General features: G+C 36.7%; 11 protein-coding genes and 1 pseudogene across 17 annotated transcripts; 5 read left to right on the top strand and 7 right to left on the bottom strand.

The window, feature by feature from the left end:
• Positions 1-21339: 21339 nt before the first annotated feature.
• On the bottom strand, positions 21340-24063 carry LOC121412553. Its single transcript, XM_041605343.1, has one exon. It carries the CDS (start codon positions 23911-23913, stop codon positions 21673-21675), a length of 2241 nt encoding a protein of 746 aa, XP_041461277.1. The 5' UTR covers positions 23914-24063; the 3' UTR covers positions 21340-21672.
• Positions 24064-45944: 21881 nt separating this feature from the next.
• On the bottom strand, positions 45945-56271 carry LOC121413396 (sialin-like). The gene is made up of 10 exons (XM_041606200.1): positions 55733-56271; positions 54146-54369; positions 52772-53002; positions 52517-52604; positions 50963-51055; positions 50538-50671; positions 50102-50257; positions 49328-49457; positions 48806-49047; positions 45945-48300 (listed from the first exon to the last, which is right to left on the bottom strand). The coding sequence occupies exons 1-10, from the start codon at positions 55734-55736 to the stop codon at positions 48097-48099; spliced, it is 1506 nt and encodes a 501-aa protein (XP_041462134.1). The 5' UTR covers positions 55737-56271; the 3' UTR covers positions 45945-48096.
• A 2268-nt stretch (positions 56272-58539) lies between these two features.
• Positions 58540-67304, top strand: LOC121413395 (sialin-like). Of its 4 annotated transcripts, none has more exons than XM_041606198.1 (11): positions 58540-58807; positions 60756-60832; positions 61468-61691; positions 62003-62233; positions 62910-62997; positions 63917-64009; positions 64393-64526; positions 64926-65081; positions 65671-65800; positions 66103-66344; positions 66879-67304. In XM_041606198.1, exons 2-11 carry the CDS (start codon positions 60829-60831, stop codon positions 67155-67157), a joined length of 1581 nt encoding a protein of 526 aa, XP_041462132.1. In that variant the 5' UTR covers positions 58540-58807; positions 60756-60828; the 3' UTR covers positions 67158-67304. The 4 variants fall into 4 exon arrangements, with proteins under 4 accessions (XP_041462132.1, XP_041462130.1, XP_041462131.1 ...); XM_041606196.1 differs by having other exon boundaries at positions 60730-60832; XM_041606197.1 differs by having other exon boundaries at positions 58540-58850.
• A 3447-nt stretch (positions 67305-70751) lies between these two features.
• Positions 70752-81022, bottom strand: LOC121412552 (sialin-like). Its single transcript, XM_041605341.1, has 10 exons — positions 80737-81022; positions 80180-80412; positions 79301-79531; positions 76835-76922; positions 75090-75182; positions 74269-74405; positions 73296-73445; positions 72828-72957; positions 72150-72391; positions 70752-71304 (listed from the first exon to the last, which is right to left on the bottom strand). Exons 1-10 carry the CDS (start codon positions 80738-80740, stop codon positions 71104-71106), a joined length of 1509 nt encoding a protein of 502 aa, XP_041461275.1. The 5' UTR covers positions 80741-81022; the 3' UTR covers positions 70752-71103.
• Positions 81023-86008: 4986 nt separating this feature from the next.
• On the bottom strand, positions 86009-88455 carry LOC121413394 (tubulin alpha-1 chain-like). The gene is made up of 3 exons (XM_041606194.1): positions 88338-88455; positions 87687-87909; positions 86009-87333 (listed from the first exon to the last, which is right to left on the bottom strand). The coding sequence occupies exons 1-3, from the start codon at positions 88338-88340 to the stop codon at positions 86201-86203; spliced, it is 1359 nt and encodes a 452-aa protein (XP_041462128.1). The 5' UTR covers positions 88341-88455; the 3' UTR covers positions 86009-86200.
• Positions 88456-92564: 4109 nt separating this feature from the next.
• On the top strand, positions 92565-111454 carry LOC121413393 (acetyl-CoA acetyltransferase, mitochondrial-like). The gene is made up of 13 exons (XM_041606193.1): positions 92565-92674; positions 96987-97037; positions 97929-98046; positions 98882-98977; positions 99768-99868; positions 101228-101320; positions 102484-102636; positions 104795-104846; positions 107939-108031; positions 108684-108797; positions 109239-109303; positions 109827-109984; positions 110872-111454. Exons 1-13 carry the CDS (start codon positions 92636-92638, stop codon positions 110990-110992), a joined length of 1254 nt encoding a protein of 417 aa, XP_041462127.1. The 5' UTR covers positions 92565-92635; the 3' UTR covers positions 110993-111454.
• A 7694-nt stretch (positions 111455-119148) lies between these two features.
• On the bottom strand, positions 119149-151356 carry LOC121413392 (centrosomal protein of 85 kDa-like). Of its 4 annotated transcripts, none has more exons than XM_041606190.1 (14): positions 151267-151356; positions 146286-146383; positions 144947-145045; positions 128303-128407; positions 126594-127296; positions 126138-126255; positions 125522-125616; positions 124138-124195; positions 123215-123367; positions 122519-122673; positions 121864-122014; positions 121392-121562; positions 120299-120518; positions 119149-119615 (listed from the first exon to the last, which is right to left on the bottom strand). In XM_041606190.1, the coding sequence occupies exons 2-14, from the start codon at positions 146314-146316 to the stop codon at positions 119443-119445; spliced, it is 2232 nt and encodes a 743-aa protein (XP_041462124.1). In that variant the 5' UTR covers positions 146317-146383; positions 151267-151356; the 3' UTR covers positions 119149-119442. The 4 variants fall into 4 exon arrangements, with proteins under 4 accessions (XP_041462124.1, XP_041462122.1, XP_041462125.1 ...); XM_041606188.1 differs by lacking the exons at positions 144947-145045; positions 146286-146383; positions 151267-151356 and adding exons at positions 130723-131057; positions 131464-131550; positions 142351-142470; XM_041606191.1 differs by lacking the exons at positions 144947-145045; positions 146286-146383; positions 151267-151356 and adding an exon at positions 134054-134498.
• A 1897-nt stretch (positions 151357-153253) lies between these two features.
• On the top strand, positions 153254-182348 carry LOC121413391 (TPR repeat-containing protein DDB_G0287407-like). Its single transcript, XM_041606187.1, has 17 exons — positions 153254-153338; positions 165393-165983; positions 166522-166772; positions 168577-168761; positions 169815-170034; positions 170331-170414; positions 170955-171066; positions 172097-172270; positions 172755-172915; positions 173715-173817; positions 175714-175838; positions 177178-177384; positions 178107-178319; positions 178579-178779; positions 179969-180193; positions 180991-181168; positions 181674-182348. The coding sequence occupies exons 2-17, from the start codon at positions 165419-165421 to the stop codon at positions 181844-181846; spliced, it is 3177 nt and encodes a 1058-aa protein (XP_041462121.1). The 5' UTR covers positions 153254-153338; positions 165393-165418; the 3' UTR covers positions 181847-182348.
• Positions 182349-190588: 8240 nt separating this feature from the next.
• Positions 190589-196382, top strand: LOC121412483 (histamine N-methyltransferase B-like). The gene is made up of 3 exons (XM_041605295.1): positions 190589-190793; positions 192398-192724; positions 195967-196382. The coding sequence occupies exons 1-3, from the start codon at positions 190589-190591 to the stop codon at positions 196314-196316; spliced, it is 882 nt and encodes a 293-aa protein (XP_041461229.1). The 3' UTR covers positions 196317-196382.
• A 4436-nt stretch (positions 196383-200818) lies between these two features.
• Positions 200819-203090, bottom strand: LOC121412551 (annotated as a pseudogene).
• A 13042-nt stretch (positions 203091-216132) lies between these two features.
• Positions 216133-241756, bottom strand: LOC121413390 (histamine N-methyltransferase-like). Its single transcript, XM_041606186.1, has 3 exons — positions 241433-241756; positions 217691-218017; positions 216133-217375 (listed from the first exon to the last, which is right to left on the bottom strand). The coding sequence occupies exons 1-3, from the start codon at positions 241644-241646 to the stop codon at positions 217026-217028; spliced, it is 891 nt and encodes a 296-aa protein (XP_041462120.1). The 5' UTR covers positions 241647-241756; the 3' UTR covers positions 216133-217025.
• Positions 241757-251097: 9341 nt separating this feature from the next.
• Positions 251098-256722, top strand: LOC121412550 (histamine N-methyltransferase-like). Its single transcript, XM_041605340.1, has 3 exons — positions 251098-251441; positions 252937-253263; positions 256033-256722. Exons 1-3 carry the CDS (start codon positions 251231-251233, stop codon positions 256380-256382), a joined length of 888 nt encoding a protein of 295 aa, XP_041461274.1. The 5' UTR covers positions 251098-251230; the 3' UTR covers positions 256383-256722.
• Positions 256723-259742: the final 3020 nt, after the last annotated feature.

Below are 259742 nucleotides of genomic sequence, written 5' to 3'. Positions count from 1 at the left end.
TTACATCCAATTTTGATGAAATTTTCAGCATTGTGCTTGTCTGATTTTTCTCTATCGATTCAAATCAACATGTGGAGGTGCCGTGGCCGAGTGGTCTAAGGCGCCTGGCTATACATGGAAAATCCGGGGTTCGATCCCGTCCGCGGCACCTATGCACGTGAGCAAGGCATTTAATCTGCAGCAATGCTCTTTTATCCTGCTTTCAAATAAATGGAAATGCTGTATGCATTGTTGGTAACTAGGTTTGCACTTGTTTAAAAAAAAATTCTGAGGTGGACTTGACCTTTAACGTCATTTGATGTGTTACTATCACACGAGAAGTTTATTTCTATAACTATTTTGTGTATAAAGTGTTCATTCCTTGCTAATAATCTAGACTATCCATTTTCTTTATTAAAATAAATAACAAAAAAGGAGCTTCTTCTGAAAAATGAGTTGCAAATTATTACCAGTCACAGCTGGTATGGCGAAAAACTCAGATAGGTCGATGAGAAATACTTGGTGTAACTGATAAGAAACTAGGACATTCCACGACAAAAGAAGGAATTAATCAATTAGAAAGGGCTCTTCATATCATTCAGGAAGTTATACATCTAATCATTCAGTTACTCGACGCCAATTCGATTATTCAAATCTGCTCCCAGTTTAAGGCTGATGTATAGATACTTTGTTTGAAAACGGACAAGTAATGAAATAAAGAATGGAAATAGTGAGGAAAGGGGAGAGAGTGATCATCATGCATGGTCACGGGGGGGGGGGGGGGGTAGGGGTAGCTAAAATATATAAGACAGGGGCCTGTTTCATAAAGGACTTACAACTGTTGTAACTTTGCCCTTATGGCACTACAATGGAAACCTTGATTCTGATTGGATGCTGAGCTCTGTTACCATGGTAGTTGCCATAATGGCAAAGTTTTTACAACAGTTGTAACTCTTAATGAAACGGGGCCCGGACAAACAAAATAAGAAAAAGACAGGGAGAAGAAGGGGGTGAATAAGAAGAGAGAGGAGTTGGTACTAATTCACGGTATAGGTACGATTGGCTCTAGTCGTATTTAATCGAGAGAACACTTCGAGTGGATTAAAGCTTAAATTATCTCAGTTATCATAGAAAATTATCACATAAGGAGACCAAAAATGCTAAAGAAAAGTATTTAACCCCGTCATACAAACAATATTTAATTGTAGATGGAGATATCGGTCGACGCCCACTAGTCCCCAATCATGCCGATGTAACCTGCACTGATAAACCAACTTTTTAACATCAGCGCGGATGCTCTTTTAAACCAAAATTATAGGAATTAACCTCTTGCGAAATTTAGGTGACTCTATATATTTTGTTTCATCGGTTTGCTCCTTACTATAAGTATACTGATTCAATTGACTCCTTCCTCACCAGAAAGTATGACTGAATTCCTATCCATTTGCCCCCCCCTCTATCTCTATCTCTCTTCTTCCCTACTCCATAAGCATGATAAGGAAGGATACCATTGATGTGCCATGATAGCAACGTCAAGAAATCTCATATCTTGTTTGTCTATTTCATGTTCTCTGTCCCTTAAGTTCATGAATATCGATTATTTTTTTTTATTAATAATGGTCAGCATCGTTTGAAGAATCTCAGAGGTAATTTTTAAAATAGAAAAAGGACATTTTCTTTAATTTTTAGATAAAATTGTCAAAATTAGGAAGGCATTCTTTGCAAAGATATTCATGAACTTAAGGGACAGAGAACATGAAATAGACAAACAAGATATGAGATTTGTTCAGTTTTTATGTTTCCGTCAATATGATTTCTTTTTCTCTTTTTCTTTCCTGTAATACATGCATGTACGCATATAGTAAGTCGACTATAATTTCTTCTTTTCCAAGGGGGATCCACAATTTTACAAGCTTTGCTTTTTAGTGGATCCCCCTCATTTCCATATCCATTTATGCTCTATATTATACTGTGTTTTTTTTACGAAGTAAGAATGCCCTTCTGTAAAATTGTATTTGATTTATATTGTTTTATATTACTTTGTATTATGTTTTGAATGGAAATGAAATAAAAGAATTGAAATTGAAATTGAAAGACGAATCAAAGAAATTCAACGTGACCTTAAAATCCTGGCGGAAATCAGCGAGCCAATGTCACAGCTACGGATGGGGATACCCCCTTGGAAGACCTGTCTCTCATTATGAGTTGTTGGTTGTTGAGTTATAAATAATACCATCTTCAAGTATCTATCATAACTTTTCATAATAGGAAATAAAATGCATCCGTGAAGGAATGCATGCATCGCTGGAAGGAATCTCAGGCCCGCATGACTATCCTTCTATTTCTTCTCATTTTTCATAACAAAAAGGGGGTCGATTTATTACCGATAAGACGTAAACCGGAAGTAATGTAGCAGGGGTGACATTACCCAGTGACGACATCCAGTCAAATATCACAGACACGAAACGGAAATGAATTGTGAGAGTATCTTATGGTAAGGCTCAGGGGTAGGCGGTGGTTTCCCGGATGTTCAAACTATAAGGATTCCTCTCTTGGTTCGCGTGCAAAGCCCCCAAAGCCAAGGTTGCAACAACAACTCTGAATATCAAATACCATGACATCGGGGTAGCATTGGGGGCATTCAGCAGTTAATATCTGATCTAGACAAATTAGTACATTTATAGCTATTAATATTAACAAGATTGCTAAGCAGGTAGGAAGAAGAAAAGGGGAATAGAGGAGAGGAAAATGGAGGTAGCAATGAAGGAGGAGGGACATAGAAAGAAAGGGAGGGTGGCGAAGGGGGAAGAGGGGAGAGAGAAATGCAGACAGGCATGACAGGGAAAGACAGATATAGATAGACAGACGGAAAGAGGGTGGCATTGAGATGATACAAAATGGGATAGAGTTGCAGGTAACATATTTTTTCATTTTTTTAAATCTCTATCGCTTCTCTTACATGTTTTAATTGAAATGACATATTAAGAGAGAGGGGGCAATGGGCAAATACAGTAATAAGCAAAGATGTGCAGGCAACGTTTGTATCTCTCTTGCTTTTTTTTAATCAAAGATTCAGAGTTTTCATAACATTCTATCATTTTATGAAACAATAAGTGGGGATTCTATCATTTTATGAAACAATAGATGGGGCACGAAATATATACTGACCTACTGACGAATCAAAATTATAACCCCTCCCCCCACAAAAAAACCCCAAAACAAACAGAAGAAGTCTTTTACTCATAAAACAAAAAAAAAATGTTAACAACATTGCTGGCACATTTACAATATTTAAAGACTGTCAAGGCCTTGGGGAATATAGATACACATAAAAAGTAACAAGTGGGCGAACTGCATTCAAAGACGGACCTGGATATTAATGTTCTATCCGAGGGGGTAACATAAGACTCTAGAATCCAATTAAATAGGCTCGAATATCACTTAATTAGGGGTAATATCGTGTAATATCAACTAGAGGAGGCTGACTTAGACTGGGCGTTTACCGATATAAGTCATTTTTAACTTTCTCGGTGTTTAGTTTTTACTGAGTCATGGAGCGGGAAAAAATACTTTTCCCTCCTACGGCATTGAGATCACTTTTATTTTTTCACTTGATGGCGTTCACAAATCTTTAATTTTTATTGTCTTTACCCTGTCTTCCCTCCTTCTTCTCATCTCTATAATCTCATTTCTCTCTTTTCATCTTTTCTCCTTCTTCTCTCTCTCCTCTCATTCTCTATTTTTAGATTTAGATTTAGATTCATTTATTTCCGTCAAGAAAATGATATAATCGAAGTAACTGTAAATATATGTTCAAAATAATACATACATTTCAATGACATTTCATAACAAATATTGAAGATAAATTAACTGGACTTGCCAAGAAAAGCAGAGCTTGTAAAAAAGGCAAGTCCCTAAAGTTAGCTCCAATACTAATTAACATAACCTCTCTCTCCATCATCTAAATATGATTGTTTGACAATTCAGTGATTTTTTTTTCCCATTCGAATCTGTCACATACCTTTGAAATGTCTTAAACCTCTTTTTAGAGCTGAGGAGCGACTTTATAGCTCTCATTACATGCATTCAGTTCCATTAGAAAATGAATATGAATACAAATGCGTATGAACCCGAAACTTAGATTATTTCTACGTCATTTTTTGGTTTAACAATTACGAAGTCTGTAGTTTGTACCTTCGCTTTATAATATAGACCAAGTCGTTTACTGACCCCCAAATCTAACATTTATTCCTAATATCAATCATAATTAGCAACATTTTGCGCAATCTTCAACAACAAATCAGTCAAATTGACTAGACCAGTAGTCAGCTGGGAGCAACTGATATGGTAATCACTGATATTCACATTTCTGACATATATTCTCGTCAGAAATAACTCTGTTCTAGTAAAATATGACTAGAAAATAGTCACATATGACTAGAATAACAATTGCACCCAGCTGACCCTATTAACTAGTAATTTTTGACTGATTTGTTTGTTAGAGTGTGCATGGTCGATTGTGGCTGCTTGAATTTTATTTGAATCTATTCTCATAAACTGTCATCTTAACAACAACAAAAATATTTCCTCCTAAAATATCTTTTAACATCATACTTCTAAAAACTTTGCTCAATAAACTACCAATATGATTGATATAAATCTAATATGTATCAATAGTGGTATACTAAAGGAGACAGATCGCGCCGGGAGGTGAACCATCTTGATATGTCTAATTTCCTGATTTTATGAGCTCTTAGGAGAGGATAAGATGTAACGCCAGAGTGTAGGAGTAATCTTTGGATACCCTGTGATTACCCCCGCCTCGTGGTCTATCCAGGGAGATGGGACTTACGACCTGGTAAATCCAGGCAATAAAATTGAAATAAATTGAAACAAATGTTGTTTTTTTAATTTTCAAATTTTGTTGTCAGTCAGAGCAGCGCTCTTGTGTCCCGTTGATCACACGCTAGTGTCTGTATTATATGGACTTACGAATTAGGTACGGTCTCACTAACGGAAGGGACATCAAACTGGCCGATGATATGTTATTTAGACATATTGTAAAAATTTGTGAAAAACGTGAAAAATGACCATCTAATTGTGATTTTCTGCATAGTCAGCCCCATAATTGTTGGCTCATCCCCTTTCAAAACCGTTCCGCTGCCCCTAGAATCATTGGCGTGATTGGGGCGTTACCAGTCCTATAGGGCGTACTCTGGTTGTCAAGGATTAACTGTAGAAATCTATAAATTATTACAATGCATAACTGTGAAGGGCATTCCGTCTATTGTCCGTTTGGGAGGAAGAACAGAGCGAATAATTTTGACAGTGTTAATGCCGTAAAGCATGGGCGGTGATTTCTATTGTAAACTGGGAGGAGATTTTTATTGCAAAGGAAATAAAGGTCGAAAAGCTGTCAATAATCAAATTTAAGATGTTCAAACTCTCACGCTATAGTTTCCATAAAAGTCTATGCCTAATTACTGTGTAGATGAAGAAGATTTCAGGATTTATATTTAATGAATATTTTTGTCTGCAATATCATGAATATGAGATTGTTAGATAAATATCCATTGTAATATTCAAAGAAAGACCTTTCATTGACCTTCCATTATCTTCGTATCAGTATTATAATTTTTATTTTTGGATATGCATGTACATGTGCGTTTATGTATTTTTCAAGACATTGAAATCTTTGGTCACTAATAAACTGTCACTAATGTTTTTTGTGTATATATTTTGATCATTTTTTTTTAAATGGAAGATTTGGTTAAGTGAAATAATGATGAAAAAGACAAATAAAAGAGAATGGTCTATAAAAAAGGCAAATACATAAATACTTCTGACAGACGATCACCAATCTTAAAAATGAAAACGTGGGTATGCAGATAGCAAAAAGTGAAACCAGTAATGGAAAACATGACAGAAATAAAGTAAGTCTTAAGCGCTATTGCAACTGCAAGTATGATTATAATTATTATTGCCGTTATTATTATTATTATTAGTAGTAGTAGTAGTATCATTATTTGTATTATTATCATTCATAATACAAAGTTCAAGAACTACATGAATCGAATTATGTTAACAGTGTTAAAATAAATTGAACAAAAATCCCTCAAGAAGGAATGACAATGTTGAAATGGAGAGGGATTATGATTATTAGACGAACAAAAGTCCTATAACAACTTTACTGGGCTACACTTCTAATCGTGGAGAGAGAGAGAGCTACCCATGGAAGGATAGCCAATCTGTCGTCGAGCTACGAGCCACTTGCCCCGAAACTTCCGGCCAATAATAAGACGAGGATCCGGATGTTGATCATGATCGCTGCTGATATCTTGTTTGGGGTGTCACAACAGAAACCTGGTCGCGTGCATGCAGTAGAGATATTCTTAGGCATCCCAAACTTTCTAGGTCGGTAATTTTGGGATACGATAACCGATTTTAGGTACCGACGCTACTAGGATGGGTAGAGTTTAAAGAATGAAAGGAACACGAATGAATGGGGGATTGCGAAGGGAGAATGGGGTGCCAAAGTTTTTAGATCTGGTCGATATGAAATTTTCAAAGTATGTTTCTATTTCCTCATCATTTTGTCTTTGAGGTCCAACGTATAGACCCTTGTGTTGGGTTAACATGCTGACGATGAATATTGACATGCCTGTCCTTTATAATTGAGAAATAGTTGAGATTGAATTTGTCTATAAAGATCAAACAACAGTGATCAAAGAACTGAATAATATTTCTTTGTCATATCTTACCTGTCTTTAAAAACAAAATATATGATCCAACGACATATAGGGAAACACTAATATCTTGCTGATGATTCTGTTTAAGGTTATTAATCTGGAAGGGGGAAGACTGATGTTACAACTTCTTTACTGAGAAACTGCGAACAGAGGACTCTGATAGAAAATATTGAGAAGAAAAGAACGAAATGAATATGTAGGTGTATGAGAAAACATAACGTTTCTAATTTTAGAAAGATTCAAGAGTTGCATGAATACTTCATCACGATAACAAATTCTCTTACCCAGTATCAAATGATTTACCTAAAATTATCTTTCATCTATATCGGGTCTAGATAGCCCACATTCAAAGCGCATCCCTGTCAAGCTTCCTTTACAACATGATCCATGTTCTAGTGTAGAAAATGATATTTTGATATTGGAAATCCGAGACCGTGAATGACAAATAATGTCCAGTCAAAGATTATTTCTGTCGAATGATGGTTATGATTAGTAAGCGTGGTCAAACAGAGGCTATCTTACAAGCTAGACTGTCCATTGAAACAAAATATGAGTAATAAAGATTTAGGATGCGTTTGATATTAATCTAACTATTGTTCCTATTCCGGTGGGACATGTGAGACTTAAAGATTGTATCTTCATCATTATTCACTTACTTAAAAAATCTGTAATTCCATATTGTATGTGAATGGATGGACGCCGAACATAATTATCCAGCTATATGGGACAAATCAAGGGAGGTTGAGGTCAAATTATAGCAGGGCGGCAATTTCTTTTATCGACCGAGGTTAGGGCGAGACTCAATTTTTATGTTGGTCTGTTACGTCAACCCACAAAATATCAATGATTTTTTTTAACAAGTTCACACCTAGTTACCAATAATGCATATAGCATTTCCATTTATTTGAAAGCAGGATAAAAGAGCATTGTAGATTAAATACCTTGCTCACGGCATAGCTGCTGCGGCCGGGGATCGAACCCCGGACTTTTTCATGAATAGCCAGGCGCCTTAGACCACGCGGCCACGGCACTTCATCATTTTTAGTATGCGAGGGATATTTAATAGCGACCAATCGAGATAATTATCTATTTTCAGAGGTAATTTTATCATTTTGTACATATACATGACATAATCAACATACATACAACATACATGACATAATCAGCCAATAGTTTGAATATGATGACACGGCTATAATGTTGACAGGTTGGAGTCAGGGGCATGATAACGATTATTTTTTTACAAGGGGTGCTGATGTACATTTGACATGCAAAAACAAAGAAAGAAAAGATTTTCACAACAGAATGAAGATCATTTTGCTAACATTTGTCAATTTTTAACACATGCAAAAAAGAAAGAAAAGATTTTCACTACAAAATGAAGGTCATTTTGCTAACATTTCTCAATTTTTAACACCTACCAGAATTCCAGGGGGAGCCGTCAATGAAGAACAATACACCCCCTCTTCCTAGGGGTATGGTTGGAGGAGTGATAATCCTTTCTAAATTCTGTCTTTACCACTTTTAATGGTTCGACCCGACACTTGAAATGTTGGATTCTGCTTAAAGGGGAATCCAACCCAAATAAAAACTTGTTTTTATAAGGAAAAGAAAAATCAGACAAGATGATAGGTGAAAGTTTGAACAATATTGGACAAACAAAAAGAAAGATATGAATTTTTAAAAGTTGTCAATATTGGTAATCACTATACCCATGGAGACTTCAAATTGGCCGCATATGGGATGTCATAGTGATGTAAGGCAAGGACTACTCTTCCATGTACTCCAATACATATTATGGCTAAAATGTCATTTTTCCCAAAAGTTTTATTTCAAATTATATTTTTCTTTCATGAGGACATAAAACAATATACTACATGGGTTATATTTAGATTACTGCCCCAGGGGAATGGGTACTTAGGAGAAAACCACAAATCCCTGATAATAAAGTACATGGCCTATGGGAAAGTTGTCCTTGCCACTTGTCATAATTTACTTACCCAGTTGCCAATTTGAAATCTACATAGTATTAGTGATCTCAATTTTAAAGCAGCTATAACTTTCTTATTGCTTGTCCAATTTCTTTCAAACTTTCACCATTCTGTTTAATTTATTTTTCTCCTTCCCAACACAACATTTTATGGCCAAGGCTGGATTCCCCTTTAATGTAAGGTAGAATATAACATTCGGCATGTTCGGTGAAGGTTGTAACTCCTCAAACCTTTCATTGTTGAGTTAACATTTCCCTTTTTAGCGTATGTGTGGGTGTGCGCGTGTGTGTGTAGGGGGGGGGGCTGACAAACAAAAAGTCACAATCAGATGGTCATTTTTACGTAATTGTACATGGTTTAAGAATAATATATATATATATATATTGTAAAGAAATGGATGAAGAGAACAATGGTAGGCGTGGCTTAAATTAAGGTTCCCCAGAGCTATCTACCCTTTGGAAAAATTGGTGATGCCGAAAAAATGTCTCTGCCGGGAATCGAACCCGGGCCCCCAGCTTTGAAAGCCGGTGCCTTAACCACTAGACCACAGAGACGGGTTAGTGGTTAGGACGGGCCCGATCCGATTGACCGTCAGATAGACAGATTTTCGACACTATACCAATTATATTTTCCTTTGTCGGGTGAAGGTGAGTTTTGAACAATGACAAGCCGCCATGCCTAAGCTGGATCAAAGCTATTGCTTAATCTATTTCTTTATAATATTTAAATAAAAAAAGAGTTGCCAAAAAGCTGTTGTACATGTACAGCTTTACACACACATATATACACATATATATTTTTTTTTTGGGGGGGAAGGGGTCATCCTCCTAGCCACTCCCCCTGTTCCGTTATTCCGTTCCTATAGATAACATCATAAACAGAGTGATAATTCGGTTTGGTTTGTTTTAATTGTGAAAGCTCCGTCCAGAGGACATATATGTATTATATACACACAACAACATTTATCAAGTATTTGCTCAATGTTATCTTTCATCTATAACATTCGAAGCCCGACATCCATGTCCTCATTATATTCAGAAATGTGACACCTTGTTCGGCTGTAAATATCTGAGATTATGATCTTTTGAGGGACAACTTCTATCTGATCTAACGAAAAAAGAGAAATAGATGTTAATTTACAGTCGTGATTCAAGACCATGGTCAACAAACCCAGTTATAAGTTTACTTTCAGAACCATATCAATATCAGCATGGGAGATAACATGTCATACCATTGATGATAATCGACTGATGAGACAATAATCTTAAAATGTTTCGCTATTAGTTACTATTCTCTATTAATGAAGTAACTAAATATCATATTACACCAATGATCCACGCCTAAAATTAGACTTTCATTGAGAAAAGATCGGACTCAAAGTTTTAATGATATTAAAATTGAATTTTTAAGGGAGGTATGGATTTCGAAGAATAACGATAATATTTCTGCAAAAGCAAACAAAATATTGATGCAATTATGTAGATAGTCATAACATTTATATTTAAAACAAATGAAATATACCACGATGAATAATAACAATTTTATTACATCTATCGCATAATCAATAACATAATCAACCAATAACACATTACCCGCAGTTTTCGAATTAACATAATCATAATTCTATACTTTCATGCACCGTCGGTTATTTTGGGACAAAAGTGCTGTAATCTAATTTCAAAAGTTTTGTCTAAATCCTGGATATAGCCACTGACGATATGTCAACAAGTTTGAGATTTGACTGACATCAGTTATCTACACCTCATATCATGGAGGGCCCCATTGAATTTAAATCGGAAGTTTTCATATTTATCCTGATGACTATACCAAAACGATGGCTAGATCTAGAATAAATCACAGTAAATTGTGTCAATCCCCCATGCAAGGTATTGTACAACACGATTGAATGGTAGCATCATATCTCGTTTGGCTCCGTATACAAAGCTATTAGGTATTTTGGCAAGAAAAATATAATATGAAGAAAATGTCATCCTTATATTGTTATCTTCTTAGTACCTGGTTTATTTCCTTTATCGTGGATTAAGGCCTGGATACATTCGAAAAAAAGGAAAATCTATCTCCCCCATCCCCTGACCCTCCTCTCTCTTTTATTACACAGCAAAAAATGTGGTGTTAACCGGTGTACATAGAGGACCACACCAGTTATTTTACACCGGTGTTAAATTGGTGGTTTTAGTTTGACACCTATAGGTGTTATTACACCTTTGGTTGTTACATTTACACTCTTTGGTGTTATGTTCAATCTCCAGGGTGTAATTTTAACACCTCAGGGTGTGGTCCTCTATTAACACCAATTGGTGTCAGTTTTAACACCACAGTTTTTACAGTGTACTCATCTCTTCATTTCATATTTAACACTGTTTTTTCTCTCTCTCTTAATCTCTCAAGCTGCCTTGTCTACATAATTTTGTATTTCTTAAGTCAAAGAACCTTATCTCTCAGTCTTTTATTGTTTTATTGGAGAAACATATTTTGATTTTGGATGATGGTAGATCATGCACACTGTAAAAACTGTGGTGTTAAAAATTACACCCTGGAGATTGAACATAACACCAAAGAGTGTAAATGTAACAATCAAAGGTGTTGTAATAACACCTATAGTAGTAAAACTAAAACCACCAATTTAACACCGGTGTAAAATAACTGGTGTGGTGCTCTATTTACACCGGCTAACACCACAGTTTTTGCTGTGCAGTGTTGCGAATCTGATGCTTTGTGAACAAGCGTTAACATTAATATTCCATGATAACGATTCTTTATGTCAATAGCACTTTTCGAAGGTTACATTCCCAAGTGACCACATCAATTGTAAACAATCCAAAATGTTGCTGAAAAGAAACTAATTACACCCTTTCTGATTCCAGATATAAAATGTATATGGTATAGTGAGTGGTTGTATTACCGACCGGCCTTGTATTACCGAACGCGCGCATCATATGCGTCAGAAAATAATCAAATACGCTCAAACCTTTGCAGCTTCCTTCCAAAGGGAACTTAAATAGAAAAATGATGAAAAATTATCAAAAACACAATTTCGAAGTCTTTACATCCTCAAAACAATAAAATATGGTCAAAATAGCTCATTAGTGACTTTGTTGTTTTCCCAACTTTTCCCATAGAAAACACACGTTCGGTAATACGATACCTTTTCAAGTGACCGAAATATTTCACTTGCGAAGAGGGGTCCGATTGGAAGCTGATGTTGTGAAAATGAAAAACAATTTCGGCAAAATTTCTGCATATTTATATTTTGTAGGTATTTGTGTATTTATGGTGAAAGTTTGGTGAATTTTATTGGAATAATGTGTTTGATATGATCAAATTCATGAAAAGTGTTCGGTAATACGATCCACTACCATATTCCTTACCTTTCATGAAGAATATTTTGTGGAATTGCCTCCGGATTCGTGTTTTTATACTTTCAAATAAATTTTGCATCCACTACACCATTAATATTTCTAAAAGGATTTAAGCTCAGGAATCATCTTTTAAAAATAAAAAAAAGTTTTAAACAAGAATTGCTATTTGAAAGAAGGAAACAGTGCAGTGAGGATATAATCTTATTTTACGCAATGTATTCAGAAATGTAATAAACACACGAACTCGTCTCTTTCGTTTGATTTTTGCATTTTATTAATTTAATGAATTTCCATATTTACACGGGATCAACATATACAGGAATAGGAGTATTGTACAAAAATAGATACATCATTACAGGCATTTGATATTACGATGAACAAGTAGATGAAACTAAAATTCTCAATAAGGGTAAATAAAATATATAAGCCCTGAAATCATAAACAGGTAGTTGGTTGTTCTAATAAAATAAGTAAACTTAATAATAAGCTTTTGAGAGTAAAATGAAATAATAAATTTTTTTAGAATAATGCAAACATTCCCAACATAATTATAAAGAAAAAACATAATAAAAATCTACATTAGCATTGACAACATTTATTTTTATATTGATTCTTCTCATAAAAACTAGATTTCTTTGATAATAATATAAAAATCTTTCTAATGAAAAAAGGAATGGTAGGTAAAGACAAAGCATTTACAATTTAAATCAACAAATCTTAACAATAACCTATATTTTAGAGGGTAAAGAAAAAACACAAAATATAACTTATTTTCAGTTACTGAACAAAATCAAGAACAATACAATTTCATAAATTTTACTCGCACTATACATAATTATATATATTAATATGATTGAGAAATTAATTATTGTTGCACACATTTATAGAATTATTGCATAAATAATTTTGTAGCAAATTGAGCAACAAATACACATTTCAAAATAATATGAAATCAATATATAAATTTTATTGTATAAAATTCACCTGTTACTATTTTTTTGTATAAAAGTAGTAAGTAAAATAAAATGAGAAATCATCGATGTCTCTTTAAAGTAAATCAAAATGTTGACTACATTTTCTCTGAAAACGTTAGAAATTGCTAAGTTGTAATCATAATCATTCCCTTATAATGATGCAATGACACTTACTCCTACAATTTGACTTTTTAAATTTTCGGACACAATTAATGGACACTATAAATAGCAAAACTTAAATTAATTGATACTGCGTATTAAAGCGTTTTCTATTCTTGTGTCACGTGACCATGTTGCATGGAATGAGAGACACTATCACCACGGGAGCTGTAGTGTGAGTCAGGGGGTAAGCTCTGACAATCCTAATCCAAAATAAATCCCTTCTTAATCCGTTGAGAGAATGAACAGCGAGATGGCCCAGACACGGTAGGGGCTGTCAAAAGATGGAGTGATCTTTCGTTGTTAGACCCCTGAGTTTCGACTGATGGAGACGTTTGTATAGGTTCTTTCTGGTTTTGGTGATGTCTATGTATGTTCTAGTGCGCTCATGACAGAGCCACACCAATGAAACCGACTCCAGACCGATCAAAGTTATTACGTAATTTCGAAAGGCATACCATCGGTCGTTTTGAAGTCAGTTTCGTTGGTGCGACTATCGCATTTTAAGTGCTCTGAATTCGGTCATTACTTAAAGTTTGGCGCAAATGTCTAGTCCATGTTTAGTGGGGGATTCACTATTAGTCAATTGTGTTTGATGGGATAAAAGATGTGAACATTATGGCCCGTGTTCTGAAGTCGGGTTTAACTTAAACTCAGGTTTAAAGTTGTGGTTTAAGTATGGGAAGCCAAAAGTATCAAAATTTTTATTTAGTTGTATGTTTCTTAAAATGTTTACTGTGCTCTTGTCTGATTCGTAGATGGTGAAGATAATAATCTATTTATAGTTCCTACACAATTATACATGATTTGAGAGCCGAAAGAACTGAAAGTACGATATCTATACTGTTAGTGATTATGTAACAATTGACTTTCTATACTTACACCCCAACTTTAAACCTGAGTTTAAGCTAAACCTGACTTCAGAATACGGGCCAACATTTACAAAATTGAGTCTTTGAATTGCGTTTTGATCATGCATTCTGAGTGAGAGTTCAGTGTACAGTGCTGTCAACCGAATAAGTAAATTGTTAAAGGAGAAGGGAGCAGCAGAAGAAAGAGACTTTGATACCTATAGTTATTTTCAAAGAGATCTGCATTTGCAAGATGTAATCAAGCATGATTAACATATACACATACTTCGAAATTCTCAGATGATTTTATTCTTGTATTCTTCTGAAACATTTTTATAAAATTATCACTAATTTCCGTTTCCATCTCATATTCTGCATACATCGGCCCTGCAGCGGAGGCGTTAAGATCCCGCGTGAAAATGCAATTAAGCAACACTTCCTCAAAATTACCTAATTTTATGAACCTTCCAAGTTCAGAGATTATTAGCTATAGGTATTCGATGAGAAGTCATCGTTGGTCTTAAGAAAAAAAGAAGGATGAGGCCTCATAATGTTACACCAGTTTCTAAAATTAAACCCATGAGGTGCTTCCATGTCTCTTAAAAACGGCGCCAACTTTGGAAGGATCTAAGATCAACTTCCGCCATAGATTGGGGGTGAAGATTACCGTGCTATCCTTCACATTTTGTCATTCGTGAACCTTTTTTATCTTCACCCGCGTGACAAAGCAATATAAGATAAAGAGGATGAAAATACACCATGTACTTGAGGAGTACAACTTTCGAGATAAAGATTCTTAGATTGAAGACATCTTAAATACCTTAGCAAACTCTAAGGACTTTGTGATCTTAAGCGGAAGTCATCGCCAGATGATTTGACAATATTCATTTCCTCTGACATACAGTTATATGCATGAATAATTGTCTAGAAACCTTGAATAAACCAACAATTGATCCAAGTGTTATGAGAATATATCTGAAACGACTGATTGATCAAACTCTATATACCGGTATAGGTATCATTAAACTAAAGTAAACTGCTGTTAAAAGTGAGCGTTACTAAGAAAAAAATTATGAAAATGAATTAAAGTCAAGAGTTTGTACGTATCTTTATGAATTTGAAAAGGCTTATCACATTTCAAAAAAAGGTAAAATAATTTTCTTTGCATGATGTTATGATCGTCTGATGACCATTCTCGCCAAATTCATGAAGAGATAACCATGTAGGGCTACTCATCTCCCTCATTAGAGTTCACCATCACAATGATCACGTGAATTCTCGTCGACAATATAACCCTCATGCTTTATTATATCAATATCCGATCCCGGACTCGCAGAGGGGCAAATTTTGTTCCTGCGCCCCAAACCCCAACCGTCCAACCAGAAATTTGGCAATGCCTATACCTACGGGCTCGGAAAGGTATTCTGAAAGGGGAAACCGCAGAATAAATGATTATTTTGAAATCTCTTATGGAATAAAATTTAACTTCCGAATAGTTGGACGAGTTGCCCCTTGCAGCCCAACTGTATTATCGAAAAAGGAAATGAGGGCTAGAACTGTACCTTCAGGCATGGAGGGACGTGCACGGAGTGGAAACCCACATGAAAATAATTTGTTTCTTTTATTTTGTTTTGTAAATCATTGCCTAAAGTGAAAAGAAGTGTAGGGATGTCGACAATGAAGTAAAATCTCGATATATCCTGTCCATACGACTCTAATCAACAAAACAATTAGGAAACAGATTATTATTGGCAGGATTTGAAGTGCGTAGAATAATGGAAGCCAGAAAATATAATCCTTTTTGTGTAAAAAAAAATATTGCAAGCGGAAAGCAAGGACATCAATGGATTTGTTTGCCGTATGATAGCATAGCTAAATCATGTAAAAAGTGAAAGAAAGAAAGAAAGTTATTCTATTCAAAAATTGCAATCTCAAACACTAAATGATATCATAATACTGCATTAATTCGTTTTCAATACTTTGCTGGGTTTTTTTGGCCTCATAATAAATTTGAATGATGGTAAGGTACTCGCTGTTTAGAGGTAATTATACGGATCATAGGCTTTAAATAGAATAGCTACACGACAACAATGTTATATTCATCAAGAGTCAAAATAATGACATTAAGGATTGAAATATATTTGCGGCTCGAGTCATCAAGAACATGAAATGGAAAAAAAGCGAAATTGTTTCTCCTCTAAGATTAACCTAGTCATGATAAATATATTCCATGATTACATCGGTCAGTATCCTATTTAATAGAAACATTGACAGCCCCTCTGTCCTCTCAGTAGGGGAAAGATTCATTTCATGATTAACGAAAACTCATGCTATTCCTGATGATTGAGTCACGTGACTGCACATCTAGGAGTCGGGTAACATCATGTCATGTTGGATGTTAGTCGGGATTAAATGAGATTTAGACAATCGTCAAAATTGAATATATTTTAATATATGTCAAGTGAAAGAAATATTTTTCCTACACATGACACTCCTGACGTCTTAAAACTTACCCCTATCTTTGCCTGAGCCCTCCCGATAAGGTGGTCGTGCACCAAAGGAATCCAAACCTTAGTACATAAAATTTTTTTCCTGGTAACGGCGCCAAATCACATTGATATGCAATTTTATTTTCGTTAAGTGATCTTCTGTGTTTCAGACTTGAAACGTTTCAGAGTATTCTAATCATTGATAAAAATAGATCACAATGTAGAGAATTAAACAAAGTAAGAATTAATGTATTCGTATTTTTGTTTAGACATTCAAGATTGTCAATGAAAATACACAAATTGAACATTACGTTTGATATCCGAATTATCATAATATTAGAATTGCATTATCAGCCATCCCTTTGCACTTTTTATTGCTTTGTTTTCAGTACCATACGATATATAAAGTCCGAATCATGCGTTATTCAATGCAAAATCACACGAACATGACGAAAGATCGAAGTTATGTTTTTATCACCAATGATTTATTAGTTTTGACCTCTTCACTAATGAACGCTCGGTTCCTTAACCTACATGGGAAAACAAAGACTCCTTGGATGATCCACCTGTTCTACACCCCTCGATTCTTAATATTCGTCATTCAATATACAGTATTGTGTCGTCAGCTTAGTCACCCTGGGAGCAGCCAATATGACCTAGTCATGATAATGTAATGATTTAATGGATGACATTTTGTCGATTTGTTAAGGCTATTTACGGTTACAAGTTTCTCCATTCGGGGAGGGGTTTCCCATTTATCCTGTGGTCTAGACATTTTCATTTTTGTTTATCGGTGTGTCAGTTAATCATTTTTCTCATTATTTGGAGTTTCTTATCTAACCGACTATCGAGTGGCGAGCTCAAGAAGTCGGTTGGGAATAAATGAAACAAAAGTTGTCGAGTCAAACCAATGCAAATTTGCTTGAAGTCACAATAATGTGTGTATTTTGGATTACAAAAAGGCATAATCATGACAAAAGACGCTGTACTTTCACAATCAATGCAGACAGCACACTTGCCTGTCCTAAGACGACTCTTTCAATAAATTCAATATGTCATCATTTCAAAGAATAGCTTTACGAGATAATTAATTGCCAAAAGAGCCTCATATCTTGTTTTAACAAAACATTTCCCGAAGAGAGACTAAAAATAGCAAGCGAGTCAAACAAGACCCCCATTTTAGTACCCCGAATCTTCGTCGAATCTTGAACACGTAAAATCCTGATCGTAATAATACTCACTGTTCTACGCTATACTGGGCCCTCCGATTGAATTTCCTGAAATATTGACAAGCTGTATTTTTGCAGAAGTTTGTTGTAACGGGAGGGGGGGGGGGGGGGTTGCAGGATACGAACATAATGAACGAGCTAAATATAGACACTTAAACCTTAATTCCCCTTCCTTTTTTGTAAAAATGAATTAAATAATTTTTGCAGGAGAAAAAAGAAAAAACCCGACTCTACACTCAAATCTTACAAGGGTGTGGAGAGGTTCACTGTTTTACTTCAGACACTGACCTGGAAGAATTATTTAAGGTACCTTGGTTACAATTTGGAATCTATTTTGGAAATCACGACAATTTAAAACTGACCTTTTTAAATGAAAATATGGCACCTACATGCTGCACAAGCAGCAAATTAGCTCTAACATGAAGTGGTCAGAGTGTGTTAAATTGTCCTAATTGCAGTTTCAGTGGCGGTATATAGATAAGACATTGACTGACGTCATTAAGGGTAGTTCCACTAAGAGGGGTAATTAGTGACAAGTTGACCGTATGGTGTCGTTAAAAAGGGAAAGACTTTGAGATCGGCGTTGATGGAACTTAACTGAATATACTTGTTCAAAGTTAGCACACAAAAATATTCATAAGCATCAGACAGCTTTATCTGTAGTAGGATTGGGGCTGAGTATTTTCATGAATTAGATTGAATAATAACCTTTTTAAGAAGTCTGTAATTTGTTTAATTGATCGAGCAAGAAACGCTCAATATTGGGAGCATTTTAGTATTATTGTTGTTCTGCCACTAGCGTTATCTCCGGTAGAAGTGCGATGATGTCACAATGACCTTCATCAAGACACGGGTATTTTACACAAACGGCTGTAGATGGCTGTCGTGTGTGTATAGGATGTCATCTTCATATACCCTTCCGCTCCACAATGATTAGCGTGACCACAATGCCCAGCCCCCGATCGCCACTTACATAACAGTCACCAATCACCCCAAATCATCTGGAAAATGCAATGCGGGTTTCACCTTACGATGTCAACCCCATTGTTTAATTAACAGTAAATGCCAGCTAACTGATAAGACAGTATCTTTAACATGTTTAATGATGGAACATTTTATTAGATTCATAGCGTTAATGGGAAGTCCTGTTATCAAATGAGAATAGGGACCATGATGTCAGCAGTTACTTCACCTGTATGATTACTGAAATGTGTCTGTATTGTACTGGTTAGTGTTATATTGAAAATGAAAAACTTTGCCAATGGCGGCAGTAAAGGCAGTTATAATTATCATCACATGTATGATGATAATGAACGGAAACCCTACGGTAATTTGATTATGAACCAAACTATCAATACAATATTGTCAATCTGTGCCAACAGCGGAAGTGGAAAGGGAATAGGCAAGTAATGAGGTGCGAAACCTTCTGGGATTCTGGTACAAACTTAGAACATAGTTGCCCGAGGATCCGTAGAAGGGGTAATCTTTGGATACGTCTTACACCCCCAATACACCCTTGTCGTGCTTGTTGGGCTCTGAGAATGATGCTTCTCTTCGCCTGCAGGGGTTCATTATAACATCCATGGCTTCTAGATATATTTCTGGCAGCACCATCATTGCATAAGCTTTTGTTCTTAGAACCTTTCCAAATTTGCACTAAGTTCAGACACGTTTAAAGACTCGAGGGGACAGGTTAGACATGTTAGATAATCAGATTCCAGAAACTTCCTTGGCGATTTCGCAAGTATAGCATGCCCGAAACCAGATATCAAGATATATAAAGGCATCTTGTACCCCTTTTAAATATGTTAAAAGGGTTTACCCTTACACCCCTTCCGGGGTACATTCCTACACCCCTATATGAATTCATACACATCACAAGACTATGAGCATGCATGGTGATGGAATCCCCGTCACCCCTTTGGACTCCAGTCAGGGTCATTATACCTGAGCCGAGGGGATCAAAGGCATGAAAGGGGTAACACCTGTTCCCTCAAGACTTTGACATCTTCGGAAGATCACTGTGACTGGTAAGATCAAGAAATGGGTGTATAATTACAACTCCGGAGATAACTCATGTTACCAAAAACTGTTTGATTCACTAGGTATTTAGGGATTTATATCATGAGTAATGTAAGGAAAAGAAACAGTTCAAACTAATCCAATTAGGGAATGTTGTTTTACATGTATGTATACCATGAACACTAAGCAGTGGCACTGTCACTTGCAGGTTATGTAGTATTTAGTCTGGAGAAATTTGTTCTTGTCATTATGTATATATATATATTCTTTCCATTTAGTGATTTATATGTTATTATCGAATTACATTGTTGTTTATATCACTGAACACCTGCTCACCAAAATGCATGATATTTTTTCAACGTGAAGAATGAATTGACAGAATCAAACTACAAAGAGACGGATGTGACAGTGAGGTCCACTTTCGAACCATTGCATCAACGTGGTGTCGAAATCATGAATGGTCTTTTTTCTTTAACCTATAAGGATGCGATTAGTTTTGTCCCTGCATGTGTTCAGCTGTGAGTATCCTATCAATCTAGTTTTTTCTTTCAGGAGGGCATGTCGGGATAGGCACCGGAAATCGCGTATATCATATTATGCAAGTATAACTCAACTTTCGGACACGTGTCTAAATTTGGCCGCGTTTAAAGATCATAAGCCGTGGGTGTAGTGCCGTCATTGTGACGGAACATTGATACATAATTCCAAATAACAAACAGATCCATTTTCGGCATGTATTTGTCAAAAAGGGCTGGGTTTACAAAAGGTTTGCCAACTGCACTTATAGCGAAGTACAAACGTGCCAGCCTCCCTTGTTTCATGATATATACATGTACGTAATATGGAGATGATTTGTCGTGGTGATATTAAATATTGTCATGAATAATGATGAATTTAGAAAATGGCATATTTTTATAAACTAAGTTATATTTACTTGGTTGGTTGAACTTGAGCCAGTGCATAATACTGACAACTGATGTCTGAATATCGAACATATATAGGTCATGGAAAAAAACCGGTCTAAATGCACCACATGTTATAAACCTATCAATGTCTTGGAATGAAAGATAGGAACTAATTAATGTAATCTCTCACGTTCCCATGGTTGTTCATCACTGACGTATCACCTCTCCTAAGGACAATTAACATTGGCCCTAGTTTCACTTACGAGGTTTCGCATGAAATTTGTGACCGAGATAAAAAGCACCGATACATGGTTGTAAGAACATGACATTTTCATCTATATTTCATATTTAAAAAAATTGAAAGAAGTCAAAGAAATGCGCACATAAGAGTTTAAGGAATTAGATTCCAAGAGTTTCGTTTTAGTATTCTTTTGAATGATTATAGACCAATATGATGACTCTCATTAAGAAACGGATATTAGTAGCATGGAGGCGTACTAACGTAACATAACATGAAGAGTCACATCCTGAATGTTTTTAGCCTCATAATGAATTCTCAATCTCCGTCTCGAAAATACAACATAACAAAATTCAAACTCAAAGGAAAAGCATGAATCAAACATAAATGTGTCATTACACATTCACAACAGTTCTATGGCAATCACATTCTAATACATACCCTCAAGAATGCATTTCATCTTGTGTCATTCAAAACAATTTTCTCAAAATTGCATTCTGCGTATTTCTCAATTCTTTGGCACTATTATTCATAAAGCATCATTCCAATGACAGTGAAGCGAGAAGGCGCTCCTTCGAGTCACACATCGTACAAACAATTCTATAAGGAGACACAATGTGCTTACCATTGCATGTATCAGTTTACATATGTTTTCACATTTCATCCTCAAAGATTGTTCAATTCAATCAAAGATTTTCTCTTGAATTCATGCTTCTGACGAATCATCACTTCGTGGGTATCCAAATGTCTTGAATTCCACAGTGCTTGCATCACTTGCCTGTTCATCTTTGATAGAACCGGATACGGTAGAAACATCGCTCCTGTCGCTTCTCGAATCTTTCACCACATCTTTTGATTTCTCTTTCATTTCAAATGAGAGTGTGATATCGACGGTAGGAATCTCTTTGTTCAAGGGTTTCACAACATCACCAGGAGATGGAATCATTTTTGACGATTTCATTTTCTCATTCATAGGTTTTATTGTTTTCGACGATTCCATGCTCGACGGCGCAATTATGACCGGAAAAGGCGCTGCTGATTTCTCAATGTCCGTGTCTTTTGTGTGCTCCATGTCCTTGTTTCGTTTCGAAGCGAAGCAGACGGGTCCGGTGACGAGGAGGAGAACGACTAGGAGAATAGTGAGTAAAACTTCGGCGATCATGACAAAGATGAAGATGAAGTCTGATGAAGTGAGATCACTAGGTTGGATGGTTGTCCGATTGATATTTTGGCTAACTGCATCGGTTCCAGGGTCGTAGGTGTAGTCCAGGTTTGGATGTCCCAGGAAAGGATCACCGCCGTCTATGAAACCACCATCACCACCATCCATGTAGCCACCATCACCACCACCCATGTATCCACCATCACCTGTATCCGTCAAACCACCGTCACCCTTGTCTGATGAACCAGACGATGATGAAGATGATGATGATGAAGATGATGATGACGACGATGATGACGATGAAGTCATTTGTGCTAAAATATTTGCTGCGTCTGTTACGGATGATGGTGGTATCAGCTGAAATGCAATTGTCAGGTTTCCAACTGATAAAGCATTTTGAGTTGCCGTTGATCCATTCTTATTGGCATTGTTATGTTCTCTACCCGTCCCGTTGATTTTGTCAGAGTACCCTGCATTCAAATAGTTTGGGCTTGAACCGGAATCCATTGTTAGACTAGTGTTAAACTCTGCTACAGGCGTCACAGTGGAAGGGGCATCCGTTGTTGCGTTACCAGAACCAGATCCTGTCATAGGTGCACCCGTTGAGTTTACTGAATCACTAGAATTTGTCAGTGACTCTGGTCCAAATGGAACAACGATAGCTGGTTGACGAGGCTCCCAGAGTAGGGAAGAATCAACGGATCGTACCTTTAGGTAGAGCTCCCGTTTTGGAGTGGTCTGCGAAAGAGGAGGAATGAAGCAAGATATCTTGAGCCCATTATCTTCTGCAATGATGCGATGGATGATCAGTTCGTCACCATGGTGTGATAACCGAAATCGCGACGGTGAGATGGTGGGGACAATATTCCAAGTAAAAGCCTGAAGTATTGGTTCTTGGGTTTTAGGTCCTCGTGCAGATGGACAATGAAACCTTACCTCCTGTCCTTCGTCGACTGAAGCCATTGATCGTTTACGAAGAACGAGGTTGGAATAGGGTTTCACATAAAGCGGCTCAATAGTACAAGTATCTCGGAAAGTTCCCCAATCCGTACCATTATAATGATCATATTCTACCGAACATTCAAACACTGCCCCCATATCACGAACGGACACTTGAAACAGGTGCATCAGCTCCGGAAAATATCTCCCACTTCCAAATTGGATACCTTCAAATCTTGTCCTGGAAACCACCATATTCCCATTCTTCGTCCAATTCATGCTGATCTTGGTATCCAAATGCCCTGCGCCATCAAGCTTACATCCCAGTCGAAAGTGCACCCCGACGTGCAGGTGTCCAGGATTAGGGTCTCCAATACATCTCAGAGTCGGGCGTGGTTTCGGGGCGATGACATTTACAATGGCCACCTGAGATCGACGCCATCGTCGATAGTTCAACTCCCCGAATTCCACCACCGTGCAGATATACTCGCCCGCATCATCTTCTGTCACGTTGGTGATGAGCAGATCGTACTGGAGATTTCCTTCTATCTGTTCTCCGACAACCACCAGCTTGCCTTGCTCCGATGCGAAGGACTGTGTCCCACTCGTCAGGAAGGACGATGTCGGGTTCAGCTTCATCCACGCTACGGCTTGGTTACCGCCGAGGTGTGTCACCGAACAAGTCAGGAGAGCCGATTCCCCAAGAAAAGCAGTAACATTAGCGGGTTCCTTGGTGAAATGGGGTAGTTCCTGGTTATGACCAAAGTGCTGTGTCAAAACTCCACTCATTAAAGTTGAAAACACTACAATTATACTGCACGTAACAGACATCTTGACAGAATGCATTATGTTTTCTTTAGGAGTACATGTAGTTCAGAATGACACAAGATATCAAAGATGAAATACAAAGGCACTAGTCCAGGTTTATGATCAGTTCAAACAGTGATGCGTCATGTTCACTTGCCTATTGCTCGAACACGACTGTTCTGATCGGTGGCCTTGTGCTGGAATGATAAGCGCTACGGTGTGTGCGCCGAGTTTAAGTCGAGGTAGATAGCAAACAGCACGCGAGTCAACACTGATGACAAACGAGTGTGCGTGCTATCACGAAAGACTCATCCTTGGGTTCAGTGTGTCAGAGAATATTGAGCATTTAAAAACAGTTAGTTTTAACGTTCTGTGATGTCTGTCCATGAATTGTACGAGTGAGAATTAAATACACATAATATTCATATTCCCCTTTTCGACTCCACCTCTCTTTCTCTCTCCTCCCCTCTCTCCCGCCCCTCTTGCTATCTCTCTTCTTTAACAAAATCATTTCACAACTCATTCATCATGTATTTTCCTGCATATGTGTATCCATTTTACTAAGCATGCTTAAACATTCACAAATTAATGATATTTTGTCTGTATGATCTATTTTCATGTATATGAAAACAACTTTTGTGATCGAATTTAACTATTTACATGTATTCTTAAAAAATACATATTTAACTTTAAAGAGACCCATAATTCTTTAAGATTCAAAGTCATCGACGCTCAGGAAACTAATGGTGTTACAATAACCATCCAGAAAGACAAGGAAAACTTTTGCCCCCCCCAAAAAAAAAAAACACCACGACCTAGATTGTTTATAGTTTGTTTCGATATCATCCAGGGGCCCGTATCACAAAGCTCTGCAATCATCGTAGAACATTTTTGTTTACGATTGATTTATATTTACTACAATGTTCAATCCATCTTAAAAATCAAGCCTACGATTAATTGCTAACCTTTGTGTTACGCGACCCTGATTATGTTTTCTTGGTTTCTATATTTCGTCATCATGGTCATAGACCTGGGGAGCGTTTCATGAAAGGACTTGTCGGACGTTTTATCAGACAAGTCCCATTGTATCCGACAGTTACTATGGTAACAGTGCCTGTAAACCAATCAGATTCTTGTCGGACAAAAATATATATAAAACACTCCCCTAAATTTGCATTCATTTTAGTGCATGCATGAGCGACTTTGTATGGTGTGTGCGCTTAGCATATATACTATCATCATGAGTATTATATGATCATTACATTTTGAATCAAAACAATTTACAGTTATTATATTTTACATAATTTCGTGAATGTTATAATGTTCCAATTTCATCCTTTACTTACATGTCATGTGTAGATTAAATGCGCTCCATTTTGTTAAGAATTTTAGAATGTGTTCCCCCTATTAGATAGTTTATACTTCACGTAGAGATAGATGATCTCATCAGTTTTAAACTGGAAATTTCTTCAAAACACTTGTTGACTCTCTATTCTCACTTAACGAATTTACTCACAACATGATTATCACCCCTATAACATTGTTAACACGAAGGTACAGCGGGACATACGAGATGTCCGAGAATAAACATAGAACAAAACATGCAATGACCATCTTCTATAATTAGCACGAATGAAGCCGTTTCCTCTGAATCTGATCGGGGTCCAAGCGGTGTATACTATGGTCACAACTGTTTCTTGCGCCTCAGTAATTACAAACTTCCCTTTCATATCAGCCCTAATCAAGAAGTTCTCCTAATGGGAGTTTAATAACCCGTAATCGAATACTCTCTTTGAATCTTTATATTAGCTCCAGAAGCGAAAAGGGATAGGGTATTAAGCAAAGGGCTGGATATGTTCTTAAAACTTGCATTGAGTTTCTTGAAACGTAAGAATTTGTGGGACCTGCCCTTCTTGATTAACGACTTTGTCGAACATGATTTCATGAATGTACATGTGATGATTACTATAGGTATTGAATGTTGAAACAGGATTTATGAATCGAGTAGAATATGACAGAAGAGACAATCACTGTCAACATGAGAAAAAACGAAATCAGCTGTAAAATAAAAACAGATCTTCGACAATGGCTGAACCTTAGCAACCCCCATGATTCTGTTTTAAAAAAATACATATGTTGCATTTATTGGAGAAATGATAAATGAAACTGGTGCAATGAATCCATACAAGATTTTTTTTAAAGGGAATATTGTTTTTCATCGACAGTAATAGTCGACCAATGAGGTAGAAATTATATATTCCTCCTTGAGAATTAAAAAAGCAAGCAGTCCAAATGTTCGGTATTTTCATATATTTCTGGATTCGGAGGACTCCCTCGAATGGCCCCGCACTGTGTTGTACCTGCATCTTTGAAACATATCTGAAACTATATTCTTATGCTGTCAGTTGAATTTTTAATAGTTTGACAGTTTTTACAAAATACCCCTTTATCCGCGCCAGTGGCGTACCTAGGATTTACCGCAGGGGGGGGGGGCAAATTCGTCCGCCAAAAAATTTGACAAGCAAAAAAAAAGGTTTTCAACCATTAGTAGAGGATCTCACACAGAAAAAAAATTGACAAGAAAAAAAGGGGCAGGGATATGTCCCTTGCATGGGTTCTGGTCAGGGGGAGGGGGCAGTCTGCCCCCCCCCCTCTTGTAGGTACGCTAGTGATCCACGCTTTCTCAGCAATCAGGTAAAATATCACCACCATTGACCATCATATCATGCCTACATAGCCATGGTGTTCAAAGGGTTAACATCGATATAAAATTTCATAAATATGGTGTCTTATCTTCGTCAGACCGAAAAGAAAACGTCCGTATCTATCATGTTACTGTTATGATGGCATTACGGAGGGAAGGATGTTGATAAGATGATTATGAGAAGGCTTCTATTTAAAAAAGTCTAACTTTTGCAACCTCATATTCTGTTCCTTATCATTACGAAATCTAAAATAGGTTTTAGATATCATTCTACCTTTCTACAATTTACACTTTTCACCCCATTTACTTTTTTCATTTATTGTTACTGTTTTAAGGATTTCTTGGTTTTCCGGTATATTTGCAATTTCACCTCCCGAGGCCTTAGCACATCACCGATACATCTCTACATATTTTCTTGCCTTACATTCTCCACCCTTTAATTCTTCTCATCATGACTAAAATCATTTTTATCAGTATTGATTACTTTAATTCGTTGTCATTAATATTTGTTGATTCCAGTATCATTAATGTGACCTATTATCCTCAGTATCATTCCCATCCTTCATTTCCTCCTCTCCCCCATTTTCCCCTCTTCTTTTTCATGTTCTTCCTATCGTACTTCTTCTTTCTCTCATATACACATTTGTGAGAGTATGTTGTAGACAGTAAATACACTCACGCAGAGAGTGTAGGATTTCCCAATATTCTAGTTGGCGCCACTTTTTTGCCTGATTTTCATCCAAAAGCTTACAGAGGATGCAGCTGTCATTTTGTTCACCTGCTCGAGTTCATGTCACTATGGTGCATGGTAGACCTACAGTACATGCGTATGTACCCTCTCTCCCACGAACACAAACCCTCACTCACACGTCAAACATACACACACACCCACCCACACACATCCTGTCCTCCTTTTTTTCTTTCTTTCTTTCTTTCTTTCTTTCTTTATTTCTTTCTATCTTTCTTTCTTTTTATTTTCTTTCTCTCTCCCTCTTTGTGGATTGTTTTAATTCCAGCTTTTTTATTTTCTCTGTGTATAACTGCAAATTGTTGTACCTTTATCACCATAGTTTATCAAATTCAACACACAATTAACTCATGCTATTGCAATCAATGTTTAAATGTACATGACTTGCTCTTTTTATTTCTCAATTAGGCAACACATTCGGTGGTAGCATAGATGATGATAATGGTGGATCTTATGATATATATAAAGATCCATCATCTTTTCATTTTCTCTCGGCGTCAAGATTATTTGGTTCATTAATGTCTGTCGTGTTATATATAAATTGAGGTCAACATGGTTAACATGGCATTGGGCCATTACTTTGAAAACTATAAAAGCATACCTTGTTATAGACATGATAAAAATAAAAAGGTTTAGCATTAACTCCCCGTCATGGCACATTAACGTCATCTCTTGTGGCTCTGGTCTGGATTAATTAAGCACGTAAACTTCACACCTGCTTCTTTCTGACACATAAGACTAAAAATTTGACCTCTAAATTATAAAACGTTATCAGAATATCGTCATGATAGGTTCCCATCGGGTTCTTAAGAATTCTTAAAGCGTTTAACAAGCTCAATCATTTAAATAATTCCCGTATCATTTTCATTTTCTAATAATGAAAAAAAAAGCATTATACATAAAATGGCATGTTGAAGGGCACAAGTAGCATACTGGGAACAATACACTCACACCCCATACACCCCCTTCCTTACCCCCTCCTCATCCTCCTCCCCTTCCTCCCCCGCCCTCTCTCACCATTCCTCTATATATTTCAGTCAAAGTGAGTCTAATGCTTGGTCATGATGTTATTTCAACCCAGCGAATTGTTTTCTCTTAACACAAGACGTTTAATCATATTTTTTTTTCTTATAGAGCCTTGACAATGAGCCAAAGAGATCTACACTCAAATCCCCTATCTGACGTCATCAAAGTAGAAACTTTTATTACTTTCTCTTCATAGACTCCGGCCTAAGACCTATGGATGGCGTAATATAGTTTTAATAATTTGTCTTTGGATATTTGCATCACAATTTGATTTAGCCATTAAATCATTTCATCTTCTTCATATATTCTCACAATGAAGAATTATCTATTAAAAACAACAGGGTTTTCACCGTAATATGGGGGGAGGGGGGGGGGGGGTGTACCCTTAGAATGGTAATTATTGTGGATTTAAATTTCTTTCTACTTAAAACAATAATAACAATGATCACCAAATATTGTTAAGGTTGCAGCTCAATATCAATGCATCGAGTCATGCAGTCAGTGCCATTGAATAAATAATCAAGGTTCATGTTCAAAGGAAGGAATGTGTATTACCATTCCTGGTATCAACAGTTTGGCCGTTACAAAAAGTAAGAAAAAAATATTCATATTCCCTTCATTGTCATATATTATTTTTGTGATTTCAACAAATTAAAGTTAGATTATTTTGTAATCAAGACAGATTAAACTATTACAAGGATTAGTTTCTTTCGCTTTTTAATTGGTCCCACTCATTTACAATCGTGTCAGCGATGTATCACCAACATTTATTCATGGTGCGTCACCAATGTTTGTATTACAGGGTGGGGTTTACGTTGATCAAATCTTCGAGCTCCAGACAGGTATTTTCCCTTCAAATCCTGCTCAGACAAAGAAACAAGGCATCTGACTCTAATCTCAAAATGTATAAAAACTGCGTCATAATCATTTTATGATCTCAGATTAGGATTGAAGAAATAACGATGATTAAGGGATTTTCTCCGTCTTCTTGCAAATGCTCCGATTTTGCGATAGTGCTTTGGTTTTAGCTGGAGATCCTAAGGATGCCGGAATGTTAACAATTCGAATGCTGAATTACTTCTAATTGTATATGCAAGATCATTATTTGAAAAAAGGCTGGGAAATGATAAAATGTGCCTAAATTTGCCCGATGAACAAACAAATAAGCGGTCTGATCGAATAAACCAATGATTGCTATATCAATCTCAGTCATGTGATCTTGATGACGTGTGTAACGTGTAACGTAATTTATTGGTATTAGTATCTGGAATACGATTATTAATATAAGGAAACGATACAAAATTGTGGTTTGAAAATTTGTTTGTTCCTGTGCCCATTTAATCATCGCATCCTACCAAGCAATTTATAAATTTTGAGTCCCTTGTAATTTCTCCTTTGTTACCATGAGAACAAAGTCACCATCCCCCTGAAGAGGTAATTAAAAGTGTGATTCACATTGAAGGAGAAGTGGTGAGAGTTGTTAGTACGTCAATGCTATCATCTTCTTAACAATAATATAGTGGAAATGATGAATTAAGGATACTTGGATTTGATGTTTTATTCACTTATTAAAATAAGGGTAAACTATTGGCACTAATGTATCCTATAAAAAATATGCCTTTTTAAAGACTTGATATATTGTACTCTTAAATGTCTTTATTGTGATTTGAATAAAGTGATATCAAATCGAAATGACGTTGGTTAATATCATGTCCAACCTGACAATACTGTTGTGAGGGCGTCGTGTTCTATAGTGGTTAAAGGGGAAGTTCACCCTGAAGAAAACTTTGTTGTGAAAATAGCAGAAAAAATAGTGAAAAATATTGGTGAAGGTTTGAGGAAAATCCGTTAAAGAGTAAGAAAGTTATTAGAGTTCAAAATTTTGGATTTGTGACGTCATAAACGAGCAGCTGCCCCATGTGTTATGTAATAAAAAATGTATGAATTTCAAATTTTGTATGGTTCCTGATGACTTAATTTTGTTTTCTTTTCATGATCGGGTATGAAATGATTTGTCTATTGATATACAAAAGTTACAGTGAAAACCATTTTCAATTTTCTGAGAAAAAGACATTTCATTGATTTTTTACCATTCGCTATGTAGGAATGCTGCTCGCATATGACGTCACAAATCAAATAATTGAAATTCTAATAACTTTTTAATTATTTGATGAATTTTTCTCAAACCTTCGGCAATATTTTTTATTATTTTTTCTGCTATTTTTACAATAAACTTTTTGTCAGGGTGAACTTCCCCTTTAAGTCTGACATGTCTGAAGGACGTGGGTTCCATTCCATATAGTCGGTAGACTAGCTTAGCCGGGGTAATATAGAAGCACCTTAGGCACCTTGCAAGGTGGATACGTGCGCTATACAAATCCTATATTATTATTATTCATTAGAAATCAACCCATTTTTTAAGAAGAATCTACCAGAAATAAGATTGACATGTTTTGACTATTTTTATCGGTCGGACACATATTCACAGTTTGACCAATCATTTTTCAAGATGTGATAGGTCCAAAGATATTCGAATAATTATATTATTACCTCACCTATATAGGGCACCGTTACTACAGATGAGGGTTAAAATTGCATTATTATGGATAAATACTTACATGTATGTGTTTTACCTCGGCAGAGTTTATGCTTTTTAAGTTTTGCATTTCTTTTTCAATAATTTATTCACTCCCTTTAAGCGACGCTAAGGGAAAGTTAGAGGAAATTGTAAATCATACCATGAAAATAAATGAAATTAACCTGAATCAAATGTGCTATTATGCATTTCAGCAATTGGAATGTGTATGGGGCATGTGGACGATTGTTTTGATGGAAAACTTGGAACATTTTAATTCTTTTCACAGTTGCACACCAATAATCACATCCTTTCAATTATAATTCATTCCGCTTGCTCTCCGCCCCTGCCGCTATACCTCGATATCATATCGCCCCCTCTCTCCATCTTTCTCCCCCCCCCCCCCCCATCTCTCTCATATTCCAAACTCTCTCCCCCTATCATCTCTTTCTCTCTCTCCCTCTCTCCATAAGTTTCTTCCAATTTGTCCAATTTGTGTCTTTACTTATCTCTCTTCCTTTTCCCCTTGCATCTTCCCCATTGTTTTCACCCACCCACACTTGAAATGTTGGGCAATATATATATATATATATATATATATTGTCACGAAATGGGTTTTATTTCGTGTTAGGAAATTATCTTTGGTTGATTTATAATGATTTTGTCGTAGCTGGCGATATTACCTGCATGTTTCTACAGTAATAACGACGTAGATAAGACATTGAAAGTTATGCATGTTTTGAACCGTTTTTGTGGAATAACAATTTTCTGGAGATGCTTAACTGATTATTATGGTTATCACTAGCTTGATCTAAATGAAAGCTTTAATTTGATATGTCATTCATGCATATCCGGTTTTGGAGACCAAAGTTATAGCTGTTTTAAGATTGTAACAGAGGTTAACTATAACAGATATTGTATAATTAATGCATAAGTACAGTAAGTTGATGTACTCGTGAGGCTTTGCCGATGATCTGTTGAAATACGGCGCCCACGGGGTGCATTGCACGTAAAGTATGCAGATCGATTTGGATTCGCTATCCAATAAATAAAGTTGGTGGATGCGATCGAAATGATTTATATGATCGTTCGCATGTCTTTCCACGGAAAAACCTAGAATTCTAGGCGACGACTGTGGTTAGATTTCCTTGTATGTTGGGTCTTTTGCACGCCAGCAAGAGACTATACCAGGGCTTGCTCTTTTGGTAGTCTGGTTGGTCTGGAGGCGGACGGTTCGGAGTCTGGAGCAGACGGGTTGGTCTGAAGCGGATGGTTGCTGGTCTGGAAGCAGACGGTCGGAGGTCCGGAGCAGACAACGGGGAAAACTACAAGTAGAGCAGAGCCAAGGGGTCGTGAGAGCCTGACTGCAGAAGGACCCATACATATGGTCGAAGAACCCATACATATGGTCGAAGAACCAGACGTAGGTTCCGGTACTGAACAGAGGTTCCTGGTTGCAGTACGGTAACAGACGAGGTTGCGGTACTAAACAGACGTGGTCGCAGTACGGAATCAGACGTGCTTGGTTGCAGTACTGAACAGATGTCAGTGGTTGCAGTACGGACTCAGACGTGGTCGTGGTACTGAACAGACGTGGTTGCAGTACTGAACAGATGTCGGTGGTTGCAGTACGGACTCAGACGTGGTCGTGGTACTGAACAGACGTGGTTGCAGTACTGAACAGATGTCGGTGGTTGCAGTACGGACTCAGACGTGGTCGTGGTACTGAACAGACGTGGTTGCAGTACTGAACAGACGTTGTTGCAGTACGGTATCAGACGTGGTCGTGTACTGAACAGACGTGGTTGCAGTACGGAATTCAGACGTGGTTGCAGTACGGAGCAGACGTGGTTGCTGTACTGAACAGACGTAGTAGCTGGTCGTAAGCAGACGACGGATGAAATTAGTCCATGGGTATGGTCGTAGGAGTTTAACTACAGAGAAACCCATACCTATGGTCGAGAGAGCTTAATTACAGGAATCAGATGCATATGGTCGTAGGAGCTTAACTACAGGAATCAGATGCATATGGTCGGGTGAGCTTTTGGAGCTGATAACAAAGAGTGTAGCCGTCTGGAGGTTGCCTGGTGGTGGTACTGACAGGATCGAGGCGTGTGCAAGTGTCAACTGCGGCAGTATATCTCTGCCAAACGGATCCACGACTTAGAGTTTGGAAATCGACGTGGCGACGCACCCGCCGGCGGCAGGCATCCTGACAAGAGCGAGCTGCCGGCGGACCGAACCCACGCCCCCGCCCAGCGGTCCCGTCACAAGTGGTGTCAGGAGTGGGATCCAGTGACAATGGCACAACAAGGAAATATGCAGTATCGACCGACGCCAGGAGAGATGATGGCGCACTTAGAGAGGAGCATGACAGAGATTGACCAAATGATGGAGCAGTTAAGATTGTCCATAAGACAAGCACCCGGTGCAGAATCAAGTGGACAGGATATTCCCCCAACTGTGAGTGGACAAGCGGATAGAGGACCAAGGAATGACTCACAGATGGAAGGGGCACAGCAGGCTGGATTCAGCTCAACGCCCAGAGAGCAGATGAGACAATCATCTACTGCAAGACCCGGTGTTCAATTTACACCCCCACAGTTTTCCCCACATATTCAGGATGCGGGGATGGCAAATTTTGATGCTATGATTGGCAGACGACCACATCTGGTACCGGACAGATTTGATGGACGTACACCTGTCGAAGATTATTTGCATCACTTTGAGGCCTGTGCTGGAGTAAACGGATGGACAAAAAGGGAAGCAGTTCAGTTTCTTGCTGCAAGTCTAAGGGGCCCTGCTGTGAAGTTGTTGACCCAACAACCTGGAGTGGTGTTGACATACGACGAGTTGGTATACAGGCTCAGAAACAGGTTTGGCCTAGGAGGCAAAGCTGAGGTATACCTGGCGGAGTTGAGGCAACGTCGTCGCCAACCAAAGGAAAGTCTCCAGGAGTTAGGACAAAGAATACGGGAGCTGTGTGGATTGGCGTATCCCGAATTTGACGAAAAGGGGCAAGATCGGCTTGCCCGAGGGCATTTCCTAGATGCCATAGTAACACCAGAAATAAGAGAGGGATTGTTCCGTGCTCAACCTCGCACATTGGATGATGCTGTGGAAGCTGCTTTAAACACAGAGGCCTTTCTGAGAATGGAGGGTCAGAGGAATGAAGTAAAGCGGTCTACAAGGTACAGCCGTGCTCTGGAAGAGCAGGAGTGTGAGGTTGCAGCAGTGGAGGAAAAGCAACCAAGAAATCCAACTATCGACAAGATAGTAAAGGCTGTCATAGACGCCTTGGATGAAAGAGACAAGAAAAAGGAAACAAAAATCAGGACCAAATATCAGGAATCAAGAACAAATGGCGTAGAGCCAAAAGGAAAAAGAGAGGAACCAAATAAATCAAGGATTGATGAACAAGAGGAACAAAGATGTTTCAACTGCAATGGATTGGGGCATTGGAGGAACAACTGCCCATATCCAAAGAAAATAAAAGGAAGAACAGCAGCTTTACAAGTACCCGAAAGGGAAATGATGAACGAAATAAAAGGAAAAGAGGAACAAATCAGAGTCGGAACGACTCTAGATGGACAAGACAAGAAAGGAACAAGAGAACAAGAAACAGATGAACAAATCAGAGTCGAAGCGACTCTAAATGGACAAGAGAAAAGAGGAACAAAAGGACAAGAAAAAGAGGAGCAAACAAGAGTCGGAGTGACTCTAGATGAACAAAATAAAAGAGGACAAAAGAAAGAGGAACAAACCAGAGTCGGAGCGACTCTAGATACCAAGAGAAAAGGGCTTTACCTTCAAGGCAAAGTAAATGGACAAGAATTGAAATTACTGGTCGACACTGGAGCTACCAACACTCTCATTGGAGAGAAAGTGTTTGACCAGATAGAGGAAATCAGAAGACCAGAATTACTACCAGTGACAAGTGTTGTACTACAAGCAGATGGATCTCAATTGAGAATCAGAGGAAAGTCAATGTTGGAAGTGCAGATTGGAGATATAGTCGTCACTACAATGGCTACAGTGGCTAGTCTAAAGAATGAGGGCATTCTAGGGCTAGATTTCCTAGTCAAAATCAATGCTGTGTTAGACTGCCAAAAGATGGAATTGAGGACCAACTATGGCATAATTCCATGCCTAGATAGTAATGGAGAATCATTCTGCAGGAGGATAGTAGCGGGAGAAAATTATTCAATTCCTCCAGGACACGAGATGGTATTAGCAGGTAGAGTTACAGGCAGAGAAGTGTCACTAGGTGATGGATTAGTAGAACCACCTGTAAATCCAACAGAACTAATCAAGAAAGGACTCATCGTCGCCAGATCTGTTGTGAAGGCAGACGAAGATGTACTACCTGTTCGGGTTTTCAACCCAACCAAGGAACAAAGGATCATAAAGGCAGGCACTGCCATTGCTTCATTGTCAGGGCTGGAAGAAGTAAGCATGGAAATGTGTAACCTTGCCGAGCCAACTGAGACCAATACCAACAAAGACATACCAGAACATTTGAAGGACCTCTTTGTTCGCAGTACTGACGAAGTGCCAGCCCAATGCCATGATTTGATAAAAGAACTGCTGGTTGAGAATGCAGATGTTTTCTCTACAGGACCTTCGGATCTTGGACAGACCAGTTTTGTCCAACATGGCATAGATACTGGTACTGCGAAACCAATACGTCAAGCCCAGAGGAGACATCCCCTGACGCAGAGGAAAGGAATAGACGAGCAAGTAAAGAATCTACTAGCTCAGGGACTGATTGAGCCAGTGACCAGCCCATGGGCATCTAACATCGTACTGGTCAAAAAGAAAGATGGCAGTCAAAGATTGTGTAATGACTACCGTCAACTCAATGCAGAGACGATTAAAGATGCCTACCCGCTGCCTAGAATTTACGACATTCAGGAGCAGATACAACTGGTTGAAACCAACACTGACTGGGGCTCAGAGGAGATAGCTGACTGGCAAGAAGAAGACAAGGACATACGTCCTATCTACACGGCCAAGAAACTTGGCAACAGGCCTGATCAAGATGAAGTATGCACGTGTTCCATGGCTTCTAGACATCTACTGGAACATTGGGATGCTTTAGAACTGACGGAAGATTCTACATGCCGTCTTGTTCGAATAGAGCCTGTGCCGCCGGACCGGGAAGATAAGGAACCGCGACTGACTCGATCTCTTAATAGGTCACTATGTCGTATTGAGTCTAGTTCACCACGTTGGTCAGAACGTGGTAGTTTGACTCGACACTCCCGTTCCCGATCTCCAAGACGGAAGTCCAGGACACCAAGGAAGGACATGCCTAAATCATCCGTTCCAGATTGTCCAAAATCTCCTCAACCTGATCGACCAGAAGTATCTCCAGTGCATGGTCGGAATTCTACCCTTGAACCAGAGAAGGAGCTGGACTATGATGAAAGGTCACCGTCACTGCTTGATGTGAGATACGCTTCTTGGAAAGTGGAGTCGGAGATGCCGTCTACCAGTGACTGGATAGAATGCACCGGTAGGAATGCTGAGTCGCAGACTGACAACCCCTGCCAGAGAATTCAGGCATTCTTACAAGAGACGACAGCCTGCAGATCAGAAGAGAAGGTGACCCTGAACCAGTCAACCGACACATTCCAGATTCCACTAGATGTCACCTAGATTTGTTCGTACCACGGAGCATTACATCACTAAGGAAGGAGAACTGTTAGAATGATGGTGGAACTCTAGAAGGAGTCGTCTTGAACAGTATCTCTCGTGTTCTCTGGACACTATAAGAAGGCATGTCACAATGTACCTTGACATTATTCTTCATGCCGAGTTATTTAAGAGTTTACTTTGGACTTTAGCTGTTGTGTTTTGTTGAACCTCAACACTAGTTGTTTTAGGACTCCTTTATGCATTTTTGTTTGTGGAGAAAAGACACAATGCATAGTTTGATATACAGATACGATTTATTATAACATGCTACAGTGTCTGATGTTGTTAAATGACGCTCGGGGGCCGAGCTTTGAAAAATAAGGGAGTTGTGTCACGAAATGGGTTTTATTTCGTGTTAGGAAATTATCTTTGGTTGATTTATAATGATTTTGTCGTAGCTGGCGATATTACCTGCATGTTTCTACAGTAATAACGACGTAGATAAGACATTGAAAGTTATGCATGTTTTGAACCGTTTTTGTGGAATAACAATTTTCTGGAGATGCTTAACTGATTATTATGGTTATCACTAGCTTGATCTAAATGCAAGCTTTAATTTGATATGTCATTCATGCATATCCGGTTTTGGAGACCAAAGTTATAGCTGTTTTAAGATTGTAACAGAGGTTAACTATAACAGATATTGTATAATTAATGCATAAGTACAGTAAGTTGGTGTACTCGTGAGGCTTTGCCGATGATCTGTTGAAATACGGCGCCCACGGGGTGCATTGCACGTAAAGTATGCAGATCGATTTGGATTCGCTATCCAATAAATAAAGTTGGTGGATGCGATCGAAATGATTTATATGATCGTTCGCATGTCTTTCCACGGGGAAACCTAGAATTCTAGGCGACGACTGTGGTTAGATTTCCTTGTATGTTGGGTCTTTTGCACGCCAGCAAGAGACTATACCAGGGCTTGCTCTTTTGGTAGTCTGGTTGGTCTGGAGGCGGACGGTTCGGAGTCTGGAGCAGACGGCTGGTGGTCCGGAGCAGACGGGTTGGTCTGAAGCGGATGGTTGCTGGTCTGGAAGCAGACGGTCGGAGGTCCGGAGCAGACAACGGGGAAAACTACAAGTAGAGCAGAGCCAAGGGGTCGTGAGAGCCTGACTGCAGAAGGACCCATACATATGGTCGAAGAACCAGACGTAGGTTCCGGTACTGAACAGAGGTTCCTGGTTGCAGTACGGTAACAGACGAGGTTGCAGTACGGAATCAGACGTGCTTGGTTGCAGTACTGAACAGATGTCAGTGGTTGCAGTACGGACTCAGACGTGGTCGTGGTACTGAACAGACGTGGTTGCAGTACTGAACAGATGTCGGTGGTTGCAGTACGGACTCAGACGTGGTCGTGGTACTGAACAGACGTGGTTGCAGTACTGAACAGATGTCGGTGGTTGCAGTACGGACTCAGACGTGGTCGTGGTACTGAACAGACGTGGTTGCAGTACTGAACAGACGTTGTTGCAGTACGGTATCAGACGTGGTCGTGTACTGAACAGACGTGGTTGCAGTACGGAATTCAGACGTGGTTGCAGTACGGAGCAGACGTGGTTGCTGTACTGAACAGACGTAGTAGCTGGTCGTAAGCAGACGACGGATGAAATTAGTCCATGGGTATGGTCGTAGGAGTTTAACTACAGAGAAACCCATACCTATGGTCGAGAGAGCTTAATTACAGGAATCAGATGCATATGGTCGTAGGAGCTTAACTACAGGAATCAGATGCATATGGTCGGGTGAGCTTTTGGAGCTGATAACAAAGAGTGTAGCCGTCTGGAGGTTGCCTGGTGGTGGTACTGACAGGATCGAGGCGTGTGCAAGTGTCAACTGCGGCAGTATATCTCTGCCAAACGGATCCACGACTTAGAGTTTGGAAATCGACGTGGCGACGCACCCGCCGGCGGCAGGCATCCTGACAAGAGCGAGCTGCCGGCGGACCGAACCCACGCCCCGCCGAGCGGTTCCGTCACAATATATATATATGTATATATATATATATATATATACAATATATATATATGGGCAATTATTATGCAATTGATTAACCAATTTGGGCAGATTTTAACCATTAGTCATATGGACAGTATGTTAACCAGGGTTGGTTAAAAGTTTGGCATTGTCTTCACTTCACTTGGGATTTCTTTTCCCGCTTTATGTGACTCATTTTATACTATATCTTACACGTAATGACCTCATATAATATTGCGTCACATTTAAGTTTAACAATCAACTTATTTTTTAAATTAATAGTTCATATGGACTGACTCTCAGGTCAGCTCAGGTAGCAAGAAACTCTGAAATCGCAATCCTCGGTAAGCTCGAAAGGATTAACACATTAACGGCTGCTTTCATGGCTTTAGAGCAGGCGACACCCGCTTCCTTGGCGGAAACTTTCCCGTAACACCGTTTTTCAATACCTTGTCTTCATGTTAGAGGCAAGATGAAGAAGAGCGTTTCTGTTCCCAATTTAACTTCCTGTGCGCTCCGGTAGTACATTATCAGTATTCTCCATGACAATGCATTTTATATTATTCAATTACTGATTTCTAGCTATTAGAAGACTATTTTCAAACCATTTGAATGCACAATCACGAAGAAGCGCATATACATCGCGTATAGAATCGAGGCTGAGAGCCATTCTTTTCGATTCCAACTGAAGTTTACAATACACTGATATCAGATTCAGGTAATGGTCAATTGATACTGCATTAAAATATTGATATTTCATCAACAGAAACATTCAGTTGAAAACTTATTTAAAGGGGTGGTCCAGGGTGAAAATATTTATATCTTAATACACAGAGTAGACTTCACTGAGCAAAACGCCGAAAATTTCATCAAAATCGCATAACAAATAATAAAGTTATTGAAGTTTAAAGTTTAGCAATATTTTGTGAAAACAGTCGTCATGAATATTCAATAGGCGAACTGATGATGTCACATCTCCACTTTCCGTTTTCTTATGTTATTACATAAAATCATAATTTTTTCATTATTTCATACTTGTGTGAATAATATGTCTCCCTTATAATGAAATAAGTTGCAGCAATAAATATCTAATGCACTAAATCAGTTGTCAATCCAATTTTTCTAGTTCTTGGAGGAAAAAATTTGAATAAACCTAATTTCATATAATAAAATACAAAAGAACAAGTGGAGACGTGACATCATCAGCCCACCTCATGAAAATTCATGAGGACTGTTTTTACAAAATATTATTAAACTTTAAAATTCAATATCTTTGCTATTTGTTGTCCGATTTTGACGAAATTTTCGGCACTTTGCTCTGTGAGTTCTACTCTATTTATAAAGCTATAAATACTTTTAGCTTGGACCACACCTTTAATCTCCCATTAACAGTTTAATATTGTGTTTATTCAGGAGAATTCAAATTCTATTCTTGTTTGTTTTCTATTGCTGTTGTGTTTATTTTCCTTGAAGCTCCATGAACACCGAAAGGTGGACCCGTGCGCTATATAAGTAGCCACAATTATTATTATTATTATATAAAACAATATCGATTCATACAGTTTTGGAATTATGCAAAATGGTAAAGAAATTTGTCACGACCCGATAATGTCTTTTGTTGTCTTGGAACATGCAATATCGTGGCGACTTTAAATCGTTGAAAAAAAATTCATCACTTTCCTTTTTATGAAAATTAAAGTCCTAATATTTCAAAGTTATGAATCATCATGGACCTGGTCTTTAATGGGAGAGCAGTATTTATAGAATTTTTTATTTTTTTGTCAAGACATAGTGATCTGTTCGATAACTGTTATGCCCTTCTTATTTTGACATCGACTGATCTTATAGAATACTTTACGAATCTTTGTCCAACTTTGACACTTCAACAACGAATAATATAATTTATACTGAATATATAATGTGCGAGAAGGACATACGAACAAGTCACTTTCTCTTTAATTCAACAGGGCCATGTCTTACAAAGAGTTACGATTGATTCGATCAAGCGCAACTATGGACGGCCAGCAAAGTCAAAATATAAAATGCATGTTTATTTGAAAAAAATATATAGATATGAATGTATATCCCTAAATTTAATTATTTCTTGACAATTTGGGGTGATCTCCTTTGTTTACAAAAGTGGATTTCCATAGAGTTACAATTGATTGGATCAATCGTAACTATTTGTAAAACGGGGCCCAGAGCTCTTTCTTATAAAAATGCCATTAATTAAAAAGTATGGATTTCTTGCCTCAAGGTGTGAAACGATTCATCCCGTTTTCCATTTCAGGTATGGGAGTCACTGCGGTTTATTGTTCCTATGACAATACGCTGCATCACTGGCATTATTCATGGTCATCTTCTAGCCGATACAGTACAGGAATGAGGACAAAAGTTCACGGTTAAAGGAAAAATTTAGATCGAGGGCAACACTTCCAGGAAATATATTAGGTCATATCTGTAAGCTTTCGTAATTGTTATGCGTTGTAAAGTTTAATTCAGAGTGTGTAAATTTTTTACCACCAAGAGGGTATCTATGTGTCCAATTTGGCAGCATTTTACCCAAAGCGGGAAGCATATTCTCCAGTAAGGTAAAAAAAATAAGCAGCAATTACTTTAGAATGGGCAAAATTTTCATCACACTGAATAAATACAAATGCCCTCAAAGAAATGCCCAATGTTGGTTGGACACATTATTACCCTCATGGAGCATATTTACCACTAGCGTACCTAAGGGGGGGCAGACTGCCCCCCCCCCCCGACAAATCACAACCCATGCAAGGGGAGTATCCCTGCCCCCCCCCCCTGACGAGCCACAAGTGGCCCACTCTTTTGAACTTGAAGCCCTTTTTTTGCCTTTCATTATTTCTTCTGGTACGAAATCCTTTATTTGTGGTTGAAGATCTTTTTCTTTTTTGGGGGTAAGGGCTTGTCAAATTTTTGGCGGACGAATTTGCTCCCCCCTTTGGAAAATTCTAGGTACGCCACTGATAATTACCCAATATTTTTTAGAGTGAAGGCCAACTTTGATCTTTTTTCAGGTTGGAGTGGATCTATCGGCATTTTTTGTTCTCATTTTCACATCATGCGATATTTTGTTGATGATTTTATAATTCATAGAAATGGTGGGATATTTGTCTATATGACCCCCCCCCCCTTGCAATTACTTTGTTGAAGGTTAAGGAACGAAAGATATACACGGTGTGGTATAGGTCTATGAAGAAATCTGAATGAAATATGATAATTTGCGAAATGATTTCACCTGCCCTCGATCATCCGGGCATTTTATAAACCTTCAACACCCTTGCAACCAGGTGTCACCGTCCTCTTATCCGATTCAAATGGTCCCCTGGACCTTCATGAACTAGGACAACTGAGTAGACATTTATTTTTGAACTCTCGGGTGCATAACATTTTGAAACATCAGAGGGGCTTGGGCTTCATGTTTCCAGACATTGTGACGTCATGGTTTGTCGATTTCAAGGTAAACGATTGGTATTATTCAGCTATTTCGGGGGCGGTAGGGGCGTCCTCCTATATTGTTGAAGCCACCAGGGACCTCAACGGTAATCTTCCTTCAACCTAAGAACAGTCTCGTCGCTACAGTGACTTCTTACTTTTCAAGCGATAGTCATCAAGAAAAGGCACAGTGACTTTTATTTGAACTTAGTCTGGAAAAAAAGTGAATTTTAAAGTACGACGACAGATAATGGCCGCCAAACAATATCGTATTTTCTCTGTATGAATGGTACAATAGGACCTATATATAAATACAATTTTGCAACATTAATGATTTTTTAATAGAAATATCACCCGCAAACATTACATGATGCATACACCTAATATTAATTAAAGGAAGGCGTAAACAGGCTTCTTTCTTTTATTGTGATCCCTGGTTAAGAGGGTGAATTTGCATATGCAGTTATCAATTTATTAGCAAGTCGATTTTTATCACATCACAATGTTTCTGCCATTTATAATAGTTCCTATTCTAAGTAGCTAAAGTTGGCCGGTCCTGTCAAATGTCCAAAAAAAAAGAAAAAATCACCCTTCCTCCAAAAGGTTTTGGCTCGAACATCATCATGACAATGAACACTGATATCCAGTTACAACTATGCCTACAATAAAGACAATAATTGTACTTTTGTCAAGTCATCCAAATCACTCTAAAACTAACAACTGAACAAATTATGAATCATCTTTTTATGACCCTAATTTCATTTTGATTTCCGAACAATAATTTATACTTTTCGAAGCTTTTCTGCATATCCTACGAAATCCAATCCTCAGAGGTGTCTTGAAGAAATATGAAATGAGGTTTCTTGGTGAAATTACTTCATCACAGCGGAAATCCTTCTAATCTGGGTGATGCATCTCACTGCGGTGAAACAGAAGATGAGATGAGAATGATGTGTTTGACAGTGATGTTAGAATTACTCTTCATGGTTTGGTTAATGAATATGGAGAGGGGTGAATGAACAACCTTGAGAAGAGTGAATTGTTAATTAAGGCGGGAAGTTCGCTTAATTAGGCGGGAAGACCGAGTATGCAATTCTGACAGTGTGCACGGAAGCATATACAGCGAAGCGGTGCATTATTTTGTCACCCATTCCTCACAATTCTTAAAAAGAAAAAAAAAACATAAACCTTTGAATTTATTTTTTAATTCTTTATTTAAATTTGCATTAGTTAAAATCATATGAATTTCAGGTGATTTGCATAGTTAGGCTTAATAAGATATTATTTTAACAATTCAAACGTTTTTAATACATTAAATTTATATCAATGAGCCTTTTTCCTGATTACATTGACACCTCAAAGAAAAGAAATTGAAGAAAAACGCGTTTAATCCATTGGTGTTTTCAGAACGTTTAGAATAAACTTAAATTGCTGTATACCCGTTGCGAAAGTGAAGATACACCAAAATTACATTACTGTCTCCTTTTTTTAAATGAAATTGTAAAAAAACACATAAAAAACAATCAGATCTCGGTTTGGTAATTCGCTAAAATGTGCTCAATTTGAATTCAAACCACCTGTGTAGACAAATGTATTCTAACATGTTTTGTTTCCATGGTTACAAATCAATTCTTCAGGGTTCCATCAAGAAGTAAGACATCATGACGGATTAGACAAGATTCTCTCAAACTACGTCAAGTGATAGCGAGTCATAGGAACAAGGGGGTAGATGGATCGAACATGACTTAGGGTAATAAAGAACAGTGTGATGACAGGTGAAGCTATCTGACTAGTTAGAGATAATCGATGCAAAGAACTTATCAGCTCTTTTACATGTCTTATAATACTGACGTTTAAAGGTCAAGTCCACCCCGGAAATGAGATGTAATGTCTTATTATACAGGTGATGGTCCCTTTTGATCACCTGTTTGATCAAACGATGAATGTTCCTGATCTATTGAATGAAATACAGCTCATAGTTTCTTTCTTCGGATTATCCAGGCTAAAGACTGGAGGAATGAAGTTATTCTTCATCAATTCTTCACTTCGTTGTCGAAAGCTGCAAACTAAAAAAAAAGAATAGTAAAAAAAGTGTGCCCTTTAAAATTGCCACGTTTTCTCTAGTTGTTTTCATGAAATAGTGTTCATTGTCGTGTATTACCTGTACGAAAAACCCTATTTGTTGAAGATATTCTAAGATATATGCATTTGAAAAAAAAAATGTAAAGTAAACAACTAATGTTAATGATGAAACCCACGACAATTTGCGTGTAGTTATACCACGGTCACTCTACGGCGGCCGTACGGCGAGTCGAAAACAGCCGTTTTATTCATTTTTACTAGAACCACCTATGTAGCTGGTATGGTGAGACTACCACATATCGACCACCTCTTTTGAAACCGACCACCTTGCGCGCGTTAAAATTATTGCGTATTACAAACGATACGCGCGGGAGAGTAGGCGCAGTGTCCATAGAAACGGTAAGAATCGATTTTACGAGAAAAAAAGAAGCAACAAAAAGTAGAAATCTAGTAGAATTAATCAAAATTGTATTGACCAAACCCAATCCCCGCTGAAAAACCAAGAAATCCGATAGGAAACGGCTTTAGAACAAATATCCGTCGTCAATCGTCGAATCATGCGCCGGAGCTCGCAGTGGAAGTAGTGAGGCGATCATTTAGCATGTTGACGTCATGGAACTGATTTGAAAGAGAAAAAATATTTCGCCACCCCGACAAGAATCGACCGTAAACTTAGAGTATCGCTGGTGGTCGGTTTCAAAAGACGGCTGCAAATGAGCAAATGTAAAATCGTCGCATTCGTTGTTCGTCGATATATACGCGGATTGAATCGGAGTCGCCGAGCGAAACATGGGAATCTGATCTGCTCAATTTTCTGCACAAATGAGACGAAAACTGGGTAAAATTGGTGAATATTTTCGCAGATACGATGCTTAGAAGATTAGGTGGTCGATAAGGGGTAGTTCCAACCATACAAACAATAATGTTAAAACGGCTAATTTCGACTCGCCGTACGGCCGCCGTAGAACAAATGTGACCAAGGTAATCGTTTGTGATTCCATATTCAGAGTACTATGGAAGGGTACAACTTGTTTTACAAGAGCTCCATCTGAGAAAGTTTTGGGAAAATGTTTCACGAAGTATTTTATCGTTTTTGGTATTTTCGTTCGTACAAAATTAATGAGAAGCAACACGTAAGCTTTATGATGGCTTATTAAAATTCCCGATTGAATTCATGTTTATTTTCATTTCCAACAGAAAAGGGACATATAAATTATGATACATATAAATCACGAATTACCTTGCATGATGATGGATGAATTATTCAAGCTCTTAAGTAAGTTGTGGGCAATTGGATTAAGCTTTTCTTTCAATTGAACTTTGTTATAATTTTCGAATGATTATTCTTAAGAAAAACACAACGTATCACTTTCCCTGCCAATCAGGTGACACGCGATTCTTAAACTCAAACAAATTCTTAAACTTCTTAAAGTAGGGTAATAAACCCAAATCCCCGAACGTTTCTTGTTCCTAGCCACTCCCTCGGGATTTAGGATTGAAGTAAATTAGACAGGAAAGAAGGTTTATGCGCTATTAATCGAACATTTAATGAGTACTAATTACTGATTTAACAAGCAATGTATTCAATCAACATAAACAGGAAATATCACGTGAATATCCAGTTGAGGCCTAATTGGAAGATAATATTATTAACAGCGTAGCAATTAATACGATGTAATAAATCTGGAAATGAAGGATATAGCGTTATAATTTTTTTTCATTTGTTGTATATAGGGGAATTAATTGAGTTCTATTTGAATGAATTTGAAATGAGGACAAGAGACATTTTCTTCAATTATCGGGCTCTTTTCATTTTGCTTAAAAAATGATATTTTTCCAAACATTGTGAAGATTTCACAATGTTTTCCACCATGTGAACACATTGGCCTGCCTGTATTCAAAAGTCCGGTTTAAGTTAGGCCATTATCTTAATCTGGGCTAAAATTATGGGAAGCCAAAAATGTCAAATATCTTTTAACGTATGTTTTTTATACCCACTGTCCTCTTCCATGCTATAATTGCAAATAAAACTGCTTTATTCAATATTCCTAAACAGTTATAAATAATCTGAGTGACAGTGAAATGATAAATCAGGCTTATACTGTTAAAGTTTTGTGCCACAATTGGCTATCCATACAGTTAAATTACAACATTCAGACTAGAGATTACATTAAAATCCAGTTCAGAATATGGGTAAATTATTGTCGGATACTCTGTACTTCAATTGCTACAATACTTTCATTTAAAACACTTAATGCAAAAAAATAGTATTTCATTTTATTCACACCATGATCCTCTCGGTTATGATATAAATGTTCTGTTTGGGGGAAGGGGTTTTTTCTGAACTTGATTTAATTATGATGCTCGATAAGCATGATAAGTACAGTCATTTTACTGGATGTATATTGATAAGAAAGGAACAAGATATATTAGATAAGTCCTAGGTATCAGAAGTATGACAGACAAAACCGCCTAAAGAAGGCGGAACGGTGATACATTAGAATATTCCCCAACAGATTATCTAGTCGGGTTTTTATGATAGAAACCGTAATCCTTACCGCGAATAGATATCCGGACAAGATGTTTGGGGATTTGAATGAACCGAACTTTGTATTTTTTTGGTATGTAATCGATTCGCAACATCTACGTCAATCACTGTTACATTATCCGTATATTGACCTTCTTCTTGGCTGTGGTTGGTCGTTATTGTCGTTTAGTTTTTTGTTTATTCCCTTTGTCTAAAGTGATACCGTGACGTAATAACTCTCGAGTCGGTTATCTTCCTAAATATCAAAGAAATGTGCATTGCGTGTCAAAACCAAAAGGTAACATCTGTGTGAAATTTGACTAAATATCAGATTTTAGAAGACGGACTGATGACATTGTCAACTTGGCACATGGAATTTAATGACGAAAGACCACTAAAAATACCACTAAAAAATAGCAAAGGGGGGTGATGAAGTTAGATTCAGTCGTTTATTAATTAATTCAGTCAGTCATTAATTCTGATATTTCCAATACCAGTTACCCAAACATAAGCAGTAAAATTTTGTTGAGGATATAGCGTGACATGCGATGCATGAGAATATACAGAAAAAGGAAATTGAAAAAAGATTGTATATAAAAGAAGAAAAAAATACTCTGAAAAATACGAACATTTAAAGCTTAAAGTTTACTGTAAATATTGTGATTGGTATTCTTCATAATTAATCTTGCTGTTTCATCAAAGATTTGGCCATCACCTCAATGTCAAATAACAAAACGTTTCACAAAGCTGAAACTGATATTCATACTTTATCCATACGCATGCGCTATAGCTCATTAACTATACATCTCAATGACAGAATGACAAAATACAGGCATGTCAATAGGCCATACTAATCGAATCAAAACTATCATGGAGGTAAAGATCAGGGTGCATTGTGTGCACTTATTTGGTCCACTCATGTATATAAAACGAATCACAAGCGAAAAAAAAACACAAGCCACCGGGTCAAGACTCAACATACTGTTGTTGCGGGTGTTGTTGACAACGCTGCAGAGCGCTGGTATGAATTTGGCACGAATTATGTCGAAAATGCCTTGATATTCGAGGTATCGGCAAGAATTAGAGGATCTTTATCTCATCAAAGTAGATGTCGCAGAGGGAGACATCTGCAACATAAATGTTTCTTCTGTCTATACAAGGAGACGTCTCTGCGACACCTCGGAGGCTTTCCTCAGTTGCAGCGACGTCTTATGTTTTCGAGACTTCACCATGTTCACAGCGATCGACTACTACAACATCCCCGTGACTGTTGGACAAAGTGCTTGTCACCTTGCCTTGCAATGCAACCAGCCAAAATTAATGTGGACTCGCAAATTAATGGCGAACTACTGTAGTTGCAAGCCCAATAGCACATCCCCTGAAGATCATTCTTGTTGTACCAATAATATTGACTTCACAAACCGGTTTCAAACCAAGGGTTTGAATGGCATCCTTTCTGTAGATCTAGACTGACATTTATATATTTCATCCGTGTATTTTACATCTTCTTTCTCGTAGTCTTTGGCCCAGGCTTGTTCCTCTCCAGATCCGAATAATTGAAAGAAGATGGTGACAAAGACTGCGATCCCTGATGCGATATAGAAGACATCTCTCCATTCCTCCGGGTCAGACTGTATGTCAGGATTAATTCGAAAATATACCATCAAAACCCTAATATAGGAAAAGGGCTTCTCCGTCATAGTTTTTAACAATAATCATGTCTCATAATTGCTCTTTCAATTTAAGGCGTAATCAGAAGCAAATAACAGAAAGCTTTATTCACTCACTGCAATTTTTATTAGGTAATCCTTCCAAACCGAGGGCAGTTGAAAGAATGACTGAAAATAAATAGCTGGCGCTGTTTAGAAAGACATTACTAGCCGTGATCGCACTTTCTACAATTTCATTTTTTCTTCACTGTGTCGCAGAAATTAAATTTTTACTTTAAGTTATGTAAATTAGTTATTGAATAAGACAAATAGGAACAAAAAAATAAATTACTCTCAGTGATCAATATCAGGTTGTTTTCACTAATGCTCTTAAATAATCAAAATGTGATAGATTTTACATAGATAATTGGACATTCCCTACTAGTAATAGACGCCTTTCAGTTTCGTATTGAATCCGCATACATACCTGATCGTCCACCAGATAACCGGTTACTATTGGTGATATAAAGCTGGCAGATAGTGCGATGGTATTTGAAAGACCAATCAGCGTACCCGAAAACCGGGGCGCCAGGTCCACTGCGTTGGAGAAAACCGACGGATAGGTGATTCCGGTTCCTGTTGCGGCTACTATGATGAAACCTAAACCGAAGTACCGATTGCAACCGATGAAAGAAACCGGAAGGAGGGTTGCAACGATGACCACAACACCTGTAAGTTAGGTATATTTTATATTGTGATTTTCATGTACTTATTCCTGTAGAAAAAATAAAACGACATCTGAATAACTGAATCAATCTTATTTTAGAGTAGACTCTCTTCTCTAATATTAGCAAAATAACGTTCATTTACTTTTATCTTCTTAATGAAAAGTTGGACTGATATCATAGACTTATTCATTTTAATTCGGATTAACATCTCAACTTATTGTGCAGGCATAGAGACAGAACATGACATAATTAAAACGATTTCATAGAGAGACCATACGTACCAATGAACATCATTGTCTTGCGGACATTAGTTACGCTACTGTTTCGACCAATCAGAGAGTCAGCCACCTGTGACGTCACCATCGCTATCATCGTCTGACAAACATAAGGAATTGACGCTAATAATCCAACCTTCAATGGCAAAAAGAAAACGATCACGGTAGAAAATTAAATGGCTTTAGTCAAATAATAATGATCATTGTTCTTAAAGTTAAAAGAAATAGTAAACGTAATAGTAAATATAAGTAGATTTGAAATATGATGCATAATAAAGAAAATAATGTAATTGACTAAGTAATATCAAAGCGCCTGTATGAGTATATATTTTACTAATTTTTTTTTTTTTTTGTAGCAGAATAGTGAACTGTTTTTCAATGAGATGAGTTATCTGGTATACCAATGCGCAATCAGTGTACACATTATTTGTTTATATTAAAATAATATGTTCATCATTATGACTATAGTTGACAGAGAAAATCATTATTCAAACCTCGTAAGAAAATATTGTGTATTAAATTCAGATCAAATAACACCCTCACACACACTCCTCGCAAAGCCATGAATTGAAAGGTGTGGAAAAGTTAACACGAAGAGAAAAATCAAGGACACGAACAAGAATAGGAATAGAAACAGAAGAAGAAGAACAAAAGCAAAGAGGAAGGGGAATAGGAAGAGAAGAGATGAGAGGAAGAAGGGAAGAAAAAGATGATGGGGAAGAACAAGAAGGAAGACTAGGAGGAGAGGAGAAAGATGAAGAGGTGAAGGAGAATCCGTACCTCTCTGATGGAGAATCCAAGGACGTATTTCATATAGATAGGTAGGTTGGTAAGAAGAGTACCTACAACCCAACCTTGTATACCAAACCGGATCAGAATAAATGAATATACAGGAAGTGACGTCAGCAGGTCACGAACTGGTACGGTGGCGGGAGGCTTGATAAGTGAAGGAAAAAATGACTTAATGTAATACCAATGATTCTTAATATCTATCAATCGTATGACTTCTTTTGCTTCTGTAGATAGATTCATTTGTTATAATCACTGCATCTCCAATAAATATTTGCTTGTTCCGAAAAAAGTTTTATCCAAAGATAAAGCAAAATAAAAGCAATTAAATGACAAAAAATAGGTTATTATAATCACATTTTTATATTTGGTTAAGCTACATGAATACATAATCGAATAGTTCTGACAATGATAGGAGGAAAATTACCTTTTTAATCTGGCTTCTCTGTTCATATTCCTGTTTATCTGACAGGCCGTCATTCTGGTAATTTTCTTCTGTTTCTATCGGACTTTCTCGTACAATAACAACCCATAGGATTGCCCAAGTTAGATAGCTGGAACCTATATAAAACAAAGTTTGAAAAAAAATGCATGAACAGATAAAAATGCGAAATGTGGCAGATATAACATTTGTTTTACAAAGTGTAGATATATTTATAGTATGTACAGTCTAACATGAAAATGAAGTTTACAAGGTTTTCTGTAGATTGCATTGAAATGCTGTCTTCATAAGATAGTAACGATTGATTAATTCATCTATACACGTCATTGGCGTTTTGATGGCCATGCAGGTATTAGGAAAATATTAGAATCGAAGGATTACGATTTAACAAAAGTTGCTCATTACATTACCTAAGATGTAAAATGAGAAAGGCCATCCAAGCTGAGGGGTAGAGCAGATTAAACCAGATACAATTTGTCCTATCGCCAGTCCAAATGGACAACCTGAAATAGACCAAAAAAGGAGGGGTGGTTTAATCGACCCCATACACATGACACATATGGAGAAAATGATAGAAAATGCGGCATTGGTAAGCATGGCAGTGAGATATGATAGTCTGTCAATGTCACTCTTAACATTATGTGGTAATACGCTGCAGAATTAGTGTCTACATTCACACTGTTGAATAAAAATGATGGTAAATTGCCAATTCGTCTACTGCCAACTCGTCAACTTACCACACGGTCTTCTTTAATTTTTGTCTAATGCCATTCCGTCCATCAATATTTCGTTTAAGAACCATTTGGTCCAATCATCACTTCGTCCAATCACAACTTCGTCTATGACCATTTCGTCTCATAAACAGTTGGTCTAATATCCATTTCATTTTCATTCATTTCGCCCAATTAACACTTAGTCCAATTAGATAAAATGGTATGTGGACTAAATGGCTATTGGGTCACCTGGTTATTAGAAGAAGTGGTCAGTGGACGAATTGGCAATTAGACCATGTGGATATTGGACGAACTGATGGAAGACCAAATGATAGTAGACGACTTGGCTATTGGACGAATTAGCATTAGACGAAGTGAAAATAAACCACAATGATGAACGCACTGTGAACAAACAGAACATACTTTGGGATACTGTGGTGACACTATTAACACACTATGAGCACGTTTAACACACTGTAGGACACCGTGATTTCATAATAAACACAATTTTAACACCGTACCGTGAGATACTGAGACAATACACTGGGAATACATTGGACATAATATTGTGTGATATTTTGATGACACTATAAATCCATTTTCATTAACAGAACATACTGTGCTAAACCTTAAACACACTGTAAACATATTGTGAACGCACTGAATATGCTACTAAAAATGTGAACACACAACAAACACACTGTGAGCACATTGAACACATTGTGAATGCACAATAAACACACTGTGAACACATTGAACACACAATAAACACACTGTGAACACAGAATAAATACACTGTGAACACATTCAACACGTGTGTGAACACACAATAAACACACTGTTAACACATTGAACACACCGTGTGAACACACAAATACACTGTGAACACATTGAACACACCGTGTGAACACACAATAAACACACTGTGAACACACAATAAACACACTGTGAATACACAATTAACACACTGCGAACACACAATAAACACACTGTGAACACACATTAAACACACTGTGAACACACAATAAACACACTGTGAACACACAATAAACACACAGTGTGAACACACAATAAACACTCTGTGAACACATTGAACACACTGTAAATGACCTTAAAATACACTCTCTGCATAGCGTGTTCCTTTGCGATTACAGATTCAAAGAGAATTGAATGTAGAATTTGAGGGGGAAAGCCAAAATGCAAATCAGCTCAATTAACTCAACTCATCAAGTTTCCTATTCATACACCCACCTGCCATTGCAAACGATGTGACCCTAGTCTTGGTCTTGTTTGTAGTCCAGTTACTGATCAGTGTGAACATGGCCGGTACTACAGCACCCTTGAAACGAGAAAGAGACATCATAATGGCATAAGGATGTGGTAATCAGTTTTAATTGCTTATAACACAATATCAATATGATCGCCTGTATTATTATTACTATCATTATTATTATTATTCGCAAATCATTTCTTTCAGCTTATAAAAACATTTTCTTTCTCCTTTACCTCAAATAACCCAGCTAATAACCTCACGGTGAAGAAATATGATGCTCCTGTTCGGGCGGCTAGTGGTGCAAGCATGTTCATAATGGCAGTCATTGCAGCTCCGGTTGCTACGACCCACTTCCCGCCTACTCTATCGGCGATCCAGCCGCCTGGGAGTTGGGTTATGGGTAGCCCGATGAAGAATGCAGAGAGGAGAAGCTCTTGTGTTCGACTGCTCCAAGAAAATTCAGGCTGAACAAAGAAAAATTGATGATTACAGTTATAAGGTTGCTGGAGAGTTATCCTTAGAATTCAAATATGTTGGTATCGTATTCATTCACGTTTGCAGATCTACCAGATCTCAAGGTTTTCTTCGGGGATGTCCCACGGGGTGTTCCACTTTTTCATTAAATAATTTCACTCAAATAAAATCCCACAAACATCACAAACTGGTTTCCACACCTTTTTTTCTTGTCTTCTTATGTTACATCACATTTTCCTCGGTCACACCCTCCCCGAATCCGCCACTTACCACTGTAGATTAAATTCTTATTAAATTAAAAAGAACATAAAAGGGGATAATAGATGATGGACTATACTGTGGGACCACAAGATATTTTTCCTGTGGTAAACATGGTAAATGCCCGGCCTAATTACTGAGGATTTGTGATTGAGCTTTAGGTCATTAATAACATGATATGATAGGGTAGGTAAGTTTAGATTTGATGTCAGATGTTAAGTTTGGATTAATCATAATTATGAGCAACTGAGGTCCGAGAAAATGACATGGATTCTTTATTATTTTCTTTCAAATTTGACTTGGATTTTGAGTGAAAGGAGGCTCCATATCTGAGAAACAGACTAAACCAGTTCCATGCAGATTATCATCAATGACATTAACGCAACGGCATTAAATCACAATACATTATACAGGGCCTTAAGGAAACCATTAGGCAGACAGAAGGAAATACAAAGGTTGAGAGTAATCTTAAAGATTTCCTGTTTTCATACCTTCCTTTTTATTCAAGAATAAGGAAATCATTAAGTGATGAAAGCATCTCATAAAATAACACACAAAGTTTAATTGGCTCATTCAACTCGTGACAAGGAGCAATTATTGAAATAGTCATGAGTGTGCATTCAAAATCTAGATGATGGATGTTTATGTAACTGAAATTTCGATATCAGTTAACATTAAATGGAATATTAAAAATGCAGCCATCTAGAGAACTAACGGGCTCAAAACATCACCAGCATGTCAGACATGTCAGAGGGAGAGAATAGTCAAGATGAGAGGAGGGGAAGGGAGGGGTGAACGGCTATAGGAGGGGTGGTGAGGGAGCAGGGGTGGGGTATATCAAAATGTTGAATAAGAAGAGAGAATATATTACTAACCTTAACATCATCCGTGTAGTTTCCTTGGAACGTATTATTTCGTTTCCAACATCCATCATTGGTCACATCGTGGTCACGTGTCGAGTTTCTTGGGCCGTGATTGGATGCTGCCATGGCGGTAATGGCGACGCTCGGATTAATACGGAGTGTGTTAATACCAGCTAGTCCCACGAAACACATCAGAGCGAAAAGTATCCTCGAGTTTGGATAAAGGATGTTTACAGCTAAAACATAAGAAATTGGGGATAAAAACAGCATGATATAAAATAAAACATTTAATAAAAACATACGAACTAATAATTACATCATCGATGACATGTATACATGCATGTGGTATCTTTGGAACAGTTCTAAATTACCAGAGTTACAGCCGAGAGGGCGTGAGGAATGTTTGAGATGTAAAAAGTGTGTGTAATTTTTCTAATGCCCAAGCAGAATGATGTGGACAATACGTTTAATAATCTTGAGATTGATTTGGACCCTTTTTATTTGATACACTAACCTCGTCTCAAAACCATGACTGCTGTTTAGAACTAGTCATTAGTACCAGTCAATAGCAAATTTTTCGTTTATGAAATTGATTGGTCGTATTATATATTATGTCAGCCATTAATATCACCATTCTATAATGTATGCCTAATTTTTGTTTGAATTGAGAGAACGGATCATGCTTGATTGAGAAGTAAAGTATTTAACTTTGCATGTTAGAATTGTATATTTGAAGTGAATATAATGAAAGAAACCCCCTCTTCCTCCTTTAGTCCATAATGTTAGGCAAAAGGGATTGAATTCTTTCTACACATCCACCCATAAATTTGCAAGTCAGTGTACTGATTTGAATTTCAGCTCGAACTCCCCGCTCGCATGAATAGTGGGATACGTATCATATTAGCAAGGAGATATCACCTCTAATCTCCTTGGTTTTAGTGCTTACATTAAGAAATTGATGAAATATTTTCAAGTCAATACTCAAAAGGAGGCTTTGAACAGCTAGCTCGAGCTTCGCGCTCACAATATATAAGTTTGATGAGATATGCAAGCTATTCACTATTCAAGTATGTGCTTAAATAGTCCCGTTTTCAGGTCAGAACAAAAATAAATTGGCTCTGCGTTTGCACTTTTCTTATTGAGACACATATCATGTTCATAAATTCCTACAATATGTACAATAGGCCCTAATCCTTAAAGCGTAAAATTTTCAGGTCAGGATTTACAAATAATTTAGCGCGCACTTCGCGCTCCCATCATCGTTTTCATGAGATTCATAATTATATTTTTCATGCTCTATAAGGGTGGTTGAAATTCACCCTTTTTTAGGATCACGACATTAATTTACTGGATGAATTCATTTATTAGTATAATCTCGCACAACAGGGTGCGTATTTCACCAACAATTTCCATTCTTCAAATTGTCAGATCTAACGACTTTTTTACTTTGTCCATGTTTACTGGCTGAGAAGTGTCCAGTCAATACTACAATGGTAGGCCTGTTGGATAAAATAAACTTTTCGAATATAAACATTCGTCAAGTCCTATTACAAATCGACTCCCCTGATATGCTGTAGTTCCGGCTGTAAGTGGACTTACCCATGATTACTGAAATCGCATCTGCGTCTGTTTCTTGTTCCAGTCGAATTCAAACGTCCTCCTTCCTCTATGAAGGCTGCATCATTGACCGGCTCAGGTTGATAACAACAGAAAGGTTTTAATTGACTTTGACCTCTCAAACATATAAAACATCAATGACCGATCCCAGTGATCGCAAGATACGCGCGCAAATTTCGGTGTACATGTAAGCAGTCCGCCAAACTCCTTCGATGAACATTTTTATAATTGTTAGTTTCAATCACATCAGATTTGAAAGCGCTTGTAGAGTAATGACGGTTAAACCTCGAACTAGTCCTTGGTTGATTGATTTTGTGTGCAAGGTATAACAGAAACAGTCAGAAATAGCAAACAGGTACAAATAAAATTTTAAGTTATACCTTGATAGGATAGCTAATGAAACCGGTCAATGAACCATGCATCGTCATACTACTTCTAGTTCCTTGCTACACTACCATGACTACCACTCCAAGTAATGCTATATCAATACAACCATGGACCTCTACTCTGTCAGGTCCATGATACAACTAACAACTTATAACAGCGAGGGCCGTGATTATCACACCCCTGCGATTACATTTATCATTTCTTTACAATTTTTTCCAGTGGAACGAACGATAATCGGCCTTTGTTGCTGATGAATTGAACTGTTGTGACAATTTCAGTGTCCCTTCTCATTAAACCCAGGGAAGCTTATCATGAAAGGACTTGTCGCCTGTTGTCGGACGCTTTATCCGACAAGTTCTGTTTTATCCGACAGTTACCATAGTAACATTGCTTCTCAGCCAATCAAAATCACGAAAAGTTATCGAAAATGTTGACGACCCCCCCCCCCGGTCCCTCTCTCTCTCGTTTCAGTTCCTCAGCTGGTCGGAGATTGGCAGGCACTTCTGAAAAATAAGTCTGGTTGATGTCAAGTCTGACAGGGTTGAATACACGAATGGTTATAAATGTAGAGAAATATTAGGCTTGAGGCTCGGGTTATCAAAGCATTCATGTAATCAAACTTTTCAGTTCTATTCAGTGGCGGAATACTAATAAGAGGGAACAATATGGCATGTACATTTATGTAAACATATCTTCGCAAGCGAGTCAATATTTTGGCCTTCTTTTGAAATATAAAAAAGGTGTGATAAAATAAGACACAATATCATATTTAATAATTTTCCTCTCATTTTCTTTTCTATCCTCCCCGATTCCGTATGTCAGTGGGTCATCTGTCGAAATTGTTACATCATAAAAAATGTTTAACTTTGATTTGGTACCTATGACCTTCTTAAGAAAATTAAATATCACGGATTTGACAGAAAAAATAACATTGTTTGAAAATCTTTTATGTATTCATATTATTTTACAACAACGAAAACAATGCAAACCATATTAACAGCGATGTTGGTATTAATAATAAAGAAAATCCTCTTTTAATTACCTGCTTTGTGCACAGTCGAATTCAGATGGCTATATATAGCTCATGGAGTGATAATTAATTTGACTGTATAAATAATCTTTTCCTGGTATTACCGGCCTCTTTCGGGATCGATGCCATTGTTATAACCATGGACAGGTCCATGTTATAACTCACTATCCGGAACTATCCCGGGGAACTATATCTTCTTATTACTTCTAACCAAGAATTCTAAGAACTCCTTGCTTTAACCCTAAAAGGCCCGGTGCGGAATACGTCGTACCCTCTACATTTTTCGCGATAAATCCGCCGCGCGAAATTTTTCAACCGCGCCGCTCGCCGAATTTTAAATCTCGCACAACTTTTGACACCAAATTTGCAATGCCCGGGTACGGAGTTTACCATATCACGCAAAATTATGTAAGTGCATGTCAGACGCAAAACAGCTCAAAGACGTGAATTCAAATTCAAAGCCAATGTAAATTGTGTATTTAGGCAAAAGTATATCATCATTTTGTACTTTTACTGATAATTAATTTTGTATTGTTTATGATCAGAATTAAGTCTGCGACAATTTCCATCGAAAAAACAAAAAGTCGAAAAACAAGGAAATACATAAGATATAAAAAAAACAATAAAATACGGAAGTACATTTGATCAGGATCCTACAAAGACTCTGTGAATAAAAAAAATAGCAGTCTTGGGGCCGTATGATAGTTGATTAGAGCAAACGATTTATTTCATGCATAAATTAGCATAATTAAGTCATTAAATAAAAAATCTTATTATTTGAAAAAATAACCATACAGCCTTGTAGATTTTATTGCACACTACCACCGTGCAAATTTTCGCGGCGCTCGCGCGATCGAGGGCCGAGATCGGATTCCTTCCCCCCCCCACCTCGGATGTGAGATGGGTCCAAATAAGCCGGCTCTTATAGGGTTAAACGACTTTATGCATAAACCATATTATGCACTCTTATATTTTTTTGCAAAAATTGATGTTCATCCAGTAACTTTTTGATAAAAATAGGCCAATGGACTTTTTTCTAGCAATAGGATTATAATGTTATATGTTTGTAAACCTGAAGGTCATGCAGTTTAAAATAAAAGGAAACTGAAGGTAAAGAGCTATGTCGAAAGTTAATTAATAAAGGTCAGTTTAAGTTTTGTCGTGCGGATTTAATATGATTGTGTCTAGACACCGAGGAGTTGGTAAACTCCTTGGTCCAGGTAAGAGAGAGCGAAAGAGAAGGGGGTATTGTTGTGTCCAGTCCAGTCATATTGACCTTAAAAGGCTTTGGTCAAGACCAGCTGTGCGCTGTTTAGTGAATGAATGCTGATCAGGAGAGTCTGCGCACACAGTGTCCAGTCTGACCAGTCTGGCTTGGTTTTGATTGTTGACGTTCTGCTACAACGGGTAACCTACTAGAAAGGAATTCGGTCATTGTTTCATTCATTGATATCTTTACGCTTCATCAGATTTCAAAGATTAAATAGGCAGTCTTAAATGTTCCACATTGCTCGTGTCGTTACATGTGATCATCCTAGGCAATCAATAAACACATTATTGGTCATCTCATAGAGTCAGCGGTCAGCGATGACTTCGGACAATAGCCAATCAGTCAGTCCCAGCATGGACCTACTGTGGACGTGAGTAATTTTCGTTTGTACAAGCATTGTTTTGAATGGTGTGGTAGGTACATAACATACATAGATTAGAATTAAATTACGATGGAAATTATAAGCCTGCCACTGGAAAAGGAGATATGTTTATTTATCATGTCCTGTATTGCGTTTATTTTACAAATAATTTTTACTGTAAATCTTATATTTCAACAATAGACCATTAGACCTACATGTAGGGTTTAAAGCTTTTTACATTATCGTTGTACTTTTTTTGCAAATAATTTTCATTCTATATATTTTATTTCAATATTTGCCTTAGCCCTTATTTGTTTAAAAAACAAATCATCAGGGGAAGTTCACTCTGAAGAAGAGTTTGTTGTTGAATACCAGAAAAAAGTCATGAAAATATAGGTAAAGGTTCGAGGAAAAATCCATCAGAGAATTATTAAAATTAAAATTTGATTTATGACGTCATAGAGGAGCAGCTGCCCCATATTACGTATGTGATATAAAATAATAAATTTCAAATGGTTCATGATAATCATTTTTTTCTTAAATGACATTGGTGGCATCATACCTCGCATCAAAGTAACATTTCCGCGATATCTTCTTCTATACGATTTTACTAGAACTTACTAGTTTTAAAGGGGAGCGATCAGGCATACACCGGGGGCATACATTGTGTGTCTTCTGTTTGTTATCCTTTAGTTGTAAACGGCCTGATATATATGCCTTTTCAGTTAACGATTAGTAATATTGAGGTCAAATTAGCCAATAATTGCATTCGTGTATAGAAATCATCTTTTGAGTGGAAAGGCACATGTTTTGCTAATTGGTAACATAATCAGTGTACACAATAAAAAAATAGCACGTTGCTTAAGCCTGTCACTCTAACAACAGGTAGTTTAAACTTTTTTGTAATTGCTTAAACTTTTTAAACAACTTGTTTTAAAATTTTGAACAGCTGTTTAAATAGTTTAAACAGTTGTTTCAAAAGTTTAAACAGCAGTTGTTAGAGTAACAGGCTTAAACAACGTGAATATGAATTTGTGTGTTATTACAAGACTTTACAATGCTGAGAATGTTGCATTATGGTTAACGAACCAGGCCAAATATTAGTAGTTTAGGACTTTAGGTGGGGTCCAAGAACTCCCCCCCCCCACGCACACATCCTTTCCCCGAATCTGCCACTAAAATGGGGACTGAAACGTTGCAAAACGAATCGATATTATTCATGCAGAATGGCTTTTTATGAGTTATGAAAAAACTCTGAACAAAGTACATGTGAGTACGTTATAAAATTTGTGTCAATATTTACAGCATCGTCCGCTTATTTTCAGTCATACGTTTCCATCATGAAATGACTGTACGACACTGGCGGATCCACGGGAGGCACATCCGCTCGTGTCCCCTTAAGAGCCATAATCAAACATTTTAATGTAAAAATGCCATTTTTACCCAATTGTGCCTTCGATCCCCATCCCCTTTTTGAAAGCGAGGACCTTTCTTATTTTTGTTTTTGCTTGTCAAAATTTCATTGGGGAAAATGTGCATGCCCCTCCCCCCTTGGAAAATCCTGGATCCGCCCCTCCTACACGATAAGACATAAAGTTACTGAATCAGTTTATGATCTGTATTGCGATATTGCCTTGTGACCAAAGGAGATATCAAGTAGCTTTACGAACACAACCCATTCACATACATAGAAACAAATTGTACAGGTGCAGTTATCACCTAATTACATAGACCTGATGAGAGTTGGAAGTAGTCCATATTTCACAAGTAGGTGAGTACTCGAGGTGAATAAAAAGCCATGCTACTGTCTAACATTTTACTTTCAAGTTTAACCTATCAAAAATTGCATACAAGGAGTTTTTGGTAGTAAACTGCTGATGTATTTACGAGTAACTTATACGGGTTACTTGATTATTATACTTTTATAATAGGTTCTCGTCACCTATAAACCATCCAGATCTTAAGTCTGCATAGGGAGAACTAGAGATTGATTTGAACAAGAATCAGAGCCAGCATTCATTACAGACATCATGGGTAAGTTTATTGGTTCCAACACATCGAGTAGGGTAATGAGGGTGTTACAAGAAACTAGTGTTCGATTCTAAAATAAAACGTACGTCCCTTTTGTAGTTGATTTCAATTTGATAAATCGCAATTCGTCTTTGATTTACGTTGCCATTGCGGGTCAACTTTCTTGCAAAGCGCCATTATTCTTGAATCTGGGACTTATACGATTTACTTGCATGGTCAAGTTCCTTGACAATTTTATTAGTAAATTATTACTCTCATAGGTTGCATGTGTATACTTGATTATTAGGGATTAGTTGTTTTCTCAATAGTGCATTTTCCTCTTTGGGCAGTAATCAAGAGATAACACATAGGCCCTATAGTATATTGTCTAATGTCCTCATGAAGAGAAAATGTAATTTGAAGGGAAAATGTCGAATAATACATTTAACCATTTGTGTATTGGAGTTACTAACGTATAGATGGGGATGGTTGCTTGGGGGCCATGCCCCCTCCCCCCCAAAAAAAAGTTATACGACCAAGAATAAAAGGAGAAAAGATGAAATATGATATAATTTTTGAATAATTTGTCAAAAGAATTATTTTATACTTAATTAATATGTTTGATTTTACTTTATACCGTTTTTATTCATACATTCCAGCTGTAAAGATTCTTTATCCGAACTCAAGGATACTTTTCGCTCTGATGTGTTTCTGGGGAGTAGCTAATTTTAACACACTCCGTATCAACCCGAGTGTCGCCATCACCGCTATGGCAGCATCCAATCACGGTTCAAGCAACTCGACAAGTGACCACAATGAGACCAATCACGGATGTTTGAACCGAAATGAAGACGCAGAAGGAAATCACACAGATAACATTACGGTAAGTATGCTCTCCGAAGTCAGCATTTTGCTTTATCTGTGGAGAGTTCCATCCACATTTGTCATCCGATCGTTAGATCTGACAACTTTCTAGATTTTGATTGGCTGCGAAGCACTGCTTCTGTGGTAACTGCCGGATAAAACAAAACTTGTGAGATAAAACATCCGATAAGTCATGACACGTTCACAAGGCCTCCCCCTTATTCATTTTATTTCCCTACCCTGTTTGATAACCACCATCCACTATATTATAATAGCCAAATATTATGTAGCTATCAGCTCTTAAAGAATATGAAACATTCTTTTGTACAGCCTGAATTTTCTTGGAGCAGTCAAACACAAGAGCTTCTCCTCTCTGCATTCTTCATCGGGCTACCCATAACCCAACTCCCAGGCGGCTGGATCGCCGACAGAGTAGGCGGGAAATGGGTCGTAGCGACCGGAGCTGCGATGACTGCCATTATGAACATTCTTGTACCGGTAGCGGCCCGAACTGGAGCATCATATTTCTTCGTAGTCAGGTTATTAGCTGGGATATTCGAGGTAAAGATGGGACGAAAACTTGAAACAATAATTTTTGAATAATAACAAAAAAAAAAAATCACATTGATAAACATAAGGACTGATGATGTGGGATCTATTTATACACCCTTATATGGCTGGAAATTTTAGTGCTCATATTTTTTGGTCTTTTTTCGTCCCAAAATGTGAATAGAATTGTTTAAAGTGATTCTCAATGGGCCAACCGCCAATAAACATACTCTCATTGAAATATATTAATAAATGAATAAATGATAATGATAATAAAAGCATGACTTGTACAAAACCGGAAAATAGATTTAAAAAATGAAAATAATGAATTAACATTAAAAAAATACTGAATTATAAAAGGACAAATTTAAATCAGGAAAAGGACGCTCTTATTTCTATTATTTCTATTGAAAAATAGTATACTTATTTAAAACCTCCAATGTGTTGCCCAAATCGTGTAAGTTTTTTTCACAACATATGTATTATTATTTTTGTTTCTTTGCAATGGATACAAATACTTATTTTTATATATATGGTATACAATTTGTTTTTGTTTGATGGAAGTGAAATAAATACAATTGAAATTGAAATTTCCTCTCTCAATATTTTGACATTTTGCCTCTCTCTCTCTCTCTCACACACACAAACGTCACACACACACCCACTCTATCTCTTTTGTTGTTTCAAGGGTGCTGTAGTACCGGCCATGTTCAGACTGATCAGCAACTGGACTACAAACAAGACCAAGACTAGGGTCACATCGTTTGCAATGGCAGGTGGGTGTATGAACAGTCCTAAAGTGTGTTTGAGGTGCAATCAAGGCGTCTTTATAGTATCTTCACAATGTCACACCGTGCGTTTCTAGTGTGTTCATTGTGTGTCGTCTTCACAGTGTGTTCACATTGTCCCTTCTTGTGTCCCCAGTGTTTTTACATGTTCACTGTGTGTTCACAGTTACCTTCAATGTGCAAATTGTGTTGTGTTAACAGTGTACAACAGTCTGTATTTGTGCCGTCCTCGTGTCCCATAGTGTGTGCGAGTGTCCACAATAACGTTCACAGTGTATTCATAGTGTCTTCGCATTTTCCTTCAACAAGTTAAACGTGATCACAGCACGAGTTCAAAGAGTGTGGTGCGTTCCAAGTGTGTTCGCAGTCTATATATCATCAGTGTGTTCACAGTAACCCGTCATGTACACCCAGTGTGGTCCCGGGGTGTGGCCACAGCAATGTCCACACAGTGTGTTCATAGTAGCTTCAAAATTTTCCAACGGTATGTTGAGTGTGTCATTTGCATGTGTCCACAGTGTCCAATAGTGTGTTCACATTGATTGCATATTCCACTATTATTAGTCATTATCCCATCGAATTTAAGAGTGTTAAGATAATGCTCATATTGTAAGTTACCACAGTCTATATTTGACTTTTCACAGTATCGCTTTATACGCCCCACCACGTGAAACTGTAATTTTCTCCTCGTCTTTCTCGCTGTGACCACACTTTGTGATAAGGAGGCATATGAAGAGTTCAATAAAACAGACATATGCCTATCCAAACTGATAATCTAAACTTTCGATTTCAGTTACCAAGCACTGTAATGACTGTATTATATTGCTCAGGGTGGCGCACATTTCTATCAATATTATTTTCTCCATCATTTAAGTTGAAAACAATCGACTTATTTTTCATGTTTCAGGTAATCCATTTGGGCTGGCGATAGGACAGATTGTATCAGGTTTTATCTGCTCTACCCCTCAGCTTGGATGGCCTTTCTCATTCTACATCTTAGGTAGTAAATCATCACCTTTTTCCTTTTTATCGAATTCATTCGATTGAAATATTCCCTATATTAATTTTGCATGACAGTCATATCGCAACTTTCTTTCTGTTTAGATAAGGTATATTTATTTAATTGCCGAATGAAAGAATGACAATACCCTCAAACTGCTAGTAGCGTTTTTTTAATATAAATAATTCATATAATTGCCGAATAAGGGAACTTTGTATTGACGTTACTATCTTATGAAGATAGCCATCTAATGCACTAAATGAAATGATGAGGATTAACTTGATTTTGTATTTTATTTTCATTTCGACAACCATTTAAACGAAACGTATGCATTTACCACCATCACTAATTTCAATTACAATATGTTATCTTCTTTGTTTTAGGTTCCAGTTATCTTACTTGGGCCATCCTATGGGTTCTTATAATACGAGAGAGTCCGATTAAAACAAAGGAAAATTTAGAGGTTGGAGGCCAGTCAGAGAAGAAAGAGAGCGAAAAGGACAGTCAGATTACAAAGGTGATTTTTTGTTCTAATTTGGTAAAAATTTTACGTTATGCAAACCTTCGTCAACTTTTAGAATTTCATCATTATTACATAATTTTGTCATCTTAAAAAACGTTTATTTGACTTTGTGTTAGATAGACCTTGTTTCTTTACTAAAAAGCATACAGCGATGTGGTGGTTCAGTGGAAAAAATCAGAACTTTGAACCACAAGGTTTAGCTATACATTCGCCACTCACGTGAAGTATCATGGGTACCTGGTAGAAAGAATGCTCCGGCATCTGAGCAGGGTAGAATATCTGTAGGTGAATGCGTAATAAACGAACACACCATTTGCCCTGTCATTGGATGATTTTAGTGACTTAATTGATTTCACATCATTTTTTTCCTTCTTCTTTTCCTTTGTATTTAAGCCTCCCGCCACTGTGCCCGTCCGTGACCTGCTGACGTCACTTCCTGTATATTCATTTATTCTGATCCGGTTTGGTATACAAGGTTGGGTTGTAGGTACTCTTCTTACCAACCTACCTATCTATATGAAATACGTCCTTGGATTCTCCATTAGAGAGGTACGTTTATCTTTCTCTTTCTCAACTTTCTTCTTCTCCCATCCTCGTACTGTCCCTTCTTCTTTTTCATCATCGTCTCTTATATGTTTTCTTCTCTTAATATACTCCCTTCTTCTTCATCATCATCTTCTTCTTCTCCTCCTCCTTCTCTTTCTTCTTCTTCTTTCTCGTTTCTCTCATTGTTATTCCATTCTATTTCTTTTTTGTTATCCTTTTCCATTTCTAATCTGAAAATTAAAAATCTCACCATTTTTGCGACATTAAAACAATGATTTACTATATAAGCTGCAATTCTCGTATTTTAATGATTAGAATTACTTTCTTACATTTTATGATTGCTAGTTTTTTAATTGTCTACAAAAACAGAGTAGTCTGAGTAGCAGCCGTAAGAATAAAATGACTAGGTATACATACACGGATTTTTTTTTCAGGATAACAAACGTACTATCCTTGAAACAGAATATTCTTCAACAAGATCTTGAAGAAAGAAAAAAATGATTGGATTTAAGAATAACTGATACACAGAAAGAACTAAATATAAGATAATATTTAATCTTTAAACCTTAATCATATTATTTTTTTCTTCAAGATTGGATTACTAGCGTCAATACCATATGTTTGTCAGACGATAATATCGATGATGACGTCACAGGTGGCTGACTCTTTGATTGGTCGAAATATTAGCGTTACGCTTATTCGCAAGGCAATGATGTGTTTTGGTATGTATGTTGTCTCTAGAACCAAAAATAAAAAAGGTTGAATTTTGTGATGTTCTGATATAATATGCTTGCACATATGTATTATTTTGCCAATCTCAACGTGCAAGAGAAACAACTCTTTCCTATCCCTTCAACTTTTGTCACTTAGAAATCAAGAGAAAGTGAACCTCCTTTACTTACTATTTTAAGGAAGTCAGCCTTCTCTTAAAGAAATCTGATTCAGTTATTCAGATTGTCATATTATTTTTAAGGAATAAGCACATGAATCACGACAGGAATGTTGTTATTATACCTATTTACAGGTGTTGTGATCATCGTTGCAACACTCCTTCCGGTTTCTTTCATCGGTTGCAATCGGTTCCTCGGTTTGGGTTTGATCGTAGTAGCGGCCACGGGAACCGGAATCACCTATCCGTCAATATTCTCTAACGCAGTAGACTTGGCACCCCGGTTTTCGGGTACGCTGATGGGTCTTGCAAATACCGTCGCACTATCCGCCAGCTTTATATCACCAATAGTAACTGGATATTTAGTAACGGACCAGGTAGGTCTAATTCTTTATATCATCAATAGTAACTGGATATTTAGTGACGGACCAGGTAGGTCTAATTCGATACGAAAAATTGACGAAAGGAAGTTCCAGATTTCTTTGCAGAGCCTATGACACTTGCTATCTAAATCCCGGTTTAAACCATTGTTCTTGGAACATACCGTAGCATTATATTTAAAAGTAAAAGACAAAATCATATTTTCCACTCTTGTTTTTTTTTTACAAAGTTAAAATCAAAATTGCAGCAATCAAAAATTGTTTTCCTTCGTTTTATTTCCGGTTGTACCATGCATGTTTTCACTTTATTTCTTAAACCTCTTCCAAACTTTTTTTTACATTTTCGTCTTGTGAGAAATGATTAATGTTAACTATCTTCGCAGATAATTGTTTTTACAATATGATTCCCATGTTACATGTTGTTATACTAGGTTTATCTCTCCCTCTGGGTCAATCATTTGGACTGCTGTTATGATTAATTAATTAAGCATGTTTTGTTAATTGTTATTTCAAATTTATTTTAATATCCAGTCTGACCCGGAGCAATGGAGAGATGTCTTCTATATCGCATCAGGGATCGCAGTCTTTGTCACCATCTTCTTTCAAATATTCGGATCTGGAGAGGAACAAGCCTGGGCCAAAGACCACGAGAAAGAAGATGAAAAATATACGGATAAATGTATTCATGTCAGCCATATAAGCACCAATGCAGTTTCCTATGTGGTCCCTACCAAAAATGATTACCAGAAAGAAGGTTTAGAAGAAGGATGCCATTCGAACCCTTCGCTTGATGTAGGCCTAGATTTGTGAGGTTAACGTTAATTGGTCCAGCATAGTAACCCATCTTAGCAGAGAGCTTCGGAGGAAGAAACTCCCTGATCCTACACAGCAAAAACTGTGGTGTTAACCGGTGTACAATAGAGGACCACACCAGCTATTTTACACCGGTGTTAAATTGGTGGTGTTAGTTTTACACCTACAGGTGTTATTACAACACCTTTGGTTGTTACATTTACACTCTTTGGTGTTATGTTCAATCTCTAGGTTGTAATTTTAACACCTCAGGGTGCTCTATTAACACCAATTGATGTCAGTTTTAACACCACATATTTTTACAATGTACAGGCCAGCAGCCTGTTATGTCGAAATAGCAAATCCCTTGAGAATGTCGTCCAAAAAAATAATTTAAAGGCAAACTTTTAAGGTTTGAAAACGTAAGATATTGTTCGAGAAAGAGAGAACCATTCGCAAAAATTTTCTCACTTTTTTTCTTAAAACTTTGTCAAACTAAAACCGTGCATGATCTGCGAGCTCTATTTTGGGTCTCTAATGTTGGACGTCGCAAAACTTTCGAGGCGCATTTGGAGAGGGAAAATATTCCAGTTGTATTTGAAATGTATTTCAACTGCACTCCAAAAGTGTTTTTATCAGGTTTTGGCATTCGAACGACATTCAATTTGTTTCTTCTATAATGATAAGAATGGCGATACCATTGATATTGATAAGTGGCATCTCTCTCGAGTTTCATCTTTCCATCACGCAAGTCATATTTTGATATTTTCATTTCATTTATTTTTCCATTTCCAACAATCATTTACATTTACAATAATTTTGTTACATACATCTTGATATTATTATAATCAATAAGACAAAGAAACTTATTATGTGTAATAATCAAGATAACAGGTCGGAAACGGAGGAAGCTGCTAAAAAGCGAAGCTTGTAGGATGCAGCCTCCTATAATACATGTAATATATACGTATGAACAATGTCAACAAAACACAAATGCAATATGGTAGAAATTTGAACTTAAATGTATCTAAATGAAGTTTAAAAGAAAAAAAAGAAAGAAATATAAAATGAGGGAAAAAAGCAAGATCAGTGGTCTCCAGCTTCTTGCCCCAACACTCACAGCGAATATACGGATCAACAGGAAAACGAAAAAAAAGAAAACAGGAAAAAACGAAAAATATCATATTTCACAGTTCGTAGTGCTGGGTATATATGAAAATATAATGTATGAGTGATGAAGAGTTGAAGAAACTAACGAGTATCTTGGAGAAACTTTTTCAATTTCAACTTAAATTTAAAAGAATTTAGGCTTGGGAAATCTTTGATAGTATTATTAAGAGTGATATAATAAAAAGCCAAGGAGACTTACACACGGTGAATTCTTGCCATAGACCCATGGACGCTAGGATACCGTATACTCTTTTACTAAATAATCAAACAACTATTGTGAATTTCGGTTCAAATTAATGTGATGTTAATTCGATCTTATTTACAATTAAAAATATCTTTATTAAAAGTATACGTTCTATTTTAGTAAACATATGAATATATTATATAAATATATTTTTTCAGAATCTTGAGACTACAATATCAGAATATTGCATTAATTATGCGTAATGGTCTAGGAACTTTTTGAATAGTTTCGGTCTTAAGCTGGTTCTGTTTAAAGTGACTATGCCGTCGCCTGTCTTAACGTGCAGTGAGGTATAAAACTATATGAATATCCAAATGGATAAGGTATGAACATGATCAAGGGCGGATCCAGGATTTTCCAATGGGAGGGGGGGGGGGGCATATTTTCCCAAGGAAAAATTTGACAAGCAAAAAAAAGGGTTTTCACATAAAATCGAAGGTCATTTCATGACGTCCCCGAAAAAAAAATTACAAGCAAAAAAAAGGTCTTCACTTTCAAACAGGGAAGTGCACAATTCTGTTTTAACCGCATTTTCAGATTACAAATTTCAATTGTGCCTCCCAGGGGGGGGGGGGGGCACGGGCTGGCTGTGCTCCCCCCCCCTGGATCAGTCGGTGAACATGATGACTTGGCCCCCTATCAACTTCCTTTTTTGTTTGTTTAGTTATTTCATCCTGAGCTCGAGCCGTTGATAAATAAAATATTGTTTTATAGGGATATGTAGAACAGTGAAATCTACTTTATTACAGTACTCATCAGGGCTCCGTAACACAAAGGTTTGCAATCAATCGCTAAATATCAATGACCAATCAAGATCATCGTTGCATGCACACTCTGTTTAAAATATTGACTGGGAGCCAATGAGTGCGGTTCTTTCATATTTGCAATTCATCGCAAACCTTTGTCTTACGGAGCCCAGGACCTTGTATCATTGCTTACAAGTTACAGTGAACTTTACACTTTAAAATGTCGCGTTTTTTTTTCAAAATACTTTTTTTTTTCGTAATTCTAAATTTTTACCTGATAAGAAGTTTTTACATTATATTAATTTTGTTTTACTTTTATGTACTTGTATGTTTCAGTGTTTATTTCGTGCTATTATCCACAAAATTGTTTGTTGCCTCTGTATGCTTTTTATAATAGGTATTGAAAATACCTGAACAAAATTAATAAATGTTATTTTGTCCGTATGTTATTTGTTATTCGATTAAAGTCTAATGCCCAAAGAAGTTTAAACATGGTTCACACGAAATGCACATTTCATTTAGTATCCAAGATAAGCTTCATTTAAAAAAATCAATTTCATATCAGTTAAGTAACATTTATTTCCAAAGCCTAAGCATAATTCACATAACGGCACTCAAAGTACATCTTGTAGCTAATGGACCGCAGATATATTTAACCCTATCTAGGCCGGGGTATTTTGGGAGTTCCTATGGCCGGGGGGGGCCTCCCAGGCCCCCCCCCTAAGATCTCGGCCGTCGACCGCGCGATCGCGCCGAAAATTGGCACGCGGGTTGCCTGGGACATAATCTACAAGATTGTATAGTAATTTATTTCATGTGAATCGCTATTAAGTGATTATGCTAATTTATGCGTAATTAGTATGCGAAATCATACTTTTTCCTCTAACTCCCTAAATAAAGCTCCAAATGTACTAATTTTTGGTATAGAAACTCTTTGTGGTGTCCTTAGCAAGTGTACATGAAAAAAATTGTGACATCAAATCATTTTCTTATGTATTATATTGTTTTTTGCAATTTCTTATGTATTTCCTTGTTTTTTTGACCTTTTGTTTTTCATTGTTTTTTCAATGAAATTTGTTGGGGACTCTTCTGTGATCATAAAAAGCATAAAATGAATACATTTAGACTAGCAAAACTAAAAATAATCATACATTTATGAATTTTGGTTGAAAGCACAATTTGCATTGACTTTGTACACGAAATCACGTTTTTGAGCCATTTTCGGTCTGACATGCACTTACTCAATGTTACGTAATTTCGGAACCACGTACCCGGGTGACGCAAAATTGGTCTCAAAAGTTGCGCAAGACTTGAAAGTAAAAAGTCAGCGAGCGGCGCGGTCAAAAAATTTCGCACGGCGAAAATATCGCGCGATTCGTTGAGGGGGGGGGGCCTCCGAGGCCCCCCCCCCCCGGCCTAGATAGGGTTAAATTGGAATTATGAAAATTGTGATCGAAGTTTCAACCAGCATACTTCAGTCGTCATCAGAATTCAAATAATCATCCAACCTAAAAAAAAAATGGTCAATATGTGATGTTCACTGCCTAAAAACAGGTAAATATTAAACCTAGTATAGAGAATTTATTTACAGTTTTAATTATTGAATAATAATTATATACTTTAAGTTCATGCCGCATGGGATTATATTGTTTGTATTATATTCGAATTCTCCAGTCGAGATCGAGGTGGCGAGCTTTCCAAAATCAAGAACAATATAATAATGAACCTTTGTAAGTCATTGAAAGAGGGAACAATGCAGCGTGCCCCGACAAATCCGTTGACCATCGAAATTAAAAAAAAAAGTTCATTTGTCAAAATCTTGCCCATTGTCGTATCCATGGTTCGAATAAAGTTCAATTTCCTTGGCATTCTCGACATCCTCTGTCTCGTCGTCTTTGACCCATTTCTGATCTTCTCCCGATCCAAACGTATGGAAGAAAATAGCGGAAAAAGCTGTGATTGCTGAAGCGATGTAGAACACATACCTCCAACTTACAGGATCATACTGTAATTATGAAAAAAAATAATGGAAAAATATAGGAATGCATGAATTGAGACTTTCGTCGGAAGGACTTGAAAAATCAACAGGAGAATGGCCTCTGGATATGACGCGATGTAACTTGACAGAATGCTTAAAATAACGCCACCATTTATCGATTGAGGGAGGGGGTGCGGTTGCATTTGATTGCGTGGAAACATTTTGTGGAAATACCAGCAGAAAAAATCATCCAATAATCAGAAATCGATGTACGAATAATTCAATAAATAGATACTAGTTGTTATTCGTACATCATACCAAGGCTCCCTTTGTATTCAAGTAACATCATTTTGATCAGTATTATACTGATCAAAATGATGTTACTTGAATACAAAGGGAGCCTTGGTATGATGTACGAATAACAACTAGTATCTATTTATTGAATTATTCGTACATCGATTTCTGATTATTGGATGATTTTTTCTGCTGGTATTTCCACAAAATGTTTCCACGCAATCAAATGCAACCGCACCCCCTCCCTCAATCAATAAATGGTGGCGTTATTTTAAGTATTCTGTCAAGTTACATCGCGTCATAACATAATCTAATTAAGTAAAATGATTTGCGACATATCTCAAGGAGAATGCAGTGTCAGGGAAGAAAAGAAAAGATTCTGTAATTTTTATATCGATGGTGAAGCAGAAAGAGAAAGAAATTGAGAAATGAGCTAGGGGGAACAACAGGTATAATAAGGCCTAAATCCGAATTTCATGAAGAAGATAAACAAAATTTTCTGACAAGCATTTTTTTTATGCAATGGTAGTGATGAAGTCGTTGAGTCATATAATAAATTTAAAAAAAAAATCATGTACCTGGTCGACAATTAGTATTCCGGTTATCATCGGTGATATAAAACTCGCGGATATCCCAATGGTATTTGATATTCCATATAGAGTACCCGTTGACCGGGGCGCCAAATCAACTGTATTTGAGAAAACCGACGGATACGCCACACCGGTTCCTATGGTTGCGATGATCACCAGTGCCATGCCGAAATACCGGTTACATACGAGAAAAGCAACCGGTATAAGTGACCCAGCTATCATTATGGCACCTTAAAAAACATAAAGCAACATTAAAAGTGACAAAATTGAAATTAAATCCACATAAATCATCCTTAAATGTTTCCTTGAAAATAACTTCCTATATATATTTCAGGATTAAATGCGAATAATTTTTCCTTAAAGTCTGAAGTACTATTCTTTTCATGATTTTTTGTATCTATTACGGCGGTTCCAATTGTAGAGCTCGTGATTTTTGCATTATGTGAGAGGGGAGGGGGGGGGGTGATCTTTAGGCATTGAACATATTAATGCTTGCATCCTATTCTGATTATTGTTTCAATGGAAAGGATGCATAGTGATGAATGCCAACCTCCCGCCTCCACCCCCAGGAAAAAAATCAATTTGATATAATAGAGATTTCACAACATAATAATTCACGGGAAAATAATGATATATAGATCATGTTTAGCTGGTTATAATACGCACCAATGCTTGCTGATGTCTTTCGAACCTTCGTCACATTGGTGCCTCTACCAATGAGAAAGTCTGATATCTGTGACGTAATTATACACGTAATCATTTGGCAGATGTAGGGAACAGAGGCTAGAAGTCCAACCTTACATTGATATTAAGACAAAAAATGAATGAAAAATTATGATTCACTTCTATGCACTGGTCGTGTTGTTGGTTTGGTTGTTTTACTTTCGGTATTAAAACGAAATTTCTACCCCCCCCCAAAAAAAAAGCATAAACGAATTTCGCGTGACAGGGTTTCCAACCTTCACGTTATTAAACATGGTTAGGTTAATGGTAGCGGTGAAAAGTTTACTTTGGAATACAGAATAGCATTAAAATAATGAAGAAAAAGATAAACAAAGAGAAGAAAAAAGAAATTACAACTTTAATTTACCTCTTTCGGATTGTTTGTTATTTCGATTTTTTAGACCATCTTACCTCTCTCACTCTGAATCCTAGGATGTACTTCATGAAGATAGGAAGGTTGGTGAGAAGAGTTCCCACAACCCAACCATGGATTGAAAATCGTAGGATGATTAAGGCATACACAGGAAGTGACGTCAGAACTTTGAATATTGGGTAGGATTTCTGGGTGGGGAGGATGAAGATAGAGACTGTGAGAAAATTTCACCATGAGTTGATATTGTCATACAAAGAGGATACGAGTACTTTGATTTTGTTATAACTACATTTATGGAAGCCTTGATTAGTATGGGTGCCATGATATCGCACACTCTCAAAAAAGGTTAACCAATATCAGGTAAAATGGGAACATGCATGTTAGTTGGGTAAAATGATATTTGTAAATTTTACGCAATGTTGCGTTGAAATAGCAAAATTTGTTGTAAAAAAATACCCAGCAAACATACATGTTCCCTTTTTAACCAATATTGGGTAATTTTTTTTAGAATGTAGTTCTAACTCTTTATGATATACGGGCATCAAAAAGATATAAAGAGGTGGTGTGCGTGGTCACGTGTTTTACGGCGGTGTGTTCACAAAGCACACGCAAACAAACTGAAATCAGATATATAATTGTGTCTCTCATTTCGTAAGGGATCGTATGGCATTTGTGTGTTATTTTTAATAGATAGGCACAAATGGATTGATGGAGATAGACAATGGAAAGTTAAAGAGGTTTGAAAAGTCATGGCGCTGATCAAGGGAGGGCATTTGGTGCACACTCTCATCATTACCAGTCCCCCTACCTCCAAACTGATCCGTTGATATTTTTATTTTATGTGACCCTCCACTGCATCCACCTCCAGAAAGATGAGTTTGATAAAGTGAAATATAAAAAAATAGTATGGGCTGTGTTACGAACAAAATTATTCATTTTAGTGCAGTGATTTTGGAGCATTTCTACTTGACCTTTAAGAAAAAGCAGAAACCTGCTCTCAGAATAACTAACCTTCTTCGAATTATTTTCCTGTTTTTGTTGTATGTCATCATTGTGAGATACATCTTCACTCGAAGCCGGTGTATCTTCATCAGGTTTTTCTTTGATGAAGAGTCCCCAACACATTGCCCAAACAAGGGCGTTTGAACCTGTACACCACAAAACAAAACGTGTTTGGGATCATTTGGTGCAGTTGAGGGTTGTATTAGTTTGAACCTTTGTTTAACATTTTCATATTCAATGCCACTATTGCCATCATTATCATCAAATCATTATCATGGTATCATCATCATCTTTATATGATCACCATCATAATCATCCTCATTAGCATCACTACCACTACAACATCACCAAAAGCATCACCAACATAAATCATCAGCAGTAGCAGCATCACTATAGCACCATCATCACCACCATCAATATCATCATGACCATTATCACCGGCATCGTCACCACCACTTCATTGGTGTAAAATTCCATCACTTTTAACTCCAAACACGATGTTTTACTACAAGATTCATTCCCAGGCGCGGACCAGGGGAGCAATTAATTCTTGCATTCATCGCAGCCTCATTATGGCGCTGGCAAATTTAAACATATATCTATCGCATCCTACCGGGTACCCATTTAGCACCTGGATCGAGAGCACTTATTTCCGTGGTCGAGAGGTCGAGAGTGGCAAAGTGTGGATTAACGCCTTGTCAAAGGACGCTAGACCGCGGTGGTATTCGAGCACACGACCCTCTGTTTACAAGGCGACCACTACACCACGGCTCTTCCACCTTAATTGATATGTTCCTCTCATTTTTCTCAACTCAACATTTATATCCTACCTAAGATATAGAATGAGAAAGGCCATCCAAGCCAGGGAGTTGAGCATATCAGACCAGATAGAGTCTGACCTACAGCCATTCCGAATGGAGCACCTGAAAAATTACAAAATGATGAGTTCTTTTGTCAAAATCATCGATATTTTTCCTTTCAATTTGATTTCCAAGTTTTCGTTGACGATCCTACAAGCTTCACCAGACCTTCGTTGATCATCTGAGTTCCGTATGATCAAAACTCTTTGAGCTGCTACACCAATCATACGTCATCTATGATCAGTGCCCCGTGCCACAAACCTGAACGCTTGATCGTTTTTATACGATTTATTTTGCATTAATTATTGTGAGTAAACAACGATCGATCACTATGCTTTGTGTCACGGGGCACTGAACATAGACATAGGCGGCGGAAGCGGGGGGGGGGGGGACGGGGTTGACATGTCTCCCTCCTAAATTTGAAGTGGGGACGACCCCCCCCCCCTAAATTTTCTGTTGATAACCTTTCTTTTTATTTGGCTTGTCCAATTTTTACCTTTGTCCCATCCCGGCCTACAGCACTACTCAAAAACCTTCGATCATATACCAAGCCAGAGTTCGAGCTATAAGATAATCATGTTTTCGCAATTGGAACGGGGACGGACTCGAAAATATAGTAAATCTATTGAAAATGCACGTCAAATCGCAATGAACAGCTGAGAGGTCTTTGTCGAAAATTGGTGAAGCGGGACAGCAGATCGTCCTAAGATTCGGAGCAGACGAAAAATTGCAAATATATCGTTTGTCCAGAGTCACGGACGACACCGCTGTTTTGATTCACCGATTTTCGACAAAGACTGAGAACTTTTAGAAATAGATTGTTTACGTTCCAGAAAGCGTGTGCGTAGTAGTTGTGAAAACTACTTCATTTACCGTGTTTACACGTAATCGGCTTTTTCATAGCGTGTAAACGCGAGTAACTTGCATCGGACTTGCATATGACGTATATTGTTGGTGTGCGTATCATTTCAGGCTTTTGCATCGGCTCGCGGTTCTGAACCGCGAGCTGTAACAACGTGTAAACGCGAACCAAAAGCCGATTCTGCATCGGCTTTTGGTTCTGAACCAAATGCCGATTAAGTGTAAACACGGTAATAATCTCTAAATAGAAGGCTCGTGTCTCGTGTTATCATAACGCGATCAGTTCGATGATCACTGGATATTATACTTTAAACCAATTGAAAACGTAAAATTAATGGTTGCCATGGGAATTCGGTAGTCATTGCGTGAACGTCGGCAACGAGCACATACCACTTTAACATGTTCAACGGAGACTATTTCATTTGATTTGCAGAGTTCCAGAGCGGAACATAATTATCTGATGTGTCGACGAAAAGGAAACAATTTATTTTTCCTATCACTGCAAAAATAATCAATTAAGCATAAATTATGTCAGGACGGATTGTTTCACTTCTTGTATATTATACAAATTTGAGTAAATCTACACTTGCCATTAAACAATGATGAAGCAATTTACATAGTAAACATAATACAACATAACTGCAATTAATGGATGAAACTGAATCTTTAACATCAAAATAAGAAATATGCATAGTCAGTTTCGCAAAGTTACTTGCTCAAATTATAAAAACACTCGATAACATGGAATTTCACATGAAAAGGATATATTATGATCAAAACTATAAGAAACAAAGTTGTAAACGCACATCTAAACCACCGGACTGTATGAGATTGAATTGAAATAGAATATTTACCAGCTAGAGCGAACGATGATATTCTTGTGTTGGTATCAACTGTTGACCATTTCCCGAGTAACGTGAACATAGCAGGAACAACAGTGCCCTTTGAATCATATTATCACAAAAATATTGCGAATTATGTTATTATGATACTGGCCTTGAGATATCCTAAGGATCCTTACACACTGTCAAAAATGAAGTGTTAATTTAGCACTTAAAGTGCTTGTATAGTGACTGCACTACGAGTGCTCATTTTCTAGTTTAAATTTGAACTAAAAAAATCAGCACTCGTAGTGCAGCAGTCACTATGCAAGCACTTCATTTTTTATACAGTGCATATTCAATTATTTACAATAATCTTTTTTTTTCTGTTTTCTCCCCCCGTTTTTCCTATTTCCAGTAGATGTAAATATTTTGGTTATTCTCCATTGCTGCCACGCATTCAAGCTTTGCTTTTGTTGCAACCATCTTATTTATTGCGTAACAGAAAATACCACTTAAATTGTTTATTCATGTATAATGCATACATTTGATGGTTTCTATATAATTTTATTTTGTTCATTGTCTTGATGCCAATATTCTCTGTTCCCGATTTTTGTTGTGAAAAATGAAATTCAATGAAATGAAATAACACATCATTTTGTATGAAAAAAGAGGCCTCCCCCACCATCGCCTCGACATCACAGATGATTACGTCGACTTTGATCATCATTTCCATTTCCGCAGTTTATGCAAGCATTTCATAAAGAGGTTTGTCTGTGATTGTTACTGGGGTGTCTGCACCCAGCCAATCAGTAGCAAGGATTCACAGTAGCTTATAACATCTTTCGGTGAACACGACCATGACGACAGAGTAATTTGGCCTGAACTCGATAGGAAACAGTAATACCATGGACCCTAGTAATACAATCAGTCACGCACAATAATAGTCAATAATTATGGGTTATGGTTATGATTATAGTTATTTCAAAAGTACACTTTACAAACATTTCTCACGCAGTTGGGACGCATTTCCATTTTTTGTTTTATTCAAAATTGAATCCCTCATGTTTATCACTGTTTTTGAAACTGCTTGCACGACTAGTGAAGCATGATAACGCATTGTCACTCCGCTTCATACCAATGAAAATGTTTTGTCACGGCTTGGTGTTTTTCTTTCATTTTCAGTTGGACAATGTCGATCTCACGACTGAACAAGGATTGAATAGTTTGAACTTAAGGGGCGGTGACAAGGTGGGGGGGGGGGCAACCATCCACATGATTTTTCATGTCGGGAAGGGGTGAGAAAAGGGAAGAACAGAAAGATGAAGGGTACAAGTTATGGGCTATATTGATAAAGAAAAAACACCAGCCCCTCCCTATCAAAATTTCCTGCCGATGTCCCTATGTTACTTTGTTGGTGTGCAACTCTTGGAACGGAAATGCATATCAACTTTATGATAAAGACGCGAAACAAAAAGCATTTAATATCTGGGATCATGTGACAATTGTTTCTTCAAGTCTTATTGTGAGAGTATTTGAAAAGGGGAAGTTTACCATGACGAAAGGGTAATTGTAAAATTCGGAGAAAAAAATAATAAAAACATATTGGTGACGGTTTGAGGAACATCTATCAAAGATTTGAAAAGTCATTAGAATTTGTGGGTTTTTTCTTTTGTTACGTCACGTGCGAGCAGCTCAATCAATGAAATGACATTTTCCCAAAAAATAAATAAAATGCATTTTATTATATTCAATTCAATAATGGTTTATTAAAAACATGCCTCGCAGCCAGAGGCTGATTAAAAAACATATACTTATAGTATATCAACGAACACTGTATATCAACGAAAACTGTAAAAACTGTGCCACCAATTGGTGTAAATAGAGGACCACGTCCTGAGGTGTTAAAATAACATTCTAGAGATTAAACATAACACTAAAGAGTGTAAATGTAACAACCATAGGTGCTGTGATAACACCTATAGGTGTAAAACTAACACCATCAATTTAACACCGGTGTAAAATAACTGGTGTGGTCCTATATGTACACCGGTTAACACCACAGTTTTTGCTGTGAACAAAGCATTCAACACCCGCTGCTGAAAGCAGATTATATAGTCAGCATGAACCATAAAAAATTGGAATTTATGCATATATTACATAACAATATGGGGCAGCTGCATGCTCGTCTATGACATCACAAATAAAAAAATCAAATTCTAATAACTTTCTTTTTCCTTCACCAATATTTGTTTTCATTATTTTTCCTGCTATTTTTACAATGAAATTTTTATCAGAGTGAACTTCCCCTTAAGGATAATTATCACATTTTACAATTTGGGAGAGTGATATATTTACCTCTTTTCGCTCGTAATGTTTACCTTAAATTGTTTTGACAAACAAAATCGATCAAGTTTCTGAATATACTTGCTCTGCATCTGCCCCATATTTCAAAATCCTAATATGGTCAATGTTAATCAATCATTATGCCTGACTCACCTCAGCTAGTCCAGCCAATAGCCTCACCCCAAAGAAATACCCAGCTCCTGCCCTGGCTGCTACAGGAACGAGCATGTTCATTGCAGCCGTTACGACACCTCCAATCATGACTACCCATTTCCCGCCGACTCTGTCTGCGAGCCAGCCGCCTGGGAGTTGGGTTATGGGTAGCCCGATGAAGAATGCGGAGAGAAGAAGCTCTTGTGTTCGACTGCTCCAAGAAAATTCAGGCTGTAATCAGGAAAATAATTTAATTGATGTCTCCTCCATGCACTATGAGAAGAAAAGTACAACTGTATTATTTTCTAGTAATGCCACTCTGAACACAATTTTATATAGGCCTGCAAATTAAATTTCACACCTTTCTGCATATGACCTGAAAGAATCCAACGCTTTGCACTTTGATGTTCTAAGACAAGATAGAGAGTACCAATTTGCATCTATTATATTGTGATAAGGAAACATTATTTCTTCAGGATGTAAATCTACTCGCCGACTAGAGTAAAATTATTTGTTTGTTCGATTTTTTTTTTATTTGGCTTTGTACTGTGGTTGCTTCAAGAGCCTGGAGTTACATACATGACCTAAATCATCGCCGCATGCACTTTCCTTAGGTCATGGAAAAATCAGGAATATCATCTGAAAACAATCATTGAAAATTATGCGCAGCCCTGTGAATATAATGATGAGAGGAATTATTATACTCTTGAGGAAACATCATAGATTCATATTTCGTTTCTCTTTCTTATATTTTCTCAAAAAATTCCTCAGCTTCAGGACTAAAAATATATGATTTTTTTTGGTTATTTAATTCATCCTAGATCATTATTAGTGCTTTTTGTTTGAGGATCATATTTTTCTTTTGTTTCTTTTTTTTACCTTGATATCCGTATCATCAGCATCTTCTGTGATTCCATCATTGATACACGCATGCGTAGAGTTGTTTGGACCACGTGATGCATTTTCTTTTGTGTGATTGGATACAGCCATCGCCGTAATGGCGACGCTAGGGTTGATACGTAAAGAATCCATGGAAGTCACACACCAAAAGCACATGAAGGCAAAGAACATTCTTGAGTTTGGTTGCCATCTTTTTCTATCTTTCGGAGGCGCTAAATATTAACGAAAAATAAGAATAATTAACAATGACTTATACAGCGTCTAATAAAAATATCTAAACGCTTTACAATAAATTCACAACTTGACTATTTCAATACATTTAGCACTGGTCAAATAATCAGACTTAATTATTGTTATTAGAAATTGTGACTTCAGCGCTACTTTGAGTGAATTAAGAGAAGAAAGATTTCATAAGCAGTATACGGGGAGTGAGTTCCAGAGTAAAAGAACCACAACTGAGTAGGCTCTGTCGTCGTAGGCAAATTCTATATTTTACTTTTAAAAATAAGATTTGAAAATTAAGTGAATATACTCACCCATTTTTGTTACTAATAGCCTTCGATAGTTTTGTGCATTCCTTTGAAATAAACTCTGCTTGAAGAAGATTGAGATCAGCTGATGGTAAAATACTCGATTTAAAATAAAACAACACAAAATTAAGAAAACTATGGATGACTTAATTTTTTGTTATACAGTAAGGACAACATCTTTCATCATCATTGCAGTGTTACGTATCCCATCTGCGTTATTTGAAATAAGTTTTCGATTGATTTAAGACTTGATGTTGATATTTAGTTTGATGTGCATACAATAAAGAATAATTAAGAAATATATTGATATTGCACTGGTCACCTTCATTGTATTTTGTTAATTAACATTTATTATTGTTTTTCCTAATCGACATTCAATTCAATTTGCATTCTATGCTGTTGAAAACACGAATAATCGTCAAAATGTAAAACAAATTATCTGAATAAGTAGTTAACACTTAATGTATATAGAAGTAGAATTTATTAGTAATTATTTCTCGATTTTTCAGTGGATTTAACTAGTCTTTTGAATTATTTGGGTTCAATATACATTTACAAAAATCCACGTATTGCAAAATATTTTATTCTTCTGTCGAATCAAAGCATGAGCAAGATTGAATAGTCACTCATCGGAAAATTTCAGATCACTGTTATATAAATTTATTTGTTAGGATGAACCAGTCGCGTATAAATGTGAGTACGTAATGTACTAAAAACTCCTATGACGCAGGCTAACTAGATCATTGATCTGTAGGCGTCATAGGCCTAAAACATTTCCCATAGACTTGTGTGTTAAAAAATTAATGTGAAATAAGGATAAAATTCGGGGGTCGAATGTTTACTCAGTGGATGTGATATAGATCTGACCATGCTGACTATCCAAATCTGACCTGCTCATTTTTAAGATAAATCGGCATTCATATAGGAATCCCCTGAGGTATCAAGTTCATCACCTGAAACAGTAAAATAACCCTTATCCTTCCGAGTCAAATACTTTCAAAGTTCGTGATATTTCTTCCCAATTTGGGAATAGAAAGTTCAGTAATTACCAAAAATAGAATCAGTGCTATAAGATTTACAGTCATTATTCGTACACTTTGTCAATCAACCATATCAAAATTTAACAAAAAATAGAATAGGTTGGCTCAAATGAGTATCTGCTGCCTTTCCGATGTTAATAGGCCCGTGCGACCTGTATTTTAGTATTCAGATCAGTAGCTGTGCATAGCAGATACCTAATGACACTATGCACTCTAAAAAATGAAGTGCTAATTCAGCTCTTATAGAGCATGTGCAGTCACTATACACGCTCTTTAAGAGCTGAATTAGCACTTCATTTTTTTTGAGTGTAGCGTGTAGAATAGGTTCGAACTCTGGACTCCTGGTTAACCATCGCTATACAGTGCGTATCAAAAAAAGTTTACACTTTGAAAAAGCCCTGGGAATTAAAAAATATACAACATGTGGGTAATTTTTTCACATATAATCTTAGGTTTGGGTCTCATCTATCCAATGAAAGTAAAAGTTTTGACAGAATGTTACACTTGAGTGAGCACTGTCCATTTTTGTAAAGCTCGCAGAAATCTGTTTGCGCAGAAATGCTAGTTTTCACGCTGTGTCAAGGGGAAAGGGCGAAATCAAATTTACCCTGCGAATCATTTCTCATACATTTCCCTTGCAGTTTTAGTCAATTGAAATAAAACAGATACATTCAAGCATTTTGTAACAATTTTGCCACCAGAATTGAAATTTCAACTCTTAGTAAGCACAACCTTTACCCTTTTTGTGCTAGATGGATCTGAGGACTTAATTTAATGTGAATAAAAGTTTATATCAGACATCTCCAGCATTTTTTCAATAAAGTTTTCTCATTTAAAGTGGGTTTACATTTATTTTTTATTTAATACTTGTTTCTCCACACCTTTTCCAGGCTTGACAATGATTAACAAAATGAAAATCAAGCCTAAGGCATTTCATGTAAATCGCAGCTCAGTGTAAAGCAAATATCGTCACGATGGCCTCGGTGTGTGAGGGAGTGGGGTAGGGCGCAATGCACTCTTCGAAGTGTTTTGGGCAAGGAAACAAGTTAGAAAAAGGTAAAAGATATCTTCAAATCAATTTTACTAGCTAAATTCAACGTGTACTTCATGATTAAGGTCTACTTTTATTCGCTTAACTATTTCAAAGTTCTGCGCAAATAATTTTCACTAACTTTTCAAAAGTAAGTGGTGCTCACTCAAGCGGAAATATTTTTCGACAGTTATATGGTCATTTGCTTAAATGGATCTGTACCAATGTTAAAATGTGGAAAAATCTTCAGGATATTACAAATGTATAATTTTACAGGACTTTTTCTAAGTGTAAACTTTTTTTGATACGCACTGTATACCAAATTCTACGTTTTCCGGCATCCTAACAGAAATCAATATGGGAAACAGCCATCAGGTCATTATAAACTGGGTGAAAAAAAATAAATAAAAACAGACCCTATCAACCTTGGCCCACGAAGGGAAACACAGTTATTTCTAGGTGTGCCCCTTCATGAATACGATTTTAAATGTTAATAAGTGACAAAACGCCGTTCTTATGTAACGCATATTAGATTATCTGATTGTGATATAACGCTAAATCTTTGAAAAAAATATTTTTGTCACTAAACAAACAGTTGTTTTACTTAACTGAAATTAATACTGAATGTCATTTTTCATGACAATGTGTCTACCTGTCTCCACCTAAGGCATAAATGTGCTTTTCTAGTTCTAGAATTTCTAGTTAAATATAAAAGGTTATGTGTCTCTTTTGCTTCTATATAAGCCTTCGCCTTGTTTCATAACCAAAAAAAACTAAGAAAAAAAATGAAAAGGTGTGAATTATGATACTATTTTCAGAATATTATATCAAAATTTATCCAAGAATTAGATTTTTGTTTAAAATAGGTTTAAAAATCACTCCGTTTTCACTCGAATGATAATGACTTGAAGTTAGAGTAAATTTAAAGTTGACATCGAATACTTCACAAAAATTTGATTTAAAGACTGAATTTCACTCGTAATCTTATAAGTTGTATTCCCTTTGTCAGAGAAAATTACTATTCTCTCTATTTTTTTAAGAGAGTATCCCAATAATAGATGAAAAGTGTAAACAAACTATCATAAAGAGTAGTTCTTACCTTATATGCCGAGTTAAGTTACATGAAATTCAGAAAGGTAGTCGCTTTATTAGTAGAAAATCATATTCCGCAGCTTTAAACAAAAGTCGTACTTTCAAAAAAGTGGTACCAGTCGATCACCAAGAAAGGATGAAAATGTTTTACCTATCATTGCCTATAGGCCTACAAATCGACAAGCAGTTACGAAGCTAGCCTTGATCAGAATGATGGTGAAAATAATGCGTCCACTTTGATGTCTTTAAAATGTTTATAGCGTGACACTGTATACACAGCGGGGTCACAGGAGGTAACTGGTTCAACATGCAGGTGTTTTAGTTTTTTGTTTGTTTGGGTTTTTCTTGGTCAAAAACCCGTCTGAAACGGTCCATACACACGCCCTATTGATACACGTAGTATAATAGGTGGATACAGTCGATAAAATGATATTAATATTTCTCTGTTATATAGAGTTTATTCCATCGGAACGACGCGTCTCTAGATAAATCATTACCATAGTCATCGGACCCTGACATACCCGCACACAATTATGTATGCAATTTCTGCACTCACTGAGTATTCCAGACCAACATGCCTTTTTCGCTTCCTTCAAAGAACCCATTTAACTCATGGGTGGAGAGTGGCAAAGTGTGGATTAATGCCTTGCCAACGGACGCTGGGCTTTGGTGGGATTCGAACACAGGACCCTCCTATTACAGGGAAAGCATCAGATCGATACACACTGACGCGTCCAAGGATTATTCAAACAGGGGCACATAAATCAAATTTTATTAAAAATAAATGACATGCAGTCATTTTCAAGCCCCGTTTAACAGTAATATGTTCAAGTTTGCTTTTAGTGTGTTTTCGGTTTAATAATGATTGTTTTGGAATCATATCAATTTTTCCCACATACGACTACTTTTTTATTCGATAAAATGTAGAATGTTATAATTGACTAGAATATTGTTTTTCATTTCATGAAGTGCCACGTCCACCCCCTGATACACCATTGATCACCTAACTACGGACCTTCCGGAAATATGTTAAATCACTCTGTTTTATGTAATAATATAGGACAGGAAATTATTCAAATTCAGCAAAAAAAAAAGATTGGTTGAAGTTTGCCCAGCACTGACCTTGCTATGTACAAAAACCAACTATTATTTATCACTATATCTATACAGGTTAATCAATTATTACAGTCTATATTTTTTTTAAATGGAATGATTAAATATAAGAGACGCTCATATACCTAAATCTCCTGAAAAATATAATTTTTATAATGATAATGATAATAATTCAATATTTATATATCATCAACATCATCATCAACAACAACATGATCACTATCATCATCATCAACATCACCATCATCATTATCATCATCATCGTCATCATATTCATCCAGTTCACAAAGTCATCTTATGGTCTATTTCCAAAATGCCATATTTTGTCCTCTAAAAGCGGGGCATTGAAGGAACGCCCCTGGAGGCTAAAATATTCATATTTTGGAAAAAAAATAGAAAATGTCAATGGGAGTGTGATTTGGGTGATAACCTTTCGGGGGACTTTAGGTGTCAATCCGCTATCAGTCGCTGCTACCACCACCTCCATCACCATCATCCTCACCACCACATCATCATCACTACCACCACCATCACCACATCATCATCACCATCATCAACATGATCACCATCATCATCAACATCACCATCATCATTATCATCATCACCACCACCATCATCATTCCCATCATCATTATCATCATTATCACCATCATCATCATCAACGTCACCATTAGCATCATCATCATCATCACCATCATTATCATCACCATCAACAACATCACCATTATCATCACCACCACCACCACCATCATCATCATCACCATCATCATCATCACCATCATCATCATCACCATCATCACCATCATCATCACCATCATCATCATCACAATCATCATCAGCATCATCATAAACATCACTAAAACATCACTAACATAATCACAATGAAATCCAATCTCAGCCTGGTTCAATCACATCCATTACAATTCTCCTCTATATCACCCGCAGACCAAACATCATCTTAACCTGTGATGCTGCAAAAATAATGGAAAGAAAGCATGAGTAATTTCTTTAAAAATATTATGTTCAGAGACATGTTTATTTGAAATAATGTGGCATAGATCTTCTCTTTATCTGATACTGGGTAAAGTCCAAAATTATATAGAGTTCAGAACAAATATTTTTATCATTATTGCTAGAAAGTAACCGGTCATTTCAGTTCGTAATGTCGATAGACGTCAGGAGTGTCAGAACCTGTCTAATATTCTTCACCTTCCTCCTCCTCTCCCTCTGCATCGACGGAGTCGGTTCCGACTTCTTCGTAGTCCTTCTCGAGAGCGGCCAAATCCTCACGAGCCTCGGAGAATTCTCCTTCCTCCATACCCTCTCCGACGTACCAATGGACGAAAGCACGCTTGGCGTACATCAGATCGAACTTGTGGTCAAGACGAGCCCATGCCTCGGCGATGGCGGTGGTGTTGCTCAACATGCAGACGGCACGCTGGACCTTGGCAAGATCACCACCGGGAACGACGGTGGGTGGTTGGTAGTTGATACCGACCTTGAAACCAGTTGGACACCAGTCGACGAACTGGATGGTACGCTTGGTCTTGATTGTAGCGATGGCAGCGTTGACATCCTTGGGGACGACATCACCACGGTAAAGGAGACAGCAGGCCATGTACTTGCCATGACGGGGATCGCACTTCACCATCTGGTTGGCAGGCTCGAAGCAGGCGTTGGTGATCTCGGCAACAGTCAGCTGCTCATGGTAGGCCTTCTCGGCAGAGATGACTGGGGCATAGACTGCAAGAGGGAAATGGATACGTGGGTAGGGCACCAAGTTGGTCTGGAACTCGGTAAGATCGACGTTGAGGGCACCATCGAATCGGAGAGATGCGGTGATGGAGGAGACAATCTGTCCGATGAGACGGTTCAAGTTGGTGTAGGTGGGACGCTCGATGTCAAGGTTGCGACGGCAGATATCGTAAATGGCTTCGTTGTCGACCATGAAGGCACAGTCGGAATGCTCGAGGGTGGTATGGGTGGTCAGGATGGAGTTGTAGGGCTCGACGACAGCGGTGGAGATCTGAGGAGCGGGGTAGATGGCGAACTCGAGCTTGGACTTCTTTCCGTAATCAACAGACAGACGCTCCATGAGCAGGGAGGTGAAGCCAGAGCCGGTGCCACCACCGAAGCTGTGGAAGATGAGGAATCCCTGAAGACCTGTGCACTGGTCAGCCAACTTCCTGATCCTGTCGAGGACGATATCGATGAGTTCCTTTCCGACGGTGTAGTGACCACGGGCGTAGTTGTTGGCAGCATCCTCCTTGCCGGTGATCAGCTGCTCAGGGTGGAAGAGCTGACGGTAGGTTCCGGTACGGACCTCATCTGTAGAAGAGAAAATAACATAGAAAAAAATCATTACTTAAATGCAATAAAATACAGGAGAAAATGATATTTTGGATAGATAAACGATAAATTGAAAAATACAGTTTATACTACTTTACTGTTCCCATGATTACTGATTATGAATAAGTCAAGATGTGTTTTGTCATTAATATTTTGTTAATATCTTTATGTATACACAAAACCTTCAGATATTAATGATACGTATACATAACATGAAAATCTAAAAAACTTTTATGAATTGGTAAATCATCGATATATATATATATTTGTAATGAGCGTCTTCATTCTTTACGGTCCCTATCAAGTGGAAACGAATATAACTTAATGCTTACCGACTACGGTTGGCTCGAGATCGACGAAGACGGCACGGGGGACGTGCTTGCCAGCCCCAGTCTCACTGAAGAAGGTGTTGAAGGAGTCATCACCACCTCCAATGGTCTTGTCTGAGGGCATCTGACCATCAGGCTGGATGCCGTGCTCAAGGCAGTACAACTCCCAGCAGGCATTACCGATCTGGACTCCGGCTTGGCCGACGTGGATAGAGATACATTCACGCTAAAATAATGAGAGAAAATGACTTTAATTTAGACATAAGATATACAATTTTGATGAAGATATTTATATTTAAAATTTTATAAAGTATTCTATTATAGACATTATACAATGTCAAAGATATCAAAGGTGGTTGATAACTGTAAGGCAATAGTTTTTGCCAAAGATAGTAGGCCGCTTTTTGAATATACAATGTCACTATTTTTTTCAAATTCCGTACGGTTTGGGGAATTTCCTTACTAAAGTTGACAAGTTGTATATATTGATTATAAAGTTTACAAAAACTAGTATCTAGTAGTCACAACGATTTCAATTTTGTAGAATAGTAACCAGAACCAGTAAAAAAAAATATTCATCTAAAAAAGCAACAGGTTGGCACAATGATTACAATCATTAACCGACGTTAAAAAACATAAATGAAATACACATACCATGTTGAAGTTCTTGAGTTATGAAGTATTTAAACGAAAAAAAATATTGACTTAAAAGTCGCAAATTCACGAAATGCCTTCGACGTGCGATGTGTCTTGAGCAAAATCTGAATATGGCGACTTCGCTCCCCGACGTTCATTTATACACCTTAGCCGTTGCTATGCGGCTTGACCATAAACAAATAATTGACCAATGACGATGAGTCGATGAGCTCGAGCGAACACTTTATGTCCGTCGGTATTGCCTATAAAGTTCGCATCGTTAGGTTGCCATTAGTGGTTGCGAATCTAATATCGATGATTGTTTTGTTGTTACCTTGTCTTGTTTGAATAATGGTGCATGGGGGGGGGGGGTCGTCTGTGTTCATATAACCCCCTAGATACTGTTGCCGGGAGCAACATCTAGAGCATGAAACCGATCTAATATTGCAAAGCCATGCAGTGCTTAATTGATACATTCATAGTCGTGCATTTCTGCGTGATTATGCTAAATTGCTGACTTCAGTCTTTAAAAAGTATAAAACTATTTATGTTCTTTCTTTTGATAAGACATTTCTATTACAGTCCGCTATCTTGTTTGGATTAAGTTTATTTTGTGTTCTTACATGCGTATATGATATTTCATTATATGAGTACTATTACACTTTCAAAATGGATGATAGGAACAATGATGACGAATTTCATTTACAGGTGTAAAGCGACTTTTGATAAGATACAAAGTGCGTTAAATAAAGGGGAAACATTATATCGTGGTTCTATATCAAAATTATATGAAATATTATACACCGTTGCATGTCTGTGGTCTACACGTCTATTATGGTTGTTCCTCTTTATATGTTTGTCATTTTGCCTCCGACGAAGATTCTGCTATATAGGGTCGAAAGCTTTTGACTCTCTAATTTACTCCATTGGCTCTCTTTTATTAGATAAGCAGTTTTCAGCAGCTTCTTTCTGCCATATATTATATACATACTACAAACATAGATTGTTTTTTGAGACAGTCACATAATTAGATGAACATAAGGGAATTATTTTGATGTCGAAGGCACGGTGTTTATGTACGGCATGATTAGCAAATATACCACAAAATCATTCTGTCCTTTATTTTAAATATCTTTTAAGAACAATTCGTGATCAATTAATTTGATTGACATCCCACCCCCCATCCGCCTATCTGTCATGTCTGTGCCAACCAGAGAGTGACAAACTGCTCGTAGTTAAGAAGTGTAAACAGAATTTTCTTGTTGCTACCTGCGATGTTCATTGTTTGATACAATAGGCCTCTTCAATAATACTTTCCCTCATAATCTCAAATCGATACAGAATAATATACCTGTAATACCCACTGCCAACATGGCCAATGCAGGGTATAGCCTGATATGTTTCTTTTAAAAAAGTACTGATGATTATTACCTGAATCTTATAATGTATATCATTTTGAAATGTTTATGAGCAGTTCTTAAGTACATTGAACGGTGAAATTCAATGACGTTAAAGGGAAAGTTCACGCTGACAAAAAAAATATTGTAGAAATAGCAGAAAAATAATAAAAGATATTGCCGAAGGTTTGAGAAAAATCCATCAAAGAATAAAAAGTTATTAGAATTTCAATGAGTGGATTAGTGACGTCATAATTATGCGAGCAGCATTCCTACATAACGAATGGTAGAAAATCAATGAAATGTCATTTTCTCAGAAAATTGAAAGTTGTTTTTATTGTACCTTTTGTATATCAATAGACAAATCATTTCACACACGGTCATGAAAATAAAACAAAAATTAGTCATTAGGAACCATTAAACTAAATGAAATTCATGCATTTTATATTACATAACAATCGGGGGCAGCTGCTTTAAAATCTTCAGATTATCATTTATTGTATCTTTCTCACCAAAGGAATACTTTCCTTAAAGAACAAGCCCACCCCGATAAAAATGTGAATATAATAAAAAAGAGAAAAATCCAACAAGCATAACGCTCAAAATGGCATCTATATCGGATGTAAAATAAAAAGTTATGACATTTTTAAGTTTCACTTAATTTCTTAAAAAAGTTATGCACATATCGGCTGGTATGAGGGAACTGATGACATCACTCACTAACTGTAATTTTCTTTAATATTTTATTATATTAAATATTCTATTTTTCCCCCATCGTCCGTGAAATAAAGTTTTTATTTCTCCCTGATCATGTGGGATTACCATTGTTTAACATTTTATGTTTCAGTCAAGTTGGTTCTTGTTGTCAAATCTGTAAAAATTGAAATATTGTATAATTCAAACAATAAAAAACAAAAGAAATAGTGATTCAATGTTGATTCAAATCAGCATTTTTCTGAGGTGGACTTGATCTTTGATCACTTTCAATTTAAAGTGTAAATCCTGAATTTGACTTTATTTCGACTTGTTATGTAAATATGTATAACTTGATTTTTTTTAATATTAAATTGATGAGAAATTACAATGATGATGATTTTACACTTTTTTTATTGTTTGGAGCAGAAAATTCGAATAGTAATTTGCATTTTCTATACAAAACGACAATCTGTGATATTGTATTATCGGGTGACTAACAGAAATGACAAAATACAATCTATGCATAACTTAAGAAAATCAGTTATTATAGTGTATATGGGTCCGAGGGGGAAAGTGGTAATTTGCATGAATGTATAATTTTTGGGGGCCTGATTATACCTTTATTGCCTGATTATACCTATAAAAAACTATACATTAGACGCGGGTTAGCACGGGTCGTGTGGTCCAGTGGTCCAGGGCGGTAAGTTGCATGAATGTAATTTTGGGGGCCTGATTATACCTTTATTACTCCCCTATATACGCGAGTTATACCACAAACACAAACAGATCTCAGATATATCCCTTTATTTCCGTGAACCCCCCCCCCCCACACACACACACACCCCCACCCTACATCTTAAACTCCTTGGAGTGTATATTTAGGGACAGAGATCACAAATTTTAAATATTATAAAAAAAACAACGTCGTTGTTTTTTTAATTCATTTATGGTTGGTTCCTATAACAGATTCATTAGATTGCTTTTTAATTAAAGAGTGGTGGGAGCAGGGGATGAGAAATACATGGAAAAGGTGATATAGGGTAGAATTCTGAATAATAGTCTTCAAGTCTTCAAGCTACATGTATTATGAGTCGATGACGTCCATCAAATTGTTACTGTGAAAAGTCAAAGTTTATTATCTTTTCGACACTTTTCTCGATCATTCCTTTCAAGAATTTACAGGTTTTATGAACCTAATTAACAATCTAATGATTATTTCAAATATGCAATGCTTTTTGTAAAGAAATGTGATAAGGTTGCATCAGTTCCTTGATGGGTATAAACGTTAGTTTTAATGGGAGAGTAATAAAATCATTACAAAAGTTAAAATAATTTATCTTCTCACCTTTTTGCAGTGCTTTGTGTAGTAGTACACTGTTAAAAACCGTTATTTTACAGGAAAAAAAGTAGACTTTGCAAAAAGCAATAACAGAATCATTCTGTAAATTTATAAAACAGGAATTTTTCTGCAATTTAACAGAACAGGTCTGTTTAAAAAGGGGAAAGGGTGTATTATTTACGGAAATTTGTAAGATTCCATACACCAAATACCAATGTCCTGTAAGATTACGCAATCTGGTAAGATTACAGGTGTTCTCGAGACTCTCCTGCTGGAACTTCTTTTATTTTAAGGATACATTTTCTAACAGTGTAGCCCTATATCTTTTCCCTGTGCCAATATTTACGTTTTCAAAAACTGTGGTATCCATTTTCATCAGAGGTAATCAAATACTGAGATCCTTCCATGTACTGGCGAAAGTTGGACCTATCTGTCCGTTCTGTGCTTTTAAATGGCAAATACCAAAAACATTACAAAAATGAATGTTAGGAATATAAGAAACAAGGCAGAACATAATGTGAAACAGAATTTTATTCTTAGCCAAAAGAGTTTAAATAGATTACTTATTATTATTTCATTTTCACTTGGATGTACTTGGATGTAGAGACATAAAGCTACTCCAAAGGAAAAATATATTTCTGAGTCAAACCTTTTAAATGCCCATAGCTTGCTTTTATAGTGACTTAAGTTAACCCTAGGCCCTACATTTTTTCACAAAATCTCAAACTTTTTTTTCCAATTCAATTCATTTTACTGGACAAAAATAACTGGCGCATCATCATCTCGTACCGTAAGTGGCGCTACATACAACTTTCCAGACTTTGATCGTCACTCGCGATCTCAAGAATAATATTCCCGATCCGGCATCATATTTGGAATTAGAAATGGCTTCAAACATGATGAGGGCTTTGCCTCGGAAGCTGGTAAGCTTTTAGAATCTTCGTATCGAATAACATCCGATCATTTTTTGATAACAATTATTAGAGGGAGTGAGAGAGAGCTGAGATAAATGAGAGGATGGCTGTGGACTTTAATCGCGTGAGCGGTAAGTGCCCAAGAACAGTGCCTGCTGAATGGTGTACCGCTCTGATTCGCGGTCGGGGTTTGAACCAGGGCCGTTATGGTCAAGGGGGGGGGGGGGGAATCCGCGATCTATTGAAGTTGAGGACCCCATGATGATATGTTTTTATATTTTGACATAATACTTCTTCATCATGGAGCCTTAAACTGTCACCCATGTAACTTATTGTAAGAGACATGTGGTAGGTATGTGACTAAAAAAATGAAAATCATCAAATATGAATAAATTTGGTATTATTTGAAAGCTCTTAAGTTAAAAAGACCTTTCAAATGATACCAAGAACTCTAATTTTCATAAAGAAATTATAAAGTTATTCCAGTTTAAGTCGCGCATATTGTGGTCATTGTCTTATAATTTAAAGTCAATGGAGTACAGAACGAATTTTGTGACCATTCTGAACCCATGTCTTCAACAGGCTCTATGTCTTTTTAGCCTTATGAAGTAATTAAGGTATAGGCCTAATGGAAAGGTGAAAGAAGGCTCAGTTGATGTGTAATCATTTCATCTTGTAATTTTTCTTCTTATGTGTAAAATAAGTTCTTCTAATTGATTCTAATTAATTATGCAAATTACTCAAAATTCACAATTACTCGCCTTTTTTTTTCTGCCAAATGAAGGTAATCATCATATCATGAGGGATAATTCATATAATTTAGTGGGCATCAAAACGGCATCATGTAGTTAATTTCCGAAATGAATATGTTTAAAGTATTGTTTTTGTAATTTCTAATGTACTTGTTTTCTGATATAAATTACATTTACAAGCTCTTTTTTTACATATGAAAATTATTCCTTTTGTACTTTGTATGACCAAATAAAAATACAAGTGTGCTATTTTCTGATGTATTTGATTGTTTCACGAATTCCTTATGTATTCTATTGTTTCAACGATTTGTTATACATATATAATATGTAGCTTTTGATTTTAGAGACAATGGACATTTGATTGCATTTCTTTTAGGAGGGATGACAAGCTGAGTGTAAAATATGTATGTAGCATCATATGCAAATTATTCCAAGTATCAAGAGGGATAAAAATTAAGCTTTAATATATTCAATTCAGTTTTCAATGCATTTCTTACATTGTATTACAAAGGCCCTGTTTGAGCTCTCTGTTTTTAAAGAAAAATAAATAAATTCAAATTAATAGTTGAAGCCAAAAGAAAAGGAAAAGTGTGGTCTATTTCTTTCAAAACAAAACAAAAAACAACCAGGAAAAACAGATACCAAAGCTCCAAACAAAAAACAGACACCAAAGCTCAAAACAAGCACTAAAAACAAGAGAAACAAAAGTGACACTTGTACCAGTCCCATCCCATTTTCCAGTTTAAAATTAAAACACAACCCCCACAGTTATAATAGCTGCACCCATAATGAAAAAAAAGAAAAGGAAATTTAAAAAAAATAATAAAATTTACAAAATAGAAAAAAAATCATAAATACAGGAGTTAGACCCATCTGGAAATGAAATATTCTTTCCTCTGAGTTTTCATGTATTTTCTTACATCAGTGAAAAAAATATACAAAAAAAACAACAACATAGTTTGTTAATTTTAATTTAAAAAAAAAATCAACATTTAAGATATTCCCCTTTCAAAAGCAAATCCAGTCTCCAAATAATGAAGCATGACCAAAACCCCAAAACAATTAAAAAATAAATACAAAAATCTAAAAAAGAAATATTGAAAAAAATAAATAAACATAATTTTTACATTTTAATTGAAAAGTAAACATTTAAGATATTCCCATTTCAAAAGCAAATCCAGTCTCCAAATAATGAAACGTGACAACAACAAAAAAAAACAATTGAAAGAAAGAAAGAACAATACAAAAATTAAAAAAAGAAACAATAAAACGAAATATTAAAAAATATAAAACATAATTGTTGCATTTTAATTAAAAAGTGAACATTTAAGATATTCCCCTTTTAAAAGCAAATCTAGTCTCTAAATAATGAAACATGAAAAAAAACAATAAAAAGAAATACAAAAAAATAAACATAATTTTTGCATTTTAATTAAAAAGTGAACATTTATGATATTCAGCTTTAAAAGCAAATCCAGTCTCAAAATAATGAAACATGATTGAAAAGTTTATAAATATAAACAAAAAGACTAGATCTCAAAAGCAAATGATAATTCAATCATTGCGATGCACAAACTGCTAGCATAAGTTGCATAACCCCTCTGAGCCGGTGCGCCCATGCAAGGGCTCCAGGTGAGTCAGGTGACACTGCACTCATCATGATGGTTGCGTAGCACGCAACTCTCGCGGCAGTTTGCTATTTCTGACAATCAATTTTGAGGAAGTAAAAAACAAATGATGGGATGTTTAGATTCGATTTATATTCACAACACACCTAGAAAAATATATGAACAAGCTGTTAAAATAGGTTTAAAAACTGTCAAAACTTTCCTTCAGGGCCGGTCACGATGGTAAAGACAACATTAGACTTTCACATGATCCAAATCCAACTTCCATGCGTCCGATCTTCAAAATTTGACATCGGGATGAAGGATAATTTTCTCAGCTACGTCATCAGCGAAAATAAGCCAAATTGGCGAGAAACCGCCAAATCTACACCCATTTAAAGCCACCCCTTACAGAGCAACCCAAACTCGTTCTGAAACCGCTGCCGGGGCCACGGTATTGAGATCACATCGCGCGATAGTCACATACCTAGATGTGGCATTATCGTGGTATTGGGAACCACGGTGACCGTTCACTTCACACAGCCTGACAGCAGCGCTTTATTCAGTCACACGCATGGTTCCCTATTTCCACCTCCATTCACTTTGTACACAAGTGCGCGTACACAAATCTACGAGTGGTTCCCAAAACCACGATTTGGCCAGACGTGATTTCTATCTTTGAAGATAGAAATCACGTTAACAGGGTGACCAGATTTCACAAAATGAAATATGGGACAATTGACAAACAAAGATCAACAAAGAAGCCGACACAAAGTGTTAGACTTGTGAAAATATAAAGAATTGGAAGGGAAGGTGAACGAAAGAATGAAGGAAAGGAAGAAAAGATATGATTGAGATGGAAAGAAAATAAAGGAAATCAGAAAAAAATAACAGAAAGTTAGAATAAAAGAAGATGAAAGAAATAATAAAAGAGTTACAAAATTTTGACAAAAGGCTTTTCATTGCCTTTCTCCGGCCTCACGATCATTACGTCATGTTTGTTAGAATCGTGATTCCATCCACGCTTTACTCTGAAAAAAGGGGTTATTTTTTATGCTTTTCAGATTCTGAATTTGATTCTTTTTCAATTGCAGAAAAAAATGACAATGACAATTATTCAGTGCTCAAATAGATGGAAACCTACAACTCGTCTCTAGATTTGTTGCTACATGTATTTCTTTTCTTAGTTCTTATTGGGCCTAAATTGATATGTCAGGAAAACTTGTTACACATACTCTGAAAGTAGATATAATTCAAAAGCTGTGCCAAATAAGCAAGAAATAAAACATGGTGTAAACTAGTAATAAGCCTTAAATTTCATTAATTTAAGCTTGGAGAAAAGTATATTTATGATATCTACATGATAGAAGTGAAGAAAATAAAAGGCGTAATAAGAAGGGGGAAAATCACCCACTTTTTCTGTGTACAATTGTATGGAATTACACTGCTTTTAACAAAACATGATGCCACAGTCTTAAGGCCGGTGAAAACATTTACAAGAAAGTCTGTTTACAAAGCTCAATAATTGAGCTATTCTTAAGCAAAATACTTGGCTGTTTGCGGTAAAAATGCATAAAGCTTGCATTTCTGTATTAAGTATTTTATTAGCTTTCAATTGGTACATGATTTGTCAATTTGATTTTGGGGTTCTATCTGGGTCTTTAAACTGTGTGACTAATTTCTTCAAAAGTACATCATGAGGCATAGCATCGGATGCCTTGGCAAAGTCTAAAAAAAAAATCTGCTTTATTGGTAAATAAGTGTAATTTATAAAGTAAATCTGCATTAAACCATGGGTACAACCGATGGTTTTAAAAACCACCTTTGTGAATTCGGGCCTATAGGTTCAACTGGGAGTTCACCTGCAGCACTGTGTACAGATGCTAAGTGTGGACCAAACAAAAGTCACCAACCAAAAATGAAATATAATTTTGAATTTTTTTATTCGTATTATACATGCAGGTAAGACAGAGTTGCAGCTTTCGTCACTTTTCAACAGTGAAGGGCCTTAATGTAAGTACTTTATTACTAAAATTCAAATTTACAAAAATTTTCCACAAAACCTTGTAACTTAGAAAATGCTATGATACAACTTAGCTCAGGTGCCTGGGAACGATTTTTAAGAAGGGTTGCAGGGGGGGGGGGGGCTTCAGCACCCCATTCCCAGGGCCATGACTTAGCTCTAGATAGATTCTCTGTTTATAGTCTCGAGTTCAGTGTTCTGTAGTTGGAAGCACAATTCAGAATGCCTTATTGTGCAGCTCCGACACCAAATGTTGGTTTACAAAAAAAATTATTCAATTCTCGTTATTGATCATTCAAACCCCAGTAAAATTCATCTTAGAACCACCTCAATTTTAATTTTGGTTTTGTGGTTAAATCTGGCTCAGATTCAATATCGGAAGTCAACACCAAATCTAAGGAGCATTTCATCAAACAACAAGCAGTCAGTTATTTTCACAGGCCAGTTGTTATAAGCTAGTGAAATCATTGCATGTGATTGCTTCAGAGTAATTAATGAGTGAAAATAACTGACAGAATGCTTCTTGAAACATTTCCTTGAAGTCACCCACTGTTATTTCATTTTCAAGCCTGTGTAATCAGTGTTGAACAAATAAATTAATTCATTCAAAACCCTAAACCAGACCATACCAAATACCCAAATAATAGATATTCAATGTTGTCTTTAAGATTTTGTTGGGTCAAATTTTATTGGGAATCAGGGTAATATTTACTACTCCATTTAAGTACTTGGGAATGACGGAAAAGAGCCAAAAGGAAATTAACAAGAAGGTCCTATTGTACATTTTACATGCATACATCATTTGTGCGTTTGTTGTTGCAGCTGAGTTATCGTAAATCCTGTGACAAGATCTCTCAATATTTTCTTTTCTTTTATTACAGGATGTAGTTATTGTAAGCTCAGTGAGGACTCCTATTGGTTCATTCAGGAGTTCACTAGCCTCCCTTCCAGCCCATAGAATGGGTAGCATGGTCATTCAGGCAGCTGTCGAAAAAGCAGGTAAAAATTTGCACCGGTAGTGCCCAATTTTTCTTTTCTTCAAAACTTAGTTTTTATCCAGAACGCACATGTTGAGACAAGCCAACCTTTCCCTTTTTAGAATATTTGTTCCTCTGTTTTGCTTTGAATACACCAATACTTTTTTTGTATTATTTGTTACTTTTTTCTTCAATTTCTGATCATGGAGTATGTATTATACACAGCTTGTGTCACTAGCGTCGGTCTGATAGTCCCAAACAAGTAATAATCACTGTCGGGCCACGGGGCCAGTAACTTATTGCATGAAAAGAACAAGTTAATTCTTGCCTTCGAGCACATGTTCAAAAGGGTAAATTATCAAGTTTTCAAGAAGAGTAATTTCACATGTTTTTTGACTGATGTCACTACAACAGGCTGGCAATTGTAATGTTGAGGCAAATTTTAAAAAATACTTTTTTTCTTAAGAATACTTTTTTGTTGTAGAAGTTTGGCAGTTCTGCATGTTGTATTCAATTAAATATTTGTGGACTTAGGTTTAGGTCATTATTCAGTACATGTATGTGTGCTTAATCCTTTCTTTCTTTTAACATTTGTCTTGGGCTAGCTGGTCAATCTGTTGACTGAACAGATGCTTAGGGGGTTTTTACTGTCTTTTTGCACAATGATTTATATGAATTTTGATATAAATCATTTATGACCTCCTGATTTAATTAAAATAAACTTTGGCATGAACATGTATTCCTTCTCATTTCCAGTGTTTGTTTTTGCATTTTGGTACATCAATTCATTTTTTTGTTTATTGTTTGATTATAGTGCATCAGTAATTTTATGAATTATTTCCTCATGTTTTCATTAGGTATCACTCCTGAAGATGTGAATGAAGTCTACATGGGCAATGTCCTTCAGGCTGGTCAAGGTCAAGCACCAACAAGACAAGCAGCTCTAGGAGCAGGTATGTGAATGATAATGAATATTCATTTTAAATAGAACATTATTCCTCAGGAGATATCAGTTTAAAGAATTACTGTCATTACTGATTTTGGACATACGGTACCTTTGGGAAATGACATTCTTTATCTTGCTTAACTACTTTTTCCTACCAATGATAGTCTAGTGTGATATGAATATTATGAGGCAGAACTTGAGTAATTGAAGGGAGGTCAAATAGGATTGGAGGAAATAGCTATTAAGGCCATGTGATATACAGTCTATTTTCTGAAGTGTTTCCAAAGCCACAGTAGTTGAACGCACTGTGATAAGATGCCCGATGTGGTTAGTGAAATACACATTGACCTCAGCTTGCTAACATGCCTTGGGTCTAAGAAAATGAAGCATGAGAGAAGAAAGTATTGATTCTTGGTAAAGACAAAATGGGAGTTGAGTTAAAGCCTTTTTATCAAACCATGATCATTGTAAAGAAGATATCTAGTTACCATATTTGATTTTGATTAAATTCCTCCGGATGCAGGTGTACCTCTTGGCATACCCTGTACTACTATCAATAAGGTCTGTGCATCGGGCATGAAAAGTCTTATGTGTGATTATCAAATCCAATATTATTATCTGATCAAAGATTGAATTTCTTCTGTTTCAGGTCTTCCTCTTGGAACACCCTGTACTACAGTCAACAAGGTCTGTGCATCGGGAATGAAGAGTATGATAATGGCAGCACAAAGCCTTATGTGTAATCATTAATCCCATTATTATTATCTGATCAAACTTTTAAATTCCTCCTGCTTCAGGTCTACCTCTTGGAACACCCTGTACTACTGTCAACAAGGTCTGTGCATCGGGAATGAAGAGTATTATGATGGCAGCTCAAAGCCTTATGTGTGGACATCAGGTAAGCTTTCAGTGAAATATTTTTCTTTGCACACCCTTGATATACATTTGGGGAGTGATTAAAGGACAAGTCCACCCCATCAAAAACTTGATTTGAATAAATAGAGATAAATTCAAAAAGCATAACACTGAAAATTTCATCAAAATCTGATGTAAAATAAGAAAGTTATATCATTTTAAAGTTTCACTTATTTTCAACAAAATAGTTATATGAACGAGCCAGTTACATCCAAATGAGAGAGTTGATGACATCACTCACTCACTATTTCTTTTGTATTTTATTATATGAAATATGAAATATTTTTATTTTCTCGTCATTGTCATGTGAAATGAAGTTTCATTCCTCCCTGAACACGTGGAATTCCATTATTTTAACATTTTGTGCTTCAGGCAAGGAGGTCCTAATCGTCAAATTCGTAAAAATTGAAATATCGTATAATTCAAACAATAAAAAACAAAAGAAATAGTGAGTGAGTGACATCATCGACTCTCTCATTTGGATGTAACTGGCTCGTTCATATAACTATTTTGTTGAAAATAAGCGAAAGTTTGAAATGTCATAACTTTCTTATTTTACATCCGATTTTGATGAAATTTTCAGCATTGTGCTTGTCTGATTTTTTCTATTGATTCAAATCAACATTTTACTGAGGTGGACTTGACCTTTAAAAACTGAATAAGCAAATCAGCAAAACAATATGTAGTGAATGCACACACAATTATCAGATGTTGCCATTTGTTCTAGATAGTGCTTTCTGTAGCCAATGGCTTCAGATCACTCATAGTAGCAACCAAGCATGATTATTGATGGTGCTAGGATTATGCGAAATGCTTCAAAATGCACAATGGGCTGTTATTTCCATTATGATACATGTGTACCTGTCAGCATAGACAATGCACAGTTTATTGTGACTCAAAACGGTCTTCGTACAATGCTATTGATTAGAAGAGTAAAATGTGCTACCTCTTGCGATTGGCAACAATGTATGAATGACAGTTGACTGATCACCTATTCGCTTTCAACTAAAAGTGGTGAAAATGTTTGTTTGATATTTTATTGATGACTGCTAGTAATATTTCACACATTCTTGAGTTTGAGTAAAATTATTCTGTTCACAGAGATTAGCGCATCGAAATTTCAACCTGAAAAAGAAAATGTCCCTCATTTCTTCCAAAAATATGACTCTCACTTAATTACGATGTGATATTTTTTATAACACATGTCTTGCACTCTCCAGAATACTAAGAATAATATCAAATGCGAGTGTTACAAAGCATTTTGTTTAATTTAACAGACAAAGGGCACCCCTTTATTGGTATGCTTGAAGTAATTTTCACAGTTCATATATTTTTCTTGTAGGATGTAATGGTAGCTGGTGGAATGGAGAGTATGTCTAATGTTCCTCTTCTAATGGCTCGAGGTGATCCTGGATATGGAGGCGCCAAACTAGAGGTAAGAGACAAAACCTCTGGGGCCCATTTCATAAAACTTGTTATAATAACAAGTTTACAATTTTATGTGGAAGCGCCGTGGTGTAGCGGTTCTGACTCTCGCCTTGTTATCAGAGGGTCGTGTGTTCGAATCCCACCATGGCCTAGCGCCCTTTGGCAAGGCGTCAATTCACACTCTGCCACTCTCACCCAGGTGCTAATTGGGAACCGGTAGGAAACAACCGTCATTGTGGTTGGTTTAGCAAGTTTGCGCCTAACAGGCTGCTTGGAATGCTATGAATCCAGTAACCGGGTAATAATAATTGTGAAGCGCTTTGAACAGTCGTAGATTGATAAAGCGCTATATAAATGCCATTTATTATTATTACAATAACAGTTAAAAGCTACTGAAATCCTTCAATCTAATTGGTTGATGATAAACTTGCTAGAGAAATTGTGCATTCATTATTATAACAAATCTTTATGAAACAGTCCCTTATGATCATAGCATTGAGGATTTTCCTCCTCACCACATAAAACGCACTACTCCCACACAGAATTGGATGTATGGGACTACACACATATGTTTGACTCAAATCATTTCAGCTGAACTCTTAGGTATTATGCATGTGAATGCAAGTGAAGAGCACACCTTTGTAGTAGAAGATCTTTCATTTATTATTATAAATTTTACTTTCTTTGTAAATATCCAAGAATTTAAAAAGTTTGTTTTGTTTTTCATCTCCCTGTAATCTTTTGCCTGCCAATGACAGATCTAGAGGGGGGATGGTGTTCAGGGTTTAACAGGGCTTAGGGGTTTATCATAGTACAACACAGCTCATTGCCATTGGGTCAAACCACCTGGTCAACCCGCCTCACCTATAGCAAAAAGTTCTGTGATTCGCCATTGTCTGCTGTAGACTGGTGATTGCTGTATAAAGGTATGAGAATTAAAGAAGTCTGTAATCATTTGGTGGATGTAGGTGGGTGTTTCATAAAGCTGTTCATAAGATACGAATGACTTTACGCACGACTGGTGATCCTTTCTTGTGCTATGTCATATCCCTATATAATTGAGTTATGACCTAAGACCATGCTCCAGTCGTAACTTTACGAGCAGCTTTCTGAAACACCCACCAGGCTTGATTTCATTTGTTGTATATTCATTGTTTTTTATTCTCTAAGGATGCTATTGTAGGTGATGGACTCACAGATGCATATAACAAGTTTCACATGGGTAACTGTGGAGAGGATACCGCTAGAAAACTTGGAATATCAAGAGAAGAACAAGATGACTTTGCTATCAGCTCCTACCAAAAGAGCCAAGCAGCAGGAGCGGTATGTGTGCTTTGAAGTATGGTGTTGGTGTTAGGAGCACAATTCAGATTGTCTTTCACAGCTCCAACACCAAATCTAAGTTTACAATAATGATCAAAATGAATTAGGCCCGTTTTGAAAGTCCATTTTTGATGTACGTGTACACGGCATGTTTTTCGGTCGTGTACACGTTGTAAACACTGTTAGAGCGAGTTATGTTTTCATGTCGACACGGACCAGCATCAACATGTCATAAAAAGGGGTCTATATAGCCTAAGTCACGGTTTTAACCCTAAATAGATTGGGCTATTTCGACGCCTAAGAAGACTGGGGGGGGGCTGATTCAGCCCCCCCCTTATGATCTCGGCCGTCGATCGCGCGATCGCGACGAAAATTGGCACACGCGTTACCCATGGCATTATCTACAAAACTATAACATCAAATTCTGCAAAAATCTCATGTTTCATTAATTATGCTAATTTATGCGTAAAATCATAAGTTTGCTGTAATTAATAAAATAATGCCCCTGAAATGCTAATTTTTGTTTCACATACTCTAGATAGGCATCTGATCAAATTTATTTTAAAAAAATTCAACATCACATTTATTTTCTTATGTATTCTATTGTTTTCTAAATTTCTTATGTATTTCTTTGTTTTTCGACTTTTTGTTTTTTATTGTTTTTTCAATGGAAATTGTCGGGGACTTTATTTGGACCATAAAAAAGATTAAATTAATTGATTTTAAGCAGTAAAAGGAAAAATAATGATACATTTATGAATTTTGGTTAAAAACACTATTTGCATTGGATTTGTACACAAATTCACGTTTTTGAGTAATTTTGGGTGTGCATGCACTTACGAAATGTTGCGTAATTTCCGAACCACGTACCCGGGGGTCACAATTTTGGTCTCAAAAGTTGCGCGAGACTTGAAAGTAAAAAGTCAGTGAGCGACGTGGTCAAAAAAATTTGCGCGGCGGATTTATCGCGAAAAATGTCGAGGGGGGCTGAATCAGCCCCCCCCCCCAGTCTTGTTAGGGTTAAAGCTTACCTGAGAAATTTGAAGTATCGATCTAGAAAAAAAATTGGTGCAAATTAAAAGTTTACTCAGCTTAGCAGCGCATTAAATTAAAAAAGAATGCAAAAGAAAATCAGTGCAGGGCCCTAGCTAGCGCCGACGCTCGTTGGATGCGCATTTTGTATACTGTACCGTACATGCATGCACAGATTGCTGCAGAATTAAGGTAACTGAAGTTATCGATTGATTTTCTTTGTTGCCAATTTGAGGAGCGTTTGTTTGTAGGCTTGTAGCACATGTGTACGAGCGTATAACACGTAAGTTGTAGCAATGATCGCTGTTGCAATTGGTGATCCTCAAATTGGCTCTGAGTGTGATTGAGCAACGCTTTTGAGACCGGAGCAGACCCATTTCGTGGTACAAACACTTGAGTCTCCAGAATGAATGTGGATTAAAACGGCGATTTTGGAAGTGAACTTACTCTAGATTAATTGAAATATATTGACAAATCAGTAATTAAAACATGTGCAGTGTCTGAGAACAAGCTTTATGCAGATGCTACTGTGTACACGGTGATGGAATTTAGTACACGTGCACTGACTTGACCGTGCGTGTACACGTGAACACGTGTACCCGAAACGGGCCTAATCAAAATCAATTATAGCTCAACACCTGAGGCCCGTAACACAAAGTTTAGCAATGATCATAGAACATTTTTTTTTACAATTGATTACATTAACTACAGTGTACAATCAATCATGACAATCAAGCGTACGATCTGTCACTAACCTTTGTGTTACGGGACCCTGGTGAGGTTAATCCCAGGAGCATCTTCATTATATAGTTTGGGGCTTTGCTGGTGTAATAATTAGACCAAACACCAACAACAAAAGGTCAACACTAAACTTGAAATCACCGACAAAGATTAATATGATGATTGGTGTGATATTAATTAGTGCTGTATACATTTTCTGAGAGGAGATGTAGTATGTACCCAATATATCCATTAAAACCAAACTCAAATTGTGATGTAGATAGATAGATGTGTTTGGTTATGATATTACTGTTTAAAGTGACTGAATTTTATCTTTCCTGACTGATTTTGCATTTTGTAAGATGATTAACCAGATTTCTTTATTATTTCTTGTTTTTATCTTCAGAATAAAGTATTTGAAAAGGAGATAATTCCTGTTGGTGTCCCGCAGAAAAGAGGTGGGTTATTATATTTGTATTTTGTGAAGCGTTGTGGCCCAGTGGATTAGTCTTCTGACTTTGAAACAGATGGTTGCTGGTTCAAATCCCAGCTATGGTGTAATTTCCTTCAGCAAAAAAATTCATCCACATTGTGCTGAATTCAACACAGGAAAGATGAATGGGAATTTATTCCTTTGAAATGCCACCGTGCCGAAAAAGGCTGCGTGGCTAAAGCCAGGGTAATATTATCCAAGTCCTTTGGAAGCGCATAGGGACGTTATGACATAATGTGATATGCGCTTTACAAGAACTGCTGTTATTATTATATTTTTCAAATGTTCTGTTTTGAAAAGAGTGACCCAAGTGATGTTCACAGTTGGGTTTTTTATGTCGCTGAAATAGTGTACTTTCCCTTCTTTTTTTCAATAAATTCATGGGAAATAATATTTCATTCCTATTTTTACTGATGATAAATTAATAATGAAACAATAATCGCTAGAGGGTATTCATTTGTCTCGCAATCTACTATGGTCAACAAGGAAATTTGTGATCACTCTCGCAAAAAGTGTTCACTGGCTTTCTAGGAAATTCGTGATCACTCTCGCAAAAAGTGTTCACTAGCTTACAAGTTCACGAGCTTTCGAGTGCCGCTGCAACTCTTTATCAAGTGACAAGGATTGTCCGATATCGTACTGTATTTATACTAATCTCCAAGACCGTACGCACAAGCGCGAGAACAATAGGTGGGCACTGATCCGTTGTGTGATTGGTCAGGAGTTATGCAAAATATATGCAAATACGCCGTGGGTCGGCAATATGCAAATGAGACCAAAATTGGCGGGCTCGCTAGTTTCCCGTGGGCGGGGGTTGACTGGCTGAGCGGTCCCTCGATCGGGGCCGGGAACGATCGGGTCGGCGTGCACTGCCAGGTAAGGGGGTATTGTGCTGTCGGATGGTTCGCATCCAGAAATCGGGGATGTCGATCCCGCTGTCTCTGTTGAAGTTGTTAGGACAAAGACATATACTAATAGCCTCCTTAATCCTGCGTGTATACCAATGTCTTTCTTTGGCAATGCAATGTACACCCTCCCAATCTGGGTGGTGTTGCTTCTCCCAAGCATGTTCTGCCACCGCGGATGTGTCGGTTCGCTGTAACCGAACATCGCGCTTGTGTTCAGAAATGCGTTCAACTATCGGTCGGGCTGTCTCTCCGATGTAAGACCCGTCACATCCCTGGCAAGGAATGTTGTATACTACGCCATCACGTCTGTGATCAGGGATAGGGTCTTTGGGGCGTACAAGCTGTTTGCGTAAGGTGGTGTCCGAGCGGAAAACCGTTCGGATACCGTGACCTTCTAATCGGCGTTTAAGTTGTTGTGAAAGGCCATCTATGTATGGCAAGACTGTACAAGTCTTGAAAACCTTCTGATCCCTTGGTGTTTGTTTTTTCTTGAAAGTGTTCTTGATAAAACGGCGTAGGTAGCCGTTGCTGTATAAGGCGCCACGTATGTGTGCTCTTTCTTTCGGGAGTTCAGGCGGGTGAGTTATAATACGTGCTGCTCTGTCGAACAGACATTTAACAAGACCCTTCTTGACCGATTTGTCGTGATGAGAATCATATGGTATGTATTGGTCTGTATGAGTGGGCTTGCGGTAGACAGAGGTGGAAAGTTTCCCGCCCTCGTGTCTTTGGACTAGCGTATCAAGGAATGCTAATTTCCCTCCTTGTTCAGTCTCCAGAGTGAACTGGATGGACGGTTGCTGGCTGTTCATGTATGCGAGTAGGCTGTCTGCTTCGGAATTATTTACAATTATGAAAGTGTCATCGACGTATCTCTTCCACACCCGTGGGCGGCATGTGGAAGGACACTTGGGCAAAGCGTTCTGTTCAAATCCTTCCATATATAGGTTAGCCACAACCGCTGAGACTGGGCTACCCATTGCTGCTCCTTCTGTTTGCTCATAGAAAGAGCCTCTGTACAGAAAATATGTGGATCTGAGGACGAACTCGAGGAGTTCGGCTATTTGTTCAGGCATAAGTGTGGTACGTTCTGATAATGTGGGGTCGGATTGCATGCGTTGCAGGGCCGTACTGCATGCGCCCTCTATCGGTACGTTAGTGAAGAGGGAGACTACATCAAAAGAGATCATGGATTCTTGTTCGTTAATTGTCTGCTCCGATGTGAATTCAGCGAATTCACTGGAGTTGGTAACCGTGTGTTCTGAGCAGTTAGTGAGAGGGGACAGGATGTCCGCCAGGTACTTAGATAGGTTATAGGCAAAAGAACCTATGCATGAAACTATTGGTCTGAGAGGTATCCCGGGTTTGTGTATTTTGGGCAACCCGTATATTCTAGGTGGCTGTTTCTGTGTGGGCTTTATCTTTTTGTATGTAGCCTCATCTAGAACTTTGTCTTTCTTTAGTGCCAGTAACGTACTGGTCGATCGTTCCCGGCCCCGATCGAGGGACCGCTCAGCCAGTCAACCCCCGCCCACGGGAAACTAGCGAGCCCGCCAATTTTGGTCTCATTTGCATATTGCCGACCCACGGCGTATTTGCATATAATTTGCATAACTCCTGACCAATCACACAACGGATCAGTGCCCACCTATTGTTCTCGCGCTTGTGCGTACGGTCTTGGAGATTAGTATAAATACAGTACGATATCGGACAATCCTTGTCACTTGATAAAGAGTTGCAGCGGCACTCGAAAGCTCGTGAACTTGTAAGCTAGTGAACACTTTTTGCGAGAGTGATCACGAATTTCCTAGAAAGCCAGTGAACACTTTTTGCGAGAGTGATCACGAATTTTTTTGTTGAGCATAGTAGATTGCGAGACAAATGAATACCCTCTAGCGATTATTTCAATCCGCAATAATGAACCTATTTAGTAATAATGAAACAGTTTACAAAATCATTAGAAATCAAATTTAAAATACGATTAACTTCATAATTGAATTTTGGAAAATGGAAGAAACATTGGATTTTAAAAAAGTTCATAACTTGTCTTCTTTTTAAAGAAAATAATTTCGCTCTAGTATCAAATGCTTAATGATGTTAAATATATATGTGTCACTGAACATTGCATCACATGTTACCATTATAACAGGAAAACCTGATGTAGTTGTATCAGAAGATGAAGAATATAGCAAGGTCAACTTTGATAAAGTCCGTAGTCTGAAGGCAGTCTTTGAGAAAGATGGTAAGTTATCCTCTTCATATGGGGTACCATCCATACTAAACATGAATGAGAATTGTACATACATCTCTCCTCTTTTTGTTGGGGGGGTACCCCATTGTATCTAGGGGAAGGGATTGAGGGATTGGTTTTTTTTTTTTTTTTTGCCTGTCAGAATATTTTTGAAGAAAAAGTTTACCCCTTCCGGTCAAACTTTAATCTGTTGCTGTGTTCCTCTTAGGTAGCAATGAAATAAATCTATTTGAAATCAATCAAATTCAGATTCGATAGATTTTGTTTTAGATGAGATGTTGATTGCAATTTGTAGTTAGTTGAAAGACAGGTTTGGATTGAATTTAACTTGTGATTGATATGTAAGTTTCTTACAAGACCCCTAATACCAGCAGCAATGATGACGATCTAGATGAGCTATTCATTGCAATGTTTAATTGATTGCAAGACGTACAATTGATTCAGAAGCTGAAAGTGCGATGGATTGTGATTATTTTGCAAATTCTCCCAATTCTTCTGATAACTATGATGATATTATTTGATAAGTCACATGCTTGCCATGTAATGTAATCAAAGTTCTCAAATATAATAAACCTAGGCCATTCAAAAATCCGTCCAGTTTATAATTCATTCATGTACATATTTTTCCTCTCCTATTGTACAGGCACAGTAACAGCAGCGAATGCCAGTACATTAAATGACGGGGCAGCAGCTATGGTTCTAATGACAGCTCAGGCAGCAGAGAAATTAAAGGTCACACCACTGGCTAGGATAGTAGGTAAGGTCTGGGAAGCATTTCATCTACATTTGTTGTCTGATCTCGACATCTTTCCTTGATTTTGATTGGCTAACAAGCACTTCTACTGTGGTAACTGCTGGACAAATCATTTCACGAAACGGTCCCCGGACTGTCAAATTTAATTAATCTCCTCCAATATCACATTTGCAGGTTGTCTGTAAGAACTGAATCCCTGTAATTTCAGCAAAGGTTTCATGAGAAACTCTTTAGAATCAAGTTTCATTGACAAAACCTTAATACACACAAATGAAATGTGACAGGCCAAGGGTGTCTCAATAGAGTTTAATACTGAAGTAGAAATTGTTTATTAAATGTTGATTCTCAAAACACATACATGTATTTATGGTAGATGTTTATTTTACTTATTTTCCTCTAGTAATAATGATCAAAATGTGTTTTCTTCCTGTGTATTGTTTCTAGGGTTTGCTGATGCAGCGGTTGCTCCTATTGAGTTTCCAATTGCTCCAGCTCATGCCATGCCAAAGGTAATTCCCCCACGATTCCCCTCCCTTGAAATGAATGCATTCCAATTTTTCTAACAGATGGAGGAGCTAATCAGGGAGTGTTGTTTTGAAAAGAATTTGATGAAAGTAGATTCCCATTTCCCTCTTTTTGACAACATTTGACCAAATTCGCTATCAACCAATAAGATACCAAGATCTTAGTAGCTTGTAACTGCTGTTAATATGACATTTGATTGTTTAATTATTATCTTTTTGTTATAAAATATAATGAAAATAATTGAGATAAGCTCTAAAAACATAAAAAAGGGTGTGTACTGACTATAAGAGTATGGTTGAGATGCAGCTCTTAGTCCCATACACTTATAAATTTGATGTTTCTTATGCCATGCAAGACGTTATAATAATTGTTCGATTCCCCATGATCTATGAAATGAAACTAATACATATTGAACCTTCTTCATCAGAATAAGAAGCTTTTGAGCATCCTGCTTCACAAATATTGGTTTCAATTCAATAAATTAAAAAATCCTTTGGTATTTTTCAGGTCTTAGAACAAACGGGTGTTAAGAAAGAGGACATTGCAATGTTTGAAATCAACGAGGCCTTCAGTGTGGTCGTCCTTGCCAACGTCAAACTCCTTGACCTTGACCCTACAAAGGTCAACATCAATGGGGGCGCTGTCAGTATCGGTCATCCCATCGGGTGAGTTTTTATTGTAGTAAAGTGCAGGTTTATATCAAGTTTCAAATCCAGATTTCTCCCTGTGCATAACGATAGTTGGATTTATCTTACAGCATTCGCCCTTACTCCCATGTTATTAAATCTAATTTTAAGGGGTTCACTTCAATATCAATTTTATCCTTACCAACTTTTTTTGCACCAGAATAAATGTCATCAAAGGTTTGTTCAAGAATATTGTTGATTGGAGAAAAAAAAAGAAATTTAAACAGCTTGTTTCATTTTTCTAACAGTGTAAGATAGTGTGCAAAAGATGATAGAGTTTCATATCGTTTTGCCTTCTTTTGAGGAGACTACTTTCCACCTGTTGTCATGAGCATTCATGCATCATTTATCTTTGTAGGTTTGGTGATTATGGTAAAGATGTTTCCTAATAACAGTATGTTTAAAGGGGGAGTTAACTGTGTATGGTCTATCATTGACCGTGTGTTATAAAGTAATATACATTTTCAGATATCTACTCATACTACAGAGAATGAATTTACCTATGAGTATTTTTGTATAGAGAAACTAAAATGTTTTGAGAGGAAAAGTAATTTTTTTGCTACTTGGTATCATAATTATTGTGGTATAAATGTATGAGTAGTTAATAAGCATGTTATCATTCAAGTGGGTCTATATTACACGATTACACTAGCATTATGAGTCAGGAAACTGGTCAGGTATGAGTAGTTTAAGACTCGCGATGGCGCTATTGGTTCATATTTGCTTTAATAAGTGCTCATTAAATCTGAAATATGAGATTTTATAGATCTCTAGTCCATATCTTTTTTTAATGCCATATACATGAACAAGCCTCAACCAGCAATTTTATTAAAACATTTGAATATTTTCTGGTATTTTTTCCCCAGGATGTCTGGGACAAGGATCACAGGTCACATGGTCCATAACCTCAAACCAGGCGAAAAGGGATTGGCCGGCATTTGTAACGGAGGAGGCGGAGCTTCTGCAATCATCGTTGAAAGATTATAATGCATGTATGTTTATTTGCTTGGAGACGAATTCTGTATTCATGAGTCATGCCGACTTTGAGAGGATTTGGTGGCAGTGGAAATGGGGCCAGTGGAGAAAGTTGGACAATTACTGTGCGAAGAATGCATATTGCATTCATATATTGGACTATTTTTTTTTCAATTGTTATTAGCTGTTATCATGTTTGAGCTGACAATATCATTGGTGAGTGGGTGCATTCAAATTAAGATAAAAATATTTGTTTTGCATGTGTGGAAGTTGTGAATGTGCATTTAAGATGGGTACTGTGAACTTGTAAGGACCCCTTTGTGCTGATACTATGTATAAAAAGATGCTTTTTATTACTTGATACTCCTAAATTATCTTTTGCTCATACCACATTGTGAATGTGTGAATTGATCCCTAATTGTTCTCTATGAGGATACAGGAATATTATTTCCTTTAGAATTGATAATAGATATAGTTTATCCATTCTACAGTGTTCAGTGTGCAAAATGATATGTAGATTTTTTTTCAGATAGTGAAAAAAAAAATTCTCACAGAGAGTGAAAGAATCTGTTGCAATATGAATTCATTCACTTTTCATTTTTTACTTTGAAAATAGTCATTTATTTGATTAACTTTATTCATTAATTAATTTGTTCAGCATACTCATTTCATCTGAGGCTTCACTTGTATGAAAATATAGATGGATGGTTAAGAAAAATTATCTTGAACCTCTTTTATTAGGAATGTATAATTTTGAAATTAGTATTAAATACATTTATGGTTTATAGCTAAAAAGCATCATCATTTTTTGTCATCTAATGGTTTATCAGTTTGGGGCTGTAAACTCTTAGTTTTGTGTTTCTATTTTTTCATTAAAAAATTATAGCCTGCAGATTCCATGTTGCGGATATGAAATCTAATTTTAGAGTCTGCTCTATTGTGGTATTCCGATGTGTGGAGATTTTTTTTTACATTCTTTTGAGATATACTAGTAAGTCCAAGACGAGTCCTGTATGGTTGTGCTTTGTAAAATCACTTGTCCTCAGCATGTGTGCCGTTGTGTATTACAAATATGAGTAAACACAAACCCTGAAATATTTGATGTTGCTTTACTGTTTAAAGGTCAAGTCCACCTCAGAAAAATGTTGATTTGAATCAATAGAGAAAAATCAGACAAGCACAATGCTGAAAATTTAATCAAAATCGGATGTAAAATAAGAAAGTTATGACATTTCAAAGTTTCGCTTCTTTTCAACAAAATAGTTATATGAACGAGCCAGTTACATCCAAATGAGAGAGTCGATGATGTCACTCACTCACTATTTCTTTTGTTTTTTATTGTTTGAAGTATACAATATTTCAATTTTTATGAATTTGACGATTAGGACCTCCTCGCCTGAAGCACAAAATGTTAAAATAATGGAATTCCACGTGTTCAGGGAGGAATGAAACTTCATTTCACATGACAATGACGAGAAAATAACAATATTTCATATAATAAAATAAGAAATAGTGAGTGATGTCATCAACTCTCTCATTTGGATGTAACTGGCTCGTTCATATAACTATTTAGTTGAAAATAAGCAAAAATTTAAAATGCCATAACTTTTTTATTTTACATCCGATTTTGATGAAATTTTCAGTGTTATGCTTGTTGAATTTTTCTCTTTTTATTCAAATAAAGTTTTTGTTGGGGTGGACTTTTCCTTTAAAAAATAAAAACTTTGAATAACAATGTATATGTACAGCCAGAACAAGGGTAACTATGTGTAGAGCAAGGCCATAAAGCATTGGGGTCCAGTGAATCAGTCTCCAAACCGTGAAAGATGAGGTGATCCAATCATTGCTGAAATCAATTTTAAGAAGCCTTACACCAATCAAGTTTTCAGATAATGTATTTATTTTTATGACTTAAAATTGATTTTAACTATGAATCACCACAGATTTCACTCTGATTCTGGCCTGGGTCATTGTGATTGTCAGCCTACGGAATGTACCATAATTGGTTTTAGTGGGTGCATGAAAGCTTATGTACACTAAGATTATTCCTGAAATGCAGGATGTTTTACATTTGGCAGAGCTAAAGCGGGGAAGACAATGATTAAAAGTGCACATAATGTAGTAGCCTCCACCATAAAACTACCAATAAGTTGCAGATGGAGTTTGCACTTATTGATATCACTCCCCAGCAATGACCTCTACCAAATACAGCATTTTGTACATTTCAGGAATAATCTTACAAAGTATATAATCTGTCATGCACCCACTGTTAAAAGCCTAGTGTATGGGGTGTAAAAAATTTCCTACTTGGTGAAAGAGATTCTGAGCTTTACAATGGTAGGTCATTTGTCTATTGTGTTTGGGATTAAGTTATGATAAATCATCGATCTCGGTTTCGTTTTTTGTGGGATGCACTGTACTATTTACACTTATCAGGGTTTGGAATGATGTAATCAATCTCATTATGGTGTCACGGCATACTTCTGTGACAATTGCTCCGATCTTAATTTTATCCATGATGTAGGATTAGGGTTAGGCCTGCAATAGGTATTTGTATTTAAGATTTAGGGTAATGTACAGTATTAAATTCAGGGTTGAAGTTAGTCATTCGATTAGTGTTTGGAATTTAGAGTGGAGGAATTGTCATTGGAGCAAATGTTCTGGAATCCTCATAAACTCACAAAATGCTTGTATAAGCTTAGTAAGTTGACCAAGTGGTATGAAGTATACAGTATTGCAATAAGTGGTGGATTGAAATAAAGTTATATTTTGTGATCATATTGGTTTTCTTGATTGTACTATATTTGAGTTCTTGTAAAATGTTGCTTAAGCTCTTTCCTGGGTCTTACCGGTAGTTGTGAGCGATTTAAACTGTATGGAAAGCCAGCAACATTTCTTAATTGCCATTTGGTCTAAGTTAGTCATGATATTTGAGATGAATTGTTTATGAACCCAAATTTTATTCGACAAAGTACAAAATGATAAGAAAATGTGAAAATTGACCATGTGGGCAATAGACCTGACAGAGAGAGTAGAGAGAAATGAGATGAACAGAAAAAAAGAAGGGGGGACAATAAAATGCGATGTTCTTAAAGAAATTTAAGTAAATGGTGAAAATTGCATTAAAAGCTCATGCTAGGAGTCCACTGGGCCGGCGCCAGTTTGCGCCAATGCAACACGGCTGCGACACCTAGTGGCTCAAACCCGTCTTCCAACTGTCGTGTAACGGTGCAAAAAAATAAATCTGATGAGACAAACATTTCAAAATGGCACAAACTGGTACCAGCCCAGTGGACTCCTTGCATAAAGAACACCTTTCATCCAAGTGGAATCTACCATTTTGAAATACTAGGAACTTTGAATAAAAATGGTAGTCATCGGTCAAAAGAAAATTTCACATTTCTGGCATTTCAAATTCTTCGAGATTGATAATGAAAAAGTCTAGTTCTACTTAAATAACTCTGGCATGAAAACTGTAAAAAATGAAACAAACAATAATTTCACTATAAACTTATTTATTGCTGTAGTCAAAATTTGAATAAATATATAGACTCTTTGGCACTATCATACCACTTCTGTACAAAATTCTACATCAATGAACAAATATCAGTGTCCAGTTCTATCAGATACATTGCTTCTAAAGCAAATATATATATATATATATATAAACATCAGACAGTTTGATAGTAAAGAAGTACAATACAACCTCTAACCCTTTAATCTTCCAGACCAGCTTGCTCTCGAGCCAAATACAACATTTTGAAGGCCCTGTAACATACAGACATTCAATCAACGACAAAATGATCGTTTTTTGTGTACATAGCTATCCATAGACTGTAGCTATGCTTAATTCTACAATCGATTGTATCGCTTCTGTTTCAGGGCCCTGTATAAATACCTTTGAAGAACTGAAGTAGAAAAGGTAGCTGCAACTGATGTAAAATACAAGGAGGAAACCAAAATTGAACAAATACTGTAGAAAACTTACACAAGACCATAGACATACACAAGTAATGGAATGTGAATCCAACAAAAGATGACTATATAAGGATACAAAATCCAACAAATTCACTAAATAGGATACAAACTCTAACAAGGTTTCTTCGCCCGTCCTGTTTCTCCTTCACCAAATACTGATAAAACAAACAAACTGAATACAAATGAAGCACACACAAAGATACAGAGACTACTCATACATTGTACAGAATAATGATTTAACACAAGAAAACATTCATCCTTTCTTGGTAGTCAGGAAAACAAAAAAAAATTATTGATAATATCAAGAAGAGTTAAAAAAGAGTATCGAGTAAGCATTAGGAATGTGGTATACTAAAAGATTACATCACACATTATGGAAAAGATATCTGAATTTGAATAGTCCGAATTTCACTCTGAAGTTGCAATGGACAGAACATAAACTTGATTTTACAATCGATATGAATAAATGTGATATATAAGAATCTGATATATCAATTATTATGATAGATGAGGGTCATTGTGACCCAAAGTCAACAATCATTACTCCGAACACCCGTGGCATTAGCTGGAAGACTACATACTTTTTAAAATTTGAATATATGATAATATACATTTTTAGATATCTTTTACTTGACAATCATGTCCAATCAAATTAATAAGTGCCTATATTAATATCACAGCATAGTACTTTCATTCTTTTACAGTAAACCAAACATACAAATATATAAATGACAGATCTTCATTCATATCTGTAATATGATTAATATTAATGACTTATCTTCAAGATCTCAACAATACCCTAATTGAATGGATTACCATTTCAATAAAAGGTATAAGAATATTTTTTTTCTTGAATGATTTATAAATATCTTGGAACATCTTATTCAAATCATTCAAAATAATATCTAATTCAAATCATCCAGATTGAGTTCTGAATAATTTTCATACAAGAAATGCACTGATTAATTCAACTTCATACATCTAAATTGTTAGCAAGAATACCTCATATTCTTCAAATCTGTGACAAGGATTTTTGATAGAGATCAAGATTAAATTATTTGAATGTTTACTTTTCCATATTCTTTCTTTCCATTACAACGTAATTGGTAGTACTAATCAAATATCAATATTTACATACTATCACACAAAGCTTAATGACTCATCATGTGAATGATTTTCACAATTGACTGTAAATTGTCATCAATTCATTCAATCATGACAATCTGTTTTATAATCAATTGCTAAGCATCAAATTCACTTTTAGTGTACATGTACATATCCCAACACAACTAGCTCGATACAATCGGCCTCTGATAAGCACAACTATCCTGAGAAATATTGAAAAGTACAAAAGACAAAAACAATATAAATCCCAAATAATAAAACACATAAATATACAGTTACTCGTACAATAACAATAAACATATATTGAAGAAGTGCATATGTCCTCAAAACCATGTTTCTAGAAATGTAATACCAAATATAAATATTTAACTCAATCATTTGAATTTAGTGTAAGGAAATCATATTTAAGAAATATCACTGAAGGCGATTAATACCCCTGCCCTATTACAACATTCTTATCTGAGGAATGGCAATGCAATACCAAACACATTTCACTCCGATCTCTATGTGAGCCAAGTTTCAAAAGCATTGGGAATAAACTGAGGAAGTAGTTTGATACGCAAGATTTTTTCATGTTTTGTTGACTGCTGTTACCATGGTAATATAGTATCTGATGCATTAAACCACGGGTCTTGCACATATTCATTCCAAGAGCAATGTTTGTGACAAGCTAATGAGCATTCAGCAGAAACTGATAAAGTAGTTTGATCCACAAGATTCGCAACTGACTGACTGCACCCCCACAGTATGTCGATTCCTCTAGTCCCCCCTTCAAAGGATGGGGGGTGTTAATAAGGGAGAAAATGATTAATATTGAGAAATATGACATAATATTATTTCTAGTAATCTCTGCGATAAATACTGATAACTGTTCATGTACAAATCCATATATTTGCATATATTTCTTAATACTCTAAACTTCTCCAGAATATATTACTATTTCAGTATATATATATATTCAAAGTATGCACACGTGTGGCTTTATACTTAACAAATTAAATGCTTGAAAATGGCCAAGTATAAAAATGGAATTAGGTTAAGACCTAAAGGCATCTGTTTACTTCCCATCATAGAGAATAGGAATATTTACAGCGTCATTTTATATAGGCTGGAATAACTGTAACAATTTAAAGTTACAAGGTGAATAGAGTTTGTGCTTTGTAAAGCAAAGGAAATTACTCTGTACAGTAAACAAAACGGATCATAACGAACCATGTTTTCCAATGACCACCCCCAAGAACAAGAAATAAATAAAAAATGAGTTGGACGATGATTACTTCAGGAAAAACACTCACTGATTTGAAAAAATATGAGATACTTGATACATTTGAAATGCATCCACAAATACAATTCACTATTCAGTTGCATTTAGTACATATTTACAGTAGTACTGTACAGTTAACCAGAGCAATGGAATGATACTTGATAAAGCCTTGCTACAAGCAGACGATCCAGGGAAACTCTTCACAAAGAGTTTTGTCAATGATTTCACCAACAGATGTTGTAAGCTACTGGAATCCATACATCTGATTGGCTATGAGCAAGTTATCAGTGAAAATCACTTGAAAAGAGCTTTCATGAAATGCTCCACAGGAGTTATAACATCAAAGGAAAAGTACCCCTTTTGCATACACGAGTACATCAAAAATACATTTTGAGATGTGAAAATTTCAGAAAGACAATTCAACATTATATAATGTTTTTTATAGTATGTATTTCCAAACTAAAGTTATTCTGTAGTGATTTTATAAGAAAAATTTTTCTCAAATAAGAACACATCTTACCCTCATACCCTCTCTCTCTCTCTCTTATTCCCCTCCCCTTTTCTCTCTCTCTGTCATTCACTTAGTACTTTTTCTGGTTTCCAATTTTAACCTCTCAGAAATACTTTCCTGACATTTTCATTTTTAATGACACAAGAACATCCTTACATGTACATGCTAGCAAACACTTGTAGGAATGTACCAAATTAATTTCCCTTTGATACTAAACAATAGCATATAATTTCCACAAAGACACTTACGAATGCATAGACCCTTGTCCTACTTTCCTCATTTCCTCTACTTATTATTTGGAATGCAACAAGGAAATTCATCTTTCTTCTGATCAGGGTTCCCACAGAAATTTGAAAGCAGAATTCCATGACTTTTCCATGACTAAATTGTTGCTTTCCATGACTTCCCATGACATCCCGGGAGTTGGGATGTCACAAAACTGGGAAAAATGGAATGCATGAACATCAATTATCATAGAAGAGTATGATCACAGAGTATGGGAGTTGCGAGACACGACAAACTGGAAAGCTGCCATAGCCAAGAGGTAAATAGAGGCAGAGTCATTTCATGACTTTTCTATGACTTTTCACAAATTTTCCAAATTCCCTGACTTTCCATGACCACAAATTTTCCAGGATTTTCCATGACTGTGGGAACCCTGTCCAACATTTGGAGGAATAATTGCTGATGTGGTTTACGGTACACCATGTGGAGTGTTATAGAAACAGTGGATAGAAGAGAAGAAGTGGATAGGCGAGAAAGTGGAGATTTGAGAGTAGAGTATTCTTTCTCTACTACTCATCATCTCTACTCGCCGACTCAAGCCAGCATCTCCTCATCAGCTCTACTACTCAAGCTGTTCTCACTCAACATTCCTTCTGGTTTACAGTCCTTTTCAGGACTATTTTCAAGAAAGAATACTCTACTCTCAAATCTCCACTTTCTCTCCTATCCACTTCTCTTCTTCTATCCACTGTTTCTATAACACTCCACATGGTGTACCGTAAACCACATCAGCAATTGTACATGCCACCATGCAAACCTCCAAACAACATCTGATTTGGAGGAATGTACCATATTTGTTCCACATCAAAAAGAGAATATATCACACAATCTCTAACAGGAGACCAATTATAATGCATATACTTTTTGTCATGTTTTCCTCATTTGACTTTGCTTTTTACGTCGATTACAAAATACGACCCGCAAGGGATGAGTAGAACATCCCCTTGGTTCAGGGAAAGTCAAGGAAACAATGAGAATCATATCCTCTTATTGGCCGAAAGGACTGTTCCAACTTTCTTCCCAATCAAAAAACACCACACAATCTCCACAAAGAAGGGCAATTAGAACGGATAGACCCTTGTCTCCTGTTCTTCATTGTGTGAAGCACTGACATCTTCTGCTGATCTCTATCTGCTTTTTATTCAAAACGTAGTTCTCGGAATGTACCAACTTGTTCCCAATCACAAACACCACACAGTCTCCTCACAGAATACAAATTAGAATGCATAGACTCCAATTAAATCCCATTAAGGAATCATTTGAAAACAAAATCAGCCAAGTACTTTAGTCCTGTTTTCGTCATTGCGTGATGCAGCTTGCACCGACGTCCTCTGCGTATCTATCTGAGATGAGGCTTCGTAAGAGATCAATGTCACCCCTTAGCTTATGGACCTGTGTCAGCATGGCTCGGATCATGTCCTCACTGCCAGCCTTTTCATCGTTGTCGACATCGAAGGACATCGCTGAAGATGCTGAGTTTCAAGTGAGAATGGGAAAAAGAAAAGATGGGACATGTTAGACATCTTGTCAAAAGTCTCAGCCACATCTTTTAGCAGAAATCCTGCGATAAAGCTTTCCATAACGGCTCTCACGCATTCCCCATTGTTTTGCCTATGATGTAAGTGAGAACTGCCAAATGAAAAGCTGCTTTAATACTGCTCCTCTACGGGAAAGACAGAGCTCTAAACTTTTAATGACTATAAAGGTTCACATCATGCACCGACTCTACAGAGTGTGTGTACATACTTGATTGCTGGCAGGTGTCCTAAAGCACAAGAGACCAAGATCGGGCCTGTTTCACAAAGACATACGATTATAGGAAGTTTGCCATTATGGTAACTACAATGAAAACCTACATTGTGATTGGCTGCTGAGTCATGTTACTGCAGCAGTTAACATAATAGAAAGTCCTTTGTGAAACGGAGGCCCCTGGGGGCCGTTTTATAAAGGTGTTCGTAAGTTAAGAGTGACTATAAGAATGACTGGTGATCCTTTCTTATGGTAAATGATATTGACCATAAAATGTTTATTTGTGATTATTGAGCGCGTAAGAAAGTTTACCAGTCGTTCATCAAGTCGATCTTAACTTACGATCAGCTTTATGAATGCCCCTCCCCCTCCTGGAATATGCAACTACAGACAAGGTTCAACTTACGTCTAAATCCCAGAAGTAGTGAGACATTTGGTTCCTGGCCCTCTGCCCGTTGGTTTATCAGTTCTACCAATCTCTGTAGCTCTTGTACACATTGACTAAGCTCCTTGACCAACTGACTGGTACACCGAGCCTTGTCTGAAGAGACTTGCTTCTCAAGGCTCTGGACGCTCTCCTGAAGGGAAAGGTTGTGGCCGTAGAGCTCCTGGCTTTGTGATGCAAGCTGCAAGAACAGATAACACATGAAACTTTAATGATCTTTGAAGGCATGTAGGGTGGTATCTACATTATAACATAGAAGAGGTTCTGAGAGAATTTTTCATCAACATTTGTTGTCCAACTAATTGTCATATCTGAAAACTATCCTTGATTTTGATTGGCTGAGTAGCACAGTTCCTATAGAAACTGTCAGATAACTCATACTTTGTCAGATGAAACATAAGACAAATTCTTTCATGAAATGTTCCGCTGATAATGATGGGCTCATCTTCTCAGCTACAATGTACTACTCTCCTGTTCCAAGTCATCATAGCTCATCTGGTTTGCAGTCAGTATAAAGGAGTTCAACCTTCCTCACACAAATTCCACTCTGTCTAACCAAACATTTTCTCACCTATAAATGCCAACTAAATCTCCTTATTTTTCATTTCTTATCAACTTCTGTCCATTCCATAATAAAAATAATAGGCATTTATATAGCGCCATCTATCTAGAAATATTCTATTCCGAGGAGCGATGTTATATTTATTATTATTACCCAGGCTATAACTCGAGCTGCCTTTCAGCCCTCATGCATTCAAGGAATTAATCCTGCCGGGTACCCATTCACCTCACCAGGGTTGAGTGCAGCACAAGGTGGATAAATTTCTTGCTAATCCCAAGAGTCCTTATAAAGACTTAGACTTCTAAAGATCCTCCTCTATGTTATATAAACCTTATCATCCCATCCAATCCTATTTAATCTAATCTAATCAGTAATCAATCTAATTTTTTAGATCTTTTTCAAGAAACCTGGGAATTTCCTGAAAAATATACGAGACAAGAACAACCTCCAAGTAAAACATTTATTATTTTAAGGTAATGAAAGGAAGCTTACCTCTTTCATAGACCTGGTCATGTCTTGAATAGAAGAATCTTTATTCTTGAGTTCAACTCTGAGAGCTGTGATGACACCTTCCTCCTGCGTCAGACGTGATTCCATCTCATCTAGCGCCCTCTGGTGTTCTTTCTGAACTTTCTGGAGATGATGATGTTTGCTGTCTATCACCTGGGGGGGGGGGATGTAACACAAAGTAATATGATTTATATTTACAAATCAATATTGTAATTGTTTTCACATGGCTTGCCATATACTTAAAGCTATGCTTTTTTAATGCATACCTTACCTTACATGGATATGCCCATATTCTGGAATTTAGAAAGGCGATGTCAAAAGACAGTGCTAGAATTATGGGAGCCCAAAATATAAATTCTTGGTTCACAATTTTCATGTCTACAGTACTCCTTCACCAAATGAAACTGTAGAAGAAAATTAACTTTTAATTGCAGGAGGATATAGAAGCACATACCTTCTTCAAATGATCAACACTAGAAGAATGTCTCCTGTTCTCTTCCCTAAGTTGTTCAATATCTTCCCTACTGCACAGCTCAAGATCAGTTGGGTCACCAGTCTCTTTGGATCCTAATGCTTTCTGCAGTTTAGACATCTCCTTCTTCATCCTGCACAACAGGAAAACATGTCCGATATTGTAATCATTTCAAATAAAAACGACATAACGGTATTCTTCAAAAATATGCATCACATTTATAATATACCTCATACTTTGGTTGTAGGTGCAATGGTGCCGTTGCTTCAGCTGCCGTCATGATGCTCTGGAACTTAAATTTGATAGCCCCACAAATAAAAGAATTGATAAGAAGATTGCAACACAGTAAATTATTCATTATACTAAAATGATAATAGACCGAATGGGTTTAGCCATTGTAATATTGGACTATCAAAGAAGTAGACCATTTGCCTGTAAACCAAGTTAATATAAACTCATTAAACAGACACACATGTAAGAAAAACAGATAGCAATTGTTATGGGGTCATATTCCTTGGAACCATTATCAAATAAACTTCCAGCACATTCCACAGACTTTGCTGTAGCATATCTTTGAACTGAATACTTGCCACAGTTCCATGAAACTGACCCCTAGAGACCCGTATAGAATAAATACCTTTCTATCTCCATCTGTTGACTAAGATTCTTCTCCTCAAGGTCTGAGGATTCCTGTTTGCTCCTGTGAGTTTTCTGTTTGGCCTTGGAGAGAGATGTTTCTAGACTGACGATGCGTTCCCTTAGCAACTCCTCTTCCTCTCGTAAATCTCGGATGTGCATCGAAGATCTTGTCAAGGAATGTTTGATGTTTTGTGAAATAATAAGATATTTGCAAAAGTCATAAAGCACCAGCTCTTATCTATACAATTTATTAATCTTAAATGGATGAGGGTAATTTAGCTCCCCCGCCCCCCCAAAAAATGATGGTGATGATGGTGTTGATGATGTGATGATGATGAAGATGATGATGGTGATGAGGAGGATGATGATGATGATAATGATGATGATGATAATGATGATGATGATGATGTGATGATGATGGAGATGATGATGTGATGATGATGGAGATGATGATGATGATGATGTGATGATGTGTTGATGATGGTGATGATGATGATGATGATGATAATGATTATAATAATAGTAAAATTAAAAAATAAACAGAAGAATGAAGAAATTAATAAAATTACACCCATAAATTACTAGTGGGTTCAATACGAAACGTAATTTGGAATAAACACAGGCGGGAAGAATATCTGCCATCCCCACCCCTCCCCCTCCTACAGAAAATATAGATCTCCTTGTCAAAGGATATAGTATCACAGCTCTCTTTGTACTCCTCAGCCGTTGGAAGGTTCTGCATATATTTCTCAATCTTACTTAGTTTCTTCTTCAGCTTCTCATAGTCCTTCTTGCTATGCAACAGTTGACCTTTGACCTCCTGTAGCTCTGCTTCCTTCAACTTCAACTGGAAGATAATATGAACAAATTGTCATTAATTAAACAGTAATGTCAAATCAGATGGTGTTTTTTTTTAAATGCACATCAAGAAGCAAAAATTACCAAATTAAGAAACATTTTTTAAGGGTAAAGAAGAGATAACGACATCAAGCGGAATGAAAATACCATAATTTGTCTCATGCTACTCTTGAAAATAAAATAAGATTCACTTATTTTCAAATGACAGTTAAGCAGAAAAGGTATAACAAGAGGAGAAATGTGGTTTTGATGAAAGCCCATATCAATAATCAGTGGCGGATCCAGGATTTTCCAAATGGGGAGGGGGGCACACTTCTGTTTGTTTTAACAACATTTTTACATTACAAACTTCAATTGTGCTTCTCAAAGGGGGGGGGGCATGGGCCAGCTTTGCCCCCCCCCCCTGGATCCGCCAATGTCAATCATATATCAAGGGGATTTTTTCACTTCATAAATAGGAGGCTTGATAGCTCATGTTGGCATAGCAGTGGTCTCATAAGTTGGCGACCTAGGATTGATATGTCACTGCACTAAGTTTAGAAAGGCATATTGCTCATTATCAGGTCCCTTGGAAAGGACCTTAAGCTGTTAGTACTTTGATACCAACAAGCAGTTATACTTCTCAGCAATCAAGGTAAAAAATCACCATTAACAAATATAGTAACCTCGTCATCAGAGCGTGGCTTATAAACCAACACACAAAGTAAAACATGTTCCCCACTCTGTGGAGCATGAAGAAACCTTGAATGCATTACATACCTTTGTTTTGAGGTCATTGATGGTCATTTCATTGGCTACTTGTGACTCCTCTACCTCACTACAGGAATAAGAAAAAAGGAACATTGAAAAATTGAGACGGGTTACATGCAGTCTACAAGCAGATGTTGTAATTGTCTATTAAACACCATCACCCCTGCATGCTATCACCTTCTGTCTACTGTCAATTTGTTCTAATAAAACAAAAACTGAAACTACCATTCTCTATTAATGACTCAGGCACAATACCAGTAAAAGCAGTTAGTATTCTTCTAATGGGATGCTTCCAACTCCTAACATATGGGCGCATTGTGGTCTAGTGGTTCTGACTCTCACCTTTCAAACAAAGGGTCATGGGTTCGAATCCTAACCAAGGCGTGTTTTCCTTCAGCAAGAAATTTATCCGCAATGTGCTGCACTCAACCCAGGTGAGGCGTGATTAATTCCTTGCATGCACTGAGCTCCGGTGATGGCAGCTCGAGCTAAAGCCGGGGTAATAATAGCAGCGCTTTGTATCTCAGGCAAAAGGCGCTTTATAAATACCGCTATTATTATTATTATTATATCATATGTGGATGTGAATGATGAAGGCTTTAATATGCATAAACAGATCACATGAGAGAAGGCACAGGGATGATTGGAAGGTTCTGTCAATGGTCTTCTTCAATGATTGTTTTTTTTAATGACAGTATTATATTGCATCTTCCTTGTTTTTCAGTTATTTGATATCAAGCTACTATATGTTGCACAATTAAATACATGGGGGGGTTTACTTAAAGGAGAATGAAACCATTGGAACAAGATAGCTTGTGTGAAAACAGAAAAATCAAAGAAACAGATCAATGAAAGTTTGAGAAAAATCGGACAAATAATGAGAAAGTTATGAGCATTTGAATATTGCGATCACTAATGCTATGGAGATAGCAAATTGGCAATGCGACAAAGATGTGTGATGTCACTTGTGAACAACTCTCCCATTACTTTAGTATATATTTCACTAGAATTGCCTCTTTTATCACATCTATCCATAAATAATGTGTTCTGTTTACCTGAGGGCATGTAATACATATTTTTTAAAGAATACATCATGGATAAAGAGTTTGTATCATCATAAGAAAAAGCAAAAAGAGACATTTTGAGGGTATTTTATACTCCACCAAAGGGAAAGTTGTTCATCAGTGACATCACACATCCTTGTCGCATTGCCAATGTGAGGATCACCATAGCATTAGTGATTGCAATATTCAAATGCTCATAACTTTCTCACTATTTGTCAGATTTTTCTCAAACTTTCTTTATTCTTATTCTTTGATTTTTCTGTTTCTACACAAGCCTATTTGTTCCAAAGGTTTCATTCCCCTTTAAAAATTGGCAGAACTTTGCTCACCCTAACTTTCTGCTTAGTTGTTCTCCTTCAGCCAGTTTGGCAGTAGATATCTCAGCTAGTTGAGCTCTCAAGGATGCTATCTCATACTGGTACTCCTGGGTAGAGAGAGATAATGACAGAAAAATGACACTGAATTCAAATATTATTACAACAATTGTCAGAAAACTGGCATCATTGCCTGGATTCTTGTTGTTGGGTTGGTTCTTTGTTCTTTCTTATGCCATTTTTATCTAAACTCACTGTAATCTGTTATTTTATTGAAAAGATGTTATTTTAGTTTGTGATATAAGTCTGTAAATTTGCTGGCTAAATCTAGGGTAACAATATTCAAGACCCTTTGGAAGTGCCTACAGATGTTAAATAGTAAAAGACTTTCTGCTTTTTTTATAATTATTATCACTTTTTTTTCCTAATGATTTTATGATTATTTGTAAATAGTGTAATTATGGTTGATTTGTTATTTTGTTTTATTCTTGGTCTGGTTGACCCAATAAAACATATAAATACAAAAAAATAGTAAAAGAACTGAATATAATAAATACTAAATACAAAAACTTTCAAAAAATATTACTATAGCTATCTCATCTCAATAGATCTTAGATGTAAATATTCCAACCTGCATCTTGAGAAAAAGCATATCTCCTTCATCTCTTGATCTTGTATAGATGCGTTGCCTAGCAATGTTCTCTTGTTCATCGTTCTGTTTCCTCAGGTGTGCAATCTCTAACTTTTGTCTGTAAACAGGTGGTACAATAAAAAAAAGTCTCAAAGTCAAGAAAGTAATTAAAATCTCATTCCCAAAGAGCTAATATTGGATATTTTTCTAGTAGCACAAGCTACTACTGAATGACTGTTTCTATTAATTGAACATAAACAGAAAACAAAACAAATGAGCTCCACTTTAACAAAGAGTTTTGATAGGGTAGCTTTTTGTTTTTCCCCTAAATATGTCAGAATATGTAGCAAGTTTATGTAAATCTAAATATTGGAAAAAGAGATTTTCAATTACATGTATTTTAATTCCCCAATTATTTCTATACTCTCCCAAGACCTACAAACTTTATATGCACACCTCTCAATAATGATATTCCTCTCATGAAGCATATTTTCCTTGGCTCGAATCAGTCCCTCCAAATTTGTCGACTCTGAACGCCTCACAGGCCCGAAACTAAAATTGGAATCTCCCACAGGATATCCCATCCCAGCACTATGCACATGCATATCATGGCCTGTTCCACTCCTACCGGAGGGGTGGTAACCAGTATTGAGTTGGAGGTGCTGCATCTGCTGCTGGAGACCGAAGTGAGAGTCTAAATTCTGCTGCCACTGAGTCAAGTTCATTTTGGTATGGAACGGAACCGGGTTTCCAGCACCCCTGGAACCAAGACCCAAATCCGTAGGTCCAGGATACGCGGTATAGTCCGGGGGGCCGTAGCCGATATCTCCAAACGCACCGTGCTGACGAGGGCTCTTGTTTAACGGATGATGGGAAACCTTGGAGTACGAGGAGAGTTGAGAATGAGATTTCGGGGAGCGGTGAGAAGGGTTTACCTCTTTTAAAGTGGTATCTGCGACCATGTTAGACTCATTCATAGTATAGTCCCAGTCCAATGGGTGGAACATGTTGTCTTGATCCTGATTAGATATATTAAAATCATTATCAACAAGGGCAGGATCGTATCCGTCTGTCATGGTTGTGACGTCTTCACTCCCATCACCTATGCGAGCTCTAGGACTCATCAGCCTTTCCCCCTCTGGTGATCTGATGTGGTTTCCTGTTCACATATGAATTAAAAAAAATAAAAAAACAACCGTGAATCATAGTTACCTGTTCAATTTGAAATTTCAAATCAGAATCTAAATCACCTTAACTTGTAGATTTATTAAAATTCTTGTTGTTAAACAAGCGTTTGAATGGAAATTTTGTTACAAGTCAAAATTTGATGAAGGTTAGATCAGTCCTTACTTTGATAACACTCCATAGAAGATTGAGACTTCTCCTTTCACACAAATACACATTCCAGTGATTATGTTCAAAGCAGTTTTACAGAATGACCCCCAGTGTTCAAACATACTTCTAATTAAAAAAATTATGTAAAGCATTTCCCTTTACAATCTGATCTGCTGGTGGATATTTAGATTAAATTGTTTCATGAGATGAATTTAGCAGGTGGTCTGAATGTTAAAGGGGAAGTTCACCCTGAAGAAAAGTTTGTTGTAAAAATAGCAGAAAAAATAATTAAAAAAAAATTGGTGAAGGTTTGAGGAAAATCCGTTAAAGATAAAGAAAGTTATTAGAATTCAAAGTTTTGGATTTGTGACGTCATATGCGAGCAGCATTCCTACATAGCGAATGGTAAAAAAATCAATGAATTTCAAATTTTGTATGGTTCCTGATGACTTTATTTTGTTTTCTATTTAAGATCGGGTGTGAAATGATTTGTCTATTGATATACAAAAGGCACAGTAAAAACCATTTTCAATTTTCTGAGAAAATGACATTTCATTGATTTTTTACCATTCGCTATGTAGGAATGCTGCTCGCATATGACGTCACAAATCCAAAACTTTGAATTCTAATAACTTTCTTAATCTTTGACGGATTATCCTCAAACCTTCACCAGTATTTTTTATTACTTTTTCTGCTGCTTTTACAATAAACTTTTCTTCAGGGTGAACTTCCCCTTTAAACAATTCAAATCATATTATATGAGCAAACATGTACCACCAATGTGAAAGATTTGATTACATAATATAGAGAGGAAATGAGTGAGTATGTACCATATCTACCAGCATGTCCATTAGATCCCGGAGAGTGAGGGTTGGGCTTGTCTAGCTGGTTGTTATTGGGCAGGACCTGGGCTACCTTCAGCTGGCGGGTTGGTTCTGTTAAACGGAGAAAGGGGTGGCACAGGGGGGGAGGGAGAAAGAGGTGGGGGAGTGAGAGGAAGATGGAGACAGGTGGAAGAAGGTATAGAAATATTGATGTAGAGAGGGGGGATAACATGTAGTGAGAGGCAGGAGAGTGAGGAAAGGGGGGCAGAGGGGGTGGGGCAGAAAACAAGAGTGTAAAGTGACATATTAAGAAGAGGTAAGCATTGAAAGGGGGAAGAGAGGGAGTGAAAAGAGGGATAGAGTGGAAAGATGGGGGAAAAAAAGTAAACATGAAATATAGATTTAGAAGGAAAATCAGGATCATGTGAGTCTTCTCATGATTTATAAATTGACAACATACAATTATTTCCAATAACACATTTGAAAGAAAACACTAATATAACAAGTAAACAAAGCCTATACCTTTTGCACAAATTGTTGATGCTCTATGCATTCAAGAGTTTCCTGGCATCCACCTGTACCGTTATACTACAGCACTACTCTACACAATCAGTATCAAGCCTATCCGCATCCACTCACTGACTCAAGTTATCATTATGCTGGCAGTATTAGTAACTAGAACAACCATGGGATTGCCATTATATTTCTAAGAAACCCCATGTACTACTGAGTATTATTCATTGAAATATACAGTATGAATAAGACAGGTGGGTGGAATTATGATCTCTGAATTGTGCAATATCACAGCAATGAAAACAAAATACCTGTTGAAATCCAAATCTCTACATATCTATCAATGTTCCATATTGCACAATTCTATGAAGAAATAGAAATTACTGCAAACAGGGGGATCAACAACATCTATATATTTCTCTGTGTGCCTGTGTATCCCCCACCCTATCCATCTCTCACTCACACACTCCCTTTCTCTCCCTATCTCTCTCCCTCTTTCTCTGTCTCTGCTATAGTTCTCTTCATCCCTTGCCCTCTCATCTGCCACACTAGTATTGATTGCCTGTATTTTTAATTCATATTCCAACCAGATGTTTGTAGGCTTAATTACACCTACACAAAACAGACTTTAAAAAATACTACACAAGGATGTGAAAATTCCCATGTGAATTGAGCAATATACAACATGTACACAAAGTTTAATATAAATTTTCTATCTTGGTAGTATCCTAGTATTGAATACATGTGCAATTGCTACGTGAGTTACATGTTGTCTCAGACAGAGTATAAATTGAAGTCCTCATTTCTCTACTGTACAATACATGTATGTCTAATGAGTCAAAGAAATCAATTATTTTCCTTTTTAATCATTACATTCCCTTGTAAATGTACATGGTCATTACAAAAGCAGATTTCCTTTCAAATACTGAAATATACAAGTGTCTATACTCTTTCAGCAAAAAAATGTAGAAAAAGGTTTTAATATCATCAAGTGTCTTGCATTTTGAATTTTGAGATTCTAAACAATGAACATTCAAGATTCTCCACTGGGTTGAAAGTCTGTACATGACTGCTACAGGTTGTGTTTTGACTATCTTTCAATGTCAACATACATTGAATAATCATGACATGAATTAAAGGTCAGTAGTATTGACACTGAAGTCTGAATAAATAAACTATGGCTGGTATTATCTGATCATTATATTTAAGATACACTTCTTCTTTTGGATAAAATGTAAACAGTGAAGTTATATTAAACAAACAAAGATATGCATTGTTCTTGCAAATGAGGAGATGCAAACAAATGTTGCCATGGTATTGCTCATAGCGTCTGTGATTTTTTTTAAAGAAATCATGTCATACCAGGTAATCATGTGGACTTTGCATTCATAAATGCTTATCTCATTGAACATTGTAGCTGTTCGGATCAATGCAAACTTTGCAGCTACATGTACATGTATACTGTACATTGGCATCAAAATCACAATATGATGGAAACTTAATTGCTCATGAAGTTGTTTACTAAAATTGTAATAATGAGGTATTAAGGTTTGACATTAAAGTCCATAAATCTAAACACTAGTACAATTCATGTAATCCTGCCAGTACCACTTTCTATAAAGTTTGGAAGTATGAAAATGAGCACTCTGATGAATAAGCATGAAGCCATTGTATACGCACCAATAACTGCCTCACTAATTAAAAAATCATACATGTACATGTAAATCATTATGACAAAGTACTAAATTGAAGAAAACAAAGAAAATTAATCCTAAAATTTATTCAAAACAATTCACAAGTTGTAGAACATAAAGCAGAGAACAGAAACAATGGCTGTGACATCCCAATGAACTCACAAAAGGAGAGCATATCGACTCATACAAAAAAATAAACAAAACATTCTTTGAAATTACCTGTAAACTGTTGGTCATAATCACTTCCTTCATTGTCTGTGACCGTTGTAGCCGTTAATGGAAGCGAAATAACCGATTCATTGTCCAATTCCACCTCACCATCATCATCTAAACAGTACAAATCATCCAGGTTCTGAAGTGACCGACTCAGGTATTTTTGGAAAAACCCTTTATTTTCACCGCGATCAACGTCTCTGCGATGGTCGTCTTCGAGAAAGACATCAGAGTCATCCCTGTGTTTCCTCCTCGCTATTTTTCTCTTTATTGCACTCATGTTGTCGTTCGATTTATATCAAAATAATGCTGAATCTCTTATTCACATTGTTGATACCGTGATTATTAAAGATAAATTCCAGTTTTGGTAACAATCTCAAAATGACTTTTTACAGAATCTAATATAATGACCACCCAAGTGTCTGTTTGTATGAATAAAAAATATGTGCCAAAGGATTCCGGAAGAAATTGTGTAATTGTTGAGAAATAAGCAATATAAGCGCGGATTCGGTCACTTCCGTCGGGTCTTTATTCCAGCAATAATAATACACTGTCCCACGTGTGCCTATCTGTGTTGGTGATCTTCAGTGTGAACATTTTTCAGTGTAGATTTCAAGATTTCACAAAGTTCAGTTTATGTAACTGTACCAGATCTAGATCCTCGATGATATTCTGACAATTAAGCCTGGTTTTACAGACTTTCTCATGAAATCAGTGTTTACTGCAACTACTGGCGTTTCTCTTTAAATCTGCTCACTGTGTGAAGTTATCCCAATGCTGCTGCCAGTTTGAATACACTGTAGCACTCTATTCTCAGATTAAATATTCCAATTCCTATTATTTTGTAAATGAAAATAAATCAGTTCTGTCCTTTCCTATGATCATGATGATGTAATTCTCTGGAAAAATTCTTAATCATGTCACTTTATAAAGAAAAATTCCATGATAACCAATGAAAATCTATCTATATTTATTAGATGATATCATCAGCCTAAAAATCATGTACCAACATGCCATACATGTAGGACATAATAACATACAGGGTTCTTTCATGCAGTACCATGTGACCGACAAATCTGCCCTCAACCAATCAGATACAGGGATTTCAGTAGCTTACAACAGATTTCAGTGAAAAAAAATCACCGACAAAGTTTTGAAAACACTCGCCAATTCTAAATGGGTCAGAGATATTGATAGGCAGTTTAAATCAAAGAAATGCATGTACGTCACAGGAAGAGTTGAAATAAAAAAAAACAGTTCCTGAAAACACTTCTAGGAAGTAAAGGAAGTATACTGATCTCTACAACAATATCAAGATACTAGCAACAACATCATGTACTGTATGTACATACTACAATGTATGTTCATTTATGCCTGTAACAGATCTTATCAACCCTAATGCTACTTACAGCCACACCAACAAAATATACCCCAAACTGTCAAATGGAATGTCGTTCAAAATAATGTAAAACGCAATACAACTGTGACATGTTAAGGTCTTTTAATGAAACAGGAACATAACACTTGATGAGGTAAGAGATACCAAGATCTGGGATATATATATTCCTGTTGCTCTAGCAACCAGATGATGTCAGGCCCTGAGCACATTCAACCATTTCCACGGAACAGTATTAGACATGACAATACAGCTCGGCACAGCTCAAACAAAAATGTAGACCTTGATATTTCATCAATTTCCAGAGAGGCACATAGGACATGATGAGTTGTTGACATTAATCACACAGAGTGATGGATTAGATAATTACCTGATGCCCCTAAAAGGTATAAAGATGGGCACTGAAAATATTTCATCCTGTTCTCCCAGACAGAGTATCTGAAAGTGGAAATGCATTCAATGCAATTTATCTTCCAACCAACAAAGAATATAATTTTTTAAAGAAAAGGAAAACAGGTGGATTATCATGAATAGATAAAACTTTTGACCATGAAGACTCCGGACACTTTCCAATAAATCGCCAATAGAATCAGTCAAGCAAGATATGAAAATCTACTGAAAATTAAGAAAATTCTTTCTACATTTTAACTTTAACTGTATTACTTACAGGTGGATATGTTTTCATCAAATGATTTTCAGAAAAGCAAAATTCAATAAAGTCTTTTATTAATACCTGATTACATGTATATTCATGTGCATACTAATCCACAGTCTTATTTTTCAGCATTTTCCATGCAAATTTTCAGTTGCATAACATTCTGTAATAAGATCAAAAGTAGATCAACAGTAAAGAAACGTGGTTCTTCTGGAAAAATTACACTTTATATATGAATTACGGATTGCATAATGTGTGAAATGAATCCTTCAAAATTTTGCAGCTATGAAACTACAAACTCAATAGTGCTATATTGACAAATTTAAGGTCTCCCAACTCTTCTCTTTTTTTTGCAAAATGCATACCGACGAGCCTTTCTAATAGACAACTCAGGATGATTTTGCTCAAAGATATGAAATTAATTACATTTTCCATAGGATTAGACAGTAAAAATATGTTTAAAAAGGAAATCAGATGTAAACAACAAGAGCTTTGAATGTAAGAAATCAGGATTCTTTCCTCCAAATTCAGTATGGTTCATGCAGTCTTTAACCTACACTGTCATCAAAGACATTTGTCAATCAAACAAACAGCTGATCAAAACCCTCCTCTATATCAGAAATGTCAATCCATGTATTTGTAAGAAAGTCAATCCATGAAATCTAACCTGGCTTGTCCGATGTACAAAGTCACATAAATCACAGAATGAACAAAAATCCATGGAAGATTTTGATGCATCCTCGATTATTTCTGCAGCACCAGCATCCAGCAATTTTGAGCACACAATTTTATTTCCATGACAAATTAATGCATGTTTACAATTACAAGCTGACATATATACTCTCAATTCTGTGTGATTTTAATCAACCTCTCTTAATTAATAAACCAGGGACTGTGTACATGTATTAGAGTGACGGAGAAGAGATTCTATCTCTGACTAGCCAGTCTCTGAAACCAGCTAATTAAAAAGCTGCAAACCGATCAATATATTTTATCTAGCCTGTTTACTCCAGAGCTAGCCAAAAGAGAATGGGACGACCAAAAACAGTCAAGCAGGTTTAGTATACACTTGTATTGGAATGATTTTTTTAATGTTATTATCAAAATATAGTATCGACTCCATACTAAGAAAACTGCATACAGTATACTGTACATGAAGTGGGAAAAGGGGAGAAAAATTTCATGAATTATAAAAGATTGATTTTTCCGTCAAATATCTGACTCGTATTGACAAATGATGAATCACAGACAAGTTTATGCAAATACTAGTATGTAGTATCCCTTACCTTTTAGAGCTAATATTCGAGATTCAGTGCATGGACGCTGCAGAGCACTTTGACGATTAAGAAGAAGAATATCAAAGAAATCCAGTTTTCTTCTAGAAATCATGGTAACATTAGAACTGTATCATGCAGACATCTCCTCAAACCTTCTCCAAAATAATATGCCCACAGTAACAAACTCGATCAGGTTTATTCAAACAAACAGACATTCTCAACACACAAGAGCTAAAAAACCAAAGCAACTATTCCTCGAAAGTTATTTCAGAAAAGTCTTTCCTTTTATAAAGACCTCGGAGACACATAATCACAATAAAATGGACAACACATTTTATCATGGTAGGGTGCCCTCAAGAACACTACATTGAAAAGGATTTCAACATAATCATCAAAAACATCTTAGCTATATGTTAAAAGCTTGGAAGTCATTAAATTAATCAAACAGAGTCCAATAAAATCCACCATAGCACATATGAACACATTTACAGTTTCTTCATACATGAAGATTTCTACCCCCCCCCCCCCCTTGTTAAAAACTCTTCACACTTGACAGCTACCAGAAACATAAGTATGCTGAAAACATGTTAAGAGCATGGAGCTACATGTATAAAACCATAGCTCCATGCTAAGAGTAACCTTCTTGAATAAGCGAACCGAATCTGCTTTGATGCTTGAAGGATAATAATTGTTACACCATAAAGGAAAAAAACAAATAAAAGTTTGTAAAAAGATAATTTTCCTGGATACTATTCCATCATGAACCAACATGAGCATTGTGCAAAAATCTAAGTTTACTGTGCACTAAATTACAAGAAGCGAGCAGATTACTGGATGGTTCAGCTTTTATAATTGATGAATCTTTCCATTCTCCAAGTTCAGAATTATAGAGAACAAAATATCCAAGAGCAAAATCAGCAAATATAAGTTGCATCTAAAAGACAAACAACACAACAGAAGAAGCAACTGATTCAGTATCCAAACTTAGATGAGTTCCTTCTCACAATTTCTTACAGCAGTATCAACTATCAAAGACATGCATAGCATCTGCAATCAGAGGTGATTTTGACTTCTCACTTCAATCCAAATAAGATTCTAAAACTTACTTGTCACTTGTGATCATTGATTACCAAACAATACAAGTTTTGTAATAACCATGACCAATGCAATACATATATCACTATGCTAAAAGTGAAGGGTAATATTGATTGTTGGTTTCAAACAATTCACTTGAGCTGAAAATAGAATTTGTGGTTTGACCAATCTAGCAAGAACAAAAAGGACCTGTCAAATGACTAATGATATTCAATATTGGGTGCACTTGGTTAGGTCTACGAATATTGTCAATCAATTAGCAGTGCCACATAATATTGTGAAGATTTCATATTTATAATTGAAAAAAAAAATACAGCTAAGTCTGGAATTATCCTAGATTCACTGCAAATATGATGAAAATTTACATGTTGGAATAAGATAATACTACTTCTCACGTGAAGTTCCTGTCGTTATTATGAAACATTGATATTCACATCATAAAAAGTACAACCAATTGATACCATTTTGTCTCTGTAGAGTTTGTTTATTTTTAAAAGTTCAATTTTCATCCATACATGTACAGGGCAATTCCACAGGTTGGTGGACATGAGCTTAAAAATTCAAATTCAATATTTTCTTGATTTTTTAATACTTTAAGTCCTTCATACATGATAGTTTCAGGAACAAGAAATAAAAAGTTTATTCTCATATGTATACTTTGGAAAAAAATGGTCAAAAGTTGTGCCTTCCATTGTGTACCAAAATACAAGAAAAATAGTGAAAAATGAAATATGCCTTATTACCATTTTGTTGTTGCAACAACATACCACTTTATATATTTCTGAAGTTTAGAAGAGTCAAATTACTTAAAATACACAACAGCTTTTCAAGTAAATTTGTAGTACTCATTAAAAAATTAATATTGCAACCTGCTCAGGTGATGTAACGTGAGTAACCGAAAAAACTGACTTTGTTTTCTGAAAAAAATTCTTCACAGTTAATTGGTGGGATTTTAAATTCTCTTCCTTCAAACAATCTTTGACACAGTGATGACGAACAAAATCATTAAAAAGTACATTTTTTTTTATAAAATTGATGAAGAAAATCTGTAACGTGAGTAACTTTGTAACGTGAGTAACCATCATGTAATGTGAGTAACCAGTTAAAATTATTCAGTTCGGTAACATTTTCTGTGGGATGTCAAGTTTTAAGTCTCATGGCGAGTTGTGAAGTTATTTTTGATTAATTAAAAGCAAAATGAGGGTACATCTCTTTGATGCGTCTCTTTGTTCATCAAAATATCAGTGGTCATACAATCACACAAAAAAATTGAATTATTAGTAGAAGTATTCGCAATGCGAGAGTGCATTAGTAAGACTTGGTTTTGATTAACCAAACTTTAAAGAGTGTTTGAACAACACATTGAATGCCCCTACCTGTAACCCTATTTGGGCCGGGGTATTTTGGGAGTTGATATGGCCCGGGGGGGTGGGGGAGAGGGGGGGCTCCCAGGCCCCCCCTTGAGATCTCGGCCATTGGCCGCACGATCACGCCGAAAATTTGCGTGCAGGTTGTCTTGGACGTAATCTACAATAATATACAGTAATTTATTTCATGCAAATTGGTATTAAGCGATTATGCTAATTAATGCATAATTAGTAAGCGAAATCATACTTTTCCCTCCTACTCCCTAATAAAGCTCCAATTGTTCCAATTTTAGGTATAAAATCTCTTTTACACAAGTAGATGTTCCGAGCAATGAATTTTACACACATTATTGAATTTTTAATGACATGTGTGTTGTTAACCATACATAGACAAAATGTAACGTGAGTAACCGTAACGTGAGTAACCATATTATCTGCACCCCAAGTAAAAACCATGTGTTCTTTATTTTTTTAATTATATACAAAGTTTGTCTCCCTAATACACTTCTTTGAAATGGATATAATCAACTTTCATAAAAGCCTTGTATGAGGAGACTTTTCACTTATGTTGACTTTTAATTTTATGCATGTCCAAATCATGTAACGTGAGTAACCGACACATTCCAAAGATTTGCCAGGAGCATAATAGGATTTCCCAAGTTTTGTTTTTAAAAGAAGGATAGTCAGACTGTGTACTTTGTTGTGATAAGGAGATGTTTAGTTCCTATCAATAATAATGGAGTTACAGCTCCAAGTATGAGTCAAGGTGTCTCCAAATGTAACGTGAGTAACCGTGGAATAGCCCTACAGTGTATCATGTAAAGTGTACATTCTTCTGTAAAATTCAGATGTTATCAGTAAAACCCAATCTCCAACTATGAAAAGGGTTGATTGTTAAATGCAAACACAAGATATGAAATCTTTAGCACAATTCTAACAAGTTGATTGAATCACTGCATTGACTACAATACAACCACCAATCTTGCATACAGATGTACACCTAGCCATGAAGAAATTTTAGACATTTTTTTTTTCTCTGCAAGACTTCAGTGAAAAAGAAAAGTGATACAAAACCTACAACCTTCAAGTCATTGAAGCAGCTTTCACTTGAAAGCGGGTCTTTATCAGATGACAGCTTTATACTTCAAAGAATTTTGAAGAATCAAACCATTGACCTGAAAAGAGGGGGATTATCCCTTCTCTCATATCTAATCCATTGGAAAGGGACTCTCTGGGATTAATCAATTAAATCTGATCCACTAATCCCTATTAATCTGTCTTATTCTTGATCATCAATGAATTTGCTTTTCAAAGGCTTCTCCTTTCTGCTATTGTACAATGGTCTTAAAGGGGAAGTTCACCCTGACAAAAAGTTTATTGTAAAAATAGCAGAAAAAATAATAAAAAATATTGCCGAAGGTTTGAGGAAAATTCATCAAATAATTAAAAAGTTATTAGAATTTCAATTATTTGATTTGTGACGTCATATGCGAGCAGCATTCCTACATAGCGAATGGTAAAAAATCAATGAAATGTCATTTTCTCAGAAAATTGAAAATGGTTTTCACTGTAACTTTTGTATATCAATAAACAAATCATTTCATACCCGATCATGAAAAGAAAACAAAATTAAGTCATCAGGAACCATACAAAATTTGAAATTCATACATTTTATATTACATAACACATGGGGCAGCTGCTCGTTTATGACGTCACAAATCCACAATTTTGAACTCTAATAACTTTCTTACTCTTTAACGGATTTTCCTCAAACCTTCACCAATATTTTTTACTATTTTTTCTGCTATTTTCACAACAAAGTTTTCTTCAGGGTGAACTTCCCCTTTAATAAAAAAACAGTAAATATCCTGGAGCACCTTTCCTGTATCAAATATAGAGCTATCATAGCTGAGCTACCTATACCCTGACAACCTTGAAAACAAAAAGTGTGGGACAAGTGCAAAGACAGAGCTGAAAATACAGTGTAAAACAAAACAAAAAACCCCACATCCGTCCAATCAAATTTGAAGCTTTCACTGTGTTTATGGTTAAAAATCTGCATCCGATTGAACTCCAAATCCAAATGATTCACAAGGAATGACAATTCGGATCTCTAGTAGATTAGTACACATACAGGTGACACTTGTCACTTGTGAAGATTATCAAACAATTCATACCGCTTGTCTCATATTCATGCAATAGAAGGTTCCAAAATGCATTTCTGCACTTGTATCCATTCCACAAAAGAATCTGTGTATCCCGTTTTCCTCAAAATGAAATTCACATCTAAAAATGGTGCTTTAAAATGAATTCATATCAAACCATCTCAGACAATCAAAAAATAAATCATCAGATAATTCAAATTGTGCACCTCACGTAATCAAACAAGCATTCTGAAATACGCTTCTACTGTCCTGCATCCAATTCACAAGAAAACATATTTTCATAAACAGTTAATTTCCATACATCAAGCTCAAAATGATTGATATGATGCGTTGAAGATGATGAACACATGTCATACAGATCCAGGGTATTACAACAATCCTCATAAGACTGATGTGTTGCTGTATGAAAACATATTGCTTTGTGGGATTTTATTTTATGCACGAGGGAGATGTCTCACGGTCAGAATTTGAGCAGCTGTTTCTAATGGAGAGCCTGCAGGGAAAGCTGGATATAATTGATTTTCAACCCTCAAAATTTCCATAACCATATTTCTAATGCAACAATAGTACTGTATCTAAGGATTCTGTTTTATTTTCCCAATGTCATAATCCAAACCATATGGTTGTTGTGTATAGTGTACATGTATATTTTTTCATCGCAAAGCGAACAATTCAAATAAAAGAGCCATTATATAGCCATTCATGTATGTACATACATGTATAACCAGGTATTCAAGACAAAAGAAAGGAGAAAATTAAGTGCTGAATCAAAATTCAATTCAAATCAATATAAATTAGAATTAATTTCACTCTAGTCTAAATTATTATGCATTTTTATATATCAAATTAAAATCATCCCTTTAATATCATTTTTTCTAGTATTAAGATGACATATCATGTATCAAGGATTTCTAGTGTTTCTTTTTCTTGTACATAGATGAGTGAGTCATACGATTGATGGTTAAACCAGCCAGTTTATGAAATATTCATAAATAAGATAAGCTACACTGCAGATGGTATGCACATGTTCCCTAACAAAATTGGCCTTTAATAACTCTGAAATTAATAGACTCCCTGAAAACGATGCATGCAGCAAACTCTTGTTGCTAAGCAACGGAGTGATACAATTATCGCAAAGTCCCCATAGAGGCTAGAGATAATTGCTTTTCAGTTTCAGCATAGATCAAATTAGGCAGTAATGAGTTGCTAATGTACACAGGGGCTCCAAATAAATATAATAAAATGTAAAATTTTCATTATCTAACTGAATCATCCTAATATCTCAATCAATTCACAAATATCAGACTAGGTATGATGTATTGACATTCAAGTCAGGAAATTGGGTAACGTTGTAAATATCAGTACATTTTTTTTCACACTTTGACTTACCCATCAAATCTGAATGAGATATCTATTATCTTACCGCATGTTTTCACCAAAATATATTAAATTTAACAACTTGGAATCATGAAAAGTACTGATATTGATATCAGTAAGATATAACTGCACCATAGGTAGAATTCAAAATTAAGTTTACCTGTCATCCTGATAAAAAAAAATCACTCAGAGAAGTAAACAGGGTTCCCAGCTTTTCAAGAAAACAAAATTCCCTGATTTTCCCTAATGACAATTAAAATTCCTTGATAATGATTCAAACCCATTCCCAGTTTCACATGTTTTCAAAGTTGTCGCAGTGAATTACATGAATTTTCAGTATAAAAACAATAATGTAAAACTAATTAGTACCACCATAACCATTCATTCAGTGGTTGTTCTTTTGATACTTATGCAACGAAATGTAACATTCTGACAAAATATAACAGTCTGACCAATCAAAAATCCTTAATTTTTCCCTCATTTGAGGCATTTTTCTCTCATTTGAGGTATTCCCTGAGTTTTCCCTGACTGGAAATAGGTAAAATAATTTTCCCTGATTTCCCTGATGGGCTGGGAACCCAGAGTAAAGAAACTGAGAGACAGACTGAGTCTCTCTTTTAAATTACCACCAGATATTAAAAGCTTAAGAACAAATTATATTCTGACAATCTCATCTTTAAATAGAATCCCACTTTCAATCTGTATCCTCCTTGGTATAAATACATATTAAATACATATTCCATTCATAACAAACTACAATATCCAAAACTTAAATATAAAAATGTACTGCATACATGTACCCTCTTCCACACAATATTAATCCAAAATTATCATCCAGGTATAACTATTTCAAATTTGATATTCTGAAATCATACGTTGCTCCATCCATATCGCATTTGCTGTGGTTTCTTTCCATCTCAAAGCAAACCGTAATCCAATCCAAAACTTTACAAATCATATCCTCTTCAACACAGCTCTGGACGCAATAATGATCCAAACACTTATCCACAATGCAGTAACATCCAGGTTAATAATTTCCAGTTTTATTGCCTATTTTAGATCAGTACACAAGAAATAATGGTAGACCTGAGGACAAAATTGGAGACAACCTGCACTGGTCAACGCAAAAACAATTACAAAGTGGACACTTGACTGCATGCCATCCTTTATGAAGTAAGAAATCTAGGTGAATGGCATCTACAAACATGACTCACGCTCTCTCATCTACGCACCAATGCATCACCGGATAAACTAATCGAAACAGATGAACATGGAGCAATGATACGCCTAACAGCATGCTCTAAACTCGATCGGGGTGAAAATAAGTTGGATATTAATGAAATATAGATTGCGAAAAGGAGTGAAGAGGATGAGATCACTGATCCCACTGGGGGCGGGAGGAGAGACAACACCCCTGAATGTGTCATTGGTACTATAAAGAGAGTACCATCCAAGATGGGTGACTCAAGGGTTATACTGTAGTACTCCCACTCATTGCCACATCATAAGAAGTGACTTGGAATTAGAAAAATGTATTCTCTGTTTTTAATTCTGACTATGTATTCTCTGGAAATCAACTTTTTTCTCAAATACTGGTAGATTAGCCTGCACTGTAGAAGGGTACATGTAGGTACTCAATAAAAAGGTGGAAAACTTTATAATTTATGTGACAGAATATTAAAAGAAAATTGAAAACTTGTATTTAATCCTGCAAAGAAGAACGAAAGCATATTTTTTGCAATTAACTACACAGGCTAAAATTGTTCAAGACATTTATATTACACATACTCAGATACTGTATCTTGAAATATGCAAATTCATTAAAGAAAAACACACACGAGAGAGGAACAAAGGAGGGGAATAATAGAAGAGGGGAAAAATAGAAGACCAAAGACAAAATAACCAATGAATATAGGTACATTGATATATTTTCAAACACCACTGTTTGAAAATATGATCGAAATCAAATACTTGTTTGGATTTATAGAAACGATACCTGGAACCAATGGAAGATGACCGCGTATGTAAAGAAAGTAAAAAATCACAGGATATATTCCTCAGGCATTAAAAAAAATGGTTTTTAGCAATGAAATAATATGCAAATTAAAGATCATTTCAGTCAGGATGCTCCAGTGAGGACAAGACATACATGTACACAGTACCACGTCTCCAATGTACACTGTACATGTTTGTAACCCCTATCGAATGAAAATCCAATTACTAGTAAAAAGCTAATATTCCCGAAGCTAATCCAATACAAGTCAGTATCAAATTTGAATTTCAAGAAGTACTGCAGACCCACTGTGGAATTCACCCGATAATCAATCCTCTCACCGATCCAACAATCACAACTTTCTGGAAAGATCATCTTTTAGCTTTGATATTCCTCAGTATATATCCAATCTCTATTGCAGATGAAAATCACTGGCATTGCGTGACTAGATAGAGGGAGACACAAGCTCTAATTGAACCATGAAAGCACCAGTAAAAAAGAGCGGACTTAGCTGTCTATGCTATTTGCATAACAGAGATAGCTTAGTGTGTTCAAGAGTGTAAAGAAAAGATTGCACATTTACACCTGCCAGATCGGAAAAATTAATGGTGTTTTGATAGTGTCAAAGCAAAGCACTTATGTGCCACCCAGATAAATTAAACCCCAAAATATCAGGTATTCTGCCAGTGTAAAATCATGTTGTTTTTCTTTAATATATCCTATTAAACAAATAAAATACCTGTAAATTAGTAGATGATTTTCAGCATTATCAGACCTTTCCAAAAGATTTATTTATCCAAATTCACAGAGATGTACATGTATGCAGGGTGAAGGCAAAATTACAAAAAACATAAGAAATGAAGTATTATGTGCACCCTTTGCAATAATAGAGAAAAGAGAAATAGAAGTCAGCTTAAACAACAAGAACTTTACCCAGTTCAGGCTGGCACATGCATATTTCTTAAAAAGGCAAAAATTCCTAATCATATTCTAAATGTCCAGTGGACCTAGATCTTCCTCAAAAGACATGTATGTACCGATTTCATTTCATGATTGTGATGCATTTATTGCCATTTATTCAATATTTTTCTATTAGGGTGGGTGTAAATGTGAATATTTCGAGTAAAGCCCCATCCATGCACTGGCTTAAAAAGTTTAGTCGGAGAGCAAACATTTAATAACCAAACTCTTCAAGAACACTCAACAACACAGCGCTATATGATTATAACTGTTCATCAGTTCCTTGCTGATCAAACAATGGAGACATTGCATAACCTGGTTCTTATAGCAGGTTTGAGGTGAAGGGGTCTTTGTTTGGATGTGCTCGTCAAGAACAGGGGATCTTGCATCAAGAGTTTTTAATTGTTTGAAATGTCCACTTGTTGCACTTTGATAAAGGTAGTGAAGCCCGATAACCTCGTAGTCCCAGGACTTTTAGCTTGAAATAATTAATCACTTGTGTCAAATTAATACTTGGTGCTCTGATGCAGGATGCTATTAAAAGCCCATCTTTAGTTTGGTAAATCCCCCCAATTTACATGTCTCTTTTATGGTGTGAAGGATATAAACTAGTTCAGTCTAATTCAATTTATATCAATCATAAAACACTTTGTACTAGAAATTAAAAGAGAATTTTCTTGTCAATTTTTCCAAATCATTCATGGCTGTTTATGATTGATTGTCCGGACACACAACAACTGGGTATACTGTACATTTATTTTTCACATCATTAAACTTTCCTAGTTCACAGTATAAATCGTTCTATTCTGATGAAATTTCGACATACATTGTTTGATTTTCTGAACATTTTGGAGAGGTCTCAGCCTTCATGTAGAAATTAAACATCTCTTTTCAATTCCTGCTCAACCATAAGATACCATTGGCATTGCTCTTTTAGTTTGTCTCTTTTCCTCTGTCCCCATCTCATCCATCCACCCTCAGCCTTCAGATTATATTGAAATCTGAAATCTATATTTCAACCTTCATTATTCTCCTCTATGCCTCTTTTAAAAATGATGAAAATAAATGCCTTACATTATACTTGATAAAATGTACACATTCATCCTTGCTTTTATATTTTACTCAATGAACAATATACAGTAAAAAGTCAAGGTTGCAAAGTATTCATTTATATAATTATTAAACTATTCTAAAAATCACAAGACTTGTTTTTGTCTTCTTTTTATTTTCATCATGAGTGCAGCAGGGTGCTACATAAGCACTTGCTCGATTGCCCGAGCAAGTAAAAGTTAGGGGTCGGGCAAGTGTTTTGAAGTAAAGACCAAAACTACTTGCCTGAATTGGGCAAACAAAATTTGGATTGATATGATATACATGTATTAACCCTAATTTTGGTCATGACAGGCAAGATAAAATCACTTTGGAAAAAGAAATGCAATATCAAAGTAGGTAAGTTTATAAAACCGCAAAACTTTCTTTTGAAGAGGTAAAACTTTTTTCAATGATTTTTGGGGGCAAGTGAAATTAGATTTTTGAGCAAGTATATTCCAACTATTTAAAGTTTACTTGCCCGAATGGGAAAGTGCTTCTAAAAAGTTATGTAGCACTCTGGTGCAGTTACAAAGCTCTTGGTCTAATAACCACATCCAACAATCAAATATATTTAATTTTACATACTGCCCTCTTGTGTCAAAGACAATACAGTCATGTTCAGAGAAGAAATTGTACATGTAGTAATCTGGGAGGCTACAGACACTCCTTGTTATACAGATTGATATTTTACAATGGAAATCTGCATCAAATTGCCAGGCAATTCTACATTATTAATTCAATATGAGATGCTAAAAAAGGCAAATCAATGGAACATAAAGAGGAAAATCAATACATACATGCATATTAAGTTTTTTTTTTACAAGTATGATAATGATAGGTCAAACAATTTTACCTTCTTTTGGAAATACAGGCTTTCTATCATTCCTACGAGGGCTCCCTCTGGAGGCACGGGATTGAAAGGCCATCTCCTTGGACCCTGATATACATTCACCTGTAAAGAGATATAAAGCAATATTCAAACAAACTTCAAATTGCAATAAAGTGTTTAATAAAAAGCCTTGTCATTTAAAGTACAGAACATGTTCATTTGCCGGGGGGGGGGGGGTATATTTGGCATGTTTTTTCTGCTGTTGTTACTGTGTGACTCTCATTTTGATTATCTCATCATCATACATTTAATTAACTTCATACCACCCACCACCACCACCATCATCATCATAACCACCACCAAAGGTGGAAATCTCTCCTCTAATGTAGGGGGGACAGGGGTCTGGAAAATTTGACAAGCAAAAAAAAAAAAAAAAGGTTATCAACCTAAATGTTAAATTTGACAAGCAAAAAAAAAGGTTATCACCCAAAATGTAAGGGAGTTGTGGTTGTGGTTGCGACCAAAATACATGTTTTATTTATATTTTGAATGATGTATTTCTTTCCATCATAAAAGACAAAAAAATAGTAGGGGGACATTTGATATTCTGTCCCCCTACTATTTTGGGTAGGGGGACACATCCCCCCTGAGATTTCCGCCCATGACCACCACCATCATCATAATCATTGCCATCAGGCATTATCATGTACAAGCTGTAATCAACACCATAAACACCGCCATTACTACTATCAACATCTCCGTCATATATGAACAATCTACCACCACTAACACCATCATCATATCCACCACCATCCTCCTCAACATCATCACTATCATCTTCATCACCACCAATCCACCACCATCATCATCATCGTCTACACCCATTTACAACTCATATCACGATCCAGAATATCAAAGCAGACAGTGCTTTGATATGAACGCTTGTAATTTTTTTTTTTTTTTAAATATACAATGCATTCTTGCATGAACACCTGACAAGGGTAGCAGTGCTAAAGTCATGGTATGCAGCATATAGAAATATTATATTGAGGATTATATGAATGTCGCTTCAATGCATATTATTATAATTGGCATTTATATAGCGCTTTATCAATCTACGACTGTTCAAAGCACTTCACAATTATTACCCGGTCACAGCATTCCAAGCAGCCCGTTAGGTGCAAACTTGCTAAACCAACCACAATGACGGTTGTTGCCTAGCGGTTCCCAATTAGCACCTGGGTGAGAGTGGCAAAGTGTGGATTGACGCCTTGCCAAAGGACGCTAGGCCATGGTGGCCTCTGATTACAAGGCGAGAGTCAGAACCGCTACACCACGGCGCTTCTACGAAAAAAAAAATTACCTGGTAAGTTAGTCTGCTGACTCCTTCTCATTATCTGTCTATAGTTGTCATCTAGCTATGTGTATCTTCACAAGACTTTATATCCTGCCATGTACAATCTATTGAAGAAAAAGGGGATCATAAGAGTTTCTAGATTAGTATTTCAAGATCAAATAATAAATAAAGTTGAGTTTGCATATATGTCAAAAACTTGAGTTTGCATATATCAGCCTTCTCCAAGTCAAATATTGAATTGAATTGAAAAATTGCCTTCATAGTTGAATAATAAAGTGTAGATGCAAAGCAATTATTTGTATTCTATTAAAGTAAAATCTGGTACCAAAGGATTTAACTTGGAAGAAACACAGTCACCTGTCGGCTCCACTCCAATTCACTACTGCTACACTACGCTCCACCTCCCCGAACTTCGAGACCATGAACTCGATCTGATATTCCGAGTGACAAAGTGGGATTTTATGGGGGGAAAATATAAAATTCATGCAACATCACAATCTTTAAAAACAATTACAACTAATATACTTACTTAACACAAAGTTTCACTTCTTTTCCATGCTTCTATCAGTCTCAAAATCAGTGATTTAGAGCCAACATGAAGTTCTTCACACATATAAATAATTCGCTGCCAATTTCAAAACATCGCATGCGCGAGGGTACAAGCTCGTACCAGACCCGGTACCTCGCGCATATCACATCCGCCTGCAATGTTTTGAAATCGGCAGCGAATTATTTATATGTGTGAGGAATTTCATGTTGGCTCTAAATCACCAATTCTGAGACTGATAGAAGCATGGAAAAGAATAACATTAGACAGGAATAACTGTCATTTCTGGGGATTTATTCAACAATTTCTGACATTTTACTGTAATCCTCATTCACCGACTGTAGAATGTTCGTGTGAGCTCGCCCTCCCTTTTGTCAATCCACAGTCCACAGTTTGATGTAACTTTACACATTGAATTTACACTCTAAGGATTTATAAACTACAAACTTTCAATACTTGATATTCCATGATTAAAATACTTTAAACGATATAGATGAAAATTATACTTTACCGATGTTTACTTGTCCAAGACACAGGAAAAACGATCAAAATGGCAGCCAAACTATAAAAATTTACAAACGAACGGAGAGGGCGTCAACAATTTACGAATGTGATATATCGATATTGCTTTCGATATTATACAATCTACTCCATATGCGAGCAAAACCGCTAAGATCACAGGTAGCAGACGACATTCAATATATCGAGACAATAACGATAATGACGTCATTCAAGATGGCAACTTGCAAGAAAAACCGTCAGGTCAGGTGAAAATGTCTTAGATGAAATATTTCTCGATTATCCAGAGGATTTTTCAATAACTACGGTCCAAGGTAGGCAATTACTTAAGTTATTTATATTTTTTCTGATAATGGAAACCATGAAACTGTAAATTTCACTTAAAAACAGTTTTAAATCGCGACCTATAAAATGCTAGTTTACTATACGTTGGCTGTACGTACAGGCCCCCAAGCTCTTCACTTCAGTCTATGTATGGTGAGTGGAGCCAACGTAGTTCAGCGGAACAACCAAAATATAGAGACTGAAGCTTTTGGTCTAGGAAAAGAAGTGAAACTTTGTGTAAAGTAATAGTAAGAATATCAGTTTAAATTGTTTTTAAAGATCATGATTTTGCATGAATTTTATATTTTCCCCACATAAAATCCCACCTTTGACACTCGGAATATCAGATCGAGTTCATGGTCTTGAAGTTCGGGTAGGTGGAGCGTAGTGTAGCGGTAGTGAAGTGGAGTGGAGCCGACACAAACTTCGCTCGAGGTAGGGTGACTTTAGCCAGGCGGCTTCTTGAGAGTAAAAATCGTTTACTGACGTAGGCTTACTCTCAATGAAGCCAGATCTTGCTTCTCATTCACCACTTGTTCACTGCTACCATCTGGCCTGTGGGGAATCTACAGGTAGGACTATGGTATGCCAATGTTGTACAGAGCACACACTTTGAAAAATCATTAAAACAGCACTTTTGTAACCAAAATTACTCATTTCCATACAGTTGCAATTTATTTTTCAACATGGGAATAATTTTTGTATTCACCAGAGCGCTCAAAAACTTAAATTTTTGTGTACTCCCTCTATTGGTGGAAAGTAATATGGCAAGAAAATTTTCATTTTTCAATCTCTATTTTTAAATAAGAAAAAAATCATTTAAAGAATCAAATTTACATAGTACCAAGTTATATGATGAATATATCGGAATAGCTGTAATGAAAACCGACAGTGTAAGAAAATCAAGCATTTGTCCCATACAAAAAGATAAATTATTAAAGCCAAACATTGCCACCATTATTTTGCAACACATGGGGATGTAACTGAGAACAAGGTTTAACCTTGTTCATTGAATGAGTGTCATTCACCTACATGAAGGATGCCAAAAACCTGAAACTTTCACCCCCGAGATTTCTACTTTCCTTCTAAAAGATCAAGCCCTAAATCATTTACATGGGACAAAACTTCATTTTCCGACATTTCTATGCTCTCATTAGTTTTGAACAAGAATTACCTGACGCACGCGTCTGTAACATTGGCAAAGTACAATAGGAAACAAGATGGCGGCGTAAACATCTGGCAAGTCTCTCTTGTCTTTTCACAATTTTTTTCTCATTTCTTTTATTAATTCTTGTTCAAAAATAACAACCAGAGCGTAGAAATGTCGGAAATGAAGTTTTATCCCATGTACATGATTAAGGGCTAACGTTAGATCTTTTAGAAGTAGAAATCTCGGGGGTGAAAGTTTCAGGTTTTGGCGTCTTTCATGTAGGTGAATGAGAAAGAAGACCTGGCTTTATTGAGAGTAAGCCTACGTTAGTAAATGATTTTTACTCTCAAGAAGCTGCCTGGCTAGGTGACTTAGAGTTAGACTGCAAGAGTTACCAATACCAGCACTTGTTCACTGCAACCATCCTGCCTGTGGGGAATCTACAGGTAGGACTATGGTATGCCAATGCTGTACATAGCACACACTTTAAAAAATCATTAAAATATCACTTTTGTGACCAAAATTACTCATATCCATACAGTTGCAATTTATTTTTCATTAGTAACCTGGGAATAATTTTTGTATTCACCAGATCACTCAAAAACTTGAATTTTGGACATATTTTTGTGTACGCCCTCTATTGGTGGAAAGTAATATGGCAAGAAAATTTTCATTTTTCAATCTTTATTTTTAATCAAGAAAAAAATTATTTAAAGAATTAAATTTACATAGTGCCAAGTTATATGATGAATAGCTGTAATGAAAACTGACAGTGAAAGAAAATCAAGCATTTGTCCCATATAAAAAGAGAAGCCAAACATTGCCACCATTATTTTGCCAAACATGGGTATGTAACTGATAACAAGGTAAAGGTTCTATCCACTCATTCAATGAATAAGGTTATGATATAACCTTGTTCTCACTTATATCTCCATGTGCGGACAGTTTCAAATTACACCTATCATTCATACAACTTGATTCTTATTTAAATTTGATTCTTTAAATTATTTTTTTCTTAATTAAAAATAGAGATCAAAAATGAAAATTTTCTTGCCATATTACTTTCCACCAATAGAGGGCGTACAAAATATATGCCCAAAATTCAAGTTTTTGAGCACTCTAGTCACTAGTCTAGTGAATACAAAAATTATTCCCAGACCCAAGTTACTAATGAAAAATAAATTGCAACTGTATGGAAATTAGTAATTTTGGTCACAAAAGTGATATTTTAATGATTTTTTAAGTATGTGCTCTGTACAACATTGGCATACCATAGTCATACCTGTAGTGTAGATTCCCCACAGGCAGGATGGTAGCAGTGAACAAGTGGGTTCTATCTAGTCTTGAGGACGCAATGATGATGATTTTTTTAGATATGTCATATATTTCTTCATCATTGACGTCTTGACACTCTCTCCATAGTGTCTTCAGCGAAGGACCAAAACAAAGATGGATTCCCCCCAAAAATCCATCTTTTTAAACCGAAGTCAAGATAATTCATTTAATTTTATTAATTCTTACACCTTCCTACGCCTAATGCGTAGGAAGGTTTTAAATATTACTATTTAAAAATGTAAAAAAATGAAGATTTCTTACCTAACTGATGCCGCGTAGACCCCTCGTTCCACATGTAAACAACGGAAATACAATAGCGTCGACCCTTGAACCGCTTATGTATGACGTACTTCCGGAAAGCAATGCCGTCTTAACGAACAATTTAGAGATAAAAAATCTTATTTAACAAATATTAAAATTTATTTTGTGATCATAAATACGACAACTCCATATGAATTATTTATGATCACAAAATAAATTTTAATATTTGTTAAATAAGATTTTTTATCTCTAAATTGTTCGTTAAGACGGCATTGCTTTCCGGAAGTACGTCATACATAAGCGGTTCAAGGGTCGACGCTATTGTATTTCCGTTGTTTACATGTGGAACGAGGGGTCTACAAGGCATCAGTTAGGTAAGAAATCTTCATTTTTTTACATTTTTAAATAGTAATATTTAAAACCTTCCTACGCATTAGGTGTAGGAAGGTGTAAGAATTAATAAAATGAAATGAATTATCTTGACTTCGGTTTAACTTTAAAAAGATGGATTTTTTTGGGGAATCCATCTTTGTTTTGGTCCTTCGCTGAAGACACTAAGGAGAGAGTGTCAAGACGTCAATGATGAAGAAATATATGACATATCTAAAAAAATCATCATCACTGCGTCCTCAAGACTAGGTTCTATCATAACCTGTCCTTGTTCATTGAATGAGTGAATACCAGTTAGACTTACCGGTACATGAATTTATAGGCATGGGACCACAACAACTTTTTTTCTCACTCTCATCTCTGCGAAGATCTAGAATTACTGAGAAATATGTCAATTAATTAATATCAAGGACATTAAGTGAAACATCTACAATTAAAACACACATTCATAATGTACATACCAATACAGGGATATCTCAGATATAATGAACAAAAGTTCAACTTTCTGTAAATAGACTTCCTCAATTTGAAAAGTTGCTGCAAAGTGTATGGTGTCGCTGAAACGTCAAATCAAAAGAGAAAAAAATCAGAATACCAAGGTATGGGTAAATATTTTTTTTTTTTACGGAATCCCAAAAGGCACATCGATGAAAATACAGATTATGTCATCATAGCAATTTTTTAATTTTTATGGTGGCAGAAAATAAGGGGTGTCGATCCTGGGGGGGGGCAGGGGGCGATCACCCCACCAACGAAAATATTGGGGGCAAGCATAGCATTTTGCCATTTTGCCCTCCCCCCAAAAATATATATGAAACAAAGATATTGGAAAAATAAACATATACAATGTACAATTTGTTTTTTACATCTATAGTATAATACAAAATTATGATTTTCTGTGCGCTCCAGGCAGGAAATGATTCCATATGGAACTTTTGTAAAGGTATATTTACGCAGGAATTTCAATATATTGAATTCTTTTTTTGCCAACGAATAAACAAGAAAATGCAAATGCTTTTTATTGGCAGATCCAGGTGAGTTATGTATACCCCTAAGTTGTTTTAAAAAAACTACTAAAATTTCATTACAGTTTTATCATAAATTTCAGCTTGCTGCGATTTGCACTCGCATAATTATATGAACCAATGTATCCTATTCAATTCATAATTAAAAAAAGTTCTTAAAGAACAAGTCCACCCCAACAAAAATATTTGAATAAAAAGAGAAAAATCCAACAAATTCCATAAAAAATAGCATCTCGCGCCTTGTGCTTGCATTATTTTTTCCCTTTTCCATTACTGCACATTTTTATATGTATATATATATATATATATAAAATATATTTAAAAACATGCTTTAAAAATTTTATTCTCACGTACTCTCCATTATCGATATGAAAAGTTTTCAGCTAGCGCTTTGTGCTCGTATTAATTGTTTAGTTAGATAACATCTTATAGTTAGATGTCCGGTTTTAAGTTCTGAATCCCCCCCCAAAAAAAAAAAAATGAATAAAAAAATTAGCTCGACTTTCGAGCTCCCATTAATTTTTAAGTGAGAAATAGACCCGGGGGGCCAGTTACATTGACGAGTGGATACCATGCGCGACCAAAAAAACACGTAAAAAGGATGTCCTTTTCACGATAGGGCACGTTACGTACGTAACGTGATAAGGGTGTCAAAAACACCAAAATAATGAAAAAAGGGTATCTATTTCGCTAGGAAAATTACGTGTTTAGGGTCGAATTTGCGGGGATGATAAAACAAAATTAAAATGTTTTATAAAGGATGTCCTTTTTGCCCCAACACTACGTGTTTAGAGTCCTATTTGCGCGAGGGGTAGACGGTGGGGTCGTACTAAACCAAATAAGGCAAAGCCGACGACCGAAGGACCCGTAACAATAAAACATTCCTGTACTTGTTTAGGGGTTCATTTCAGGGAATATTTGCCAAGAGTATCGTTTTGTTTCCAATACTTATTAAGGGTATAGGGTTTCACACGCCAATACTTGTTAAGGGGTGCATTTTCAGAATATGGAAATTACGTGTTTAGGGTGCTTTTCGAGACTCCATGGTCGCGCATGGTATCCACTCGTGAATGGAAGTGGCCCCCCCGGGGAAATAGACTAGATTTTCCCCGAGATGTTCCCCTAAAAATGTTTGAATAAAAAGAGAAAAATCCATAGATAACATCTTAGATGTCCGGTTTTAAGGTCTGAATCCCTCCCCCCCCAAAAAAAAATGAATAAATAAAATTAGCTCGACTTCCGAGCTCCCATTAATTTTTAAGTGAGAAATAGACTAGATGTTCCCCTATACATCTGTTATTTTTTTCTGCCACTTCCACCGGAACCACTCATCTGTGAACCTGCAAAATTCATATTTTCCATCTTTCAATATTTGGCTCATTTGAAGACAGCATACGCTAGCTGACGATATTTCGACAAGACGAAAGAGCAAAAGGGAGTAAACTAAACAATTTGTTCGCAACTCTTCGCATATATCTAAATTCTAGTGATGCTCAATCTGATATAAGGTAGGCAAATCATCATCAAATTTCTGCAATAACATAAGGATTCACGGTTTCAGAAAAACACATATTGGCAATTCGCCTTTTAAGGCTTCATGAGTAGGGACAGTGATTTTCCGCGATCGCGGAAAACGGACGGAATTCACGGAAAATGCTTTTTGAAACGGAAAGTGGCATTTCAAACGGAAAATCACGGAAAACGCATTTTCCCTCAAAATACACAGAATAGCAACAGAAATTACTCCAAAATCACAACAAAATGAGAATATTAAATGGCCACAAAACCCCAGAAAACACGATCTCACTTCGCAACAATCATGACAATTCACAAATCATGACTGCACCCGACATCAGCTCACTCGATTGTACAGTACCCCACGCCCGTACCCGGCCTGCCGGCCGGGTTGGGCTTCACTGCATGCACTGTACCAAAGATCGTTCCAACTATGAACGGTCGTGTGTTGCTGCCCTCTACGTTTGAAGATGTAACAGCACGATATCGTGGTCTTAAAATCCAAGATGGCGGATCGGCAAAAGCCGACCCAACGTCAAAAGCCGTTGACTGATGATAACGATGTCAAAAAAAACCCCAAATTATCGATGAAAAATCATTTCACCGTGAAATAATGCTAATGATGTGAGAGGTGAGGATGTATGCATGCTAAATGTCTTTGTAAAAATATTATTTACACCCGCATAGATCCGATTAGAACGGATTCTATTGTGTTGTTGGTACAGTAGCAGATACAAAGTTGGACTAGTGCGAGTGTACGTGTAATTTTGCTATTCAATGTGGAAACGGAATTGTCACTTTTCCGTGTGTACAAAGTCTATGGGGAAACGGAATTTCCGTTTTCTGACGTGCTGAAACGGAATTTGAGATTTTCTGAAACGGAAAAGGCAATTTTTTGAAACGGAAAATCACTGTCCCTACATGAGCACCCCGCAGTGATTGTGGCCGATGCGAGCACCACGCGCACGGCCTTGCCATGGCATGCCTTGGCGTGGGCATGGTGCGAGACAGTCGGTCAACCGACGGCCGACCGCTGCTGGCTCCCGGGTCGGGATCTCTTTTCTGTATTTGGTTGTTCCGCTGGGGATGATAGTAAAATGTCAGAAATTGTTAAATAAATCCCCAGAAAGGACGGTTATTCCTGTATATCTTGCTGGGCCTGGGCGTTGGTACGGGCATATTAATATCAAGGACAGGCCAGGGTGGGCGGATTCAGAACCAATTTTTATTCCTTTCGGCAGCTTCAAGGACAAGCCAGGTAAACAAGTTCGAACTTCAGACAGAGTTGACAAGTAGTTGAGTGTGTGACATTGATAATGTTAATTAATATCATGATATTTGATGTTGGCTAGTTGCGGAGTGTGACAAGGGCATGGGTTGGTTGGTTGGTGTTGGAGTTAAGTTGGCGCTCTTCAATCTGATAATCTGCACCAGGTCGTTTCCGAGTTAGAATCTAGTTGCTTAATTCCTGCTTCATTGTCCTCGGCGTTAGACTAGTCTAACCTGTCAATATAGCGAGGTGCAATATCATAATTAAGATTAGTTACCTCCACCATTAAATTGTGCATTTTTGTACTTCATACTATGCAAACTTTTATAAGAAGCTAGGTCAATTTTAGTATTCTAAGAATTAACATCACTAATCATCAGAACAAAAGGAAGAGAGATCAGTGGAATATTCTTATTCGAATCTCTATTTTTTTCACATAATTCAGGATGACTTTATAATCTGCATTTCTTCCCAATAATGTCGCTAGGTCTGATATTAGCTTGTTTAATTTCAGGCTTCTTTGCATAGTTCTTCTTTCTCTTTCATATTGAAAAAAAAATGGCGCTCGTGTGTGGATACTGGGTTGCAGATTTCTATATATAATCCTAAAAAATCACTTGGACTTCGGGAACATCCTATCTTAATTAAACATATTTTGACATCTGTGAGTATTAAACATTTCATACAGAGCATTTTTACAAATGATCAAGATTAAGAAATTGAAAAATTAATGAGTTAAATAAGGGCTAGCAGTGTCTACTTCTTGAGCCAGTCCCAATCACTGACTTTTGTGTTGGTTTATTCAGAGTGGTTGTGTGTGTTGAATTGACTCTAGATTATCGTCAATCTTGATCGTGAGTGTTTGATAATTCTGCTTTTAAGCTGCATTTCATGCATAAATACTGTATTTTGTGCTTTGAAGAATTTTAGCTGTTTCAGCCTTATCTATTTTGGTTTGATCATCTGGTTTGGTGTACGTGTGCTTGCTATTAAAGTATGACTGGAAAAGGGAAGAATAAGCATGATAGGAAGGGCAGTCCTGGCCCAAAAAATGTGGGAACTCCAACTACCACCACTTCTCATGCCTCTGCAGCTGGCGGTATTATTACCCGTTCATCTAGTTCAAGCCAGCTTGGAGCTAGCTCTAGTCAGGTTGCGAATCAGAATGGTAGGGTCAGAGATAGTGGTAGCCAGGAGGGAAATGCTAGCCAGTCCCGTGGAAATGCTTTGAGTCATTCGGCCTCAGGTGGAGTAGATTTTTGTTTGGAATGTCTGGAAGTTGTTACGCATATTGACAATGCCATCTTGTGTCAGGGTTGTGATGGTTGAGTTCATCAGAATTGTGCTAATATTTCTGCGCCGGAGTATCGTCTTATGAACCGCGGGTCTCCTAATCTCATGTGGTTTTGCTGTGATTGCCATTCAAAGGTCAGTGTATCCGCCAAAAAAGATCATGTAAGTGATATGGATCCCTCTGTTGAAGCGATGCAAAGTATTATTGGCGAATTGGTGAAGAAGATCGATGCTCTTACTTCTCATGTCATGATGTTAGAGAAATCTTCTACAAAGGTAGAAAACATTGAGGCACTTGTGGAGGAGAAGGTTAAGAAGTACATGGAAGAGAGTAAGGATCAGGCAGAGAGGGAATGTAATGTAATCCTTCATAATGTCCCTGAGTTGGATTCTGACGAGGTTAAGGATCGTGTTGCACATGATTTTGACCAAACCAAAATGATCCTCAACCAGCTCAATGTCCCAGATGCAGTTGTGGTACAAAAGCCAATTCGTCTTGGCAAGAAAGTGGCTGGTAAATCTCGGCTCCTGAGAATCTCGTTTGCTGATAAGAGTGCCAAGAAGAATGTGCTATCTCAGGCTTCCAAGCTGCGTGGAAATCCGAATGGAGTAATTAGCAATGTGTACGTTACTCCTGACCTAACTTACCAGCAGCGCGTTGAGAATAGAAAACTCCGTGAAGAACTCAAGCAAAGAAAAGAGGCTGGAGAACAAAACCTCAAGATAAGCCATGGGAAGATTGTGCAGGCTACCCCTGCCTTTCGACCAAATGGCGCCGGGGAACCTGGACCAAGCGTCCAGCAGTAGTGGCCCAGTACAGAGGCCGCCAACTGTAAATAATGTAAATAGTCATAATGTAAATAGTCGTAGGTTAGATAGTACAAATTTACATCGTAAAAAAGTTAATAGTAAGAAAAGTTCAAATTCATCTCCAGTGTCTAATTTAAGTTCTAGCATAAAATGTGTTTACACTAATGCAGATTCATTGCGCAACAAAATGTCTGAACTAAAAGCTCTCGTTAAGAAAGAGAAACCTCATATCATAGCAATCACTGAGGCAAAACCAAAACACTTCAGAGACTTGTGCGATGAAGACTTTACATTGGAAGGTTTTACATTTTATCACACAAACATTGACAAGGCTGTTGGTAGAGGTATTGTATTGTATGTTCATGAGTCATTGAATGTAAATCAAGTGAGTTTTGAGGGATTTCATTTTGAGGAAGCAGTCTGGCTTGAACTGTGTTTGAAGCAATCTGATAAGCTGTTAATCGGTTGTGTTTACAGGAGTGATAGTGCTGCTTGTGGAAATAATGAGAAACTCCGTCGTTTGATCTCGCATGTTTCAGATTTGAATTATAGCCATTTACTTGTACTGGGTGATTTTAACTACCCAGAGATTGATTGGGACTCTTGGACAACTTCAAAGAGTGAAGCAAGTGAAGAATTTAAATTCATTGAATGTGTAAGGGATGCTTTCCTGTTTCAACATGTTTCTGATCCTACAAGGTTTCGATTCAATTCTAGACCAAATGTCCTTGATTTGATCTTTACTAGTGAAGAAGGCATGCTGGCCAATCTTGTACATTGCAGTCCTTTAGGACTAAGTGATCATTCTGTCTTGGTTTTTGATTTACTTTGTTATGCTGATTATAGTTCAAATGAGAAAAAAGGTTTGTGTATGATAAAGGTAACTTTGGAGGTATGAGAGAGAAATTAAGCTCCGTAAACTGGGAAAAAGAACTATCGGCAATGGATGATGTAAATCAGCAGTGGTCTCATGTTTTGAGTCTAATTGATGAAGCTGAGGACGAATTTATTCCTTCTGTAGTAACATGTGGTAAACATGCATGGGGCAAAGGAAAAGATTTCCCAGTTGATTATGACACATTGAAATTGATTAAGAAGAAGCACAGAGCCTGGGAAAGATATATTAGAGACAAAACTGTAGAAAAGAAGAAAACTTATAACACAATCAGAAATAAAGTGAAGACAGCAACAAGACATTGTCAAAAACGATATGAGTCAAACATTGCCAAGGAAGTAAAATCTAATCCTAAGAAATTCTGGCAGTATGCAAAATACAAGACAAAAGTAAAGAGTGGAATACCACCACTCTACCAAGATGGAACTGGAAGTAGTAAAACATTGACAGAATCAGATGTAGGGAAATCAAATGCACTATTGAAACATTTTTCTAGTGTCTTTACTAAAGATCCTGATGGACCACTCCCATCTGTTAAATGTCATGACGTTCACATACTAGACACAATTGTAATTACTGAAGAGTGTGTATTTAAGAAACTAGAGAGTTTGAATATATCCAAATCACCAGGGCCAGATGGGTTGCATCCCCGTGTCTTGCGTGAACTGGCACCTGTTCTTGCAAAACCATTGAGTATTATTTACTCAAACTCTCTTGCATCAGGCGTAGTACCAAATGTGTGGAAAAAGGCCAACGTCAGTGCCGTATTCAAAAGGGGTGATCGTAAACTCCCTTCTAACTACAGACCAATAAGTCTAACATGTATTGTATGTAAAATCATGGAGTCTATCCTGAGGGATGAAATATATGAGCATGTGAAGAGCAACAATCTTCTCAGTTCAAAACAATTTGGATTTGTATCTGGACGATCAACAATGTTGCAGTTACTCAATGTGTTAGATGATTGGACAAATATGTTGGAGGTTGGTGGTGCAGTTGATGTCATCTACCTAGATTTCATGAAAGCTTTTGATAAGGTCCCACACCAAAGACTTTTAGCCAAAGTTGAGGGATTTGGCATATCTAAGCTCATATGCGAGTGGGTTAGGTCATTTCTTGTTGGTCGACAGCACCGTGTTTGTGTGAATGGTGTGTTCTCTGACTGGGCTGATGTAACCAGCGGAATACCGCAAGGGAGTGTCCTCGGACCCCTGCTTTTTGTAATGTACATTAATGATCTACCAGATCAGATATTGTCAAGTACTGTTCATTTATTTGCAGATGACACCAAGTTATACAAGCATGTAAAAAATGACAGAGATGCTGAGTTATTACAAGCGGACTTAAATCGTCTAGTTTCATGGTCAGACAAGTGGCTATTAAAGTTCCATCCGGATAAATGTTGTGTACTTACAATAGGTAAAAGAAATGATGATTCCAATGACTATACAATGACACATGATAATGCCTCACATAATCTATCACAAGTTGAAACTAGTAAAGATTTAGGAGTGATCGTTGACACAAAGCTTAGTTTTGACCAGCACTTTCAGTCAAAGATAAATAAAGCCAATAGGCTAATGAATCTTATTAGAAGAACATTTGTTTATCTTCACAAGGAGAACTTCTTGCTCCTATACAAAGCATTGATTAGACCTCATTTGGAGTATGCTCATGCAGTATGGAGTCCATACTTAAAGAAACATATTCAAGCAATAGAAAATGTACAAAGAAGGGCCACTAAGTTGGTACCTGAGGTTAAGAACCTCCCATATGAACAAAGGTTGATTCAACTAAAACTTCCTACATTAGCTTATCGCCGTGCGCGAGGAGACATGATCGAAACATACAAGTTATTTCACAGGTATGACCAGGAAGTAGTGCCAGATTTGGGACAGGTGCAGGGGCCTACCAGGGGTCATGATAAAAAATTGTACATTCCGAGGTCAGTAACTGAGAAACGTAAGAATTCCTTTTACATAAGAATGAGGAAACCTTGGAATAGCCTAAGTAATGAATTAGTAAATGCACCCAGTGTCCACAGCTTCGAGAATGGATTGGATAAGTATTGGAGATGTGAACCTGTGAAGTTCAAGTTTGATGCTGACCCACCAGGACATGACCCGGCCAACCTAAAAAGGAGACAGAATTTGGAACTGAATATAGAGTCTTAGACTGCGTTCAGAAGCATCCATAGGTATCCATAGGTATCCATATTTCTTACATTGTAGTAAAACATATTTTATGGACCATGGTAGACAGGAATAACCGTCATTTCTGGGGATTTATTCAACAATTTCTGACATTTTACTGTAATCCCCATTCACCGACGTTAAAGTGTCCGTGTGGGCTCCTATTTGTTATAACACCAGCACCTTTGGCCGACCAGAGTCCAAAGTTTGAGGTTCTATAACACATCGAGGTTACAATTTAAGAATATTTTAAATACAAATTCAAAATAGTTAATTATTCTATTTTAACATTCTTTAAACGATATAGATGAAAATGCATGAAAATTATACTTTACCGATGTTTAGTTGGGTACGACACAGGAAAACAGGTCAAAATGGCAGCCAAACAATGTACGAGTGTGATATCGATATTGCATTCCACCAGCACACCTACAAGGTAACAATACGATACGATACACTCACGAAGACAAACGATAATAGTTATAATCGCGATATATCGAGACATTAACAGTTTTAAATCGCGATCTATAAAACGCTAGTTCAGTATAAAGCTATACGTTGTCTGTAGCCACGGACCCCCAACCACTTCAGTCTATGTATGGTGAGTGGAGCCAACGCAGTTCAGCGGAACAACCAAAATACAGAGACTGAAGCTTTTGGTCTAGGACCATGGCTGTCTTGGCCATGATGATGGGAAGGGGTAAATCTGAAAATTAAATTTAAAAGTAGGATCTTGTCCCGTTTGATCAAATTTCTGTTTGCTTGTAACTGATTGGGAGGTAGAACATTTTTATTGTCAGTGATTACAATAATTTTTTTTAATTGTCATGCTGAGGACAAGTAGCTTTTCTGTATTAAAGTTAAAATTCTACAAATAAAATTCCATTGACAGGATGATGGAGTGCACAAATGCTTGTTTACCTTCAATTGGATGACTTCCCCTCTCCTTTTATGCTCTTTTCCACTCTATTTTTTGTTCTCTTTAAATTTCAAATTTGAAGTGGTTTTTTTTATCATCATCATCCGTTAAAGTACAGTCCACAAGGCTGGTGTATCAAAATATATGAAAAAAAAGAAAAAATACAGGCAATCCGTCAAAATAGATATTCCTGTAAGATTATAAATTACATGTTTCATATCACGTTCACAGTAATGACATTAATAATCATGTGTGAACAGGTACAGTGACAAACAAAGGGGATTTATCAAAACGAGGAATGGGCTTTAAAGTAGAAAAAAAAGAATAAGAAAATCTTACATGTACATCGGGATAGACAAGCAATATTTAAGAAAATTTTAGCTTTATAAGGAGAAAGGGAGTGAGAGAGAGAAGGTGACTTGATTTTTTTTTGCTGTGTCATTGTGCCAGATATAAGCAAGTTTATGATACATGTATAATGATTCAGCACTTTAGCTAAGTGTGTAAGTGTAATAAGGGGATGAATCACAAACACTGACACTACAGGCCTACTACTTTTACAAAAGAAGGTAAAATTGATTTTGTTTTCATCAGTTTGGGTTTTTTGTGCATTTGTAATGGGAGACATTTTCATTAACCCCTAAATGGCCTGAGCTGTTATAAAGTGCATTGTCTGTGGATGGGGGGGGGGGATTATTTGGCCTCTCCCTCAGATCTCTGCTATTGATCATATGATCCTGATGAAAGTTATACAATATAATCTACTGAGTTGTGTAGCTAATTGCTAAAATTATTCAAATTTTGATTTATGTATCTGTGAATTTGGCTGTCAATCATTAAATAAAGCTCTGAACTTAAAGGGATGCTTCAGGCTGAAGATGTTGGAGAAAAATTCACAGAGCAAAATGCTGAAAATTTAATCAAAATCGGATAACAAATAAAAATTGAATTTTAAAGATTTGTATTATTCCGGTAAAACAGTTCTAAGCATGTCTTCAAGAATATTCATTGGGTAGGCAGATGATGTCATATCCCCCTTGTTCTTTTGTATAGTATTATATGAAATTATGTTTATTCAAAAAATTTTCTACCAATAACTTAAAAACAATTTGATTGACAACTGATGTGCATACTACTGCAACTAATTTCATTATATTGGAGACACATCATGTGTGACAGAAATGAAACAATTATGATTTCATGTAATAACTTTAGAAAAAGGAAAGTGGGATGTGACATCATCAGCCAACCTAATGAATATTCATTATGTGCATGTAATTGTTTTCACAAAATATTGCTGCTACATGTAAACTCAAAAGTTCAATAACTTTTTATTTGTTTTATAAATTTGATGAAATTTTATTTTCAACATTTTGCACTGTAAATTTCACTCTATTTATTTAGATGTAAATATTGTCAGCATGGAGTATCCATTTAATACTGACTTTTGGTATCTATAGGCACTTGATAGAATTTACAGAAAATGTACTTTAAAGATTTGTCTTTAAAGTATCTTAGTTGTTTTTCAATATCTTATACATTTCTTTGTCTTACTTTTTATTACAAAATTTTTTCCAGTGGAAATTGCAAGCAGGACTATTTTGATCATACTTGTATTGTGATACATGTAGGAATTCTATTTTTCTTAATCAGGAACTACATGTAAAAGTAGAAATACATTGTAATGATACTTTTATGAATTTTGTGTAGATAACAAATTTGCATTCAAGTTGAAGTTTATTTATAAATTCAAAACCAAAAGCACCACTTTATAATCAAAATGAATATACATACAATGTAAATGAGTTCATAAACATGTATCAACTTGCGAGCGGGGCCCTGGAATACTTAACATAACATAAAAATATATATACTAATCTATAAAATACAAAAAAGATAAAAAGATTTATATAAGGTTAAGATGCTAAACTAGAATGGAAAACTATTTTATAAACATACATATATACGCGCACACCCCCATCAACCCACACATGCACATACTGAGTCCAATGTTGCCTATGTTGGTCATCAACTTAAATGCAAAAAAGTACTAAATTGAAGGAAAATCGTAATCTTTCATGAAAATAAGTTTTGGATAACCTTTTGAACATGGAAAGAGTTACTATTTTTCATATCAATAGGTAAACTGTTCCACCTTTTAATGCAGGGTATATGAAAGGTGGTCAGAGTGATACATGTATTATAATTATAAAGAAATGAATTAAATTAAGCATTGATTACAACAGAGACGCAATAAAAATTTAGATGTTTTAATTGGGATACATGTAGCTATGTTGGATCTTATAAATTGCATTTTTCACAAGAGAGCTCTTTTAACATTTGAAAAACCAAAACTTAAACTAAAGAGGCTTTAAAGTTTGATATTGGAGCCAAGTTTACTGTTCATCAGTGCACCATTATTTGATACATTTATAGAGGACATTGACCTTTGTTCATCCCATTTGCATAATTTGTATCAAATTGTCCTGACTCCTCAGTACACAAATAGTGTGAACATGTAGATGTACACAGTATGTTGAAATATTCTGTTTGTTTTTCCTCAGGCAGGGAAGTAGCCTATAAAACTACTCTTCAAATTCAAAAACACTGATAATCCGAATCTTCAATGTCCCTAATGCTTTGTTCCCACTGTTATGCTATCCATTATGAACACCACAATTTGCTTTCCGTATTTGATAATGAGAATTTGTGAACTGTTAACCAAAATATCAGTATGTTTGCAATGACTGATCTGATACGATCACTATGATTATACCATGATTAAGATGAATAAGATCCCTTGATTAAGATCACAGTTTCAATCACGGGAATCATAGAAGTGGGAACTAGGTATTAGATTTTCAGTCCTTTAACTTTCAGTAATGTATTAGAATCTTTGCAGTTAGAATTTTCTCTTCATACACTTATCCCTGACAATTATATCAATTTCATATCCTTGAATGTTTCACAGCATCCAGTCATTCTCTATTCAGTTGGTTGCATCTGAACTGAAGTAGCTTACACTGTATATGATGCAACTTACAGAAAGATTGGCATAAAAAATATCTTTGCTTATTGACAAAATAAAGCAGAGAGAGTGAGGAGGGATACCATAGTGGGAGCAGGGGAGAGAAAGAGAAATCTGTAGAAGACTATCTGTCTATAAAGAATTGGGTGTTGTGGCGTGCGCCTGTAATCCAAGCTGTGGGGAAGTTACAAATTGATGCAGAGGTTCGAGCCCTGGTCAGGTCTTTCGGATGGTGATGTTAAAGGTCAGTCCCAGATGTGAATAATCATATCTGATTGATACATGTCTGACAAAACTCAAATACACACAGAATGCTTTTCCCTCCAGAGTCACACAGGGACCTGTCTATAATAATAATAATAATAATAAACAGTTCTTGTATAGCGCATATCACAATTATGAATAATGTCTCTATGCGCTTCCAAAGGACTTGGATATTATTCTATTATTATACTAGTCTATATTCACTGCCTGCTGATGATTTATACCATCTACCTGGTTAGAAGCATTTTCTAGAGCAGTCCTTCCATGTGATATTATTTTAATTCACATTCATCCAAAGGTATTTTAAAAAGCTACATTTGAACTCTATCCATACCAGGTTATCTTGTATGCCTCTGCCCAATGAAGGTGATTGCAGTAGTCAGTATACTTAAAGGAAACCAAAACCCAAGAAGAGAAGTAATCTAATTGGAAAGATTAAAATGGGAGGAACAATTTAAAAAAAAGTTTCATCAAAATCGGTTATGAAATAAGCAAGTTATAGACGATTAAAAAGTCTTGTTGTACTTACTATGTGGATCCTCAAATTGGCAAACGTGCTTCACAATGGCTGATTTTTGGGACAACTCTCCATTTGTTTTGTACACATATTTTCAGATTTTCCCCTTTATTTTACATATTTCACATCTCCTCCGGACCTTGACATATATGTTGTGGAATATATTTTCCCCTGACATAATGTATGTTGTGCTCAAAAGGAGGCAAGATGCAATTTGAATGATAAAGAGGAAAATCTGAAAATTTGTGTACAAAACAAATGGAGAGTTGTCCACAAAATCAGCAATTTTGAAGTAAGTTTGCCAATTTGAGGATGCCCTTAGAAAGTACAACAAGAGTTTTCAAACTTCCATAACTTGCTTATTTCATAACCGATTTTGATGAATCTTTTTTTTAATTGTTCCTCTCATTTTACTCCAATAAGATTACTTCTCTTCTTGGGTTTTGGTTTCCTTTGAGCTTTCATTAATATATCTAAAGGATATGTTCCCCTTTGGAATATCTTTGACACTCTTCAATATAATACTTTGCAACAAGTACAGTGTAGAGAGAATGGGAGAGGTTGATTGAGGGGGGGGGTTTAGGGGTACTGGAAACAAAAATAACTCTGTTAAACCAAACAACCTCTAATTCTCTGTATGTACAGGTAATATACAATTACAGCGGATAAGACAAATATGTTTCATATGCTATATGTACCAGTTCCAGCCCTCTCGGCATGCCAGATTCTGTTATACATTTTGTTTAACCAAGGCTTCGTACTTAAATTTATTGATCAAATCTTAGGAATTGCTCTATCATGATTTGCAAGTGTTTATCATGTACACTTATCAAAATATTATTCATCTCCTTGTTGACAGAATCCTGCACTTGATCTCCTGAGACAATGGGAAACGTACGCTCCGGTCCACGTCCTCGATCCCATCTTCCTGGGAGTGAAACCAGCAACGTTAGCAACCAAGGATCTTACCATACCACTGACCTATCTGAGGGTCTAGATCAGCCGATAGAGAACAAGGAGAAAGGCAGCATGGAATCAGATAGGAAGGATGAGATTGAAAAGAGGGATAGTGCTTGCAACGGGTCTGCAGAAGAGAGGGGAAAGGCTGTAGGAGGGGATGGTGAGAAGTTGAAGGAGAAGGAAGTTAAGGAGGTAAAGGAAGCACAAAGGACTCTTGACGATACCTCAAAGGCATATGAATCTGACAAGGAAATTGCAGTTGGACCAAAGGGTGATGCAGGAGAGATGAAAGAAGGGGAAAAAGAAAGAGAAGAACTGAATGATGAGGGGGTGGATTTGAAAGAGGAGGCTAGTGAGAAGGAGACAAGGACGGCAAAAGAAAAGGAAAAGGATGAGGATGTCACTGGAGAAAAGCAGGATCTAATAAGCAAGGAAAAAGATAATGATGCCTCTGCAAAGCAGACTGGAGGAATCAGTCATGGGGCACAGGGTAAGTTTCTGATGACCCCAGTAATCTGTAAAGTGCTTAGATACATTGTATTGCTATGATAATGGCAGATATAAAAATGGAACCTTAACAGTTGTTATTGTTAAGTTTGAATGTCAGTATTGTAACTCAAATATTATTGTGTAGAAAATAAATTCATTTCATAATAGCAGTAGGCTATAGAAAAAGCGAAGTAAGAATGTAGAGTTACATTACAATTTTGCTACGCATTTTATATGTATTTTTTTTCAATATGATTGTGACACAAAATTTCCTTTGTATTGAATTTAACAATAGTTTTGCCAGCCAGGTTTTTTTAAATCCTTTTCCCAATGTCCCAAACTGCTAACTTTTACAATCAATTATTTCTTAATTACCATGTCCATGATCATTATTAATTCCATTCATTTTCTTATGGTGCACACAGTTAGCCTCCCCCTTCTCACCCCTGGGTAAAGAAGACAAAAAATGATAAATAATTAATAAATTGGGATTATTTCCTCTACTACATGGACATAATTATTTTTTAAATTTCATTCAGTATCTCACGGTGCACACAATCAGCCTCCCCCATCCCACCCGACCCCAACCAAATGGCCGTGGCCCACCAACGCAACCACCGTCAATGAGGTGGTGGATAAGGTTTGGAGTGAGATCGATGACCAATGTCTGCTCTATCCGTTGTCTCACACCAATCTGACCCAGACACTGACCGGATGGAAGGTTGTTAGACTCTTTGTGTCTTCAACTTTTCATGATTTCCAGAATGAGAGAGAAATATTGGTCAAGAAGGTAAGTTTATCTTTAATTTTGTTTGAGAAAAAAGAGAGAGAAGAAATGTCAATAGCAGAATGTACTCCTTAATAAATAATGGTTATGATCCTGGTGGGTGTTTCATAAAGCTATTCGTTAGTTAAGAGCGACTTTAAGAACGACTGGTGATCATTTCTGGTGGTAAACGGTGTATTGAATTGGCGATGGTTAGTGCGTAAGAAAGGTTCACCAGTCGTTCTTAAAGTCTCTCTTAACTCACGAACAGCTTTATGAAATGGCCCCTGTGTGTTTGCCTTAAACTGTGAAGGTACATGTACTGTAGCCATTTTGTTTACTTTTAAGGCAAAATAATATTTGTGAATGGTATGCAAACATTTCTTTGGAATGCCTAGATACAAACAATAGTAAGTATCCTTTATCTGTTTACGAAGAGGTGGTTACATGTGTACATGTACCTTTGCATCCACATCCACATCAGGGGTGTGAGTGATCACAAATAAAAAGATCTGAAAAAAGCTGAAGAGTATTGAAAAAGACTGAAATGAAAAGAGCTTACTTTACATGTACATGTACATCCGATTTTGATGAAATTTTCAGTGTTATGCTTGTTGGATTTTTTTCTTTTTATTCAAATCAACTTTTTGTTGTGGTGAACTTGCCCTTCAATATCATGTTTTAGTAGAATTTTCTAGTATACAATTGAATACATGTACATGTATAACCTTGACCAGACAAGACAACAACAGGACAAACAATAAAACAGGAGAATAAAAAAAGATGAAGGCAAGATATACTTTTGCAGCAGATACTACCTGTACAAATTTTCTAATTTGTTTGTTTCAGTTTTGCATCGCAGTATTTTGCTAGTGAATAGGGACCATGCAGATCAAGGACATATATTATGCATTGTATTTTGGTACTTTTAGTCCTCCCATACCTGTGTATTTAATTCATTCATGAAAGTGTAAAATTGCTTAAAACTAGCAAGTAAATCTATCTCTCTGTTGTTAACAATTGCTGTGCAAAGCAATAATATAGGCCTACTGTAGTTATTTCTCTATTCATTGATATGACACATTTCAAGGTCTTGTAGGATAACTGTCTGTTTGATAATACAATCAGTGTTTGGAATGGTATAAAGTGGGTGTTGGGATAAAAAATAAAGGATATATTGAGTGGGTTTGGATAAATAATTGGTTAAAATGTACAATGTACGTGTATAGGTAAATACATGAAAATGAATCATATATACACGTACACTGTACAGCATGCCTTGTTTTAATGCTTTGATAATAATATACATTGTAGCATTTAGAGTGTGCCTTCTCTCCAGTTTCCTATTCAGAGATGCAGAGGGAATTATCACACAGAAAGGGGGGGGGGGGGAGTGTTATTTGAAATGTGATGAAAACAGATATGTCTTTAGGTTGGCTTAGAATGACTCTATAGAATAGACTTCTGCATTGTGTATGCTTGAATATACATGTACCGGTACTTGAATAATTTAGGTGATGGTGATGATGCACTTTTCACATTTACATTGTGATAATGATTGCATGTACATGTAGAACCAAAGTATCAAGCAATATATAAATCTAACTGTTGTAATTATGTTGTGAAATTGATATTATTTTATGTCATTATTTAAATTGATATCATTTTGTTGTCATCATTTTTAATATATTTTATACTAATATTACTTTGAGTATGGTGATGATAATCATTATTGATATCATTACCTTTGTAAGTTTGTTATTACTTTTGTTGTTGCATATTTCAGTTTTATTGCCATCATTTTCCATCATTTTTTTGATACCACCAGGTGTTTCCTGAGCTACGCGAGTGGTGTGAGAAACGGCGGATCCATTTCATCGAGTGTGACTTACGATGGGGCGTGCCGCGAGACTCGACGACGCGGACAGTCCTCTGCACCTGCATGGAGGAGATTGACCGATGCCATGAAGATACGGAGGGAGAACCATTCTTCCTTAACATGCTTGGTGAAAGGTCAGGAACAGCTCATGATAATAATAGCTATTTTTTTTTTATATAGTGCTTTTCCCACAATGGCCCAAAGCGCTTTATAGCATATCATTTCCCCGGTCATCGTATCCTTGCATGCCCGCATACAATGTATACACCTTCTCCACTCCCCGGGGAGCATTCCAACAAGAGTTCAAGACTCAATTGCTAGGCATACTACATAGGCTTCCACATTCTACCTGGTAGCCATTTAACACCAGGGTGGAGAGTGGCAAAGTGTGGATTAACACCTTGTCAAAGGACGCTAGACCACGGTGGGATTTGAGCACACGACCCTCTGATTTCAATGGGTATGAAATTGAGGCCGTTACATGTTACATTTCATACGTGTATGAAATTGATGCCATTCTATTGTCATAGGGTTTTTTTGTGGGTTTTTTGTTTGTATTCATTTAGCTTATTTTTAAGGTGACTGAGTACAATGTAGAAATTCTGCAAAACAGGAGTTTGTCTTGAAGCCAAACAGGATGTACATGCATGTGAGTCAATAAGGTGAAAACAATAACGAAAACAGCAAGTTTTATGACTTCCTGAATCCTTGTTCAGATGCGTTCTTACAAATGGCCCACTTACGAATTACATGGTTCAGGTCTCAACAGACCTTCCAAGGATAACCTGATGATGCCATGATGATTAAATTACGATGTCTTCCATGTACCTGTCCATGATATCATAATGGTTTCATTACGGTATCACAGGTTATTTGAATTGGTACTATGAGTTTGTCCAGGCATCCTTGGACAAGATTTGCGATGACTTCATAGAAATTTGTCACCATGCAACAAGAGATATCTTCTACCTCTATAGACCTCTATAGAATTCTTGGATGCCTCACTCTCCCATTGACCATGAACACAAACATGATGCCTATGCTCTGACATTGTGCCTCGGTATCAAGCTTTGATTTTTCATGTCATGTCTGAACAATCCTAAAATTCTGGCTGAAAGCAGTAGTTTGGATGAAATGTTATAAATCCGGTATCCTTTTTCCCTTTCCTGTTGACTTCCTGTCTGTAGATATGGCTGGGTTCCTACCAAAGACGATGTCCCCGAAGACATAGCTAAGAAGTATGACTGGGTCGGCAACAGCTCTATCACCCACATGGAGATCCTACACGGGGCTTACCGATTCTGCAACCGCAATGCTGCCTTTTTCCTGAGAGAGGTGGAAGACATGCCAGATGATGTGAAGGCAAGATTTGCAGACCCCACTGATCTTGGCCTTCGACAGATTGATGTAAGATTCCATTCCGAATGGAGGATAATTACTGATAGATTTTAAGATGACAATGAAATGGCAGTAAAATAGTTTGATTACCATAATGAAAATTCTCCTGTCCATTATGTGGATGTTTTTCTTTTTTTACCATTTCTTTCATTTATTGTAGGATTCAGCCTTGTAATTTCATTTAATAACAACCAGTGACATTATTAGAGAGATAAATCTTTTGGCAGAGAGTTACAATGTTAGCTGAAATGTTAGTTCCATATACTATGTTTTCTATCAATCATTTTATTTTCTTTGATTGACAGAGATTGAGGACAAAGTTAGCCTCAAGATTTCCAGAGCAAGCACACAATTACACCTGTCAGTATGACCCATCAGATACAAGTTGTGTAAGTATGCTTTAAGAATACTTCTCGTGGCTTTAAATGTGTTTTTTGGGGGGACTTTAAGTGTACTTTCTATGACTTTAAGTTTAGTTTTTGATAAATTTAAGTATATTTATGTAGGTGCGTAGATCAGTCCCCAAGCAATCTTCAAACGTATGTTTCTCAACTTTTTTCATAATTTTTGTCTCACCTGCATAGGTCTTCTAGGTCAATGAACTTTGGTCATGTTGGGGGTATAGTTTGTTGAATTGGCATCACAACTTAAAAAGTTCATGGATCTAATACATGAAACATAGACATAAGGGTAATCAAGTATAAATGATTGTTTTTCACACATCTTAGATCACATGATCATGGTCAAAGGTCATTTTGGGTCAATGGACAGTATTTTATTATCATATGAATGTTTTCTTTTGTGAATAATTATACAGTAGCTGATTTCAAAGTCAGCACTGCTGCTATATCAAATCTTGTAATGAAGGTGAGACTGCCAGAGGCGTTCCACTTGTTTTGTAAACATCCATATCTTTGTTTATATTTCAGATAAAACTTGTTGGATTGGACAAATTTGGGCAGGGGGTCCTTGAATACTTCAAGTTTGTTATCGATCGTAAATACCCCAAGGAAGCTGTGGAACTCACACCAGAAGAGCAAGGTGAGGACAATACTAAAGTGATGATAATGATGGTCAGTGGCGGACCGTGACCCGGAGGAGACAATTGATTGGAGGGGCACTGTATTGTTTGTGAACAATGCTGTGCCCCTCCAATGCTTTGTCTCCTCTGGGTCACGGTCCGCCTCTGATGATGGTGGTGGTTGTCATGTTAGTGATGGTGGGGGTGCTGATGCTGATGATGATGATTATGATGATGATGATGACGGTGATTGTGATGATTATGGTAATGATTATAACTATGATGCAACTGCTATGATGATTATTATAGTAATCATGGTTATGGTAATGATGATGATGATGATTTTGATTAGGGTGATGATGATGATGATCATTTTGATTAGGGTGATGATGATTATGATGATTTTGATTAGGGTGATGATGATGATAATTAGGATAATGATGGGGAGTATAGTAATGATGATGATGATGATGATGATGATGGCGATATGATGGTAATGATGGTCATGATGATGTTGATGAAAGTGCTGGTGGTGGTGATTATGGTAATGATTATAACTATGATGATTATTATAGTAATGATGATTATGGTAATGATGATGATGATTAGGGTGATGATGATGGTTATGATGATGATAGTAATGATGGGGATTATAGTAGTGATGATGATGGTGATGGTAATGATTATAGCTATGATACAACTGTTATGATGATTATTATAGTAATCATGATTATGATGATGATGATGATGATTAGGGTGATGATGGTGATGGCGATGATGATAATGATAATAATGATTGGGATTATAGTAGTGATGATGATGGTGATGGTAATTATGATGTTGATGAAATTGCTAGTGGTGGTGCTGATGATAATGAGAATGAAACTAATAAAAATATTGATGATCATCATGGTGATGGTGATAATGCTGATGATGATAAACTATTCTTGTAGAGGAATGATAGCGGCTTGAGTGTACCTTCAATTTTGAATATTACTATTAGTTCCAATCAAGTATTTATTTTCTGCATTTCTATTTCATTCCAAACAGAGAATGATCGTCAGACTCTGTATCTTGGTCACAAGGGTCAGTTGATCTATGGCCGGGAAAGAGAAATCAAATATTTACAAGACTATGTGACAGGAGCCGGAGATTACTCCAAAGAAAGTTTGGCAGAGCAATGGCAAACTAGATTCTATCCTGAAAAATGCAAACAAGTCCTCTGTGAGTAAAATTTACCAATTATTTCCCTTTGATGTTTCTATACCGTAATCTTTCTTTAGTTACAGTGATTTATGACTATTTTTTTTATTGGCAGATTGTATGTAAAGATTTTTAAAATGTGTCATTTGTTGTACCACTACTTGGAAGCATGACTATTCCAGCTGTTTGTCTGTTTTTCATGTACAATTATCAATCTCTGAATTGTATATGTATTATATAGATGCTGTAGTTAAGATGGAATGGAATTTAGTTTAATATCTTTCATTAATGACCCACCATTCATTAGGCTAATAATGGGAAATAATCCATCTGTATTAATATACCAAATGGAAATATATCACAACTGAATAATTCCAATCTAGATATTCTATTACTTTACAAAATGTAATTTTTCATTAAGATGATTTTAGTTGTTAAAGTTAAGGTAGTCTAGTTGCCTATATGTTTTTTTTTTCATTTCTCTTTCCTTGTTTTATTCTCCAAGGTGAAGCAGAAGAGAAGAATGAGCCGGAAAGTGATGAAAAGAAGGATGAAGTGGAAAGTGAAAAAGAGAACAAGACTCGGCATTCTCCTGTTGCCGTGGTAGCCCAGTCCGGCCAGGGCAAGTCCTCCTTGATGGCTAGATTCATCATGGAAGCTAAACAGGTGAGGAAAATCATCTTGATTCCAAATGTCTTTAGCCAGAATAGGAGAGATCACTGTTATCATCGATTGAGGATGGTATTGGAGAGATAGGGTAGGGCAGGAATCAGTGGCATACCTAGGATTTTCCAAAGGGGGGGAGGTGGCAAATTCGTCTGCCAAAAAATTTGACAAACAAAAAAAAATTCTTCAACCACAAATAAAGGATTTCATTCCAGAAAAAAAAATTGACAAGCAAAAAAAAGGTCTTCAGGTTCACAGGTTCAAAAGAGCAGACCACTTGTGACTCATCAGGAGGGGGCAGGGATACTTATCTTGCATGGGTTGTGATTCGTCGGGGAGTCTGCCCCCCCCCCTCCTGTAGGTACGCTAATGGCAGGGATGGAGGGAAGGTGGAAGAGAAGGATGTGGAGGGGGAAGAAAAAGGGGAATGGGGACGGCAAATGGGAATGGATAGGTGTGATGTTTGTGGTGATGGTATTGGAGATGGAAGGTAGGGGTAGGGAAGAGGGTTGGAAGGGGAGGGATAGAGAATGGGAGAGGAAATGGGGAAGGAAAAGTGGAAATGGGGAAGGGATGGAGGAAGGGAAGGGAAGGTGGGGGCGGAAGAGGGTGATGAGAATGGGAGTGGGGAAAGGATGCGAGGGTTAAGGTGAAGGGATGAAGAGGAAAATGAATAAAGATAAAGGAAGGGGAGGTTGAGTGGATTATGTGAGTACTAATCAAACCTAGTTTAGTAACCACATGAAACCTCTGATATAAAAACTGTTTTACCCTTTTTCCCTTCCATTTCCCACGACAGGCTGGTCTGAATGTATTCTTCCACCTTATCGGTTGCAGTGGGGACAGTCTTAGCCTGACCAAGATGCTTGCAAGGTTGTGTCACTATCTGGCGCCCTCTGAAGGTGAGGTGTCTCCCAGTCAGTGAGTGATCAGTTGCATGACTTTGCATGATCATCTTTTATTTCCTGAAGAACTGAAAATAAATGTGTTTGCATTCGCACAGTTAAAAGCTTCAGACACAAAAAAGCTTAATGGAGCATACTCTTATTGAAACTTTGTTCAACAAGTGGGTTTTCACACAAGACTAGCACATATAAAACTTTCTCAGACCACCTGAGTAAAGGGTTTGCACAGCAGACTAGTCACAAACTGTTTATAACAGAAGCACAGACAAAATGTGCATAATGTGGAGATGAATTCTATTGTCAATTTTAAGATACCGTATTTTTCGGAATATAAACCGCTGATGTGTATTAACCGCACCCCCAAAATCGGGAGGCTCTAAAAAAAAAAAAAAAGCAAACCGAGATTAGTATTTATTTGGATTAGCAAATTTTACTAACAATCCTTGACAGACCCAAAGATATATTACTAATTTTTGTATTTAAAAAATGGTTACTTTATTCTTTAACTTTATTTTTCAAAGAATATAATTTTTTTTTGTAGAATAAAGAATAAGAAACCATAAAATGGCAGTATTGTATATCAGACTTATAGTCTAAAAACGGAAAAAGAAAACAAAAATGTTGAGAGAAAGTGGGGGGAAAAAATTAATGGAGGACATTTTTTCATTGCCTATTTTCTAACCGATTATGATTACATGCCTATTGTAAAGCATTTTCAATGCACTTTTTAGGTGTAAAAAATAAGTTTTCATTACAAAAAAACAGGGTTTTTTTAAGGAAAAGGTGACCATAAAAAATCATTTTTAATATCAACATTATGGTATAAAAATGGAAAGTTTTTTTTTTATTATTGAGAGAAAAACGAGAGAAATAAAGAATAAAGGACATTATTTATTGCCTTTTTAATAACCGATTATGATCGATTACGATTGCATGCCTATTGAAGAGCATTTCCCATGCAATTTTAGTTGAAAAAAAGTTTTCATCACAAAACAGTTTTTTTTAAAAACATTTTTAAATTGATAGTAGTTTAATAAATAATATAAAACCAATCTTTACAAAGAAGATTTTTCAAAAAAAAATCGCAAAATATACTCCCTGTTTTCAGTAACCAACAAATAATTATACATTAAATATTCTATATAATTGTTGGTTCTAATCCAATTTTACAGACAAAACATGGTCAATTTTCCGACGAAATTTTGTTGTTTCTGTGTATAAACCACACCCAATATTTCAAGATTATAAAGTGGGAAAAAAGGCGCAGTTTATACACCGGAAAATACAGTAATTAAGTCATTTTTATTCACTGTAAATCAGTGAGATATAGATTTAGTTATTAAAATCTAATACTGATTACTTTGGTGTTGTTAATGCAATACAAATCTTAGCAGTACAGGGACCCATTTCATTTAGAGTTACAACTGTTGTCACTTTGCCATAATGGCGACTACCATGGTAACCTTGATTTTGATTGGCTGCTGAGCCCTGATACCATGGTAGTTGCCATAATGACAAAGTTACAACAGTTGTAAGTCCTTTTTTAAATGGGCCCCAGGTAATTTCTATAAAAGTCAGTTTAATACAGATCAGTTCCAATCATTTAGGGTTTTGATAGTTCTTGGTTCAATGGAGCTCAGTGCAACATAAATTAGTTCTGTATAGACCCATTGGATTCATCTGTCAAGTGTATATCACATTGATCAATTAGGTGCAATCATGGGGATCAGCGCAGAGGATTATCCTTCGTTCATGGGGGGGGCAACATATTGGTGCTTCCCTCCTCAAACACAAAAGATAATCATTTGCACCCATGCCCATGGGTGCAACGTTGATCAGTTCAACAACTGTGATGCAAGTTAGTTCAAATTAGTTGCCTTTTTCGTCCTTTAGATGAGAGAATATCTAATTTGAAAGACATGTCGACAGAGAATGTGGTCAAGTTGAGTAGAACTCTTCTCAAAGAATACACGGATGAAGGAAAACAGCTTGTCATCGTCATTGATGATTTAACTCAGGTAAATCAAATTTACATTTGTAGTCAAATTTACCCTTTTCCAACGGAGAAGATAATAGCATTACATTAATACTTGCTCAAAACTTTATGAAGCTTGATAACTACACAAAGTATGTGCAGTTGCCAGTATTAAATGTAGATGTAATGTGCCATAGTATTGATCCCTTGATAAGTTCTGTAGTTAATGTTTGAGCATTCATGTCTCCTTTTACCGGTATGATAAACTAAATTCTATCATCTGGAAGCCTTTTAATTTCCCTTTCTGTCTATGGACCAGGGGTGTGAGAGTTCAGATTTTTTATCTGATTACAGATTTTTCTGTTTTGATTTTCAGCTTAATTTCAGCTTATTTTTGGCTTTCCTCTGTACAAAAAGTATGGGAGCTCTTTCTCTTTCAGACCTTTTCAACATTCTCCAGCTTTTTTCAGATCTTTTTATTTGTGACCACTCACACCCCTGCTATGGAGTTATGTGAGAAGTTTACATACATGAAATACAGTATATGCTGATTGAATAGTACACCACCAGGCAATGGAATGATATAAGATGAAAGAAAGAAAAAGGAAGTTTGAAGAAATGTGCAGTCAATTTGGTAATGGAATCCAACTGAAAAGTGCTAATTACATAAAAGTTTTACTATTAGTCTATCGTATACATGTACAATGTAATGTATATTTGTCAAAAGATACATTGAAAAAAGGAGAAAATTATGTTACTCTGATATGTTACTTTGGAGCGTTGTGGTCTAGTGGATAAGTCTCCTGACTTTGAAACAGAGGGTTGTGGGTTCGAATCCCAGCCATGGCGTAATTTTTTTCATCCACATTGTGCTGCACTCGACCCAGGTGAAGTGAATGGGTACCCGGTAGGATTAATTCCTTGAATGCATGAGCACTGAGAGGCAGCTCGAGCTATAGCTGGGGTAATAATAATAATAACAACGCGCCTCGGAATAGAATATTTCTAGATAGATGGCGCTATATAAATGCCTATTATTATTATTATCCCTTCCTCAAGAAACGCATTATCTATTACCTTGTCCAAAACTAAGCACCTACCTTTTCAAGGGAGTTTTTAAAAAATCCCTTTTTGTTATATAATTTGTAGAGACAATAGACTTCCCTTTTCCAGTAATTATATATTTATCATACTTTTGTATACTTATCTTGTGAAGTATTTCACCTTTTAAGTATTGTAATGCACAATTGAGTATATACATGTACATAATTATAAATTTATACATGTACATATAGAAATCATGCAAACATGTACAATTATTATTATTTCTTTATTAAACAATAAAATTATTGATCTCCAATCTCAAACCTTTCTACATGTAGTTGCAACTTGATGATGCTAGTTGGTCAGACTGGATTCCTGATTCTCTAGAGGGTGATGTCTACATGGTATTCAGTCTCGTCCAAGAGGAACATAAAATGAAGGAAATTAAAGCCAAGGTACCCTCTATTCAGTACCTTGAGCTTGGTCATCTTGACCATTGTGCTCGAGTGACCATTGTAGAGAACTTCTTTGACCAGTACAACAAGGTGAGTGTTATAGTTTACCTGCTAATGCTTCTAAACACTTAAAGATATGACTTGATAATGATATTCTGCTTTTATATAGCACTTTGTACAGCAGAACATTGTCTCTCAGTGCTTTAGAGATATATCATTACCCCTTTCTTTGGTTCCTGACTTGCCCGCACACAATGTATGCACTATCCCAGAAGCGCGATAGCTCAGTCTGCAGAGCACGGATTCGGATTCCGGTGACCCAGGTTCGATTCCTACTTAGTGCGCTAGTGCCCTTTGGTAAGGCATTTATCCTCATTACCAGGTGCCTCAGAGAGGACCATAAGCCGTTGGTTCTTGTTGCTTGCTTACAAGCATTCATGCTTTCTTAGCAGTTTGGTAAAAAATCACCACCATTTACTTTCTCCTTTCCCTGGGGAACATTCCAACAAGATTTTCAAACTGGATTGATAGGCATATGCTTTTGCATCCTACCAGGTACCCATTTAACACCTGGGTGAAGAGTGGCAAAGTGTGGATTGACGGCTTGCCAAAGGACACAAGGCTGTGCGGGGATTAGAACACATAATCCTCTCAGTGCAAGATGAAAGTCAAAACCTCTACACCACAATGATCCATGACATATCGGGTCGGCCTGTCTTACAATTTGATTCATTGATATAAATCTTTTATAGCAAAATTGAAAAAGTTCTGTTAATTTCTAATTTCTTTTTTCTCCCTTCTTTGACCTTCAGAAACTTGATCCAGAGCAGTTGGAAATCTTGACACGCTCTCCCGGAGCTGAGAATGCTCTGTGGCTAGCTCTAGCCTGTGAAGAACTGAGAGTCTTTGGGGCATTTGAAGCGTTGACTGCACTGATCAGGGATCTACCAGATAGCCTAGAAGGTTTGGTGCGTGACATCCTGCAGAGATTGAGATCAGAAGATGAGACAGGATTAGTTGAGAAGGTAAAGAATATCTTTAAGTGTGTAGGTACCTGTAAAGAATTGTGTCTTTGAGGTGTTGATTTATACCATTCTTGGATCTTGGAATGACTTGTTAGATACCCTACAGATACCGAGAACATAAAAGTAACAGGGTTAATTAAGGTCAGATCTAGAGAAAGGCTTCATCGCAGTTATCGCCTTTGGTTAATGCAAGACCTGATAGAGTCAGTGATTGTAATTAGTATTCAATATTAACTTCTTTTGTCTTCCTCTTGTCCAGACTCTTTGCTTCCTGGAGTGCTGCATGAAAGGTCTCACAGAACAGGAGTTAGAGTGTCTCCTAGGGGACATGGAGACCAAGACACCCATACCTAAGCTACACCTTGCCATGGTACGAAGAACCCTCAAACCATTCCTCAGGAGAATCAGCGGTATGTGCAAAGTGGAATGCATCACATTCTTCCATCATGCTATTGGATGGGTAAGATCTTGTCTCAGCATAGGACATACATGAAGGCCATTTTGCCCTGAAGACAGCTCAAATTGCCCCTAACCCCCCCCCCATGTATGCTTTTGGGCAGCCATTCTTTCTAAAGTTGCCTCAAGATCTGTTCCAAACAATGTTCAAGAGTTTTTTAGAAAATCAATGTTCTAACTGTGGCACAAGAATGATATTTACTTTTACTGCACAATTACTTTTACCCCTAAAAGTAGCCCTTCAAACAGAAGAAATAGCTCCCAAAATTCTGAGAAACATAGCCCCTGAAAATAGAAATAATTTCCGACCCTGTCTTGGCTGTTCATACCCACAATGCAATTGTATACTGAAACGTTTAATAAGTATTCATATTTATACTTAAAATGAGAATTTGGCTGTGAATTTACACATAAAGCTCTAAAACTGCTAAATCTTGGTCCTAGACAATCTCTATTATTCTTTTCAAATGTACATACATGTATATAGAGCATTTATGAAATGCAGATTACCTAGTTATATGCATTATAAAATGCAGTGATATATGAAACAAATAATTGTGTATTTTATAGATTTTACAAAGTATCTTGTTAATGAAATTGATTGTTTTATCTGATAAAAGTAGAAATATGATAGTTTAAATATATTTATAAATTTTGAGATGCAACATTATTTCAGTGGATTCTTTGAGCAAATTTTTTTGGGGCCTTACATGGCCTTATAAAAGGTTCCATAACTTCGGAACCCCTTAACTTTGGCATCCTGAATTTGGTTTATATGGTTTTATAAGACTTCAATAAAAATGTCATGCAACATCAAGGTGAATTTGTTTTTATGGTCTAGAGTTTCTGAAAAATGTCAGGGGACCAAACAAGCATATTAAAGCAAACAAGCCCCTTCCCTATGGGCTGATAAAACCTTGTATCTCAAAATTTAAATATTTTGATGATAGCTCAGAATAAGCTAGATTTTATTCTTATGACTTGGGTAGCAACCTGCTTTTGCCTCAAAAGAGTTCTTCACGAGTATCAGGGGACTGTTTTTGGACAATACGACACTGCCACCATTGCTATATTGTTAAAAGACAGCCTTTTCTACGCTGCACTCATAATCTTTGAATTTTGAGGTACGAGGTTTTGTCAGCCTCGCAACGGATTGCTCTTATGTCTCAATGTTTTATTCACGTCGTTACCAGGTTGTGAGAATGACCTTGCTTGCCGATGCTGCTGAGCTTGCAAAATACCATCTTCACATGGCAGAGTACTACCTGAACTGGTATGAATACAGTGATGCTTTAGCAGCTAAGAATGCAGCCTTCCATCTCAGTAAGTCCAATGACAAGGACCGCTTGGTGAACTTCCTCACTAAGGACAAACGCAGCAGGTTCTTGGGACCAACCCTCAAATCTGGCTACCTCAAGGTGAGATTTAGTAGCAGCGATATACTCCATTGTAGTAGAAGAATTAGTGGTGGTGCTGGTGGCGGTGTAGATGTAGGTGGTTATGGTGGTAGTGGTGGGGATACATAGCAAGTAGTGGTATGCCTAGTAGTATTGTGGAAGCGCCGTGGTGTAGCGGTTCTGACTCTTGCCTTGTAATCAGAGGGTCGTATGTTCGAATCCCACCATGGCCTAGGGCCCTTTAGCAAGGCGTCAATCCACACTTTGCCACTCTCACCCAGGTGCTGATTGGGCACGGTAGGAAACAACCGTCATTGTGGTTGGTTTAGCAAGTTTGCGCCTAACAGGCTGCTTGGAATGCTATGAATCCAGTGACCGGGTAATAATAATTGTGAAGCGCTTTGAACAGTCGTAGATTGATAAGCGCTATATAAATGCCAATTATTATTATTATTGATTATTGTCATAGAAGTCATGGTGGTGGGGTGGTATTAGTAGCAGCAGTAGTTGTAATAGTAGTAACAGTGGTCAAAGCTGGAGAAGTGGGAGAAGAACTAGTCATGGTCGCCAAGTTAGTTCTCCGAAGCCTAATCTTTTTTAAACATCAATTCACTTCAGGTTTCGACTAAAGACATACCCATTCTAGACTTGTTATTCTCTTGAAGACAATGTTTTCAAGTTTTTTTTCTGTCTCACCAGCACATGTGATAAGCTTTAGGTCAAGATGATAATTGCAATTGATTAGCTCAACTTTTGATTTCAACTTCTCTTGATCAATTTTTAACAACGTAAATTATACAATTTATTTTGAATTCTAGCATTGTCGCTGTCGAGCGATGATCAATACAAAGGGACCATTCCAGACCCAACTCTTTCTCTGTAATTTCTGTGGTCCTCAACGTAATGCCTTTGGCAACGAAGTCTGGCGCAATGCAGAGAGCTGTATACTTTGTGGCCATTTTGTGGACCAAACGTTCAGGACAGACAGCAATAAAGGTAAGCAAGATTTGAAATAGAAGTTGGGCTGTGGAGGATATGCAGCAACAAATGATTATAATATTATACAGGGGTTTTAAGTGTCTAATTAATGTATGCCAGATTTATTGATTTATTGATTTTTTTTCAGATTTATTATTTTTATCATTGGTCAGGAATATGCTTTTGCATTATAACATCTTGGAGGTCATGGTCTAGTGGTTATGACTCTTGTCTTTCAATCTGAAGGACGTGGGTTCAATTCCCAGTCATGACATGTTTCCTTCAGCAAAAAATTTACCCACGTTATGCTGGACTCAACCCAGGTGAGGTGAATGGGTGCCTAGTAGGAAGAAATACCTCGAATGCCAGGGCGCCTGTAGGCAGCACGGCCATAGCCGGGGGGTAATAATAATGATAACATTATTGTAATGCTCAATTGAGTTTATACATGTATGAATTGTGCAATACAAATGCTCAATTATTATAATTACCTCCTGTGTTATGTTGTTTCTCAATCTGTCAGCCTACCGATGTCAGCAGCATCCTCTGAAAGGACCTCGCTTTCCAAACGCTAAGACCTGCATGCTATGCAAACGCACCATCATGGCGGGGCAAGAGAAGCCAGCCTACCTCTGTCAGTTCTGCCACATGGGAGGGTTTGTTACATGCTGTAATCTGAACACTGATAGCAGATAGTGTTGCTTATGTCGAGGACACTTCATTTTGACACCAACATATGTCACATCCGAACTTCAGAAACAGTGTTTTGATAATCTAGTTCTGCATAAATCTGCAATATGGAAATGTGTGCCACTGAATACTCATGGGAGATGGTGTTGCTTGTTTCTTGTACACTTCTTTTGGACACCAACATCTATGACAGAGGAACTTCTGAAGCAGTCGGTGGCCAGTTCGGTAATTATGGGAGGGTTCACCACATGCTGTAATCTGAATCCCGATAGCAGGTAATGATGTCGCAGTGTTGAAAGCTTTTTTTGGACACTGATATGTATCATGGATGAGCTTTGGAGTCAGCCTTTGGACCAGTTCTGCAATATAGGAGTTTGTCACATGCTTGAACATGAATGCTAATGGGAGACTGTGTTGCTGGTGTCTGGAATACTACTTTTGCAGACCTGCTAACCAGTAAGTTTTAGGCATATTTAGTATGTTTTTACAACCAAAATACGGCAGTATGTTTTTACTATAAGAAATGTGTTTTTTTTAAGAATTTTTTTTTTTTTACGAAATCGCAATTTATTGAGAAATATCATCTCTACATGTCTCTATTTCATAAAACCTACTCATATATGGTTATTAAATCAATGTAATTTCAGGTAACTTGTTTTTTTTTCAATCATTTCGTTAAAACAGGGTGAAGATATACAAATTTTTCAATGTTTTTTTTCATCTGCAAGAGAAGTGCGCATTTTAGCTTGCATGCAGCTTGAGCGTCGCGATGAGCAAATGCGCCAAGCATTTTATTATGAAATACACTTTTTGGGGAAAAATACAGTAATTTTTTTTATTACAAAATACAGTTTTTCATTTGCAGAGGTCGGCAGGTCTGCTCTTTGGCACCAATGTGTATTATGAAGAGACTTGAAAAATTTCCCAGTGTCCGCTCTTCTATTTGGCTAAATTTGTCATGTGCTGAACTTGCCATTCTTTAGCCATTTTCTTTCCCTGTTTATAGCCCTTTTGTATTCTTTTCGAAAACGGCAACAGAACGGTGAATTGTGTCCATTTTCCACAGATTTGCTCTCAGTGGAAACTTCAGTACAAATGGGAGATAATGTTATGCTGCCCTCTCTTGGACACCTATGCAGATATGTTTGTTTTCATTAGCACAGACATGGGAAGACTTCATTGATAATTGTTCTTACGAGGAAACAGGAGTTTTGTAGAATGGGAGTCTTTCATCTCAGGAAGTAGCAGTGGGGAATTCCCAGGAAAGGACTTGGTGGACGTTTTATCTCACAAGTCCAATTTCATCTGGCAGTTACCATAGTATCATTGCTTCTCAGCCAATCAAATTGAAGCAAAGTTGTCAGACAAACATGTTGATGATATGCTCCCAGCATTATAATTTCTTTACATTATAATTGCTGCAAATAAAAATGACACTAGAATCATGAAAATGAATTGATAGCCAAGTTTTCAAATTACCTGAAATTATGTCTGCATGCTAAAATATTGATTAAACATGAAGTTTGACATGTGTTCTGGTGTATATGCTCATATAAAATTCCAATCAAATATTGTTTGCCTGTTTCAAAATATACAGTCACACTAAACTGGAAAATTTGCAGATGGTTAAGAACAAATTTTGAGGTAGACTCCCCATTATGAATACCAAAACTGATTTCACCTCACTTATGTTTGTATTGATGCAACTCCATGAATAAAATGACAGAAACAGACATAGATGAAACTATTAAAGTTATTCCTTATTTTTAAGTTATTACACCAAAGATATAAATATTTATAACTCCAGTACTCCCTTTTATCTTCTTGATAAGCCTTAGATCACTTTGTAAGCTATTATTACTAATTTATGTGAATATAAACCATGCAGCTATCGGAAAATGCTTTCTTTGGTTACAGAAATAATAGCAGCAAATTAGGATTGAATTAATATTACTACTACTATTGTGAAACCCACTTGAGTGGTTTTAACCCTATCTAGGCTGGGGGGGGAGCCTCCCCCCTCAACAATTTGTGCAATATTTTCGATGCGCGAAATTTCTTTAACACGCAGCTAGCAGACTTTTTACTTTCAAGTCTTGTGCATCTTTTGAGACCAAATTTGTGACAACCAGGTACGCAGTTCTGAAATTACGCAACATTTTGTAAGCAAGACCAAAAATTGCTTAAAAACATGATTTCGTGTACAAAGTCAATGCAAATTGGTTTTCAACCCGGAATCATAATTGTATGATTGTTTTTAGTGTTGCTAGTCTAAATGGATTTATTTCATGCTGTTTATGATCTCAAATGTTCATAGTAAAAAGTAAAAAAAACAAAGAAATACACAAGAAATTGCAAAAAACGGTATAATACATAAGAAATTATTCTGATATTACAATTTTTTTAATTTTCATTTGCTGAGAACACCACAAATAGTTTCTACACCAAAAATTAGAACATTGGAGCATTATTTAGGGAATTTGAGGAAAAAGAGTTTTGCATACTATTATGCATAAATTGGCATAATTAATTAATAGCGATTCGCAAAAAAAAAAAACAATACAGAATTTTGTAGATAATGATCCAGGCGAGCTACGTGCCAATTTTCGGCGCAATAGATGACTGAGATCTCAAGGGGGGGTTGCTAATTCAGTTTTTTACTCCTTTAATTCTCATCAGGCAAAATTGAAATTTACGGTAATCATTTTGATTGAACTATCAGTTGTGAACAAAAAATCTGAAATTATGAAAAGTAAAACATTTCTCAAAATGTGAATATGATATTAGGGATTGCACTCCCAATATGTTAACCCATTGTAGCCTGTATATTGGTTGGTTGGAGTTTATGGAAACATGTGTTATAACAAGATCATTCTGTCTCTTATGGGTTATTAAACAGGAAACGTTATCTTGCTTAGTTCAAGAGAAGGTCACCAGCTGTGTGTAATGTAATGATTAATTTGATTACATGCATGAACATGTTGGATGTCTAGAAGAGAAAAATAAAATTGTCAAGAATTGCTCAGGTTATACCAATTGCTATATCATTCCAGATTAACTTACATGGATGTGGCACTAAAATCTATTTCTAAATTGGGGTTTCATAGATAGTTTTTATGAGACATTAACTTATGAATACATGTATATTTAGATTTATTTATTTTCCACAATCTGATTAAAATTCAGGTTCAATAACATAACAAATACATTAAAAATGCATTCAATCATGAATACAAAAGGGTACATTATAAATAGAGTAAATAAGAGAAAGTGGTGGAATTAACAATAGACCGCAAGACCTTTCAAAGGTCAATCCCTATACAGTGCGTATCAAAAAAAAGTTTACACTTTGAAAAAGCCCTGGGAATTATACAACATGTGGGTAATTTTTTCACATCTATATCTTGGGTTTGGGTCTTGTCTATCCAATGAAAGTAAAAGTTTTGACAGAATGTTACACTTGAGTGAGCACTGTCCATTTTTGTAAAGCTCGCAGAAATCTGTTTGCGCAGAAATACTCGTGATCACGCTGTGTCAAGGGAAAGGGCGAAATCAAACTTACTCTGCGAAACACTTCTCATAAATTTCCCAATGCACTTTTTGTCAACTGTAATAAATTAATACATTCAAGCATTTTGTAACAATTTTTACCACCCAAATTGAAATTTCAACACTTAGTAAGCACAACCTTTACCCTTTTTGTGCCAGCTGGATCTGAGGACATAAGTAAATCTAAACAAAAGTTTATATCAGACATCTCAAGCATTTTTTCACTAAGTTTTTATCATTTAAAGTGGGTTTACATTTCATTTTTCATTTAATACTTGTTTCTCCACACTTTTTCCAAGCTTGACAATGATTAACAAAAATGAAAATCAAGCCCAAGCCATTTCATGTAAATCACAGCTCAGTGTAAAGCAAATATTGTCACAATGGCCTCTGTGTGTTTGGGAGTGGGGTGGGGCACAATGCACTCTTCAAAATGTTTTGGGAAGGAAACAAGTTAAAAAGGTAAAAGTTATCTTCAAATCAATTTTACTAGCTAAATTCACCGTGTTCTTCATGATTGAGGTATACTTTAATTCGCATAACTATTTCAAAGTTCTGCGCAAATCATTTTTCACAAACTTTTCAAAAGTAAGTGGTGCTCACTCAAGCAGAGATATTTTTCGACAGTTACAACAACATTTGCTTAAATGGATCTGTACCAATGTTTAAATGTGGAAAAATCTTCAGGATGTTATAAATGTTTAATTTTACATGATTTTTTCAAAGTGTAATTTTTTTTGATACGCACTGTATATATGCAAACAGTTCTACACCTGTGAATGAAATGGATAACTATGAGTGTTAAGCATGGATTATAAGAATCATTATTCAAATACAAAGATGCAATTTTTAGTAACCCAATTTAGAAATCAACACATTCAAGTTTATCTCGTATGAACAAAAAAATGAAATGAATACTAACAGTACTGTGTATGGAACATTTAGTCTTTCATCTTAATAAGATTTGTGTCTAACATTATGATCTCTTTTTAAGATCTGCCTTTTATAAATCAGATAAAATCTACTTTTGATCTTCTGCTTTTCTATACAGTGATATATTTTTGTCATATGCCATATTTTGACATGTAAATTCTTCTCTTAGTATGTACAGTGTATAATGCAGGCAGTTAAACTAGCAAATAAAAGGCAATAATTTTTTGTTGATAATGAAATATATTATGATAGATTAATTTTATCAATTTCCTCTTGTGTTTAGATTTACAAGCAGTTCTTTCAGTTCCCATTCATGCTACATGTATGAACTAACAGTAAGTTAGGTTTTTGTTTTATGAATATTTTGAATATATATGTTTGATTAAAAGACTCTTGAAAGTTTTATATTTGATTTATTTATTGTTTATGTATTTTGTACAGTTTTGTGGAATATGTTAGAATTTTTACAACTCAGCTCAACTATTTTTGATACTCAAATCATCTTGTTAATGTCATTAATCTGTAAAGGATAGCCAAATCTTTGTATTTATGATTTTCAGCTTAAAAATTCTTGATATTTTTTTTTCAATCTGCCAATGTATGGTTTATTTATTGTATCTAATATTTTACAAGTAGGGAAAAGTTTGTGCTGTAGAATATTTGTAAAACTTGTCGGAGTAGTACATCTATGTGTGAATGTATGTGTCTTTATCAACAGTATCAATTTGATTATATTGTATGAAAATAGTATATTTTTCATCTCTAGCTTTTCTTCTTTTATATTTGATGTGAAGTAAACGAAAGTTTGGTTAATGATCATTAGGAAAATGCAATGCAGAACTTTAATTTATAAAACAATGTGCAAATCATGTGATGAAATTATGTAGAGTATAAAGTTAGTGAAATAAAAAAATCATATTCAGTAATGATCAGTGACATTTTTTGTGTATTTTGTTAGCTTTAATTGGCATTCCCTCCTCAGTTTGGGATTGATGCTTGCTTAATTCAGATTTCATGACAGATTTATTTTTCTCCCTCTTTCATGATAGGTATTTTCAGCTCTGAATTAAATTTTCTAGTAAGAATATAATGTGTACAATGTAGAATACTCTTTTTATCGTTTATTCTTGTTATGGTTATCAATTATTGAGGGCAATCGACTGTAGGGCCTTCTTGACCACATGTTTTCAAAACCACCCTGAAATACATTTTGATTGGTCAACTTGATACACTATTCATGTGTATATCTTATGCCATTAAGTGCATTCTGTTTACTTTTGAATGTAATTATGCTCGATTAATCAGCAAGAATTGATTGAATATTGAACATATCAAAAGCGATATTTTTTACCATCTGAGATAGACCTCATTCTCATTATACTTTCTAAAACTAGTTTACTGGAAACCAGTTTGGAAGATCGCTTTGCTTTTGTTCCCATTTGATCACCCGAAAGTGGTTTTCAAGACCACTTCACGTAAAGCGATCTAGTTGCTATGGGAACACTCAGTGGGGTAACACGTTCGAGCAAAATTTTAAACCAGCGCGGAGGCATTCTTCACACAAGTGTGTGGAGAAGCACACTTAAATGCACAAAGATCGCTTCCCGAAGAAAGGTTTTGTCCTCACTTTTGTTAAAAAGAGATGTTTTACACTACCTCATGAGATGATTCTGAACTGGTTTGGAAATTGGTTCAGACGTTCTCATTACATGTTTAACTAGTTTCCAGTAAACTAGTTTTAGGATGGTAATGAGAATAGTGTTTTAATATCATGCTGGAAAATACCCCTTTTGCAGTTGTTCATTAGTGATACTCTAAACAATTGTTAACCTCCATAAAATATGCAATAATGAAACTTGAAACATCTTCTGATTCTTGTGCGTCATAGCACAATTTCAAGGTATACAACAATGTTTACGTTATTGATTGCATTGTACTACGATACCATTGTTGCACTAAATTCCAGATAAGTATGGAAACGCTTCATGTGGGATTTTAGAATCCAGAAATATATATCCCCTCAAGTTTGAAAACATTGATTCATAAACATCCTAGATGCATCGCACACATTGTTCAAGTTGGGCTAAAACTATAAAAAAAATTGTGGTTGTACATCTTTACATTGATATAAAGTTATTTTTCTTGCCAATAGATCCATACCTGGTTGTAGTCCATGGGCAGTAATTCATCTTTTAATATCATGAAATATGTCATTTTCCTAGTGAAGATTTTGTGTTTGTGATGATAATCATTAAGTGCATTCAAAAAAAAAATCACCAAAATCAGGTGAATGATGGTCATGATGATGACAAAAAATGGCGATGGTGAAGATGATGATGAAGATGTTGAAGAAGATGATGATGAGGAGGACAAATAATGTTGACAATGACTAATGATGGTGAGAGTGATGATGATGATGGTGGTGAAGATGATGATGGTGGTGATGATGATGATGGTGGTGATGATGATGGTGAAGGTGATGATGATGGTGGAGGTGATGATGATGATGGTGGTGGTGATGATGATGATGGTGGTGATGATGAAGATAATGATGGTGGTGATGGTGGTGATGATGGTGGCGGTGGTGGTGATGATGATAATGATGATGGTGGTGATGATGATGGTGATATGATGATGATGGTAGTGATGATGATGATGGTGGTGGTGGTGATGATGATGGTGATGATGGTGGTGATGATGATGGTGGTGATGATGGTGGTGATGATGATGATGGTGATGGTGATGATGATGATGGTGATGATGATGATGTGATGATGGTGGTGATGATGATGATTATGATTTTGGTGGACTTTTCTTTCTTTGTTCCTTTAACTTATTTTCCTTTCTCTTCTTTCCTTTTTCTCCCTTTTTTTCCTCTTAACCGTTTTCTTAATTTCTTCCGACGACAGATCAAGCGACGATATCTAGAGTAGGGGGATAATAATAATAATAATGCAGTTCTATTATAGCGCATTTCAGACCTGGAAGGACTCTCAATGCACTTTACAAAAATACAAATTATACAACATAAGGAATTACTTAGAATAACAACATCAATATTAATCAGTATGGCATAAGTACTGGGAAAGGTCTATTTGAATGCTTCATTAAAAAGAAATGTGATTTGAAAAGCCCAGGATTATTTTGTGATCGGAGAGTACTGGGGAGGGAATTCTAAAGGGTTGGGACACTAAAAACTTTTATAAGAAAATACACTATTGGGGCAAAATGGACTATAAACATGAGGGACAAAATGGAACCTGTATTTTGCTCAAAGTATGTTCCATTTTGCCCCAAATGAAAATTACATTTTTTTTAACACGCGCTTTGAGATTAATTGCATCGATTGTGGCAAAGATACTACAAGAGGAAGAGCGGACACTTCGGTAATTTTTGGAAACGCTCGATAAATGGGGAAGGACGCCTACTAGCGTTGAGTAAAGTAAACCATATAAATTTATATATGACCATCACACCCCAGGCATCACACACAGGCACGCTACAGTGTATAGGGATTTTGAAGAGGGCACATGGGCGGCGCATGGGAATAATTCCACTTTTTATTACCCGCAAACCTTTCATCTCAAATTTAAGGGGAAGAAATTGAAGAAAAAAATCTGAAAATGTAAAAGTCGTATATTCCTTCTCCCCTTTACCCCCGGCCTTTACCATTTCTCTCATATGTTTCGTATACAACCATACTAATATCGCGATACGTAAAGGTAAAAAAGGGTCGTTTCCTTACTGTGGGGGCGCTCTTCCCGAGCATTTTCGGCCTATGTACTGTCCAACCTTCCCCAAGTTCCCCTTGAAGCTTATTCCGACTTTGATTGTGGTAATTGGATAACCTCAGATATAGCGTTTTTGTGTATTGTTGCATGTCGTTATAGAGATGGACAGGAACTACAAGCGGAATATGACAAAAACAGACATGGGATAAACATGATAATGAGGTAATGAAAATGTGCCATAAATAAGGGGGTGGACATTTTGCTCCAGTGGTGGAGAAAACAATATTTTGTAAAAATAATTTTGAGTTTCTTTGAAATTTACACCTGGAGATTCATGAGTTGTCGTTGATATATATATATATTTTAAAAAGTACATGACCGACCTTCCCCTCCAGCAAGCATTCGTTTCGGTATGTTAGCTGACCTAGTTTCCTCGGGTTCACCAAAGTGAGCCAGTGGTACAGCACATACCCACACGCCCTTGGCCAAAACATAGACATTAATCGTCTCTTCATCGTACGAGAAAGGTAAAAAAATGTCATCTTCTCACTTAAAACCTTTGACAGAGGATCATAAACGTTACCAAGATACCTTTAACACTGCATTCAACAAGATCGCTGAGAGAGATGTGGTTTTTGAAAAGGTGACTCAATTTTTTGACAAGAAAGTGATGAAGACACTCACTGATGTCTTTGACCGTGATGATGAGTTCAGTATCCTCGGCATAGGAGTTGGCGAGGGTATGAGTTCTTTGTAAATTCAACGTAATGATTTAATTGATTAAGTATTATTGTTGCTTTTATAGGTATAACAGATAATCGAGATATCAATGGGCGGGTTCTCTAGCGAAGTTTGTTTCAACGGCAGTAGTATAGTATCCGTGTCTTTTTCAGTTAATCAAGAAATCATTCTTCCATCGATTAATCATCAGCAATATTATAACTCCACCATAATCCATCAGTATCTCCAGGGCCTTCATCTTCACAATTGTCACCTTTATTCTCATCCATATTATCAACATCTTCATTATTCAAATTATGAACGAATATTTCCATTATGCTTTATAAATGTATCAATCAATTCAATGAGTTTTAATCCATGGTTTTGATCTTTATTTTAAAGCAATCTGCTTAATTGTTATAATCCTTCTCCTGCATATTGTGAATGTTATGGTAATTTGGTACCATATTTGTGTAGAATGATATTTTATACCATTTTTTCTCTACGATTCAGGCCATAAATCAGTAAACACTTTAATTTATGAAAAATTTATTATTTTTAATGCATAAGAAAATAATAATATGAAAAAAAATCAAAATAAAAATCAAAGATAGACTTAAAAAAAAAATCACTATTATTTTCTTGAAAGCTTGTGAGGATTAAGTGAATACCGTGATTGCAATTTAGTACTTCACTCGTCAGTATAATTATTAAAAACAGGGTAGAAATTTAATTTTGCGGCAGAATTATTGTATATTGTAATTGGTATGAACATATATTTTATTACCGGTATCGTATACAGTATCAGAAACAGAGGCACAAGTAATCATGATCAGCAGAAATGTGATAAATATAAAGCGAGAAAGAGAGAGAGAGAAAGGGATGATTATTTTAAACTTAAATAAAAAAAAGCACTGTAAATTATGGAAGTTTAAAAGTGCCACTGAGATGTAGAGATAATTATCTTGGGAAGTCGACATCATGATAGCAAAAGATCAGATGACGAGAGCCGGATCTCATCATGTCTACATCTTTCAGAAGAGATGATCAGATGACAAGATGTCGACATGATGAGATCCGGGATCTTGTCATCTGATCAGATCAGATGACAAGATCCCGGATCTCATCATGTCGACATCTTGATCATCTCTTCTGAAAGATGCAGACATGATGAGATCCGGGATCTCGTCATCTGGTCTTTTCGCTTGCAAGATGTCGACTTCCCAAGATAATTATCTCAACATCTGGGTGGCACTCTTCCATAGTAAATCATCAAATCTATCATGCATTGTAATTACACTGAATAACTTGATGTAATGATTCCATTGGTATTTTGGTTGATTCACTCTAGTCTAATGTATTCTGCTTTACTTCACATGCATTGAATTGCTATAATGCTGAGTTATGAGCAATTTTGCATAACTAAAACGGCCTATACCCTGCAGTATTAAGAAAATAAATAAATAATAGATAATGCAAACAGCGGTCATATCCACAGACATGACAGAGCTTTTAAAATAAAGATTCTGGACCCTATTGAATTAAAGGATGTGTCATTTGAGCTGTAGTAGTTGGCAATACTTTTCAGTTATTTATCGTTTGTCGTTTTGTCGTTCATATATAGGCTCATACGAATGTCGCTATTTGAAGAGTATTGAAACATTCTTCTCGTCCGTATGCATCTCTGCAGTGGACCCGAATGAGTTCATGCTCACCAGGTTTGAGGAGAGGATTGGTGCATTGAAATCCAACGGCAAGTCTGCTGCCTCATGCCACTTGGTCAATGGTCCAATCTCTCAATTCTTTGCTGAAGATGGTTTGTCGAAAAACAAGTACAATCTCGTCAGCTCTGTACATTCAATATACTACCTAGGTGACTTTGAGACGACCTTTACCAAAATGGCATCCATGGTCAAAGACAATGGTTTCATCATCATTTTTTGTTCAAAAGGTAGGAATAAGATATTGATAGTATCATGCAACAAAATTGTCTCCATGCTTTCATACGAACGTAAAGAGTGCCGCATGTCTTACTAAGACTCGATTGTGGAATGTTTTGCATTAAGATGACAGTTAAAGTGAAATCATTTCTCTGAATGTTGTTTTCTTTCTTTCTTGGCTTCAAAATGCTTGTTTCATAACATGTAAATAAGAAAGCCAAACATGGTGTTTGCAACAACAAATTTCTTCCCCTACTTTCCCTTCCCGTTATTTCCTCACCTTCCCTTCCATTCCTTTCCCTTCCCCTCCTTTCCCTTCCCTTCCCCTCGTTTCCTTTTCCTTCACTTCCTTTCCCTTCCCCTCCTTTCCCTTATCCTCCCCTCCTTTCCCTTCCCTTCCTTTCCCTTCCCTTCCTCTCCTTTCCTTTCCTTTCCTTTCCTTTCCCTCCCCTTCCCGTTCCTTCCCCTCCCTTACCTTCCCTTCCCTATCCTTTCCCTTTCCCTCATTTCCCTTCCCTTCCCGTTCCATACCTTACCCTCGTTTTCTTTTCAATTCCCTTACCTTCCTTTCCCTTCCCGTTCCTCACCTTCCCCTCCTTTCCTTTCCATTCCCTTCCCCTCCTTTCCTTTCCCTTCCCGTCCCTCAACTTCCCCTCATTTTCTTTCCCTTCCTTTCCCTTCCCTTCCAGTTCTTTACCTTCCCCTCCTTTCCTTTCTATTCCCTTCCCTTCCTTTCCCTTTATTTCCTTTCCTTTCCTTTCCCTCCCCTTTTCGTTCCTTCCCCTCCCTTACCTTCCCTTCCCTATCCTTTCCCTTTCCCTCATTTCCCTTCCCTTCCCTTCCCGTTCCATACCTTCCCCTCGTTTTCTTTTCAATTCCCTTACCTTTCTTTCCCTTCCCGTTCCGTACCTCCCCTCATTTCCTTTCCATTCCCTTTTTTCTTTTCCCTTCCCTTCCCCTCCTTTCCCTTCCCTTCCCCTCCTTTCCCTTCCCTTCCCGTTCCTTACCTTCCCCTCATTTCATTTCCCTTTCCCTCCTTTCCCCTCCCTTCCCTTCCCTTCCCTTCCCCTCCCTTACCTTCCCTTACCTTCCTCTCCTTTCCTTTCCTTTCCCTCCCCTTCCCTTCCCCTCCCGTACCTTCCCTTACCTTTCCTTTCCCTTCCCTTCCCCTTCCTTACCTTCCCCTCATTTCCTTTCCCTTTCCCTCCTTTCCCCTCCCTTCCCTTTCCTTTCCTTCCCCTCCCTTACGTTCCCTTTCCTTTCCTTCCCATGCTTTCCCTTCCCTTTCCGTTCCTTACCTTCCCCTCATTTTATTTCCATTCCCTTCCTATCACTTCCGCTCCTTTCCATTCCCTTCCCATCCTTTCCCTTCCCCTCCCTTTCCTTCCCCTCCCCTCCCTTCCCTTTCCTTTCCTTCCCCTCCCTTACGTTCCCTTTCCTTTCCTTCCCATGCTTTCCCTTCCCTTTCCGTTCCTTACCTTCCCCTCATTTTATTTCCATTCCCTTCCTATCACTTCCGCTCCTTTCCCTTCCCTTCCCATCCTTTCCCCTCCCCTCCCTTTCCTTCCCCTCCTTTCCCTTCCCTTCCCTTTCCTTCCTTTCACTTCCCTTCCCGTTCTTTACCTTCCCCTCCTTTCCTTTCCTTTCCCTTCCCATCCTTTCATTTCCATTCCATTCCCGTCCCCTCCTTTCCCTATAAAGGACTGGGCTATTTGATATGTATTCAGCCCGGGAAGGCATGATGATCCCCCCCCCCCCCTTCTGATCTGGGCCGCCGTTAGCGCGATCGCGCCAAAATTCCGACGTATATTCTTTACCACATAAATTACAAACTAGTATTTTAAAAATTCTGAAAACAATTATTTTTTTATCTGTTATGAATAAAATATTCAAATTATTCATGAAAAACATTACTTGCATATCTAACACCCGATTTCACTTGAAATTTTCTTTTTTTGCAGATGTCATCATTTTAATCTAATTCAAAGCATTCCACAAAGAAAAATTGCGAAAGTATTTCTTTATTTTAGAATTCTTTTTTTTTTTCATCTTTTGTTTTTCATATTTTTTTCCAATGGAAATTATTACAGACTACTAAACAACTAAATTAAACCCTATATTGATTAAGCAGACGAATTAGAACGAAAAAATCACCCTTTCATTAATTTTCATCTCCCATAGACTTTGTACACTAAGTATAAAAATGAGCCATTTTCAGAATAACATTGTCCAGTAAAAAGTCACGTGACGTCGCGATGCTTTACCCGTATGTCGCGAATTTAGTCTCAAAAATTTTGCGGCGCTATCTTTTTGCGTTTTGGAAATATCGCACGAAGCGTCGGGGGGGAGGGGGGATCATGACCCCCAGTCCTTTTAGGATTAAGTAAACCCTTTCAAGTCAGTAGGGCCTATATATATATATATATATATATATATATATATATATATATATATATATATATATATAATGCTCGCGCTTAGCGCTAAATTTTGGGGAAAATGACAAACAAATTTGTGTCCACCTTTGCCACCCCCAATTTTTTTGCCTCCCCCATATTTAAAAATCCTGGTGCAGCCACCATGTCGATTGACTTTACGATTAAAGGTCAAGTCCACCCCAGAAAATGTTGATTAGAATAAACAGAGAAAAGTCAAACTAGCATAACGCTAAAAATTTCATCAAAATCGGAAGTAAAATTGAGAAAAATATGGCATTTTAAAGTTTCGGTTATCTCTCACAAAACAGCTCGATGCTCAACTCAGTGATAATTTTTATGCAAATGAGAGAGTTGATGATGTCACTCACTCACTATTTCGTTTGTTTTTTATTGTTTGAATTATACAATGTTTCCTTTGTTACGGATATGAAAATTATGACCATCTTGTTTGAACCACAAATTGTTAAAACAATCATATCCCACATGTTAAGGGAAGAATGAAACTTTGCTCACATGACATTGAGGAGAAAAAATCAAATATTTCATATACATGTACATGTAATAAATTACAAAAGAAATAGTGAGTGGGTGATGATTTCACATGTTGTGTAAGGAAGTTATTTGATCTAGTTTTTTCAGTGTTAGATTACGTTTGGATTTACAAGAATGAAGTAGACTAATAATCACGATTGCATCAATCATATCATGGATTTCGTTGTAAGTCAATGATCATATCAATATGAAATTCATCCATGAAAGGAGACTTTGATGTGCTGCTATCATACGTTCCTTCCTTTTTTGTGGTTTTCACGTAGACGATCTTATCCTGAAGTCATTCAGCAAGTTTAGCTGGGTAGAAGAAATCTCACAAGCAAACCATTCAATCTCTTCAACGGTTATCCGAGAGTTTGCTGAAATTTTAGGCTATGACGTCACCTCTTCTGAAATTGTGACGCAATGGGACATCACAGAGGTGTTCGACGACCAGTCAGACTTAGGAAACAAACTCTTGGATTTCTTCACCCATTTCGCATTTTTCCGTCAAACAGCGCCCTCTGAGCTGGTGGATGAATTGATGAACTTCTGGCGTTCTGTTTCGACAGAAGATGAAGATGGACGTATCTTTACACCATCCTATGAAGAAATACTTGTCATCTCAAAATAAGCAAGGACCTACACTGTAAAAACTGTGGTGTTAAAACTGACACCAGTTGGTGTTAATAGAGGACCACACCCTGAGGTGTTAACATAACACCGTAGAGATTGAACATAACACCAAAGAGTGTAAATGTAACAACCGTAGGTGTTGTAATAACACCTATAGGTGTAAAACCAATTTAACACCGGTGTAAAATAACTGGTGTGGTCCTCTACGTACACCGGTTAATACCACAGTTTTTGCTGTGTATAATGGTTTTTGTAGAGTAATTTTAGATTATGATACTTTCACCTCAACAAAAGTTTAAGAAAATACTAGTTTAGCCCATTAGGGTGGGTTGCACATGCAAGCGATTGCTGATTGTCTCAAAATATTGGATGTAAATGACATATCAAGAGTCCACTGTTAAAAATACTAGTAATTTTACAAAGAAAAATCGTAAACTTATGTAGAGAGTAGTTACCTTTTAAAAACAGACGACACAATGATAGAAAAAACGTATTAATGCAGTGATATGTAACGTACAATTACAGGTTAAATGTAAAACAAAGTAATTTGAATAAAATAATAACTGTTTTAATTAATGTTTGTTTACAGTCACTGTAAAAAAAAACAGTAATTATTACTGGCAGCTGGGACTGACTATTTTGAATAGTGTAGTTCTAAATCATTAAGGTATAATGTTAGCATTGTTGGCAGAATTTTGCATACACCAATCATGCTCAAAGTGTTCTCCTTCTGCTAACATTAATCCCCATCGAATTGTGATATTTGATGGAACATGAAATTTCCCCAAGACAACATTTCTGGTTCTGATTTGAGATACAAAATTGAGATACCGAAGTGTAGATGTCCTTCTTTTAAATGTTAAGAGTGGGCCTTTAAAATAATGTTTTTATGATATTAGTAATCATCAGTCTTTGAAATGTAAAATGCATTTGCAAACAATTTTATTTGTGCATAATCCAACATGCAAAATTTGCAAACTGGTTGCAACAACGATTGAATTGAATTGAGTAGGTCCATATATGCATTATGACGTAATTTTACTATCATGACAATGGTACAGTTTATGATTCAATTTCAATTCAATTGAATTCTTTATTTCATTTCAATTCAAAACATAATACAAAGTAATATAAAGCAATACAAATCAAGTACAATTTCATAGGGCATTCTTACTTCGTAAAACAGAAAAAAACAGTATAATATAGAGCATAAATGGAAATGAGGGGGATCCACTAAAAAGCAAAGCTTGTAATGTGTGGATCCTCCTTGGAAATCAAGAAATTATAGTTGACTTATTCTTATGTGTACATGCATGTATTACAGGAAAGAAAAAGAGAACAAAAGAAATCATATTGATGCAAACAATAATTATTGAAATGATGCAAAGCTTTTTATACAAAGAGGTGTTCGTTGTAAAGGTTATGTTGCGCAAGACAGAAGAAAAAAGAAAAAAAACAGAGAGAGGGGATGACAAGACATAGAAGACAAGACAAAACAAGAGACAGGACAGTACAAGACAAGATAAGTTACATGCGCGTATCGAGTTGACCTTCCTTAGAGCAACACGCTTGTGTTTTGCTGCCCTCTACGTTCGTTGGTTATGATCGAATGAATATGATTGTAATGGTGGCCTTTTTCATAATCATGAAAAAGTGGGGATAATTTGTCAATTATTATCTATTACATTGAACTATCACTTTGAGTTGAAGTATATATAACTTTTGAATTATATATAATCACTTTGATTTGAATTATATAAAATTTTGAATTACATATAATCACTTTGATTTGAATTATATAAAACTTTTGAATTATAAATAATCACTTTGAGTTGAATTATATAAAACTTTTGAATTATATATAATCACTTTGAGTTGAATTAGTTATAACTTTTATATGCATCTACATTATCTTTACCAGTCCCTATATAATGAGAATACTACTTTCATGATAAATAAATACATGGATACGAAAATTGTTCATAGTTTGAGTGCAGACGATTGTAGCAGTCTGATGCCATTAAAAGTCAAGTCCATCCCAGAAAAATGTTGATTAGAATAAACAGAGAGAAATCAAATAAGCATAAAGCTGAAAGTTTTATCAAAATCGGATGTTAAATAAGAAAGTTATGACGTTTTAAAGTTTCGCTTATTTTTCACAAAACAGTTATATGCACAACTCAGTGACATGCAAATGAGAGAGTCAGTGACATGATGTTCCTCATTCACTATTTCTTTTGTTTGTTTGTTTATTGTTTGAATTAAACAATATTTCAATCTTTACAGATTTTACAATAAGGACAAACCTGACTGAGCCATACATTTTAAAACAATGGTAATACCACATGTCCAGGGAGAAATAAAATTTTGTGTCAGAGGACAACAGGCATAAAATTTGAATATTTCATATTTCGTATAATAAAATACAAAAGAAATAGTGAGTGAGTGATGTCATTCGTCCCCTTACTTGCATATCGACAAGGATGTGAATATAAGCATTGTGTGAAATTGAGCAACTTAAAAATTTCTTAACTATCTTATTTTACGTCCGATTTTGATGATTTTCTTTTTTCGTATGCTTGTTGGATTTTTCTCTTTTTATTCCAATTAACTTTTCGTTTGGATGGACTTGTCCTTTAAGTGTTATAAAGATATTATACGATTATTTTTATCTGATGTACCCTCTAAAAATGAAGTGCTAATTTAGCACTTAATGTGCTTGTATAGTGACTGCACTTTGAGTGCTGATTTTCTAGTTTAAATTTGAACTAGAAAATCAGTACTCGTAGTGCAGTTACTATAAAAGCCCATTAAGTGCTAAATTAGCACTTCATTTCTTACACTGCATGGTGGTATGAACGATCGCGAAAATATTTTGTTATACACCATGTCCTGGAAGGATTTGAGATAAAAGTGGACATAGTAAGAAGTGAGGTTGGAAAATAGAGTATGAATGAATGAATGTCGTCCTTATAGTCCAGTCAATATACAGTAGGGTTTGACCCACCACTAATTGCAACACTTGATATTCCACTTCAATGCTTTCTAGGACGGTCCCCTTAACAACATACTAAAAGTCCCCCCAAATCCAAGCAGTGGAAATTTATGAAATTTGCATATTATGCCAGTTAGCCATAAAAAGTTAGAAAAATAGGGAAAATAGCCCAAAGATTAGAAATTTAAGAGTCCAAAACAATTTAATTTGAGCGAATATTCATGATAAATATTCAATGTTTTTAATAAAAAGTGCCAATAAATCTACCTCATTTGCATAATATGCAAATAAGCATTCTTGTATGGAAAAAATGTCAAGATATTGTGATTTTCTCACAATGACTGCTTGAAAACATTTGATTGATTTTGAAATTTACATGCTATCACTAAGGACGTTGAACACATTTTCAGTTTAGTGTCTGTAATTTGCATATAATACAAATAAGTATCTATATTATAAATATTCTAGAAAATACACTGTTAATACATCCCTCAAAAATTGCAAGTAGATTATCTATTGAAATTGGAACATGGCAATGTCTAACAGGAAGGTTTCCTAAACACCAAAATTAAAAGTCCTAAAATATACAATCATAGGACAATCACAAAATTTGCATTTTATGCAAATTAGCCATAATGAGTTGCAAATATAAAGGAAAATAATCTATTGCGCAGAAAACAATGTAAATTGAACGGAAGCTAATGATAAATTTTACAAATTCATTTATTTTTTAATAAAAAAAGAATCGTAATTAAATATACCTCATTTGCATCTATAATGTATGTGAGCATCCTTATATGGGGTAAAAACCCAGAAAATTTGATTTTTCTCACACAAACAGTTATGAAAACATTTCAGTCTAGATAAATATGATGTGATCACTAAGAATGCCTAATACATTAATAATCAGCTTAATATCTGAATTGTAATTTACATATGGAAATAAGCATCCGACATATAAATATTCAAGGAAACACATACGTGATACATTACTCTAAAATTCCATGTAGATTACGTGTAACCATGATGACCTTCCATAAACTTCTCGCTTGGTTGATATTGACTTTTTTTATGAGCAGTTATCTCGTACGGTCTTTGAAAACACTCGTTCGTTTGATGGAGTGTTGTGTTCTCGCCATTTGAACCTCGGATACGTTAATTTTTCGGGCGTTTTTCCCATGAGATCTTCTGTAAAGATTTTGATATCAGAAAAAAGAAAACAAGAATTACTGGTCTACGGCGAAAACGGACAGGTTTTTATTTCACTGATTATAATGACATTTTAGACTGGCTTTAATTTCTAGCTTATAACTTAAAGTCAAATTTAACTGGGCGTCGTGGCGTGCGCCTGTAATCCAAGCTATGTGGGGAAGTTACAAATTGATGCAGAGGAGCCCTGGCCACGTCTTTCGGATGGTGACGTTAAAGGTGGGTCCGAGTTGTTTAATCATATCTGATTGAAACACGTCTGACAAAACTGAAATGCACACACACAAGTCAAATTCATTCATTTTCAATCTCTTAAAAAATAATTAACTTACAAAACAAAAATCGCAGAAGTCAAAGTCACAAACGTATATATGAACAGCTAAGTTAAACGATAATTCTCATCCTTCACACGGTGCACCGTTTGTTTATTTTTTTATCAATTCTATACTTACCCTTCTTACAAACAATGACCGTGACACCTTTGTCTTTCAACATGGATGCGAGCTGGGTGAAGGTCGTCTCAAAGTCACCGGCATAGAACAGTGAATGGATGGCGCTGATGAGATTATACTTGGTCTTGGCCATAGGACTGTCAGTCAGGAATTGAGACAAGGAACCGTTGATCCAGTGACAGGAAATAGAACTTTTGCCATCTGAATTCAACGTATCAACTCTAGTTTTGAATGTTTGTAACATGCCTTCATTAGGATCCACAGCAATATTACACATCGATGTAGTGAGTTTGAAGACTCTTGAGAAAGTGAAATTCAGTATGACCTAAAACAAATTTAAAAAGATATTTCAGTGCAGTTAATGAATGGGGTTTCATCATAAGACCTTCCAAGGGTATTATCCCTTAATTGATTATTGTGATTTATCGAAAGAAATGAAAGTGTATTACTAGTATCTTCTGATATTAAATCTTTATTTCATTTTTGGAAATCTGGGGCCGATTGCACGAAAGAGTCTTTCCAAGGACCGTCTTTCGTGTCGCCAATCTTTTATGATACGCTATAAGCGGGGTGTTTCTGAAATTTATGATAAAGAATAAGATTCGTTAGCTTGCTTTTAAATCACATTTTTTATACAATTTCATGATATATCATATCATTTTATAAACAAATATTTTGTTAATTTTAACGGACGAATGAAATATGTTTGCAGATGATTTATTTAAAATGCGTTTCACATGGCGCATCGTAAAAGATGGGCGACACGAAAGACCGTCCTTGCAAAGACCCTTTCGTGCAATCAGCCCCTGGATTCTTATCATTTGGTCTCATTCCACGCAATCAAATCGGATTCTATAGCAGATGCGTTGATCGTGCATGTGTCATGGACTAAATTATGAATATCCGGTTCCATGACATTTGCTCTTGCTACAATTATTCCGCTCTAAATTCCACTCACTAACTTCAACCCTTGGTTTGACAGTGCAGTATGTCCTACCCTAAACCTAACTTAAACCTCTAAATAAACCCCTTTGCAACCCTATAACCTACATCTTAGACGAAATTAACCCTGAATGAATTGCTGCAGAAGCGAATGTCGTCACCGTATATCCATAAAGATATAGGGGCATTGATACGGGGGGGGGGGGGGGGTTGTAGGTACCAAGAAAGAACCACAATATTTTGGGGTAGCAAACATATCGACCCCCCCCCCCTAGTATTGAAAAATTGAAAATTCATTATGTATAGTTTGAAAAAGCAATGGAACTCACTATAAAACCATTAAGCTTCGCATAAAATTATATCAAATAGTTCAGGCGCGCTTCGCGCGCAAAATGTATTATAATTTGGCACGACTAAGGTTTTGTACATCTTTTTTTTCACTTTTGCCCCACCCCAATCAGAAACATACACTCACCATGCCCACGACGCTGCAAGTAAAGTAATTTGCTACGGCCTTGAGCTTCACGTAACTTTGTCGTAATGGCGACCAACTCACAATGAAAACAACCCTGTACTCTGTCTGATGCGCTATAAAGGCAATTGAATCTACAAACGTGATCATACAAGGGACCTAGAATTTAACAAAGTTACACTTGCTATATTAAAAATACATTTTCCAGGTTTTCTCGAAAACTCTGATTGTTGATCCATTTTGCTATATGAACACCATGGTCCATTTTATCCCTGGGTACCGCTTTATTGAAATTAATGTAACTTCATTAGCATGATTAGTGGGCATCATTAGATTTCTTAATAGGCACTCAACTATAACGAAATGCCTACCTTCACCAACTCCTACTCCGAGTAGACTGACAACTTCCTCACGACCAAAGACACCAGTCAGAAGATCCATCACCTTCTCATCGAAAAACTGATTAAACTTCTCAAGAAGAATCTGTCTGGGAAACTTTGGAGAAAGCCTTGTAGAATACTTCTTCATACCGCTCAGGATCTTCCGTCAAAGGCTTCAGGTTGGGAACGGCGGCAGACATTATTATACATATAATGTATAACTTTGCAATGGAAAGATAGTTGGTTTGATTCAATTCTAAAATCAGAGGCTACTAATAGGTAGTACACCCACTAGCGTACCTTGACGAGTCACAACCCATGCAAGGGACGTATCCCTTCCCCCCTCCCGATGTCATTTTTTTTTCTTGTGCGAAATGTCCTTTATACTTTATATCCCCCCGTGGAAAATTCTAGGTACGCTACTGATTACACCCCATTTGTTTAACGTCAGTCATGTCAGTAGTGCACAAACGAATGCATGGTAATGCAATTTGGTTATTTATACTTTGTCAACAGAGTATATTTCTTTGTAACCTATTCACCCATGAAGTATGGAGCAATAGATTCAGATTCCAAGTAAAACGAAAATATTGAATTTGTTTAAATACAATTACAAAGAGGAACACAATCAAAACCGTGGATATCTTTATGAATCAGGCTATTTTCATTTCTTTTGTAGATCATTCAAGATGTGAATCAAGCGAACACGGTCATCCACCGACAATGATTTTGTGTGTGTAATTAGTTATCCAGACATGGGTCCCACCTCGAACGCCACCATCTGAAAATAATGACCAGGACTCGAATCTCTGCTTCAATGGAAAATTATAGGGCAGCGTTTGAAGGGGAACTCTTTACCAACCCCCCCCCCTTACGGCACATGTTGGTAACTTCTATTATACCCTGGACCAACAACAACACAAAAAAGGAAAGAAATGTAATATTTTTGTTTACATTTTGTTCGTTTATTAGTTCAATTAATGACATACGTTTCAAAACTTCCAATACATACTATTAAAATAACAGATTATTCACCACAAAGAAAAGTAATTACCATGACAGAATAATAATTTGGTATGTAATTGATTCCTTTATCAATAATATTTGTACACGGATAGTTAAAATCAGTCTATTGGTGCGTATGACATGAAATATTGAATATGTTGGTACTAAAAAATGGGGGGGGGGGGATGTAAAAAAGCAAGTAACATGAGCAAGCTGATTATGTATTATAATAAGTATGGATAAATGCATATAATAATCAAATATGATGGATAAATACATGTAATATAATGTAATAAGCAGTGGTACAGTAATCAGTATAGTAGGAAATTACTACACTGAAGCTTAAAAGTGCCACCGAGATGTTGAGATAATTATCTTGGGAAGTCGACATCTTGATAGCAAAAGATAAGATGACGAGATCCTGGATCTCATCATGTCGACGTCTTTTAGAAGAGATGATGAGATGACGAGATCTCGGATCTCATCATGTTGACATCTTGTAGAAGAGATGATTAGATGACATGATCATGGATCGAAGATCTTGTCATCTGACCATCTCTTCTAAAAGATGACGACATGACGAGATCCGGGATCTTGTCATCTCATCATCTCTTCTAAAAGATGTCAACATGATGAGATCCGGGATCTTGTCATCTCATCATCTCTTCTAAAAGATGTTGACATGATGAGATCTGGGATCTTGTCATCTCATCATCTCTTCTAAAAGATGTTGACATGATGAGATCTGGGATCTTGTCATCTCATCATCTCTTCTAAAAGATGTTGACATGATGAGATCCGGGATCTTGTCATCTCATCATCTCTTCTAAAAGATGTTGACATGATGAGATCCGGGATCTTGTCATCTCATCATCTCTTCTAAAAGATGTCGACATGATGAGATCCAGGATCTCGTCATCTTATCTTTTGCTTCCATACACAACGGATCGTGTATAGTATTAATATAAAGGTCAAATATATGGTCAAACGAGACATAATCATACTGGCCATGCACTGTGTGCAATGTGTAAAGATAATACACTGAGGTAGGTTATATTCAGATAGGTACCAGTCGCCAATTCATATATTTGGAATACCCTCTATTTCTATTTTTCTGGGGGGGGCATAATGAACTATAGAACCATGCCGGGCTCTGTTACGGGAGGCAAAGTCGACCCTATTATGATTACTTATTCAAATGGTGAGAAAAAATGAGGATACACAATTAGGGAAGAAAAAAAAGTTTGGTATATAAAATCTTATTAGTCAAAATTAATGACAAAGGGCTTATTTCGAAAGGGTGGGTGCTGTCGCGTTAGGGTGCGTCAACGCGAACGCGAAGATTCGTCCAAAGCCCCCCCCCGGTTTGGCCGAAAGGGTGCGTTGGGAGCGCCACGTCTCGTCGCGTTCACTGGAACGCGCCCTTTCGTCCAAAGCCCCCCCGGTTTGGACGAAAGGGTGTGTTTGATAATAATGAATAAATATCTACAAATATTTATAAGAAAGCTGAACAAACAAAAAAGACGAGTGATATGTGAAATTTGCATAGGAACATAAATCATCATATGGCACAAACACTCTTTTTAAGGTAAAAAACAACAACGACGGCATGCTGCATGAGGATTTTTCGGTGGAAATGTTTTATGGTGTAATATTGATACATGTAAAAATTATGACTGATTTCAAGGTACTTTCAAATAAAAAAAGTAACTTACCTTCAATTTTATACTTTGCAGGTGTGTATTTATTACAAAGGAAAACATTCGTATACCTGGAGATATTTGGTGTCCCCCAAGTTATAAAACTTACGGCAGATGTGTCCTGGAAGGGCAAGGCCAAAATTGATGTCGGGTCAGCTTTCACAACGGTTAACTAACTCTTCAGACCCTACCTTACTATATTTTACACTTGAGACCCTGCCTCAGTATATTTTGTGAGATGTATCTGTTGTGTATGTGTGCGTGTTGTGTGTATAATGATAATAATATGTGCGTGTTGTTTGTATAATAATAATAATACTTATAATAATAAAAATAATAACAATAATAATACTTATAATAATGATAATAATAATAATTTTCACCCCAAAGAGTGAATTTATGGAAATGAAGTTGGAGTGAAAAATTGGCGCCAAGTGGCTTATTGCAAGGGTGGGTATCTGATTTTATTATCATTATTATTATCATTATTAATATTATTATTATTATTATTATTGTCATTATTATTATCATCATCATAATTATTATTATCATTATTATTATTATCATTATTATTCTTAGTTGAACTTTTCTTTCTTTTCCTCAAATTGTCAATCCTTTAAATGATTGAAAATCCACTATTTTACGTGCAAATTGGCAATGTTTGACAAAATACCTTATATTCAGCTTTCTTATAAAAATTTGTATTTATTTATTCATTATTATTAAACACACCCTTTCGTCCAAACCGGGGGGGGGGCTTTGGACGAAAGGGCGCGTTCCAGTGAACGCGACGCGACGTGGCGCTCCCAACGCACCCTTTCGGCCAAACCGGGGGGGCTTTGGACGAATCTTCGCGTTCGCGTTAATTGACGCACCCTAACGCGACAGCACCCACCCTTTCGACATAAGCCATGACAAAGGGTGCCTGGCACCGACGCGTCGCGACGCAACGATGGAGTATGGGGCAGAACGTGGAATATTTGAAAAGTACATACACAGTAAAAAAAAAAAACAAATACTACGTTGTTTAAGCCTGTCACTCTAACAACAGGATGCTTAAACTTTTTTGTAATTGTGTAAACTTTTTAAACAACTTGTTTAAAAGTTTGAACAGTTTTTGTTTAAAAAGTTCAAACAGTAGTTGTTAGAGGGGTGGGCTTAAAATGTTTAAACAGCATTTTTACAGTGTAGTAATGTACTTTATATATGTTTTACATTCATTTTTATATTATAAGCAAAGGAATGAGACGAACTGATTTAAGAAAGGTGACATGACTTCGAGGAAAGGTGACATGACTTCGAGCTAAACGGACGCATTGAGCAGAGCTCCCACCACACTTTGAGATTACACGTTACATAATAGAAATTATGGCATCCCATGGTCCGAGGCCTGTTACACGGCAAACTGCAAGTAAGCAGCCGGCCCCGTCGGCACCCTTGACTGACAAAGTTCGCTCGCCTACTACCCCGGATCCCTCTAACGCTGTTTTACAGCGAGATATTGCAGACTTTTCTGACAAAATATTATCCAAACTTGATAATATCAACACCGAGCTGCAATCATTCAATCGCCGCCTGACAGACGTGGAATCTACAGTGGAGCATAATTCTGCAAAAATATGTGATGTGGAAAATTGTATACCGGCTATCCTCGCGCCTCTACAAGACGAAATCGCTAATCTGAAAGAGAAACTGCTTCTGATGGAGATTTACAATCGAAAGCCGAATTTGTTATTCTACGGTGTTGAAAGCGACCCGAATGAGGATATCTATACCACGCTAGTTAAGGTTTTCATCTTGCTTGGAATCGACGAAGAAAAGGCCAAAGGAATCCAATTCGTCAACGCCCACCGACTACCCTCCCGCAACCAACCCAGGACCCCAGACGCCGGTGCCCAAGCCCGTCCCCGACCCGCTCCGATAATTGCTAAGTTCCAGAAAATGCCTGACAGAGATCTCATTCTTTCTACTTTTGAGAGCCTGAGACGCCCGAAGGAGACATCTCAGCAACCAGGATTAGCAGCTGAAATGCAACCACCACTACCTCCCCCTCGCATCACAGTGAGAATGGATCTCCCTCCCAGCCTGAAGATTCACCGCGGCCATCTCGCAGAAATCGCATATAAATTGCGTAAGGAGAAAAACCAATCTACGAGAATAAAGCTATTGGTACAAAAATCGTTCTTCAGTGGAAGGAAAAAGGCACAACCATATGGAATATCTACAGAGAATGAACAAATTCAACGTTTTACCAGGTGATATGACTTAAATTTTCTATCTTTCTCCTTCACCTTCTTAATGCAACGAAGACTGAAGATTTAACAGTTTTCCCCTAAAAAATATGAAACATTATCGCATTTCCCCTGTCAGAATTCGTGTGTTTATTACCGAGTGTCATCTGATTTTCTTTGCCTTGTTTTTGAATATAAATATATTTCGATTGTGATAGTGAACGTTTAATACCCCAATCTACATGGAAAAAATTATTTTGAATGTGTCTGTAAACCTTCAAACTACTTTCAAATTGTTTTTTTTTTCAATCAGATAATTTGTATTCCCTTCAAAGCCAGATACATTGATGAAATTCTGCTTGTTTTGAAGTTGTTCTTTTTTAATGCCAAGCAGCCATATTTCTTCAGCAAACACATGTGGGGAGGAAAAAAAATACATGAATAAAATAATCCAATGTCTATATAAAAATGTACTCATTTTCAATATTTGAGATTTTTCAAATTATAACCAAGCACTAAGTCAAGTACAGCAGATATCAAGATTAAGAAGTAGCCTACTTTCCATTCAAACCGAATTGTCTGCAACACTTTGGAAATATATGTATTTTTTCCCCTTTAATTCTCGAAATCTGCAGATTTTATTCATTGCACTTAACACAACCCAAGTAACAAATGTAATTGGAACTATATTGCATACGTCCAAGTTGATTTAGGAGTTGATGTTTTATGAATATCAGTGATAGATCGTTGTAGGGGGGGGGGACCCCCACTAGGAACATGACATTTAAATCCCCCTCCTGTCTCTTAAGAATATCATATTTTAATGCCATGACTAGATACAAGGAAAAGCGTGTATTGCTCTCTGTGTCTTTCTTTAAAAAAAAATAATAATGATAAAAATAAAAAATCTTGTGCATAAACACCAATCTGTCTAAAACTTTTTATACTTCAATTACCTCTAGATTCTTGATAATTCAATCCCAACACTGAATGAAACTTAGGTATTCATGTGGTAATTACACCTTCATTGATCGCTTTCTCAACTATTTTAAACGATGTAAACCAATTTCTTTGACAAGCAATAGATAAAGGTTCATTATCTCTATTATTGGTCTTGATACCAGCTATGTTAAACGATTTGTAATTCAATTGTATAACAATCAATGAATTCTTGTGGTTTATTCCATTGTTCATGCATGGTATGACATTAACACCAGTCGCGTGCTTGCATGCCTCATGTACGTACACTGTTTGATTATAGGGGGCGTGGCTATCCAATATTGAACAAGATGCACCCACCATGCCACGTGTGTCTCAGATTCGCATTAATACTGAAAACACGCATGCGACCTTGCTGGGAAGGGTGTGGCTATACATGCATGAACAAACGTCCATCTATTATGTTCGCTATTATATGCATGGGTTAATTTCAATCTACCCTACCAATAACATTGGCTTGTTAAATATGTTAATTTTAACTTGTGTGTCTCCCGACACCCTTGCCCATGCGTTCTTTGATCAGAGAAAGCGGGCTATTTTATGCATGATTAATGCACACCTATTTTTGCTCTCAAATCACTAAAACGCCCAACGAGTCAGGTTGATTGATGTGGGCGTTACACCCTGCTTTAATACATTCCATCACATGTTTTTTTTTTTTCCCAAATCAGCCCAACATTCATGTTGATCATTAACTCCCGCATGTTCAACCCCATGTCTGATCAGAGAAGGCGTGGAAACTCCGTCATGCATGGCTATCTTGCATATATACATGAAATACTCACCTTAACAGGATTAAAGTGACTATTAAACAGGCCTACACTGCATGGGCATGAGTGTACTATTTGAAACTGATTGATAAAATACGAAATATATTTATTCATTTTCTAGACTTGAACCTATATTTTGTATTTTATAAACAAAACAAGAAAAAAAATCGATTCTTTTTTTCTTCTTTTTACCTCTGATATGTCAGGTTAAATATAACTTCGACTTCTAATCTTCAAAAAGCATTCAACACTATTTTTCTTAAGGAAAACACATATATAATCCACATTTTTGAATGCTTAATGGTTTTTGCTGTGTGTATATACATTCAATGAAATCAAATTTGCTGCTTTTCTTTATCAAAGAAACCCATCAGGCATATTGTTTGGATTGTAAATTTTCATTTAATATTTACCAACAGAATGTTGACGTTTTATCAAATTGGTTATAGATCAGAGAAAAAAGGAGAAGGGAGGAGAGGGCACAAGGGGAGCATGGCATTTTGAATCCTCTTCATGTTTCTTAACAATATCATCATTTCAATGCCATGGCTAGATACAAAGAGAAGCGTGTAAAATCCATTGTTCTCTGTATCTTTTTCTAAAAAATTACCCGCTTAATGTAATCTCTGAATTGATAACCACTTTATTTAAAATTTTGTCATCTTTTTTAATAGTTCGATCGCCTATAGACTCTTCACAATCAAACCATAACACTGAACGAAGCTCAGATAAATTCATATGGTAATTGCACCTTCATTGATCACTTTCTCAACTATTTTTATCGATGTAATAGACTTTCAATCCAATTTGTTTTGACTAAGCAATCGATGTAGGTGCTATCTCTATTATTGTTCATGATACCAACTGTGTTAAACGATTTATAATCCAATTGAGTCACAATCAATGAATTCTTGTGGTTGATTATGTTGTTCATGCATCTCTCTTTCAACTCCATGCCCAACACCAGTCTCGTGCCTGCATGCCTTATCTACGTACACTGTTGATTTTGGGGCGTGACTATTCAATATTGAACAAGATGCACTTACCATGCCTACATGTGTCTCAGATTCGTTTTATGATCGAAAAAACGCATGCGCCCTTGCTAGAAAGGGTGTGGCTACACATGCGTGAACAAACCTCCATCTATTCAACTAACGTGTTCAATACTACAGGCATGTGTTAATTTCCATATGCCTTACTGATAACATTGGTTTGTTGAATATGTTAATGATGTGTATCTCCAGATATCTTGCACATGCGTTGTCTGATCAGAGAAGGCGGGCTTTTTCATGCTTGATTAACGCACACCTATTTTTGCTTTTAACTCACCCCAAAACGCCCAACGGATCAGGTATTTAAATACTGATCGATGTGGGCTTTATACTCGGCTTTAATACATTTCTTTATTTCCAAATCAACAGCGTACCTACATATCCTGTTGATTTTTGGGGCGTGGCTATCCAATATTGAACAAGATGCACTTACCATGCCTACATGTGTCTCAGATTCGTTTTATGATCGAAAAAACGCATGCGCCCTTGCTAGAAAGGGTGTGGCTACACATGCGTGAACAAACCTCCATCTATTCAACTAACGTGTTCAATACTACAGGCATGTGTTGATTTCCATATGCCTTACTGATAACATTGGTTTGTTAAATATGTTAATGTTGTGTATCTCCAGATATCTTGCACATGCGTTGTCTGATCAGAGAAGGCGGGCTTTTGCATGCTTGATTAACGCACACCTATTTTTGCTTTTAACTCACCCCAAAACGCCCAACGGATCAGGTGTTTAAATACTGATCGATGTGGGCTTTATACTCTGCTTTAATACATCTCATTATTTCCAAATCAACACGATATTCATGTGTATTAACTCCACATGTTCAGCCCCATATCTGGTCAGAGAAGGTGTGACAACTCAGACATGCATGGATGTATGAATTGCATCTTCATTGATCACCTTCTCAACTATTTTTAATCGATGTAATCCAATTTCTTTGACAAGCAATAAATGAAGGTGTTTATTATCTCTATTATTGATCTTGATACCAGCTATGTTAAACAATTTGTATGAGAATCAACGCATATTATGTAGTTAATTTCGTTGTTCATCCATGGTATTTCATTGATCACCTCAACTATTTTAAACGATGTAATCCAATTTCTTTGACAAGCAATAGATAAAGGTTCATTATCTCTGTTATTGGTGTTGATACCAGCTATATTAAACGATTTGTAATTCAATATTGTATAACGATCAATGAATTCTTGTGGTTTATTCCATTGTTCATGCATGGTATGACATTAACACCAGTCGCGTGCTTGCATGCCTCATGTACGTACACTGTTTGATTATTGGGGGCGTGGCTATCCAATATTGAACATGAAGATACACCTACCATGCCTACGTGTGTCTCAGATTCGCTTTATGATTAAAAACACGCATGCGACCTTGCCAGAGAAGGTGTGGCTATACATGCATGAACAAACGTCCATCTATTATGTTCGCTATTATATGCATGGGTTAATTTCAATCTACCCTACCAATAACATTGACTTGTTAAATATGTTAATTTTAACTTGTGTGTCTCCCGACACCCTCGCACATGCGTTGTTTGATCAGAGAAAGCGGGCTATTTTATGCATGATCAATGCACACAAAGTTTTGCTTTTAAATCACTAAAACACCCAACGGGTCAGGTATTTAAATACTGATTGATGTAGGCATTACACCCGGCTTTAATACATTTCATCACATTTTTTTTTTCCAAAACAGCCCGACATTTATGTTGATTATTAACTCGCGCATGTTCACCCCTGCCCGTGTCTGATCAGAGAAGGCGTGGCAACTCCGTCATGCATGGCTATCAAAATACTCACCAGAACAGGAATAAAGTGACTGTTTAATAGGCCTGCACTGCAAGGGCATCAATCTGCTACTTAAAATTGATTGATACAATCTGATTTTTTTTAATCGTTCGCTAGACTTGTACCTAACTTTATTTCTGGGTATACTCTTAATTCATTTTCAACTGACCGTTATTTTATTTTTTTTTAAAGTGTAATGATTTCAAATCTTATATGTACTTGGGTGGTTGAGCTCTGCTCTAATGGTTCCAATGATATGTTCTTGCTGACCAAGATGGGTCTTGTTCTTTTTGTACATGTAATTTATATTGACTGCACATTTGCACCACAGACATACATGAACACCCGTTCAATCACTAGCAAGCGCACCTACACCACAAGCACCCTTGCAGTTGACCCCTTTCTTAGTTTATGGTACTTTACATTTTATCAATTTTGATGGAGTCCCTCTCTTTTATTCTTGATAATTACATAGACAATTCACATGACAGCAAATACTATACACCTCAAGAATTTAATAATATGTTTGATAGTAATTCCGATTATATTTCCCTTTTACATGCAAATTTAAGAAGTCTCAATAGAAACTTCGAATATTTTGAAAATCTCTTATACACACATTGAATAATTTCAAATTTTTTGTTATAGGTATTAGCGAGACATGGTTGCATGATAATTCCCCAAATTTGTTTAATTTACCAAATTATAAGTTGATAAGGGCAGACCGCAAAGGAAAAAGAGGCGGAGGCGTGGCCTTCTATATTATTGATAAACTAAAATTTAAGATCCGTTCCGATGTGAAACTCTTGCATGCAGAGTCTTTGTTCATTGAAATTGAAAACACAGGATTTAAAAATATCATCATAGGTTTGATTTATAGACCACCAGGCTCTAATCTTGATTTGTTTTGTGAAGAGCTAGAGCAATATTTATATGCAATAGGTAATGAAAATAAACATACTTTTATTTTTGGTGATTTTAATATCAATTTCCTACCCTCGGTCGACAGTAATCATTCAATCAATTTTATGAAACTAATGTACTCATTCGGCTTCCATTCATTCATCAATAAATCCACTAGAGTCAACCCAAATTCATCTACTCAAATTGACAATATTTTTTCCAACGTACATAGCAACATGAATAATAAAATGATAGGAGGAATTCTATGCTCTGAAGTTTCAGACCACCTACCAATATTTTTAACTTGTGAAATGAAATTACCGTGCCCCAAATCAATTAACCAACACTCATATCGAAAAGAATCTAAACGTAATATTGAATTAATGAAGCAAGACTTATTACTTGAGGGGTGGGAGGATGTCTATAATGAAACTGACGCAAACACATCGTATAATCTCTTAAATAATAAATTACAACATTATTATGAAAAGAATATTCCCATAGGAAAAGTAAAAAATAATCGAAAAACACCCAAACAACCATGGATAACAAAAGGTTTATTAAAATCAATACAGACACGTAATTGCCTTTACAAGTCACATTTACGCAATCCTACTGAAGCCAATTTAAAAAAAATACAAAGTATATCGCAACAAGTTAACAAAATTAATTCGTTTATCACGTAAAATGTATTATACTAATAGAATAAAAGATGCCAGTTCAAACACTTATACTACCTGGAAAATCATCAAAGAACTAATGGGAACAAGTGCAGATCCCCCACCTACTGATGACATGACTTTAAATGGTTCCAAAGTTGACTCTTCCCTTCATGCAAACTCATTCAATTCATTTTTCACAAATATCGGACCCGAACTTGCAAGCAAGATCAATAGCCAAAATGCGCATTTCACAGATTACCTCCCCGAACCTAATCCACATTCATTTTTCCTGAACCCTACGAACCCCACAGAAATTCTCAACATTACACGGTCTCTTAATAGCTCCAAATCTCATGGGCATGATAAAATTAGTATGTCTCTTTTAAAAGAAATAATTCATCCGCTTGCAAACCCTCTTAGTCATGTTTTTAATAAATCTCTATCACAAGGTATATTTCCTGACTTATTCAAAATCGCCAAAGTCAATCCAATTTTCAAAAAAGACAATCCTCATGAAATAAGCAATTATCGTCCTATATCTCTTCTCCCTAGTATATCCAAAATCCTCGAGAAAATAGTTTATAATAGACTTTATGAATTTATCAACAAACACAATTTATTAATTTCTAATCAATATGGCTTTAGAAAAAATTATTCCACAAACTTGGCTTTAATCCAAATTTACGATAAAATAACAAACGCCATAGCCAACAAAGAGCATGTCATTGGTATATTTTGTGACCTCAGTAAGGCGTTCGATACACTGAATCATAATATTTTACTTTCAAAACTTAATTATTATGGTATTCGCGGTCAATCACTCCTTTGGTTTAAAAATTATTTAATAAACCGAAAACAATATGTCACTTTTAATGGCAACGATTCTAGTTTACTTCCAGTTCAATGTGGTGTCCCTCAAGGTTCCATTCTAGGCCCCCTTTTATTTTTATTATATGTCAATGATATTATTAATACATCTTCCATTTTATCATTTGTATTATTTGCTGACGACACAAATATATTTTTTTCTCATAAAAATATAACTTCCTTAAACAACATCTTAAATATTGAATTAATTAAAGTCTCACAGTGGTTTAAAGCTAATGAACTATCCTTGAACTCGAAAAAGACCCACTTCATCCATTTTAAACATTCTCATATTACAGATTCTCCAATTCACTTACAGATTGACGGCACACTATTAGAGCGGAATACTCAATCTAGATTCTTAGGCGTCATCATAGATCAAGCTTTGTCTTGGAATGAACATCTGCACCATATCATTATATGTATCTCGAGAAATATTGGAATAATTTCCAAGTTGAAATTTATTTTACCACACAAAACTTTATTTCAATTGTATAATTCGTTAATACTCCCGTATATAACATATTGTAACGTTGTTTGGGCTAATTGTGGTTCCACAAAACTTACTTCTATGTCTAAATTACAAAAAAGAGCAATTCGCATTTGTACAGGATCACATTATTTGGCTCACACCGATCCTTTATTTTTTAAACTGAAAACATTAAAAATTGCCGACTTATATACTATTCAAATAACTATAATTATGTTTAAATATATTAACAAACTGCTCCCTTCGTCCTTTGATAACATGTTCAAATTTAATAGTACTGTCCATACTTACCCAACGCGCATATCCGGAAACTTTCACCTCTCTAACCCCAGACTGGTAATTGCCTCTAAATCAATACGACACCATGGTCCTGACATTTGGAATGGTCTTCCAAACAATATTAAAACGTGTTCAACCATATACTCATTAAAAGCCACTCTAAAGAAAACTATCATTCAATCTTATCAACCCCACCCTCCAAATTAAAACATTCACTCAAATATTCACATTCGCTATTTAATATTCTGATTTTACTCAACTGCTATACACAGCACCAGCACCTGCACTTGCAATGCACCCACTTGGTCAGTAAATATCAATCTTAGTCACGAATCTTTTATGAGGCCGCCATCAATTCAAGCCTAACCGCTCACGATGACGGTCTCCTGCGTTCATTTTTTACATTATATGTATATGTTTACATTTATAAAAGATTAATTTATACTCACATCCTTATTTGTATTTATTATGTAATATGACCACATTGTTTATATTATGAATTATTTTGTATTTTGTAATTATAAATAATTTTGTATTGTGTTTTTGAACGCAGAAATAAATGCAAACAAACAAACAAACAAGAAACAAATTGGGTGAGCTGATGTACACTTTCGGTGCAATATGTTGGAATTGTGGAAGATGAAAATAGGTTTGGAAAATTTTAAAAAAAGCTATACGGAAAATTCTAGGACGAAAAATAACACCCGCTTAAGCTTTCGTCATCCATGTCATTAATACTAAATTATTTTATAAGTAATAATGATAATAATTCGATTTATATAGTGCTTTTTCCAAAGGCTACAAAGCGTTGTTAACATCATGAATTAAGTTGTACAGGTGTGTTTTTATGGTTTAAAAGGTCGAGAAAAGAGATATTTTGGAGAGATGGGGGAGTCAGTATTCCAAAGACGGGGGCAAGAGATTGGAAAAAGAATTGAATTATTGATCTATTTTCGAATAGATTAATAAATTTTGATTAGTGATACTGATGGAAAAATGTCCACTTACAGACTTTCAAAAAAATCAGAATGACTTAATCCATCCCCTCGTTCAATACGTAATAAATGATTAATTCTAAAACAACTCCGTTATACTACTATACCGATTATCACCAGGGGTAAAAGTTCTTGTTAACGTGTGAAAGAACAACCTAAAAACTAAATGAAAATACAAACTTTGCTCTGAACCATAGCAGTACACAGATTTTCGGGGGGGGGGGGGTAAGACGCGTAAAATTCAAATAAGCTATAAAAAAGAGGGAGCAAAGTGACCAGTTTGTCATTGGGACGCTTTTGCATTTTCTATAGTAAATTGAGGGATTCCTGTACCATTTTGGTAAATTTTGTTTTAAAAAAATCAGTAAAAATATAAGTTTTCAATATGGGGGCATGTCCATCTGCCAACCACCCCCTCTCACCCCCCCCCACACACGCTGCGTACAGTCATGCTCTTAATGACTGTGATAGCCAACCAGTAAACTATTTCGAGATGAGAAGCAATTCAATATGGGACGGGGACAGGATACGTCCATCTTTATCTTCTGCCGAAATAGAACGCCAGAATTTCAAGAAGTCACCCATCACCTCAGAGGGCGCTGTCTGCCGAAAATACAGTCCCTGTGTGAAGAAATCGATGAGTTTGTTCCCGAAATCAGACTGGTCGTCGAACACTTCGGTGATGTCCCATTGCATAGGAATGTCGACAACTGTAACGTCATAACCCTTACTTTCAGCTACTTTATGTAGATTCTTGGAAGACTGTGCGGGGTTGGATTGAGTTTTTTCCCATAGCCACGTGAACTTGCTGTGCGTTTTCGACATAAGGTCTTCTGCACAAATTAGAAGGACCAAAATAAAAATAACATGAGTAAAGCTTAATGATAATAAAACTAGTAGTAATGATTAAATATAATGGCGCACAGGTCCACCTTTCAGTACTCATTGCGCCTCAATAATTAAAATAAAATGTATAGTTCATTATATATGGTAATCGCATAACAAATGACCTGTAATAAGGGTATAGTCGTATTTGACCTGTAGTGATATAATGGTAATCGCATAACAAATGACCTGTAAAGATCTGCTTCATGGAGGACAGCGTCGAGGGTGTAAACAACTTTTTTGGCAACTGAAAAGTAACCTACCATTTTTAGCAACAACGATGATGAGACCGTTCTCCTTCATCATGTTCGTCAGTTGGGTGAAGGTCGTCTCAATGTCACCGGTGTAGTAGATTGAATGTATGGAGGAGATGAGATTGTACCGTTTCTTCACCAATGGGCTCCCAGAAACAAACTCCGAAAGGGGGCCATGGAAGCCGTGACAGAAGACAGAACCATTTCCGTTCGAATTCAACGAAGCGACTTTATCTTTGAACGTTTGCAGCAAGACTTCATTGGGTTCCACTGCAACAGCGTATGTGGTCGAGAAGCAAGTCTGAAGCCGCTTCAGGAAATGGTACTCATGAGGTCCTGTAGAAAATATTTTTTTAAAAAATAGCTCAACGCATTTATGACACGACTAACCTTTACAAACAATATTGAATATGAATGTGGTCTTATTATATATCAATAATTTGAAAGGTATAGGTGTGGGGATTATCAGTGGGTCATTCAAAAATCACGAAAATAATACATAAGGTGAAAATCGCCAATTAAAAAACGCTAAAATGCCTCTCCGAAATATACCTCACATCGGTCTCTGAATTGACTCGAATTTGATGACGTCACTGTCTGTACGAGAGGCGTGATTGGCTCTCCCACGTGAAGCTCTACTTGCATGCAAAACCTGTTGCGTGGGTACGTTTTCTCCACACTGTCACTGAATACTTCGATCCCGAAATGAAAGAAAACCCAGAATTATATTTAGATTTGGATTTTCAAATTGATGATTTTGAAGATGAAGAGAATGATGATGAAGTGAACAACAAAGTGACGTAGTTGGTGGTAAATTGGATAATTACGCCGAAATTGAATTCATGAAAATGAATTACCACACTGTCTAGACAGAGTCTCTTTCATACCTGGCGCTGTGACTATGAAGAAGGAAAATAATGATATAACTGTACTTACAAACAAGTGAATATTATAATCCAAACCTGAATGCAAATCAACTCAACGAATGGCAACAGACGATATGCACCAAAGATAAACTTCATGTGGCTGGGAATTATCACTCGTTCTGTTAGATGTAATTTTTATCTCATTAATTTGGCAAAATTACGAAGCTCGGGGAATTATTTAACTACATAAAAACATAGTAACATCTCGTATTATTTTTTAAATTACGATAAAACATTTTTTGAAGGAAAACGTTTAGCTAAATTAAAATTAGATGTAAAAGATCACCCCCAACATGCGTAGCTTGTATGCATAGAGCTATAGGTCCGTGCTTGTATGTCATTGCAAACAAACCATCTCAAACACATGTACTGGTATTAGTCCAGGATAGAAGAGGCGTAACCTTGTTTTTTTATATATACAATATTTTGTTATATATTGATAATGATGTCATTCATGATGTCATACCATGACTCACAATTGTAGCTGCGCAGGCGCAATGCGGAATAAACTTGCTTTGGAATCATACACCAAGAGTATCAGACGTGTGCTTATTTATGTGCCTTAATTACTAATTACTGTAGATTAATTAGGAGTACATAACAACAAATCTGGCGACGAGGATCAACTTTTGTGTTTGTTCTTCACTTTGGTAAAGTTCGAGTACCTGAGGATGGCTACGTTTTGGAACAATTGGTGAATTTCGGGAAGACGAAGGGAGTTGGTCCGAGTACATTGAGCGTATGGGACACTACTTCGACGCCAATAGCATCATTGATGAGGGGAGGAAAAGATCCATTTTACTAAGTGTTTGTGGAGCCTCAACCTACAAACTAATGTCAAGTTTGGCGGCACCAAGGAAACCAGGTGAAGTTGAGTTCAAGGAACTTGTGAAATTGATGACTGATCATCGAGATCCAAAGCCATCGGTGATCGTCTAACGATTCAAGTTTAACAGCAGGTCGAGGAGACCAGATGAATCGCTGTCAACTTACATTGCTGAACTGCGACGATTGGCTAATGAATGTAAGTTTGATACTATTTTAGAGGAGATGTTGAGAGATAGGATTGTGTGCGGAGTGGCAGATGATAGAATACAAAGGAGATTATTGGCTGAACCAACTCTAACATTTGAAAAAGCTAAAGATATTGCATTAGCTATGGAATTAGCTGATAAAAATACAGCCGATCTCAGAGATCAGAACAAAGGCGAGATGGTGAACAAAATCGCTCATGGTGTTCGTCATCGTAAGTCGTCACAACGCCCTGTTTCCAAGAAACATTCCTCATGCGGTCGCTGCGGAAAGGGACAGCATCAAGGAGAGGCTTGTCCAGCAAAAGACGGAGAGTGTTTCCACTGCGGGAAAAAGGGACATTTCGCCGTGGTATGCAGAGCGAAAGGAGAGAGGAAGGACCAGAGAAAAGTTTTCCAGCAGCAAGGGAAACGGACCGCCTCCAATAAATCTCGCACTCTGCAAATCGAAACAAGAGAGGAGGATGAAAACGAAAGCTACGGGCTGTATTCACACTGGACGAAAGCTTCCAAACCGCCTCCGATTATGACTCAGCTAATAGTGAAAGGGAAACCTATAAACTTCCAAGTGGACACGGGCTCAGCAGTAACGCTCATAAATGAGGAAACGTGGCTCTCTCAGTGGAGTGACAGAGAGAGGCCTAAGCTGAGCGAACCAATAACGCGGCTTCGTACATACACCGAGCACTTGGTAGACATCATCGGAGAATGTGAAGTCGCCGTATCCAAGGGCAGCACAGAGGAACGCATGCCTTTGATAGTTGCGAGAGGCAGAGGGCCGAATCTCATGGGACGAGATTGGCTGCACGAAATAAAGTTGGACTGGAGGGAGATAAACTTGGTCAGGGTCAATGACGCAGTCGACAGATTGTGTTCAGACTACGCGGAACTGTTCACACGGGAACTTGGAAAGTTGAAAGGTGTAGAAGTAGATCTGGATATTGACCCCGATGCATCACCTAAGTTTTTGAAGGCCCGTCCAGTTCCATTTTCGCTTCGAAGTCGTCTGGATCAAGAGCTGGATCGCCTTCTAGCAGATGACATAATTGAACCAGTTCAATATTCAAACTGGGCAGCTCCAGTGGTCCCAGTTGTCAAGGGAGATGGATCCATTCGCATTTGTGGGGATTATAAAACCACAATAAACACAGCAGCTCGATCGGATACCTATCCGATCCCGAGAGTTGAAGAGCTATTTGCAAGGCTTGCAAATGGAAAGAAATTCACAAAACTGGATCTTTCTCATGCCTATCAACAACTAGTCCTGTCTGAGAAATCCAGGGAGTTCGTCACTATCAACACACATCGAGGGTTATTCAGATATAAGAGACTGCCTTTTGGAGTTTCAACTGCGCCTTCTGTGTTTCAGCGGACGATGGAGTCATTGCTGGCTGGTATACCAGGTGTGGCCGTCTACCTAGATGATCTTCTCATCACAGGAGAGTCAACAGATGCCCACATGAAGAACCTGAGAGCAGTCCTGGATGTTCTTCTGAAAGCTGGACTAAGACTGAAGAAAGAGAAATGTGTGTTTCTCAAGGAAGAGGTTGATTACCTCGGACACACAATCACTGAAAAGGGTCTTCGTCCCACGGGGGACAAGGTGCAAGCCATTACAAATGCGCCCGAACCGAAGAGCGTAAAGGAACTCCGGTCGTTCCTGGGCTTGCTGAATTACTATGGTAAATTTCTACCCGACCTTGCATCAAATCTAGAACCTCTTCATCGGTTGTTGAGGAAAGACGCAAGATGGCGGTGGGGTAAAGAGCAGAAACAGGCATTCGGAAGAGCCAAACAGTTGCTTAATTCAACTAGAGTGTTAGCTCACTACAATCCGGAAGAGCAACTCATACTAGCTTGCGACGCTAGTCCGTACGGTGTCGGAGCCGTACTCGCACATAGATTTTCGGATGGGACCGAAAAACCCATCGGGTTCGCGTCGCGAACATTGAATGTTGCAGAACGCAGATATTCGCAGTTAGACAAGGAAGGTCTCGCGATTGTATTTGGTGTGAAACGGTTTCACCAATATCTGTATGGCCGTAAATTCGAAATAATAACGGATCATAAGCCGTTACTTGGTCTTTTTGGCGAGAAGAAAGCCATTCCACAGATGGCTTCTCCGCGCGTCCAACGGTGGGCGATTACACTTGCGGCATACGAATATGAAATAAAGTATAAAGCGGGAGAGAAAAATTCAAATGCTGATGCACTTAGTAGATTACCGCTAGAATCAACCATTCCGGATCCTCCGATCCCGGGGGATATCATACTTCTCATGGATACATTAGATAGGACACCGATAACGCCTTCGCGCGCCCGTTCTCTTACCGACAAAGATCCGATCTTGTCGCGGGTCCGTAACTTCATCTTACAAGGATGGCCTACAATGGATGAATTACAAGATAAGGCATTCGGTCCGTATTTGAATAGAAAAGATGAATTGAGTGTTCATGAGGGAGTAATATTGTGGGGAGCTCGCGCGGTGCTTCCCCTGAAATGTCGAGAAGCAATGATGGAAGAATTGCACGATGCACATCCGGGGATAGTGCGTATGAAAGCAATGGCGAGAAGTTGCGTATGGTGGCCACAGATTGACAAAGATTTGGAGCGTAAAGTTAAATCTTGCGAAAAATGTCAATCACACCAGCGACAACCGTCGAAAGCTCCACCACATCAGTGGGAATATCCAAGTAAACCATGGTCGCGAATTCATGTCGATTACGCAGGTCCAGTGGAAGGGAAAATGTTACTAGTAATAGTAGATGCGTATTCAAAATGGATAGATGTTCACATTACGAATAAATCGACAAGCGAAGCGACAATAGACAAATTGAGGGAAGTCTTTTCGGCACAAGGTCTTCCTCAAACGCTGGTTTCGGATAATGGGCCCTGTTTCACGAGTGAGGAATTCGCTATGTTCATGAAAATGAACGCAATCAATCACATTCGAGGTGCACCATATCACCCAGCTACTAATGGTCTCGCGGAAAGAGCAGTGCAAACTGTGAAAAGAGCACTCAGAAAAATGAGTGGACCCCTTCAGACGAGATTAGCAAGGTTCTTGTTGAGTTACCGTACAACTCCACAAGCTACCACAAACCAGTCACCGGCAGAATTGCTCATGAACCGAAAGTTGCGTACTCGCATATCTTCTGTTCTGCCTGATGTGAACGCAACCGTTGAGAAGAAACAATTCTCACAGACCGCTCACACTTCTCGCAAACTTCGCGAATTTAAGATAGGAGAAGAAGTCCTTGTGAGAAATTACGGGCGAGGTAACCAATGGCTACCCGGAAAAGTAGTCGAACGTGACGGTCCGGTATCCTATGTCGTAAATGTCAATACCAATAACTCGACGCTGACATGGAAACGTCATGTTGACCAATTGCGAAGTCGAATCTCGACTTCATCGACCTCGAACGACGACACCGGCCCGACACACGAAGATGACGTTATCATCCGTGATAACGACAATGATGACCGCAATGTCAATGAAGATCAGATAGACATTCGCGCGGATCGTGAAGACAATCCTGAAGTCGATCACGATGACGGTATAAAGCATTATCCTAGACGAGAGCGTAGAAAACCAAGCTATTATGGATTTTCGTAATTTTCGACGCAACAATAATTTTAATAAAATCTTGTCTTGGATTATAAACTCACCTATTTTTGGACCTTGTCAAAATTCCTGATTTAATTGTTTGGTTCAGTGAAACAAAAAGTATCATTGAATTTATTAGTTTTGATTTTAACTTCAGTTCCTGACTGACGTATATCATTTAATAATGTTTGATAATTATCAAAAGTTTCTTAAAGGTAAAATTTGAATCTGGGAACTGAAAGAAATTGTTACATTTCAATATATAGTTTCATAACCAATTGAATAGTTACTGGTACAGTTTTGAGTTGCAAATTGAATTGGGATGTTGAAAAGGTATGTTTAATCTAAGGGGGGAGAGATGTTATATATTGATAATGATGTCATTCATGATGTCATACCATGACTCACAATTGTAGCTGCGCAGGCGCAATGCGGAATAAACTTGCTTTGGAATCATACACCAAGAGTATCAGACGTGTGCTTATTTATGTGTCTTAATTACTAATTACTGTAGATTAATTAGGAGTACATAACATATTTTTAATGGCTTCTTGTCAATTCGAGGGTGCTGATTACGAATCTGAATGATGCCACTCGTGTAACCTTGAGCATTTTCCGCAAATTGGCAAAATCTAATATGGCCGCCAAAATATGCAAATTACCCATAAAAATCCTAAACTTGTCCGCACATTTGCTACGAAATGCATAAAATTGTGTGGCAGGAGTGAGATACTCTCTGAAAAATTCAATGATTTTTGACAAAATATTTATTTTCCTCATGTTCAAAATGGCCGCCAAAGTCCATCGTATATTATGTACAATATAAAGAGGAAAACTAGTTCGCAAGGTGAGCACTAAACTGCAAAAAACCGAAGTATGAACGAAGTGATATATGCAAATCATTATTACTAACGATATATATCATTCATTATATCATAAATGGGAAGATTTCTGTATTTTGATATCTAAAATGGCCGCCACTGGCCCAAACAGTATTGCGTACAATGGCAATGGGGGCCAAAAAATTCACAAGAGTGATCACTAAAATGCATATTATTAAGATTACACGAGTGGAATACTGACTAAAAACATAACTGTTAACGAAATATATCATTAAATGCCATGTATGTGATGAATATTGTATTTTGATTTTCAAGATGGCTGCCAAAGGCCCTATAAGTATTATGCACACAATGAGAAAGAGGGGCAAAGAAATCACAAGAGTGATCACTAAAATGCATATATATCTGATAAATTAATGGGATACTGTTTAAAAAACATATTTTCTAACGAAATATATCATTCAGGTTTAAAGTTTGTGTTAAATACTGTAGTTTAAATTTACTTTCAAAATGGCCGCCATAGACATTAACAGTATTATAGTGCACAATGCAAAGTGGGAAACCAATTATGAGCACCATAAATGCAAGTATTAGTGATCTATGAGTAGAATATTGTCCGAAAGCATAATTCATATTAAGAGATATCATTTATTCTGCCAGTTAGGTGATGAATACTGTTATTGGAAAGTCAAAATGGCCGATACAGGCCCTTATGATATTATGCACAATGTGAATGGGAACAAATTATTTCGACAGAATTTGGCTTTGCTTGGCCAAATGGTGATGTATGAGTGAAATATCGTCTGAAAACACGATTTATAACAAAATATATCATCTCTTATGTAATTTAGGTGATAAATACTGTATTTCAACATTCAAAATGGCTGCCATATGCCCTTTTTGTGAACATTATTTGTCTACACTCAAATTATATATTATACGATAAGGGCCTATGGTGGCCATTTTTAATTTAAAAATGCAGTGTTTATCACCTTAAATACACGACATTATGATATATCTTGTTAGAAACCATGGTTTTAGACAACATTTCACCCTTGCATCAGAATTCACAATTATAGGCAATATTTAGAGTTAAACAAAGCCAAATTATGTCAAAATTATATGTCCAATGTTACAATGTACATAATATACAAATGATACATGGGTTAGAGTGGGTCAGTAGGAACTGTGTGCACAAGGTAACTTTGGCATGGTTTAACCCACGAGGCGCAGCCGAGTGGGTTTAGACCATAATGCCAAAGTTACCGCGTGCACACAGTTCCACTGACCCACGAAAGAAACCCATGCATCATCTGTTTTATAGAATGGAAAAATTTATTGAATAAAATACAAAAATTAATGATTTACCGGATGCATGATAATTTCATGCGTCCGGTAAATTGAATTTACCGGACGCATGAAAAAATTTACCGGACGCATGATTTTTTTTACCGGACGCATGATTTATTTACCGGATGCATGAAAATTCCAAAATGTAATGCAGACACTTTGATAACCCTGGACAACATAAATATGGGCTTAACTGCATAATATGTTGGCACAAAGGCATTATTATACCCAAAATGCCAAATACAGCTTTGCATTGACAAGATCTTGAGGCAGCCTCCGACCTCCAATTTAGCTGTGTGTATGCCCGGGCCGCGCCGGGGGCCAGCGCTTGCAGCTGCCTGGGCCTGCAGTGCAGTGGAGAATTAATTTGGCTGTTCACAGCTCAGGGCAGTAGATCTAACATTAGATCGTATGTCTGGACTTCTCAACTAACAAGTATGCGGGCAGTTTTAATCCCAATGACAATTACGGTACCAGATTTGTACTTACAGATCATTTTGCATCCTTTATTTGAATCATTCTGCCTTGATCGAAAATTCAAAATTTTGACGTAAACAAGCGTAACAGTACATGCGCGATGACATCACAATGACCTTTTCGGGCGATAGCTTGTTTACAGTGGATATCGTTTTGATTATCGGGATATCGTTCGTGCAGCCCAGTAAAAATTCTTGCATAGCTCTCAACCAATCAGATTGCGGGGATTTTCTCATCCATTCTATATAGTCTGGTCAGTTAGCGGAATTATGTGGACACGGTGGACAAAAGCGTGATTTTTTCTCCAGACCTTTGTTTATGTATAAGAATTAAGAATGGGGTATGCTCCAAAAAATCTGGCTGCAGGAACAGTGAAAAAATGGGTGAAAATGTCAGAATTTATGAGTTCAGATTTGTCTGATATATAGACTAGCGCTAGTGCAAAACTCAATAGCAGTGCATTATTTTGCATTGGATTAGTTCTTGAATTCAGACCCTTTTTGAACAGATCTTCTGTTTGTCCTCGCATCTCAATGCACCAAATATCTGAATGAAGATGCTAACAAAGCCGAAGGGTGACGGTGGAGGGGGTTGAATGTTGGTGTGTGTGTGTACATATTTTGGTCTTGGGGTAAAGGTGTGCAAGACGCATTTTTTGCATGTGTTGGAAATTGTGTTGCCATGGTAACAGTGTATTATTGCAAAAGTAAGGTAAAAATCTTGCAGTTAGAACCACTTCCTCTGTTTTTAACCGATTCTCATGAAATTTGGCACACACATTGGTCTTGAGGTGAAGATGTCTAAGACACACTTCTGTGTGTCTTTCAGAAATCTTGTTGCCATGGTAACAACATATTATCTGGTGAAAATTGTGAAAAAAATCTTACAATTCAAACTGCTTCATCAGTTTTCAATCAATTCTAATGAAATTTGGCACACACATTGGTATTGAAGTAAAGATGTACTAGGCACTTTTTGTGTGTGTTTCAGAAACTGTGTTGTCATGGTAACAAAATATAATATGGCAAAATTTAGGTAAAAAACTTGCAATTTGAACTACTTCATCATTTTTGAACCAATTCTCGTGAAATTTGGCTCACACATTGGCCTTGGGGTAAAGATGTGCAAGAACCTTTTTTTTTGCATTTGTCAGAGAGTGCATTACCAGGGTAGCCACATATGATAGCCAGAAATGTAGGAAAACTTGTGGATCAAACTTCTTCCCCTGTTTTTAGTCAGTGCTCATAAAAATTGGAAGAAATATTCATCTCAGGGTAAAGATTCATATTAAATTCTAAATGTAATATTTCTGGGTTTGGGGGGAAGGGGCAGGATTAGTCCTTTAAATCTGACATCAAAGAAGGTTAAAGGCAGAGGCCATTAGAAACATAAAAATGATAAACACTCTTAAAAAACGCATCCCCTTAAGGGCATATAGGCTGGAGGTACACTGGGTGAATATAAAACCTTCTGCTGAAGCAGAGGAGTTCCAACACTGGCAAGCAAAACAAAATGTTTACCCCTTCTACTTTCAACAGCTGATTTTCCAAACCTTAGTTCCACCTCCCCAAGATGTGCACCCCTCCCCATACCACTTTTAGTTCTACTTCCCCATGCTCAAACCAGTCTACACCTTTGTCCCTCAGGGTTCAATGCATTTTTAAAGCTAGACATTACTCTTTTTTTTTTGGGGGGGGGGTGGGTCTTTAGAAAATTACCTCAATAAAATTACAGTTAAAGGATTATGACTAGGAACTAACCCCCCCCCCCGAAAAAATAGGGGGCTGATAATACTTTTTAGCAGAAAATCCCCCCCCCTTCAAAGGTAAGAGTCCTTTGCACTTCAGACCATTCATTTGAAGCTTAATGCATTCTGATTTGATAAAAAAATTGTTTACAGTACCCAGTTAACCATTGTTTATTTATATTCTCCTACTCAGTCTTTTATTCATATTCCGTTCCTACTCTTTCTTTTTAACTTTCACATCACTCTTGATTTTGAGCTTCACCATGCCATCTCCTTCTGTTTCCTGTCTCTCTCTAAGTATATTTTTTCTGACATATTTTAAAGTGTACCTTTAATCATGCAACTAATTATTATAGAAATATAAATATATACAAAAATATCTGCACTTATGGGAAAGTTGTCCTTGCCGCCCCACCCCTTGTCATAATTTACTTACCCAGTTGCCAATTTGAATTCTACATACTAGTAGCCTTAGGGATCTTAATTTTAAAGCAGCCATAACTATATTTTACTTGTCCGATTTCTTTAAAAACTTTCACCATTCTTATTTTTCTCCTTTTCCATGCACACAACATTATGACCAAGGCTTGATTCCCTTTTAATACTGAATATGAATCTTTACCCAAAATGAATATTTGTGTCAATTTTTATGAGCACAGGCTGAAAACTGAGAAGTAGACTGATCCACAATGAGTTTTCCCCATATTTCTGGCTAAATGTGGTTACCAAGGCAATGCACTCTCTGACAAAAGGTTCTTGCACATCTTTACCTCAAGGCCAATGTGTGAGCCATAATTATTTCATGAGAATTGGTTCAAAACAACAACAAAAAATCTGATGAAGTAGTTCAAATTGCAAGTTTACCTAAATTTTGCCATATAATATGTTGTTCCCATGGCAACACAATTTTGGAAACACACACAAAAAAGTGCCTTGTACATCTTTACTTCAATACCAATGTGTGTGCCAAATTTCATGAAAATTGATTGAAAACTGATGAAACAGTTTGAATTGTAAGGTTTTTTCACAATTTTCACCAGATAATATGTTGTTACCATGGCAACAAGATTTCTGAAAGACACACAAAAGTGTGTCTTAGACATCTTCACCTCAAGACCAATGTGTGTGCCAAATTTCATGAGAATCGGTTAAAAACAGAGGAAGTGGTTCTAACTGCAAGATTTTTACCTTATTTTTACAATAATACACTGTTACCATGGCAACACAATTTCCCACACATGCAAACATATGCGTCTTGCACACCTTTACCCCAAGACCAAAATATGTACACACACACCAACATTCAACCCCCTAAACCGTCACCCTTTGGCTTGGTTAGCATCTTCATTCAGATATTTGGTGCATTGAGATGCGAGGACAAACAGAAGATCTGTTCAAAAAGGGTCTGAATTCAAGAACTAATCCAATGCAAAATAATGCACTGCTATTGAGTTTTGCACTAGCGCTAGTCTATATATCAGACAAATCTGAACTCATAAATTCTGACATTTTCACCCATTTTTTTCACTGTTCCTGCAGCCAGATTTTTTGGAGCATACCCCATTCTTAATTCTTATACATAAACAAAGGTCTGGAGAAAAAATCATGCTTTTGTCCACCGTGTCCACAAGTAGGGCATTTTTGACGCTAACTGACCAGACTAATAATACTTTTAGGACCTATGGCAGCCATTTTGGATTTCAAAGTACAGCATTTATTACCTCCACAACCAATATGTGATGTATTTAGTTAGAAATCATGTTTAAGACAATATTTCTACTCGTATCTCACAGTCATATGCATTTTATGATTCTCATTTTATGATTCTCACTCTTGTGTTTCTCCATTCGCATTGTACATAATAAATATAGGGATGATGGCGGCCATTTTGAATGTCAAAATACAGCATTTATCACATAAATGGCATATTAACAATGATGTTTTTAGTCAGTATTCCACTAGTTTATCTTAATTATATGCATTTTAATGCTCACTCTTGTCACTTTTTTGCCCCGGCCATTGCCCTTGTACATAAGCAGTTTCCTAACTGAAGTGGCTACCCTGGGTAAATAAAACGTTATTATTTATTTTTTTATTATAATACTCTTTATGCCACTGGTCGCCATTTTGAATAATGAAATACAGTATTTATCACCTAAATTACATAAGATATGATATATTTGGTTATAAATCATGTTTTCAGACGATATTTTACTCATACATCACCATCTGGCCGGCTCGGTGTAAAAATGGCAGAGGTAATAATCGCAGAGGTAAAAATGGCAGAGGTAATAATGGCAGAGGTCAAAATGGCAGAGATAAAAATGGCAGAGGTAATAATGGCAGAGGTAAAATTGGCAGAGGTAAAAATGGCAGAGGTAATAATGGCAGAGGTAAAAGTGGTAGAGGTAAAAATGGCAGAGGTAAAATGGCAGAAGTCATAATGGGAGAGGTAAAAATGACAGCTCTAGGTAAAATATGGCCAGCCTCAAACCCCGAAGCAATGAATTGTCAAAAAGTCCCCGCATGTACAAAGATTAAATTAGAAGTGCATGTCACGGTTAGGCATTTCATCATATCATTATGTCTTTATCGATATCGGCCTAACAATGCTATTTACGAATTCGTTGGAGGTGTACCGTGAAGGCTTTTTAAAAAGAAATCAAACGACAAATATTTTTTCATTCAATTCATCAGGAGCAAAATGAAACTGCACTATTCTCATTCATCATTTTATAACAATCCTTTTTGTCTAGCTGTTTTTTTTTATATCTAAAGTTTTGCCAGGTTTACCGTTACAAAAAGGAGGAAGAGTAGACATAAGAGAGGTGGAGAGATAGAGAGGGTTAGGGGTGGGAAAAGAACATAGCGGGACCTTGAAATTGTCACGAATGATTGTGGTTGAATATTATGTCCTTATTTGTAACGTCGTCTGTACTATTCTTTTTAAATATTTGAATGACAATAAGCATGCGTTCCCAGGCTTGGTACTGAATATGTAACTGATTATGAAAATCAATAATAATCTTGACTGGTAAACCAATTTGGGGTCGATCGAGGGGAACCGTCTGGTTCAGATTCTTTGCATAAAAGAAGACCCTGAACCTTCTTTTACCATTGCATCCAATATGATATAGACGGCTTGATGGTCATAACCCTTGGAAGCGGAAGTGCTGTTGGGTATTTTGTACACCATAAGCAGCACCCTCTTGGTATAATTAGCTTGGTACGCTAAAAAATATTGTTTATTATCTGATTGTTATTATTTTTGTTGTAATTCTTTTTCTGAGTCAAAAGAACTTCACTTAGTTGAAATAATTTTTAAAGTCATTTTCCCCCTTGACCAAATCCCCTTTGATTTTAGAGTGAAAACTTTTTTCTTCTCGGCTTTTTAAAAACCAGCATCCGATATCTCTTTCATTTTTGCTTTATATGCCATCTTGACTTTGCAATTTTCAACTCCGCCATTTTTTACACTGTTAGAAAATTTATACTTAAAAATAAAAAAAAAATCCTGCAACAGAGTCTGGAGAACACCTGTAATCTTACTGCTCTGTGTAATCCTACATGCATGCATTTTTTTTAAATCATCACTTTATTCAATATTCAAAATCAAACAAAGGAACATAGGTGAATATACAATAAAAAAAAGGGAAACAAGCCCAGGTCATGAACTAATAAATTACATGCAGGGCAACAAATGTAAATTACAAAGAAAACGAATCACAATATAGACAACAATTAAAAAAAAAGAATCATACCAAAATATAAAAGATCAAGTTTTGAGCAGAAAAATATATCTCATAAGTTGTGTATAATGCTAGATAATAGATAACCTTTTAATTTAATTGTAGTTTCGAGTTCAACATAGAATGGCAAGACACTGCATTAGGAGTATAAAGTGAGAGAGACGTACAGAGATAAGAAAAGAATCTATAAAGGAAACCAAAACAAAAGAAAAGCGAACCCGTCGGAAAGAGTAAAATGAGAGGAACAATCCAGAGCAAGCCTCATCAGAGTCGGCGACGAGATAAGCCAGTCGAGGAAGCCCATCCCGCCACACCCCATGGAGACCCCCCAAACCGGCCAACGCGCTCCAGAACCACAGACCCCGCTGACAACCCCCCACCCCCTCCGCACACAAATCCTCGAATCCTCCCCACTATCCCTCAAATTGGGAAGAAAAGGAAAAATCCGAAAATCTGTGCACAAAAACAAATGGAGAGCAGCCCACAGAGTCAGCCATTACGAAGCACGTCCGCCAATCCGAGGACCCCCAGGGAGCACGACGGGACTTCCAAATTAAACCTCCACACCTCGCTCATCCCAGATAGCCCAGTCATTTTAGCCCAAATTTTGACCAAACTTGGAACAAATTGCAACAGAATTTTTTTTATCACAATGCATTTCTGTAAGGTCCCTAGTACAACATACTAAAAGTCCCAAACTTTCCGAATAGGGGAAAGGCATCTAATTTGCATAAATCCAAGATGGCTGCCAAAATTAATTGATATGCCTTATCCTTAATATTTTTTGTACAGATAATGGAAAAATCTTGAAATGAATACGCAATTCACTATGATTAAGATATCATAAATCGGTTGCAATCGTTTCCGGGACTGTCCGGTTCATATTTTTCGAAAAATGTGAGAAATTATGCCAAAATTTTCGTGTTTTCGGTCAAAAATTTGCATGTGCATTGAAATCTTTCTGTTTTAACATTAGCATCAACAACTAATGTAAAATATCAGCATTCGACAAGAAAGGGGATATATCAACGAAAAAATTGATATGCTTCATAACAGTATTAATGTCTTAACTTGCTTAGATTAAGGGCAAATACATCCGAATGTATTATGCGATATTGCGATAAAGTGACAAAAACCAACCTCCGTGTCCAGTCACTCTTTTATATCGACTACAACGCGATCGCTTGGATGCCTTTGAAGATAGTACAATAAACTAAATCGGTCTTGCCTCGCCTTTGTTGGTGTGACTAACACGCGTAAATACAATGACGTCTAGCGATACAAAGGTGTATATTACTTAAATTGATATGTGGGCAAAGGGCTTTTTCTTCATTTGAAAGTAACTTTTATGTTAATGAAATTTCTTAGAAAAAGTTAGAGGATGCATAATTGATCTGCATGCTGTATGCAATTAGGTTCAAGAACATCACAGCATAGTCCCGCAATAGCTTGTCAAAGTTACCCCCTTATCCGTAGCTCAACTATTAAAAATATTGTGCTTTTTGGAGCCCCCAATGTGACAACGCGGTGTTTTGCTACAAAGAAAAAACTTTTATTGTCTAGAAATCACTTGGAGGCACAAAAGAGCAGGCTTTTCTCTTTGAGTTACATATAAAGAAGTGATGGCATATCAAAGCCTACCCTTTCAGGGGTCTTCTGAAGTCACCAACCCCTTTTTGTATTTTGCTCATTTCTTGGAAAATTCGCACAAATTTTAGCTCCATTGAGGCAATAGGCGTTTCCCCTTTGCAGTAAACCGATTTAATTGTTTTGTAAGCACTTGGGGATGGAAAAATAGATTTTCTTCTATCAGCTAAATTTAAAGAAGTGCTGGCACAGCAAAGTCTATCCCCTGCGGGGTTCGCTAAAGTCAATCACCCCTTTTCCATATTTTGCCAATTTATGGAAAAATCTATTAATCCGGAGCCCTCATTGAGGCAAAGAGATGTTACTGCTACAGTGTAAGCCACTTTTATTGTTTTAAAACCACTTGGAAACAAAAGAGTAGTCTTTTGTCTATGTGCTACGTATAAAGAAGTGCTGGCACATCAAAGCCTACATCCTTTAGGGAGCTGCTGAAATCACCCCACCCCTTAAGCGTATTTTACCCATTTCTTGTAAAATTTTGGAGCCCCAATGAGGTAAAAGGCGTTTCCCCCTTTGTAGTAGACCACTTTTATTCTTTGGAACCACTTGGAGATGACAAAATTAGAATTTCCTCCATCAGCTACATACAAAGAAGTGCTGGCACAGCAAACCCTACCTCTCAGGGGTTTGCCGAAGTCAACCATCCCTTTTCCATATTTTGCTATCAATTCGGACCCCTCATTGATGCAAGAATGTTTTATATATATATATATATATATATATAGCAAACCACTTTCATTGTTTCGTAACCACCTGGAGATTAAAAAAAATCCTTTATATCAGCTACATAAGAAGTTCTGGCTCAGCAAAGCCTACCCCTTCAGGGGTTCCCTAAGTCTCCCCACCCTTTTTGCCTATTTCCCCCCCCCCTTATTTTATTTATAAGTTATGGGGAAAATCTGCCAATTTGGAGCCCCTATTAAGGCAAAACGTTGTTTCTGCTCTATAGCAAACTTCTTTCATTGTTTCGTAACCACTTAAAAAAGTAGATTTTCCTCCAACTGCAATAAAGAAGTGCTGGCTCAGCAAAACCTATACCTCCCTTAGGGGTTCCCGAAGTCTCAAAATTGCAGTTTTTGACCCCCCCCCCCCCATTCGGGCAAAAGGCATTTTTGCTATATGGTTAAGTCACTTTTATTATTTGAAACTTAAAGATGAGTAGGTTGAGTCTATAAGCGCATTGACCCTTCCCTCTTCAGGGACTCCAAATTGACAGATTTTCCCATAAATTGGCAAAATACGGCGCATCGACCCCTTCCCTCTTCAGGGGCTCCAAATTGACAGATTTCCCCCATAAATTGGCAAAATACGGAAAAAAGTGCTACTTTGGTATACAGTTAAATAGTAGTATAATAGGATGTGGCAGGTCTAATAGCTATACATCTTATTTTTCTCTTGAACTTTGAGATCGAGCAAGCAGAAAATGTCATTATTTTGGTGTACAATGTCACGTGACTAGCATATGATAGTTTCCGTGCCTAGACCCTTTCATGTTAAACAATTAATACAGTCCAAACAGAATCGAATTTATGTATTTAATGTTAATAGTAACAATGTTCTTGTGGTATAAATCTTTGCTTACTGATATTTATGATACAGCGATAGTTTGAGGAAGTCAATGTTTATAGTATATCGAGGCCGGAATTGATATCATTTGTAATCGAGTCTGAGTACATAGCATACACTGGCGTCGTCTGCTACGTAAACTTAATGAGCGAATATGACCAAAATTAACCATTATGTTTATGCAAATTAGAACACTTTCCCCTATTCGGATTTTCTGGGACTTTTAGTATGGTCTTCTATGGACCTCAAAGAAACGTTCTGCATTGGAATAAATTCTGTTGCAATTTGTTCCAAGTGAAAATTTAAAATGACTGGACTAAGAACCGACCCCGACAAGACAAGCCCCAGACCGGCCCTCCCACTCAACCCCCTCCGACAGGACCCTCTCCCTACCCGTGTTTTGAGTTCCTTTAAGTGAGCGGTAGCCGACACTCCCATTGAGGCTCTTCCTTGGCTTTGTATATCACAAAGGAAGAGACGATAGCGAGTTTGGATAACTCTCTGCTGAAGATTTTGGGAGAGATTGGCCTTTTGCAAAATGACAACAATTCTTTTAACCTTGCAAAGTTGTCATTCGAAACAAAGCCACGCGAACCAATTTCAACTGGAAGAAAAACAACTTTGACATTTTTTCCCTCGATGTCCGCGACCATTGGTGCGTATTTGTTAATTTTGTAGTTGTGTGCTTTGTCGATATTCGTTTCAAACGGAACAGACAATTCGAAAATTAGCATTTGGTTTCGTTGCTTAGATACAATACAGAGATCGGGAATTAGGTCGGTTTGTGTGAACTCATAGTTCACACTAACCGACCTAGTTGATCTACCACGTGAACCAACGGGAGTGTCGGAGCCAAGATCACAATAAATTGCAATATCGTCATTACCAAATCCTCTCTCTATCCCGCTTGACACAATTGAGCGAATATAATTAAGCAAATTGTTGTGACGCCAGGTGTATCTACCTTGGTCTAGTGAGACATGACAATGGTTTAAAACATGGTGAAGAGTTTCACGATTGTTACATTTCGAACATTTCTCTTTTTTGGTCTTTTCCCCCATCTACTCAGGTTGACATTTGTATTGAGAGTGTCACAAGAGGCATTGAATAAGAATTTTGCAACCCGTTCTGGTAGATTGTAAGCAAAACTCTTCCGGTTTGTTTCGTTTCCCTCCAAAACAATGAGTTCGAGTAGTGCTAGGTTTTTAACGTGGGAATGCCAAAACTCGGAGACACGTTTTTTGCATTCGTTTTTGGCCTGCTTCTTCTGTTTAGCAGGTTTAGCATTTGCGTCGCAAACGTCAGTCCAAACTGTTTCGTTTGTGCATGTAATTGATTTTCTTCGAGTCCAACTTTGCTCGCGCTCGAGTTTAGAGTCGAGACAAGCATTTACTTTCACATCTCCGAGTGATCGCATCCTCACATGGGCAAGGGTATGGCATTCGACATATAAGTCAGAAATACAAGGAATATCAAGTCCTTCTGGCATGTGTAGAAAAGCTAAGGTTGCGGGATGGGCAAGACCAGACCATTTCTTAATATATCTATTACACAGAGCATCCAGATCCTTTAAACGTGTGTTACAAAGATCATTGACAGTTAAATGGTATTTCATAGAGGGCAAGAAATATTGAGCATACGTCTTTAGTTTATACTCTGACCTTACTAGTAACGCATCTATGTATAAACTTACAGAAAATTGGTATTTTGTGCATGTGCCCTTACAAATTTATTGTAATAAAACTGTTTTCCCCTTTTTTAAAGCATATCTGTTCTGTAAAATTGTAGAAAAATTGTGGAAAACCCGCCTTCAAAATTATTTTGTTTTTTTTTTCCGTAAAACCTGTTTTTTTTTATTTTTCTTCTGTAGAATCTACTGTTTTTTCTTATAGTGTACCTCGACCACTTTTATCTCTGCTATTGTCACGTCTTCCATTTTTTACCTCTTGTCATTTATGCCTCTGCTCTTTTTATATCTGCTGTTCTTACCTCTGCCATTTTTACCTCTGCCATTATTTGGCCTCTGCCATTTTTACCTGGCACCATCTGGCCAAGCAAAGCCAAATTCTGCTGAAATAATTTGTTCCCATTCACATTGTGCATAATATCATAAGGGCCTGTAGCGGCCATTTTGACTTTCCAATAACAGTATCACCTAACTGGCAGAATAAATGATATCTCTTAACTGCTTAATATGAATTATGCTTTCAGACAATATTTTACTCATAGATCACTAATACCTGCATTTATGGTGCTCACTCATGTGAATATTGGTTTCCCACTTTGCATTGTGCATAATACTGTTAATGTCTCTGGCGGCCATTTTGAAAGTAAAAATACAGTATTTAACACACACTTTTAACCTGAATGATATATTTCGTTAGAAAATATGTTTTTAAACAGTAATTTATCACATATATATGCATTTTAGTGATTACTCTTTTTTGTGTATGCGTATTCTAACTCTAATACACACTTGAACTCATACTCGGTCTCGATCTCTACTCAATAACTAGGCATGTCTGCTTGGCTTGGAGTCACATTCACAACTAACTTTATTCTCTATACTAAACTACAATATATAATTCACTGTACATAGTTACATAATATTCTGAGGAAGGCAAAGTGATAAGGAAAGTATAAACAGATGGAGTTGAACAAGGGGTTGTTCATGGTGGGGGTAATACAGCATGGTCAATATTTACTCAACTGGTCTAGGGAGGAAACATGATGATAGTGAGCTTATGAACGGAGATGGAAACAGTAGTTGAGATAATGAGGCATGAATTAATAGCATGATAAAATGACAAAATGAAAGGATGGTTTGATGAAGAATGAAATGTGTTGTATGAACACAATACTCTTGTGATTTATTTGCCCACTTTCTCATTGTGGATAATACTTTTAGGGCCTTTGGCAGCCATTTTGAATATAAAAATACAACATTCATCACATACATGACATATTAATAATATATTTCGTTAACAATTATGTTTTTAGTCAATATTCCACTCGTTTAATCTTAATAATATGCATTTCTGTGATCACTCTTGTGAATTTTTTCGGCCCCCATTGCCATTGTACGCAATACTGTTTGGGCCAGTGGCTACCATTTTTGATATCAAAATACAGAAATTTTCCCATTTATGACATAATAAATGATATATCTCGTTAGTAATGATGATTTGCATATATTACTTCATTCATACATCGCAATTTTTGCGGTTTTATTGCTCATTTTTGTGAAAATTGGTTTTCCCTATTTTTATTGTACATAATAGAGTATACAATGGACTATGGCGGCCATTTTGAATATCAGGAAAATAAATATTTCGTCAACAATTATTTTTTCAGAGTGTATTTTACTCCTGCCACACGCTTTCATGCATTCCATAGCCAATGTGCGGACAATTTTAGGATTTTCATGGGTAATTTGCATATTTTGGCGGCCATATTGGATTTTGCCAATTTGCGGAAAATGCTCAAGGTTACACGAGTGGTATCATCCAGATTCGTAATCAGCACCCTCGAATTGACAAGAAACCATCAAAAAATATTGTATATATAAAAAACAAGGTTTGGTCAAGTTTCTATGGGGCCTATCCTGGACTATATTCCTTCCTTGCTCGCCTTGCTGATTGAGAGCTGTGCAACACGTGCATAGATCTACTCTCTCAGCCAAGGCGAGGCAAGCAATAGGCCCCGACGGCATGTTGATGATGGTTTGTTTAAGATCACAATCATAGTAGAGCTGCGCATGTTGGGGATGATCTTTTACATCTAATTTTAATTTGTTGTTCACTTCATCATCATTCTCTTCATCATCAAAATCATTAATTTGAAAATCCAAATCTAGATAAAATTCTGGGATTTCTTTCATTTCGGGATCGAAGTATTCAGTGACAATGTGGAGAAAATGTACCCTCGCAACAGGTTTTGCATGCAAGTAGAGCTTCACGTGGGAGAGCCAATCACGCCTCTCGTACAGACAGTGACGTCATAAAAAAATTTGAAGCATTCAGAGAGAGAACTTATAAACTATCAATTAACCGAGTTTCATCGGTCTCAATAATAAATGATGTACACCATCGTGTTTTCCTTACTTTCTCCTTTAATTTGATATATGATTCTCCATTTTTACGATTTTCAATATATTTCTACTTTAAAAAAATATTGGGTAAAATTTTAACCACCACGCGGGTAATTATGTTTCCAACCAATTTAGGACAGTAAAAAATTACCCAATGCGGGGAGCATGTTGTATTTGAAGCATTCAGAGAGAGAACTTATAAACTATCAATTAACCGAGTTTCATCGGTCTCAATAATAAATGATGTACACCATCGTGTTTTCCTTACTTTCTCCTTTAATTTGATATATGATTCTCCATTTTTACGATTTTCAATATATTTCTACTTTAAAAAAATATTGGGTAAAATTTTAACCACCACGCGGGTAATTATGTTTCCAACCAATTTAGGACAGTAAAAAATTACCCAATGCGGGGAGCATGTTGTCCAGTGAGGATAAAAACATAAGCAGTTACTTTAGAATGGGCAAAGTTTTCATCACACTGGATAAATAAAAATGCCCAATGTTGGTTAGACACATAATTACCCTCGTGGAACATCTTTAACTAATATTGTTTAGGGTGCACATGTCATATTCATGATATTGATAAAATATCTGGTCAGCTCATATAATAATCCAGTGGGATAATGAGCCAAGCATTTGGGCAGGCTAAACATCATGGAAAATGTGGCAAAATTGCTAAAAGCTTTGAAGAAAATTTGACCTTTAAAACACAAAAATCAAATTTGGTGACAGTTTTCGACATAGGCCAAATATTAAGAAAAAGATATCATATTTCACCTTTTACCTTTCATGTTCTTTCAATTTCTCGGCTTTCTTCTTGGTCGTGATTTTTTTTTTGGGGGGATCTAACATGTCTAAGGCCCCGAGTCCTCCCACAAGTACGCCAGTGGTATAAACCATTTCATTGAGTAGAATTACTATTGAAAACATAATACGGTTCTTGTCAAAAATAACGAATATATATGGCTTATAGTTCGATCAAAATTTGATGAAATACTTATTCTTAAGTAAGGTATGAAACTATTATGCATATGAGTAATATGAAGTGGGAGGGGGTCAAACACCCCCCCCCCCCCGCGAAAAAAGGAAAGAGAGAAAGATACATGAACGGAATTCTGGAAATCGTTTTGTGGTTGAGAACGGAATAGGATGCGATATAGTGAGATAAAGACGAAGAAAGCATCCGAAGTGTGTATTTCCTTCAAAATTAATCAGCCGAAGGAGAGGGGAGGGATGGGCTCCTCCTCTCATTCATTTTTCTTGAGCCCCACTCTATTCACCTGTTAAAGAAAGTTCTTTAAATATTGTTTTTCAATACTGTATAGAACTTGAGTGAAAAGGGTCAAGTAATAACATGAATAAGACACACAATCCAACCTGTATACAAATCTAAAACCTGCATGGTTTGCTATGGAATTATGAAGGCTGATTCAACCCCCAATCAAGACTTAATTTTAATAAAAAGAAAAGAGAAAATAAGCTTAACATTAATTTTCGTCAAGATCGGATGTAAAATATAAAAATTATGACTTCATGAAGTTTGGCTTAATTTTACTAAACATTGCAGATTCTGGTCGGTCTGCAAATAAGAGAACATAATTATAAAGCCACCCAGTCACTATTTACATGATTCATTTTGTATTTTGCTGTAAGAAATATAGAATATTTTATTTCCTCATCAATGTTTGATTCCTTCCTGAACATTTGATTGTATTATTGTGATAAGATGAACAGTCTCCTTATTGTCAGATAAAGATGACAACTTGTATGATTTAACACTGAATAACAAAGAAAATAGTGAGTGAATGTAGATTTGAATAAAAATCTAAAAGATTTGAATTTAGAGCTTTTGAGATTTGAAAGTTAATCCTAGAGATTTAAAATATATCCAACAATCGGCTGGTCACAGTCAACAGCCGATCTAGATTTATTATAAATCCTTGATTTTTAGAGTGACCACAGATCGGTTAGGAATTAAAGGAAACCAAAACCCAAGAAGAGAAGCAATTTATTGGAAAGAGTAAGTTTCATCAAAATCGGTTATGAAATAAGCAAGTTATGGACGATTAAAAAGTCTTGTTGTACTTACTATGTGGATCCTCAAAATTGGCAAACGTGCTTCAAAATGGCTGATTTTGTGGACAACTCTCCATTTGTTTTGTACACATATTTCCAGATTTTCCCCTTTATTTTACATATTTCACATTATCTCCTCCTGATCTTGACATATGTGGTGGAGATTATATTTTCCCATGACATATGTTGTGCTCAGAAGGAGGCAAGATGCAATTTGAAAAATAATGAGGAAAAACTGAAAATTTGTGTACAAAACAAAAGGAGAGTTGTCCACAAAATCAGCCCTTTTGAAGCACGTTTGCCAATTTGAGGATGCCCATAGAAAGTACAACAAGAGTTTTCAAATTCCCATACCTTGCTTATTTCATAACCGATTTTGATGAAACTTTTTTTTTAATTGTTCCTCTCATTTTACTCTTTCTAATAAGATTGCTTCTCTTCTTGGGTTTTGGGTTCCTTTAATTTCCTTCGTGTGAATGTAGCTCAGATTTTTTTTTTTTTTTGGGGGGGGGGTATTTTTCCTTAGAATTTTAACAGCTGTTGAAAAACCATCTGAAAATTAATGAATTTATTAGGTGCTGACATTATTGCATTCTGACAGACGGCTATGGTTATCAAGGCAATTAATAAAGACATACCTTCACCGACTCCTACACCTAGAAGGCTGAACTCTTCGTCACGACCAAAGACATCAGTCAGCTTCTTCATCACTTTAGTGTCAAAATATTGATTCACTTTTTCAAGGAGAACATTATCTGACTGTGTGATCTGATAGAATGCATTGTAAAACACATCTTGGTAGCGCCCTTCATCTTCTGTTAGCGGTCTGATGTCGCACATAGCAGCAGACATTTTCCCTCTATTTCTAGAAATACAAGACGAAACTGGTATTTTGATTTCTGCAGTAGTGCGTTCAATAAAGCTTTGAAAGATTAATGCCAGAGGTGGTAGATAGAAAGCTTCAAGCGCTTTGGTTTTATTTGGAAGAATGCTTGAGTGATTCTGAGAGTATGGTAGTAGGATGTCTACTCCCCCCGGGGCGGATCCAGGCTTCGCCAATAGGGGGGCCCGGAATTTTTTTCAGCCATATTTTCCCCGATCGGCCGCTCGAAGATAATTTTTGGTTCTTGTGAAGGGGTAGCCCTTATAGTCACTTTTTAGCTTTATTCTTATTAATCAACGTAAATATATAATATCATAATCCTTATTTATATCATACGAGCGCGAAGCGCCAGCTAAATTTTTGGAATCCTTATGTATTTTTTCCTAAAATTTTTACATTCTGGGCAATGTTTGTAATCGTGAAAAAGATGTGTATGCAACTAAATAATTAAAACGAACGCAAAGCGCGAGCAGAAATGAAGTGATGGAAAAGGTACCTGTGAAAGACTGCATGGAGTTAGCCATAGAGAAATTACATATTTTAAAAAAACAAGTAATGCGAGCGCGAAGCGCGAGCTGAATTTTTTTGACATTTTTACCCAAAGAATGGAAATTCTAAGCACTTTTTATTACTTAAACAGAATTAATAGAAAAATTTTAATTTGGACCTATAATGAATGAGACACTCTATTCATGTTTTGTAAATCATAAAGGGGGTGAGTAGTTGGGGATCTTCCTTACATTAATAATGCGACCGCTAGGCGAGAGCAGAAAATTTTCACATGCGTTTTGAACTGATCGAAAAGGTACCTGCTAAGTACTGTAAGCAATGAAGACCTTGCATATTTTAACAATGAAATAATGCGAGCACGAGCTGTAAAAATTGACATTGCCACATAAATGATGATAAAGTGATATCCTGAATCAGATCAAAAATAAATTTTACGCGTCTTATAACCTAGCTGTAATATAAAGGAAAAAAATAATAATCAATTCATTGCGATCGCGTATTTTTATTTCCTTTGGGGGGGGGGGTGGGTGATCGAACAAGGTCAAATTTTTCTAGGACGCGAAAAAAAAAACCGTGAGAGTAATGTTTAATAAAAATCTCCACCATGCAGTCTTTTTTAAATGAATCAACGAGCATACATGGGTTGTACAATATGGAATTATTGAAGCTTTGGAATTATCTGCTTAAAGGTGAAGTTTTATTAGTGCAAATCAATGATCTGAGACGAGGCCAAGGTGAATAGACATTGTTGAGAAATATGCCTTATCACGATTTATTGCAGAATTTGTTTTAGATTTGGAAATTCATCTATACCATAGGGGGTACAGAGGGTGACCAAATTTGGGAGTTGGATATTCGGGACATTTCGAGGTCATTACGCTTATGATCTAGAATTTAACCCCCCCCCCCCCTGTCGTGCTGTAGGCCCCTACAACCCCAATATTTTAAAGTTTCTGTTCCTGTTTGTGTAACTCCCGTAGGAACTCGGCAGGACAGCATTTTGCTGGTAAACGCCAAGCTGGTGTATAACAAATTACATATGAAACATTTTACGTCTAGGCTAATCAGTCACAGTGGCTGACGTTATAGACGACAGATATCACTCTCGGGCCTTTCTATCAAAGTGGAGACAATGACAGAGTTGGGATTCGAACTCTAAACCTTGCCATTATGAGTCCAATGCTCTAACCACTTGAACACACGACCCGCTAAATTGATAAAAAATTGTTCATTAAATGGCCTATAAACTAATCTAACACAGATGTGAACATTAATGATATTAAAATACAATCATTTTATTCATCATGACTTCACGTTTTTACATTTATATGTTTACTATCTTCAGTGTAGGTCTATAACTTATACTGTATTCCTTACTGAAAAGCTGTTGCTGTTTAATTGGTCAAGAGCCCTTCACATGACTAATTAACAAATATGTACACCAGAGGAGGTAGTTGGAACTATGGTTCTCGAAGTGACGCTGGAATGCGACTATTTTCCTGAGGGGCGCACCAAATCAGTCAAATTGACTATACCAGTAGTCAGAAATAACTCGGTTCTAGACAAATACGACCAGAAAATAGTCAAATATGACTAGAATAACAGTTGCATTCACACGCTGTCGATCCGTTCCAAGGACCCCCGTTTTCACAAACATTTGTAGTTCCGAAGCCCGTTCCGAGGTCCCCCCCTTTTGTACAATAAGCCCGCTCCAAGGCCCCCGTTTTTATCTCGCCTGCGGCACACCCCACCACTTTTTTCGTCGAGTGCCCCCCCCCGGATACGCGCATTGTACGTGGGGGGGGGCAATGGATAGTGGGTTTGTGCCGCAGAGGGGACCCCCATTTTTATATTCAAATTTCCGTTCCAAAGCATAGCATTTTTGTCTTATTGAGAAAAAGAACAAAGAAAGTCCCTCTGAAGCATAGCATTTTCCTCTTATCGAGAAAAAAGAAATAAGAAATCCGCTCCAAAACTTCGCATATTTTCCGTTACGCCGTTCCGACCGCATTGATTTGCTACAATGAGCTGCAATTTTGGTGAAAGCGGCCGTAGAGCGCTGTCCGACCATCGCCTCTTCGCTAGCGCACCCGGCGCCCGTGCTGCCGGGCTAGCTGCATGCACGTTCCACAGGGATGCATACGCACTCACATGCAGGCGACCCGTTTCAAGGACCCCCGTTTTCACAAACATTAATTTGTAGTTCCGAAGCCCGTTCCGAGGACCCTCCTTTTTACAATAAGCCCGCTCCAAGGCCCCTGTTTTTTGTCTCTCCCGCGGCTCATACCTTCTATTTTTTTGGTCGAGTACCCCCCCCCCCCTTTACCCCCCCCCCGGGCCCCGCACACCCGTAACTATTTACGTCTGACATCACGGCTCGGGGTCCTAGAATACTGGGGCGGTATTCTGAACATTGTCTTTTCTCCATATTTTATCTTATCTCAGAGATATGACAAAATCGGTATTCTGGTGGATGTCATAACTTTTGTCACAAAAATTGTCATAAATTTTGTCTCTTCTCTTTAGCGCGCAGCAAAAATACGCGGCTTTAAATGCGCGTAATCCTTTTATACAAGCAAAAGATATGACAAAAGTTATGACAGGGGGTAGCAGTCATAAATTTTGTCATATCTTTTAGTACCAAATATCCCGATACCCTGTCGACTGAATGTCAAGCAAATAATTATATTATTTAGATTAGATTATGATATAGTTTCACTCATCTTCCATGACAATTTTCAAAATTATTTCTTCATGCTACAATTACTTAGGCCCTACATATTTATTCCTGCTTTTTTTCTCTGTTTTTCTTACTTTTCTACCTCTCCTCTAAAATTCTTCACAGCTCCCTGTCTCTCTTTTACCGTGTTTACACAGTGACACGGCTCGGGGGTTCGACACGCGAGCCGTGCTCAACACGGCAATTTTATGCTTTGTAAACGCGATCAGAGTGATCCGCGAGCCGTGTCGAACACGGCTTTTTTGATCCGCCAAAATCGTAGGTTTCAACCCGCGAGCCGAGTCAGACTCGGCAATTTTTTCGTGTGTAAACAGAAAGCCGTGTCGAACTCTCTTGACCAGGTCACTGCGCGCGCTTTCACTTTTGGCATTGTTGTTCGCACGGACAAGATTCGAATCCGGCGGTGAATTTCCGGCGGTGAATTTTCCGCGTTTAATTTGCGACGTCATAATTCTTCTTCCGTTCGAGATCCGCGAGCCGTGTTGAACTCGCCTTTTTATATGTACGTACAAACGCGATCTCTGATCCCTTCTTCGCAGTGTTCAACCCGGCTCGCGGATTCAACACCCGAGCTGAGTCAATATGTAAACACGGTATTTGTAATTAAGCGCATCAATATACGCGTAGTTGCGCGATGCCAGCAACTTGTTTGGGGATACGCCCTACCTGCCACGGGGCTTTCCTATTGGCTAGAAGGGCTCCAACTGGGAACTAACGATGATTTTGATTGGTTTGCTTCCGAATAGATGGGTGGGAACTTTGAGAGATATGACAGGGAATAGACAATGTTCAGAATACCGATTTGTGACAATCATAGCGGTGTCACATCTCGGAGAGAAATGACAAAATTTATGACAAAAGATATGACAAAGTTACAGAATACCACCCCTGATTTTTGTCATATCTCTGAGATAAGATAATTATGTGGAGAAAAGACAATGTTCAGAATACCGCCCCTGATGTTTATGTCTGTCTGTCTCATTCTCCCCCCCCCCCCGGCCTCTCTCTCTCTCCTGTTTTTTTAGGGGTGCCGGGGCGATAATAATTCATGCACCATATCAACCTAAAACGCACTGTAAAAACTGCGGTGTTAAAACTGACGCCAATTGGTGTTAATAGAGGACCACACCCTGAGGTGTTGAAATTACACCCTAGAGATTAAACATAACACCAAAGAGTGTAAATGTGACAACAAAAGGTGTTGTAATAACACCTATAGGTGTAAAACTAACATCGCCAATTTAACACCGGTGTAAAATAACTGGTGTGGTCCTCTATGTACACCGGTTAACATCAAAGTTTTTGCTGTGCGTGAGGGTTTTTTAAATCGGGTCGAACGAATACTTAAAGTGACATCGTATCACGATTTTCGTTTTGATACTCCTTTCTCCCATTTTCTTCCTTTTTTCTGTCTTTTTTTCCCCCTGTCTGTTAGCCCATTTGTGAAATATTTGCAACTCCTCGAACCAGGTGGGTGTTTCATAAAGCTGTTCGTAAGTTAAGAGCGACTTTAAGAACGACTGGTGATCCTTTCTTGTGGTAAATGGTATATTGAATTTAGGAAGGGTTAGCGCGTAAGAAAGGTTCACCAGTCTTTCTTAAAGTCGCTCTTAACTTACGAACAACTATATGAAACGGCGCCCTGGTATACCCATGGGTTATTGTGTGTCCGGACGATCAATTTTAGAAAGTCATTTGGAAAAAAATACAATCAAATTTTCATCAATTTTTAGTACAGAATGTAGAAAATATTATAGAGAACAAAATAGAAGATGATTGCAACTATTGAATTCATATTTTCAGTGTAATCCAAGACAAAAAAGAAGCCTTCAAAATGTATAAAGTGTCCGGACACCCGACCCCCCATCCTACCATCAGATGAAATGGATAACTCATATGGGACCGCACTTGATTATTACTTATCTCTCCATTAATATATCACCCTATTCATTACTGTATCTGTATATGTGATTATTCGTTTATTTGATTCTCAATACGTTCATTTATTATTTAAGTATTCATTCTCTAAATCTATTACTATTATATTTGTTATTTTTCTCTTTCGTTATTTCTTTCTTCTTTCACTGCGCCTTGGGCACTCTGCCGAGTGGATTTGGCGCATTACGAATCACATATATTATTATAATTATTATCAGTTTTGTTTCTAAGACAAATATTAATTTGTCTATTTATTCTTCGTTCATTTTCTATAACTTATTAGTAAGGCCGCAAAACCCCTGATTAATCTGATATGAAAATCTAATATGATATGAGTTGCACCAGAAAAGTACTATTGAACTGTTGAATGTGTTAATCATGTTAATGTAGACTTGCAATGTGCTTCTTCGAGTCCAAAAATGTAAGCGCAAAGACAATAATATCCACCTATACTATATAGTCACAAGAGATGAAACGAAAGAAAGAAAGCGAAAAGGAAACTTATTCCAGGGAGGGGGGGGGGGGTGAGGAGAACTCCCTGCTTATTCTTTGAATATTATGTCAAAATCTATCAAAACATATACACCATGTTTTGTCCCGTCATTTTTTCTCATTGCGCCACTGCTTAAACTAAAGGATTGCTGAATATCATTTTCATGTTCTACTTATCGTACTGATTAATTCAAAACACATAAACAGGCGAGGATCCAAGGGGGTCGAGCCGGCTTCGCCCCTTCCCCTATTTTGGGGGCAACCGTCAGAAAAAAGGGTGTCTTTTTTAACTTGAGAGAAACACTTTAAGAAAGAAAAGTAACCATGGTGAGATTGGAGGTATTACACCCAAGGTTAATTTACGGCCTCGTTACGGCCGGCTGGAACCCATAGGCCTATACTTGCAGTAACACCGCACCTCACACCCATCAAAGACATTCTCCTGCACATTGGTTTCTTGCACGCCATCAACGGCCATGAACAAACAAAAATCCACTTTGAGCGGCCAATCGGGGAGAATATGGGTGTAAATCCCCCCTCTAGCGTACCTACGGGGGGGGGGGGGCAGCCCCCCTGACGATTCACAACCATGCAAGGGACGTATCCCTGCCCCCTGACGAGTCACAACTGATCAACAAGTGGCCTGCTCCTTTAAACTTGAAAACCCTTTTTTTTGTGCTTGTCATTTTTTTTTCTGTTACGAAATCCTTTATTGTGGTTGAAAACCTTTTTTTTGGCTTGTCAATTTTTCTAGTACAAAATCCTTTTTTGGCGGACGAATTTGCCCCCCCCCCTCCCTGTGGAAAATCCTAGGTACGCCACTGCGCCCCCCCCCCCCCCTTATTGGCGAAAGCTGGATCCGCCCCTGATAAAGTACATTCACGGTTCAATATCTATTCATGCCATTAAAAAAGACATCAGTACGGGTGGGTGGATCAAAGAGGGTCGCGGAATCAATAATACGAGATAGTTCATAATTTTGCATTTGAATCAGATCAAGCAGAAAATCAACATTAGTTCACTGCGATTGCCCTATTTCTTTTTTCAGTTAGTTGATCGACGAAGGTCATATTTATTTTATCCACCAGATTTTTTATTGAATCAACGAGCCCACACGGGTTGAACAATCAGGATTTATAGAAGATTTACAATTATCTGCTTAAAGCTGAAGTTTTATTAGGGCAAATCATTGATCTGAGACGAGGTCAAGAGGAATAGATATTGTTGAGAAATGACCTATGGATATTAGTTTCCAGGAGTATCTTCGTCGGAGGGAGGTCTGAGTAACTCTGTGACTGTCCAGACTCCGGGCACTATCCCCCCTCCCCCCTCAGTGTTATTTAGGGTACGCCAATGCTCGTTCCCTCCCTTTGAAAGCACCCCCCCCTATCGAAGGTCTGCCAACATTTCTGAACCCCCTTTCGAGGGCTTTTCGCGGGCTTTTTCTGCCTTGGAGACCTCCCTAAATCCGGAACACTGCTCAATATACCCCCTATCTCAGGTGAGCTTTCATTCTAACAAAAGGTCCGTACTTTACTTTTCAAAATGAAATAATCCTGAATGCAGCATTATATTTAGGCTAATTCGAATGAGCTTTCAAAACTAGCAGGAATTTCAGGAATTTGATCATGGGATTTGATCAATTTTTCTATTTTATTCAAAATATTTGATAACCCCCTTCTAAAATTTCTCAGAGATCCAAAGAGAGAGATAAAAAAACACCCCCTTTTTAAAGAAATCTCCGGGAGAAAATACATATGCACCCCGTTATTCACAATTAGCTGGCCGGACCCCTTTACCTGACATTTTGGGAACACGCATGCGGTCTTTCCGACTCCGGATCGGGGGGGGAGGGACATTGGCGGCGGAAGCCACAAAATTTAGGGGGGCACCAGAAATTTTGGGATGAACACAGGTAAAAAAAATGAAAAGAAAAAAAAGTCATCAATCTAAATTTTAGAGGGGACCGTCCCCCACCTCGAATTTAGGGGGGGACAGGTTACCCCCGCTTCCGCCGCCTATGGGGGGGGCGGGGTACTATTCCGAGCTTTCTTCAGACTATAGAATTTCTCGACCCTTCGACCGACCAAAACAGCCTTTGTCGTGATGAGATGAATATCTTTGGAAAATTAATCCATGCAAATTACATCGATTAGGATCCCCATTTCTGATCAAGGCTACTCTCACAAATCAGACAATGCGAGCGCGGAGTGCGACTAGTCTGCTTTTCAGACTCTGAATGGCTCGTACGGTGGGATCTCAGCGCGCGCAGCGCACTGCTGCTGGTTTGCGAACGAAACAAACCAGCCCGAAAAGGCGATCGAAACGAGCCATTTGCAGCCACAGTAGACCTAGCCCGCTATGTAGACTCGTTGAATTAGCTACACACGCTGCAGATGTGGGTCTACATTTTTCGACTAGAGCGCGACCGGAATTGTTAATATCTTTATAAACATGTATAGTGACCTGAAATATTTTTTTTCTTCTTTCCAAATTCTTCGCTGTCCTTCATTTTTTGCTCCTCTTTTTTATTTTATTTTTTTTTTCTTCTTCTTCTTCTTCATTTTCTCCCCCTTTTTGCCATGAGATTGGGGGGAGGGGTAGTTAGCCGCTTACGCCACCTTCGATCCACCTATGGGCGATTCCATGCTAGAAAAATAAGCTATTTTCGCAACATTTTTCAACCTTTTGTCCAAATAAACAAAGAACTTCAATTTGTTTTGTGGTAATAGTAGAGTACTACTGGGTAGACATACGAAATATTGATGACCAACAAAATGTCCATGGGTGAATTAGAGGTGAAAATGTTGCGTGTCGTTCGGGACATTTCTGAGTCCCGTACGACACACAAAATTTTCGCCCTTAATTCAGCCATAATCAAATATATTTTGTTGCTAATCAGTTTTTCACATGACTACCCACTATAACTTTATTATTGACCTAAAATATTTTTTCATTGCTCATGCAATCAGTTTAGAGACTGGATACTGTTGACAAAACGGCCCGTACGACACGTATGGAATCGCCACTATCAGGGGCGTCGATCCATTTTTCAGATGGGGGGGGGGGGAATCACAATATGAATCAACTTTCCAAAGGCGCTCGATCACACAAAACAAACAAACTCTCACACACACATGCCTATATGGGTGTGTGTGTACATAGATATGTATATACGCACACATACACACACACATATCTCACCAACAAATTAATGCGAGCGCGAGCTGAAAATTTTGATATTTCGAAGTGAAAAAAATGAGTTTAATGGACGTTTTTAATAAAGAACAAGATATATATATCCAACAAAAGATTATTGAAAATCGAAGTGGGAGTTCTTTTGAGGTTTAGAACTGAAAATGGGACCGTATTCACCAATTTGATCATGAAATGTGTTGGTTTTTGTTACAGAAATAATGCGAGCGCGAAGCGCGAGCTGAATTTTTTTTATATTCCAATCTGAGAATTTTTTTCTTTCCAATTGCGAGAACGATTTTAGACGAAGAACGAGTTGTGTATTTCAATCTCGCTTGCTGATTTCTGTGTAACATTACAATCTTATTTTATTTTTAGCACATGCGGAATTATTGGGGGGGGGGCAAAACGATGTCCCCCCCCCAAATATTTTCATTGGTGGGGCGATCGCCCTCCTGCCCCCCCCCCCCAGGATCGACGCCTCTGGACTATTATGTGCGATGACCCCGGCCATGAACACCATAGCCACTCTGAATGCAAGGTATAGGCCTGTAGTGCGAACATGGTGCAAACCAACGAACAGATACAGTGCAAACCAAAGAACGATCAACGCTCGTATGATCGGAGAGCGCATTCTCATCTGTCCAAACTTTGTAGGGCAACAATCCAACAAAGTCCATGGCTATCAAATCTTCTAACATGAAGCCCCTGAAAGACGACCCTCAGCGATACAGAGACATTTATTACAACGCATTCTACAAGATGGCACTAAAAGAGTTCCTTTTTGAAAAAGTGACTCAATTTTTTGATACGACGGTGATGATGAGACTCACCCGTGCCTTCGAAGGTGGTGAAGAGTTCGGTGTTCTAGGAGTGGGACTTGGCGGTGGTATGTTGAGGGTTCTTTGATAAAATTCGATCGAAATCTGGCAGGTTCACTACGGTCATATCGCATTACAAAATGCTACACTATAGGTTATAGCTGTATATGTACTGTAGTTGTCTTCAAATGAATGTCGTTTTTTTAGTGTAAAATACACCTATTAACCCCCCCCCCCCCCGTATCCTACATTTTATTCTTTTATGGGGTCGTGCAAATAAAGGACTCTTAATTTATAAAACTAAAGTGGACTATTTGACTATCATCTGGATCTCATTATTTAGAAGACACGAAACCTTTTTTATATATGTCATAATAAGCTGCCATTGGAAAACATAATTATTTACTTTAATTCTTTTTGAATGTATTAGTTATAAATCTGCAGGTCTAAAACCCCAACTTCTAAGGATTTTTTTCATAAAACAAAATCTGGGCCAGAATGGATACCATTTAAACGTTTAATGTACCTCATCTTACATATCAATCGATCATAAACAATGGTATAAACGTTTGAAAATCAATCGATAATTCATATATATATTTTATTTGTTAGAATCCCTAAGAAATCTTTCCTACCACACTGATGTCCATATTGAAAAGAATCCCTGCCATGTCCCCCTTTCTGTTTCATATTGAACATGCATTATGTTTATACAATATCAATGTATTTCATTGATTGTACGTTATTTTCATCAGCATTAAAACTGTTTTATGTGTTTATTATGTCATATGTAATTTATTTTTATTTATTTATTTAAAAATCTTTATACAGGATAAGCATGTTCAGATAATATATACACTGTTTTTCAACATGGTCCTGTTGACCTAGTAAACATCTAACAATGTATTCAGGCAGAGTAAATAGTAAAACAAAATTGAGTAACATAGGTATTAACAAACATAGATATATAAAAATAACAAAAGATACATTTTTTTTTGCAGGAGTTTATGCATTTTGTTCAGAAATCAATGATAAATTAACATGTTCACATAATTGAATGAATACAAATTAAATGTGACAATTTATAAGATACATTGTAAATAATACAAACAAGACTGATAATTAAATCATACCTCAGCATGTGATATAGTTCGGTAAAATACAGGGGCCAGCTATTATAAGCACAGAGGTGCTTGAAGCAATAGCTTCAAGCACCTCTTGTTGTTGTTACATGTGAACTGGGTAATGAATACCAAATTGAAAGTTGAAAAAAACGCCATAGAGATGTATAAAATGGAGAGCGGAGAGAGAGTTACCAGATGTGTGTTTTCTTATATTTCATTTTAATTGTAACAATTGAAGTAATTAACCTATTTACTTTATATTGAGGATTTTCTTGTTGTTGTTATTCGTCGGGAACCCATTGATCCAAAAACGAAGCGTATTGAGGTGCTCCATGCTTGATAACCTTGGTAATATTGCAGCATCTGTGGATGTATTAAATTTGAATGAAATTGAGGCATCGATTATCATAAATTGGTAATCTCTTGTCACTTCTTGTAGGGCCACATGAGCTTCACTTCATGAAGAGTCTGCGATCTCATTTCTCATCTATCAATACTGTTGGAGTGGACCCCAGTGAATCCATGCTGAACAAGTTTCAGCAGAGAGTAGCTGCGTTGGAACCCAATGACGAATCTTCCGTCTCATACCAGTTGTTCAACGGTCCATTCTCTGAGTTCTTAGCCGGAAGTGCCTTGTCCAAAAACAAGTACAATCTCATCACTGCTATCCATTCACTGTACCACCTCGGTGACTTTGAGACGACCTTCACCCAACTAGCATCCATGATGAAAGACATGGGCTTCATCCTTGTTGTTTGTGCAAAAGGTAAGTGGTATAGTTGATCAGCTAATTCAACACAATTATCCTCACTTTAATGATAATAATGATAAAAATGATAATAATAATAATGATAATAATGATGATGACTATTATCATTATCATCATCATCATTGTCATTATTATTATCAACATTTTTCCTGAAAAGTTGTCAGATTTGCCATCTTTTCTTAATTCTGATTGGCTGAGAAGCACCATGGCTATGGTAACTGTCGAATAAAGCAGGATTTGTCGGATAAAAAGTCCAACAAGTCCTTCATGAAACACCCGTAGATTTCCTCTGAAAGATGATGGGAATTCAACCAGGGGCAGGGGCGGATCCAGCATTCGCCAATAGGGGGGGCCGAAAAATATTTTGATCAACATTTTTCTCGATTGGCCGCTACAATCTGGCTTTTTTGTTGGTTTTTCAAGGGGTAGTCCTAACTAAAGACTGAAGTTTTAAGTATATGTTAGTTTTTATTGCTATAGATAATAGAAGGTATCTCATGTTGTCTCAATATATAATGCGAGCGCGAAGCGCGAGCTAAAAATCTTTGATATTTTATGTCCTTAGAACTGAAGATTCAGAGCAGTTTTTATAATCATGAACAAAGAGAAGTATCCAACTAAACAATGCGAGCGCGAAGCGCGAGCCGAAATTTTATCATATAGTAATGTGAAAAGTGACTCAATTGGGACTGTTTTTAGTGATTATTGAAGAGGATACAAGTATCACCAAATAAATAATGAAAGTGCGAAGCGCGAGCTCAAAATTTCTGATATTCCGACCTGAAAAAAATGAGTCTAAGCGCGTTTTTATTTCAATAAACAAGCTGTGTGTCTCAAACAATTAAATGAGATCGCGAAGCATGAGCTTAATTTTTTGATATACTGACATGATAAAGGAGCATTTTGACAAATTTTGGTAAGAATTTCCAAAGAGCATAGGTATCTCACAAATTAAATAATGCGAGCGCGCAGCGCGAGCCGAACATTTTGAAACACATGAACAATTTGTGTAAATCAAACAAATTAATAAATGCTTGATGTGCTCGAAAATTGTGTGCAAATTGATATCAGAACTGGATATATTGTATATATATTGGTTATATATTAGTGTCATTTAACCCTCTTGAATGGGATTCATTACACAGGCAATGCGAGCGCGAAGCGCGAGCGAAAATTTTGTATATAAAGTCTATTTTCCAATTCTTCCCCTCACCTTTTTTTTTTGTTTCCTTTCGGGGTCGGGCCGGTCGTTACGAGGTTGTAAATTACACATCATGGGTAAAATACCTCTTTCTTACTTTTCTTTCTGTTTTTTGCAGTTTCTATCAAGGTAAAGAGTAAACTTTTTTTCTGCAGGTTGTCAAAAAATAGGGGGGGGGGCCGGGGCCGGCTCGGCCCCCTCCTGGATCCGCGCCTGAGGGGAATGCTTTACAGAGTTCAAGTATGACTTAGGGTCACACAACTCGTACACAATCTGAAACGCACAATCTAATCAGTACTTAGTAGTGCTCGTCCTCTTGGCCTGGTCTGACCAATGCGACCATGCCTTTTACATGTTTTCTACCGCACGCAACTAGGCATTTCAGTGCGACTCTAACATGTCTAAGTTATACTTAATAATAATGATAATACATAAGATTTATATAGCGCACTTTCCATCTTGATTAGATGCTCAAGGCGCTTTAGAGCAGAACAACAAAAACTATTTACATATGTAATACATGTCTGAACAATAAGTCAATGTCTATCAAAAAACACTTTTATACAGGTATGTTTTCAGGTTGCCCTTGAAGGTGGTCACTGAAGTCTGGGTTTTCAAACTGTGTGAGAGAGAACTCCACAGGCTAGGTCCTGCATGAGCAAAGGCCCGCTCCCCGCATCTTGAATCTTTGTGAAATACCCCCTAGGTCCCCGAAACGGGGGTCTTTTCGACACGAGGGGGTTTTCACACAGCGATGTACGGGGGATTCGATAACAAAAAATATGTCTTGTCAATTGCCCTTCATGACTAAGAACAACAAAGAAGTCTTTGCTGAAAAATTTGTGAATCAAATCAGCAGTCCCAGACTCTGGACAAGCGACATGATTTATTTGCATTTATTCGTCAGCATAAAAACTGAGACGAAACTGCTATTCTGTCTCACCAATTTTTCGGTAAAGATCTCCGAGCTGTCTTTTTACGGGCATTTTCAATACATTATACTGTGTTCTTGAATTCTCCAAGTCACTGAGGGAGAGAAAAAATCCGCACTTTTTAAACATGTTTTAAGAACTCAGATAAAGACCCTGGCCCGTATTCTGAAGTCGGGTTTAATTTAAACTCAGGTTCAAAGTTGTGGTTTAAGTATGGATAGCCGATTGTTACATAAATCACCAACAATAGAGATATCATATTTCAGCTCATTTGACTCTCAAATCAGTCATCATTGTCTAGGAAGTACAAATAGATGATTGTCTTCACCATTGAAGAATCGGTAGAGAGCACAGTAAATTATAAGAAACATACAACTTAATAAAAAAATGACACTTTTGGCTTCCCATAATTTTAGCACAGAGTTAGACAATGGTCTAAGTTAAACCTGACTTCAGAATACGGGCAATCATGCATGTTCAAACCATTATAAAATGAGCAGTTGTTCGACGTGAGATTACACAATGGCATTTGTCATACAGATATACTTCCAAGGATTGTAAGAAAGCTCTTTTCACTGAATGTTACAAACCTCATGAGAGGCCTTTTGACATGTCTTTCGTTGTCGTATACAGATAACCTTATGACCAAGACTTTCAACAAGTTCACGTGGATGTCAGAAAACACGCAAACGCTATCAGGACTATCTTCCACGAAGGTTCGAGAGTTCGCGCAGAGTCAAGGCTATGACGTCACCACTGTATACATACCGATGCAGTGGGACATCACTGAAGTGTTTGACGACCAGTCTGAATTTGGTAACAAACTCATCGATTTCTTCACCCAATTTGCATTTTTTCGGCAAACAGCGCCCTCTGAGCTGATTGATGAATTGGTTAATTTTTGGCGTTCAGTTTCGATTCTGGATGAAAATGGACGTGTTCTAGCTTTATCCGACGAAGAAATTCTTCTGATCTCGAAATAAGATCTTTGGTGTGGTCCGTCCGGGAGGGACGTCGCGACGTTGGGTAGTTCTGCGGGTTGACAGACGGACGGGCCAAAATCATATAAAATGCTTGAAATAAAATTATTTGTTGGTGTAGGCCTACGACCAAATGGGATAATTCATTCTTGATAAACCAAAATTCAAGGACCCTTGAGCCAATGACGGCCGTTGTAGTGTCCAATTTTCAGCTATCCTTTGTCAGAAACATACTTATCACCACATTTATTATTTTCATCAAAGTTTATGAGGGTATTTTCAGTTAAGCCGGGGATGACGCAGTTTTAACGGTGCTCTCAGTAAATTGAAAAATCCCTCACCAATAGGCCTATATTAACAATTTTTATTTAGAAGTTTAGCAACGTATACGACATAAATTACGATTATTTTGTAATATGAAACAGTGGCGTGAGAGTTCAGATTTTTAACTGATTTCAGATTTTTTTTTCAGCTTAATGTCAGCTTATTTTGGATTTCCTTTGTACATTAAATTGATTTTTGATAAACCATATGTGTGTATGTGTGTGTGTGTGAGGGTGTTTTGAGGTGTGTGTGTAGATTTTTGTATGTATTTTTCTTATTTACTCTCTAGATTATCATTGTATATATTTTTCATCTCATTCTTGCTGTAATGTTCTGTATAAGGGCCCCTCTCACAAGCTCTGCTTGTATAGGGTCCCAAACCTATCATGTATTCTCATTTTTTGTTAAACTGTGTAATATGTCTCTTGTTTTGATTGGTTTGAATAAATTTGAGCTTAAACTTGACTTGAACTTTAAGAAGTATGGGAGCTTTTTCTATTTCATATTTTTGTCAACACTTTTCAGCCTTTTTTCAGATCTTTTTATTATTTTGTGACCAATCACACCCCTGATGAAAAAAAAATGACATGGCAAGTGATGATAGCGATTGCATTGAGAATCACAGTACGAGTCAAGCATGCTCCAGAACTCTGAAATCGTATCCTGTTATTGCTCAGAGGGTTGGCAGCATAAATGTCATTAATTTTACGATATTATTTTCATACAACTTCGGATTTTGTCTAATGTAGTGATAAGGTAGAGTTGAGTGGAAGGGCTTAGCAATAAAATATCAGTCGGTGTTTGAAGGTTTGCATGGTGCACTGCAAAAACTGTGGTGTTAAAACTGACACCAGTTGGTGACCATGCACCTGTGGTGTTAAGTGAACACCCTATAGATTGAACATAACACCAAAGAGTGTAAATGCAACAATCAAAGGTGTTGAAATAACACCTATAGGTGTTAAACTAACACTGTCAATTTAACACCGGTGTAAAATAACTGGTGTGGTCCTCTATGTACACCCGTTAACACCACACTTTTTGCTGTGTGGTATGAGCAATCGCGGATTTACGGTACAACCGGGACTGAGATAGGATCGAGGTAAGTTGGAAAGGCGAGAAACTGGAGGTTTGAAAATATAGTATTCTTTTCTGTTTCTGTTTCTGTTTGTGGTAACTCCCGTAGGAACTCGGCAGGGCAGCATTTTGCTGGTAAACACCAAGCTGGTATATAACCAATTACCTATGAAACATTTTACATCTAGGTTAATCAGTCATAGTGGCTGATGTTATAGACGACAGATATCACTCTCGGGCCTTTTTATCAAAGTGGAGACAATGGCAGAGTTGGGATTCGAACTCACAACCTTGCGATTATGAGTCCAATGCTCTAACCACTGGACCACCCGACCCGACCCGATTTTCAAAATGAGTGTAGTCCTGAAATATCAGTCGGTTGGCGGCCATAGAGTAAAATTAGTTCAAATGTCTTCAGTTCTTTTTTAAATCAAAGAGTAAAAATATCTCAGTCAATATCACTCTTGTGCGGACGTGAGCGAAAGCTTTCAGTGAGAACATGTTCACCAAACGAAATCAAACCTAAAACTAACTCTCGCTTCGGCCACTGCCAGCAAAGTCACGTGTGTTACAAATCCTGTTCAGAGTAGTGGACGGGCCAATCAGAGATGGAAAATGCGTCCATTTAAACATCCTGCATCAAGACCACAACCAATGATATACTAGTTTTACTCCCAAACCACGCCTAATGCATGACTTATCGGTCTCAAAATGGGCGGAACGTAAGACCCGTTTGCCCGGTATGGACACTTCTACATTGTTATGAATTCTTGAATGTATTAAAGTGATGGTCTGGGTTGAAAATATTTATAACTTAATAAATAGAGTAGAATTCACTGAGCAAAATGCTGACAATTTCACCAAAATTGGATAACAAATAAAGAAGTAATTGAATTTAAAAATTATCAATATTTTGTGAAAACAGTTATATGCACATCGTAATGAATATTCATTAGGTGAGCTGATGATGTCACATCCCCACTTTCCTTCTTGTTATGTTATTACATGAAATCATAATTGTTTCATTTTTTCATACATGTGTAAATGATGTGTCCCCATTATGATGAAATAAGTTGCGGCAATAAATATCTAATGCACTTAATCAGTTGACAATCCGATTGTTTTAGTTCTTGGTAGAAAAAATATGAATAAACCTAATTTCATATAACAAAATACAAAAGAACAAGTGAAAAATCAGTTGAACACCCCCCACTTGTTCTTTTGTATTTTGTTATATGAAATTAGGTTTATTCATATTTTTTCTACCAAGAACTAAAACAATCGGATTGTCAACTGATTAAGTGCATTATATATTTATGGTAGAAAAAATATGAATAAACCTAATTTCATATAACAAAATACAAAAGAACAAGTGGGGGATGTGACATCATCAGCCCACCTGATGAATATTCATGAAGACATGCCAAGAACTGTTTCACCGGGATAATACATGTATATCTCGTCGTGCTCGTTGTTTGTTTTTATATTTCCATGGCTTTAAGTTTCAGAATTTCGGAATGATTTGAGCTATAAACATAAAACAAGACACAATGTTCACACTCGCTTTTTTGAAAAACAATCATTGATTATTCCCGTTTGATGTGTTTTCTCTACTTTTTCCTGTTTTTTTCCCGATTAGGTATTTATGCAAAGATCAGTCCAGATTATATTTGATACGCAGGAACGATTCTCTGCTTAAAATGCAGATTATTATTTTAAAAATCAGTTGAATTATTAAATAATAAAAAAAAATAAAATCAAAAAATCAAAACAACTTAAGTTAAACCACAATAAGCATGTCCCCTCTGGACCCCCCCCCCCTTCTCGTTTCTGTGTTATGAATTTACTATTAATTTTTATTATGACTCGAATCGACTCGTTTGAAATGTGCATGATAATGTATTTTGTTTGTTTATGTAAATTAGTAATTTTATGAATACATTTATGAACAGGTTGAAAAGG

The sequence above is a fragment of the Lytechinus variegatus genome, chromosome 4 (assembly GCF_018143015.1).
Source record: "Lytechinus variegatus isolate NC3 chromosome 4, Lvar_3.0, whole genome shotgun sequence".
Lineage (NCBI taxonomy): Eukaryota > Metazoa > Echinodermata > Echinoidea > Temnopleuroida > Toxopneustidae > Lytechinus > Lytechinus variegatus.
The sequence above is the reverse complement of the archived record's forward strand: the minus strand, read 5'-3'. Positions and strand labels throughout refer to the sequence as shown.

Excerpts from the sequence above, each read along its gene's own strand:
- LOC121412553 (XM_041605343.1), bottom strand. The coding sequence starts at position 23,913 with ATGCATTCTGTCAAGATGTCTGTTACGTGCAGTATAATTGTAGTGTTT.
- LOC121413396 (XM_041606200.1), bottom strand. Across the intron at positions 53,003-54,145 it reads ACTACACGGATGATGTTAAG|CCTGAATTTTCTTGGAGCAG; the intron begins GTTAGTAATATA and ends TTCTTTGTTCAG. Across the intron at positions 48,301-48,805 it reads GTTATCTGGTGGACGATCAG|TCTGACCCGGAGGAATGGAG; the intron begins GTATGTATGCGG and ends CCTGACATACAG.
- LOC121413395 (XM_041606198.1), top strand. Across the intron at positions 62,234-62,909 it reads TATTAGCTGGGATATTCGAG|GGTGCTGTAGTACCGGCCAT; the intron begins GTAAAGATGGGA and ends TGTTGTTTCAAG. Across the intron at positions 64,527-64,925 it reads AGGACAGTCAGATTACAAAG|CCTCCCGCCACTGTGCCCGT; the intron begins GTGATTTTTTGT and ends TTTGTATTTAAG.
- LOC121412552 (XM_041605341.1), bottom strand. Across the intron at positions 75,183-76,834 it reads ATCATCGTTCGCTCTAGCTG|GTGCTCCATTCGGAATGGCT; the intron begins GTAAATATTCTA and ends GTAATTTTTCAG. Across the intron at positions 74,406-75,089 it reads TTTCTCATTCTATATCTTAG|GTTCAAACGCCCTTGTTTGG; the intron begins GTAGGATATAAA and ends TGTGGTGTACAG.
- LOC121413394 (XM_041606194.1), bottom strand. Across the intron at positions 87,334-87,686 it reads TCTCGAGCCAACCGTAGTCG|ATGAGGTCCGTACCGGAACC; the intron begins GTAAGCATTAAG and ends TCTCTTCTACAG.
- LOC121413393 (XM_041606193.1), top strand. The coding sequence starts at position 92,636 with ATGGCTTCAAACATGATGAGGGCTTTGCCTCGGAAGCTG. Across the intron at positions 98,978-99,767 it reads ACAAGCAGCTCTAGGAGCAG|GTCTACCTCTTGGAACACCC; the intron begins GTATGTGAATGA and ends CTCCTGCTTCAG. Across the intron at positions 99,869-101,227 it reads GCCTTATGTGTGGACATCAG|GATGTAATGGTAGCTGGTGG; the intron begins GTAAGCTTTCAG and ends TTTTTCTTGTAG.
- LOC121413392 (XM_041606188.1), bottom strand. The coding sequence starts at position 130,996 with ATGAGTGCAATAAAGAGAAAAATAGCGAGGAGGAAACACAGGGATGAC. Across the intron at positions 128,408-130,722 it reads TTATGACCAACAGTTTACAG|AACCAACCCGCCAGCTGAAG; the intron begins GTAATTTCAAAG and ends TCCGTTTAACAG. Across the intron at positions 126,256-126,593 it reads AGGAATATCATTATTGAGAG|ACAAAAGTTAGAGATTGCAC; the intron begins GTGTGCATATAA and ends ACCTGTTTACAG.
- LOC121413391 (XM_041606187.1), top strand. The coding sequence starts at position 165,419 with ATGGGAAACGTACGCTCCGGTCCACGTCCTCGATCCCATCTTCCTGGG. Across the intron at positions 171,067-172,096 it reads ACTCACACCAGAAGAGCAAG|AGAATGATCGTCAGACTCTG; the intron begins GTGAGGACAATA and ends CATTCCAAACAG. Across the intron at positions 178,780-179,968 it reads TCCATCATGCTATTGGATGG|GTTGTGAGAATGACCTTGCT; the intron begins GTAAGATCTTGT and ends CGTCGTTACCAG.
- LOC121412483 (XM_041605295.1), top strand. The coding sequence starts at position 190,589 with ATGTCATCTTCTCACTTAAAACCTTTGACAGAGGATCATAAACGTTAC. Across the intron at positions 190,794-192,397 it reads CGGCATAGGAGTTGGCGAGG|GCTCATACGAATGTCGCTAT; the intron begins GTATGAGTTCTT and ends GTTCATATATAG. Across the intron at positions 192,725-195,966 it reads CATCATTTTTTGTTCAAAAG|ACGATCTTATCCTGAAGTCA; the intron begins GTAGGAATAAGA and ends GTTTTCACGTAG.
- LOC121413390 (XM_041606186.1), bottom strand. The coding sequence starts at position 241,646 with ATGTCTGCTGCTATGTGCGACATCAGACCGCTAACAGAAGATGAAGGG. Across the intron at positions 218,018-241,432 it reads AGGTGTAGGAGTCGGTGAAG|GACCTCATGAGTACCATTTC; the intron begins GTATGTCTTTAT and ends TATTTTCTACAG. Across the intron at positions 217,376-217,690 it reads CATCGTTGTTGCTAAAAATG|AAGACCTTATGTCGAAAACG; the intron begins GTAGGTTACTTT and ends TAATTTGTGCAG.
- LOC121412550 (XM_041605340.1), top strand. The coding sequence starts at position 251,231 with ATGGCTATCAAATCTTCTAACATGAAGCCCCTGAAAGACGACCCTCAG. Across the intron at positions 251,442-252,936 it reads AGGAGTGGGACTTGGCGGTG|GGCCACATGAGCTTCACTTC; the intron begins GTATGTTGAGGG and ends CACTTCTTGTAG. Across the intron at positions 253,264-256,032 it reads CCTTGTTGTTTGTGCAAAAG|ATAACCTTATGACCAAGACT; the intron begins GTAAGTGGTATA and ends TGTCGTATACAG.